This window comes from Camelus ferus, chromosome 11 (genome assembly GCF_009834535.1).
Source record: "Camelus ferus isolate YT-003-E chromosome 11, BCGSAC_Cfer_1.0, whole genome shotgun sequence".
Lineage (NCBI taxonomy): Eukaryota > Metazoa > Chordata > Mammalia > Artiodactyla > Camelidae > Camelus > Camelus ferus.
In genome coordinates this window covers 33043400-33331757 of record NC_045706.1, presented here as the reverse complement: position 1 = coordinate 33331757, position 288358 = coordinate 33043400, and the positions used below count along the sequence as shown (strand labels likewise).

The window sequence follows — 288358 nt, the reverse complement described above, 5'->3', positions numbered from 1 at the left end:
CCAAGCTGGAACAGAGGGGTAGTTTTGTAGCTGGAGCTAGGAGTGGTCAGAGGGAAAAGCTGAGATAGGACTCCATATAAACATCATGTAAGTTATCCTTTCTTTTCACATGCTGGACCCGTGAGTGGTGTCTCTGGCCATGGTGTCTTGCACTGTCAGCTAGTGTTTCAGTCTTGAGTGAAGGATCCCCTATTGCCCATTCTCGACGAATGTGCACGTTCAGGCTTCACCAGAGTGAGACGTGGAGCGACCACTCTTCTGTTTCCTGCCTCCTGCATCTATTTGTTTATTAGACCATCTTTTCTGCTCTAGACAGTGAGCTATGTAGGACCAGGCTTCTGCTGAATTCATCTTTTTGTTTTTATCACTAGCACAGGGCCACTGGGTACATATTTGATGCTCAATAAAATGTTCTTTGACTGAACATGTAAATGAATATCCATAAGCCCATATTTAATTCTTGGGGAAAATTAGTTGCCTATATGTGTAGGCAGATGTATTTACACATTTATGTCCACAGCTAAGTTATCTGGGCCATCAAGATTAGATGCCAAGCGCTGTGTACAACTCGGGCAAATTCTAGAAATACTTAATCTGTCACCAGTCAGTCCAATTCATTTTTCTTCAATTCTAGAGGAAACAAAAATCCCAATCAAAATGATCTAAGCCATTTAAACTCCTCAAAAATCTCAGAAAGTGGAAATGTTACCCACTGGAGCATAAGACCCACCAATTTAAGGTGCAGATTTGAGAAATAAAATGCTTTATTTTTATTGACAGTGAGCCAATATGGTATTAAAACCAAAAAAGAAATTCTGTGAAAGAGGCAGCCCATTCCATCTGTGAAAATATATTAAAAAAAAAAATCAGACTAACAGGTGATTTTCCTGAAGTTACTTGTCAATTTGTTCAGACAGGTTAATTTGGCAGAATCAGCCTCAAATTGGTTTCCAGGGGGTACCTTAATTATATCACTTTTCAGAAAAATGTTTCTGGCAAACAAGATGTTTTAAGAACTAACCTGCTTGCTAATCTGAGACAAAGGAGAACTGGGTTCTTGCCCCAGGAAGACAGCAGGTAGCTGTGTCTTGTGTCACAGAATGGAGAGCGTTCCATGTGGGAAGAGGGGCTGGGATGTCCAGGGAGCGCCTCGGGCCGTAAGTTCACCTTAGCGTGTTTTCTTTGGAGGGCAGTCTGATCGTAGTTGAAAGAGTAAGGAGTCATGAATTCTAGTCTTGGGCATTCTCCTTTCTTTATTTTGCAGGTTTATGACCTGGGGCAAGAGACATCTTTTCCCCGTGTCTTGGTTTCTTAAACTAGGAAATAGAAGATCTGAACTGGGTGCCATCAAAGTTTCTTTTTTTTTTTTTTTTTTCCATTTTTTAAACTGAAGTATAGTCAGTTTACAATGTTGTGTCAGTTTCTGGTGTACAGCATAATGTTTCAGTCATACATATACATACATATATTTTGTTGCATATTCTTTTTCAGTATAGGATTTTTTTTTTAGCTCTAAGCCTATGTGAGTATGCAAATGATCCCCCCCAATCCATTTCTGAGATACGGAGGGGTTTTAAAAAGATATTGGGGGATGTTTACAAAGTCAGAGATATTTGGTGTTTTCAGGAGCAGAACTGTTTGCAATTCAGGGATACCTGAGGTGCTGCACATCTGGCCTTGGGGGTGGGGGCAGCCAGGGAGGCTCAGGAAAGAGGCAGAGAGTAGATTCATTGTCTCCCTTCAGCTTCAGCTGTGGTGGGGTCATTATGACCTGACTGTATTGATGTTTGTGCTGAGCAAGACCAGTGTGTGGGGGCCACATATCCAGAAAACAGGGAGAAGTAAGGAGCTTTTTGATGGGGGAGGGTGGTTAAAAAAATTCTGAAAAGATTTCTGTCCAAGGGAAATAGCAATAAACAGATAGATTTCAGGCTGTTTATGCCATAAATACCTATTCAGTGCCTAGTCTGTTTTAGACACCCCGGATATGACGCTGAACAGCCCAGGCAGCTTTCCTGCCTTTATGGACCTTCTGCCCTGTGGAGGCAAAAATGAGGAAACAGCAATCCTATTACATACCGTGTTAGGGGCCTATGAGTGTACATAGGTGGGACATCTGACTCAGGTATACGAAGCTTGGGAGGTTTTCTGGAGAGAGAGATGTTTAAGCAGAAAATTGAAAAATACATGGGTAGGAAAAGAAGGAAGTCTTTAAGGTCGAGGGACCAGCATGCACAAAGGCCTGGAGGTGAGAGACAGCAGGGCATGTTCAAGGGTCTGAAAGCAGTATGTCTGGAGGGCGAGAGGGGGAGGTCAAAAGTGAGTGGTGGAGAGACCACAGATTCTGGAGTGCTGTGTTGTAGACCTTTCCTCCTGCTGCAGAGTGGAGAGAAGGTTGGAGGGGGCAAGACTAGAGACGGGAAAGATAGGAGAGAAGGCTGGAAGGCTTTTGAATTCCAGCTTGAGAGACAATGGCAGTTTGGATTACGTCGGGGGCAGTGGGATTGCAGAGAAGTGGTGGATTCAAGAAATGGTTAGGGGGTGGACTAGGCAGGACTCAGCGAGTGAGGTGATGGGGAGATACGGACATTTAGTCCATAACAGGTGGTATAATTGCACAGTGTCGCTCTACCATATTGAGACCCTGGCACATAGTCGGTTCTGAACTAACACATGTTGGAGGTGGCTACTGTATAGAACTTTCGGAGTTCTCTAATTGAGGAAGTAATAACCATCTCTTTCTATGAGAATTGGCCTTCTCTCTGTTTCATCCTGTGATTCGTAAAGATTGGTTTCCAAGCTGCGATTTTTGTCCTCTGTGACTCTAGGTCTCCTGGTGTTGGTCAACTGGATGAAAAGTAGAAACTTAATTTAATAGGAAAACTGGGCTCTTTCTCCAGGGAATTTAAACCTGAGACTGAACATGTCGCTGGAACCTCTGACATGTACACTCGGGCTCTGCAGGGTGGACGTATTTTCTGCCATGTAGATTGGGAGGCAAAGACAGTAAAAAGAAGCATGAAGGTTGTGTAAAGGTGAGCAGAAGTGAGAGATGGAAAGAGAGGGTTTTGTTTTGTTTTTAATGGAGGTACTGGGGATTGAATCCAGTGTAACCGAGCAGGACCCTCTGGGGCTTTCCTGGGACAGACCCCTCCCCCAGAACGTCTGTTGTAGGTCCTCTCTGGTAATAGGATCTCATCTATATTTCCTGAGTTTTTCAGATGCTAAAAACCAACACCAGCACATTAACTACTTGATGATGGAGAGCAAGTAGCCCCTAGACCTGGCACCTAGAGGCTGATAGTACTGACAGTGGGGTTACCTCCACATCAACCAATCAGAGAACTGTGCACCAGCTGATCACTTACCCTGTGACCCTCCTCCCTCACCTGGCCTTTAAATATGCTTTGCTGAAACTCTTCGGGGAACTTGAGGTTTTCTTGGGCAGGCGCCACCCTGTCCTCCTTGCTCGGCCCTGCAACAAACCTTTCTTCTCTGTTCCAAACTCTGACATTTCAGTTTCTTTAGCCTCGCTCTGCTTTGGGCACATGAACTTGCATTCGGCAATACCAAGACCCTCATGAGTGCTAAGCATGTGCTCTGCCATTGAGCTATTACCCTCCCCACCAGAAAGAGAATCTTAATGTCCTTCTTGTCCCTTCCTCTAGTTCCTTCCTCAGACCCAGCTACATTTCTGCTACTGGGTTCTGTGAGATTCTCTTGTATCCTCTTAGAAATTCTCACCTCTCCTTTTTTTTTTTTTTCCTTCCTGGCTAGCTTGAATTGGTTTCTGCTACTGAAACAAAAGAATCTAAGTAAAACACATAACACACTAGATTCCTGGCAAAACAAAGGTTTTAACTGAGCCTTCTTGCCTGCACCACTCCTGAATATAGTCCTCTTTTCATGCTCTGCTTGGGCATGACATTTTCTATAGAAGCATTCCAGAGTGATGTCCAATTAGCTCAGTGGTGGCTCTGGACAGCTCTGTCTTGGCCATGACTCACAGGGCAGCTCCCTTCCATGGTAGGTATCAGAAAAAAAGCTTAGAAATAATTGCATCCATCTCCTTTTTGTAGCAAAGCTGCTTTGATTTGGCATTATGCCAAGCACAGCAGCTCGGCTCTGATGGGGCCAATCCTTGTAACAAACTCAGGATTAGAATCTAGAATACTGATAACATTTTATAACCTGTGGAGGGCAATGTTTTTCTACAAATAATGCTCATAAATATCTTAAATTTTCTGTAAATCTATCTCTGCACCCAAGATATTTTGGCAAGAATTACAGAGCAATTTGGGACCTTCATCACATGCTGCTCTCTGAATTTAGTAACTGAGTGAATACGTTATGTACCAAATTCTTACTTGTTTAAAGAAATAAAGAACTGTGTTTTCAAATTGAAGTCATTTTGAGGTTTTGCAGCTGTTAAATTGAATGAAAAAAAAAAAAAACAAACCCCATCAGCCTAGCCATATTTGGGCTGAATCTATATAGCAAAAGGAACTCAGGATGTTGAGGCAATTGGCTGATCAAATCCTGATAATTTAGAAGGGGACGTACTACTTAGCGTTAGGAGATCTTGCATTGGACTTAGAGATGACACCACACCTGGGTTGGAGCCAAGCCCTACCTTTTTCTAACCAGGTGGCCTTGAGCCCATTTTGTTACCTTTTGTACACTTCAGGCTTCTTTTTATAGAAACTTTTAACAACTAGGGCTTTTAACAACACAGAGGCCAGGTCTGTGAAGTTTTCCATTTGGGACACTGTATGTCTGAAGATACAATTTCCAAGATTTAACAAAATCTGTAATTCTTGCTACAGACTATTTTAATGTATACAATATATACTTTTTAGGATTCTGATCAGTGATTCTCAGCGGTGATTAGGATGGGATAATAGATCATTTTAAAGGGGGCACACCCCAGAATCATCAGAGGAACTCCCATTCTAAATATTCTTAACAATTCTCAACATCTTTGAGATTCACTCTTTTGGGGGTGTGTCCTTAGGTTTTTGGGATGAAAAAAATATGTGAATACCACTGTTTAGATACATGTGCCACAAGTTATAACTTAAAAACTGTGAGAACAGTTTGCAACCTAATCCAGAAAATTAATGGTGTCATTTTGTCCCACTTAAATATATTTAATATTATTTTTTTCAAAGTTACATTCTTTTCAAACATCCCTGTACCCTGAAACCATTTTGGAAGTGGAAGTAATTTTTCTTCTACCTGCTTAGCTGTTGCAAGTGAATAATTGATTTGAATTTAATACTACCATTTCCTGTCCCCAGAAGCATCCTAGTGTAGGTTTCCTTTAAGCACTTAAAAGTTCATTAAAATAATGACCTTGTTTTGTTTTTCCATTTTTTTCTGGAAGTAAAAATGATTAAACAAATCCTAGAATAGGTTCTTATGTAGATGTATTAATTTGATGTAAACTATATTTCTTGTCATGCCTTGCTGCCCACCAAGGCTGGTACTGGGGGGTAAATTACCTGCTTTTACTAATCTTTGAAATGGTTATTAGAGGTCTGTTTCTGCAGAAATAGTGTGCTGTTAGAATATTGGTTCTGGAAAACAGAATAATATCTTTTGTTTTTAAAAGTGAAAGTTTATTTGTGAACTACAAGATTAATGTTTTGTAATATTCTGAAAGCTTTGCACGTGCATGAAGGAATTATTTAGGGTTTAAAATTATTCTACTTCAGCTTGTCAGAGAAGTGTCTGTTAATTTTGTGTAGCTAGTGCCCTGGGCAGAGAATCTCTTTGACATTCAAAAGTTATTTTAAAAAATTGGTTTTTCAATGGATGTAACTTGACTGGATTTTCAAAGAAGTTTCAATTTAAATATAAATGGTTAGAGATTAACATTCAACAATGCCTGAAGGTTACAACAGGGACCCACATTTGTCATCATTTTGAGATTTTTCTTAAACAAGAATCTGGTTTTAACTTAGTAAAAGCTATGAGGAAATATGAATTAAAAACACACAAAAATTTTAGAAGGGAAACACACACACATCCGGAACAGATAAATTGAGGCTCATTAAAGCTTTTCTAAAAAAAAAAATACCAGTATGAATAGCTTCCATTTCTTTAGTTTTTTTTTTTGTCTGCTATGTGCTAGGCATTAAACTAATTAATATATATTATCTTGTTTCATTCATTTAATAATTCTTTAAGAACTATTCTCCCCATGATAAGAAAAAAAGTTGAAACTTAATGAGGCTAAAGGAAAAACTGCCAAGCTCTGTCTCTAGTAGAAGAGGATTTGACAACAGTTCTGACTTCATTGTTAAAGTTCTTTTGACTACTAGTTAGTAGTCACCAGGGCCAATTAACAGGATGTCATCAATATGGTGGACTGACATGCTGTTCTGTAGAAAGTAAAGATGACCAAGGTGTTTTGGATTCCATTGCGTCAGAGAGCAGGAGGTGACTTGCTTTGGGACAAGACAGTGGATGTACAGGGCTATCTTTTCCACAAAAATCAAACTGCTTTTGATCTCTTCACCAGTGAGGATGGAGAAGAACACATACACCAGATCCATTGCTTCATACTGAGGTCCAGAGTCTGCTGCTCTGTGCCAGTTAGGATAATTTACCCAGCATGGCACCTGCAAAATTGCAGGGACCACAAATAGTCCACTTTCATCTAACGTGACCCTTTTGTTTTTATGTGCTTTACTAGTAAGTCGAATGGGCCTCGAGATCACCACTCTGTTAACAAAATAATCCTCACAACGATCTCAAAGGGTAGGTGTCCATTGGACACTGGAGGAAAATGAAGCTCAGTCATGTTGCATGACTTGCCCAAGGATGCACAGTAAAGAGTGGCCAAGAACAGAACAGACCCTGTTCTCCCTCTGAAGCCTATGAACTGCCCAGCACATTACATCGCCTTTCTTAATGGCTCCTACCCAGTCATTCTGCATGGGAGGCACTTTCTGTGGGAGAGATTTTGATCTAGTGACTGGTCATTAAATGGAAAGAAATGGTGAAGCTAGATACTTGAACTGACTAGTTCATTTTATCAACAACTTTGTGATTGGTTTAGTTAAAGATTTTACGAAGACCTGGGAAGATTGCAAAATAATCATACGTATTTCTTATTCTTTTGAGCTTTGTTAGTCAGTTTTGGAGAACTGAATTTATATATTACGGAAAATAAGGTATGGTTGGTTAGGCTGGGAGTCAGCTTGGACTCAACTTACTTGCTGAAACTTCAAATACGATAAGCTAGCACTCTTGGTAGTCAGAATCATGCTATGCTGAGCCATCAACTTTGTGTAGCACCTACTTCATACGACACTCTGACTTCACTGACTTCTAATCACACTTGATTCAGTTGTTCACGGTGGATGAAGCAGAGTTTATCTGGAGTTCAAGAGTAAGGCTGACAAGTGGGGGAAGGTACAGCTCAGCGGTAGAGCACATGCCTAGCCTGCATGAGGTCCTGGGCCCAATTCCCAGTGCCTCCATTACATTAAATAAATAAAGCTAATTGCCCCCCCCCCAAAAAAAAACAAAAAAAGATTAAAGCTGACAGATTAAATTTGTTTCTGTAATCTATTGATTTTTTGGTTTTTGTTTTGTTTTGTTCTAACATTAAAAGGAACTTCTTATTATAACCGCAGTCCATTCACATTGTATACTACAATGGATTACATGTGATTAAATTAAGGGATCTAGATCTTTAATAATAAAACCACCTTACAGCAGCAGTAGTTCTGTCAATGGGTATCTTACCTATTAAACAGAATGTAATTGAAAAATAAAATACGCTGTCATCCAAATAACAGCTCATGTTACAAATAATCAGTTTGCATGGAGCTACGAAATTTTTATGTCACAATAGTAAATTAAACTTCAGCAAATTTGTCAAACTGATGAAATCCCAATCCTGTGTGTTTTGTTTTAATGATGTAGAAATACGGACAAGATGTTTTCTTTCTTTTATTCACATTAGCGTGAACAGAAGAATAATTTCACAAAGTTTCTAGTTTTTTTTTTTTTTGGAAAATTAGGTTATGGCAGTCAGAAATGCTATTAGTAGCTTAAAACAATAGCATTTATTAAGTTTTTTCCTCCCATAATTGGCATTCAAGGGGTAGGTGGCTACTGGTGTAGGCGGCTACTGGTGTAGGCTCACCGTATCAACTGTGCCGTCAGGGAACCGCAGACTTTCTATCCTCCTGTGCTGTCTTTCTTAGCAAATGAGTTTTCATTCTCCTGTTGGTTGTGAGATGGCTGTGATAGGTCCAGCCATCGGGAGAAGGGGAAAGATCAGGATATTGTGCTTCTTTGTCGGTCCGCTTTCACATGTATGTCCTACACGAGAGTATGTCCTATGTCCATGTCTAACTGCAAGGCGGCCGGGCAAGTGAGGAACAGGCCTGGCATTGTTGGTATGGCCAACTGTGACTTATCCTCAGGAGGAGCTAGGCAATTACTGCCTTCCAGCAAAACTGTGGTGCTGGTCAGAAAAATGAAGGGTCTGGATATTGGTTCCACTTCAGAGGTTTCTCTATCTTGTGGTCAGCATTCTGCTGTTCTTTTCCTATTTCCTTAGAAATGGTCTGGTCAAAGGTGCCACCTTACTGATAGCTGTTCCCAGTGGGTGTGGATGCTTAAGTGTGGACTGTGGGGATTCCAATGTGGAAAAGGTCAGTGAGGACAAGAACGGTCAAGGAATATCTTACGCAAGAATAGAATGGAAGGGTGAGTAGGATTAAGGCGAGTGGTAGGGAAAGGAAACAGCTTCTCAGCTGGAGGGACTGCATCAGTGAAGACTGGAGGTTGGCTAAGCACTGTCTGATGAGAGGGAAGGGAATCACCATCCGAGGGGAAGAGCTGAGACTCCCTGTGTTCAGTGTGCCTTTGTGTTCTGGTGCTTTGGCATCTGGGACCTTGCTGACCTGGAGAGACTGTCCCTCCCAGGGCTGGCCAGTTCCTAGAGACAGTAAATGACTTGCCTGCAAGCACTTGCACACCAACCAGTTCAGAGACACTACCCTCCCACTACCTCCTTTACTGAGCTCTTACACTCGGGGACACCCTCCACCTGCCCTAATAACACCAGGGCCAGGTGTGAGACAACCAGAGGCACCTACACCCCTAGACTAGCTGAAATTATATAGTCAACCCTGTGTCTTCTCATCCTGCCTCCCTGGTTCCTTCCGTGGAAACCACAATAAAGGCTCTCCCCCATGTTTTCTCCTCACTCCCTCTGCTTCCCAACTGCCCTGGTGCTTCCCTGTGTGGCTCTGCCCCAACCCCCCTCCCCAAACTGTCATGCCGTGCCTCCTGTTTCTAAGGACCTGTGAGTCTAAATGTCTTCCTTCATGGCAGTCATTTCTCTGTCTCTGTGTCTCCTTGTACTTGATTAAAATAATTCCATAGCACCATCCTTACTTGAAGGAATATCAGCTAGACTGGGAAGAGTGAGAAATAAGGTCTCACATTGTGGTCTGAGACTGCTGGGAGGTTGCTGAGGAAGAGAGACGCTTGGACGTGGTCCTTATCTGGCCACAGGGATCGCAGGACTCGAGGGTTATTTGGTGGCATGTGGATTTCTCTTCCAGAGATTCCTCACAACATGACTCTGTTACTCTGAAAGTCAGTTATCTTTCAAAGTGATCTTCAGTTTGCTATTAGTGTCTGAGAAAGATCAGTGAGATTATTAAACAGATTGAGGCTGATGAGAAGCAGTGAGCTCATTTGTAACCTCGTTTCTATAAATGGCACAGGTTTTTCAGCCTTAGAAAAAGAGATGTACTGAGAAGGGAAAGGAAACTAATCTTTTCCCTTCAAACAGAATCTCTTCCTTCTTTTATTTGACTACGAAATATTTCTGTTGACCATGTTAACGTTCTGTTGTTAAAATTCTAGGAACCCCTCTTTGGGAGTCTCGAGTTCATGAGCCCAAACGAATGTTAATATTTTGTGGTTGAAATAGCAGGGCAAACCAAAACTAATAACAGCTTGAGGGGATTACCATTTCTGCTGGCATAAATTTGCCTACCCAAATAGGCTGCAGTTAAAATGAGAAGAGAGGGAGCTGGGAGGGTGCATGGCTCTGACAAGGATACCTTGGCAGTATTGAAATTTCCAGAAACTTCCCCTGGCAAACCACTGTGCTTCCTGACAGGAGTGGGCCAATTTAGAGAAGAGGCTGAGTTACCCTGTCGAGAGCTGCGGAAGGACTGTGACAGCTGTTAACTCCTCAGTGTACTTAAGCAAGGAAGATTCAGTTCAAGCCAGTTCTCGCATCTTCAGCTAATCTGGTTTCAGAACTCTTACCACTAAAATTGAACTTACCCAGCTATCCCAAAATATTGTCTCCACCGAATTGTGTGTAGAATATGTGAAAGATAGGAAAAGAGGCAAATGAATATGGTCACCAGGAAAAGCCGGCCCCCCCACCCCCCGCCCATTTCTTGTGTATTAGATTGAAGCCGGAGCCCCTCAGAGGCTGAGATGCCGAGAGAACCAGTGAAGTCGTCCGAAACAGCGGAGCAGCGATCTTAATTCATGAAAAACCTCATTGTAACAGCCTTCATTATTAGGCGCTCATTCTAAAGCCATTTAAGAGGAAGAAGAACATGTTCAGATGTAGTTAAAAAACAAAAAACAAAAACCAGGAAGGCAAAATCCTTTTAGATTAGGTCTAGTTTTTTTTTTTTTTAAACCTATTTTATAAATGGGTTTTCCACCTGATTTAAGCCAAACATTTTGTTCTTCAAAAGTTTGGGTTGTTGTTTTATATTTTAACATACAGTCATTCCCCAGGGCACTGTCTCTGTGATTAGAGAGAGAATTTTAAATCCCTTTTGCCGCAGGTAGGTGTGCAGAGGAAGGAACACCAAACTGAAAAGGCATCTTGGCTCCGCCACTGAGCGAGTTAGGTAAATCTGGGCCCCTCCAGGCTTCACTTTTCTCCTCTATAATATGCTGAGTTTGGGTAAGACGGTCCATGCAGTCTCCTCCAGCCCCGGTGTTTTGTGATGCCCATGATCTCCATGACTCATGACTCAGTCATCCAAACAGGTAATGTAATGGGAGACGCGGGGCAGGTGCCAGGTGAGGGACACGGAGGAGTGTGTGCTTAGGGCGAGGACCACAGCTGCTGCTCAGCCCAAGACCACAAACACTGCTACAAGGACAGGGCCTGTGTTGCAAACTCCGATCTTTCTTTTTTTAATTCTTATTTTTTATTGAAGTTTAGTTGACTTACAGTGTTAGTTTCATGTATACAGCAAAGTGATTCAGTTATACATATACATACATATATATATTTTTCAGATTCTTTTCCATTACAGCTCATTACAAGAAATTGAGTGTAGTTCCCTGTGCTGTACCGTAGGTCCTTGTTGTTTATCTATTTTATATATAGTAATGTGTATTAATCTCAAACTCCTAATCTGTGCCTCCCCTCTCTCCCTCCTGGTAACCACAGTTTTCTATGTCTGTGAGTCTTTTTCTGGGCAAACTCGGATTTTTTCAAGAGAGGCTGCCCAGCAGTCCATCCTTTTTGCCCTCAGACCTGTTCCTCCAACCTTTCCTTCTCTGCTCTGCAATGTGGGGGCTCACTCCTACAGGCTTTGGTTGCCTGACCCCCATGGCAGCTGGCTCTGCCTGGCTCCTGCCGGGGGGGGGGGCGTTCAAGATGGGGGTGGAGGGAGAAAGGGTGAAGCCGGGGTATTTCTGACCTTGCCTCTCTGCCTTGGACAATGAATGCCTCCTGCAACAGAAATATCTCTGCAAGGACCCCAGCTTTTGCAAAAAGGGCCGGCCCACTATGTATCCAGCTTTCCCCGGGCAACTTTAGTCAACTTTTTGTCCCGTCTTTGTACACCTCCTCCCCTTGTCTCTGCCTCCTCCTCTCCCTCCAGCCTAGACAAGAGACTTTCTCCAATCTCATCCCCCAGGAAAGTTCTGGAGCACAAATTACGGCACAGAATTGGTTCCATCTTGAGGCAGAGGGTCAACTAACTCTACCCCTGTGTGTTAGTTATTGGTCAAGTATTCATACCGCAGAACAGGCATCCTTGTTTCAGCCAGATTTAAGCAGTTGCGATTGTTTTAAACATATGACTTGGGATAAGGGAAGGTGAGGTCAAGGAGAAAAACTGGAAGGAGTTTTACAATTTTGTATTCACAGGACCTTGGGGATGTCGACTGAAAAGAAAGTAAATGTACAACCTTAAAGTATGAATTATGTTTTATTAGGCGGATTTTCTGAGGACTTCAAGCCCAGAGACAGCCTCTCAGTTAGCTCTAGGGACTGCTCCGAAGAGTTATGGGAGGAGCCAGGATATACAGGAGTTTTTGCATCAAAAACCATGTACTCAGAGCATCAAAAGATTACTGTTAATTGAAGAAAACCGGATATCTCAAGTTAAGGAATTTAGCAGGAAGATGCAAGAGTCTGGGCTCATTGAAATCATTCCTTTGATGTGCACCTTAGCTGTCTAGGGCCAGTCTCCTTTCTTTCCCATCCTGGGTCCCTGCTGGGTGCCCCATTGAGGGTGGCTGCAGTGGCTGAGGGCTTGGCAGTGGGCAGCCTGTTTGTCTCCTTCCTGAGTTCCCTCAGGGTCACCTTTCCAGGCAGCTGTAGTGGCTTGATGGCTACAACATCCTGTTTACTAATATGGCAGGTGCATTTTTCATTCACAGGGAGAAGCAAATAGGCCACACAGGGAAATACCAGGGTTGGTCATGTGGCAGAGGGCATGAGGGGAACTGGAGATAAATGCCTTCGTTACGGTTTCTGCGGGAAGGAATGGGCGAGGCAGGGTAAGCAGGCTTAGGACTGGCTAATGTGAGTAATTTCAGAGGTGCTGTAGCGTAGGAGCTGCCCCTGGTTGTCTGGTACCTGGTCCTGGGGCCATTAGTGTGTATGGTGTATAGAGACAAGGAGAACTGCCTAGTTCTCCATCTTTGCCAAACTGCCGAGTGATGGTGCCAACACTTCTCATTCAGCAAACAGAGAGGTTGGAGGCAGCCAGTATTTATCCCAGGCAAAGGTCAGGGCCAGGAGCACACGCCTGGCTACACCACGGCTCCTCCTGTCGCTTCTCCCGGCCTCACGGAGGTGAGATGCGCTCTAGACTTGGCAGTTTTCCCCTTGGTATGAAACACAGCACATTTAGCCTAATGATCATTCTTAGAACATCTCCTTAAGAATGATCTTTTGTATTTCAGCGCACTCAGAGTTGAGAATGACTAGCTTTGAGGTTAAAAAAAAAGATCACACATTTTTTGTCTCCTTCACCCAGATTTGTTCAAAGTCCAGAAGCAGCAAACCATAGACAGTGAGCACTAAAAGGAGATTCGTCTTATTCCCTCTTTGGAAACAGGCTCAGAGAAATTAAGAGACCTGCTAAAGTCATGCAGCTAGTTTGGTGACAGTCAGAACTAGGATCCGGATCCCTGTATTGCCTTGCAAGTGGCTGGAGGCTCCTGTAAACCAGTTGTCCCATTTTATAACACACCAAAGAAATCAAGCTCAATACATACCTAGAATTGCAAATATGAAGGTTGTTAAGGCTTAGCTTTATTTGTTAAAGGCTGTGAGAGGGACATTTCCCTGCCCAGTTTCTCTGTGAGTGTGTTCTGAGTCCAGACTCGTTCTGCTCACCACACGACAGGCCAATAAATCAGGAGACCAAGTGCTGGGGCAAGGAGTAACGACTTTATTCAGAGAGCCAGCAGACCAAGAAGATGGCAGACTAACGTCCTGGAGAACCATCTTCCCAAGTCAGAATTCAGGCTCCTTTTATACCAAAAAGGGGAGAGGGTGTGGCTGGTTGTGGCAAACTTCTTGGTGTTGGAATCCTTTGATTTTGCAGCTGTTCACGTAGGTCAGGTTATGATGTTCCTGTAAACCTTCAACAAGACAAAGGTTATTCTCTGTTCTGCAAACTTTTTCTCTCTCTGTGATCGGGCAAGTGTTATACCCTTAAAGGTAAGAGTCTTGAGAATGAGCTATCCTGTATATTTCAGACTACAGGCTACATTCTTTGACAAAAGGCTCAGAACCAGTATGGCTAAGCACAGGAAACAGAGCACAGGGTTAGAGCTAAAGAAGCAGATCTAATATGGAGTCAGATTTGCTCTTCCCTATTACAAGGGCAGAGTAAATGACTTGAACTTGAATCAAGCAGAGGGTGTGTGCAGATTACTCTGAATGTCTGCTTATGTGTGTGTTTTCTGCTCAAAGAGAGTATTGCATTTAGCCAAGTCTATGTAGCTGGGTGAACAAACCTGACTTAGCACTGTAGCAATTTTAAATGACTGGTCACTGATTATCTACCTGTTTAGTGTGGATGCTGCTGTATTTAATCATCACATCATCCCTCTGAGCAAGGTAGGCTACTTAGAGAGCCCCTGAAAGAAAACATTAGTAGAAGGGCATCTCCGCTCAGAGAGGTCACGTGGAACCTCTGTGAGCAAGAATGGGATGAAAGCATGTTTGCACAAAGTCTGCCCAGATTCTGTTCTCAGGTTAGCCCAGCTCAGTACCCCAGGGCAGCTTTGTGATTTTTGGCAGAGTGGAGAACCCAGTTCAGACTTGCCTATTTGACAAGTCTCTTAATTGTCTGGGACCCATCGTCCCTCATTGGTACTAAGCATGAATTTGCAGACAGCTTCTCCTTTTCAGTTGTTAACAATGATCTTGAAGTGAGTAATCACCAACAGCCTCATTCTTATTTTATAGATAAAGACAGACTCCTGTTTGAAGGCCTTGGGTGGCTCCCGACTGCTCCTAGAACAATGTGAAAACTCCTTGGCTCACCGTGCCAAGAAAGCCCCTCTCATCTCCTGATGCTGAGGTTTTATTCTCTCATACCTCTTAGGCTTCCCTAGTTTGAACTCGTTCATTCACCTGTGAACCAGCACTGTCCCAGGCACCAGGGGCAGAGTGAATCAGACGGGCACTCTCCTGATAGTGCCCATTGTCAACAATGCCAAACGCTCCCTGGGTTTTCTCCACCCAGTGTCTCTAGTCTCCCTGTTCCCTGACTGCAGTGCCCTCCCCTCATCCTCTCGTCACAAAACGACCGATTACCCCCTCAAGTCCTCTCCTCTGACGCTGTCCTTAATCTCCCTCATTCCCATGTATTTCTGTGATACGGACCATGTCTAATCCTGTATTCTAGCCAGGTTTTACAGAATAACTCAAATAATTAAAAATACTCAGTTGTAGACTCCTCATGAGCAGGAATCACATCTCATTCATCTTTTAGTCTTCGCTGCCCGGCATGGCACCTGGCAGTCCTGTGGGGATGAGCAGGGGTGTGCTGGACCGATGGGGGCAGTGACACTGTCTTTGGCCTCCTGGTCTTGTGGCCGGCCTCCTGATTTCCTCCACATTTTTTTCTCACTTGTAGTGACTAATGTAACTATTAAGTCCAAGAAAATGTCCATCGCCCATGATGTGGAACTTTTAGAATAGCTTGAGCAGAAGTCGGTGTGTGGGAGTCTCCCCCATGTTCAGTGAATCACTCACTGAGAAACATGGGGTTCATGTACACTTTTTAAAAATATTTTACTTATTTATTATTGTATTTAATTATTTTATTTTGGTAGGGGTCAGGTAGGTAATTAGAGTTGTTTGTTTTTAGAGGAGGTACTGGGAATTGAACCTAGGACCTCGTGCATGCTAAGCATGTGCTCTACTGTTTGAGGTATACCCTCCCCCCAGATTCATGTACACTTGATTTTTGAGTGTATTAATTTGTGAAGGTTTATTAATATTGCATTTACTTATTCTGATAAGGAATCTTGGTTATTCCCATTTCCATTTACTATTTTTATTTTACGCTTTCAGCAGGTACTTTGAGTAGAGTGAAAGTATTTCCTTCCAAGAGAACAAAGTGAATATTGTGTGGAGGAGAATCTCTGATGTGTAGTGCTTGGGGCTGTTCGAATGACCTAGTTATTTATGTAAAACACCCTTTTCATTTCACAAACTGTTGACTGGACCTGATTGCATTTTGATTGTAGTGCTAGCAAAATATACGAAAACTAATTACCCTGGATTCTATCATTTAAAAAGATGAGGTCTTTATTTCTGTTTCAGTCTAGAGCTAAAGAAAGGATATGCCCTTCTGTAGGATTTTTCCTGGAAAGTACATAGCTGCATGCTTATTTTCATACATTAGTTCAGTTGTGAATTGCATGGAACCTTCTCGTCCATTTTTAGAATTTAGGGGGTTGAAGCTTCAAACTAAAGTCATCTTTGTATATCTGTCTTTATGTCTATACCATCATCTGTGTATCCCTCTCTATTTATCCATCTTCTGTATCTGTCATCTATTCATCCATCTAACTTCTCTATAGAACGAGAAGCAGTAGGATGTGTTTTACGTTTATTATTGGCTACAGTGTGTGGTTGGATTTTTCACCTCTCAATTTTGGTTTTATAGTCTAAGGTTTTGCTACAACTCATCAATGACTTTGCTTACTTACCCACTGTTTCTAATCTTTGAGGAATCACAGAAAATGGAAAAGATGACAAACTATTGGAACACATTTCTGGGTGCATGTGATTCTTTCACAAAAGAGAGAAGAGAATGGAATCTGCAACCCAAAGACTGATGCCTTGGAGACTAACATCAGGAAGGACTCAAGAATCAATTATGGAAAGATAGTTACTGAACATACAAAACAAACAGTAAACACTCAAATTCTCAAGGGTTCTTGAACAATATGTTTTGTTAAACTAATGCTCTTTTCTGGCTGCTTTATTAAGCAGATTCCTCATCGGACTCTGTTTCCTGAACAATTACATGCCAGCCTACTCTCTCCGCTGTGATTTTTGGAGCTTGGAATACCCTTTTTATCCACTCTTGTCTGTTGAAAGTTTATCATTTATCAAGGCACAACTCAGTGTTTTAGTGATGCCTTCCCAAGTCCCACAATCAGAGTGAAGTGCAACTGCTCATGGAATAAGAGATGTATATCTCTTTTCCCTTCTTTAATTCTGTGTTGTATTTTAGTGCTTCCACATCTGTCCTCTCTCTATTTATTGAAGACACTACCTGCCCAACGCAGCCCATGGCTCCCCTTTAGTACAACTGTGAACTTAAACATATCAGGGTTGCTTTCTCCTAGGGTGCCGTTACATCTTGTCTTCCTTCTTCTTCCTTCTTCCTTCTTCGTATTAGTTGGGGGAGATAATTAGGTTTATTTATTCATTTATTCTCGGAGGAGGTACTGGGGATTGAACGAAGCTAAGCATGTGCTCTACCACTTGCATTATACCCTCTCCGCCTCATCACATCTTATTTTCTTTCAGCTTCTCCTAAGTAGATAACATTAGCTGTTGAATTCCTCTTCCTCTTTCATTTTCTTGTCTTCGAAAGGATGGTACTATGACAGGAAGCAGGTCCAACATTGGTCAGAATCTCTGTCTTCATCAGAATGTAACTTCTGTCTCATATATCTTGTCTTAGTGCCAGAATTGTGATTCCCGCTAGGGACACACATTTCCCATCTTCTCTGTATGGCAGGGAAGTCTACAGTTTGCTGCATTCTGCTGTTACTTTGTCTTGATGGTATTTAACAATGGGACATCCTCTGGTTTAGATAGATCTTCTTTGCATTCAGGATATTCTTTGCTCCTCCTTTAAAGAAGCCTGTTTCTCTCAATCAGAATTGAGAATACCACTCATTCACTCATGCATTCAGCAAACATTTATCGAGTCCTAGAATGTACCAAGCACACAGATACAAAAATAAATGAGATACCTTTTCTGTTTCCTAGGAGCACTCTGACCTCCTAGCCTCAAAAGGAGCATTTCGATTTAGTGTTCTAAGACAGTGCCAAAGAGAGGTGCAGACCTCATGGGAGCCCTTGGGGACTGCGGTGACCCTGCTCGTGCAGTGAGGTAGGGTAAGAGAAGTTCCCAGGAGTTATGTTCAAGCTCAGCCTACAGACACGAGTAGATATTAGCTCTCAACAGGAATTAGCTACGTAAAAGCGGAGTGTGAGGGATGGGGGTGGGGAAGAGTTATTCTGGGTGGCAGGCAAGCTATGAGCAAAGGCATGGAGGTAGAAACATCACGATGTTAGCTGGGAAATACCAGCCACTTGGTGTTGTTGGAACATGGAGTTCAAGGCAGGGAGTATCAAGAGATGAGGCTAGGGAGCAGATCTTAGTTCAGATCTTGAAGGATCTTATACTCAGCCAAGGAACTTGGCAGCACTCTTGTCCTGAGTTCCACTCCAGCAACTCCAGTAACAACTCTATTGTTATATTTCCTTCTTTGGGTTAAAAACTTAAGTTTTCTTTGTCTCTTTTCTGCAGATACACAAGGCTGGAGCTGATTTGTATTGACCATTGAATTTTTTAGGAATTTTGCAGGTTGATTGTTAAACATAGCCAGTATTAAAAATTATATCCACATACACTTAACTAAGTTAAATTAGATACAAAGATAATAAATACTTAAAACTCATTACTCTCCAATTATTTTGCTGCATTGCACTGCACTGTACAGTATCTGCCCTCTTAGGGTTATGTCTGCTGTTCCTGGTTGGGAGAAATACCAGATAATGGTGTACTGCTATCCCTTTCCAACTCTGTTTATTACGTGAAGTTGGTAGCTTGAAATTGGCCATGGTGGGAATATTTGCACCATGGAAATCAGCAAACGCTATGAGTCAGGGATTGCTTCATTGTTTTGTTGACTGTCTAGACTTAAGAAAGCCAGGGAGCAAATGTAAATAATGCGGATTAAACATAAAAATGTGTTTGTGTCTGTAGCCATTACATTGGGAGTAGTGTTAAAAAAAAATGGGAGAACATTCTTCCAGTATCTGAAAACTCTCTTCCAGTTCAGCAAGGAAAGCACTCACATTACTGACACCTGAGTAAAGTTCGAACATGTCTTGTTGTTTGGCCTTTGTCCTTACTAGTTAGTGTAAATGAAAACATCAGCCAAAATCCATTTCAGAACTATGCTCATCTGTGATTTGCAACCATAGGTTGGATATAGATACAAGAGTTCAGCAAAAATCAACAGAGGCATTTTGTCAGAATCAGTTGGCTATACGGAATTTACAATAAAGAGTATCATATTTTATCATTATTTGTAAATTGTGGGCTATATATCTTTTACATGCACAAAATTCATAATCAACTTTTATGAATACATATTATAGGTACATTTTTTTCTCAAAGAGCCATTGTTAAACATTTTCCAACATGCTATAGCTTAAACTTATCCCTGACTCCAAACTAGTTTATTTTCTTCTGTTGATTATTGAGTTCTGTCCCACAATGATTACTTTTCCTCTGTAGTACACTGAACTTATTATATTTGGTTTTACAAAGACCTGGGCATTTTCTCTTACCTAACTTTCAGTTTCAATCTCTATTAATCACATTAACAACTCTCTGGGAAAATACGTCTTCTCTCTCTTTTTGTGACCTGCATCATGGCCTTAGCCCATCATTCCACTATCAGGTCCAGAAAATGGAAATTAATTGTGCAGCCCTCCATATAGCTAGCTGTTCACTTCCCACTTCTCCCGTCTCATGCACATTCCCAACTCTCAGTGATAAGTTGAAATATGTAAATTCCACTTAGATTTACAAGCACTCCATCTTCCCTCCATGAAGTTCATTGTCCCAAGAGATGTTTTCTAAGCCTCTTACAGCAGGATTAGTAACCTCCACAGGATCAGTAGAAACAGAGAGAGGGTCACTGTCATGGCCTTCATGTTCTCCATACAAGGGGCTGCCACTAGGGGAATGTGTCAGGCTTATGAGAACCAAATCCCTGTCATTCCAAGAAGCTGTCATTGAGGACTGAGTGCTTCTTACTAGAGACCAAGAAACTCGAGCCTTCTAGAATCAACCTTCTTATCATAGAAAGCGTAAATAATTGCTTCTTCTCTCTGAGGTGCCAGTTCTTCTGGAAATACGGCTTCAGGCTGTTACACAGTTTTATTGCTTCTGTTTCCTCTCATTATCCTCTTGGTCACGTACTTCCACCCACCAACCTCTCCCCAGGTTCCTCGTTGTCATCAACTTTAACTTCTTGGTTATTTTATGTCTCAGATTAGAAGTCTGCCCTGAGGGGTGGTGCTCCCCGGCCCTCTGCAGTACCCTGTATCCCGACTGGAGAGGTTCTGGCCTGACTTCTCGGCTGTTCCCACACTGCCGCTCTGTGAGGACAGAGATGATGCCTCTGTCCTCTAGGACTTCATCTCCAGCTCCCAGCCCAGTATCTGGTCAACGGTAGGCACTCAACATACATGTACTGCATGAAGTAACGAGTGAACAAATGAACGGTTTCAGGGCTGGATGAGGCACCTCTTGATTCAAAGATGGATGAATTAAGAAGACAAATGTTCGGCTAACACGTGATATACAGTAGTGATGCGCACTGTTAGTGTGGAAGAAAGTCAACCATTCTAAAAGGGTAGGTACACAGCACTGGTAGGTAATCACTGGTTTACTACAATTTTGGAATTTCACTAGGCAGATGCTGCCAGGTCCTCGTACTCTCAGAGTAGGGAGTCTTCCTAGTTTAGGCTTGGGTTCTGCTGCCTTGGTGTGGCTCTCAGTTCATTGTTCTCTGTAGCTTCTGGCTTCTTACCCAGAGATGTCTTTCTTTTTCCATTAACCTGCTGGCCACTTCTCAAAATGGAATTGGAATATATCCTTTGAGTAAGTTTTTAGCTTTCTTCCTGTCCAGAGAAAGTTGGGGACCTACAGACTCTTTCCCAACTTGAGCTCAGGCTGGCAGTGCTTCTGTCCACACAATTCTTTGTATATTTGTGGGTATTCTAAAGATATGACTTGAGTTTACTCTATGTGCCACAGGTTTTTCTCCCTGCACTTAATTACTCCTATGCTGTGGGACCATCCCCTAAGCTTTACAGAAGCTGTTTTCTTTTTGTACAGCTGAGAAGATACTTCATTTCTTCCAGAGGTCTTAAGAAGGGCTGTGCCACCAAATTATTGATCTGATCTTTACCCTGAGGGCATGTCTAACTGCAGTGCCTTAGACCTTTGTCCCTAGGATTTATCTTAATTTGAGAATCTTTTACTGGTTGGGGAGGCTGGATATGAGAAACCATTTTATTTCGCAGACTAGCAGGTCCCTGCATTTCCGTGCTGTGCTCGCTCTCGGTTTTGTTTGCAAATTTGCCACTTCTTGCTCACACTGATCTCCCTCTTGTAGTTACCAGATGGTAAATATTAAAAGCAACCGGAAGATGCTTTCAACCTTGTGTCTAGAGACCTCCTTGAACAAGTTCGAAAGCTTATTAGATGCATTTTCCATCTTCCAAATTACAAAGGTGACAGTTCAACCAAATGTTTCATGTCTACACAATGCAGACCGCCAATCCTCAAGCCTCTTACACCTTTTCTAACCATTTCTTGAGATTTCTTTAACAATTTCTTTGCCTTTTCCCCAGCCTACACACATCCTCTAGTTCCAAAGTTAATGCTTTATAATTTAGGTTTTTGGTACAGCAGGACCCACTTCTAGGCACCAGTTTCTGTATCACTTAGCAATTGCTGTGTAACAAACTGTCCCCAAACTCGGTGGCTTAAAATAACAATCATTCATTAAGTTTTAATGATAAATGGCTCTAATCCACATGGCAAAGGGAATGGCTACAGGAAGGGGTGTGAGGTTGCCATTAAAATAATCTACTCCAAAGATCAAGGCTTTTTACTTTAGAATTACAGAGAAAACATTTTTGTCTGTTGGGTAATGGTGTTATTTTCTCTTCATGCATTAAAAAAATGCTTTGATAAAAGCACACTGATTTCTTTCTAAAAAAAATCAAAGGCAGGTTTTTAAGTCTGCAAAAATCAGTCAGTGAAAGGAACTGGGGCTTAAAAATTGTAAATCCAAGTTTGAAGCAACTAAGATTTCTACAAATTCCTACTTCAAAGGGTAGAGAACTGAGCAGGGCAGCTCGATGGAGGAAAACCTACTCTTTATTGGCAGAGCTACTCTAGGAACCAATGTTTTCTTCCTGACAAGGCTCACAGAAGGAACATACAGAGCTTTGAAGTCAGTTGAACTAAAACCTTTGGGGGAAATTACACAATAGGGCAGAGACTGAGAATGCAGAAATTGGACCTGGTGGGAAAAGCTTCAGACCTGTATGACCTTAAGACCTGGGAGCTCTGGGGTACACAGTGAGTGAAAGGATGCAAGTTACGGACTCTAGCCTTCAGTGTTCTGTGAAAAAGGAAGGAAGGGTTGGAGTTCATAATGGGAAGAAGGGTTACAAATACAACCTTTATATTGAACTTTAAAAACATCTTGCTCTTTGTATTACTTTTATACAGACAGTAATTAGCTTATATTTGAATACTCTGAAAGGTTTTTGCTCAAACATCATCGCAAACCACGTGCTCCATTTTTTGTAGTTTGGTGAACTAGTCGGGGGAGGCAGAACTCCCTCAGGCTCAGTGATTGAATGTAATAGAAGTTTCTTTTTCGCTCGCATCACAGTCTCTCCGGTGGATAGAAGTGGGCACTGTGATGGGCGGTCCCTCGGGAATTCTGGCTCCTGCTGGGTGGCTCCATCCGGCGATGCTCCTTGTAGAATGGAAAAGGGTGAGGTGGTCTTAAAACAGCCACCGATCCTTTGTGACCTCTTTTGTGCACACACTCATATGTACTTGATGAGGTGGTCCCTATTCCCTTCCCCTGGAGTAGGGACTTGCTTCTAATGAAGAGAGGAATGGAAGTGATGGTGTGTAGCTTAGGAGATTAGATCATAAAGGCACTGCAGCTTCCTGCCTTCTCTCTCCATCTCTCTCTCTTTCTCTGATCACTCAGTTTGGGGGAAGCCAGCTGCCATGTCACAAGGACATGCAGGCAGCCACGTGGAGGGAGAGGCCCACGTGGTGAGGAGCTGATTTTGCCAATTGCCAGCCAGGAAACAAGGCCTCCTGGGAGGTGGGTCCTCCAGACCCAGGTAGGCCTGCAGATGACATGGTCCCAGTTGATGGCCTGACTGCCACGACCTCACGAGAATCCCTGAGCCAGAAACACCCACGAAAACCACTCCCAGATTCCTGATATTCAGAAGTTGTGTGAGATGATATACGTTTGTTGCTTTAGGCTGCTGAGGTCTGGGGTGATTTGTTACACAGCAATAAATAACGAACACAGAGAGTGAAGAATTGTGCTTGGGAGGGCTTTCTATTTTGGGCCTGTAAGAACCATAAACTACTTCCTTCCCCATTCATTTGGCTCCAACTGACTCATGTGGTCACACCCGACACCCTAACTGAAAGCAAGAGAGGCTTGGGGATGTAGTCCAGCTGTGGGCTCAGGAGGAAAGGAAACAGTCGGGTCAACAGCGGGCCAGTATCTGTCATGTTCAGTGAATTTATATTTGGGGATATTTGGACCATAAGGAACTGGTGGCTGTTTATCCAAGTTCAGACAAAATTCTTAAAGAAAATAAGTAGAGTCTTTGAAATATGAGTATTTATATTAGTCCCTGTCTATGTATTTTCGTATATATTATTAGTCCCACTCCATCATAGAGTGATGCCAAATATCTCTGGAGTTACTTGGGAAAATATTAAGAGGCTTTGGTTGGTCTGATTTACTAGTGCTATCGTCATCGTCATCATCATCATCATCATAAGCAGTAACAGTCGTACCACTCCCAACAGTTAACAGTACTGAACACCCAGGCACGGGGGGAACCAGTTTATTCGTCATCACGACAAGTGAATGAGGTAGTGTTATTGAGTCCAAACTCATTCTGCTTGCCGCACAATCGGCCAGTAAATCAGGAGACCACATGTTGAGGCAAGGAATAAGGACTTTATTTGGAAAGCTGGCAGACTAATGTCCTGGAGAAACGTCTTCTCCAGGTCAGAATTCAGGTTCCTCTTATACTAAAAAAGGGAGGCAGTGTGGTTAGTTGTTACAACTTCGTGGTGTCGGAGTCCTTTGTTCTTGTGGCTGTCTACGTGCGTCAGGTCATGATGTTCTTGTAAACCTCCAGCAAGACAAATATCTCTTTTTATCTCTATGAATGGGAAAGTGTTATATCCTTAAAGGTCAGAGCCTTGAGAACAGGCTATCCTGTATACTTCAGGCTGTAGACATTGTTTGATACAAGATGCAGAACCAGCAAGACTGAGCACAGGAAACAGAGCACAGGGTTAGAGCTAAAGGAACAGATCTCATGTGGAGTCCGATTTGTCCTTCCTTACTACGGTAGGTAGAATTATCTCAGTTTTACAGATGGGAAAACAAGACACAGAAAGCCTAGGCAGCATGCTCAGAGTCTCATGAGCATTTGCAAGCCGCAGATCCAGCTCTTGAACCCAAGTCTGTACTTCTGCAGAGCTTAGCTGCTTGACCTCTCATCAGGACTGACAGGGAGCTGAGGGGAGGGACTGGGCTTGGCCCGGTGTTTTCAGCGGCTGTTGTGGGAGGAGCTCTGAGATGCTGTCCCAGGCAGGGGGCATGAGGGTCTGGCACACTCTTCTGCACTGGGGAGTAACCTGAGGGCACTGGGTGCTTCCAGGGCACGTATCATCCTAAAAGCAGGCCAGAAGACGTAAACTGGGTGAATGAAATCCCACCTTGGCCAAATTCACATTGTTTTTCTTCAGCAGAGCTCTAGGTAGTGTATCTCTGAGCCTCAGTTTCTTCTCTATACCAAGAATAAAAACACCTACCATGTGGGCTTCTTGTAAGGTTCAAGTGACTCACTACATGCAAAAACATCTGGAACATTTCTTGGCAACACTACAATTTTTTTTTTTTGAGTCTTTCTGTTACTAATGCCATTACTTTCTGGGGAATAGAGGCCAGATTTTATTCATCATTGTATATCCTTAGTGCCTAGTGCTGTGTCTGGCACAAAGTGAGTGCACAGTAGTACAGTTTTGTTGAAGGGACAGGTGAATACATGATAGGATCTTTTTTTTTTTTTCATTCTTCCTGGGAGTGGGGAGCTCAGTCTGAGATGTGCAGTGTAGCCATCATCTCTTCCCTCTGGGTGCCTCTCAAGGGGTCACAAAGTGCTTTCACACATAGTATCTCATGTCAGTTCCCCACTGGGTCACTCCTGCAGCAGTGGGAGGCAACCCTTATTAAAGTACTTTGTCCAATTCACGTTTGAAGAAAATCTAACGAACTCAGAGAGAATGCCCAGAGGAGAGCAATAAAAATTGATTAAACAGACCTTCTGAAGAAAGGTTAAGAGAACTGGGATCATTTCAGCTAGAGCTGCTGGTGGAGGGAATCATAAATGTTCGAGAAACAAAAGACTGTATCTTGCAAAACTTTTTTCTTTTTTTAAAGTGGTTACAGTGGGCTCTTCCACTGAGGACAGCAGAGAAGGAATTTTGATGACTTTCCCGTTTGACAGTAACATGCAGCCTGTCTCATCCTCTCTGCCCTTGGGGTTATAACGGCCACTTGCTCTCTGAAAATTCTTTATTGCACTGGGGCATCCTCTCATGACCGTGGTGGGTCTCAGGCACTGTGAGATCACTGGGATGGTAAAGAGGAGACATTTGAACTATAAAAGGTTAGATTATAGTCATCCCCTGACTTGGCACTCCCAAGGGAGAAGACCATGAACCCAACTAACCAGAAGCCCCAAAGATAGCTATAGACGCTACGCCTCCCTTCTTTGCTGACCTCCCAAGACTTTTCAGGGTTAACTGTCATATATCTGCTACATGACGTAACACGGGCATGAGTAGCATCCTCATTTTATTCTTGTTCAATTACCCTGTCATATTCATGGATAGAGGAAGCTTTCCTAGGATGGCAGGAGCTTGGAAATGGGTATTAACACTACCATGAGGACCATGATATTCCTTTCCTAAGCCCTGAAGTTAATTTATGTTAACTTTACATAGCTTAATAACATAACAGATGTTTATTGAGTGCATTCTTTATGCCAGGCGTTGTGTTAAGCACTGGTGATACATACAGTGGTGAATTGTATATATGTGACCCTTGCCAACACAGGGCCTTAACACAGGCCAGTGAGGACACAGATAAACCAAGAGGCAATTGCTATATAGGAGACCATGTGAGGAACCAACCTACTCCAGAGTTAGGGGGTCAGGGCAGGCTTCCTGGAGAATGAGATGCCTACGTGATTCATAAAAGATGAATAAGCATTATTAATTATCACTAATTTCTTCTTTGGTCATATTATCAGTCCAGAGAGCTCTTGTCTTGGAAATGGATGTCTTTACCTAATCCATTGTCACCCCCCCCCCCCCACCACTTACTACTTTTCATTTTATTTTTTAAATTATTACCTCCATAATCCAACCATCACCTGCATGGTTTAGTGATGAAGAAAGTCTCCCAGTATTGTTAACCATCATATGAGGTATAGCCTCCAGGTGTAGTTTAATGCCAATAATTATTTGCCAAAAGTTAACGCTCTCGAAACACTGTATTAGTAAAACATCCAGGCAGCTCGTGTGCCAGTGAGCCTCTTGATCAAGAGGCTCAAACAGGAAAGGGCCTATCCTCCCTTGCACCAGAGAGAACCGGCAGTCCATTCAGGGAGCCCAGAGCGGTGTCTCGGCATTGGTGCACGATTATAGCCTTTATTAATTCTTTTTGGCTCTATGATAATCAGAATGAGGCCCCAGTGTAATGATAGAATTTTCTGGAATTAAATTTGAGCTGCTCAAAGTTAAATAATTGATTATATTCAGTTTCGTAACGAACATACAGAGTGGCGAGTGGCCAGCAGGGTGGTTCCCCCTGCCTTGGGGCGGTGCCCATGCAGAGCCTGGCCTGCAGTGTCTGTGCATCTCTGCTGGACAGCTGACTGGGCCCGGGTGGACACCTGTGCAGGCTGGGCCAATCCTGTTCCATCTCAGGGATTTTGAATTGGAACAAGAAAGAATGTGAACCTGTCTCTCGTTGTGGTAGCTGCTGCAGGACACTATTCTTGGGCACTGCTAGTGGGCACAAGCCTTTCTTTGGTCTGCATGGAAAGGATGTGAAGAGAGACCCAGGCAAAAATGAGAGTTGGGGAACAAGAGAGAGAGAGAATCAGAGAGAAGAAATGAGAGCATTTTTTCTTTTTTGGCAGTTTTTTTTTTTAATTGAAGGATATTCAGTTTACAATAGTGTGTCAATTTCCGGTGTACAGCATAATGTTTCAGTCATACATATATGTACATATATTCCTTTTCATCTCCTTTTTCATATAGGTTATTACAAGATACTGAATTAAGTTCTCTGTGCTATACAGTAGGATCTTGCTGTTTATCTATTTTATATATAGTAGTTAGGATCTGCAAATCTCGAACTCCCAGTTTATCCCTCCACCCCCTCCCTCTTTCCTCCCTGGTAACTGCAAGTTTGTTTTCTATGTCTGTGAGTCTGTTTCTGTTTTGTAAATAAATTTATTTGTTTTATTTTTTTTAGAATCCACATATGAACGATATCATATGCTATTTTTCTTTCTCTTTCTGGCTTGCTTCACTTAGAATAAAGATCTCCAGTTCCATCCATGGTGCTGCAAATAGTATTGTTTTATTGTTTTTAATGACTGAGTAGTATTCCATTGTATAAGTATACCACAACTTCTTTATCCAGTCATCTGTCGATGGACATTTAGGTTGTTTCCATGTCTTGGCTGTTGTAAATAGTGCTGCTGTGAACATGGGGGTGCATGTATCTTTTCGAATTAGAGTTCTTTCTGTATGTATGTCCAGGAATGGGATTGCTGGATCATATGGTAACTATTTTTTCTAGTTTTTTTGAGGAATCTCCATGCTGTTTCCCACAATGGCTGCACCAAACTACATTCCCACCAACAGTGTAGGAGGGTTCCCTTTTCTCCACACCCTCTTCAGCATTTATCTTTTGTAGACTTTTTAATGATGGCCATGATAGAGAGCATTTTAACTGCATGCATGTCCCTGGCTCCCATGGTTCCCAAGGCCCAGTTATTTCTGTGTATGTCTTACAGTTTGGTTATGTGAGATAGGTCAGTATTCTCTTAAATCCCTTGGGTCTGTCTGAGCTACATCGAGGTGGGATTTTGTCCCCTGCCACTGAGTCCTGGTGAAGACAGGTAGTTAGAAACCTTCCCATTTACCACGTGGTGGCAGATGGTCATGGGACAGAGATAAGTCTCTCTGACCTCTTGCTTTGCGAGCTGGCCGATTAGGAAATCTTTGAGGGGCACGAAGAGTCTTAAGAGGGCACGCATTTGGCTCAGCTCTGTTCTGTGCTTGCATCTGAACCTCAGTTTCAGGCTGTGCACTTCAAGCCATCACCTTTTGTGGCTGTTTCCAGGGGAGTCTTACTAGGAGGCCATGTTATGTGGTAGTTACCCACTCAGATTCTGGAGTCGGACAGATGGACCGTGCTTGGGATTCCAGCTCTGCTTTGTTGGGGCAGGATGTGTGTGGCCTTGTGCTAATGACTCACTCCTCTCAGCTTTGGTTTTCTCATCCATAAAATGGAAGTCTCACTTGGTGTTGTCAGGATTCAAGAAGAGTTTTCACAGTGTCTTGGGCTGAACACCTGGCATGTATTAACCACTCAATAAATCTTAGCAATTATTCTAATACAAACCAAGTCTACAAATAGCAAAGAAACATGCTTGCCCACTCCACTAGTATTAAGTCAATGGGTGAAGTCAACTTTTCTGATGAATAGAGTTACTCTAATCCTGGTATAAAAGAAGGCTTGGATAGTGCTTTAATGCCTCAGAATGTGAGAGGGAAGAACAAATCTGACTCCATATTAGATTTGTTCCTTTAGCTCTAACCCTGTGCTCTGTTTCCTGTGCTTAGTCCATCTGGTTCTGCATCTTTTGTCAAAGAATGTTGCCTATAGCCTGAGATATACAGGAGAGCCCATTCTCAAGGCTCTGATCCTTTAAGAGTATAGCACTTTTCTAATCACAGAGAGAGAAAAAGTTGCAGAATAGAGAATAGCATTGTTGGAGGTTTACAGGAATATCATGACCTGATCTACCAGACAGCCGCAAGAACAAAGGATTCCAGCACCAAGAAGTTTGCAACAACCAACCCCACCCCGTCCCCTTTTGAGTATAAAAGAAGCCTGCATTCTGACTTGGGGAATATGGTTCTCCAGTTCATTAGTCCCCCATTTTCTCAGTCTGCTAAGCTTTCTGAATAAAGTCATTATTCCTTGCTCCAAAACCTAGTCTCATGATTTATTGATCTGTCGTGTGACAAACAGAATGAGTTTCGACTTGGTAACAAGAAGAGACCTGAATAAGATAAGGATAAATTATGATTGCATTGCTGCTTGTGACATAATCTGACAGCCTTGCTCTCCTTCCCGTCTTCCCTCGGAAGAACCATAGCAGAAAACGTGAAACCATGTGGTATAGCCTTTCTGTGTTCTGCTTCACTTCATCCAGGAATCCCACAGATCCTCTCCAGGGGTTTAATTACCCAAACTATCCAAAGAAACTAATTATAACAACCCAAGGTTGCCCTGGTGTTGCATTTATGCTCAACTAAAAAGGTCGTAAAATCTTCCCTGCTTGTAGCTCCTGCTTATTTTTTTCACAGTTTGAGGTCAAGATTAGAAAGATCGGAAGAAGAGTTTAAAGTCAGCCAAATTTCTTCCTGGCCTTGTTTTCTTTCTCTGCTCTGAGGCTCTGTCTCCATGACATGCCCTACCTCCCCAGTTCCTGCTCCCCCAATTTAACAAGAAATTTCAAACAATATAATTGTTGATAGTGGCTTTAGAACCAGATAATCTGAACTTCAATCCCAGCTCTAACATAGCGATATCTCCTTCCCTTTATGGGTACACAAGTGCTCAATAAGTAAGAATTAGTCATAATTATTATTATTGAAATTTCTCCTATTTCTTCTTTTGAAACACCAAAGTCATGATTCTTGAAATGTGATCTGAGGATAATTTTCATCAGAATTGACCGAAGTTCATAGTAAAAATGTAGACTACTGGGTCTCACTCCGAAGTTATTAACCCCTAGCAATGGGACACAGGAAACTGCCTTTTTTAAAAACAAGCTTCCCAGATGATTCTTATGCACACTGAATTCTGAGAGTCACTGAGATTATAGTTGAAGATGACAGAGATGTGGTCAATGTGTTACCTTTCTCAGTGGTATTTATATTTTGGCCTGACCTCTGAGAGTGGCGTGAGAGAATTTGGGACTGTGTCTCAGAAATTGATAAGCAGGAGTGGAAAAGCATTTATGAGCTCCAGGGACATCTAGTCCCTGAAATCACACTGAGTCCACATGTAAGGTTGACCTCAAAGGTAATTCTGCTCTTGTTGTTGGAGCCCTTAGCTTCTTAGTAGCGATACCCTAATGTGGGTGGTACTGACCCTCCCTGGGCATTTAGGAGTGTGGAGGGGTCGGCCACCAACCTGACTAGAGTGGGCTCATAGATGCAGATGTCCTGACACGCTTGAGGTAGTTCTGACCAGTGAAGAGTGACCTGTCTCCTGAGACATAATGTCCCTGCTGAAGGTCCAGGATGAAGGGAGGCAAAAGAGACAATTTCATCTCTGTTCACTTGTGATGGCAGAAGCCCATTCCCCAGAGCACCTGGAAGCAGAAAACATTGGTCTGCTGTGCTGTGTAGACCTGTTCTGCTCCTGCACAGACACGCCGCCAGTCCCTCTTTGCTTGGACACCTTCCACCTGCAGGTAACACCTCCCTTCTGGGCCATAAAAGGTGTGGCTATAGCTGGAAATGTCTCTTGATCAGAGGGAGGCAGAGTGACCATAAAGCTAATGAAACTTGAGCTTCAGTGCTCTTCTCTTGCACAGACCACGGTGGGTATTGGGAGCTACAGAGTGGGGAGGAGGAGCCTGACTGCCATCAGGAAGCTTCTGTCTGTATAAGCATTTCTGGTCAGTTGTCTAAGCAGATTCTCATAGGAAAGGCACCTGGATCTCTAGAGTGCCAGAAACTTGTGATCGATGTTCTCATTGGAGGCAAATATGTACTTTTGTATCTAGTTCTGTATTTGTAATTTTGCATTTGTTTTGTTAAAAAGCCCCTACCCTCCAAAGTGTATAAGCTTCAGACTCCATAAAACCTGAATCTGCCCTCCCTCTTAATTGGGTCTCATTAGCTCTCTAGATGTATGTTTTGGGCAATTAATAGATTTTCACATGAATATATGATAGAAGAGTGCATGGTGGTGTTTGAGGACCACAGGTGAACTGAATATTGTGCTCCATCTTCCATTGGTCAAGAATGGCCTTATGGAAGTAAATCCCTCCTGTTTCCAGGTGCTGACTCAAGACACGTTCAGGTTGCACGTGTGCAGACTGATTGACTCCTGCAGGGACTGGTCGGTCAATGGCTGAAATAAGAGGTGGGATCAGGCCAATTGACGCGATGCCCTAGGGCTGATAAAAGCATCTCCTCTGTAACCATCATAGCAAAGTCAATCAGGATGGTTCCCCACAGCTATGTATCCTTCCATTCCAAAGTCAGTTCTGTTGAAGAAGATACCAGTTTCCAGGAGAGTCGTTAAAAGAATCAATAACACCTGGTGGATGACTCATCCATCTATAACCTAGAGTTGGCTGCTTCTGAGTAGCTGGTAAGTCTCTTGACAGATAATTCTATCTATGGACAGAAAGGGAGATGGGAATCAATTTGCTTCCCTCAAAGGAAAATCATGTGTTGCCTATACCGGTCCAATTACTTTTGAAGCATTTTATCATCAAATTTGAGAAGCTATTTGGCATTGGCTTTCCTTTTAATATTCACTCTGCTTTTTCAGAAATTTTCCATCAAACTAACTGTAATTTTCAGAGAAGCTCTGTTCCACTATTTGTTGAGGCTATCCTCACTTCTTCTTAAAAGACCCCTATTCTCCTTCTATCTCTGTGTGCCACAGACAAACTGACCTGGAGCAAATCTTTTACCCTCTCTGGGCTTCAGCATGTTTTGGTTTTACACTTAGGCCAGTTCACTGGCTGCTACGCTTGAGTGTACATCAGAGTCACCTGGTGTTTTTACAACAGAGATTGCTGGCCCCAACCGTTGGGTTTCTGATTCAGTAAATCTGAGATGAGGCTGAGAACTTGCAAGTCTAATGAATCAGGTGCCATCTGGGACTGCACTCCAGCACCCCCTGGGCTAGACAAATAGACCCTAACTCTGACTGACGATCAGAATCATCTGGAGGAACTTCTGACCAGTGAAGATGCCTGAAGCCCATTCTGCCTGCATCAGGATCTCTGAGAGTCTAGGCCAGGACTGGGGTGAGATGAGCAAGGTACCCAGTGTATAAAAATAAGGATGCCCTCACTTTTAGGGTCCTGTAAGTGCAGATTCTGAAAGCGAGTGCTTCCTTAAATTTTGCATCTTGGGTGCCTTACTCACCTCCCCCTAGTTCTGGCCCTGTTGGGACGAGAGTTGCAAATTTGTATTTAGTGCATCAGACTGGCTGTTACACAGATGTCTCTCCAAAGCTTGCTGGAGTAACAAGAGCCTTTTATCCATTTATAGACTAGGCTATTTCTTTCAACAAGGGATGCTAGCAAAGTGATATTTCTAGGGCTGAAGAGTCACAGGTTGTTGCTCTTAATAACCAGTTTCAGTGTGCTTCTTCTTCAGGTAGAAACTTCATGTTACTCAACCTGTTGAAGGTTAACTGCTGGTGAACCATTGACCTTTACTGGGAAAATGTCAAGTGCAATGCAGGGAATGTTGGAGCCAGAGCTGGCAAGGTGTTCCCTGCAATAGCTCTTCTTTCTTTGTCACTCAAGGAAATATATATGCTTGCAAGTAATATTTTGTGATAGCATATCACAGAGACAAACGATGCTTCTTTTTTCTTTTTTCTAAGAATAATTTATTTTGAAATAATTTCAAACTCACAGAAAGATTGCCAGAACAGTACAAAGAACTCCTCTATCCCCATCATCCAGACTTTCCAACTGATGTACTGCCTTTGCTCTGTCATCCTGTGTTCTTGGTCCACGATCACATCAGGCGCATGTAGGATATGTAGTGTTCAGGTCTCTCGAGTCTCTTCGAGTCTGGAAGAGTTCCTTGGTGTTCCCCTATCTTTGATGTCCTTGATGGTTTTAGAGAATCTAGCCCTTTCATTTTGTAAGATGACTCTCAACTGTCTGATATTTTCTCATGACCAGGCTCAGGGTGTGCATTCTTGATGGATGTACCACAGAAATAAGCCCTCTTCAGGGTACCACGTCAGGTGGGAGGCTCTCTTGATGGGTCCCACTACTGATGACGGGGACCTTGATTACTTGGTCATGTTGGTGTCTGCTGCGTTTCTCCACCAGTTTTTCCTCTATACTTAGAATTTTGGGGGAGGTATTCCAAGGTCATCCAATATCCTTCCACTTCTGTGATAGTTGCCAAATGGTGATTTTCCATTTCCATCACTCTTCCTATATTTATTAGTTGCCGCTGTACTGTAAAGCTGATCTTAATAATGTACATGAACCTAAATTGTGCATTAGGGCTCTCCAGAGAAGCAGAACAAACATACATACATACATAATCTGTCTGTCTGTCTGTCTATCTATCTATCTATCTATCTATCTAGAAATTTATAACATGGTTTTGGCTCATGTGATTATGAGGGATGAAGAATCCCTCAATCTGACATCTGCAGGCTGGAGACCCAGGAAAGCCAGTGGTACAATTTGGAGGCCTCAGAATCAAGGCAGCTGACGGTATAGCTTGTTGTCCAGGGCTGAAGGCCAGAGAACCAGGAGCACCAAGGAGGGCAGGACAGGATGTCCCAGCTCCAGCAATCAGACAGAGAGAGGCCAGATCCAGCCTTCCTCTGCCTTTTCCTTCCATCCAGGCCCTCAGTGAATTGGGTGATGCCTTCCTGCACTGGGGAGGGCCATATGCTTTACTCAGCCCACCAATTCAAATGCTGATCTCTTCCCAAAACACTCTCACAGACACACCCCAAAATAACATTTAATTAGATATCTAGGCATCCTGTGGCCCAGTCAACTTGATACATAAAATTAACCATCACATACAGATTCCTATTGTATTTAGTGTTTTGTAATTTCTTTCATATTTATTTGATGCTCAAATTTCCCATAATTTGAGCAGTGGGGGCCCCTTAATGACATGTTCCCATCATTTACTTACTGTTTTCTTACTTTCTGGCACACACAAAAAAGATGCTCCAGGTTCATCTTTTGTACTTTTTGTGCCTCAGCCCAGAAATGAGCCATTTCTCCGGGGACACGCTTAGATAGTCCTCAAATGCCCACCAAACAGCATTTATAAATGAGAATGATATGATAAGAATTCATTTGTTTCTAAATTTTAGCATAAGCATGTTCAGATGTTAAATGTCCAAACAAAGTGTACACCTGAAAGGAATAGATAAAAATGGGAGCATAGGCCAGAGAAAAGTTTTTAGGCCCATTGTTTCTTTCTCCTTGAGTTATACCATCAGCTTCCAAATGTGCATACCTCCTAGCATTTTATATGCACCTAGGTCCTTTTAGTGTTAATTTGCATCTAGTTACTGGGTTTCCTTCTTTCTCTGGGGCTTGTTTGATGGCCTAGATTGATGAGAACATTGTTGGCTGTTGACCTCTCAAGTCTATCTCCACTGAGATCAACTAGAGGAAGCAGAGTGAAGAGTTGCATCCACTGCTGGTTGAGCGTAAGGAAGAATTTGGGAAAGACCAGCTTACTGTGGGTAGCTCATAATGTTCTTCCTAACGAAACCAAAGATGGCGTCCCGGGAAAGAAATCTGCTGATAACGTGTTATTTTGATGGTGTTCTTAGAAGGTGCCGTTGTTTCCTGCTGCGCCTCCTTGCCAAAACAATTAACTCACAACCAGAGAACTGCAGTCGGGAGGGTGAAGGGAGAGATAAGACACAATTGCTTCCTGTGAATTTGTGCTTTCCTGAAAAGATTTCAGGTTTTGCAAAGTTCTCTGCTATTTTTAAATGTTCTCATTCTAATGAGAAGCAGGCCTGGCGTCATGGAATGGTTGAGTTGGTACGGTAATTGCATTACGATAAATAGCCGACGTGCTTGGCCCATAAAACTGACCTATGACCCAATGTTCTCTTGCAACAGGGGACTCTTTAATAGCAACAGATTTTAAGGGGCTGATATCCCTTTGAACCATTTCTTCCGGTTATAAATAAGGAAAAGTCTACCTTAAGGGCCCTGTGTTGGGTATGAGTAATTTTATGTCTTTGCTAAGATGAGGAGTGTTATTATCCAGAGAAAATTTTGCTGACACAATTTAGGCAGAGAAGATATAAGAGATAGTTGGAAAATCAAACCTTTTGTTTTTCCGAGCAAGAAATTAAGGTATCTTGATGTAACTGGGAAGAAAATGAACTGAAAATCACAGTTTTTAAGAACATAGTCCTCTCTAGAATACGGCAGAAGAATACTGGGATCCTTAGATTTATGAAATAGTTATGTGAAGACATATATCATATATATTTTTTCCTGTCTAATTTCCATTATTGACTCAAGGTGTAAGCTTAGAGGAGAGAAAACTCTTTATAGGACTCAGTTCACTTGCATTCGAATGTTCATGTTCAGGGCGTGGTGTAAGATGAAATGGGGGATGAGATAGATGTATAAAATCTAGCTGTGCCCCTAAGTAGCTTATGGCAGTGAAGGGGGCCAGAGGGCTTGTATCGCCCTCTCTATGTATACACGAACGCGACACAAAGCTCAGTGTGAAACAGGCTCTAGGAATAATACAACTAAAGTGTGATGTGGGTTAATGAAGAGGGGGTATTTAGATGAAGGTGTGTACACATATGTGCTTTGTGTGTGACCGCAGACATTTCTAATGGAAAGGACACCCTTCCATTTGGCAAGTCAGAGCACGAGGGCTGCCTAGATGCCAGCTGGGGCCTTGCAATGTGGCACTGACCTTAGTGACTAGTGTCCTAGGGACTGGATCACAGTATTTCAGTATCAAAAACTGACTTCTTGGTGTTCCAGAGTTGATTGGATTCAGTGATACTGACTCAGTTTAACAAAGCTTTTAAGAGTTTACTGTATAAATCCAGGAAACCAATTTATTAATCCACAATGGGAATTAGAACCCTCACTGAACAGGAGATTTCTGTTAGCCTGACTGGAGTTTTTTTTTTTTCCTTGTAGTCCTATAGACCTGGAGCTGTGAAATCAGAGTCAAAATGTTTAGTTATCTGATTTCTAAATGTAATGGCATGACAGCTAATCAACTGTCATGTCCATTTCCTAAATGAGGGCATCTTTGATAACAGAACCCATCAGGACGCTCCTTGAGCCCTGATGGAACATTTTTCCCTTGTATATTTCCAAGGCTGACTGAAGACCCTCCCCTTTGGATTGACACACTTTTTTATAGTAGAATCTCCTCTTCTCTGAAGAGATTAGAAGGGAAAGATGGTGAGGTAAGCAACAAAACTGACTAGAGAATTGTTAAAAGTGATGCACATACTTACATATTTTAAAATTAACAAGTATCAATGTAGATTCACCCCCTAATCTTTTGACGTAGCACCACCATACAACATTTTATTTGATTCCTATTTTGGATTGCATAAATGACACCCATGATGTAACATCTATGGTTTCCGAGGAGTGTGTGTATTATAACCATGTGAAGACACTTAGGAAGCAATCTGAGGGCAGAATCTTTCTAGATTTTTATGATTCTCCCCTCACATTAAGCTTTTTGTAGTTTTCTTACATGCGCTTCATTTGATAGCAGTTTATGTTTTTCCTATCTCAACATTTTTGACTTCCCAAAGCTTTTATTTTATTTTATTTTATTTTATTTTATTTTATTTTATTTTATTTTATTTTTTGGTGGGGGGAGGTAATTTGATTCGTTTACTTTTGGAGCAGGTACTGGGGATTGAATCCATGACCTTGTGCATGCTAAGCATGCGCTCTACCACTTGAGCTATACCCTCCCCCTCAAAGCTTTAAATGTAATAGAAAGAACAATTATTATTCTTTTCACACTCAAATATCATCAGTTTACATACTGTTTAATTAAATAACTTAATTTCAATAAATAATTTTGGGAAAAAACCACAACTGGCTCTTATTTGCTTAAACTCAACCTGGTATATTGGAGAGTCTCTAATCACCCGGAGGTGAGCCTTCAGCCTGCTAGGGTATCAGATGCATTACACGCGGCACTAGGGAGGTTTGGTTAGTCCGGGGATCTTCTACCATGCAGTGATTGTTTGCTTCATTTACAAGTTAGATCTTGCTGGCCCAGGAGTCATTCCGTCCCTGGCTCTGCATTTGGTCCATTATGTGCCATTAGGCCATCAGAGGGCAAGCTCATTTCCCTTCATTAGCAGCATGTGCCTCCAGAGATTAGTTTTTTTTCCTTCTCTTTACTAGTGAAAGAGGTGCCAGAGAAATCATGGTGGAATCACTAAAGGCAGCCACACTTCATCCCTACACCCGAAGGGGAAATGTGATACTCTGGTCCTCTGGTGAGCTCCCCCAGGGGTCAGCATGGTAAATCCAATCCTGACACAGTATTCCTTGGGTGAGCTGATGCTCTGATTGGGGATGGGTATGTAAAATGGAAAATATGAGTTATGAAAGTTCAGGATCTCAATCATGGGTTACTTTGGACTAAGCTTAGCACTGAGAGACCAGGGTCTTCATTCCTGTGAACCAACGTCATCCAGGCAGGGATCTGGGCCAGCCATGCACCTGTTGACAATTTTCCAAAACTTGAATGTATGACAAAAGGAGAGAAGCAGGTTCTTTGAGTGTCATGTTGAAGCATTGCTTAATAGGGTCATCCAAGAGTACTTGATTCTTTTGTTTTGACTTATTATTTTCTATTGATTAAGGCTCAGATTCAGTGAAGTTTCAGATTAATGGGTAGATCTTGTTTAGTACAGATGAAAATGGGTCTGTCTTGTAGAAAAGATTACCCTAAAGGTTATATTTTTAAGGCCCTGTGGGACATTATCAGTTTTACATCCAACCTAGTATTCTTATTCTAATATTACAAAAATCAAATAGTAAGCATCCCAAATTCCTCGGATGGTCTTGGGCCCAGCTTTCCCAAGAATGAGTTGACTAAGACTTCGGCATGTTTTCATTCTTTGGTTGCTTTAACAGTCTGGTTGGCACCATACTTTGACGTGCCTCTGTCAGGCTGATTTAGGATCTGTCTCTATTAGTGATCCCAAGTGGGAGAGAGAAATAAAAGCATCTCACCCTGGTTGGGTAGGTAGGATAGATGGACTGACTGCCTCTGTTATTCCACTTAGGTTTCCAAACTCTTGGAAGATTCAAGAGTAGGACAGCATCCCTAAGGTTTTCTGCTCTTCGTAAGGGAGGTGAGGTGAAGTAGTGGTGGTGGTGGTGAGGATGGGACTCTGATGATTAATTGGAAAATAAAAATGATGTGACTATAGTCTACTTTGTTTGTGAAGCAGCTTATATAAGTTATTTAGAGCAGTGGATTACTTTTAAATAATCTGGGTCAAACTCATTCTCTTCCCCTTGTATTTCTGTTAGTGGCATTTGAAAGGGGTCCTGAAACTGCAAAGATGAGGGGGTGGTGCACAGCGTTGTGGGTCTTTAAGCACTTAAATAGACATATGCTTGCTGGGAGTTTCACTACAAAATGTAGCTCACTTTGTATCATTATAATGAAACTATCTGATCTTGAAAATTTTCAGAATCGGTGAGAAAATAAATATGGTCACCTCTCTTTTTATATTGTTTAGCTTGTTCTGAAATTTATCTAGTCAGTCAGCTGCTAAATCTAGCACTGGAAGTGTCATACCCATTAGGATTACTGTTCCTAATGTTTGTTGAACGTTTCTTATCACCAGGCACTCTTCTAGTCACTTACCTGTAGTAATTCACTTTCATAATGAAAAGAAATCAAATGATGCCAAATTTTTGTTTTGTAATAAATGTGATGGCAGCTGTTATAGATGAGGTTCCCCAGGAAGCAGAATATGAGATGGAGATGTGTGTATAGGAGATTAATTAGAACATCTTGAGGAAATGAAAGACACAGGATGGGTCAGAGGGAGAAGTTGGGTGGTGATGGAGTGATAACAAAGACCTCAGCTCATCTCATAGGAAGCTCTGAGTTTTTGAACCCCTGCATGGACTAGTCTTTGGATGCAAGCTTACCCCACAGAAGGGGCTCTGACTTTGAGCAGAGTGTGTTCCTCAGCAGGGAACAGTTACTGGAAGGGGAGACTCATTGTGAGCTGTCAGTCATCAACATTTTGAGAAGTTAGGGGAAAGAGTGTTTCAGCCCTGAAATGGTAGTGGGATCTGAACATCCACTAAGCAAGCTTTGGCTTATGTTGTGCTTATAAAACAGGCTAATCTAATTTTCATGTTTTAATACCCACAATTTCTAGACACCCATGTTTCTGGACACTCCTCATAGGATCTTTTAAAGGGCTCCTTTGGCTCTTTCCTACTTAAATGTTATTTCCTGAGGTCTCAGCCTCAACTCTTTTTATCTCAAACTACATTTATTTTCTAGGAGATTTCATCAATGCTCATACCTTTAGCTTCTTATACATAGGACAACCCACCATGCTATTTTTTATGTATTCCCCTAAGTAGTGATGTGGAGCTACCATTGTGTAGCATATTTCCTTTACTAGACCTCTTGATGGTATCAGAATCTCGTGACTGCACACTGTCTTAGCTCTGGATGCAGTTAAGGAACACCATAGGCCGGATAGCTTAAACAGCAGACATGTGTCTCACAGCTCTGGAGGCTGGGAAGTCCAAAATCAAGGTGCCGACAGATTTGGTTCCTGGCTGGCCAGTGACTGTCTTCTCAGTGTGTCCTCACATGACAGAAAGAGAAGTTCTTGTTCCCTCTTCCTTTTCTTGTAAGGACACAAATCCATCAAGGGAGACCCACCCCCATGACCTCACCTAAACCTAATTGCTTCCAAAGGCCCCACCTCCAAATACCATCACACTGAAGGGTTAGGGCTTCAACATTTGAACTTGGGGGGGGCACAAACATTCTGTCCATAACACACCCTACCACAAAGTTATATCAAGAAATTGAACAGAAAATCAGTAAAGCACAAATGTCCCCCATTTCCAATAATAGATAGACCACCCAGAAAGAAAATTAATAAGGAAATAGCAAACTTGAGTAACACTATGAACAAATGGACTTAACAAATATATAGAGAACATTTCATTCAATGGCAGATGAAGGAATGTACCTTAATATAGTAAAGGTACATAGATGACAAACTATAGCTAACCTCATACTCTGGTGAAAAGCTGAAAGCTTTTCCTCTAAGATTTGGAACAAGGGAAAGATGTGCACTCTCAACATAGTCCTGGAAGTTCTAGCCAGAGCAATGAGGCAAGAGAAAGAAAGAAAAGCCATAAAAGCCATCCATAACTATTGTGAGGCGATGGATATGTTAATTAGCTTGATTGTGGTAATCATTTTATAATGTCTATGTGTATCGAAACATTATGTGGTATACCTTAAACATATTTAGTTTTTTGTTTGTCAATTTTTGTACATCAAGAAAGCTGAATACCCACTGTTGTGGGTAGATTGAATCTATGGAGTCTGGGAATTCCTGAGTGACTTCAGGCTGAAAACCTGTTTTCTCTTAACTAAAACTTTCGATTTTTTACTCTGTTTCCCAAGTGGCATGTGAAGTCTCAGGCTACACAGTTTTCAGGAATTCCAGGGAAGATACTGAGTCTTATAAATGGCAAAAAGCTCCACCTCAGTTGAACTGCCACCTCCCCTTTCCACTAGCACTAGCCCTGCTTCTCTGGTTAGACTACTAGACTGCTACTCTTTTCTTTTATCTTTCCTTTCCTTTTCTCTCCTTTTCTTTCCTTTTTTCTTTCTCTCTCTCTCTCTCTCTCTTTTTTTTTTTTTTTGTAATAAGAACATTTAGCATGAGATCTACCCTTTTAACAAAATTTGAGGTATCTGGTACAGTATTGTTAACTCTAGGCATGATGTTGTTCAGATCCTTAGAATTTATTCACCTTGCATAACTGAAACTTTATATCTGATGAATAGCAACTCTCCATTTCCCCTACCTCTTCCTGCCCCAGCCCCTGGAAGCCACCATCCTACTCTCTGCTTCTGTGAGTTTTGTTATTTTAGATTCCTCATATAAGTGGTATCATGCAGTATTTGTCCTTCTGTGATTAGCTTATTTCACTCTGCCTAGCGCCCTCCAAGGTTCATCCATGGTATTGTATATGACAGTGTTTCTTTCTTTTTAAAGCCTGAATAATATTTCATTGTGTGATACCACATTTTGTCTATCCATTCATCTATCAATATTAGCTATTGTGAATAATGGTGCAGTGAACGTGGAGTGCAAATATCTGTGTGAGATTCTGATTTCAATTCTTTTGGATAAATACACCAAACTGGGAACACTTGATCATATGGTTATTCTATTTTTAAGTTTTTGAGGGAACCCCATACTGTTTTCCATAATGGCTACACCATGATACATTCCCACCAGTGGTATACAGGGTTCCAAATTCTCCACATCCTTGCCAGTCCTTTGTTTGTTTGTTTGTTTCTCTCTCTCTTTCTCTCTCTCTCTTTCTTTCTCTCTTTCTCTTTCTTTCTTTCTCTCCTTTCCTTCCTGCCTTCCTTCCTTCCTTCCTCTCTCTTTCTCTCACTCTTTCTTTCTCTCTTTCTTTTTTTCCCTTCCTTCCTTCCTTCCTTTTGTTACAGCTATCCTAACAGATATGAAGTGTTATCTCACGGTTTTGATTTCCGTCTCCCTGATCATTAGTGTTGGAGAGTATCTTTGGATATACATGTCAGCCATTTGTGTACCCACTTTGGAGAAATGATAGATTAGTATTTCTTTACTTTGTCTTGTGTAGAAAAACATAGACAACGCAGTACCCATCTGCAAGGCAGGCCCAGAGAGTGCTGATTACCCTTCCAGATGTACCCTGGGAGGGACAGTAGCCTGCAGGTGGAGAGCTTGGGCTCAGTACCAGACTGCCTGGAGTGAATCCTTGAGTGAGTTTCTTGTCTTCTTTGTGTGTCTCTTTCGTCATAAAATGATACCTTCATTATAGGATTGTTGTGTGATGAAATGAGACACTGCAAGTAAAGTGTAAAACTGTTCCTCTGGCACTGCTTTCATGATCCATACACATGAATGGTTAATTTAATATCCTTTTGCTGTATATTTATTATTATTTCTCTACTTGTCTCTTTTTCAGTTATGTTTTTTCTCTCTGCCCACCCAGAGAAAACTGGGTCGGCCCACCCAGTTCCCGTCCCTGTGTACAGGAGCGTACTGGTCCTGGCGTGTACAGATGTTATATGTTGGGTGACTCCAAAGCGTCTCTCTGGTCAGACCCTTCTTTTGAGCCCAGGAAATTTATGTTTGGCTCCTTGTTAGGAACTTCCTCTTGCATATCCCAGAGATACCTCAAATCCAACAATTTCAAAACCAAACTGAGAATCTTTCTTCCCAAAGTTTCTAGAATCACTGTACACAGTTTTCCAAGGCAGGAATGTTGAAGTCATATCAGATTCTCACTCTTCTTTCACTCTGTGTATGCAGTTGTTCATCAAATACTTAGAGATTCTACCACGTCCATTTTGCTTCCCCTCAGTTCATCTCATTCTTTCTAATCCCATTTCTCAGCGTAGGTTTGGGCTCTCATTGTTTCTTTAGTGGATATATCAGTGGTCTTCTAACAGCTCCTTTCCCAGGCCCCACTACTGTCTTCTTCAATTAGGCTGACATATAATTTGTCAACCAAATCGTGACACTTTGGAGAGTGAAACAGGGGTGTTATTAAACATAACACTCAGAAAGCAGACATCAGCGAGGACAGTCTCAGGCAAATTGGGATACATGGACACCCCTCTCATTTACCCTGCACAGCTGTCGGGATGGGCCTTCTGAAGCACTTGTCTGACCCTGTCACTTGCTCTCCCATATAGTGTGTCTAAGGGGAAAGCAGGTACTGTTCTAATGACTGGAGTGTTCTGCTCTGCTTCTCTGGATTTCTTGTTATAAATCAATCAATTAGCTCTCTGCATTTCTTGAAGTTTGGGTCAAATTTTAGCAAAAAAGAAGTCTTCCCAGGGTTGGATCACTTCTGAGTATCAAAAAAAAAAAAAAAAAAAAAAAAGAAAGCTTTGGGATTTGTCATGCTTGAAATATGCTGAGTGGGTGCAGACATTACCCAAGACAATTCTGCCCTCCCCACTAGGGGTACTTCTCATCAGTGACACCGCCATCACCCAGCCTTCAGCTGTCATCTCTCAACTGCTGTCAGATAAGTGGTTGGCCAAATCAACACATGAGTGGTTTGATAAATGACTGAACAATGCTTAAAATGGCCAGTGAACCTTACTAAGTATATCAAAGTTTATCACATTAGCTTTCTTTTTATTTTTTTAAATTAAAAACATTTTTTAAAATTGAAGTACAGTTGATTTACAATGTTGTGTTAGTTTCTGGTGTACAGCATAATGATTCAGTTATACATATGTATAATCTTATTCATATTCTCTTCCATTATGTTATCACAAGCTATCAAATATAGTTCCCTGTGCCCTATAGTAGGACCTAGTTGTTTATTTATTTTGTATATAATAGTTTCTATCTGCTAATCCCAAACTCCCAATTTATCCCCCCCCTCAGTAACCATAAGTTTATTTTCTGTGAGTCTGTTTCTGTTTTGCAAATAAGTTCGTGTCAGCTTTTTAGATTCCATATATAAGTGATATCGGATGGTATTTGTCTTCCTCTGTCTGAGTTACTTCACTAAGTATGATCATCTCTAGGTCCACATATTAGCTTCCTGGACTTCAGGGAAAGTAGCAAAAGAAAAGATTTTTCCTGATGAGAGTACATTTGCTTTTCATTCACTGAAGGATGGAGTTCTTTCTTACAGCTGCTCTGAGGAAACCAGGAGTGCTTTTAACTGATATTTGCAATCTTTCCTGAATATTACATTTTTCATTATATAAGAAATCTATGTTCAGATTCTATATAATTCTGCATCTTTTCAAATTCTATATCTATATTCAGATTTCTATATTCGAGCAGAAAAATGGAAACATACAAAAGAGCAAAAGGAAAAAAAAGTACCCATCTTTCTACCCTGTACATAAAATCTTATTAATATTGAGCGCATTCCTCAGATGTGTTCTATGTGAATGAGTGTATAAATGCTCACATATGACAAAAGCAGGAGCACACTAAGCATGCTGAAGGGTAACTTGCTTTTTTGGCTTAGAAATAAAAAATGCTGTTTACATGAATAAGCAGCTCTGCATCATTATCTGTGAAAGCTGCACTGTATTCCATTGTATGATTGCTCCATTCTTTACTGAACAATCTTTTATTTTCTAACATTCAGGAAGTTTCTAACTTTAGCGCTATTTAAGATAATGTTCACTCAGTCTCCTTGAATATACATCTTTTCCTATTGTGATTATTTCTTTGGGATTAATTTTTGTAGGAGGATTTGCTGAACAACTTTCAGACCTCTGAGCTCTCTGGGCTTGGCATGTGTGTGTGTGTGGCTGAGCCTCCTCGCCTGCCTGGGCAGCGTTTCCGACGGAGCCTCACATTCTCTGGTTGCTTATTACAAAATGCTAAGTTTGAAGCTTGAAGGAATGCATTAAGCATTTTTTTTTCATTACAGTCTTTTAGTTGTGTTTGTGCAGGCAAGCTGGAAAGAGACATGCTCTAAAGAATTTGTTTGCTGAAAAATTCAAGCCCCATGTATATATTTCCCTCAAAAATATTTCTTGATGTAGTTTCTTCCTTGACTCTTGGGTCATTGAGGAAAGAAACCCAAACAAACATGGCTTCACTTCCCCTCTACAGTTTACCTGGCTAATGGCCTCAGTCTAATGATTGAACATTTCTAGGGAAGATATGAAAAGATACTTCCTATAGTTCTAATTTTGAGTAGACATCTATCCAATAGAAGCACTTTGAGTCAACCAGGAAAAAATGATCAGGATGCAGCATATAATTGAATTCTCATATTTTATTCTTCAAATACTTCTTTGGCCAAATTTGGTATTTTTCTGGACCCACAAAAAGTAAAGTTTGTGTCAGAGTCCTTTGTGATCAGTGTCAGGTAAAAATTGTCAGCCTGACTCAGAGTGTGATGGATTGTGGAAGATTGACTCCTCAAGAGAAAACCTGCCAAATGACCCTCCGAGATGACAGCATTTGGACGAGTAATACATATTCTCCATTTAAAAAGACACTGTCAAAATTAAAGTCACGTTTCTTTTCTTAGTGACTGTCACCTTGATCTTTCATGCTCAGCATTACTTTCCTCTTTCTAAATCAAAGAATTGTTTTTTGCCTGATAGATGTCTCCAGGTCCACCCTAACTGTCTCTCCAGAGGAATCTTCCTTTCCCTTTGGTCTTTCAACAGGTGCAGGAGAGGGATGGGGCAGGGGGTGGGAGTTGAGGCTTTGTTTGCACCTGGAGTGGCTTTTTGCCATCTGAATTCTGAAACCCTGAAACATTAACCCAAGGGACAGGGACAATAAGAGATGGATCAGCCTTTTTTCCCTCTAGCATCGATTTCTTGAATCTATGAATAATGACTTCATCATAGTGTACAATTATGGCAAAGGCCCTGATCTGGGGAGCAGTTTGTTGATGGCAAACGTAATTGCTAACTGATGTTATGATCATGTCAATAGAACCAGGGGACCATTCAGGCTTCTCAGTTAAGCACTGGGGACTTGAAGGTGTTGCTGCTGTAGTCATAGGCAGTACTTCTGCAGTAGACAATCTGAGATCGCAAGGCTGCAGTTAGGTATTGCTTCTTTAGAAACTCTCCTGTCTGTAGAATCCATGAATTCTGGACATTTCCCTCCCAACCTAATTATGCTGAAGCATATGGGAGGGCCCAAGCCCAAAGATATCCATACAAGTCCGTGTTCTTAAGTAGATGCTAAAGATGCCAAGCGCTAACGAGTTAGTGAGTTGGCTTCTCCTGGGATAAAGGGTGAGATTTGCAGCAGTCAGTTCAGTTGTCTCTCTGGATAATGGTCCTTTCATCCTTGACCATAAAATGTGGATGGCTCCAGTGTAGGAAAGAGGGGGATGGAATTGGGAGAAGACAGAAAAAATGTGTGTTGGAGGAAGAAGTCTTTGATTTAAATTTGTATAAATGTGCACATTTTTATGTTTCCTAAATTTACATTCTTTTAAGGAGACAAAAGGGCTTGAATCATAAAAAGAGCAGTCTTGTCAGTCATGATAAATAATATACAAGACTTTGGAGCTGCCAGCCTTCTTAACCAGACGTACATGTTCTCAAATCAGTTGATCAGAAATGTGGGTGGCTTGGGAACCCCTGATTTTGTGACTGGTCTGAAGTGACAGCAGTCTAGTGGGGAACTGTGCCCTTAACCTGTAAGTTTGACCTAATTCCAGGTAATTAGCATCAAAAGTCAATTTCAATACTAAAAAAAATCACTGGAAAAACATTGAAATAATACAGTGCTTGGCACAGAACTGTTGCTCAAAAATGTTAGTTACAGGGCTTTTAGTTAAGCAGGACCAAGGCATAGTCTATATTGGAATGAAATGAAATGGATAAAATCTACAGTTCTGCCACATCTAACTATGGTAACCCATTCAAAATCGTCATCAGAAGAGACAACTTATTCCACCAGTTTTGCCTTGTCAAAGTATTTGTCAGAGAAGAGGTACTATGAACGAAGGCAGAAAGATAGATCTGTGAAAATTCCTGGGCTGAAATATTTAAAATTCCACTAGGAACAAAATGAGAGTTGAGAACATTGTCAGTTAGCAGAATTTATACTCAACAAATATTCCAGCACCAGTAGAAAGAATATTTTCTCAGTTAAAACTATTATGGCTCTTACTACAAAAAGAGTCCATTTGAAGATGTCAACAACTTCTAGTTTATTAATTGTAAAGTGTAAGGTAACTTTGAAGAGGATTTCAGGCAGTTTTCCAAGAACTTAATAAAACTATATTGAAAAATTTCTTTAGAAAGGTAAAACTGACATGATGTGGAAGACAGATGTGGCTGAGAAACCAGACAGTGTATGTGGCTATGTGCTGGTTCACTCAGAATAAGAGCCAAAGTCCTTAGGATGGCCAGTGAGGCTCTCCTAAAGTGCTCAGTCGTCTCTTTCTCCATGAACTCTTCTCCTAACCCTCTGTCCTTGCTCCCTCTGCTCCAGCCACACTCCCCTCTTGGCAGTCTAGTTGTCATTCACACTCTCCAGGGACGCCCTGCTGGCATAGTCAAAAAAGGTTGGTTGACCACAAAGCCAGAAAACATGTTTCAAGTCCCCGGTGCTCTGAATGTGCCTTTTGTAATTATTTATCATCAGAATTAATTCCTACTCCCTTTTAGTTCATTTGAATGACATGAAATTGCCAAATAATGGCGTTCTATAAAGCAGGAAGTAATTAATTGCCCCAATTGTCTCGTCTCAATCTCTCTCAAATAAACCAAGTGCCAAGCAAAATCAAAGAGAATGCAATAAAGAAGATACAGATACTAGATGGAAGTATTTATATATCACCACAGGAAGATGCATCTGTTCGTTTGTTTACTGACAGGTGTTGTTTAAGCCACAGGCTTTAATGTAATTAACCCCAGTTACCAAGGGGCTAATTATCTAGTCGCGTTTTCATCAATTTTATCTTTTCTTAAACAAGAGGTTCACACGGCTTCCTCTCATCTCTTTCGTTTTTCTTTACTCTCACCCCCAAGCACTTTTACTTTCAAAATTTACTAGTGATGCCAGACTAACCAGCCTTTTCCAAGTCTTCATCCAGTTATGCCCAAAGGGCTTTTAGCAGGTGACCACCTACCAACCCAAAACACTCCATTTTGGGTTTCCGTGACAGATTCTTTCTCTCCAGTGCCGTGACCCTTCTAATCTCTATCTCTTTGTAGAGAGATAGCCAGTCTCCAATCTCTCTAATCTAATCTCTGTCCCCATTGTTTGGTTCCTGTCCACTAACAGCCTCTTGTTTTTGTTCTTTCCTCTCCCCTCATTCCTCATTCGAGCTCATTTACCCTAATGGTTTGTCACTTCTGTAGTGCTGACTACCTAATCTCTAAACTCAACCCTACCCTCTCTCCTCTGACACATTTGCAACCACTTCCTGGAGCTGACCTGCATATAAAGGACTGCCATACTCTCAGAATCAATGTAGCAAAATTGAATTCCAGACCACTTCCCCTTCCTAATCATCTCATTTCTGTCTTGGGCATTACTTCAATCTCCCAGGCAACAAAGACTTCAACACAAGAGAAAAATGCAATGAATAGAAAGTGGAAGTCATTATCTTTCCTCCAAAAAAAGGTTTGCTTTCAGCTTCTTTGTGTCTTCACTATACTCCCGTGTCCTTCCACATGTGGTGGTCCCACATCATCCTTTCATTTCTCATTCTCCAAGTGTGCTCTGTTGCCCTATGCTGTTCCCCACTGTTCCCACTACTGGGTTTTCATGCAACTCATCTCATCTCTACTGAGAAATCCTACTTATTTGTCAAGGTCCAGTTCAAATCTCATTTAGTGCCTCCAGCCAGAATGACTTTCACCTGACACTCAACCTGTATTCCTTTAAAGTCTTTGGTGATTAATTTCCATAAATGTCTTTCTCTCTATAACTGGGTGGTGAGCCCCCAGAGATCTGAATCCAGGTCTTATTCTTACGTTTTTTAATCCCAAACAGCACGCAGATAATACTTACTAAATATTGTTTCAATGGAAAAGGATGCAGTCTCCTAGGCAGGGGCTACAGTATAATCAGACTGATTCTTGCTGAAGCATTTTGAAGCCTTCTCCCCTTTATTACCTACAATTAAAGGTTAACGCAGAACCACTGGAAAAATTAAAATGCATAAAGCACAGCTAATAATGTAAGAGGGATGACAGCCTAGCTGAAGACCCAAGCACACACATTCACATGCCATTAACTAGTCCTTTAACCGTTAAACTGAAGACAGTTACACAAGCAGGAACTTATCACAAAAAAAGAGTACCTGACCAGACTGCCAACCTTAGTTAGAACAAATACCTACTGCCAGAGCCTGCCAGGATGTTTGTTCATTCTCCCAGATCGCTAGCAGAAGCTCTGATGACAGCCTGGAGCCCCACCGTCTTAGCTGTCATTATGAAAGGTGTCACTGCGGAGTGTGCCGAGCCCAGGAGTCTGAGTGGGGAATCTCTGATACTGTTCCCTGTAGGGCTGGCCTCACGCTTGCTGTGGATTCAGTTGCCTTCTCCCTTCACCTGTCCTCAGGGCTGCCCGATGTTCCTTCTTATCCAACCTCTCCCCTGCCTCTCTCCCCCAGGTATGCAAGACACCTTGCCCATCAGCTGTTGAGAAAGGGTCAGAGATGCAGAGAGGAGAAATGGGAAAAAAGATCATTTTTTAATAAAAAATAATACATTTACTTTTTTTTTTTAAGTCAAGGAGTATTCCAAGGTTAATAACCAAAACCATGCAGGCACTTGCCTCTTCCTTCCCCATCTCCGTGTACTGCCCAGGTGCAACCGCTTCCAGCTGTTTCAGCCATTTCTCCTATCATTTACCTTTATCTCTAAGTGATCTGCCTGTGCACCTATTCATTTTGCATTTTGACTTTAACATTATCAACTGGCTTTCTGTTAATGGAATTTAGAACCCCGGCCCCCACCTCCTCAACACACACACACTTCTGCTAAACCTTCAATATGGCTAAATCACAACTGGGTGCAAAAATAGTCAGCATTTTCACTAGCTCGGTCCTGTTGTTAATTATGATTATGCTTGCTTTCTTCTTCAGCAGTTTTTTTCCTAAGTTAATAAATGCCTTGTTTTTTAATGCTCACTTTAATCTTAACTAGCTAAGTCAGCTCCAAACTTCTCAAAAGAAACTCTCACAATGTAGGCAAGAGATCAACTCATTTATCAGTTACTTTCTTTCTTTCTTTCTTGGGGTCTCCCCTCTGACGTCGCCTACGCCGATCTGGTCTAGTTGCTCTTGAGACCAACCACGCAGCATTGCTCTGGGTCCATTCTTGCCTGCGTCCTGGGAATCTCCTCTGTCCCTCTCCTGTGTTGGATGCTCTGTTTTCTGGTTTCCATGTATTTCTCTTCCTTTTTTTTTTTTTTTAACTGAAGTATAGTCAGGTACAACTTTGTGTCAGTTTCTGGTGTACAGCACAATGTTTTAGTCATAAATATACACGCATATATTCGTTTTCATATTCTTTTTCATTATAGGTTACTACAAAATATTGAATATAGTTCCCTGTGCTCTTTCTTGTGTTTTTCCCTTGTTTTGGTGAGGCACACCTATCCAGAGATACATATTCTTAAGAGCTTGCTAGTCTTAAAATCTCTTTATTCTGCTTTCCTGGATAGTATTTTAGGGTTTAAATTTCTTGGTTGAAAATAATTTCTGCTCAGAAAGATATTGCTTTTGTGAAGTCCATAGCTATTTGGTTGGCTGTCTGTGTTACCGGCTGTTTCTTCTCTTTTCCTCAGGGCGCCATCCAATTTTTTTCCCTCTAAATCAAGATATTCCAAAGTGCAATTAAAGAATTTCAAAATGAAATCTTCTACATTATTCGACCCCTTGCTTGAATTGTTTTTGTTCCTTTCTTTTCCAAGGATCAGTTTAAATGTCTTCCTGTTCACAGCTTTGTTTTCAATAATTGCAGTTTGCTAGAGAGCTTCAAAAGCTGAAGTGTTTGGCACTTGGTACATGAAATACCACCTCCGAAAAGCAGGAGGAGTAATCACACTTCATTGTAGCACCCTGTTTACTGCCCTTGAAAGGGTCTGGGAAGGGTCAAGAAAAAAGAGAGAGTAATCACTGGTTACTGTCCAGATTTAGCCACAAGTTAAGGTGAGCGGTCTGTTTTCTGCAAATGCATCTCACACTTTACTAAGTGAGAGCATGACACATACTGGAAACTCAAAGTATAGGTCAGCCGATCCCATACAGGCTGATTTTAAAGCACCTGTTACTCCAGATAGTATTTCATTATAAATTTAAAAATCTGAGAAAATGGTAAGCTGGATCAAATTCCAGTGGGACCGTTCTAAGCAAACTAGAATGTATGGCCACTCTAGGTAGATTAATATTGTCACCAAGAGATCCATTTCAGAATTTATGGAAGGAGGGTAATATCCTGAAACATGCATTGAATATCTCTGTAAATTGCACTGGCCTGGGCATTATGAAAAAACACAAAACAGAGACGAGGGATTTGTAAGGGAAGAAGAGGGTTGCTTGGCTGGAGAAAAGGGGGACGTGGAAAGTAACACAGGTTGAGCGTTGCTAGAGGTGAATGCCATGGATTCATCTTGTAACGGCTTGAACATAAATTCAACCACAATTTGGAGATTTCATACCCTCTGTGTGCTATCAACAAATGTCCCAGTTGGATGAGGGCTCAGAAAACAGCAGATTTAATGACACTTCAACTTTCAAATGCAGTCTCCAGTTTGCAGGCAGTGAGAGTTGCTTACTAAGTGGGCAGCTACTAAAAAGGCTGATACTCATTCTGAAGAGTTAGAAAAATGTTGCGGACCTTGCATGAGCACCAGCTGGTTTCTCTGAAGTTGGCACGTGGTGCTTTTTCTTGAGAAAGCCAAGACTGCTTCTGTGTTCACCCAGGGCAGTGGCATATCTGAGTTCAAGGAAAAGCTGGACAAAAATATTTCATTATGATGACTTCTATAAAAAGAGAGAAAAGACACTCCCCTGAGCTCTGAAACAGGCATTTGCAAAACTGGGGACTTGTTTTAGGACTATTTATCTCCTTATTTAAATGCATACTGTACATGTTCTTCTCAACGTGCCAGGCATTGCACTTGCTGCTGGGTCACAAGGCAGACAGGGTTCCTGCCTTCATGGAGTTTGCGAATGAATAAAAGGAAATATTTCGATAGGTGGAGGTAATTTTAATAAATTGATTACCTATCCTCCTGTTCTTCCAACAAGGTGTGCATTTCAAATACAGATTGGTGCCAAGGTGAACAGATTTTTGACTGCATATTAGAGAGCAATAAGGGATGTTTGAGAAGTTCATTCCTTGTCGGATTGATTTAATGGAAGAAAAATATTTAACCCATTGATATAAATAAATGATCATTGTAATGATAATAATAATTCATTGGATGCTTTCCATGTCCCAGACACTGTGTTGGGAGTTTTCCATGCATTATTTCATTTAATCCTCTCAACCATCCCATATGTTAGGCGCTATTATTATCACTATTTTTTTGAAAAGAAGAAATGTGACTTGCAGAAAGGTTAAAAGGTTGAGTAACTTACTTGCCCTGGGGCACGTATGGTGAACGGATAAACCAAGAACCAAGCCTAGTGAGTTTGACTCTGAAATGTCAATCTTAACCCCAGACGTCCCTGCTTCATCAGATTCAGGCTAAGGGGCGATCGTTTGTGTGGTCGCTGTGGATCAGCCTGTATGGTCACTCTTTTCAGATATTGGTGTGGAGTGAAGGCATCGTTGAAGGGTCTGCAAGCTCTAGTCAACCGCCGTTCAGGGCATCGCTTTCATCTGGCGCTGTCCTTACTTGTGGCACAATGGATGTATCGTTGGTGTCTTGTCAGTGCCTCTCTGGAAACCCTGTCCAGGAGTCCCAGCAACTGAGAAAGGGGCAGGTACCTACTCAACCCAATAAGAAGAAAAAAAGTTTCAACCCCAATTTGCTTTCCCATCAAGTAAATCTCCTGTGTCACAGCGGCTCGTAAATGGCAGCTGGTAAATGGCTCATAAGCTGGCTCATGTAAGTGGCACTCACACTCAATATCAGCTTGAAAAGCACCAGGGCATGTTCAGGGGGTGTGGAAAGCTGAGATGTAATCACTTACAACTCCCTGTATGGTTGTGTGTGTGTGTGTGTGTATGTATTATTGTGTGAGTCAAGCTAGTGTCACAAATATTAAATTATTCCATTAGGCAGCACAAGATTAAGCCCATAAAGTGTGTTAATGTGACACATCATTTCACAAATGGGACTTCAGGATGGCTTGCTGGGATTCTCCAACATGACAAAAATACCTGTTAACTTTTACTGCAGCTTGTCTTAAAATTAAGGTAGAACCAGCTAATAGTTTAAGAAAGAAGCAGTGATGGGGGAGGAGGCATGGGCTGGAAGTCAGTGTCCTTAAACAGTGATTCTGCTTTTGTAATTCGCTTTGTTACTTTCCTAAATTCGCTTCAGACATGCAAATAAGCCGCCTCAGTTACCTAATCACGTGACAATAATGTCCACTATTTACTGAGTTCTATTCTGGTGAGTAAACCATGTTTTAAAGACGTTTTATGCAATGCTGTAATTTATTTCATATTATTGTTATATGCCATTTATTATTCATGTATTATTCGTTACATGTTAAGCATTGGAAACAATCCCCATGCTTAAAAATTGGGAAATTAGTTAGATAAACTGGGATACATCCACATTATGAAATGTTACCTAGCCATTAAAGTGATGCTAGCAAAGAGTTCATAATACCAAGGAAAACAATTATTATGTTCAATGAATAAATTAAATTAAGATGTGTCTATATCATCTAACCTTTGTAAAATATCCATAGGAAAAAAACTGGAAAGAACATTCCAAAATGTTAAGATTGTCTCTGGGTTACAAGTTATGGCTATCAGCTTTTTTCCCCTTTTTTTGGCTGTTCCTTCTGTGTTATTCATATTGCCTGTCATAAGTGTTATTTTCTTAATTTCAAACCAAACAAAAAAAAAATCTCATTTAAGAGACATTTGAATTATTCATATGTACCAATGGAAACTTCAGTCAGCAGGGTCACCATTATGTTTGGGTATTCAGAAGAGTTTCAGTATCCTGCAATTTTAGTATTTTCAGTAAAGGTGATTTGTTCAAAGTATGAAAAAGATACGGTTTAATTATGGCCTTTTATCCAAATGCCATTTATGACGAAAGAATTGAGAGTGCCTGGCCTGCATGGTGACTCCCTGTTGGGCTCGCACGGGTGAGTGTAAAGCTGGGAGCCACTGATGGAAGCTGCCCTGCTGCTGACTGCTCAGGTGCTGTCTCCCTGCGCCTGGCTCACTCCCCTCCCACTTGTTCACAACCCGCTTAGAGGTGGTTCTCTTGTCACTTACCATTCAGGTCCCATATGAAGGCCATCCTACTAAAAGCACCCTGCCAGCACCCAGCATTTCCTCAGGGAGTACTTTCCACAATGTGATTGGGTCTCCGTGTGGTTTATGTACACCTGTCCTCCTGCTGCAGATGAAGTTGCATGAAAGGAGGGACCGCGTCTGTCTGGTTTCCCGTTGTACTCTCAGCACCTAGCCCAGAGGCTGGGACTTAAGGATTTAGTATCTATTTGTTGTGTGAACGAGTGGATGCATCACATTTTAGAGATGCCAGATGTGAATTTCAAATGTGTACAAATCCCCATGCCATTGAGATTGTGCTTGAAGGAGAAGCCCAGGAATTGGAACACCACGGGAGTTGGATGCCGAGTGGAAAAGTGCAGGTGGTGCCTTCCCTCAGACACACTAGCAGTGAGAGTGTGTGCTCGTCTGTCCACCATGTGCTTATAATCACAGCTGAGGTTTAGTAATCATACGGCATCCTGCCTGAGTATGAGGGCCACGGACTGGCTCCTTGGGCTTGAATTCCAGCTAGGCATCCACTACTATATCTGTCAATGTGGCGTGTTATTTAATACCACTGTGCCTTAATTTCTTCATCTGGATAACGAGCTATAGTACCAGTTAAGGTTATTGTAGAGAGAAAATGAGATAAAGCACATTCAGTGCTGAACACAGCCCTGAAACATTGTAGGCGTTCAGTAAGTCTCTTCAACTGCAGCAGTATTGTTATTATTAATACTTTTAAATTTCTAAAGTTGTTACTAATTTTTCTGATACAAAAATTTCTCAGTGACCACTAGATGGCATGAAGGCTAATTTAAAAAATACACAGTCTGGTCCTTATTCGTATCTGGAAAAACATGCGGTGAAAAGTAATTTAATACATTTTGATTTTTAAGTTCTGATTTAGTAACTAAGGATTTTTCATTATTTTAGGTAGAAAAATCCTAGAAGGGATCATATTTGATTCAACTATGTTTCCATTAAGGGCTCACCAGGCTTGTTTCTCTTGAATTAAGAAATTTATTGTTGAGTGTTCTGAATGATGCCGTAAAGTAAATGGGCATCTCAGTCCATTAAAAACAAAATTACTGTTTTGTAGCCATGGTGGGATGTACTAATGGTCAATAATGTGCCAGACTCAGTGGTTAGCTGGATGGAAGTATCTGGGGGTTTCCTGAGCTGGGAGCTGAAGACAATAAGATAGTGATTGTATGTGAAGCAGACAAGTGTTTGAAGGAAGTGCTTGTGTAAACCCAGGGGGAAGCCCACTCATTCCTTACCCTGCTCAGGGACGCTGTACTATGAGGCAGGTGCATTTGCCTTCCTCAGCTTTATAGAATGCAATAAATGAGCGGCAAAATGCAAATACAAATATCCTCCTCAAAGACACTGTGGTGGACTTAGAAATTCAGCATTGCTGAATTTTGTGTTGGTTATCCAAGCATTAACTTGCAGATATGTTATCTAAGGTGTTGAAGAATAACCATGTATTCAGGACATTCATAAAAGAGAATAACTTAGATGACAAGTGAACTTTGATGGGGAGGGTGGCTTACTGTGAGCAAAGAGGTAGGTGAAGTTTAACTGAAGGGGAAAGATTAATTTTGTCACAAAGGCCAATGTACCTGAACTGGGGAACCGTCAGTTTGGTCATCTTTTTCAGCCTTTGAAGTAGATGGATTACTGAATATTGAACTCCATAAGGTCAGTGTATACATGTCACCTCTGAATCTCTAAAACAGAACGTAGTACCTACACCAGTATATATTCAATAAATGTTGGCTGAACAATGAGTAATAAAATATCCAGTCAATTAGACTAAACGAACCCTATTGGAGGTCAGCAAGGGCGGTTTTTGGTCAAGTGAGTATAGCATGTTTGTAAGAAGACACTCCCCTTTTGTCCCAAATATATAAGAGAATATAAAATATGAACAAAAAATACGAAAAGAGATAAAAAGGCAAAGTCAAGTTAAAAAATAAGGAAAGGCCTATGTGAACCAGAAAGGGGACACAATCACACAGCAGTAAATGAGGCTGAAGACACAGAATACTGGGCTCCCTGTGTAGGAGCAAGCACTAGATTTGTGAGTTTTGCTCTTGTGAATAACAAAGAAAATCTTCTCTTGTGGGGTGGGGAATCGGGCCCAGGCTCACTTCTTGCACTTAACTCCACCAAATCCTCAACAGAATCATTAAGAATGGACTTTCACAAGAAAAAGTGTGAACCACCACAATCTAGATGTCTAGACATTTGTCTTTATAGGCTTTAAAAGTGTGTGTGTGTGTGTGTGTGCGCTTAGCAAATTTAGAAAGAAATCATCACTCATCGGGCTGATTCAGATAAACCAAGGTCCCAGACAGTGATGAAAAAAAAATCCACAATAACATAGCGTGCAAATGTAACTAGAAATAACAGATGGCCACGGCACTCTCTCTTTTGTGGGTATACTACCCAGGAAGCCAAATGATAATCAGAAGTTTGCTTAGTGAGCATGAGATCAGAGCAAGGGGAATTAGTTATATTATTGAAATGACTGAAAAGTTTTATGGTAGAGGTTGGCAAACTTTTTCTCTAAAAGGCCAGATAGAAAATATTTCAGGCTTTGTTGGCCTTACGGCCTTTGTCAAGACTACACAGCTCTGCCATTATAATGCAAAAGGAACCATAGATAATGGGTAAATGAATGGACATGACTGTGGTACAATAAAACTTTATTTACAAAAACAGGATTTGGTCCAAGAGCTGTAGTTTACCGACCCCAGAACCAGGGTGTGGAACCAGGTCCTGAATGTCTGATGTATCCATCTCCATCATGTTGATTCAGACGCTGTCAATATACATAAGGTGCCACATTCTTGAATCAGGGCTTTCTCTCCCTTCCTTAAGCAGAGATTCTTTGCAGGCCTCTGTGGTCCCTTCCCCCTCATGGTTAAGACTTTCTTTAGATGTGATCATTCCTCCAACTAGGTTAGAGTCCAGGGTCATTGTTTTAGGAGGCTTTCTGTCTTCTCAGTGTGACTTTGCACATCTCTTTTTCAGATCACCTGGAGCTGAATTCTCAGGGGATGTTTTATTTCCCAGCTCCACGCTGGTCCCTGGCTCCTCATTCCCAGTTCTGAGAGGTTTCTCTTTATTGCCCCCACACGGGTCCTGCGATGGCAGCTCATGGTGTAGGTCCAAGCATGGGTGTCAGTTGATGCTTGAGATGTTTACTTCTCCCAGCTGTATGATTTTGGGAAAACTGCCTGAAATTTATAGCCCCCAGGGCTCTCCCTATCAATCTAGGGCCCTAAAATACCTTCTGCTGACTCTACATTTTAAACAAACCAACATGTAAAGGATTTTTTTTCCCCCCACAAGAACTGTTTACTTTTTTGTTCTAATTGTTCTGGTCTGGTGGCCTCTGATCCCTGTCGGTGTGTTACTGTAGTTAATTACTTAGGAGCATCCATTTCTCATCTTAAACGGTATCATGGTCTATTTTAGCAACTTGCAACAAAGAGTGTGGGCAGATCTACTGCTGCATTAGCATCACTTGGGAGCAGGTTAGAAATGCAGACCCTCAGGGCCCCAGACCTACGGAATCAGAATCTGCATTTTCACAAGATCCCCAGATAATTCATGATAATAAAGTCTTGAAGTACTGCTGTAACTTGTATATTACATCTGAATATCAATTCTTCATTTTTTAATTTAAACAAATTTTTAGCTTTGTTGAGGTATAATTGACAAATAGGATTATAAGACATTTAAAGTGTACATCGTGGTGATTTGATATACACAGGCGCTGTGAAAGGCTTTGCACCACTTAGTTTATTAACACATCTATAACTTAATGTTAATTAGGAAAAAGTGTCTCCTCTTGGTGGCAGAATTAGGGAAGGCCATAAACTCAGAGAAGAGTGAGGGTAATTTCTACCATATTTTTATGCCTTTGGGCAGAGCATGAGGGCATGTGGCTTTGATTGGTGCATTCCCCCCAAGTCCATTCATAGCCCAAATTATGATTAGATGGGTGGGAGGTGGCTGAGAAGACTAAAATAAGTGAAATTCTACTTCACCAGCAACCTTGTTTTTCAAAGATTCTTTTTAAAACTTCTTTTCACTGGCAGGTTGTGAAATTCTTTCTCCTTCATTTCCTTTCAATAAAATATTGACAGACTGGAACAAATCTTGATTCTTTCCAGGGCCTTGCAAATCTGGGCCTTCACCTCCTAACTCTGGGTGAAACTCACGTGCACAGACTCAAATCCTCACACAGCATTCTTGATTAGCCTTTACTACGTCACTAAGTGGCATGAAATAGATCACGTGAGACATAGCTGAAAGTTTTATGTGAAACAGACTTTTAGCGATATAGTTGTGATCTGGTTGTATTTGAAGACAGAAGACAAATATTTGATACTTGGTTTCACCAGGTTAAGTCTTGTATGTCGTTGGACCAACCAGTTTTTCCCAAAGACTGGTAACTTTTAACAAAATAACATTCTATGCTTTGGGGTTGGAGCCTAGCAATCTTAATTTTTTTAAAAAAGGGTTTCCTAAGTGACTCTAATGCTTAGCTAGTTTTGAGGACAATTAACAAATTTTAAGCCTCAAATTCTTAACGTGTGAAATGGGAACATTAACTCTTGTTTTAAATGGTTATTGAGAGCATTATGGAAAATTACACGTGTGAAATGCTTTCTAAAGTGCAGAGCAGCCTAGAGACCTCAGTGGCAGTTTTGATTGTCATGACCTGTTTGGTGGTTGTGTTACTGAGACAGGACTTCTGGCAGTGTGAAAAGAAATAAAGGAAGTGTAGGCTGAAGTAGAGACTGAGGTCACAGGGCCGGAAACAAATGGAAGCCATTTCTGTTTTCTACAATGAAGGGTTCCCATCATTCACACCATCTAGGAGGCCAGGATGGTGGAAAAAAAACCCTACACATAAAGGTGAACTTCTAGTAAAGGACAGAGCTTACATCCATATGAGGTCTATGTGGCCCTGTGTTCCTCCCTTCTGTTATTTCATCTTGTCTATCTTGGCTCAAGAAATTGCAGGCAATTTGAGGTCAGGGTTTGGGTCTTTCCTTTCCCACAGGAACTCCCATTACAGTTCTGGTTAGAGAGAAGAGTCTCAGCAAATGTTTATTAATGGATTGGTTACAACTCTTGGACTTCTTTCCATATTAGTAGTTGAAGCTTTTCAAATGACTCAGCTTGGGGATGGGGTTAATTAAGGATATCTTTCTATGACCAGCTCTACCCTATCTTGTTGTTACAATTTCCTTATGTTGCATGGAAAAACTCACCATATTCTCTCTGAACATAAACATCAAGATTATGTCCAATTTCTACATGAGACATAAGGGGCTAATTGTGTGAGGAGGGTAGGTTTGAAATCCACACTGCTTCTCCTTCCTTTCGGAGCTGGTTTTATAAAAAACACAGCCAAGTCACTTTTTTTCTTTTAATTCTTATTTGTTATTGAACTGTAGTCAATTTACAATGTTAGTGTCAGGTGTACAGCAAAGCAGTTCAATCATACATGTACATACATATATATATTTTCAGATTCTTTTCCATTATGGCTCATTACAAGAGATTGTATATAGTTCCCTGCACCATGCAGTAGGTTCTTTTTATTTATTTTATATATAGTAATGTGTATGTGTTAATCCCAAACTCCTAATCTACGCCCCCCTTCTTTCCCCCTGGTAACCACAGTTTGTTTTCTATGTCTATGAGTCTATTTCTGGTTTGTAAATAAAATTTGTATTTTTTTTTTTTAGATTTCACATATAAGTGACATCGTATGATACTTGTCTTTCTCTGTTTGATTTACTTCACTTAATATGATAATGTCTAGTTCCGTATATGTTGCTGCAAATGGCATTAATTAATGCCAAGTCACTTTCAAGTTGAGTCTCTTGTCAAAAGAAGCCAGCTGAGTCAACTTAGTGGGAAACAATAAATGGGCCGATGTGGCCAAAGATCACACTTCAACTGGTGTGTTCGTTTTCCAACGTGTTAACTCATTGCTGTAAAGACATGGTCTCTGACAAACAGATTCTATAACTGTGCAGAAGAATGACCCCTAAAAGTCAATTCTGTTGGGAAAAAAAAATCAGTGTAATGGCTATTCACCTACTTCATCCATGCCCTGTGTGGTTGTTAGAGGGAGTGATAACAGGTAATTGGTTGAATCAGTCTTTCTCTTTTTCTTTTTTCTCTTTTCTTTTCTTTTTTCTTTTCTTCTTCCCTCCCTCCCTCCCTCTCTCTTTTCCTTCCTTTCTTTCTTCCTTTCTTCCTTTCTTTCTTTTTCTCTTTCTTTCTCCTCCCTTCCTTCCTTCCTCTCACAATATTGGCCCAGCAGATGTAGAAATGAACTTTACAATATTTTAGGAGTGTGTCTGTACTTGGCTTCTTGTTAATGAGAGGTGCTTGAATTCTGCTCAAGCTGAGGTTCCTGAGTCTGGGGCTCACCCACAGGCTGAAGGCAGAGGAACGGAGAATCGAGTCAAGAAATCAAGATCATAGCTGGGAAACCAAAGCGGGTTTCTAAGTGTGTAATCTGAAGGGCCCAGCACTGAAGCTTGACCTGATCTAAAGCAAAAGGATTAACACTTGGGTCAGGAAGGGCTAAGGGAGGAAGTTGGAGAGATTGTAGCATGAAGAAGATGACAGAGTAAGGGGGTGCTGTGGGAAAGGGGGTGTGTGGGAGGGAGGGTTTATGAATTTGCCATGGCTTTGCCTGTGGGTAGGTGGGTAGGGGAATGTTGAGGATATGAATCTGTTTCTATGGAAAATGGAGCCAATAGCCAAGCAGAACCCATTCAAAGTATACCTTCAGTTGATGTAAGACAAACTACCAGATATTTATCCAGCAAAGATGACTTTATTTGAGATCAGAACACAGCTGCAACCATAGCAGGTCCCCACAGGACAAGGGAATGAGAACTGTTTTATAGAGGGGAAAGGAGGTGGGGAGGGCTATAGTAAACACAGAGTCCGTGGTTTTCATTGGCTGAGTCCTTGCCAGGAAAGAAGAGGAGTGTTTCTTCTTTCTGTTGGGCTCTGCTGTGGTTGCAGAGCAGAGCTCCTCCTCCTGATCTCTCAAATCTATTTAATTGAGGTTTGAACTTTTTAATTTTTTACATTTCAAAGTCAACTTTGGCCTCAAGGAATCTAGCATGATAATTCCTTGTATTACCCCTCAGTTATGTCTGTAAAATCTGGGCAAGCAAACAGGTACAGGTGGTTAGCTGCAAGAAAAAAATCGTACTACCACCTAGCTGCCAACATGCCCAGTCCAAAGAATGGTGCAGAATGTGTGTGTGTGTGTGGTTTTTCTTCCTTTCTCATAGGGTGCCAGGTTACAGAATCTGCCACTGTTGCATCTTGGGAGTCCCTTCTTTTGCTGGTTCCCATCTTTTGTCTGTCCCTCTGTAGGCTTTCCTCCTCTTTTCAACACTTCTGCAAACACCCTTCTTCCCACAGCTCTGGTGTCCAGACCCCATCTTGGAGATGGCTACATGGTTCTCAAGGTCATGATAATCACTGATTCTGTTCTGAAAGGGTGGGGAGAGGGCCTTGCTGTCTATCAGAGGAGTAGGCTTTAGGCATTCAGAGTCTTCTACAGGACCAACAAGCCTTTCTCTTGGTGGGTTCTCATTGCTCAGCTTTGATGAGGTTCTCTTCACTCTCTCTTCTCAAAGACCCTCCCCACTAGGAAAGACATGAGAAGAAAAGAAGTGCATGGGGAAGGGGAAGGAAAATATTGTTCTGCACCTTTATGTTGCTGATAAGTGAACTGGCTATTACATGGAGGGAAAGGATAGCAATGTTATTATCTGATTCTGACCATGAAAGTTTGAGAAATAGTATTTCCCCAAATTTGAAGCATTTTTACAAATTGATGTCCCACTATTTTGCCCACTTAGCTCTTATATTGGATTGCTTAAAACCTGTTATAATGAAACCTGAATTTTCTTCAATCATTTAGGGGGAAGTCTTACAATTTTTCTTCTGGGGCTTATATGTATGGTAATGTCCCTTTAAAAGGAACTCAGAGGTAGACTGAAACAAACTCCAGACTGAAGTCAAGGTGAAACAAAGCTTTAGGTTAGGAGGAATTATTCATGGGCTTCATAATTGACAATCCTGTGCAAGATAATTGGAACATCATTTTAGAAACTCCTTGTGACTTGATTGAATTTTAGTTGGTCTCAGCATTCTGGCTAAAGGTACTCAGAATGTACAATTGTGTTTGAAATTAAAGCTAAAGGAATTTTGGGTAAAAATCTGAAGGTAAAAAACTGTGGACCCTGGTGGGCACAGACATGGGGATAGGAGCTGTTCCAGTACAAATAGTTCACACATATGCTGGCCCATACATTTTAGAAAAATTCTCTTTACAGAGGAAAAAGAACTAAAGGAATTTTGCATTGGAATATCAGAAGAGTATGTATTATGGCCAGGAAATAATCAATATGACTGTTGCCTCTTCCCTCCAGTCTACCTGTGGCAGACATTAATTGATCAGGACTCACTTTTCCACGGAGCCTACAGTTGGTCTTGCTTTGATATCTGAGATACAACTTACTTCCTCTCCTTGATTTAGTTTGTCACCAACGAAGCCTCTCTGGTGGACTTGAAAAGAATCAAGAGAAGCATTCTAAAATGTCATAGGAAGAGAAAGAGAAGATAAGGTACAAAGGAAGTCTTACTCTAAGTCAGATGTAATTCTCTGACATGGCTGATTGGATATTATTTATGCTTAACTTAATGAAACTGCTTCTGGAATCATTAAACTAGGGCCCCAGCTGAAAACCAAAGTTGCTAAATCCTCCCACAATTCTAGAGAGAGCTGCAAACGAAAAGCCTGGAGCTGAAGTCAGAAACCTCCATACAGGGTTTGTTTATGAAGAAGTAGTCGAATCAGCGCCATTACCACGAATCACCACTGCCTGCCTGCTCTGTGAAGGGATCTTGGGGGAGGGAGAGAGTCACCATAGTTTTCTGGGATTTGGGGAAATTTTCCTTCTCCTCCCCACACACAAGGAGGCAGAGCTCCAGGAGAGTCATCTGTAAAGACAGTAGGTGTTTTCGACAAGTGAAGACTGCCTTACTTTTGTGTCTCATTTTGACAACTTGTTCCTGGGCTTCCGTGCCTGTCTGAGCAGGGGGAATGAGAACTGTAGTGAAGAGGTGGGTCAGAGAGATGGGACAGCAATAGGGCACCTGCATGCTGACACTTGGCATGTCAAGGAAACAAGAGTTTCCCAAGGGTTGGAAGGATACAACTGAAGGTAGCTTGGCCCAGTGTGTGTATCTTCACCAAGGAGGAAGGCTTTCTGGGTACAGGGACCTCAGTTGGAAAAACTTGTGACATTGACTGCTGGTGGGAGATACTGGAGAAGTGATGAAAGAGGTTGAGAGTCAAATTTCCCATGTCTGGGACCTCTGCAGTGGTCCTCCCAGAAGCCTGGCGAGGACTCCACAATATACGCTCATTTGGAAGCCTACTACACAGAAGACACTGATGGTCAGGGAGTGTTAGTATAAGAAGAGAAAATCGACAAGAACAGAGATGAGACCTCCTTCATATATGTCAGAAGACATTTTCCATTGTGGTAGCAACCTTCCGGAAGCCCACAGTACTCCTCACCTCCTAGTAATCAGTCATAGTCTTGTGTAGTCCTCCCTGCATGGGAGCAGAGCTGGTCTGTGTGACCAGCAGAATATTGTGGAAGAAACAAGGTGAGACTTGCTAGGCTACCTTATAAAATACACGATAGCATCCACCTTGGTTTCTTGGACGGCTTTATTCTGCAGGAGCCAGCGGCCATGCTGTGAGGACGCCGAGGTAGCACCGCACAGAGGCCCGTGGAGAGAGGAACTGAGGCCTCCTGCCAGCAACCAGCACCAACCTGCCAGTCATACGAGTGAGCCACCTGGAAAGTGGGTCTTCCAGCCTGAGTCTAGCTGTCAAGTGACTGCAGCCTCAGTCAACTTCTGACTGCCACCTCCTGCGTTATGCTCAGCCGGAAATACTCAGCTGGATGGCTCCTGAATTCTTGTTCCACAGAAACTCTAAAAGATAATATATGGAATTATTATTGTTTTAATTTGTTATGGTGGTAATTGGTTTTGCAGTCATAACAGCTCACTTCCCATCCCTCTGTCCTGCCTTAGCAAAGGAGGAGTTAGAATCTAGAAGAGGGAGGGGGGAAGTGTATACCCAGTGAGACACCTCGGGCCACTCAAGTCTAACCAGCAATGGGATGAAGAAAAGGTTTTGAATGGGATATAATGTTAAACTGGACCAAAAAGCTATAGAATCTTCCTAAAATGACATTATTGGATGAGAAATAGGAATTTTACATAACATAATTGGGAAAATTATTTGGTAAAAAAAAATCTTGTCATGTGTCTACTTCAGTGAGATAAAACTCTTCAGTAAACCATGTACAGATTAAGATTTTTTAAAAAAGCATAATTGAATGGAAACATTTTCTCTGTTCTGTCAACCATGACTCTAGCCAGCCGGGGACTGTGGTCCCTGATCACTGGCACCTGAGCTACAGAACTATCCCTCCAGAGTAAGGAAATCGTGAAGTGCCCAGTTCTGCAACCCCCAACTTACATAACAAGTATCAGAAGGCGTTACCTCTAAAAGGAGCCCTCCTTTCTGGACCTGTCATACATACAGAGATACAGAAATATGGAAAGTCAGTACCAGTTTATAGACACTTTTCTATATTGTGAAGATGCTCTGACGTCGTTTTGATTATTCTAACCAGTGTGAGGCATGGTGACAGATGGTGGGAACATGTGTGTGGTGCTCTGGGTAGCTAATCTAATCATCACGTAAGTCAGTCTAACCTTGCTATCAAGGGCACGGGGAAATTGGCCAATATGATATGGAGATGCATAATATTTACCTTTTGGAAAAAAATGATGGGTTATATAATTTCCATATCCTTGAGAGGAAGAATGTGGAGTAAGTAGTCTTTTAAGATAAACTTCTAGAAATTACTGGAGACAAGTTTGGACTTGGTGGCAACCTGCAGTAAAGATTTCAATCTGTGTTGAGTAATGGTGAAGTCAGGGTCATTCTATTTTTTTTGTAAACAATATAAACTCTTTCCTTTCTTGCAAGACTGTCACTGTGCCCCTGAGCCTCCTGAAACATCACCTAGGAGACTTCCCATATGGTGATATGAAAAGATTTCCCTTGGTGTGAACTGTGCACAATATCCATGGACCATAAGATGTTCTGGGACCACAGAGGTTTGGGAGGTTCCAGCTCTGCTGTGGATGGATGGATGGTGTCTCCAAGGTGGGGAAGAGCCTTGGGCATCAGTTACTATTACATTCATTTATTTGGTATCTCTGTATCCACCCACTATATTAATGAAACAAATACCAATTTACCGGGTTTTTTTTTGTTTTTGTTTTTTGTTTTTTTTTGGTCTTTTTCAATCAGGCAGTATAAGATGCAAGGAAGGGAGCGATTGCGATGAAAACAACGCCATTGGAGAAAACCTGTGAGGTTAAGTAATTTTCAGAGGGGCTTTGTATCATCAGAAAGATTGCTTTCCTTCGAAGCATCTGAATTACACCTGGGAGACCTTGCTCACATCTCTGAGTGGTGCTTGAGTTGAACCCCAGACTGCAATTTTCTCAAAAGCAATTACTAATAAAGGGCCTATTGAAGAGGTAATGAAACTGTTTATCATCACAAAAACACTTTCCACCAGGCATGATGGAAACACTTGCTGGGTTGGGTGGGGTGCTTTATTTTGTTTTGTTTTTAGTCTCGAGACTATTCCTACCCAGCCAGGGAAATCGGAAGTAGAGGCAAAAATCTGAAATGAACAAGACCAAAAGGTTCTGTTGTTGAAGACATATTGACATTATGATTTTTTTCCTGAGTGATCCAGGCCCACTAGCTACACTAACCCATCAAGTGCTCTCAGTCTCTTGGTGCCCTGAAAGCAGGCATGCCAAGACCGCTCGTGTAGCATAGGATTAGAATGGAGTGTAAACTTCTAAAGGTGACCTGGTCAGCGCTGGTCACGCCAGACCCGTCATGCCTTTCATTCTGCAGCCTCTGAGTCTAGGAGTACATTTCTCTGGGCCTCAGTCATACCTGGGTTTGAGTCCTATCTCTACCACTTCCAGTGTGACCTTAGGTGAATTAATTAACTTCTAGAAGACTTGATTTCTTTATCTGTAAAATAGAGAAAATAATAGTAAAGAATAGCACTCATTTTATCAGGACATTGTGAGGATTAAATAAGTTAATGCATGTAATGGGCCTGGCACACAGACTAGGCTCAGTAGATGAAGGTCATTATCAAATGAGGAGGTTGGAGTAATCTCTGGGTCTGAAATTGAATGGGCATACGACCTGGGGAAATTTTTTAAAAAATGTATTCGGGGGCTTATTTACTAAAGATTTTGATGGAGTAGGTCCAGGAATCTGCATTTAACCAGTTCCCAGATGATTCTGTTGCAGGTGTTTGCAGGCACACTGGGAACTGTTGGAGCAAATGCATCGTGTCCCAGAGCCCTCTTACAGTTCGGAGGCTCTTAGACTCCAGTCCCAGGTACAGAAAAGAGGAAGTTAAGTTGTGATTAAAGATGAGTCCCAGGCAAGGCTCTGAGGGCAGTAGGATTGTGGTTTGATGGAGAAGTGGAGGTGGGAAGATAGGAGCTAGCCACAGGCATGGGGAAAGGTTATTCTTGTGTGCTTGTGCATGGCAGCGCAGAGGCTGCGGTATTTATTAGGGGCAGCTGTCAAGTTTCAGGCCAGGGCTCATTAGGACTTGCATTATAGTGGCAGCCATCAGAACAGAAAACCAGCAACAATATCGCAAGGGAATTTTGAGTAACTGTTCGCTGCATTTTAAGAGGTGCTCAAGCCCAGCTTTGGGGAATCGCAGAGAACCGACATTGCTGTAAATACAGACATTTTACCAGTAGACAGCAAATAGGGACTTTGCTTCAGAGCAATAAAACAAAGTGCACGATTGATAACAATTGTTGAAAAGGTTGATATTTAAGCATATCTCCTTCACCTCTTCAGTGGTGGTGGAGGGCACACCTGGACCCTGGGTGCAAAATACTAGATTTGTTCTTCTTCCCCCAGGCTCTGTTTTCAGTCTCAAAATTTTTGCCCAACACAACACATAAATTGAAACAGTGGGAAGAGAGTGGAGAAGGCTTCTGACATGCCATTGGGAGCCCAGCCTGTGGATATGCCTTTTGCCCCAGCTTGCTTGGTACCAGCTGTGGGGTGAGTGATGCTGATGACCCCGCGCCTTCAGTCTGTTCTCTCTGCTGTGGACGCTGGCTCCACCCCCGAAAGCGGAAAGCTGAGCAGCTGTGAGGCCAGGGTACCTAGTTAACTCCTATTTGCTTCTGGGATTTCTTAGGTGTGGTATAGAAAGGGCGTGAGGGGAAATCCATGAGGACAAATGGGTTTTTGAAAAGGAAGATGGGTACTAAGTTTTGATTGCTACACACCACAGCAGCCCTTTAACTGCCTCTGGGAACATGCTGTACTAGAAAAAAATAACAAGACTTCATTGGTACTGATTTTTTACTCCAACACAGCATTGCAACCTTGTAATTTCTCTTAAATGCCCTATTTCTCTTGTTCCATCATGGCCATGATGTTTAGAGCTTCATTATATTTGTGACTCATATTTTCCAGTTTTTAACTGAATTTGCTTTTAATCTGGCCAGGGACTTCTTCAAGCCAGCTTAGTTACTGCTTCATAGCAAACCTCTGTGTAATGCTTTCCCTGTACCCTAATCCCTTCTTCCTTCCTTTTCAATTCACAGTACATTGCTAAACAGTCTCATTTTCTGGTTTGCTTCTTGGGTTCTGCTTTTACTATTATTGTTTTTCAGGGAGATCTTTGGAGTAGAGGAGTAGTGGGTCAGGTGAGGTAGATAATCACTTTTCAACGTGGCTTTGTTGAGCAGTCACATGGGCATTCCATTACTGTGAGTTTTTCTTATTTTCTTTGAAGTGTAAGTGATTATTTCAAATTCTGAAATCTACAAATCTGCAAATGTAAAGTTAGTGTTCTTCATATTAATAAAAAAAACAGTACACCTTAATACATGTTCGTCATGAACAAATGTAGAGAAAACGGAGTGTGTCAGGCTCCCTCTGCAGATGTCAGTGCCTAGCAGTGCTCAGCAGTGTTATCCCGCATGCGCAGTACCCTTGTGTTGGTATGTAAAGCTGACTTGCGCTGCGCAAGCGCAATGGCTAGCCCACGTGATTCGCGTAGTTGGCTGGGTGCCGGCTTTCGCCTTGCTGTATAAGGCGGGCGGGACTTGGCTGCCGCGGTCCACCGCCATTGCAGTCCGGTGTGGCCGCTCCGCAGTAACGGCGTGTCAGAGATACCTCCGGGTCCACCGGTGTTCTCTGGTCAGCCCGAATCCGTGAACCTGCCAGCCCGCGGGCGTCTCGAGCGCCGGCAATACAGCAAGGTAAAGTGACAGATACCTCGTACCTTATCTGTTTGAACCCTTCAAAAACTTAATGAGATAGCTGTTATCCCCCTTTAGTGGGAAGAGAAACTGGCTCAGAAAAGGTAGCTACTTGACGGTCGGGCCGTTCAAGGTGGCTGTTCTCGGGCTCTCTGGATAGCCTCCGCTAGCTCAGGCCTTGCTTCACTCACATGACTATCCAATCTTCTTAATAGAGAGCTTAATCAGTAACTCCCTACTTGCTTGGCTCCCCCCGCCCCACCCCCACTGGTTTCCCTGGTAACTGATGACATTTCCCTGATGTCAATTCCCCCTGTAAACGGAGCAGTAGTAAGGACTGCTGCTGTGGCGGGCCTGCCTGCCTGCCGGCCTGCCTGCCTGCCGGCCTGCCGTCCATCTACAGTGGGTTGTCGCTCCAGGACCTGTGTTTTAGGCGTGTAAAATCCCCTGTCCTGTAAACTGTTGATGTATCTGTCTCTGCCGGCTTTCTTCCGTCTCCTGGCTGGGCAACTCCAAGACTTGCAGCCCAATGGATACTTTATCTAAGGTAAGTGGCAAAGCAGTCACATCTATTTTTGTACCTTTTTAAAAGATTGAAGTGTAGTGGATTTACAATATTGTGTTAATTTCAAGTGTACAGTAAAGTGATTCGGTTATATGCTTTCATATTTTCATTGTAGGTTATTACGAGATATTGAATATAGTTCTCTGTGCTATGCAGTAAATCCTTGTTGCTTATCTGTTTTATGTATAGTAGTTTGTATCTATTAATCCCATACTTCTAATCCCTCCCTTCACCTTTGGCAACTTTGTAAATTTGTTTTCTGTGAGTCTGTTTTGCATATTATCTTTTAAATTCGACGTATAAATGATATATAATACTTGTTTTCCTTTGTCTGACTGACTTCATTTAGAATGATAATCTCTAGGTCCATCTGTGTTGCTGCAAATGGCAATATTTTGTTCATTTTTATGGCTAAGTAGTAGTCCTGTGTGCGTATGTGTGTGCACGCGTGCTTTGAAAATTTAATGAGATAGCTGTTACCTCCATTTAGTAGGAAGAGAAACAGGTTCAGAAAAGGTAGATAGTTGACGGTCAGGCCGTTCAAGGTGGCTGTTCTCAGGCTCTCTGGATATCCTCTGCTCGACCAGGCCCCGCTTCACTCACATGACTATCCAATCTTCTTAATTATAGGGCTTAATCAGTAGCTGCCTACTTGCTTGGCTCCCTGTGCCCTGCCCTCACTGTTTCCCCTGGTAACTGATGAGCCAGTCTGATGTCAATCCCTCTATAAATGGTAGCTTTCCTCTCCAAGGAGTGGTAGTGAGGATTGCTGCCATGGCTGGCTGGCCTGCCTGATGTCAGTTCCCTTTTAGGGCTCCTTTTTCTCTACAGCCTCTCGGCATTTATTATTTGTAGACTTTCTAACTGGTGTGAAATGATACCTGTTTATGATTTGAATTTCTCTAATAGGGAAGTTGAGCATCTGTTTATGTACCTGTTGGCCAACAGTATGTCTTCTTTGGAGAGCTGACTATTTAGGTCTCATGCCCAATTTTTGATAGTTTTTTTTTTTTTTTGATATTGAGTTGTATGAGCTGTTTTTATATTTTGGATTTTAATCCCTTGTTGCCTTTTGTTGATGTTTTAATTTGCTCTGCAAAAGCTTTTGAATGATATGGTCCCATTAATTTATTTTTGCTTTTAATTCTTTTGCCTTGGGAGATTGGACTAAAAAAATATTGGTATTATTTATGTCCAAGAATGTTTTACCTGTGTTCTGTCCTAGGAGTTTTATGGTGTCATATCTTATATTTAGGTCTTTAAACCACTTTGAGTTTAATTTTCTGTATGGTGTGAGGTTGTGTTCATATTTCACTGATGTACGTGTAGCTGTCCAGCTTTTTCACCACTTGCTGAAGAGACTGTCTTTTCTTCATTGTTACGTCCTTGCCTTCTTTGTCATAGGTTGAATGTAGGTTTGTGGTTTTATTTCTGGGCTCTCTATTCTATTCCATTGATCTTTCTATGTCTGTTTTTGTGCCAATACCACAGTAAAACAGTGACATCTTGATATTAGATTTCTTTACTATTATGAAAGGCTAGTACTGAGCTGTGGAATATTATTGATTCTGTGTATTCTTCTGTGGGATTAACGAGCTAGAAGAGACCAAAGCATGTGGATCTCTCTCTTTTGAGTGTAAGTTAGGTGCGGTGACCAGACAATAATGGAACACTGAGATGCCAATTCCTCTGATTCTTCCATAAAAGACTTGCTAGTTAACTATAAATGCTTAAGCTGAAGTCCTTGATCTCAGACATGGAGATACCAGATATGTTAAGCACGTTATGGCACCCCTGTGTGGACCTTGAACAGAGAATGGTGATACTACAGTTATTCTGGAATAAAGATTGAGAATCCCCACATGAAAGTGATGCCAGTGAACTTTGACTAATGAAACACCCTAGCATCTTAGCACAGATACAGAAAGCTAGCCAACTCCTCTTGGAAATCAACATTGCAGAAGGAGACAGTAGAAAGAAGAAAGCAGACAGCTCTTAGGCCCTGGGGGTCTCACTCAAGTGAGCAGGTCACAGGGGTAAGGTGCTGGTGTTGCTGAGAGGCAGAGATGCAGTGAAATTGCCCTCCAAGGTGAAATAGTCGAATTCTACTCAGTGAGAAGGCTGTGGCAATAATGAATCCACAATGGACTATTATCTCAACTTTTTCAGGTAAGTGGTACTTATGCAGAGGTTGAGGGATCAAAGTCAAGGCTCTGGCCCAAAGGAAATTTAGGGATACTTGGGGGAGGGGGTGAGTTGGAACTTGGGTATAGGGATCAGACAGAAGCCTTGACTAAACCAAAGGCAGAGGCTGGAGAATTGAGGATGGTTTGAGGTCCAGCAACATGGGAGGCTCACAGATGCGGGATAGTCATGCTTGGGGCTCTATTCCTTGTTCTAACTGTAAAAAGGGACTTGGGGAGCAGTCTAGAATCATACTTCTTATCATTGGCGTACTCATCTTGAGTTTTGGAGTGACTCATATGATCTGCATATATATACGTACAGATGTGTATGTATTTATAATCTGTACATATACAGGTAGCTTTGTGATTGGATTAGTCAGTGACTGGGACAAGGTAAGATTTTGGGAAGATCTATCATCGGCCAAGCTGTGGTCAGCCAGTCAAGGCTACAAAGAAATAGGGAGGAGGCTTGTCTGGACTCCATGAAGGGCAACGTAGGCCTAGATACAGGGTCCTATCCCAGCAAGATATGCCTGTCTACCCAGTAGGGAGTGCCTGGTGGATGCTCAAAGAATATGTGGGTTTATTTTCAGAGCTGCTCCTCTTCTCCTATTTGTATCTTGTCTTCTATTTTCTTGTTTTCAGTTCCATTCTATCTCAACTCTTGGTTCTGTGCCTTTCTTTTCCCAGAACTTTTTTTGGCCTTTGAACTTAGGTTTCTGATATCTTTCCTCTGGCAAGTCCTCTTCATTAATGAGCCCTAGTTCATGTGGACCTAGACCTCCCACAAACATTTACTGCTTTGTCATGCAGACTCGAGTGGTAGGACCCAATTCTGTGAATGGACTTGGGAAAGATAGTAGTTGTTGATACTGCTGAACAATTCCATTGTCTCTGGACCATTCCTCTCCTGGCTTATCATCAGTACGCTTGATAGAGCAATATTTCACAGAGCAGTATTTCGTCAAGTATGTTCCATAGCGTGCTGGTCCTCTGAGCTCTTCTGTGAAAAGGATTCTGTAACCATACATATTTGGGAAGCAAATACCCTTCTCTGGAAGACATACCAGTAATATGGGCACACTAAAGGCTCTGAGAAGTCCTTCAGGAAATGAAACTCTCCAAAGACAAAAATGTTTCCCAAAGTTGCTTGTTCTAATATCTAAACAAAATTCCACAGACACAGTTTTCCAAAGAACAGATTTGGGGAAACGCTGTCACAGAGCAGAGTTTGTGCTGGGTTTTCTGCTTAAATTGTTAGGCTAAGTGAGATCTACTGATAGTCATCAGTTCTAGCAGAGAACAGAATGTCCTCTGCAAGTATTTTCTCTTGATGCAGCATTCCCATGACTACCAAATCCCTTTTGCACCTGTATGGAGGTTTCTGAAAGTTCTATTTGTGATTACCTCACATTAGGGGGAGAACAAATGGAAACAGTCGCCCTTCAGAATATTATTCAAAGATGATTTTTGTCTTGAGAAAGAAGTAAAATGTGTACTGAACTTATTTTAATTAGAAATGCACAATACAGTAGAAATAACTTAGTACTGGTTAACATGCCCTGGTCATAAAAATGTTGGTTCTTAAAATTCGTGAATTTCTCATGAAGGAAGATATAGCTGTTCAGCTAGTAATCGTTAGGCCTCCACTTCTATTAGTGGGACACTGAAAGCCAATGAAAAGTAATCCCTTTTCTATTATAATCTCAGGGGAAGGGGATTCTTGAGTTATAGATGGGCAATAATACAAGGTACTGACAGGGCATTATGTAGACAATTCCTGAGCCATATTCACAAGTCTGGGGCTGCTGGGTTTTGTGGAATGCAGTTGCATCTTTTATGCTTGTAACCCTTAGGTGTTCAAACTCCAAAAACAATATGAAAGAGGGTGGAAGTGGAACTCAGGAAAAACATAATTTCATAGTGCTGGTGATTCTGTGGCCCATTGCACTCAGCGAATGTAAGCCTGGGAGAAGGAATGAATGGGAGTGAGTGTAAGCCCGCAGGGAAGGATGTGAATCTGCTTTTCCCTCATTCCTTGAGTGCCTCTTCAAGGATGAGTGTGCTACTGCATTGGGGATGATTTTAATGGTGAGTGATCTGCATTCCTTATGAAGATGACTTCCAAACACAAGCCGGTTGCTTCAACTGGAGCTCAGCTGAAGAATATGGATTTGTTCTCTTGGATTTATTAAGAGATTATATATCAACAAAGTAGTGCCTTTCCAAGGGATTTTCAAGGATAATTTGGCTGTATGCAATTATTACCCTGTGCATAGACTTTAGAGTGAACTCCATAGGAGAGAAGACCCTGGTGAACTCAGATTCTTGCTCTCTTGCTCTAAGTGAGTCTTCATCCTGTTTCTCTGATTCTGCTTCTCAAGCAGGAGCCTTGTTGGGGGAGAGGGAAACTGAGTCAAGTTTCAGGAAGGGTCATGGGAGATGCATTTGTCACCAGCCATGTATGTTCTAAGGAAGAGAACGACCTGGCTGTACAGGTACCCTTTCCTGGGACAGGCGTGGGGTTATGGTGAACATGGAAAATTGGTACCACTTTCTCCTTTGTTTACTATGCACAGTAAAATTTATCTTTTATAAACTGCTTGATTCAGGTACATGGCTTGGATTGGGAGGACTGTGGTAAACAGTTTGCACCATCACAACTCTTCCAGCTAACTTAAGTACGATTATACAAGAACTGGCAGTGTAAGCCCATTCATTTTTGTGTAGAACTCTATAGAAACCGAAATAAAAATTTAATCCTATTAATAAAAACAAACAACCAACGATAACATATTTGTCTAGCACTTTGAAAATGTCAGGTTGATTCACAGTTGTAACGTTACTGTAATTCACTCTGGTGGGAACTACTTATAACAGTAAAACAGATTGCAGTGACTCCAAAATAAATGGTTGTGTGTGTCTACATACATCTACTGGCCATGGGCACAGATGCTTGTGTCATTGTATTGTTGATCTATAACAAATAGATGGCCAGTTATTTCTCAAGGGAAAAGGGGTTTATTCAAGACCAGCAAAGAACTGCAATTCAGAGTCTGCAACCATGGGGAATCATGTGTCAGTCCCTCAGACAGCAAGGGGAGAGCTCTTTTATAGAGGGGTAAAGGAGCTAGGAAGGCTGTAGTAACAGTCCATTGGAGGAATTGAGAGTTCAAAGCGTAGTGGCTTTTCATTGGCTGACTTGTGACAGCCTCTTATTGGCTGAGCTCTTGCTGGGCAAGAAGAGGAGGTTTGTCTTCCTATTGGGCTCTGCTATCATCATCTGGCATGAGAGCTTCCTTTTTGGCCTCTCGACTATTTTAATTGAGGTCTTTATTAATTTTTATAGTATGCAATAGGCAGTCATTTGTATTGATTGAGTGCTTTAAAGTATGAAGTTTCTTTGCAGAGATGCACAAAGAACAGTGGTTATTTCTGGGGAGGAGATTTAGGAGGATTGAGGGGGGGATGTTTGGATTTTTTTCTATTACATGCATGTACCCCTGGTTAAAAAACACAACAAAACTACGGGTGGAACCAACCTTTCAATGGTGCTCAGCCACCAGAATAGGGAGGGGAAGGCCCAGGAGCTGGGATGCCAAACAGTCAGATGATTCCTAGAGAAACTGACACATCCCACTGTGGCTGTTGGAGCCCCAAGAAGACTTCCTGGGCCAGGGGCATGTGTTGCCAAGAAGCCTATTAGCAATAGGTAATGTGGGTCCATTCCTGGACTCCACCAAGCAGAAGATCTGAGGGGTACCAGGAAGAAAACCCCTTTCTCCTAGCTTTTATCTTTGTCCTGATAACAGAAAGTAATGACCTGCAAATTTAGGTCCATGCCCAGAACTGTCATGATGGGCTTGAATTTTCTCATCTTTCATCTCTTCTTTCCTTTCCCTTTGTGAGATGGAGGAGTTAGCAGTACAATGGATGTTATGTGGTGTGGGAGGGGGCACAAAGTAGAGAACTAAGAGGCACAGGGGTTCCTGGAGCTGATGGTGCCCAGTGACCCCTCCCTGGATGGGCAGTTCTCTTGGGCCAGTCTGCATTTATTCGATTCTTCTGAAAGAATAGTGTCTTGGTCATTTTTCACCTTGATAGATTTCTCTTTTTGCCATCTTTGCAGATCTGTCTTCACTGAACATCTGTGATGTTAACGCTGTTATTTCTCTCAGACACTTTTTTTTCCAGGCAGATATTCAGAAAGCTGAAATTCTGTTTTGGGCCTTTTTGATGATTGATTGAACTTGCCTTCAGATTCCACTCTCAGTTTCTACCTATTCTTTTCAGTGTTGAAGTTTTTGGGACTGTGTCAAAGAGAGGAGTGTGAAAGGTGTGTCTCCATACTCTATGGATGGAACTGGGCCTTCTGTTTCTTTGGAAAACCCAAACTAATATAGAGACTGGGACACAGGGATGCTATCTCCTTCGATGATTATGTTTTAAAGGGATGGCTCCCAGGTTCTTGAGAAAGACATCCCTGAGTTGCAAAACTGGCAAAAGGCTGGGAGACGATTTACATCTCAACGAGGTAGAAAAATAATTTATAATTGCAAGTTTTCTGAAATAAATGCTCTAAGGAAAGGGAGGTCAAGGGCCTATACTCAGGAAAAATCCCAAAGCTTTGTCAAGACGAGGAGATTAAGTTCATCTTTGTTACCTGTCAGGGACTGTGAGATTCAGAACTGTATGTGGGTATCGATAGCAGAAGGCATATAATTTTTACATAATATTTTCAAAATGATTTTGCACTTAAAAATGTTGTTAGATAACTGCCATGAACAAGAACTTGGTTTCTCCTAAGCAAAAGTAATTAACCTAAATGATAAGCTAAAGCAGTTTATTAACATTCATTTGTGAACCAGGCCTTATTTATGAAATTGATTTGATTGGCTATCTTGTGACATTTGTCCTGGGTGTCAACATTGCAGTTTATGGCTCTATAGAGGGTTTGATAGTAAATAAGCCGGATAAGATATGTGCCTGCCTAGTGGGGTGATAGAACATAGTGAATATGAAAGCATCTGGCAAAGTGTCTTATATGAGATATCCTCAAAAAATGTTGTTGAAAGTGAAAATTGGACTTGTTCCCATTTCCTGGTCCCAGACAGAGTGCCCGATGGCATTTTATCCCCACAAGTATTTCTGCCAGAGGCTTGCAATCCTGTGTTCTTAGCATCTTCAGATGAGAAATTGCTATTCCTTCTGTGCCATCAGATCTCCAGGGATTACACATGTTACGGGGAGGAACTCAAGGACATCTGGGGATGGTTTGAAACTGGTGGGCAGTGGGGAGATACGCGAGGGAGTAAAGAAATGACGGAACAGCAAGAGGGGGGATTTTAGGAAAAAATGTTTAGGAGCAGGGAGCAGGAGATGACAGGAATAGACAGCAGCCACCCACCGAACATGCAGAGAGCTTTCTGCCCTGTCTCATGGCACGGAGGTGGGAGGAGAAGGCTAAGTCCTGGCAAGAATCCTCTGACCACTCCAGGTTTGCACAGCAGTTAAAAGCGGGGACTTTTAGGAGTCTGGTTAGAACCATCTATTTGCATTCTGACTCCAGCAGCCGGCTGTGTGACTTAGTGTGTATTATTCCACCTTAGTGTCGTTGACAAAAGAAGGATAATTACGTATACCTCATTTGTTGGCGTTAAATGGGATGTGTATAAACACTGAGCACAGTGGTAGGTACAGTTGGGCCAAAACCAAATACTAAAAGCAGGGACAGGACTGGGAAATGCCAGCTTCCCTGAGGAGGTTTTCAGAGGGCCTCCCTGCCAGTGTTTAAGCTGCCCCTACTTGCAGTCTCTGGGCTAAGAATGAAACTCGTTAAAGCAAATTCTCTCTTGAGAGGGTAGAGGAGAGGGTTTTGAACTAGCCAGTTGACAGTGTTATGAGAAAGCAGAAAGTGTGGGCCTGCTGTAGCCAACTAACTGGCTGAGGGTTTGTTTTGCACCTCTGATTATTCATTTTTTGTGATTCAGAAATTGCCTAACTGTTTTAATTATGTTCCTTTCATTGTATTTTAATGAGCTAATGAATTCTTTCATCCATTTTTTAAATCCTACAATGGGCCAATAATTATAACACCCAGATAATCTTTGAAAATTGCCAGGAATCCAAATTCAGTCGTGTTCTTTCCTGGGTATTAAAATGAATGTGCTAATTTCGTTAGCAAACAAGCATCTTTGAATACCCACTGTGCATTGAGCCCCGCACAGAATGTGAGGGGAAGTGAAATACAAAAGAACCAGAAGTCTACCTTAGCTTTAGTTTTACTTCAGAATGTAAATAAATCATCTCCTTTATTCATTCATTTACTTAACAACCATGCTGGCACACGTACTGCATGTTGGGCGCTGTGCCAGGTATGCTGTGATTGGATGCTACTGGGACATATATAAGGCCAGGACTAGAGAGAGATGTACTTGCAGGAAATGGAACCAGATCACCGAGACTTTATATAGAATTAGGTGAAGGGGTGCCATTAAAGATTTTCAACAAGGAGTCATGTGGTCAGAATTACATGCTTTATGTATGTGACGTTAGCTGTAATGAGGAAGATGGATTAGAGAGAGTTACTGGTTATGATGAGACCTCTATGGTTTTGCAAGAGAAAATGAAGGCAGTGAAAGCAGGGGTAGACAGTGGACACATGAGGATTTCTACTTTCCTTTTTCCTACTTTCCAAGAGACTTTGATTTCAGTGGGGATCTATGTGGTTCTGAAGAAGCTGATTCCACCTGTGGCTCTATGGGGATGGGTAGAGCTTGCGATTTGGGCTAAGCTAATCACATTGGGTTTAGGAGAATGGAGTGTACTGATGAGCACAGACTAAGGCACCTGCATCACCTAGAGAACTGGGCATTAGTTTAGAGGTGAGCATTTTACCTAGCAGAGTCCAATCACAGTGAGTCTCAACTTCTCTGGGGGTTCTGTGACCAGATACTCTTTCTTGCTCTGGAAAGTGTAATGTATATATATATGAGATGGACTCACTGAAAATCACATTATTTTCCATAGCCAATTGCAAGCAGATGCAGGGACAGATGTAAGACTCAAAGTAGCCTCCAGGAGAGCTCTTGAGAACTACCCACTTAGGTCAAGAGAGTCAAAATGACCACTGAGGACATCTGTGGTGGCTTCTCTGACCTTCACCCTTAGTCAGGGTTTGTTGTTCTCTGTATGTAAGCCCTTTATATTTTGACATGTATGAGAGGTTTCTTTTTTCTTATACAAAACTTGGCTGATACAAAGTGGTAGTTAAATCCATAAGGGAGATTGACTGAGAAAATTGTCTCCAGTTGGGAGGAGATGTGGTTGCATGTGAAACCTCGAGGAATACCATTATTTGGGGATCAGTAGAGGAAGATTAGAAAGAAGAGCAAAAGGGAACTGTCTGGTGCAAAGGAAGAGAACCACTAGACTAGAATAGCATGAAAACCAAAGCATTAAGTTTCAAGGAGGAGAAGGAATTACCAAAGTAACAGGACTTGGCAAGAAAGAGCAAAAGAGCAAACAGATTTGGTGGCTAAAGGTCAAGCAGGACCTTAGCAAGAATAGTTTCAGTTGAGTGGTAAAAGGTGAAGCCATATTGTAGGGTCACCTGGGAGAACGGGCCCAGTCAACTCACTCGTACAAAAAGATAGCATCTGAGTTTTGGCCACCTAGTACACTTCAACACGTTACTCTTTTGGGAAGTTTCCCCCTGTATATCTCAGTGTTCCAAGGTGGAAACTTGACATTTTCTTCTTCCCCAGCCTTCCTTGCTACTAGAGCAAAGACATGTAACTTGGGCTCTCATAACCAAAGGCACCCATTTGAGATTTTGATCCGGAAGACACTGACCCGAAGAAGGAAGCATAGTGCAACTCTGGTAAAGGTCCACGTTGAAAACACTTATCGGTACTGTATCTCGAGAGCCTGAAGATATCCATACCCTTTGATCCAATAATCTCACCATGCAAAATTGGAAATAAGTACCAGAAGCCAAAAGCTATACTTATGAAGATGATCACTGCTGCATCTTTTATATATAAAAGGAAAAAATGGAACTGAACTAAATGCCCATCCTTAGTGGGATAGTCAAGTAAACCATGATACATTGATGGAATATTATTCAGTCTGTAGCTTTCACATTAGTGCCTATCATATAGTAGGTGTTTGTTAAAAGAAATTAAAATGAAAATTAGAGAGACTGTGCATGGAAGAACTTTTATGGTTTGTGATAATGTTAAGTAAAAGCCAAAGTGAATTTCCATAGGTGATTTCATTAGGTGATTCCATCAACAGGCTTCAGAAGAGAAGTTCTGTTGATTAGCCCACCAAGCCAGAGAATTATGACTCATGTCTTGGGAAGCTGGCTGCTTCTGTGACGTTGCAGTCCATCAACACTCTCTGGAGGCTTCCACCTTCTTGCATCTTCAGAGAGACGTGAGAGAGAACATCAAAGATGGGGAAGTCTGTAGTTGGAGCTATGCTCTACTTCTCTGTTTGGCAGCTTCAACTGGAAGTCTGAGAGGCAACAGGATCTGGGCTTTGCAGCCTGTATCAGCTGGTGGTGTTCAGGTATGTGCATGAATACATCTTACTAGAGTGGCCTAAATATTTTAAAAACACTTCTGTTTTCCTCACTTAAGAAGTCTGGAGGTAGACAGTCCTGGGTGGCTTGGTGGCTTACCAAGATGTGTGATCTGGGCTGCTTCTAGCCTTTGTTCTCTGTGTGTGGCTCCTTGCCCCCAGGCGGCTATAGTAAACCCACAGTCCTGGTAGAAGGAAGATGAAGCACCTATAAGACTTCTGCTTACATCTCCTTGGCCAGAACTGTCACCAGATCATCCTTAGCTCCCAGGAACGCTGGGAGATTTTTGTTCTCGGTTTCAGACTCTCTCTTTCCTTACCTTAAAAGGGAAATTCAGTGGCCTTTCTCATATGGTTGTTGTGAGGGTCCAAAAAGTGAGTCAGGAAAAAATCCCATCCAGCACCAGAAGTAAGGTATGCTCAGAATAAACTCAGTGGAGCTGGGACCCCAAGGAGCCCAAGAATGGAGTTGCATTCAAGTGAGATACATGTGCGATTTCAAAAATGTTGAGTGTATATGTTTTTCACTTAAATTTTAGGTTTAAAAAATGCAAAATGTACATAGTTGAGAGACAAATAGCCCTTTATCCTCCATACTTTCCTCAATTTCCAGGATGTGACTCCTCAGAAGCAATCACTGTGAAATTTTAGGGGGAGTATATCTTCTGGAATTTCTCTCAATTTCTAAATAGCATATTTCTATTGATATCTGTACCAGATACCCACTTGGACCTACTGATAGTTCCACCCTAGTGTCCATTGAAAAACTACTGTGAAAAGTGAGAATTTGCTGTGTGAGACTCTACCCCCACCACACACACACACATGCACACGCTTCACCACCCCTTGTATGGTTGTATCATCATTTTGGTTAGATCAGTATTTAGTGTTTTACTATTCAGAGCTGAGCCATATAGTTCCTGCAATGATTAAATTTTGTCTTGCGTGAAGTTAGTAACTTTCATTTTAAAATTTTTTGCTGAGTTTTTAATGTACCCATCAATAATTTGTGCCAGTCTCTGCACTAGATGTATAAACCTCATCTCCATATGTTAAAACACACCCAGTGTCATCTTTTTCCCCTGGTGCTCTCTGTTGCCTTAGTTAAATATAGGCTGCTGCATAGTATTCATCCTGGGAATTTTTTCTTCTCCACTGGCCGGGGGATTCTGTTCACTGCTCTGCTGGGTAGAATGTCCATCTTCTGGGTCCTCTGTCATTCTCCTTCTTGATTGTGCCTTCATCTTGGTGTCATTCCTTGCACTAATTTCTGGAGAATGAGTTCTTGGGAGGTAGACTATTTGAGCTCTAGCATATCTGAAAATGTCTCTTGTCCTACCACCACCCTCAATGAATAGTTTAGCTGCGTGTAGAAATCTAGGGTGTATCTTGCTCCCAAAGACCCTGAAACCATTGCTCTGTTGTCTTCCCCATTGTCAGTATACATTCTAGCTTGTTACACTGCGACTGGGAAATCTGACAAATCTGGTACTGATCCTTGTATGGACTATTCTTCCCTCTGAAAGGTCTTGGGAGGAATCTGCGCTTCACCCCAAAGGTTATGAACTCTTTTGATCTGATATTCCTCTTTATATAGCCTTCTCTTCGTGCTTTATGGAGACAAAATCCTCTCTTTTGCATATTTCTTGTGAGTGTGTTGGGGTAAGTTTTCTTGTCCATGCTTTGTCTCTTTCTCAGACTTCTGTTTATTTTAATATCTGTCTTTCAAGTGGAGGATTTTCTTAAACATCTTCTGATTCTCAGCTGCTGTTTCACATTTGAAAGTGAAGTTCTGATCTAGAAGCAGTGTGCAAGGGTACCAGATGGGGTTGTTTGAAAGGCTGGGCTTATGGAACAAAGACCTGCTATTTTGTTGGGGATCCTCAAATATCACCATCTTTGGTCTTGTCTTTTGGGATGGTCACTTTACAGAGAGTTCCTCCCATGCAGGCTTGGAAACTGGACGGCTGCCAGTATTCTATAAGCATGTGTGGCAAAAGACACTTTGGGTTTCACCTTGCAGTCACCTAATCCCTGCTACCTTTTTGGAAGATCATCCTTTTCCTTACCTGTCCCTTGTGTTTCAGCCTCTCCAGGAGAGGGAATTCCTAGTCTTCTGTCAGGTGAAGGAGGGATGGTTGGTTGGCTGACAGCCTGGGATAGGTGATTAAGAAGTCTGCCTTAAAGAATTATTATGAAATAGTTAGGACATTGAAAAGGTATAAAGAATAATAGTTAACTAATGACCCTATTTCCAGATATTTATCTAGAAAAAAAATCCCATTAAATACACCAAAACAAAAAGTTCAGGGGGATGGTTAAGCTCAGTGGTAGAGCACATTCTTAGCATGCACGAAGTCCTGCGTTCAATGCCCATCACCTCCATTAAAAAAAAAGTTTGGAATACACACACACACTCTCCCCCCCCCCCCCCACATTTTTTTAAAGAAGGGATGGCTGAGCTGACAGGAACATAAAGAAAACAGTCAGAGGCCAAACTGAAGCAACACTGTGAATCTAGAGAGCAAAGCAAGTGCAGGAGCAGTTGCTCGCCCCTGATGGTTTAGGCCTTTGATGTAATGGCCGCTCAGGGTCGGCTGACCCTGGCAGCAGGGTAGTTCAGGGCAGAGACCCTTGTGTACAGTTAGAACTCCCAGAAGGCTCTGCCCTCAGTGAAGGCTGGAGCTGAACCCATTCTCCTCTGAAAAGGAGATAGGCAAAGAAACCCAGGCCGACGTTCAGTGCATCTCTTCTTCCCTGTACCTGCCGGCCTTCAGAGGTTTCCAGAACGTCTAGCTTCAGACACTTTTGGTGCTCTGTATCATAAGAGCTTCTTGCTTCTTGGCTTGGCTTCCCACACGCAGTTAGCTTTCTGCTCTACCATTCGCTGAGGCAGTGGCCTCATCTCCACGTGTTTCCAGGTTTTGAAACTGCTGTCTTTGCTGTTTACTGTTCTCTCTGTCCTCATGGGTGTCTGCCTTTATCTTGTTTCTGGAACAAAGTGGTGGTTTAGGGAAAAGGAGAGGTAAATATCAGTGATTAACATGTAAACATTTTAAACAGGAAGTCCAAAGTGTAGAGCTTTGCTAGTGTATCCATAGCCCATCTCATAGTAAAGTTTCTTCAAAAGACTGCGAGCACCGCTCCATCGGCCCACAATTTCCTGTACAGAGCAGCTGCTCAGTTCTCTCGTTTCCCAGCAGCACACACCATTCTTTCACTGTCTCCCTGCACTGCCATCAGACCGCGCTTCTTCCATCTTTGAACACTGGGATTTATAAAAGTATTTCTGGTGATACTAATGTGTCATGAAGGTTGAGAACCACTGCTTTTCAGAGATCTGTTGATAACCTGGATCGATCTAGTGGAGACTGTCCATTAGCAATTGGATGGTTAGTAACATTGCGGGCTGAGCTGACTCCAGCTGTCTGCTTCGAGTTGTCTAGCTATCATAATTTCAACCTTCTGGAGTCTGTCCCTGCTCCTTTCAGGGTATGCAGATAGTGTGTGCACTTGGACACCTGGACATGTGCTCTTGGCTTGTAGTCAGACTTCACCGACTGCCTTACTGTCTTGCCATGACCGCTTGCAGAAACTTCTGAGATCAGATACTGATTTGTTACCAAAAAGCAACTCCATGTGAAAAATACTATCTGCTGTTAGACAACTATACTTTTTTTTTTTTATTAAAGTGGGAGAAAAATACAAGCTCAATCTGCAGTGATGCCTTTGGGAAGTTGAGATGCTTTTATGAGTTACTGTAGTTATTCAATTCTAGGCAGTCATAATCATAATCCAATACTACATTAACTCAAAAACACTGCCTAAGTTTCTAATAAGAGTGCACATAATTTTGGCTGTCAGAGTAAAAAGGATGACATAGGATGTAAGTGTTGACATTAACTTCAATGAACATTTATGGCATCTTCCTGGGGTGAATTGCAGTATTAAAAATGATGTGAGGAATACAGAAGTGAAAAAGACACTTTCTTACTCTAAGGAATTTCCAATCTAGAACAGAATTTACAATATAGATGAGGAGAAAGATAACGCCAACCTAAGAAAAAATCAGAGAAAAGGTCATCATAAAGGCATAGTAACAGTGACCTCCTTTCTTACAGTTGTTAGAAAGGTGAACAGAGCTTTACTTACTTATTTTGGGGGGTGAGTAATTAGGTTTATTTTTTTAATGGAGGTATTAGGGATTGAACCCAGGACTTCACACATGCTAAGTACATACTCTGCCACTGAGCTATATCTTCCCTCCTGCCAACGGAGCTCTATTTTCCAATAGAAGGTCTGGGAGATAAAAAGGAAATACCCTCTGAATCCAAAGAGAAAGGATGCATGTCAGCACCATGCCCACTTGGAAGGTGCTTAGTATTTGTTAAATGCCTACCATGTGCTGGGCATGGATCACAGTTTCAGGGACCAGTGCTCCCTCCAGCACGATGAGTAGTTTCAAGTGTGATGTGGGTGAGTCTGGCTGCTCTGTTAAAACCTTTCCTCCTCCTACTTCTAACTGATTCAGGTACTTATTCTTAGGATATCTATTCAAGGATGCTACATGTCACTGTGTAACACCTTGGGACATAGAAGATGTGTCCTTAGAAAGTCCCACTGGGCAATTAAGTTCAGCGTGAACCACTCAGTGTCTATATGAATACTCTTATCAGTACTCTTACCATCTCTCAAGGAAGCCTGTCACTTGTAGGACAGCATGTGTTGTTAAAAATATTTTGTTTTTCTTTTTATCTTGAGCTGAAATCGATAGACCACATTTAACCTTCTTGACCGTAATAGAATTCTGCTTCTTTTTCAACATGCATGAGCATATTGAAAAATCTTTGAAGTCAGCCCAGAGAAAACTGTTCATGAAACAAAAATGTCCTTGGTCTCCTTTATTTCCAGTTATCTACTTTTACACCTTGGCTTTGATTTCAATACAGGCTTTGTAGTTCACTAGGCTCCAAAGCAGCAATGGGTAAATTTCTAGATAAGAACAGAAAATACTGATATTTCCACTTCCAGTCAGTTTAGTAGCCCAGGTTCTCAAATAAAACACTTTTCACTGAATGGCTACTCTTCAGTTTTTGCACAGTGGGCTTCTGGAAATTGACCAGCAAGGACTTAGTGAGTACCTAATAGTTGCTCAGATAAGCAGCATTAAGCATGCATAGAGATAAAACACATGGTCTCAAGTCTCAAGAAGCTTGCTGTCTAGCTAGGGAGACATTGATAGGTTTGAAATGAAAGTAAACACTGCATCGGCAGGTTGGAAAATGTGTAAAACTTTTTTCACATTTAAAAATTTTAGCAGTGGCTGAGAAAAATTTGACCTCTGTATTAAATACAAATTGAGAAATATTTACTGACTCTTTTTTAAACTGACTTTTAATCTTTAATTAGGCTGAATTTTTAATTTATTTAAGATTCCATATATAAGTAATATGATACTTGTCTTTCTCTGTCTTATTTTACTTACTATGATAATCTCTAGGTCCATCCATGATTAGGCTGATGCATTTTATGAGCAAAGACTAGCCAGAGGTCCTTCTCATCTTTGTCCCATGTCTGTTTCATCTAAGTCAGTTCTGTCTCACATGAAGACAGTGTAAGCCATTGTATAATTAAAATTTTTCTAGTAGCCATGTTGAAAAACTTAAAGAAATAGGTACAATTAAGTTTAATAATGTATTATTGAACCCATTATATCTAAAATATTATTTCAACATGTAATCATTATAAAAATTATTAATGAGATTTTTACATTTCTTATTCCATACTGAATTCTTCAAACTCTTACATACTTAAAGTTATAGTACCTCTATGCAGGTGCTAAATTTTTTATCAGAAATAGTTGCTTTATGTTTGGATTTTAAAAATTTACAGTTGAGAAGTAAATTCACATTCCCAAGTTGTTCCAAATACACTTAACTTTTTTCCCTCAATAGTGTCAAGTATCAGTTTTAAAATTAAAATTAAATAAATATAAATACATTTTCTCAGTTGCACTAGTCATAATATTTGAAGTGCTTAATAGCCACATTTGAAGTGCTCAGTAGCCTCGTGGCTAGTGGCTACCATATTGGACAACTCAGGCCAAGGAGATAAGGTCATGTCCAGGATGCTAAGTAGTTCCCCCTTATTTGAGGTTTTGCTTTCCAGTGTTTCAATTACCCACAGTCAACTGCAGTCCAAAAATATTAAATGGAATATTTCAGAAGTAAATAATTCATAAGTTTTAAATTCCCTGCTGTTTGGAGTAGCATGGTGCGATCTCATGCCATCTTGCTCTGTCCTGCTTGGGATGTGAATCGTCCTTTTGTGCAGCTTACCTGCCCATTAATCAAGTCAGTAGCCATCTTGTTTATCAATTGACTGTCTTGGTATCACAGTGCTTGTATTCAGGTAACCCTTATTTTACTTAATACTGGCCCCAAAGCATAAAAGTGGTGATGCTGGCAATTCAGATATACCAAGGAGAAGCTGTAAAGTGCTTCCTTTTAAGTGAGAAAGTGAAAGCTCTTGACTTAATAGGAAAAGAAAAAAAAAATCTGCTCAGGTTACTAAGATCAAGGTAAGAACAAATCTATTGGTGAAATTGTGAAGAAGGAAAAAAGAACTCATGCTAGCTTTGCTGTTGCCCCTCAAACTGCAAAAGTTATGGCCCCAGTGAGTGATAAAAGCTTAGTTAAGATGGAGAAGGCTTTCAGTTTGTACAATGAGGTATTTTGAGAGAGAGAAAGAGACTACATTCACCTAGCTTTTTTTTTTGTCTTCCTATTCTTTTTTTAAATACATTTTTTTGTTTTCATATTCTTTTTCATTATAGGTTACTACAAGTTATTGAATATAGTTCCCTGTGCTATACAGTATAAACTTGTTTATCTGTTTTATGTATTGTAGTTAGTATCTGCAAATCTCAAATTCCAAATTTCACCTAACTTATTACGGTATATTATTGTAATTGTTCTATTTTTATCATTATTGCTATTCTCTTACTGTGCCTAATTTATAAGTTAAATTTTATTATAGGTGTGTATATGTAGGGGAAAAAACGTGGTATATGTAGGATTTGGTATTATCTACAGTTTTAGACATCTACTGGGGATCTTGGCATGTATCCCATACAGCTAAAGGGGATTATTGTATTTGAAGATTTTATAATGCGGATCTAAAGAGAACTGTAGCTTTGCATAAAAGTGGCTTTCATAGGTCATTTTAAAAATGTAACTATTGAAGTATAAAATACATACAAAAAATGTACACATCATTGAATGTTCATAAAATGACCACATATGTGTAAGCAGCACCCAGACCAAGAACAGAACATTACCAGCATTCTACAAAACCTCTTCTTTTCAAGATTTTTAGTCTTCTTGGTTATTTGCATTTCCATGTATATTTTAGAATCACTTTATCAGTTTCTACAACATAATTTGCTGGATTTAAAAAAAAATTTTTTAATGAAGTATAATTGACATACAACAATTTTAGTTTCAGCTGTACAGCATAATGATTCATACATTGAGAAAGCCTCACCACAATAAGTCTAGTTAATGTCTGTCACTATATATTGTTATAAATTTTTTTTTCTTGTATTGAGGACTTCTAAGATTTACTCTTAGCAACTGTCAAATATGCAGTGTAGTATTATTATCTATAGTCACCGTGCTATACATTATATCCCCATGACTTATTTACCTTATAGCTGAGAGTTTGCCTCTTTTGACCCTCTTCACCCATTTTGCCCACCCTCTACCCCCACGTCTGGCAACTACCAGTCTGTTCTCGGTATCTGTGAGCTTGGGTTGTTTGTGTTTGTATTTTAGTTTTCACGTAAAGGTAAGCTCATACGGCATTTGTCTTTCTCTGTCTTATTTCACTTCACTTAATGCTCTGAAGACCCATCCATATTGTCACAAATGGCAAGATTTCATTCTTTTCTATGGCTGAATAATATTCCAGTGTGTATATATACCACATCTTCTTTATCCATTCATCTCTTGAGGGACACTTAGGTTGCTTCCATATCTTGACTATAGTAAACAGTAGTGTAGTAAACATTGGTGTGCATATGTCTTTTTGAATTAGTGTTTTTGTTTTCCTCAGGAACTCAGAAGTGGAATTGCTGGATCATATGTTAGTTTCTTTTCTAATTTTTTGAGGAACCTCCATACTGCTTTTCCATGGTGCCTGCATCATTCCCAACAAGAGTTTCCTTTTCTCCACATCCTTGGCAAAACTTATTATTTCTTGTTGTCTTGTTGATAGCCGTTCCAACAGGGGTAAGGTGATACCATCTCATTGTCGTTTTGAGTTGCGTTTCCCTGATGACTTGATATTGAGCATTTTTCATGTGCCTATTAGCCAGCTGTTGTCTATGGACAAATGTCTATTCAGATACTCTGCCCATTTTTTAATTGAACTCTTGCTATTGAACACATTGTATGTGTTCTTTGTGTATTTTAGATTTTAACCCCTCATCAGATAAAAGATTTGCAAATGTTTCCTTCCATTTTGTAGGTAGCCTTTATTTTTTTGATAGTTTCCTTTGCTGTGCAGATGCTTTTTAGTTTGATGTAGTCCCACTTTGTTTATTTTGCTTTTGTTGCCTTTGCTCTGGTGTCAAATACAAAAAAAAAAGTAATAAAATATCACCAAGACTGATGTCAAGGGGCTTACTGCCTATGTTTTCTTCTAGAAGTTTTATGGTTTCAGATCTCACATTTAAGTCTTGAATCCATTTTGAGTTTATTTTTGTGTATGGTATAAGATAGAAGTCTAGTTTCATTCTTTTGCACGTGACTGTCCAGTTTTCCCAACACCATTTAGTCTTTTCAATATTTTTTTTTCACCATTGCATATTGTTAGCCCATTTGTCATAAATTAATTGACAACATATGTGTGGGTCTATTTCTAGACTCTATTCCATTGATCTATATGTCTGTTCATATGCTAATGCATACTGTTTGATTACTGTAGCTTTATAATATAGTTTGAAATCAGGGCATGTTAGACAATTTTTCTTTAGGAAAGTTTTAAACAATAGAATTAATTTACAGCTAAAAGATTTTTCAGATTTTCCATTTCTTTTGAGGCAATTTTGGTAAATTGTGTCAGATTATTTTGATTGTCTTAAGTATTTTTTTATGTGAATGTAGGATTTTGAGACATCTCTCTTTTCATTAGTGGTGGGGGTTTTATCTTTTTATTTTTTTGGCCTGTCTCACCTGTGGCTCGTTGATATCCTTTGTCTTATCAAAACAACAGTTGTCTTTGTTTATTCACTCTAACCTATCTATTTAATTACTTTCTTCTATTGTCTTTGTTTCTTTCTCATGGTTCTTTTGGGGTTTAATTTTCTATTCTTTTCTAACCTCTTGTAATGGACACCTAGATAATGATTTTAAGCAGTTCTTTTCTAATATATGCAAGTAACATTATAAATTTTCCTCAGAGTAACTTTCAGTGCTTCAAGTTTTCATATACCATATTTTCATTATTTGGTTATAGACATTTTTACAGATTTACGTTATGATTTTTGAAACTGGATAGGTCATTTAGAAAATCATTTACTTAATTTCCAAATATTTGAGAATTTCATAGTTACATTTTTGTTGATTTTCTGCTTAATAATTACTGTCACTGGAAGATATCTGTATAATTTCAATACTGTGGAATTTGTTAAGTTGTTTTATGGATAAGCACATGATTAATTTTAAGTAAGTGTCCATATGCAGTTGAAAACAATGTTTTGGGGTATAGAATTGTGTGTGTACATATAAATTATACATATAATAGATGTAAATCACAAGTATGTTGTATGTATGATATTTATAATTTTTAAAGCTCTTTTGCAATTATTTCTCTTTTGTCTGCTTTCCTATCAATTACTGAGAGGAATGTTAATATAATCCCACTATGACTGTAGATTTTTCTATTTATTCTTTCGATTCTGACAATATTACTCTATATTTTCAGACTCCTGTATCAAGTGCATACAAACTTAAAGGGGTCAAACAAGATCTAACAATTTATCAGCACTCAGTATCTCTCTTTATCTCATGTAATGTTTCCTGCCTTAAAGAACAGTTTCCACAGTGTTAATAATTATACCAGCTTTATTTTGGTTTGCATGGTATTTTTTCATTTTTTTTTTTTTACTTTCAACATTTCTATATAATTAAAGTGTTTTCCTGTAAGCAGAATATATCCTTAGGTTTGGTTACTTTTATCCAGTCTGATAGTCTTTGTCTTTAAATTGAAGTATTTAGTCCCCTTAAATGTAATATAATTACTGATGAATTTGGATTTAAATACATATTATTATTTGCTTTCTATTTCTCCCATCTAGTGTATATTCATTTTGTTTTCTTTTGCATTAACTTGTTAAAAAAATAAAATTCCGTCTTCCTATTAGCTTGTTTACTATGCTTTACTTTACTATTTTAGTGATTATCCCAGAGATTAGAACCTGTACTTTGACATTTTTTTCTAGTTTTATTGAGAAATAACTGACATAGGTCACTATATAAATTTAAGGCATACAGTATGATGGTTTGATTTACATATGTTGTGAAAAAATTACCATAATAGGTTCTGCTAATATCTATCGAGAAGAAAAGAAGAAAGGAAAAAAAATTCTCCATGTGGTGTGAACTCAGGATTTACTCTTAACAATTTTGTATTTTGACATATTGATGTATAATATATATTAGTATTTTTTTACCATTTTCCAGACAATGCAAAGAATTTTCTCATGTTTTATAATTTTTGTTTTTTTAAAGTTTTATCTCATTATGAGATAAACACTCAATAAATACTTGTGTTTATTCATATGCTTTCTCTTTCCAATATCCTTCATTTCTTCCTGTATTTCTTTGCTTTCTTCTGTTACCATTTTCCTTCTACCTTAAGAACATCCTTTACTACTACTTACGGGTCCATTGGTGACATTGTTTTGGGTCAATTTTCATTTGGTCAATTTTTTTTCCATAGAACATATAAAGCATTGAATGCATAATTCCACAGTCTTCTCCCTTGCACTCTTTTTAATGCAACATTAGCTGTAATTTTTTGAGATAAAGAATCTTTCTTTTGCTGCTTTGAAGATTTTTTTTATTTTTGTCTTGCTTTTCACCAGTTTTACAGTAATGTTTGCAAGGTTGATTTTCTTTGTTATTACCCTGCTTGAGTTCATAATGGTTCCTGAATCTGACCTGATGTGTATAAGCAGATTGGGAAAAAAAAATTTAGTCATCATCTTTCCATCTGTTACTTCCAATTCATTCTTTCATTCCTTCTCTGGAGCTCTAATTATACACAGATGAGAACTTTTCACTATGTTTTGTCTGCCTCCAGTCTACTTTTGGGAACTTTTTATTCTTTTGTCTCACTTTTTTTTGGTCTGAATATTTTCTTCTGATTATTTAGTTCACTAATTTTCATCTTTAGCTGCTGAATTTGATATTCTGTTAAATCCATCTATTGACTTAATTTCCATTATTATGTTTCCTATTGTACAAATTTCCATTTGAAAAAGAATTTTTATAGTTTCTTCTTTTCCTCTATCTTTTTTTCCCCTTGTACATGTTATGCATAATAACTTAAAATTCCATGATAGATAATCTGGATGCCTTGTGGGTTAATTACTTTTTGTTGGTTTTTATTCAAGTATTTTATTTTTATGCCTTAAAATATTCTTGCTGTACACAATGTGTATAACATTCGTAGAGATAGTCTGAGGTTCTTGGAAAATTATATCTCCCTGCAGAGAGGATTTAATTTTGTTCCTGGCAGGTAGTTGGGACAGGGAAGATCACCTTAATTCAGTTACAGATTGAGCTATTTGAAGCTGGGCTTTAGACTTTTGGAGGATTATTACTTTTTCTCCCTTACTCCCAGTGTGTAGCCTTTTGGGGGTTCCATATGAAAGTGTAGTATGTTTAATAGGGCTCCACCTCCCAATGGACCCTCCAACCACAACCTATGAGATTTCCAAGGCCTGCTCCATTTCTCAGTTGCTCAAGCTGCCACTCTGTGCTCGGTTGTGTAGGCTCTTAGCTGTTCATTTTGCATTAATAAACGCCTGGGTAGAACAAGTGTTGCCAGATGTCAGGCCCACCAACCTGAACTTCCTTCTGTCTGAAATCTTAATTCTCCAAGCCCTCGTGACCTTGGTAGCTCTCAGATGCTTTTAGTAGTTAAAAAAAAAAAAAAATTTCGTCAACTTTTTAAATTGTTCTCAGTGGGAGGGTTGATCTGAAACAGGCTAGTCTTACATTTCCATATAAAGTCTTGCCTTAGTGGTTGCCCAAGCCTCCCTTCCTGACTTTGCGTCCCTTCCTCTTCCACCTTCTGCCTTGCTGGCTGCGCGTCAGCCACCCTGAGCCTGTGCTTCCCTGCCTGGGACCTTTGAACTTGCTCTTCCTACGCCTGGAATTCCTCTCTCTTTGTTTCCCTCCCCTTGCCTAGTAAATATCTTTTTAGTTTGGAAACCTAAGATCAGAAGCCAGTTCCCCAAATGAGAGGTCTTTCTTCCCGATTGCCTCTTTTCTAAACTTTCATTTCCATTTTCTTAATCTTTTTAGCATTTATAAGAATTATATTAAATTATTGCATAATTCGGAGTTTAATGTTTCCCAGTGGATTCATTTCCTATGATTGCTGTAACAACCACCACAAACTTGGTAGCAGAGAATAGCACAAATTTATTCTCTTACAGTTCTGAAGGCCAGAAGTCCAAAATCCATTTCCCTGGGCTAAAGTTCAGATGTTGACTGGGCTGGTTCCTTTTGGAGACTCTAGGGGATCATCTCTTTCCTTGCCTTTGCTAGCTTTTGGAGGCATCTGCACTCCTTGGGTTTTGGTTCCCTCCCTTTGTCACACCAATGTCTTGCTGTGTCATCACATCTCCTACTACTGCTCTGACCCTCCTTCCTTTTACGTATCCTTGTGATGGCAGCGGACCCACCCAGATAATCCATGATAATCTCTCAATTTTGAAATGCTTAGTTTAATCACATATGCAAAGTCCTCACTGCTGTTTAAGGTAACATTCCCAGGTTCTGGGGATGAGGATGTGTTTATCTTTGGGGAGCCTCTATTCACCCTACCACTGTCAGTATGGAAAGGAAACTCCACAAGGGCTGGAATTAGATTCCCTATTGCCCCCATTAATTGAGTCTCTAATATATGGTCTATAGTAGTAGGTACTTGAATATTTGTGGAATGAGTACTTCATCTTCAGGCCAGCGAGACACCTTTTGCATGTTGACATAAAGGCTTTCTCAAGAAAAGTGACTGAATTAAAAATGATCATGGACTGATAGTTACACTGAACATCTTCAGTGTACCAAGCAGTGAGCTAAGAGTTTTACACTATTGTCCCTTTAATTTTCTCAGAAGCCTTCTGATATACCTGAAGCTTAGCGAAGTTAAATAACCTGCTCAAAGTCACAGAGCAAGTGAGTAGCCAAGCTCAAATTCAAATTCAGTTCTTCTGATTGCAAAACTCAAACTTCTAGTGTATATGTGGAATGTTCCCTTTAATTAAGGAGCTCATAGTTTACTAATAATACTTAATATTTGGTAGCATTTTACAAAAATCCTGTCCTGACACTTGCAGTTTTAATTAAGACTCACAAGTAAGAGGAAACAGTATGTATCCTGCAAAGGTAGCAACCATGTGTTAATGAGCAAATTCTAACAGGCCTAATAAACATTGAGCATTTTGACTTTACTTGAAAGTGTTAATTTATACACTAACTATTGAAAATTATGTATTAATGATTAATGTCAATGAATAGAAAAAAATCGACATTTTTCTTAAAAACATAATTGAAGTTCAGAGTATGCCAGTTTAATAGCCCATTAACATGCTGCTTTTGACAGGTTTTCTCCTTATGAAAACTTCACAGGATTCTCTAATTCTGTGCAACTAAAAGCTTATTGTCTTTTCATTATTTGATGTTAATAAAAGAAATGGCTGAAATGTTAGAGTTTGTTACAAGATCTCTCTTACATTAGCTAAGGTAGCTAAGGGATAAATTATTCTTCGAGCCCGTGACTCACTCAAATTATTTGAGAATCCGTGTTTTATACTTTTCTAAGGTCAAAAGGACAGACTTTTTTTGGGCCCATTTGTTTATGAGTTTTGTGTTTGAGTGTAATCCTGACATGAGAAAGCGTGCTTCAAAGGAACTAGGACTGCCTACATTTTTCTATCGAATGATAAGGTGCAGTGGAAGTATTCCCAGGTGGGTTGAATTTGGGGAACTAAAAGTCTTCATGTCGGTAAGGCAGGTGGTCGGAGCCTAGGGCCCTACTCCTGTCATGTGACAATACTGCCTCTTGTAGCAACAGTGACAACCCATCTGCCTGCCTGACTCGGGGTGAGAACCCTCTTGCAACGATGCCTATGTGTTCAAACATCTTTCTAACCAGTAAGAGCACTTTCTAACTCCCCTTCAGAAGGGAAAAGAGAGGTGCCAAAATATCTCTCCACAGTTGTTTATTAAAAAGTTCCAACTATAAAAATAGCATGTTCTTCCTGATCGTAAGGTTAATATATGTTTGTTACAAAAATCAAAATAGTTTATCTATAACCCCCTCAATAATACTGGTTCATATTCTGGTGAATAGTCTTCTGAATATTTTCCTATATATGTACAAACACACATCCATGTATAATTTTTATAAAAATTAAATACTGTTTTTCATAGTGAGTTTTAAACCTGTTATGTGACAGTATATTGCCATCATCTTTCTAAGTCAGCTTATACAGATGTATTTTAAATATTTCATAGTAGGAGTGTGCTTTTACTCACTCATCCTTTCCCTGTTGAGGGGTGCTTTGATTGCTTTCATTGTTTTCTATTATAAACAGCATCATAATCTCCTTTCACATATGTCTACAGATGGTCTTTCAAATTAAGTCAGCAAATATTTCCTTATTCCATGTAGTGGATCATACCTGATTGAGAGACATTGTCAGCCTCAGTAGATTTAAAATAGAGAAGTGAAATTAGCCATTAAACAAGTAATTAATGCAAGATGGTTATTAAAGGGGAAACAAAGTACCATGGAGACATATAATAGACTTTCTTGGTTTTGATGCATCAGGTACAGCCTATCAGAGGACACGTCATTTAAAATGAAACTAATTTGAAAGATTAACAAAAAAAGCTTGCAGATGGAGTTGATCCAGGGGCACTGGGTACTTTAGGTAGAGTGAACAGCATGGTAAGGGCCAGAAGTCAGAGAAAGCACGACATGTTCATGATTGCAGAGACGGCCAGGATATAGAGTGAGCAGGAGAGAGGCACAGAATGATTCTTGACAGTGAGGCAGGGGCTAGGTTTTGTGAAAGAAATATTAGTATGATCTGGAGGATTTTAGGCAGGCGAGGGACATAGTCCCTCTAAATTTGAGGTTTTACTGATAAAATTGATGGCACTCCATGTTTGGATTCTGAGCATGAAAGAAAAGGATTAAGTGAGAATCTCAAATTTCCAGCCTGAGCAGGGTGAGTGGGAACCGTGTGCCAGTTGTCAGGCCCTTGGTAGAGAAGCAGCTCTCAGGAGGGGGAAGATGCTCTGTCTGTTTTAGACATTCTGAGTTTGAGTCACATCTCAGTATCAAAATGGGGGTGTCTGTAAATAAACAGCTTTACAGTTCACATGAAAGGACTGAGCTAGAGACATAGCTAAGTGAGTCATCAGCACAGAGACGGTTATTAAAAGCATGGAGAAGATGTGACCACTCAAGGACAGTAGGAAAGCATGCAGACAGAGACCTGAGAGATTCTTATAATTGAGGATGGTGTGGGGGAGATGGTGGCAGAAGAAGGTACTAAGAAGGAATACCCAGAGACATAGGAGGTAAACCACAGAGCACCGGGTCATTGAAAACAAGAGAAATACTGCTCTTGATGGAGAAAGTGGTAAATTGTGTCCAATGTTGAGGTGGCTTAGGTGGGTTAGGGGAAGGAAGAAGTGCGGAGTTAGTGCCATGGGGACCACTAATGGTCTTACTGGGAGTGGCTTGGTGGAGCTGAGGCTGAATAAGGAGGTCAGGAATGTGGAAAGTGTGTGTGTGATACTTTCCTTAGGTTGTAGTTCATGTAATGGCAATGACCGGCCAATGATATATCATATAAGTTTTGCCACATTTTACCTATTTACTTTTGGAAAGGTTTGATAAATTTGTAATCTTTCCTACAGTTTTGTGAGGGTTTATTTTCACAAACCTTTGCCAGCTTTAAAAAAAAAAAAAACCCAAATGTAATAAGCAAGTAAGACAAACCTAATTGATTTTTAATTTGTATTCGAGATTTCAACTCAGGCAATCTGGTACTAGAGTCTGTTATTTTAACCACTGTAAACTACATTGGAAACATTTATAAACTTGGTTTTCAACGTACTGATTTAGAGATGCCTTTGAGACATTTTAAAAGAAATGTCAAGTAGGTATCTGTAACTAAATGTAAAGAAGCTGTATGGTTTGGAAGCTTAGAGGTGAGGTCTGGCTGGAGATTTTAAGAGCCATCAGATGGTATAATAGCTTATGGTTACGGAGGAGGTTACCTAGGGTTTGAGTGTAGAGTCACAGGACAAGCATGCTTGGGGCTGAAATTGAAGCATCTCAAACATTTGATAGCTCTGTAGGTAAGATTAAGCTAAGGACTTGGAGGAGGAACACTCAAGGAAGTAGGAGTGGAATTAGGAGATTATAATGTCCTAAAATCTAATGAAAAGGAATATTTAAAAAGGAGGGTGTGGCCAAGAATGTCATAAAGAGGACATTAGTGACCTTATCCAGAGTTGATTTGTTAAGAGTGGGGGGTATGTATAGCTCAGTGGTAGAGTGCGTGCTTAGCATGCACAGGGTCCTGGGTTCAATCCCCCAGTGCCTCCATTAAAAGTAAATAAATAAATAAATACACCTAATGACCTACTCCTCCCCCAAATTTTAAAAAAAGTGATAGAGAAATAGAAGCCACTTTAGTGTGGGTCAGGAGTGAAGTGGGGAGAAGAGAGACAGCAAGTATGGAAGTTGGATCATGCCAAAGAGAAGAGAGATTCAGCTCTGGCTGCAGGAGAATTTTGTTCAGGGGAGGTTTTTAAAACATTGTTTGCTTGTTTTTAAGAGGGAATGACTTTAGCCTTCCCTGTTTAAAAGCTGATGCAGAGTCCAATTGAAGGGAACGAATTTGAATATATAGGAAAAAGATGGCATCTAATTCAGTGAAATTCCTGAGAAGGGCTGGAAGGATGAAATTCAAAACCTGAGGAAGGTTGGTCATAGACAGGAGGTGGGCTACTTCTTCTGTTATAATCCTAGGAAAGAGAAGATAGTATTGGTGTGCAGGGCTCAGAGCATGAGGCTTGATGCATTTCTGTTTGATGGCTTTAGTTTTCTCTGTAAAAATCCGCTAGAGGGTAGGGGCAGGAAAGTGCGGAAGGGGAGACCAGCAGAGAATAACAAAGAAGATTGGAAGCGGGCATGTCGGTCAGGAGGCCGTTGTGAGAAACATGACAGGATTGCAGGGAAGTGTACACACCAATTTGAAGATGGTCATCATACATTGATTAGTGAAACCAGTATGACTTCTTGTATGACATTTGTCTAATAGAGTTTATCCATGTAGGTAAAGACATGGAGTAAATAGATAGCTCAACTTATCCAGGCTAACAATTTTGTCAAAGAGGAGCAACAAAATATAAACAGACAAAGGATTTTAGGGTATGGGTGAGGGTGTAATGGAAATGATAGACCATTGACTCTTAAGTTGTATAAGAAGGGAAGAAAGTAGGTGCAAATGAATTGGAGAAAATTAGAAGGATCAGTGGATTGAAGGTCACACGGAAGTCAAAGTGGTAATAGTTGTTGAAGCAAAGTGGACAGATGATCGACTGGTAGGACAGTTTTTAGGTAATGAAGTCTCATGGTCATGAGACTGAGTGGCGGAGGTTGGAAAGGTTGGAGAAAAGTCACTGGAGATGAGATCAAGGAATGAGAGGGCTGGACAGGATGTCCAAGTGGAGATTAGAGTCAATCAGGATTTTGGAAGGACTTGATTTGGGGAGGAAGGCACTGACCCAGATGTATTGTATATTTCATGATGTTATGTTACTTATACTATGCTACATTATAATGGGAGGAAAATAGCCAAATACCCTCCTTAGAAAACTTAACAATGGGAAGGAATCAATGATTTTGCTCACATTGTGGATTTCTCATTAGGCTCAGGAAATGACCAGCTTTTAGAAGAAATATGTTGCCACTGACCTGGTAGGAGAAGGTGTAGTGTTGATAACAGTGGACTTTGAAGTAAGACAGAACTGAATTTGAATGTTAATTTCATTGGGCAATTTACCTCACCACTTTTAGCCTTAATTCTCAAATCATCAAAATAGAATTTTTAATGCCAGTTTTATGGAGGTGCTGTTAGGATGAAACCAGATAAAAAGCATGACACGTGGATCACAGGGCCTGGAATTTAGCATTTGCCTAACAAATCTAAATTCTTACCCTGTGAGGGGTCCTATCCAGGGAAATATCAGTACTGAGGGGGAAACTTGTGAGCTGTCCTGCTGGGTTTTGGTGGGAAAATAGTTGTCTAAATTACAATTTTGTGCAAAAAGACAAGCAAATGAATCCGTTTGTCAAAGGTGGCAAGATGCCCCACTTCCTACGTTTCTTTGTAACATGGAAATTTAATTCCATTCTGTGGTGACTACAATTCAGTCTGTAGAGATAATTGTGCTTAATTGTGATCTTGTTATGAATAACTTTGTAGAGAGTAATGCAGCTAAACAATGAGGCTGATTACCTGAGCTTTCAGAGAAATGACAAAAATAGGCCAGAGTCCTTGGCTGAATATTGATTAGTGAATGAAAGCCAGGATATTCTCTGCGATTCACTTTTCTTCCAGGTCAAGTAAGGGCTGTGCAAGTTAGGGACAATTATAACCTTTTAAGGGTAGAAACTATTGTTTTTACTAGTTAATACTGTTAGATACAACTTACTGAGTGTTTATCATATGCCCCATGCTTTCCAAGCATTAACCAGTCTTTACAAGCATGCTCGGCGAGATGTTGATCCCCATTTTCTAGATGAGGAAACTGAGTCTGGGAGAGGTGAAATGACTTACTCAAGGCTAGCTGTCTGATTAATGGTGCAACCATGTGTCTCTTTAAAGCCAGAGTCTATTCACTGTTTCATTCTGCCTGCAGGCAAAGTTCTGGGTAGCAGAGGTGTTAGATTTCTGGATTTTTCTAAAAGGAACACAGATAACAAATTTCTTTTGAGACTGTATTAGTCAGGGTTTTCCAGAGAACAGAACCATTAGGATGTGTATTTGTACAGAAAGGTTTCCTATAAGGAATTGGCCCATGCAGTTATAGGTGCTGGCAAGTCCCAGGTGTGCAGGGTAGGCTGGCAGGCTGGAGACCCGGGAAAGGCCCTGGCGCAGTTCAGGACTGAAGGCAGTCTGCTGGAGAATTCCCTCTTGCTCAGGGATGCTGGTGTTTTTGTTGTAATCAGGCTTTCAGCTGGTTAGATGAGGCCCACCTACAGTATGGAGGACAACCTGCTACCAAACTTCACTGATTTAAATGTGAATGTCATTAAAAAAAAAAACCCTCCAAGTTGGCATATAAAATTAACCATCATAGAGACTTAACATGAGTCTACTTTCTAAAATTCATTTCTTCAGGAGAGGGAATTTACTAGGCACTGATAACATTTGTTAATAACGAGCAGAGCTCCCTTAATGGGGCTCAGGGAAGGTGACAGGAATGGTGATACAGCATCTTGAGAATGAGCTATGGTTCATAGGATCATAGAAAATAAAATTCTAATTGCAAAAATTCAGCCTCTGAGATTTAGTTTTAAAAGCTACCACCCCAGGGAATTCCTGCAGTCTCCGCAGACTATACTTTGTAATCTTTGTCACCATCATCAATAATAATAATAATAGTTAGCAGTTACTGATGGCTTCTTGCGTGGTAGGCGGTGGTTCTGAGCGCTCTCTGTGTGTTACCTCATTCGTCTCAGGACCGGGAGGAAGGTACTATTCTTCTTCTTCTATGCCTTTTGCCCATGTGTGGAATCGGAGTCTCCGAGGTTAGTAAACTGGCCATGGGAATACAGCTAGTAAAGTGTGGATCCAGGATTCAAAGAAAGCAGTTTGTTTTTAGTGCATGCTGTACATAAAGATGATTTGGGGTCCCAAAGCATATTTGCCTGAAAATCTCTCAATATTTTTCATAGTGTATGAAGTTGTCACCTTTAGAAGAATCAAAATTTTGGAAGATCAAATAATCAACATTCAGTACCAACTGTGCACCCAGTGTCCACGTAGGTGCAGGGAAGAAGGAAAGAGTAATAAAGTGGTCTCCCTGCCTTGAAAGAGCTTGCAATTGTTGGAAGGGGAAATATCCCCCTTCTTGAGTTCTTGTGGCTGGACTAATAATGAAATTGATGCAAGACAGATCAGCAGAAGAAAAAGAAACACGTTTTCACTTCTCATAGAAGTTGGACCTAAGAAGTGGCCAAAGGAGGCAGCCTTTTTACTTTTTAGAGGAAGAAACAACAAATTTGAGAGGAATTGTCAGGGCAAAGAAACCTAGCCTTTGGGTGCTCAATTAGTGAAGGATCTAAACTGAGTTTGGGCTTGGGGTAGTAAATTAAGAGAGTAGGTGTGTTTATATAAGCTTCTCTGCCTGAATTTCCTGTTTCTGGACATAAGGGTGTCTTCCCTCCAGATGCATGGAGTGCCCCTTGCACGTGGGAGGTTTATTTCATGCTCACAGGGAGACAGAAAGGAGGGTCAGAATGTCTCTCCTGGCGTTGGCTATTTCTTAAGTAAATGTAATTCAAAATAATCAGTATATCACTGAAGCATATTTTGGGCAGCCTGCCCTGAGCCCCAACACAGTCTCATTGGAGAGGCTTTAATAGACCCAGGAGGAAGAAATGCCTGGAGGCTAAATTGCTTCAATCTGTTGGTATGTTGTTTTCTTGTATTTAGGGAGTGAGTGTTGCCTTTTTTTTTTTTTTTTCTTTTAAATGAACCATTTCCGTTCTCTCTGGAATCTTGAGTGGGCTAGTGGCAGGGAACTTGGGTAATGTGGTGGTCTCTTAGGTAAATGCATTTAGCAGGATGCTAACTCAGACTTGTAAAGTAACATAAGTCATCATAATAACAGCTGTGATTTGATGAGCGCTCACTAGTTCTCTGGCCTGGGCTGAGGCGTGAGGCATGAGGCATCAGGCATGTTAATTGCATTCGACTGTTGCTCATATCCCAATTAAATGTGAGCTTCATGAAGGCAGAGGCCAGCCTGCCTCGTTGATGTTGAGTTTCCAGCCCTTGGTAGAGAGCTGGACGTGTGGAGAGTTCTCAGTAAGTCCTTGCAAAATAAATGTGAGTGTGATGATTTACTTATGATCACTCTTTGCTCTGTCAATATCTGTCTCAAAATGTGAAAGTTGGAACTGGATGATTTTTTTCCCCCCAATCTAAGTAGAAAGAATATGGCCTTTGGAATCAGACAGACTTGAGTTCTGTCACAGTTTTGCCATTTACTTCAAATGTGACCAAATGACCTCACTTTTAAGACTGTTTCCTCTTCTGATTCTGCAAAAATGGCTGGGCCAACAGTTTATAGTTTTGTAATTTTCCCTAATCATACCCACTCCACCCATAAACAGAGAAACTAGATAGCAAAATAAGCAAATAACAAAACCCATGGGCAGTATTTACCATAACATTATGACAAGGCAACCTCACAAACCCCAAAGACAAATGATAGGAATAACCATCAGCCATCAAAAAGCCTGTGTGGCATCAGTGTTTGTGGGGAATGAAGAAGAGGGGAGCATTGGAATGTCTGATGGATACAAAAACAGGAGACCCCCCAAACAGACAACAGGTATACACTGGGAAACACTGCCGGCTCATTTGAAAACAGCTACTGAAACTGGGAGAGGTTTTGTGCAATCTAGCAGCAGCTGGATGTAAAGGTTCACTTGACTGTACGTATTTTTCTGCTAGAAACTTTCTCTCCATCCCTTCATCCTCCACCTGTTTCACTTCTATTAGTGTAGATACCACTTTGCCTGATGGATTAGTTTCTTATCGCTGCTGTGATCTCAGATTGGCTTAAAGCAGCATAAATGTTTGCCTTCTAGTTCTGTAGTATAAAATTGCAGTACAAGTCTCACTAGGTTAAAATCAAGGTGTCAGCGGGGCTGCAGTCCTTTCTGGAGGCTCTGGAGCACTCATTTCCTTACCTTTCCAGCTTCTAGAGACCACCCATATCTTTGGTTCATGATCCTTTTCCTCCACCTCCACAGCCAGCGACAGGGGGTTTAGTTTTGTTGACGTCACTTGACCCCAGCTTCCTCTTCGGTAGTCAAGTCTTTCTCTGCCACCCTCTTTCACTTTTTAAGGACCCTTGTGATTATATTGGGCCCACTTGAATAGTCTACAATAATTTGCCCATTTCAAGATCCCTAACTTAATGACATCTGCCAAGTCCTTTTTGCCATATATGGTAATATATTTACAGGGTTCCAAAGATTAGGACACGGATATCCTGGGGATTGGGGCGGTATGGGGTATATTACTCTGCTACCACACCTGAGAAGCATTTTCTGCCCCAAGATAGGATTTGGTACCCATCTTGGGAGTGCCCACAGATGCTGTCCTGACTCACTGTTGACTTATCTGACAAATGGGTAAGATGGCGTGTCCCTTAAAGGCAAGTACATGTCTTCTTTGCCAGTGAATTCCCAGAGTCCGCCATGCTGCTGTCCAGCATAAATATAATTTGAGTCACATATGCTGTCTTTAAATTTTCTAGTGGCCACATTAAAAAAAAAGAAAGTAAAAGGAAACAGGTGTAATGCATTTTAATACTATATTTTATTTAACTCAGTATATCCAAAATGTTATTTCAACATGTAATCAATATTAAATTGTTAATGGGATATTTGATGCTTATTTATTTGCCCAGTCAACACTTTTATACATACAGCGCATCTCAGTTCCGACTAGCCACAGTCCAGATGCTCAGTGGTCCCACGTGGCTGGTGGCTCCCCTAGGACAGCCCAGCTCTGGCACGATCCCTGGTGTTCAGAAGTGCTCTTGTGCATTTGTCTAGTAATTGGGTGAGGGGACTGGTGCGAAGCCAACACTGGTGCTGAACCTTAGAAGTGAGTGCCGCCATCAGGGCACTCCCCTGTTGGTGGTTTAAGTTTAGTTCAATTTTGCATACAAATCAGGAACAAAATTAGACGCCCCTGTGAACAAATGTGTTCCAGTTTCTCATCTGGCCACGTGCACTCTCGGATGAGTCGCGTCAGTTTCCTGTGGTGAGGGAGCAGCCGCCCCAGTAAACGTTTACTCTGTGTCCTCTTCCTGGGCTCCCCTGAGGGGAGGAAATTAGCTCGTGAGGCAAAAAACATGTTTTCACAACAATTTCCGGAGGTTTGCCTTGCTTTCGTGGGTACCTCCTTCAAAATACTGTCCTCAAACTGCATTTTGAAAGCTGACCTTGCAAACTGTGGCTTCCTGAATCTCTTTGAAGCCTCAGAACAGTCTGAAAACAAAGCATTTTCACAGTCCTGTGCCAGGAAAATAAACACACATCCCTCCTGAAGGGAGACCCCAGCCTCGGAGCTTCAGAGCTCAGTCTGCCAAGCAGAGCCGGCTGATGGGTGTTCCGGGCTCTTGTCTCCATCAGGATCGCTCCAGGTTGGTTTTTTTGTCCTTTGCTTTGCTCTTTCAAAAAGCCACCTGAACCCTCTTAATGCATGCACACATTTCCTCTCAGCCAGAGGACATGCCAAGTTCTCTGAATTGAGCTACTGTAGAGCCCTGGGATCTAGGAGGATATTAAACTATAATCAGAAACAAATTGTTGCTCCCCTGCCCACAGGTGGACTTTAAACAGAGATGGTCTCATAACCACAGCATTCTGCGTGATTCTTTGCCTGTTTGTACACCCGTAATGAGGCAAAGAGCCAGCCACATGCTAGGCTGTTAAATGATGTTGAATGAATGCATGCATGCCATGAATTGTCCTTTCTTGCTCCCAGACTTGCAGAAGGGATGGGAGGAGGGAACTATTCTATTGCTAGGCATCACCCTCCTTAGGACATGCGAGTAGCAGATTCTCACCAAAGAGCCCCACATGTCAATACAATCCACTCCTATAAAGACAAGACAAGACAAAGGCAAACACGCCCAAGGAGGTAAGGACACAGGCTCTCACGTAGTCTGAAGTGAAGACAAGTCTCAGGGTGAACCGGACACTGCCTAGAACGTGGAGATCGCTTTGAGTTCCACAGAGGAGGACTGGCAGGTGGACTGGTCGCAGCTAGGATCACCCAGCGGCAGTAAAGACCCTAGGACTGGAGTGAGCATGAAGACAAAATCGAGGTGTTGAGGGTGCCTCTGCACCCATTTTGTGTAATAGATTTCTGTGGTTAAGGTCAACAAGGTGCCCCTTAATTTATTTTTCTCTGGCTCTCCTGCATGGTTCAGTTTATCCAAGTGTCCTTTAACCCAGTGTACTTAAAACAGAAGAGAACCCCATTTACTGGGAACACAGAAAGGTGAAGATAGAAATGGCAACACTGTCTTAAACCTCTTCGTTCTACCATTCCTGGGCCCAAGGTAGTAGTCTCTCACAGGTCTGAGCACAGTTCCTCTAACGAATTGTTACAGGCTGGGGCATCTAAAAGGAGGAGCGCTCATCTTGCAGTCACAGGAGAGGTGGCTGGTCCTCGGGCATAACATCGGTAGGGAGCCAGCAGAAGCAACTGTAGAACCCCACCCCACCTCCGGTAGCTCCAGCTTCTCCCTGCCACGCTCCTCCAGGGTTGCCACATCAGGGGAGGGGTGTGCATGGGTGCATGTGTGGATTTTATTTTTCACTAGTTTATTCCCTCTTAAGATCCAGGCAGAGGAGAGTGTCTAATGACTTTTTAATGTGTTTGAGCCACTTTCTAAACTTTGAACAGACCTCTGCCCTTGACTCCTCCCTTTCCTCCTTTTCTTCCTGTCTAGCAAGAGTGAGGAATCAATGTAAAGAAAAATTTGCACACACCGTCTCAAATGCATCTTCTTTAAATGCGAACTGCTTTGAGAATAATAATAATAAAAAAAAAAACTTGGACACAGATACACTGTAACATGGAAAAATAAGTTGGCCAGTTTTTTAAGGCCAGATGGTGGGCAGTGAGGAATAAAATTAGGTTTAGGAATTGGGTGAGGCTGGGGTGTAGTAAGTTTTAGAAAGTCTTCTGAGTACAGTTACCTATTTTAGGGACATGCAGGACCAAGTGGTGTGGGCCAAGTTCGGAGACTAAGCTTTCTATGCAACTGTGGCAAAGGACAGGCCAGAAATGGATTTTGATTAAGCCAAATTAAAAGAATTACTGGAAAGCAGATTTGGGGCAGGAGGCAGTCAGAAAATTTCCCTGGCGTGAATGAAGGTAGGTAGGGACAGATCAGACCAAAAAGAAGGTGGAACCACTGAGTCAGTTCTCTTACTTCCTGTTCGGGTTATGCATGTCCTTGCTGTGTGTGAGCAGATAAGTGTTGCAGCTGTGTGCTCCAAACCAAAAAGGAAGGTTTGCTAGTAAATTAAGCCTTCTTTTTGGCTACTGAAAGCCGACACTTTATTTGTCCATTTTCTTTTTCTGTAATCATAAAGTTGGATGGAATTCCATCTACTTGAGAACTACAAAATTTTGGTAGGAAATTAAATATTTGGATTGATGATGCTGAGGTTGACATTTCAAATATTTTCTCTTAAGTTAGAGGCTTCAGTAACATTGGGATGGCCAAACAAATCTGATTCATTTGTTTTAACGGTGTTTATCCTGGGCTTGTTTTGCTAAATGCTTGGCTGTGGTTTTAGGCTGTTCTGATTGCCAGAACACTGTTTTAGTTCAAGTATGTGGCTCAGAAATTGAGAACATCTCTCTCTTACTATGTCCTAAGTGGGTAGAAATGGTAAATGCTATAATGAGGTGGGCTGGCATGGGGAACAGGGATAGGAAAAGCTGGCTATGTCCACTTGATCACTTATGACAAGCCTGGCCCTTCTTCTAAGCAAAAATGATTTTGTGTTTGTATCCTTTACTGGTTACACTGATTTATTCTAAAAAGTGAACTATAGATGCGCAAAATTGGATTACTTGTAGCACTGAGTCTGCGTGTCATGCATCTCACTTTTTATTTTCTTTCCTTGTACTAATCATCCCTGGTCCAAAATTCTTTCTCCTCATCACAGGCACCCATTCTCTTTTTCTTTTTTACTTTAGTTGGATCATCAATTCAATTTTATTAGTTTTAGAATTATACGCATTACTTTTAGTACAATGCAAAAATTGTATCTGCGGATTTATTTTTCTTGTGGTGTGCTTGTTCTACAACCGTATTTTTTGTACTTTATGGACTGTTTTAAACATCTGATTGAAGAATGGTGCAGTTTGATTAAAAAGGACATGATACAGCTTCTGAATCAGGAAAACATAAAAGGCTGAATGATCCCTGCATTTCTTTTTTTTTTTTAAGTTTATTTCTTTGTTATTGCAGTATAGTTGACATACAATATTATGTAAGTTTCAGGTGTAAATATAGTGAGTCACAACTTTTTTAAGCACTGTTCTTTTTATTGAAGTATAGCCAGTTTACAATGTGTCAATTTCTGGTGTACAGCATAAAGTTTCAGTCATACATACACATACATATATTCCTTTTTATGTTCTTTTTATTATAGGTTACTACAAGATATTGGATATAATTCCCTGTGTTATACAGAGATCCCTGCGTTGCTCCTTCCTTTTTTCTCTAGCCTAGGATAGTCTCTAACCCTTCTAAGAGTACCCTTTTCAAAGTTAATTCATTATATCAAATCACTCTAACAAGGGAGCAGTTTGGTAAACACCAATAGCATTAGGCAAACCTTCCTAACTCTCATTTGGCATACCTCTTCCAGAAGGAAAAATTCTATGAGGTATGTACAATTACCCAACTCAAACCACAGAGACAAAAGCACTCCCAAATAAGAGTTAAGGTGAGTCTCAGCTCTTTTCTCTCACCCACCAGTTCAACTTTATCAGCATTTATCCCTCGCTTTGTACAAGATGACCGTACATTCAAAATTTCCCAGGACAGTCCCTGTGTAAGTGTGCTGCTCTGCCGTCTGTCTGGTGATTACTCCCTTTAATTCTCAAAAGTGTCACAGGCACCCGTTCTTGCGCATTTTAATTTATATAACCACCTGTGTTAACCACCTGCCTTACTCTGCTGCCTGCTTTTTTACACTCAATATTAATTACCTCATCATTTGCATAGAACACATTTTGGTTTTCATTTCCTATTGGTGAACACCCAGGTGACTTCAAACTCCATTACAGAGTGCTACAGCAAATATTTCCATACATATCTTTTTGTGTATATGTTTGTGTGTGTTTTATTGTTATTGTTTTTGGGGAGGTAATCAGGTATTTGTTTTGATGGGGGTACTGGGGATTGAACCCAGGACCTTGTGCATGCTAGGCATGTGGTCTACCACTCAGCTATAACCAACCCCCCACCCCGTGTGTGTGTTTCCTGGAAAATATTCTGAGTTATAAGATACAGAAATACACATTTTCACTAAATCCTGTCAAACTGACCCCCTAAATGAGTGCACAATCTTCCCCCAACATTTAAAAAGAGGTCCATTAAAGGAGCCATTCATTATACTGACAGAAGAAAGTATTCTTTTCTCCCCAGCTTTATTGAGATATAATTGGCATATAACATTGTGTAAGTTTAAGTTCTCCAACATGATGATTTAATACACTTTGATATTAGAAAACAACCCCAACCACAGTGGAGTTGTTAGCATCTCCATCACCTCACACAACTACTATTTCTTTTTGTGTGAGAACATTTAAAATCGACTCCATTAGCAACTTTGAAATATATAATATGATGTCATTAACAATAGTTACCCCACTGCACATTAGATCCCCAGAACTTAATTCATCTTATAACTGGAAGTTTGTACCCTTTAACCAGCATCTACCATTTCCCCCACCTCCCAGCACCTGGCAACCACCATTTACTCTCTGTTTCTATGAGCTTGGGTTTGTTAGGTTCTGCATACAAGTGATAGCACACAGCATTTCTCTTTCTGTGTTGGACTTATTTCATGTAGCATGATGCTATCAGATTTCTCCCATGTTGTCACAAATCACATGATTTCCTTCTTTCTCATGGCTGAAAAATTTCTGTCTCCATCTACAACATATATTTATCCATTCATCTGTAGACAGACATTGAAGTTGTCTCCATATCTTGGCTATTGTGAATATTGCTGCTGTGAACATGAGAGTATGGACATCTCTTTGAGATACTGATTTCATACCTTCGCATATATACCCAGGATATATAAGGATTCCTTTTTCTCCACATCCTCGCCAGCGTTTGTTATCTCTTGTCTTTTTTCATAGTAGCCATTTTAACAGGTGTAAGGTGATGTCTCACTGTGGTTTTGATTTGCATTTCCCTGATGATTAGTGATGTTGAGGACCTTTTCATGTGTCTGTTGACTGTGTGCCTTCTTTGGGGAAATGTATGTTCATTTCCTCTATTTTTTAATTGGATTTTTTTTGATTGAGTTGTATGAGTTCCTTATATATTTCAGATATTAACCCCTTGTCAGATAGATGATTTGAAAATATTTTCTCCCGTTTTGCAGGTTGCCTTTTCATTTTGTTGATTGTTTCTTTTGTTGTGCAGAAGTTTTTTAGTTTGATGTAGTTCCACTTATTTTTGCTTTCTTCCTTGTGCTTTTGGTGATCATATCCAAAAAATTGTTGACCCTAGTTTTTCCCCTATGTTTTTTGGTAGGAGTTTTATGGTTTCATGTCTTATGTTCAAGTCCTTCATCCATTTTTGAGTTAATTTTTGAGTGGTATAAGGTAGGGATTTAATTTCTATATTTTGCATGTGAATATCCAGTCTGTTGTCAAATAAGTTGAACACATATGCATGGGTTCATTTCTGGGATGTTAGTTTTGTTCCACTGGTCTATGTATTTCATGCCATCACCATACTATTGAGATTACTATAGCTTTATAATATAGTTTAAAATCAGGAAGTATGATGCCTCCGGCTTTATTCTTCTTTCTCAAGTTTTCTTTGGCTGTTTGGGTTCTTTTGTGGTTCTGTATGAACTTTAGGGTTGTTTTTTCTATTTCTGTGAAAAAATGCCATTGGAATTTTCATAAGAATTGTTTACTCTGAGTCTATAGATGGCTTTGGGTTGTATTCTTAATTTCAACAGTATTCTTCTGATCCATGAACAAAGGATATATTTCCATTCATTTGTGTCTTCAATTTCTTTCATCAGAGTCTTAACAATTTTAGTCTATGGCTATTTCTCCTCCATGGTTAAACTTATTTCAGAGTATTTTGTTGTTTTGATGCTATTGTTAATGAGATTCTTTTCTTTATTCCTTTTCTAATATTTTGTTGTTAATGTATAGAAATACAGCTGCTTTCTGTATGTAGATTTTCTATCCTTCAGCTTTACTGAATTTGTTTCTTAGTTCCATCAGGTTTTTTGGTGTAGTACTTAGGATTTTTCTGTATTTGAGATTAAGATTATATCATCTACAAACAGGGGTAATTTTCTTTCTTTACAACTTGGATGCTTTTAACTTCTGTCTTTGTGTGTGTGTGTGTGTGTGTGTGTGTGTCTAATAGTACTTGCTAAAACTTTAACTGTAATGTTGACTAGGAGTGTGGTATTCTTGGCTTGTTTTCGAGTTTTGGAAAGCTACCACACATCCATATCTTTTGCTCTTTTTAAAATTTTCTCTTCTTTTCCTAATTATCCTTGACCCCAAATTTCATCATTTGGCAGCCACTAGAGAAATTAGTGATTTAGGTAAGCATCAACAAAAGATATTAAAACTATTCGGTGAAAATTTGTTAAAGAATGGGTTATTAACACAACTCCTCAAAATCTCTCTATAAAATATATAGTTACAGCAAAAGGAAAATTAGTAGCTTTATAGTGGAGAACACCAGCACCTGTGACTTTAGTCAAAGTTATCACCACTAGTATTGGACAGAACATCATGTGTTCCCTGACATGATGCATTGAAAAGGACACATCACTTGTGTGTTATTCCTGCCCAAAATGCATAACCTGGATACAGTCATGGGGAAATTGGCACAAGCCTTATTGATGCACATTCTACAAGACAACTGAATAAAATAGGACTAAATCTAACCAAGGAAGTAAAGGACTTGTACTCTGAAGTATGTGACTGTGATGAAAGAAATTAAGATGACAGAAACAAATAGAAAGGCATACTGTGCTCATGGATTGGAAAAACTAATATTGTTAAAATGACCCTACTACCTAAGGCAGTCTTCAGAGTCAGTGCAATCCCTACCAAGATATCAGTGGGATTTTTCACAGAACTAGAACAAATATTCTGAATTTGTCTGGAAACACAAACGACTCTGAATAGCCAAAGCCATCTTGAGAAAGAAAAACCAAGCTTGAGGTATCACACTCCCTGATTTCAAACTATACTACAAAGCTACAGTAATCACAATAATGCAGTACTGGCACACAACAGACACGCAGAAGAATGGAACAGGATAGAGAGCCCAGAAATAAACCCACATTTACATAATCAATTAATTTACGACAAGGAGGCAAGAATATATAATGGGGAAAAGATAACTTCTTCACTAAATAGTAAATATTGTTGGGAAAACTGGACAGGTATGTGCAAAAGAATTCCACTGGACTATTTTCTCACACCATATTTAAAAAAAAAAAACTCACAGTGGATTAAAGACTCAAATGTAAGACCTGAAACCATAGAACTCCTAGAAGAAAACACAGGCAATATGCTGTTTGATATTGGTCTTGCCAATATATTTTGGATCTGTTATTAAGGAACTAAGCATTCAACTCGAGAAGCCTGCCAGAAACAATAAAATAATCCTTAAAGAATGCAAGAGGTGTAGAAAAGCATGAGATGAAACTCAGAATTGTGGGAGGATTGAGGCTGATTCTAGTTGGGGCTCAAGACACATTCAGCTTAACTGAAGGGTGAGGATGTATGTTGTAGCAAACATTTCTTTTAGTCAATAATAGTATCTACGGAGACATTTCCCATGATCGAGTAGAGATTGTACTTTGTGATTACAACTGCCAGTCCAGGGCACTAATGTTTATTCCCCAGAAAGATCTTGAGGTAGAATTTTAATCTTGGGTGCCATACCGAGGTCAGAACTTTGGAAAACTTTGTTCTTACCCCTCTGCTAGCATGTTGTTGCTGGTAAACTTTTATCAGTTACTTATTACGATTTCTTGTGTGTGTGTCTTGACTCTGGACTCTGATACAATAGCAAAGTCTTACCTTCTCTGAAGAATTCTTTCCGAAGATTCACCATTCTTCTTTTTCCAAATGAATATTCGTGTTTCCATGACCAACCATAATGCAAATGCAACGTATAAAGTTAAATTGATGCCCCTGTAAGTTTTGTCACCAGAGTCCAAGAATACCCTTCAACATTTAGAATTCTTCATTCACAAACCTATCTTATGACAAATCTGCTTTTTAAGTAGTAGATATTTGAATTTTGTATCCTGATTCAAATTGAGTAGCAATTGCCTTTACAGCTGAACACATTATCTTAAAAAAAAAATTTGGTTTCCAAAAGTAAAACTTTATTTCAAGATTGGACTTCTCTATAATTTTAGTGACTGAGAGAATACATCAAACCAGATATTATGTGCAAGGCAGTGATTACAGTTTACAGACAGCCTTTTGTGTTTCTGGTACATAAGGGATGAATAAATCAACCAGATCAACATACTGTATTTATTTACCGGGGCTATGCTTCTGCTACCTTTCAGAAATGTATTATCTAGCACCGTTGCCTAATACACTCTGAGAATATTGGTTCCCTCTGTGTTTTCTGATATAATCTGGACAAATAAAAACCAGAAGCAAACATAATTCTGTCATTCTATTTTCGTTGGAAGCAAAGCAGTTGTTGTTATTTGGTTTGGGGAAAATAAAGGCAGCATTTCAGATTTGGAAAGTTTCCCAGATTTAGAAATAACATTTGACAGAGCAGGGTCAGTGTGGCATCTCTTGTGTATAGGCAGAATAAACCAGTTTATTTGCGGTTAGATTTTTCTCTTCATATAGTCAAACATATCCCATTCGTGTGGGGAGATAACTTCAGAGACACTGAAAACCGGTGACAAAGTACCACATTTTGTCTAAGCCGTTAGGAACCAAATCTTCAAGAGGATCCAAATGGTATAGGGGTTGAGTTCAGCTTCTGAAATTGGACATAGCTGACTTTGAATCTATCTTTGATTCTTCCTAGCTGTCTAACCTTACTTGTGCATTCTCTACAATGGGAATAATAGCGTCTGAGTGATTAGCATGCTGTTGGGAACTGAGTAAAACCAGACTTAACAAGGCTCACAGCTCTGTACCTGACCCACAGTGAACTCCTTCCCTGTATCCAAGGAAACTGCTAACATAGAAATTCAAGAGAAAAACAGGAAATCATTTCACAGTTCATGTAAGGCATCCAGTATTTGAGAATCACTGATGAGTCTGAAAATAGAAAAGAAAGGCAGAGGAGATAACTGCTGGGAGTGGCATCGGGAGTAGAGGCATGTAGCTTTAGGGAGAATACCCACCCAAAGGGAGTGCTGGGAGGGAAGTCGGGGCCATGTAGGTGTAAGGATACCTTGAGGACGAGTAAGTTGTCCTACAGGCCATTGCCAAGCAGGATGCTGTGTGCCTCCGAATTAAGCCCCAGCTCCTCACTCCTTGCCCTGACATGCAAGGACTCCACGTGTAGCTCTGACCTAAGCCCCACGCTGTCACTACTGCTCTCGACATAAAACCCAAACTCTTTGCAAGCTGGACATTCCCCCAAAGATCCTTGCACTTCCTGGGCTCTGTGGCTTGGTCCCTGCTGTCCTCTCTGGTTAGTTTCTTTCTGTCTTCCAGTTTCTAGCCGTCCTCCCAGTTCCATCCAAAAGCCACCTTCTCCTTTCTGGATTCCAACAATAAACTCTCTCTCTTTTGAATTCCTGTCGCACTTGTGCTGCCTGTCTTTCATGGAACCTGTGTTATTCGTCTTAAATTACAGCTGTTGCACTTGTCCTATTACTCTTTCTAAATGTGTAAGCAACTTGAGGGAAGAGATGGTCTTCCTTATCTTTGTTTCTCCTGCACAGTAACTAGTTCGTGATAAGCACCAAATAGATAACTGTTGGTGGGATAGTCAGATTTCAGACGCATTTCTGAATGGACTACTAAGGTGATCATGTATTGGTAAAAACTGCATCCAGTGCTTATAAAGTGTCTACTGTGTACCAGGCGCTGTGCTAGATTCTGCGAACAAGGCTGACTTGATTCCTGCTCCCTGGTGGTTCATAGGCTAATGAGGAAATGACAGCAGCTGTGCGTTATGAGTTAGGGAAGCACTTACTGCGCTCTGTCTGACCTAATCTGCAGAGCAAGTCCTGAGAGTAGTGTCTGTCATCATTCCTGAATCCGAGGCTTAGAGAAGCCACACAGTGAGGAATTGGCTGATTTCACACATCATGGTGTATTTTGTCTGTGCCCCTCCCTGAGCAACAAAATGTGTATCTTTAGTCCCTTTGGTATTTATTCTGAGACCAAGGGCTTGCTTAATCCGGCGATTTGCTTTCAGTCCCCTGAAGGCGCTGTCTCCACAGTCCAGGTGATTCTAAGGCACACTGAAGTTGAGAATCACTGCACGAGACCACTTTGTATTTTCCCATTTCCAGGGCTGATGTGTAGCCTTAATACCTCTTCTGTTGACAGGTGGTACCTTGATTCAGCATTTGTTCCTTGTTAATTTAAGAATGTCTTGAAACCATAGGTGCTATTTGAGTATGGGTAGATAAGGAAAAAATATACTTCTGCTTAGTTACCTTGACTCTGAAATGGCGTTGTTTTTCTATAACTGAAATAAGTGCTTCTATCACAGAGATAAAATTTGCCTATACTAACTATAAAAAAAATAACTCGTGCAGTTGGGGAGGCTTGGCAAGCCTAAAATCTGATGGAGAAGATTTATGGTCACATATGGGTGAGAACTGCATTCAGTGTTTATTAAACATCCTCTGTGTACCAGACACTGTGCTAGATTCTGTGAACAAGGCTGACTTGATTCCTGTTCCCTTGTGGTTTATAGATGAATGAGGAAAACAGACTTTAGACAATTAATTAGAACTGCAGTAAGTGTTGGGAAAGAAATAGGAAAAGAAAGGCTCTAGCTGAATAGCTTCTTTCTCAGAAGGAGAAAGCTGTTGTTAATACTGAAAAAGCCAAGTGGATTAGTTTCCACATACTGAAAACTCTGTACCTGTGACTGATTTAGGTTTGAAGCTACAATGTATTATGGGCCGCAGGAGCTGCTCTGTGCTCTGGGAGAAAGAGGTGGCCTATAAATTCAGGTTTGCTGATAAAGGAGGTAGGTTGGAAAGTCAGGATCGTTATCTAGCTGAAGCGATGCACTAATGCGGCATAAAATATACTCAGGTCTGCCATTTATTGTCCCCTCAGCTGGTGTAAGGTTACTGTTGAGTTATTGGCTGTAGCAAAGATGGGAAAGTGATGTGGGAGCATAATACATATTATACACAAATGCTGGCATAAACACTCTGAATGTATAGGCCGATGCTTCCATTTCATCTTGTTCTGTAAATTTAACTTGGTTTTAGGATGTAGGACTTAAAGCACAATAAATCATTAGCATCATTTCAGGACACACAACCTCAGAACGATGCTATCTCTTTGGCTTAAAACCACTCTGATTCCTCTCCAGAAAAACACTTCACCAGATGTTCCCCATTCCCCTGAGATTCATCTTTCTGAAAGTAGATTGCCAAAGAATTGACTTGGAATAAAATGATACCTCAGAATTTTAATATTTAATTTCAATAGTTCCTCTAAATGAGGACAGAATTGGGCCTGCAGATAATACAGACCTTCTGAATTTTCTTTGATTTGTGTTCTAACTCTATTTATGAGCTGTGTGAACTTGATTAAGTTACAGAACCTCTCAAAGCGTCAGTTACTCACCTGTAAAATATAAGTTATAATATTACCTACTTGATAGAGCTGTGGGGACTTAAAGGTGCTCCTGCATGAAAGGGCTTAGCAGAAAGCCTGAGATATGCTAAGTTTTCAACAAATAAGAGTAGTTATGATCATTAATCTTATCTTTATTAACCTCTACCGCTGTATCTAGGAGGTAAACAGCAAATGCCCCTTCCAGTGAAGAGTGGAGAGAACCCACTCTTGATTCCCCAGAGTTATAGAAGCAGTGATATCACTAAAGGAGAACAGGCATGTCCAGCAGAATTCTTTTGGTTTTGATAGAAATCCAGTTTAATCTACTCACAGCCAAAATGGGATTTATTGGAAAAGGTAATGTGTTAAGCAAAGGATATGTGTTGCCTTTTATTAGGAGCAAGTCCAAATATTTCTGCCCACTGCATTTTGATATTGGAGTCCCCAAAGGAAAACACAGCAGCCAAGCACTGGGTGGACAGTGCTTCACTCACATGGAGAAAAGACAGAGTGAGACCAGCTCCCAAGTGGGCGCCAGTCCCCTCTGGCCAGCAGGTTCCCTCCTAGTGACTAATGTGGGCCAGTAGGCCTGCATGCACTCCTCTTGTGCTGCAGGAGAGACACCGTGTCCTCTCCCCACTGGGGATAAGCAGGTGCCACGTGCCACACGTGCTTAAGCAGGGCGAGAGTATACACTGAGTCTGAAACTGGGAAAATTGTTCTCACACAAGGTGTGGAGCTCAGCACAGGCTGTGGGACTCTATCTCTTGGTAAGGAAGTGTTCCAGGCCCAAGCCCGCATTCTTTTTTTCTTTTTTTAATTTAAGTATAGTTGATTGACAATATTGTGTTAGTTTCAGGTGTACAGAGAAATGATTCAGTTATATATACATGTTTTCAGATTCTTTTCCATTGTAGGTTATTACAGGATACTCAATATAGTTCTGTGTGCTGTACAGTAAATCCTTGTTGCTTATCCAGAAGTCTGATACCAACCTGATTTTCTTTTGCTCTTCTTGGGTTTATATGTGATTTGGACTTCTTGTGTTCTGCCCAAAGAATATTTTCCTCATAATGAAAGCCCAGTGACTGTATTGGAATATTTGTTGATACTGAACATTTTGAATCAACTTTTTAAGTTATGGAATGCCCTTTTAGTGCAAATACTGAAATACATGCGTATATATATTTCTCAAGTCTTCATTACAACAATATTTCCTTGGATTATAGTAGAAATATTTGTTCCATTGCTTTGGTTTTCTTTTCTGGGGACTCTAATAAAATGTGTATCAGATCTCCCTTGTCTAGCTTCTTTGTCACTTCCTCTAGAAGTCTTTTTTCCTATGTTATTTTTCTTGTCCCTGTCTCTTTTTTACACTTGATTCCCTTTCTGTGCTTTTAGTTGTGCTTATTTTCTCTTGTGTTTCTGCTTATTCTTGTATTTCTTCCGATTTAGTCTTTATCCTGAAACAGCATTTTTTTCCTAATTTTTTGTATTTCAAAAGTATTCTTTCACTGCATAATAACTCCTTAAGACATTAGATTAAATCCCTTTTTTCCTTTGCTTTTTTAAGGGGGTGGGTTTTCCTTGGCTACTCAAAGGAGGTTTCCATGGAAGGGGTAACAAGACCAGGCTGGCTTTCAGTTTCATATCTAGATGATTCCCTCTCGTATTATGCAGATTTCACACACTTCTCTGTCTCAGAGTTAAATCTGATCCGGAATTTGTTCTGTTTCAGCCTGTGCCCCTTGCCTCTAAGGCTGGGCTCTCATCTTTATGCATCGTTGCTACGAGGTCTGGGGACTTTCTTGGATCTGTGTTCTCTGGGCCTCTACCCCTAGGATGGAACCTTCACCCTCCTTTGCCTCCAGTGTTTCTGTCCTGCTCAATTTGGCTGCTCTTCCCAGTAATCTTCCCTTAGAGTGAGGTTCTGTCCTTCTGGAAGGGAATATTTTATGGATATTTCTGAGTTTCCCTAGGGTTTAGACTAGCTAAACCTTGTTTGGTTTTGCACTCACTTGCCCCCTGAAGCCTCTGAGCACTTTCCCAGTTTTGCTTCAGTCTCAGATCCTTCTCCCCAGGGTTCTGCTCAGAGAATGTGCTTCACTTGGCAGAGTAAGTAATTTTGGATTTTATTTTTCATTTCTCCGTCTTGTTGGTTACCTTGCTTGCCCCTCTTCACTTTCTGTACCTTGTGCCCCTCCAGTCTTGATTCGGTGCAGGTCCTGTAGTCCTTGGGGTCCTGCTCCAGGATTCACATAATTCTCTGTCACCTGGTGGTGTTGATAGCATTACTGGTGTATTAAAAAAAAAATTCCTGGTAGTCTTACTTGGAATTTAGGAAGAGTTCATGGAAGATAAGAATCTAAACTAACTCCATGACAACATTATCAGAAACTCTAACCTGGAATTAGAATAATCTAATCAGCATTGGTTTCAAAAAAGCATCATGTAGAGTAGTGGTGATAATTAAATCCATCAAGGTCTTCAGTCACTTTCAAATGGTTCATCTGTTTGTAGCAAAAATGTATATTCATACAACAGTTTTAAATCTGCCTCTGTTATCTACGTAAACATACAATTTTTACATCTTGGGACATGTGCTTGGTAGGGTGTTTTCTGGGCGTGCATGTAACCGGTATGTGACCTTGTTTAGCACTTTGATTAGTAACCAACAATTCCATACACCTGGTATATAATTTTTGTTCCTGGGTTCCCCACACCACCACTCTCAATAAGAAGTAGGCATCTATGTTATACTCGTACAGAATTCTGTCCTTTTCATTTCTGACACGTCAAATATTGTAATTATATAGTAGTTTGTGTGCTGTATTAGATTCCTAGGCATGCCATCACAAATTGCCACAACTTGGTGGCATAAAACAAGAGAAATTTATTCTTTCACAGTTCTGGGAAACCAGAGGCAGAAAATCAAGATACTGGCAGGGCTGCACCCTCCGGAGGCTCTGTGAGAAAATCTGTTATTTGCCATGTCTAGTTTCTGGTGGTTGTAGGCATTCCTTTGTGTCCTTGGCTTGTGGCTACATCACTTGTATTTCTGCCTCTGTCTTCCCATCTCCTTCCTTGGGTGTCTGTCAATCTCCCTCTAATCTTTCTCTCATAAGGATACATGTGATTACATTTAGGGTTGACTCAGGTTATTCAGGTAAGTTCCTTCTCTCTACATCTTCAATTTAATCACATCTTTGGCCATAAAAGGTAATATTCACAGGTTCTGGGGATTAGGACATGGACATACCTTTAGGGCCGCCATTCAGCCCATTTCATGTAGCATCTCTCCTACCAAATATCTGGTTCTTTTAGTTTCTGAGCTTCACAAAGTCAAGATCATGTCCTTTTCTCTCTTGATAAATCCCTAGTTTCCAGCACTGTGTCCGATCCACTTAACTAATATTAACTAATAGTCAATAAATAAATAGTTGTGGAATAAATACGTTATGAATTGTGTATAATTGCATCTCTACTAGTCTGTGGCCTAAGCCTCAAGCAATCTGCTCAACCTATAACTGAGTGGGGAAGTATCATATGAATTCTAGAGGATCAGACCAACATTTGTATAAAGATATGGTGTGATACACGAGGTAGCTCTTTTTGAGCTACATTAAGTGCCTTCTAGAATTCCAGAAGCATTTCTTTATTTTACCATACTTGAGAGCTTCATGAATTAACTTCTTACATGACCTATAGTAACTATTTCTGTGTCCTGTTGTGATCCATTTTTCTTGGATGTTCAGCTTGGTGGCATTGTATTAAGGCAAGAATTGCTTCAGGGCTGATAGATTGACTGTCTTAGTGGCCAGATCATTCTACTTGTGTTAAGCAGTTCTTTAAAAATTAATGTTTACCCTGGCTGCTTCCAATGCAATTTTGAAATAACTTCTGTACTTAATCCCCAACAAGCAAGACAATAAAAATACTTTTTAAAAATACCAGAAATCAATTTTTTTTTTAAAAAGGAGAGGTACAAATGTATTAGATACTCAGGATAATTATTGTAATCATGTTCTAAGTTAGGCAGTGTTATTACGGGCGATTGAAAAACATTATTTAATTAACAAACTGAAGAAAAAGAAAAAGATAAATTCATTAGATGATGTAAAGGTTTTCCTGACTCTGGACTCTAGCTGGAGGAATTTAGTGTATGTATTTTATTTATGAAGTCTCATTGGTTAATAATTAGATTTGTCCTACCCTACTCCCTGTGTTCTTGCTGAAGCTTCTCTCAGTTGCAGATTTCTTTGCGGCTTTTTGGTAATATATTGGAATTATGGGGAGGTTGAATGGCAGGTAGTAGCCAGGTACATTAGGACATTTCCCCAAATTTGTTTTGCTTCTAAGTAATGCACATTTAAATAACCAGAGTGATTTTTTAAAAAAGTTCCATAGTCAGGACTGAGGAATCCTTCAGAATGTTTGGAATTTGATATGCTTACTCCGCTACTAGTAGAAATCACTATCCTATTGCACATGTATCAACAATGAATGAATAAGTCCCTGAAGAAATTGGGGCATTTAGAGCTAGAATGCAGCTCTACTTTCCTTCCATTTTTTACACAGTTCCCCTCAAGCTGTGTAATTCCCCTGTTTCTGATAACAAGCTTCTCTTAACCTTCCGCAGACTTTCCTTTCTCTTCTGTATGTCAGTGGAGATGCTTCTCTTTCCTAGGGTGAATTCCTCCACCTTGTTACGGGTCATGTCCTTTTGATCTCATAAAGAACTTGATGCTACCCATCATCTGCTTTCCTCCTTGTAATTTCAACTGCTCTCTCTACTAGCTCTTTTCTTTCTATATGTAAACATTTATCTGACAAACAATTATATGACTTCTAACTATTAGGATACAGTAGTGAGGAAGGAACCCCAAAAAGTAATATCCCCAAAGAGATGATAGCATAATAGAACAGAGGATCAAGTAAATAGATAATTCTAATACAAAGTAACAAGTGTTTTGATAGGTGTAAAATAAAACATTACAAGCTCTTTACTGTTCCTTCATCAAGAGGTGGAGTGTAATTTCCCCTCCTCTTCGTTGCAGGCTGGCCTTAGTGATTTGCTTGATTGATAGAATGTAGTGGAAGTGACATTCTGAGATTTCAGTCTAGGTCTTAAGAAATCTTGCAACAGGACTTCTCAGAGCCTTTAATATGTTGAGATTCTTTGTAAATTTCCAAGAAGTGGAAATAAACTATTGAATTCTTTTTCTGCACATTCATTAACTGGCTTATGGTATGTCAGTGTGGGAAATACTATTCTGTTGTGTTTCTGTATTTGAATAAAACTTAAAGAAAAAAAATGAGACCTATGAGAGACAATGGCTTTGCTGTTCATTCTCAGAGAGATGATAGTAGGAAATATATAGGTTCTGGAAATTAGGCCTACCTTGCCCTCCCATTTTAAGTACTTGTTTGACATTAAAACAAAACTACAGTTTAGGAACAGTAAAAAATTTAATCAAAAAAGAAAGGGTTTTGATCTCGGTTATAGATTTTTGAATATAAATTCCACAGAGCCCCTAGATCTGTGACCTTCTTAGAATTATACATATATGGATGTTGCGGTGAGAAGATCCATATTAGATTCTCAGAGGGGGTCCCTGACCCAAAAGAGGGCAAGAACTACTAGACTAGATTATTTTTAAGCTTAGCCCAGGTGATTATTAATTCAGTATCATTTCAAAAAAGTAAAGTGTTTATCTTATTAGTTGATTTTTAAACCATATGCTTGCACTCACTTAAGTGAATAGTTCACTTGAAAGAAATACTTGATTATTTTCTTTAAAAGGTTTTTTAAAAAGCTAAAACATTTTCTTCATATTGGAAAACTCCCAACAATTTTGATATGCTTTGTAGAGTTAACAGAAAGGCTCAAACTTCTACAATTACGAGTGCAGAATAGGTCATGAATTCTCAAGTCAGAATTGAGGGTGCACTAAAAATGCTTTGAAAGTAATTCTACTCTTTAGTTTTAAACTGATTTTATTAGAGGTATTGTTTAAGAAGAATACTGAGGTGAGTGAGTGAAGAATCTTCGCAACTCAAAAAACATTCCCAGTGTAGCTGGAAAGCAAAGAACTGAAGCAGTTATGTAAACATGGAAGAGCCAGCTTAAACTGTCTGAGCCCTTGTCTTAATTGCACACTAGACAGGAATGCTTTCTTCTTTAGGGGTTCAAATGATCCAGTTTGGTTGTGTCCTGATTAAATTAATTAGAAGGACGGATGTTTGCTTTCTGTCTTACTCTTGTGGTGACGACCCTGACATACAAATTTTTACAGGTGCTCCTTCTAAACATTCACAGCTAAGCTTTATTAGTTAGGTGGAGAAGCTGTTAAAACTCAGTTTCTTCATTTCTTAGGTGGTGCCCACCTAAGTTATTTTTGGAGGCTTCTGGCTGCTGCTTCTCTGGTATCAAATTAAATAGCTGGCAAACAGGGTCTGGGCATCCATTTCCCAGATGGGTTTACAGGTCAGGGTGTATCCCTGGCACCTCTGTTTGTCACTTCTTGCTTCAAGTCTTCTGTTCCTTTCTTACCTCCTCCTTTCACTAAATCAGTAGCAGTTGCTGATCTTCCTTTCAAGTGAAGTTACAGGATCTTTATTCTCATTGATCTCTCAGGGATAAGCCTGCATTTGTTCCTACAGAGGCCCAGTAGGGGTCACTGGGGTAATGGTCGCTTGTTACTGGTCTCCTTTATGGTTGATATAATTGGGCGAGCAATGGACCCTGATATCTTCCTGAAAGGTGTACTTTCACACCCCCTGCACTCTATCCTGTAATTATCTTATTTTAGGAGCCAGAGAAATCCGAGTGGTTTTTAGAAGGGAAGCGCATCTTACCCTGCTGCCTGGTAGTGCTGTTGTCAGTTTCGTGTTGCCAGAGGTATATGGTCCCATCCCCAGAGCCTGAGAGGGAGAATTGGCCATCTGTAGAGCTTACTTTATTCTGACAAACCAGGGATGATGTTTCTTCAGCAGTGTTGGGGGATCTAGTAATGGGTTTTATCATAGCTTCATGACGGGGATTTTATTTGGCTGGAGAGAGAAAGTCATGTTTAGAAATAGGGGAACAGATAGTGATGATCTGGACCACTCAAATGCTGAGATTTAGAAGGATGCCTTGAGTAGTCAGCTGCTCAGCCACATTAGTGGCAAAAGGTTTGATCCCCAAGAGAAGACAGACTTGGATTGTTCCTGGAGTACTTCTTAATTGTCACCTCAGTGAAGGGTACCCTAAATATCCTATTTAAAATCGAACTCACCAACATGCCTGAATCCTTCTTTGCTGATTTGACCCCACCTTTTCCATAGCCCTTATCTTTCTATATACTGTAATTAAGTTACTGATGACTTGAGTTTAATTTCCATCATCCCATGTTTCTCCATTAGAATGTAAGTTTCTCCATTAGAATCTCCACCCAGGCAGAGATTTTTTTTTTAGTTCATGAAAATTCAGTTGAACCATATAAAATGAAATTCCATGTTGGAGGGATAATACAGTGCTATGTCTCAAGAATATAGGGCAGTGCCTGGTACGTAGTAGGCCCTCAAGGAAAATTGACTGAATAGTGGAGAAGCAGCACTGATACTGCACGTCAGTGATCAGCAGGAAGGAGCATGGGAGGCATGTTTTCATCTATGGTTGAAAATTTTCTCACAAGCTCTAGGCAATCTTTTCCAGAAAAAAAAAAGAGCTCAAGATAATTATTCGATAGCAAGTATTTTTCTGTTGGCTAATGTGTATGAAGTATTGTGGGAGGAAATGACACTGCAGCTACACATCTGCCTCTTCCAAAATCTCATTTCAAGCATCCCACTCTGACTGCCAGCTGCTGGCATCCTCCCTCCAGCAGAGAACAGGAGGACTCCACTCCTGTGAGGCTACAGATTTCTCCTTATTGATTTACCCTTTACATCCTCACTTGGATTTGTTCTCTCCAGCGTTCGTCCTTATGACAAGTCCTTTGTAAATATCCTCCCTCCATTGGTGGTCCCTCTCTCCCGTCATCATACCTTCTTGGCAAACCCTCCACACCGTCTTACACCAGCCGCCTGAGACATGCAGCCAGTGTCTCTCTTTTCACATGGGGAAACTAGAGCTCAGAATCAAGAGATTTATTCAAAGCACACATAGTTAATAATGGTAGTAACTTTAATAATAATAACAAACAGTATTCATTAAACAAATGCCTTGTGTCCAGCATTTGACACAATCTCATTTTCATAGTAACCCTCTCCCCGTGGATATTAATATATAGAGGTTCAAGGAGGTTGAGTAAGTTGCCCAAGGTCACCCTGCCTGTCAGCAGTCTACATTCAGTCTTTCAGAAACAGGGTACTGAGCCCATAACCTCTGCAAGCAAGGTGCTGGGGACTAAGTCTACAGTGGTGAACAGAACAGACATCGCCCGTGCCCTGATGATGACACAGTAGTGGGCAATATTTATTAAAGCTCTTACCAGGTCCTAGGCATTATTTTATTTCACTCTCACCACAACTGTGTGATGTAGAAATTGTTAAGATAATACACAATTTTCAGATGAGAAACTGAAGCTTAAAGAAAGACATTCATTCCCAAGGCCCTTTGCTGGTAGATGAATAGTTAGGATAAGTAAATGAACCCTGACTTCCAAGTTCATTCTTCTTGTCACCATGTATACTTCCTCCTGGAGCTTGAAGTCCAGTGGGTGAGGAGAACACGGACAGTAAACCACAAAGAAGCCCATGAGACTTTCAGGTTGCCTTATACACCCACTGGAAAGGTAGTCTAGGGTCAGTGGACCTCTTACTCCCCTTCGGTAATAATCACCTTCTGGCCTGCCAGTCCCTGAGGGTTGTGGGACTGTGTGTGCAGATGTCAGCCAGGTGGTTCATTCTTAGAATTTGACATCTTAGATGTCAAGCAAACTCAACTTTTCCATAACAATTTCTACCAAATGTAAAAAAAAAAAAAAAGCCTGTCAAGTTTCAGAGAAAGAAAGTGCTTATAAACATTCCAAACATTTGTTTTGTGTTGGCTGCACGTGTGACTGATAATTGTAATCTAATTTAGTGCACTGAATTGGAAAGGAGTAATTACTGCACGGGACATTTTGGAGTAAATGATTTATGGTTGACCTATGGTAGATTATTAATTTGGAAAAGGGAGGAATTTTAATGCAAATTAATTAAGTTTGGAGCCCTTTCTGATTAGGTTGATAGAACAGTGGAAAATTCCAGAGCCTCTGTTACTGGCTGAATTTGGACTTGAGACCGGTGGTAAACATTCTGCTGGTGTCCGCAAGACTTGGGTGTAGAGCCACAGGCCTGCTGCCAGGCCCAGAGCCTTTCTGATCTGACCAGAGGAGAGCCCTGAAAGAAAAACTGTCTCGTTCTTCAAAAGGAGCATGCACCCTCACGGAGTGTTGCCATGCTCCAAGATATTTGTGTTCTTTCCAGTTTGTTGATCTCTGGAACCAACCAGAACCACCATCACCACCACTTACTGAGTGCTTGGGGTGAGCCCCGTGTTGTGCCCAGGGATGCCCAGCCTTCCCAAGATTGACATTTTGTTGTGGGATGCTGTTCTGTGCATGTAGGATGCTGAGAAGCATTCTTTGCCTCTACTCACAAGATGCCATTAGCATCCTTCAGTTGTGACAACCCAAAATATTTCCAGATACTGTTGAATATACCCTGTGGGAGTTGGGGGGCAAACTGGCCCCTGGTAAGAACCACTGTGCCAGATGCTTTATGTGTATTATCTAGTTCATTCCTTATAATACCCTGCAAAGCAGGTGTATTAGTGTCTGTTTCATAGATGAAAACACTGAGGCTTACAGAGGTTATATTCGAGTAGAGTCACATAGCTAATACATGTTGAAGCCAGGATTTATACACATACCTGTATTGACTCAAAGCCCGTTTTCAGGTGAGTGATGTTTTTGAGGTGAAGTTCCCTCTCGTTTTTAATAAATAAGCAGAAGTCAGGCAGTTTAGTGATGTGGTCAAAATTACACGACTAATTTGTAGCAGAGGTTAGGCTACAACCTAAACATCCAAAACAAGCTGATTATGGGAGGTGGGGATTCAGCTGATAGGTTAGGCTACAACCTAAACATCCAAAACAAGCTGATTATGGGAGGTGGGGATTCAGCTGATAAGTGAAAAGGCACATTCATGGTGACCTTGGCTGTGTTGCTGGTCTTCAGTTTCTTCTTTGTTCTCTTTCAAATGGTACTTTTTATATTTATTTGAACAGTTTAGCTTTTGAGTATAAAAGGGTGTTTGAAATTTGTGTCCATTAACTCTAAAACACATACTGAGATTTAAAAAAAATTTTTTTTAATATTGGAAAGCAACAGACCCTTAGATTGCTGCTTTACAATTATGTATGAAAGCATTCCAACCCACTCAAATGTTTTGCTAACCCACCTTCTCACCAGCAGGTGGAAAGGAAGCCAAATAGTCCGGTGGGGATTCTGTTCTATTGCTAGCATCCTCTGGTTCTGCTGATGGGCCTGTGGGCAAGGGTGTAAGTAGCTGCATGACTATAATAAAACAGCATCAGACAGCCTCAGATTAGATTTTTGCAATGGCTATTCCAGCCAGCATTGTTATTCAAATCCACATGTAACACAGTGGGACCTGATCTGAAATTTCTGCCCAGTGAGTGCCTAACCACGGAAATCAATGTTTTCTGCATAGTCGATAGGCAAGTGCTTTCAGAATCTGTTAGGCTGAAGAAATCTAATAGAGAGATCTGCATAATTAGCTCTTTGACTAATCGTGCTCTTGCCTTGGGGTAAGAGGCAATTTAAGCTGCAAAAACAGTTTCAAACATTTGAACTGTCGGGAAAAAATGTTCAGGATTTGTACTTTTCAGATCTGGGGTGAGATGGTTATTCTTCAAATAGCATGTCCCTGGAAAATCTTCGGCCTCTTGGGATATAGTTTTCTTGGCGGCGAGTAGGTTTCTTTAGGCTCAGAGATACTGCTGGGTTCCCATGAATATGTGCCCATGGATCATCTGAGGCTAGGGGTCCTGACCACAGATGTGGTCAGTGAGGAGGACTGCCCCAGCGGGGCAGAGTGAGATTTAGCAGGCAATAGTACCTACCTGGTGATGACAGAAGATATAAAGGAAATTATTTCAAGATTTAAAAATACACTATAGTGTATTTTTTAGACTTTCAGGTTGACTCTGCTAGAAGGCCCACCCCAGTCAGAGTGTTGAGTTCCAAAGCTCATCTGTGGAGTCAGAACCCCAGCTCTCCCACTCACTGGCTGCATGACCTTGGATGAGCTGTGAAATTTCCCTTGGCTTTGTTCTTCTCATCTGAGGACAAGTTTGTAACAAGAGCAACCTCATGGAGTTGTTTATAAAGATTAACTGAGATAACACCAGTAAAGATTTAGATCTGGGCACAACATACAGCGCTTAGCAAATGCTGGCCGTTATCGGACAGTTTAGCTCAGTTGCTAATGGGGTAAGTAAGGCTCAGAAAAGCAACGGCGAGCTGGATTCCATGTTTTCTCTGTTCCTAGAACCCAAGGGCTTTCATGTGCATCTGTCCTCTGGTCTTCTGAGACCCACCCCCATTTTTTCCAACTTTCTTCTAACCAAGTGCTTTGTCAGGTAGAGCTCAACCCAGGCTAATCACAGTTTGGGGAGGAGGGCATCACTGTATCCATCACCATCCATTTTCATCTTCAGAAACGAAGTCTGGATCATTGGCATATCCTTTCCTGAGACTAGGATAAAAGAATGGGAGAGATGGATGACTGGTGTTGCTTTTTTCTCTGTCCACGTTCCTCTTTTAAAATGCTCAATATGATCACCAGGGCATGCTGAAGTAAAGAGGATTAAAGCCATCCAAGATCAGCTCCTTACTAACACAGATGACATTTGTAACAAGGTTATTGCACACCCAGGAAGCAGATAAGCTCTTTTGGAGGTGGAGGAAAAAGCAATCACCTTTACATTACCAGGCTCCAGAAGTAGGGTTGGAGGTTATTAGAGATCAGAGGTATTTATGGATGGGGTGACCCTTTAACTCCAAGATTGGAATTTGAATAAAAGATGTCACTTTTTTTTTGGACAGCCAGGACAGCTATTGAGGACTCTGCACACCTCTGATGTGACTGTTCGGTGCTTTGATGAAAGGAAAGATGGCTTATTTATTTTTAATCTTTCCCATTTCATTCTTCCAACTTCAGGTTAATGACTTTCCTTCTTCAGTATTGTAGATGAATTAGGTTGTCACAGAGACATACACGCAATCTGCAATTTCATCATTTTTTGAGGCTATATGTATCAACAAAGTTACTGATTTTCAGGAACACAGAAAGAATATGATTTATGTTATATAAACTCTTTAAATTGAGTGTACATACTTCTGAGTTGCTATTAACCTTAGGAAAGAAATTTGAAGATTTTCCAGAACTTAATGACCTCTCACACAATTAAAAAATTTTTAATGCAATTTATGTCTTTCCAAAACATTTTGAGGCATTTAATCACTGATCATGTAGGATTAACAGTCCTTTAAGTACAAAATCATCCAATGGGCACTGGTGTTAGTGAAAGAATAAAAATGCTAATTTATTGCTTAATTCAATCGTAATAAATTTACTCATCTCAACAACAAAAAAGGACTTACTTAGAAGTAAGAGCATATCCAGATTTACATACTGATAAAAATGAAACAAAACATAAAGATAACCAAGTTAGAAGTTTTATTAAAGAACACTTTCCCTGCGATAAAACGTAAGCCAGGTTCTGACATTTACCAGCTGTGTGACTTTGGGTGAAGGGCTTACCCACGCTGTGCTGTCCTCAGGGGGCAGGTATTGATTGCTAGGAGGCTTTATTGAGATAATGTATATAAAGTGGCACTGTGCTCATTCCAGAGTAACCACTCTACAAATACTAGTTATTGTTTTTTTCTTATATACTTGGAGTTTCTGTATCTTACTCAATTTTAAGTGGCCTTTAAACACCTTTAAAGATTTTTGGAACAGGCAAGAGTAAATTACAAATTAATAGGTTCCTTGTGTGTGATAGCCACAGAAATGGAGAATGAGCCTTTGATGTGAAATTGCTTATTGTATTCTGATCTTACAAAACCCATCTTTTCCAGTGAACTGGAAACAGGGACTCGACCAAGGCATGGGGGAGAGGGAATGTCTGAAACTGGGGGATGGGTCAGACAGACTTCTTAGAGAACAGGGTATAATCAAGCTGCCAAGAAGAGTCAGGGCTCACATCCTGGCATAATTACTTACAGGTCCCCTTACACTAAAGTTTTTTGGCTAGACAATAAAACTATGGTCACCCTAATAATAACTCCACTGGGATTTCTCTGGAAAGAGATCATGTTGATACTGACTGAGACAGGGGCATTGAGAGAAGCCAGGAAACGTGTTGCTTAGGTCTTGGCCAAAAAGTTGATCTGTCATCTTACAGAAAAGACTTTCAGTGTCTCAGTCCTAATAAGTCTAAAGGAATTTTTCTAAGGTTTCATTAAATATGAAAAAAATACAGCTTTCTAAGCACAGTGTGATTAATTAGATCAATTGGCTTTAAGTCTTTGTTTTTCTTCATTTCAATTTAAAGTTAAGGAGATGACCAAACAGTCATGGATATGAATGAGCTGTTTCTTTGGGTGTTCTAGGGTGATTAAGCCTTGGTGGAGGTCACTGGAGTCCAAGGTCTGGTCCTCAGCTGTGCCGACCCACAGACTGGATTTTCTAACAGGCCTTTCAGAGCCCAAAGACTGAGGGCAGCAGGGAGAAAACTGCAGGTTTCAAGGGCAATGAAAATAATACCTAGTAAGCGTCAAACACTGTTCTAGGCACTTTGAATGAGTCATTTGATCTCGTTCGTTTCTGCTTCACACGCTGTGCATTTGAGTTTTCCTGGGGCATGACCAGTCTTAATTATGTAGCAGACACTTAGGGTCATGGGTCATGCTGTGCTCAGGCTCATTTAGTTTCTAAAAAGCCTTATATGCATTTCTAAAAGACAGAGAAAGAACTTACACATTTTCTAAAGTAAATGCTCTAGGTAATGGGAGTTCTGGGTAGAAGTCTATTTCCTTATTTTCAACAGGGAAAATTTAGCCCCTTATTTTTATGTAATGTATATTTGTCTCTACACCATTTAGAGATATAGGCAGCTGATTTTGGAAATAAAGACCCAAAGGCAAAACAGAAAAAAACCTTGTTTTCCTAACCAGAAGGATGTGTGATTTGATGGTTTGGGAGAAACTGGCTTGCTGGAAATGTCCCTGATGATGATCTCAGTTCACATCTGTTGTAGGGAAGCAGATTTTTTTTCTGACCACATAGTCTTTGATAAGCTTGCTTTAAATCTTTGGCTCAAAGATCCCAAAATCATTACCCAAAGGGTGACCCTCTTTTTCCCCTGGCTCTGAGGACCCATGCTCTAGGCTAATCAGCAAGCTCTTTGAAGTGTTACCATATCCCATGGAACTGGCATAGGAGTCCAGAAATGAAGTCAACTTGGAATCACAGATTGTTGAAGCCCAAAGGTGCCTTAAAGAACATATAGTCTAATATTCACCTAAGGGGTGTTAACCGAGTCCAAACTCATCCTGCTCACTGCACGACAGGCCAGTAAATCGGAAGACAAAGTGTTGGGGCAAGGAATAACGACTTTATTCAGAAAGTCAGCAGATTGAGAAGATGCCCCCATCTAATGTTCTTGAGAACCATCTTCCCCAAGTTAGAAATTCAGGCTCCTTTTAAACTAAAAAGGAAAGGGAGCGTGGTTGGTTGGTCCAAACTTCCTGGAGTCAGATTCCTTTGTTTTTGCAGCTGTCCACATAGGTCAGGTCATGATGGTCCTGTAAGCCTCCACAAGACCAGTGTTATTCTCTGTTCTGCAAGTTTTTATCTCTATATGAATGGAAAAGTTTTATACCCTTAAAGGTCAGAGCCTTGAGAGCGGGCTGTGTTGTATGTTTCAGGCCATAGGCAACATTCTTTGACAGAAGGTGCAGAATTGGTATGACTAAGCACAGGAAACAGAGCACAAGGAGTGAATCTAATATGGAGTCAGATTTTCATCCCCATTACATGGCATATTGTGCGCAGCTGAGGTAAGTGTGTGCCTGAAGTCACTTAATTCACAAGTCAGTGTCTAGACTAGGATAGAGGAGACAAGTAACTTATTTCTTTTTGTAGAGAGTAACTCCATGCCCAGATACCCTGTCTCCGGTCTCTAGTGGTTGTGGGTCTAGGAGGAGGCAAAGAATTGCCATGTCAGAGCAGCTGCATTTGAGATTCAGTGTCCTCTCAGCTGTGCACTGTGGGCTTCCTCACGTACCATTGTGTAAAGCAAGCGTGAAGTTATTTTGCTGGTGGTAATTACAGAAGACAATCACATCAAAGAAGAGGTTCTGTCTGAAATTGGGAGGCCAAATAAAAAAGAAAAGCAGAATGAACCTAGAGGAAGAAACTTTTATAGCACTAAAAAACCTGGAAAGGCCTGAGGCGTATCATCTATCCATCGCTTTCATTTTGCAGATGCAAAAATGGGTGAAGAAAGAACATGTCCCTGCCTCTGAGAGGACAGCCTTGAAGGATGAGAAAGAGACCTTGGCTTGTGGACTCAGACCATTCTAAAAGATCTATAGGACTGTTCAACTTCATTGAACCATACTTTTCCCTTTACTTCTGCAGCTCACTCCCGAGTGAGGTTGAGCATGGATGATGTGATGTGTGTGGACTCTGAAACCCCACCATGTTGTAACCGTGTCATGTGCTGTGTCACTATACATCAGGGTTACTCGTGACATCCTGCCTTCATCCCCACTCCAGGAGAAGGCAAGTCTGGTTGTTTTGGAAAGACGATAAGATTTTATGGGAATAAGTAGACATTAGCATGTAGGACTCCCCACATCTGAAAATGACTGACATGGCTGGTTCTCACACTATCTGTAATTCACAGTCTGTTTCTAGTGCATTCATAATTTGGAAAAACAAAATAGACATTTTTTCCTTTGTCAAATTTCTTTAATTTATATGTTTTGGGAAAATATTGGCTTCCTTCCCCAGTTCTTCAGCTGCTGTCTACTGCAGTGAATCAGCTTAAATTTATCTAGTCAAGTTATTTTCTTTTTCTTTCCAATGTAATGGAAGAATATAAGCCCTCCCAGACATATCACACTAAGAAATATTGGGAAAAAATGGACAGGATGGTTTCCATGAAGAAATTAATGGTTGACGTTACAACATGCTTAAGATATGTTAGGCACATAGATGTATTTTGGGCTTCTCTTCTTTACTTTGAAAATGCATCAGCCCTTCATCATTGAGTGCTGTTCATCCTGGAGAGGTCCAGCATCGCTGGCCCAACGCTGTTTTGTTTACTGTTTCAGGGTGTATGGGATGAAACTCTCTTCCATCTCTTCATTTGCATTTTGCATCTTGGGTTTACAGAACGAGGCCATGCCCAGATATTTACGGTAGTCGTCTTTTTCTTCATTCCATTCATATATTTCTCTCTGAATTTTGGACCCTTTGATACTTTTTAAAAGCATCTTTATTAAACAGACAGATTTAAACCAACCTTAAGCAGACACTGAAAATAATTCTTTATAATTCATTTTTAATTTCATGAAGCACACTTTCCTACCTTTTAGCCAGTAGTTGTCATCACCTAGACTATTTTTGAGTACACAGCACAAAGTAGGTAGACGTCAGAAATAGAAGGGTAACCGATCTTTGAAGGTTAAGGTCTAGAATGCGTTTTGAAAGCAAACAAGACTCCTCAAGATCAACGTTGAATTCTACTGAGCTACTTTTGTAACTTACAGAGCACCTGCATTTTCCCTTAACTCAGCCTTCAAACCTCCTCTCCTCCCAGATGCTTATGCAGAGTTGACTACCACTGAGATTCCTGCTGAATTATTTCTGTGATAGGATCTGACCTGCTGCTGAGCTAATCAACAGCTCATCTCTCATTTGGGTCTTCTCTCCTCCATATCAGCTCCCAGTGTTTTGTCGGCTTATCTGCCCTCTGATCCTCTGAAAGAAGGACCAAGGAAGGGAGGAGAGGGAGAAAGGCAGCTCCCAGTTGAGGTCCATCTCTTATTAATCCAGGCAAGCCCTTCTTTAAACATGAAATCCCTTAACACTAATGGTTCCTAAAATCGATCTCAATGTTAGTAGTTTTATTTAGGAGAAAAAAAAGTTCTCTGGTCAAATAAATTTGGGAACTGCTGACTTAAAATTAAATGAGCTTCTTTATTGCAGACTTTCTCCAAGCTTTGAATATGCTAATGTGCATTGTGAATCTGCTCCAAGGCAATGTGGCATACAGCTTTTCCCAAACCTATTTTCCTGAGAAACATTATTCTTTTGGGGAGCATATTTTGGGACCAATGTTTTACAGAACATAACTTGTTAAAACTCAGTTTAATTTTTCTCTTTTCTTTAACTCAGTATTTGCCAAACTTCAGCCACTCACTTATCATCTTTATAATTTTTTGCCAATGTATTCCTTAAAATCAGTTCACTTTTTCACTTAAGTAAACTTATATGAAAAGGAAATTACTGTAAATGGAAAATAAGAATCACTTGCTATACATAGAAAATAACTATGAAATTAAGTAGAATGAAGCAGTATTATTAATAAATTCAAAAGTAAACTAAAAATAGACACAGACAGTAATATATTGTGAAGGATAAAAGATTATTTTTCCTCTACCCATCTAGGTTCTTGGCTGAACATCTCTGTAATAAAAAGATTAACAGGAGAAAAGCAAACAGAAGTTTATACTTCCTGTACACATGGAAGATACCCAGGAAAACTAACTCCCTGAAATGGTCCAACCCCTCAGTTAAATAACATCTCCCAGTAAAGACAAAAGAAGATGTTGGGCAGGGAGGGAGTCAATTATGGGAGGTGACCAGGTAAAGCACAGTAAACAAGGGTAAGGTGATTTTCAACTGAAATCTGCATAAGCACCTTACCCTTGCTTACTGTTTAGGATGATTCTAAATCTCTAGAAACTTTTCTCTTCCTGATACAGACAGATGGAGACTTCCCTTATAAATGTAAATGTCTCTCACAAAAGGGTAACCTCTACTCAGTTTTCAGAACTTTTCCTATGTCTGCTGTTTCTTAAAAATAACCAACCTACAATAATCCTTATGCCAGAGAGGTATATTTTGAGGTGGTATATTCTGCCCTTCAATATTAAAGTGATATATAAAAATATATGCTTGAGAATAAGTTCCTCTTGAGAAGAATGGAGACAGTAATAATAATGGAAACCATCTGGTGACTGTTGCTTATTTTGGATAATTATGAGGAATCATTATTGAGTGCATTCTGTTTTTTGGTTGATAGAGAATCTTCCTTCCTCTGTGCACAAAGTCAGACAGGCCAAAAGTTATTTAAACACTTTCTGAAATAGAGTTGGATATTAAGAGCTAATTTCTTTTTATATTTTTTCTATTTGCCAAGCAATTGGTTACCTTATCTCTTTTTCCTGTTTAATAACGAATTTCAAACATAGAATGTAGAAAGAATATGCAAATAACCATCTTCTATAGTGACAAATATGAATTTTTTCTGTATTTTCTTCTTCTTGCCTGAATTATTTTTATGTAAACTTCCTATTGACATGGCGTACATTATTGCCGAACTATTTTAAAGTAAATTAATGAGATGATATGTCATTCTTAAATTTCTCAGCATGCATCTCTAAAAATATTTTCCCATGTAGCCACAAGACCATATCTATCATACCTAAGAAACAATAATAGTTTCTAAACATCATCTAATACTCAGCTCATATTTAAAAACTTTTGTTCAAGGAAACTTTGTTTCAAGAAGCCATTGAGTGTTCTCTAGATGATCTTTTGAGAATGTCAAGTTATTTGATCCTGTCTGATGTTAAAAGATAAACTGAGGTATATTAAAAACTTGAAGAGTTTATCTGAGCAAAAATCAATTTGAATCAGGCAGCATCCAATCTAGCAGAGAAAAAGGAGCTCCAGGGAACTGCACAAAATGAAAGACTTTTATGCCAGAAGAGAGCAGGAACCAGCAAGTTACAGTAGGCAAAAAAGCAGGTTGGTTATTGCAAAGTTACTTTCGTTGAGGGTATAGCAGGTGTCTATCAGGCAGATAACCTAACAGTGCTGAAGAGGTGATTTTTTTTTAATTGAAGTATAGTTGGTTTACAATATTAATTTCTGATGTACAGCATAGTGATTCAGTTTATGTATACATACACACACACACACACACATATATATATATTCATTTTCATATTCTTTTTCATTATTGGCTGCTACAAGCTGTTGAATATAGTTCCCTGTGCTGTACAGTAGGATCTTGTTGTTTATATATTTTATATATAGTAGTTAGTATCTGCAAACCCCAAACTCCCAATGTATCTCTCCACTCCCACTCCTTCCCCTCTGGGAACCATAAGTTTGTTTTCTATGTCTGTGAGTCTGTTTCTGTTTTGTAAATAGGTTCGTTTGTGTCTTTTTTTTAAGATTCCACATAGAAGTGATATCACGTGGTATTATTCTTTCTAATTTTGCCTTACTTCACCTAAAATGACAATCTACGGGTCCATCCCATGTTGCTCCAAATGGTATTTTTTTTTTATGGCTGAGTATTATTCCATTGTGTATGTGTGTGTGTGTAGATAGATAGATAGACACACACACACACCCCATAGTTTTTGTCCAGTCATCTGTTGATGGACATTTAGGTTGCTTCCATGTCTTGGCTATTGTATATAGTGCTGCTGTGAACATTGGGGTGTGTGTATCTTTTTGAATTAGAGTTCCCTATGGATATATACCCAGAATTGGATTGCTGGATCATATGGTAAGTCTGTTTTTAGTTTTTTGAGGAACCTCCATACTGTTTTCCATAATGGCTGCACCAAACTGCATTCCCACCAGCAGTTGTAGGATGGTTACCTTTTCTCCACACCCTCTCCAGCATTTATCATTCATGGACTTTTCATGGCCATTCTGACTGATGTCAGGTAATAACCTCATTATAGTTTTGATTTGCATTTCTCTGATAATTATTGATATTAGCATTTTTTCATGTTCCTATGGGCCATTTGTATGTCTTCCTGGAGAATTGCTTGTTTGGGTCTTCTGCCCTTTTTTTTTTTTTTTTTTTTGCTTTTGTTATTAAGTTGTATGAGTTGTTTATGTATTCTGGAAATTAAACTTTTGTCAGTCTCATCATTTGCAAATCATTTCTCCCATTCTTTAGGTTGTCATTTTGTTTTGCTTATAGTTTCTTTGTTGTGCAAAAGCTTATAAGTTTAATTAGGTCCCGTTTGTTTAATTTTGCTCTTATTTCTATTGCCTGGGTAGACTTCCTAGAACATTGCCAAGATTTATGTCAGAGAATGTTTTGCCTATGTTTCCTTCTAAGAGATTTGTCATGTCTTATATTTAAGTCTTTAAGCCGTTTTGAGTTTATTTTTGTGTATAGAGTGAGGGAGTGTTCTAACTTCACTGATTTACATGCTGCTATCCACTTGCTGAAGAGACTGTCTTTTCTCCATTGTATATTCTTGCTTTCTTTGTCGAAGATTAGTTGACCATAGGTCTGTGGCTTTATTTCTGGGCTCTCTACTCTGTTCCATTGATCCATATGTCTGTTTTTTATGCCGATACCATGGTGTTTTGATTACTGTAGCTCTGTAGTGTTGTCTGAAGTCTGGGAGGCTTATTCCTCTAGCTTTGTTCTTTTTCTTCAGTATTGCTTTCAAAATTCTGGGTCTTTTGTGATTCCATAAAAACTTTAGGATTGTTTATTCTAGTTCTGTGAAAAATGTCCTGGGTAATTTGATAGGGATCACATTAAATCTGTAGATTGCCTTGAGCAGTATGGCCATTTTAACAATACTAATTCTTCCAATCCAAGAACATGGGATATCTTTTCATTTCTTTAAGTCATATTTAATATCCTTAATCAATGTTTTGTACTTCTCCATGTATAAGTCTTCCACGAAGAGGTGATTTTTGATTGGTGCAAGATCCCATTTCTGGGAGTGCCGAAGCTGTAATTAAGTCTTGGTTTGGTGAGAGGAGTCTCCTAAATGACTCCATTTGGGGCTTCTTGTCTTGTTCTGCACACCAGAAAGCGATGAGAAAAATACTCCTTATCAATTTTCCACTGCCATTTAATTTGGGGAACTGCTGATGAAGCCTTTTGATAAAATATTTCCAGTTTCACTTGGTAAAATTCAAAACATTTTCAATGAGTTTTTCAGATGAGCTCAGCAATAAAACATTTCACTTATATGAAAGTTGCAGTATTTGTTGATTGTGAAATGGAAGAACAAGACTAGAGAAAATGAGAGAATCCCCTTCACCCTTGCAGTGCTGTGACTGATGGATAGAAAGGATAAGTTACTATATGTTGGGTGCTTACCATGTGCCTTTATTGTCTTATTTCATTCTCCAAACACCTATGAAGTAAGTACTGGATTATTTTCAGAACGGATGCATACAGTTGGGCAAGGGGGTAAGTGGGGCATGAAACCCAGCTTCTGTTCCTCTCCCCAAACTGTGTCCACCGGGAGGACACAATTCACAGCAGGTACATGTGTGCTGGCTGCAGCCACGCTGGCTTTTACAGCTGAGACCTCCGTGGTGGACAGAACCCAAATCCATGTCTCTTTGTAGCTAGAATTGTACTCTTAGCCAACTTCTCCTGCTGCCTCTCAGAAAACTGATCTGGAACCAAAATTGTTTATGGGGTCAATGGAGAGAAAGATCGTGGAAAAGCTTGAAAGCAGTGGGCAGAGGGAAGGGACCATAGGAGGGCCGTGTTTCTCATATGGCTCTGGCAGAATGAGCTTCTCTGTCGTGGTGGGCGAAGGGCCTTTTAAGCATCTATAGGCAGCATGTTGTGTTGGGACAGGTGATCAGTTTTAGCAAGAGCTCCATCTTTGTCTTTGTCTCACACAGAAGAACATGAGAATTAGGGACATGTGGGATTGCCTGGATGGATTAGGGGACAGCCTAGTGAATTAAGAAATGCTAGCTTCCTTGCTGGGAGCAGCTGCAGGAAGGGAGGAAGAGGATCTAAGGCAGAAGGGGATAGATGTTCATACCGGGAGATGAAGGCACGATACAGGGAATAGTCCAGAAGTGTAGGCACTCCTTTCTGGCCTCCCGAGATCTTCATGACCAGCTAAGGTCAGGGGGCTTCCAGTGATGGGCAGAGGCTTTGCCCTTTCCTGGCAAGGACATAAAACATAAAAAGCAGACTGATTTTGGTCACAACTCAAAATACTCAAGTGTTGCATTCTGCTGGACCCTAGCAGATGGGATATTGTTTTTGCTTGTGAAGTGTTCGTTCTTGCTTATTTTAAAGATGGCTACAGTTCTTTTGCACAGCCCATTCTCTACTTTTACTTTATCTTTGTAACAGTTACATGAGAGAGACGGCATCCTCTCATTTTATAGATGAGAAAACTGAATTTTCCAAGGACATGACAGTTAGAAAGTAATGAGAATGAAAGTTCAGTCTCAGATCAGCCTGACTCAAAAGTCTGTTTGACTTGATGTTATACTGCCTTCCTTTGGGATGTTTAGGGGGGGAAAAAAACTCTTGTAGTTTTCATTTGAGGGGGCTTTGCAGTGAAGGAAGGCTGTTAAATTGCCTACAGTTATTGTCTGTTGATTAAATAGTAGGTAGGAGGAGGGAGATGGGGAGTGACTGCCTCTTAAGGGGATGAGTAAACCAGAAGAGTCAGTGTGACTGGAGAAGTCTACAAATGAGATGTGAGCTCTGGAACAGAAATAACACTTCTATTAATAGAATTCAGTAGGAGCAAGAACCAAGAAAAAGCATCCTGACCACAAGTGAACAGATGTTGAGCAGGTAGGAGGTGTCTGGAGGGCGAATATTTTAATTTTAGCCTCATAGGAAAATCAGAGAAGTCAGAGAAGGTTCTACTTCCCTCCTCCCTTCACTTTCTTCCTCTTTTTTAAAAAAATTCAGCTTTATTGAGGTATAATTGACATAAAGTTGTAAGATAGTTAAAGTGAACAGCGTGGGGATTTATGCATATGTTGGGAAACAGTTACCTCTACCCCATCTAGTTAACATATCTATCACCTCACATGTTTATCTTTTTTTGTTTGTTTGTTTTTGGTAAGAATATTTAAGTTCTACTCTGTTAGCAAATTTCAGTTAAACAATTCACTGTTATCAATGGTAGTCACCATGTTTTCCACTGGATGCTTAGACCTGAACCATTTTATAGCTAAAAGTTTGTGCCCTTTTACCAGCCTCTCCTTATTTCCCTCACTCTTTTGGTCCTGACAACCCTTTCCTACCTCTGTTTCCAAGAGTTTGATTTTTGTTTTTCAAATTCCACCTGTAAATTGATACAATGCAGCATTTGTCTTTCTCTGTCTGGCTTATTTCTAGCATAATGCCCTCAAGGTCCATCCATGTTGTTGCAAATGGCAGGAGTTCTTTCTTTCTCATGGCTGAATAATCTTCCTCCTTCTACTTTCAACTATAATTAGAAATAAGTCTGAAGAGGAGTTTAGAACCAATCTTTGGGGGGACTTTTGGCACACTGTTAAGCATTAGAGTTGTAAGATTCAGAGTAGGCAGTTATAAATACAAAGTTTTATCTAACAGGAGACTAAGAGAAACACATTTGTTTTTGAATATTCTAAAAAGTTGTAATAACTTCAGTTGAAGTCATTTAATAAACATATTTTCATTGTAATACAAAACAGTGACATAGGAAAAAAGTGTAAAGATTTTTTTTCACCTTAAACCTAAAGTTCAAATTCAGACAGAATTTCACCCAAGTCTCAGTCCCCTTGCTAATGACCTTGGGCAATTTCTTAACTGAAGACCTGGTTTCATTAACTTTAAATGTGGTAATTAGGGTAGTTAGCTCTTGGAGCTTTTGTGAGAATTAAGTGAGATTCCATGTGAAAATCTTACTTTAATAAGCATTTGGCAAATATTGGCTCTAACAAAGTTCTGTGGCTTCTACCTTACAGTCATAAGCAATCCCTCTCCCCTAAGAGGTGTCAGTATGTCTATAAATTTCCAGGACTGTTCTGAGATTAATTCAGCAAATACTTACTGAGCACTTAATAGATGATGCAGGAGCTATAGGCTGACTAAGATAGACTCTAATTTAAAAAAGTTTATGACAAGGATTACAACATCTGGCCAAGCTGGACAGGAAGAATTGTTTTATTTTGCTGGTATGTATTTTTGTTTTACTTTTTTATTTTAAACTGATTTCAGTGTTTTCTGGTATGGTATATATGCTATATTTCACCCAACTACTTTCTTTTCCTGTATTATATTCAGCCCAATTATATTATCTTTTTGGCCCTGGTAGACTTTTGAGATGGAGGCACTCCTGGTTTACTGATGGGTTAAGTGAAGAATAATTCAGAGTAGAAGACATAATAACTTGAGAGCTGACTCTGCACGCAGGTGCACTGACAGGAGAAAGGTAAACGCCGTGAAGCTAATTCGGCTTACTTAAGCTTTGCTGACACCTGCATGGATCTGTTACCTGCTCCATAAAATTGTTTCCTATTCTGTTCACTCAAATTCCAAAACAGCTACAAAATAAAGAAAAGACACTGACAGCTGATTGATTTCTAAAATCTTGTAGATAAAGAGGTTGAATAGTGAAGTGTACCTATACCTACACAGCGAAGCCTCATATGGGAGATATTGAAAGGAAGGAACCACTGTTAACGGGCTGGACCACCGTGTGTAAGCCCAGTCCTCTAGCCGATTTCAGCAGCTCCAGGGAAGAGGTTTCACCTTTAGGATCATAAAGTCTCAGCACTGGAAGGAAAATAGGCCTTATAAATGGGGGAACTGCATGAATAAATAACTAGATGATTTCTCCCAGGTCCTACAGATTGGACAATGGCAGCACAGAAATAAACCCCTCGTTGCCCAACTTCTAGTTGCTCTTTTCACACGGTCATGATAGAAACAGGTGTTTTTGGCTTGAATAATTCAGATTTTTGGTCTGCATGACCTATAGGTACCAATCATTCTCACTTCATTTCTCTCTCAGATACATTTTTGGACCTTGGGATTCTGGAGAGGTTTGTGTACGTGTAGCAAAGATTTAGCTTCAACTAACACTTAGGCTGTATATCACCAGGAAAAGTGAAACTGAAGTTTCACCTTGTCATTTGAGCAATTCAGGGAAAAATAAAAATAATCTGCTACTGAAGGGGAAGAAAAGAGTGTTCAGAATTGATTTTTGACGTTGATTCAACCTACCAGGTCTTTGCCCAGTTCCTCTTTTTTTGTGTGTATAAATGGAGCCAAGAGTCATAAAGATAAATCAGGATCAGCTAAGTTCAAAGGATATGACTCAATTCAGAGATTTCATCTCTCAGGAGAAAGCTTGAGAATAAACAAATCCATTCTCTAAGCCGCTCAATTTTGTACTCCTCTGAAATTGGCTACATCACAGCACAAAGTGTGGAAGGCTTGGGTTATCTTTAAAGCATTCACCACTCTTTGAAGTTTGTTCCTGGGGTTCATTCATTCTTTAAACAAATTATTGGTGGTGTCAGGGGGGTGTTTATGGATGAAGAGGAACAGGATGAGAAGCTTACGACTTACTGAATGATGAAGGCTTAAATAAGCACAGGCGTTTCTACCATGCCAAGCAGACCGTAACAATGGAAACCAGCTATAAGCAGTACTGGGGGCGTCAGAAATCTTCCCCAAAGAGATTTCGTTTGTGTTAGATGGTGAGGGATGGATAAGATTTCTGTAAGTCTTGACTCACACAGGTCTCTCCACTTAGAATGGCCACCCTACATTTTGGTTGATTAAGAAGTAGTGAGTGAATAATTATTTTATCAAGTACTACTTGAAAGCCTACGATGTTCTGTGAAAAACGCTATTCAACCAATTAATGCTACCACCTTAGTTAAGCTTTCTAGGAACATCTCAGCAAAGATTTCTTATTTGTTTGTGTTTCTGGTCAGCTTAATTGGTGCTAATTATTTTGCATGAACCACATACCTAGAACTGTGTATATGTGTGTGTTTCATTTATGTACTCGGCTTATAAGCTGCTTGAGGGTAGGTATGGTTTTTGTGTTATTTTAATTCAGCCCAGTACTTAGTACAGAGTGTGAGTTTAAGAAGAATTTATTGAATAAAATGAGGTAGGTAATTGGCCAATCTTCACTTTGTATTTGTGTGTATAGTCTATGTTTATGTGAATCATTTCTGTCTTCCTCGTGACAGATAGCACCACCATAGTCAACTGACCACAGACCATAGTTTGGATGGTTGAAAAATAAAATGATCAGATGGCTGGATCTTGAAGTTCCCTGTTCTCTGTAATGTCCCCTGGGCATAGCCTATTCTAACATCTAGTTTTTATGGAAATGGTTTTGAAATTTATGTGAAGCTATTCTGTAAGGATAATGAAATAGAACCTTTGTAGAAAATTATATAAAGGTAAAGACAGATAATTTTGAATTCATGGGGTTTCAGGTTTTTTTTTTTGTTTGTTTGTTTGTTTTTTTTTTGCTGTTCTAGTATATGTGTTAGTTCTTAACGTTTTTTAAAATCAGAAAACTTTGGAGATTAAAAACTGAAAGAGTTTGTGCAGAAGGCTGCTCAGGGGCAGAGATGATAGAACACCTCATCACTTTCTACACTTGCCCATCAGTTTAAGCCTTTCCTCCTGTCATACAAAAATTACTGAGGTTAATCGGCTGGCTTCAGCCTTGTTCCCCAATCTGCCAGAAGGGTTTAAAGTCAGAATCTGAAGGATGCATATGACGTACAGTTTTGAGTCTGCCTGAATTGTCTCTACACATAGACCCACCATGAAGATCAGAGGCTCAGCTCCTTTGGCTCAGAATCCAATGTGATATCATTAAGCATTCTGCGTAGTTAAAGCTCGCAGAACTCAGAATGGATGTCATTTTTTTCATGCTCAAGTACTGAAAGAGGTAAATACTTTTATTATGACACAAACAAGAAAATTGAAGTTCAGAAAGTTTCTGTCTGCTGCCCAAGGTCATTCAGTTGGTGAGTGGTACAGCAGTGATTTGAACCCAGGCAGTCCAATTCTGTGCCAGCAATATTAATCCCCAAGTTATTTTGCGTTTGGGAATTCCACTTCCCAATTTTACGTGACACTTTGAGGATATGCCCAACCTCCTCTGAGAAAATAGACTCACCGCAGAAGTAGATTCTAATCTCAGTTCTAGATAATACTACAAGTTGGTTCTTGAACCTTCATGGAATAGGGTCTGGTATAATTAAGTGCTACATAAATATTCCCTGAATGAATGAATAGCATGTCCCTAGATAGACACCTTCTTTATTAAACTCTTCATTGAAATTTTCATTAAATCCTCAGTTGGATTCAGGTTTGTATAGTCAATGGAGTCTAAGAGAATATTCCCCCTCTAATTCAAATACTGCCTTAAAAAGGAAAGCACTTGGATCTGAGCATTAGCAGGATATTTCCTACGCACTCTGTTACACTTGTGAAATTGCTATTTATTTCCCTCAATCCACTGCCATTTTAAGAGCTGCTAGGCTGTGATTATATGGCAATTTACTTGCCATCTTGCCCTTTTCCATCAACAATGCCAATGTGTAATTAAACCATGTGCTCTAGGGAAGAGACACTTTTGAGTACAGAGGTAAAAGCAAGATATTGTCTCAAGAAGAGAGCACAGAAAACAATTTGAATACCAAATTAATGTCAGTATATGCTTTGGTGAGGGAAACGCACTTGGATAATTTGTTTCCATAGTGCTTTTTAATGTATTGATAGTGTAGTGTTGAAGATACGGTTCTTAGCCGTAAGATCTTAACATAGTATATAAAATAATTAGAAAAAATTAATAATCATTTGATTATTGTAGCAGTTAAGAAGTCACAGAAATCTGTAGGCTCAGGAAGTAATAATGTATATCAAATACGTCAATATAATTTGGAGGGGTTTTTGTTTTTGTTTTTTGCTGTAGATAGGACACATGTTCTCAGTATACAGCAGGCGCAGGATGAGCAGATGCAAATTAATCTAGATCCCCTGGGAGTCATTTTGACACTAGTTTCTTGGGGATTTCCCTGTTTCATAAATAAATGCCTGCTATTACATTTATTTACATTTTGCTGCAGGCCAGTAGAGAAAACCCATTTAACACAGATCAGGCTGAACTCGGCCTGATAACTCGGCAGGGTACATCTCACAGGGTAAGGCAGCTATGAGCTCTAACTACGAGGCACAGAAAAACTAAACACGTGCAGAACACCTTCTGTGACTCTGTTGGCTTGGCTATAGCCTACAGATCATGGGCTAGAGGGAAAATTTCTGGAATGTATCCATTTTCCTTCCTCCACTGGTTTTCACACTGAGAACTAAGGCCGATACTGCTTTCCTTCATAAACCAATTTACCCTTTGCAGTGAAGTGATGGTTCACAGGAAAAGAGAGCAAAGGTACTCTGGTAGGATATACTGGGTTTGTGAGCCCTTTAAGTTCCTCACGATCTAACCTGATCCCAAACAGCATTTTCCAATCTTTTTTGGTCAAATTCAGGGACCCAAAGTAGGACAAGAGGAAATGTATCTAGAACAAAGGAAAAATACTTTTAAAGGAGCTTGGGGCCCACTTCATAGACTTTAAAAATTCAATTTCTCCTTAGAGTGAATTTGAATGATTTAGAGTGGGTTAGAATGAAAGAGAGCACCCCTTGGGGAATGATTGTGCTGAACTCTGAACTCTCTTGGGGACAAGACTGAACCTTCTACGATGCTCCTTGCATCACATGACACTACATGCTAACCTTCCAACATTTGGGGCCCATCCAGTGTCCTTTCCACCGAGAAGGGTCTCTTCCTTTAGCAGAGTAAGTTTTCAGGATCCTCATTCTTGGCTTCATGTAATCATTTTAAGGAGTTTTGTATTTTATTGTTCAATGAAGGATAGCTCTTTATAATAAAAACATAAACAAAACAAACATATCCTCTGACTCTTGTGTCTGTGGGTCAGCTTAAGAATAACATAAGCCCCTCGGAGACTTGATACAGAGTAAATCTCGGTAGCTTCAGAAGTTGTGATATGGGCATATTAGCATCCTCCAAAAGTTATCAAAACCTATTAACTACTATCTATAAAACAGATAAACAGCAAGGTCCTGCTGTACAGCACAGGGAACTATATTCAATTCCTTATGGTAGCCTATTATGAAAAGGAATATATACATGTACCCTGAGTCACTATGACGTACACCAGAAATTAACACGACACTGTAAACAGACTATACTTAAATTAAAAAAAATACACACACACAAGCACATGTTCAAAGAAACAAACCTCCAGTCATCCAATCTAAATGGCAAAACTATTTGTTTAGGATCTTATACCAGGATTTGTTAATAAAACTTTTGTGATTCTGCCCAAAAAAATAGTTGTGAAAAACCTAAGTAGTTGCACAAACATGGTTAACCTCCACGGTGGGTTTTTTTTTTTTTTTTTTTGGTGTACATACTTGTGAATTTAGACAAGCAAATATCAGACTGACTGAAAAGTGGATGATCACTGGGGCAGTGATTATGTTACATTAGTCAACGTCTATGTGTTTTATAACATTATGTAATCATTTTTCAAAGTTAACATTAAAATGTGGAATCCTATTTTAATGCCTGGCAGAAGCCTGTTATTTCAGGGAATCCAGTGATATCTCAGCACCAAATATGCCACTTTTCCAAGCTGGGGTTCCAGCGATATAGGACATTAATAAAATAGTGCCCCCCTAAATGCCTACAAGAGACTCAAAACCTCAAGACCTTAAGCATTCTCAGCTGATTGTAAAGTTGAGGACACAGGCCCAGCCTGGGTTTCCTGTGTGTGTCTCCCCTCTTCAAAGTTACCTGCATTATCAGGCTCAAATCCAGGCCTGTGGCAACTCCACTTGAGGCATGTTAATGTTGAAAGAAGGGGGTAGAAATAATTTTCCATATTCCAAGGGCCCTAAGTCAATCATTTGAGGCAACCAAAGGAGTCTGGTATGAATTCTGCAATTTGGCTGTCAGTTCTGTTTTAAGACTTCATTCAGTGTCCGCTTAATGATTTCCTTTCCACAGAGCCTTGACTAAGTCCTGGAGGGGAAATGAAGGTACAGAAACATGAATCCTTTTAGTCAGTAGCCCCTGTTCTCCTGTTTTAGTAGCTGTGGCCACTTGGAGACCTGTGGTGGATGAAATGGAAGATTCTTAGGAGATTTCTTCGGCCCGATTTTCTTCTATGTAGAGGGCCTGGGTAAGGCGTCTCCAAGCTGGAACGTGACAGTATCCCAGCCACTCACCCCCTGCAGCCCTTCTGCCGGTTCTCCCCGCCGCCCCCGCCCCACAGGGCAATCCATGTAATAAAACAAGAGGTCGGTTCTGATTCTATCTTAACCAGGCATCTTGTCATGTCCTGAGATTTTTCTGTGATTTGCAAAACCGAGTATCAGCATGACAGATTTTCATCAGGGCAATGATAGTAAAGGTGGTGTTTGAAGCAGTTATTTGGGGCAACAGGAAGAATATAAATGCCTGAGCATTCCCCATCATTCTGCCCTCTGGAGTCTTGGCAGAGAGGAGGGAAGAAAGAAGATTTGAAAGTTCTCTGCTGTCTGGCCTATTCATCTTATTCTTAACATCTGCAGGATTTTTCATATTATTCTTTAACAGTGATTTCTTATTCCAGCTAAGAGATTTCAGTTTAGTGGGAGTGGCTATAGAGTTACTAGTCAATTTATTTTTTTAAAGTATTTTTTTTAAATTTAAAAAATTTATTTAAAATTTATTTTGAAGTATATTCGATTTACAATGTTGTGTTAGTTTCTGGCGTATGGCATAGTGATTCAATTATACATATACTCTTTTTCATTATAAGTTATTACAAGACTATAGTTCCCTGTGCTATACAGTAGGACCTTGTTGTTTACCTATTTCATATATAGTAGTATCTGCTAACAAACTCCTAATTTATCCCTCCCCCTCATTTTCCCCTTTGGTAATCATAAGATCGTTTCTATGCCTATGAGTCTCTTTCTGTTTTGTAAATAAGTTCATTTGTGTCATTTTTTTTAGATTCCATGTATAAGTGATATCATATGACATTTGTTTTTCTCTTTCTGACTTCACTCAGATAATCTCTGGGTCCATCCATGTTGCTTCAAATAGCATTATTTCATTATTTTTTATGGCTGAGTAATACTCCACTGTGTATGTATACTACATCTTCGTCCATTCATCTGTCAGTGGACATTTAAGTTGCTTCCAGTCTTGGCTATTGTAAATAGTGCTGCTGTGAACACTGGGGTGCATGCATCTTTTCGAATTAGTTTTTCTCTGGATATATGTCCAGGAGTGGGATTGCTGGATCATATGGTAACTCTGTTTTTAGTTTTTTAAGGAACCTCCATACTGTTCTCCATAGTGGTTGCACCAAATTACATTCCCACCAACAGCGTAGAAGGGTTCCCTTTTCTCCACACCCTCTCCAACTAGCCAATTTATGATCTCCTCTCTTCTGTTTACTTTTGAGGGGCTTCCACAGGCAGGTTTCATTGTAAACAGAATTATCCGTTCTACAAAGGAGCAATAGAATATTCTGCATAAGACTTGGATCTGTGTCACATTTCCTTTCCAATGAATTCAGAATTCTCTTTGGCCCAGGAATTCAGAGCTCATGCTAGGATTTTTTGGCAGCACCACTAAAGAAAAATCAGTTTCATTGTCTTCCACTGTTTTTCAATAATTAGCTTTTTTAATTTCAATGAATAGATGAGTTCTTTTTATATAATTAATTAACTCAATTATTTCATCTTCCTTTTTTAAAGAACAGATTGAGAGACGATACCTGATCCTGAACCACAGTTGACATAGCTTGGGGCAATCTTAATACAATATGCAACAAGCCACGGGTTTTCTATTTCAGAATTTTACAAACATTATCTAGATATCAGAGAAGGTGGGCTCGGTTCTCTGAAGTCCCTGAGAAGGTTTGTGGTTGGAGGTGGGAGGAGTGTTGTGGAGAAATATGTCTCAGTACTACTCCCTTTGTTTTTATTTTTCTTTCCATTTGGTAATTATATTTGTTATGTATTATAGTTAATTTTTATGTGGATTCTCAGAGGATTAAAAGAAGATATTTAGCATATGACATATTCATTCCTTCTACACTAGCAGGTATATAAGAAAGCCACATATTGTATATCACATATTTAGTATTTATACTCTCTTTCCTAATAATAGAACACGTGTATTATAGGGTTATTAAATGATAGAAGAGAGCATTATATGAGAAAAATTATAGTTAAAACAGTTGTACACACCATTTAGCCTTGCAACATTACCTGTCACTTCTCATATGCCCAGTTTATTTAAAGTTTCATTATTTCACTTTTATTTCTGTTCCTCTCATTAATTTTGGTTTGCTTTTCCGGCTGTTTCTTCTTCTGACTCTTCTGAAGCCTATGCTAGGCTTCTTCATTCTGCCCACCACGAGGACTCTCCCTTAAGATCAAGATTCAACGTTTTTCTTGACAAACGTTTTATTTGCCAATAGGGAGTAGTGTCATTGTTAAAGGCAGCAGCAGCTTCATCCAATAGTTGGCCTTGCTTTGGAGCAGGGTCACAGACCCACTGTTCTAAAAGCCGAGTTTTGATTTTAGCAGCAGGACTCGGATTTTGCCTGGTTTTGGGTGTTATGGATCTTACCTGTCTGCAGTTTGACCCCATCGCCTGCACCCATCGCCCACTTGGCATTAGTCTTCTTTCAATTCTACAAACGTGTTCCTGCTTCCAAGCTTTTTTACACGTTCCTTTCTTTTCCTCTTTCTCTTTCACTTTCAGTGCCACCTCCTAAGAGAGGCCTCCGTGAACCGTCAAAATACATGACACTGTTACACTTTATGATGGACTTCTCCCTCCTTCGCCTTGCTTGTTAGAATCTGTCATTATGGTTTTCAGTTCTCTGGCTTTTGCAGTCATACTAGAATATAACTTCCATGAGGCTGGGAATACATTTGAAGCTGAAGCCTAACACATAGTAGATGCTCAGAAAATACATGCTGAATAAATGGACGGTCGTCTTCATGGTAATTTATGTCATTACTTAGCTGGGTATGTATCTTTGAGTTCACAGTGGTATCTGGGTATATTAGGAATTAGCTTGACTTAAACTATATGGTAAATTTATTGAATCTGTGCTTGGTAGAGTAGAAGTTTGAAGACTAAATTGTTCTTTTGTCTCTGTGTTAATGTGAATTTAAGTATGTTATCAAAATGTGAATTTTTTCCTTAATTCAAATGCTAGTACATATTGTAGAGAATTTGGAAAACATAAGTATGGCAAAGAAAATATAAAACTACTGACTATCAGCCAGCAAGTCATTAATATAAGTTGTGTTACTCTCTGGCTTTTCGTGTAATATATATATTTATTAAAAACACGTATATATTGGGATCTTACCATGTGTACTTTTGGGGAAACTTGCTTTCTTTGTACTTAATCTTTATTATGGGCAGTTTCTATACCATTAGGTGTTGCTCAGAAATGTAAGTGGCCAAATGGTGGTTAAGCCTGTGGATATCCCACAGTTTATCAAGTAGTCGTCATCTTGGCCCTAGTGATTGATTCAGAGTTGGGCACTTGACCTAAGTCGAACTAGTTGAGTCCTCCCCAGGGACGATTATGACTTGCTGGCAGGAAAGAACTCCCTTCTTCTTTGGAAGTGGAGCAGCTGATATATGAGTTCAGGTTCTCATCAACTGGAGAAGAAACTAGTAAAAGAGAATGAAGCCAACATGGAAGGAAATGCAGAGATAAGAAACTGAGATGAAGAGAGAGTATGTCTTGCTGGCACACTAACTCTTGGATCCATTTGTACCTGAGGACAGCTCCATCCTTCCCGTAGTTTAAGTGAATATAAAAATCCCTTCTTTGAGCCTAAGTTGTTTGGAATTGGATTTCAGTGCCTTATAACCAAAAGAATCTGGAAAAACATAGATGCCAAGGATGCTTTATACCCTGTGGTATCAGTGAAAAGTCTTGGCTAATTATGGAGGATGACCTGGAAAAAACTCTCTTTTAAAAAATCTATCTACTCCTGAATTTAGTTATAGGAGCAGAGTGCTATAATCCTGGATTATTTTGCATTAGTCCCTTTTAGAATCTAAACATTGGAGTGAGGGACTCCGCACGTACATTGTGACCCATTAAGACAGAGCCCACATAATATATTGTCATGTGTGCTGGAAAGGATGCAATTAAGGGTAGTGTCTGTTTCATTACTCAGTGTTCTTACTTATGTGTGGACCCTAGTTAAAAGTTCCTGTCTTGTCTTAGTACATGGCAACTTCAGTGGCGGACAGAGGCAATAATATGTTCCATGAATCCAATGTCTATTTTAATATGCTCTTAACTCAAGATTGAACATGACAGAGGATGGTGGATATTTCTGTTCTCAACCTAACTTGGCACCACTAGCAGGCAATAGCATGAACACTGTCTATAATTCAGTTGCCACAACAATTAAGAATTTATGCATTAAGAAAAAAATTATGGGAACCACAGTATTTCGAATTTTGTGCAAAAGTCAGAGTTTATTACTAGTTTCATACGACATTATTTTAAGTTCTTATAAAATGCAACCACATTCTACTAGGAATGATTGAGCTTCTCCTGGGAAATTGTTTTATTTTAATCTTGTGAACATCATGGATTATGTAATTGATCAGGTTTCCTAATTTTTGTTGATAGCTAAAAATCATAAATTTGTTCCCCATTTATAGAAAATGCATAATTATAAGATTTAACCTCATTCCTGGTTTGTAATTCATTGTTGGATTCAGCTCATATACATGCCTTGTGGTTACCCATTTACTTACAGTCTATTTTATCTTCCTTTGGCTCATTAATTTTAATTACTTTAAACTCTTATTGGAAAATAGTGAAATATAAGAATATGAAAATGTTTTTGATACCTTTTTTAAGATGTTACTTCTGTGTATGCCCCTGCCATTTATTTCCATTACCTTGCCCAGTGAGTATCTAGTCTTTTGTCTGTTTCCTTCTCCCCAAATCCTTTCTTTGGTAAGCGTGTACTCCTCCTCTGATTTTATGTACGATGATTTAGCCAGCAATTGATTTTGTAAGATACCCTGTGGCCTTTTATTTTATCCTAATTCGTCTGGTACACATTCTCTAAAAAATGTATTTATAGAGAAATTCACCTATTTCTATTTTACTTCTGTAGGTATAGCTTTTTAATAATTTTATGTATAATTATCTTGAGTCTTTTTTTAAGGCATTCAAACTTGGTCTCTCAGTCTTTTTTTTTTTTTTTCTCAGTCTTTTTTTAAATTGAAGTATGGTTGATTTACAGTGTTTCAGGTATATGGCAAAGTGATTCATTTTATACATACATATATTCTTTTTTCTGGTTCTTTTCTATTATAGGTTATTACAAGATACTGAAAATAGTTCCCAGAATATACTATACAGTAGGTTCTTGTTGTTTATCTATTTTATATATAGTAGTTTGTATCTGTTAATCCCAAACTCCTAATTTATCTATCCCTCCTTTTCTCCTTTGGTAACCACAAGTTTGTTTCATATCTGTGAGTCTATTTGTTTTGTAAATAAATTCATTAGTATCATCATTTTAAAATTCCACATATAAAAGATATACATTTGTATTTCTCTGACTTCACTTAGTATGATGGTCTCTAGGTCCATCCATATTGCTGCAAGTGGCATTATTTTATTGTTTATTTTTTTTTACGGCTGAGTAACAATCCATTCTGTATATGTACAACATCTTTTTTATCCATTCATCTGTCAGTGAACATTTAGGTTGATTCCAGTTCTTGGCTATTGTAAATAGTGCTGCTATAAACATTGGGGTGCATATATCTTTTTGAGTGAAGGGTTTTTATCTTTTCCAGGTATATGCCCAGGAATGGGATTGCTGGATCATGTGGAAAGTCTATTTTTAGTTTTTCAAGGAACCTGCATAGTGGCGGCACCGATTTATATCCCCACCAACAGTGCAGGAGGGTTCCTTTTCCTCCACATTCTCTCTAGCATTTAATATTTGTAGACTCTCTGATGCTGGTCATTCTGACTGGTGTTAAGGTGAATACTGGATTGTAGTTTTGATTTGCATTTCTCTAATTGTCTTTCAGTCTTGCATCAATTTTCATTTATTTTATAATTTTGTTTTTAGAGTAATTTGTCTTGGGGCACCAAGGCTCCACTTTGGCCTCATGAAGATGACATAGCAAACATCCCCAACTCACAGGATGCCAGTCTCACTGCTAGGATAATAGTGACAGTAACAGTTGACATCAGAAAGTATTTAGTCTTTTCTTGTTTGGTAATTATAACTCCCATATCACCAAGTAGAATTGTCTTACCGTTGAAGATCCACGGCTAACTAGGCAGCTTAAGCAGAAAAAAATAATTGTGCTTCTTTACTATTAATTAGATTTTATTTTTGTCACATGATGTGGTTTTAGATGCTTACTTCCTCCCTGCACCACCCCGTATCCTAGTTACCAGCATCCCTTTTTTTGGATCTCATGTGTTGATATTTATATAGTATCCCTGTTTACCTTCTCATTTTGATGTTTCCATTTGTCCAGTGCAGTAGTGACTTCAGGGTGATTTCTTATAACAACTCCATTTCTCTGAGAACTGTCCCCACCTGTAGGGAGGGGTTCTTGCAGGCAGTTTGGTATTGTGGGACTCTGCCCCTTGGCCAAAACACCTGATCTGGATATCCAGTCTTATTTTCTCTGTGAGAATGAGCCTGTGTAGGGGTCTGGAAATGACATAAAGCTGTGAGACAGTCATCTTCCACCAGCTTCTGTGCTGGGAAAAGGAGGTGGACGCTCAGAGAGAAGCAGGGATGGAGAAAGATCATGGCTGGTTTTCTTGGTAACGGTTTCCTTTTCCAAAGCCTCCTGGGGTCTGGCTATCCTTGAGATCAGTGCATTACTCAATATCCTCTTAATAATTTTTTTCTTCCCTTTCTTAAGGCAACTTCAACTATTTTTTGTTACCACTAGAAGAACTGTGGCCAAGTCATGTTATTAACAAGTGAAGAGCCTCTAATATAGTCCTTCAGAAGTCATATCTTCCTTTTTTCATGTTCCATCTCATTTTTCTTGCGAAGACTGCATAAGTATCTTCTCTCAGAGCCCACAGGAACACACTGTGCCCTTGCGTTCCTTTGCCACTTGTGTTACATGTTCCTGCTTTGAATTATGCTTGTCTCGGGTTCAGGTGATTTTTCGTGCTCTGTCAAGTGCTTCTCTGAGCCCCTTCTCTGTCCTGCTGTGCTTCTTGCCCTCTTGGGTTCAGGTATTCCAAGTCCTTTTGGACTCGAGTTCCGTCTACAACGTGCCTGTCCTCACTGGCTGGGGCCTCCGTCCACAGCAGTCCCGCCCTGCAGCCTTTCTCCTCACTCCCCTTCACCTCTCTGGGTTTTGGACAGAGCTGCTCCTACTGAGGCAAGCACTTTTGTCTTCTTTCTTCAAGAACGACTGTCTTCCTACTGTTTTCTCATAGTCGCTCTTTTTCATCCCTAGTTGCTTCTCCTTTTTCCTTTTATTTAGTTTCCTCTTTGAACACAAAGCTTCTTCTTAAGATTCCTTGAGCCGTTCCTGGAATCTTATCTTACTGTGGTCTTGCTGGCCTGTATGTCTTCTCTGCAGGCATCTGGGCTGAGAAATGACATCTCAGTTTCCTCAGGCTCTGCCTGAGCGCCCTTTACTGTGGCCAGTTCTTAGCAAATTTGTTTGAGTAGGTTCTTTGTCGTTCCAGAGGTTAAAAAGAAGACTGTATTAGCCTGGGTTCTCCAAAGAAACAGAATACGTCTATATCTATCCCTCTGTATATACACACACATATATGTACACATACACATATATATATTCCTAATAAAGAATAAGGAATTGGCTCATGTGATTATGGAGGCTGAGAGGTCCCAGGATCTGAGGTCAGCAAGCTGCAAATACAGGAGAACCAGTGATGTAAGCTTCGATTTGAGTCCAAGTCCAAAGACCGGAGTAGACTGATGTCCCAGCTTGACAAAGACAAGGCAGGCAGAGAAAGTCTTACTCAGCCTTTTCGATCTATTCAGTCCTACAACGGATTGGATGGGGCCCACCCACGTTGGGGAGAGGAATCTGCTTTACTTAGTCTGCCTACTCAAATTTAAAAAAAATATTTATTTTTGTCAAAGTATAGTCGGTTTACAATGTTATATTAATTTCTGATGTACAGCATAGTGATTCAGTTTTTTATATACATATGTGCGTGTGTGTGTATATATATACATATATACACACACACACACATATATACATATTCCTTTTCATATTCTTTTTCATTATAGGCCATTACATGGTATTGAATATGATTCCCTGTGCTATGCAGCAGGTCCTTGTTGTTTATCTATTCTATATATAGTAGTTAGCATGTCCAAATCCTGAACTCCCAGTTTATCCCCCCTGGCTTCCCCCTGGTAATCCTAAATTTGTTTTCTATGTCTGTGAGTCTGTTTCTATTTTGTAGTAAGTTCATGTGTATCATTTTTTTTTAAGATTCCACATGTAAGTGATATCATATGATATTTTTCTCTTTTTAGCTTATTTCTTAAATGTTAATCTCATCCAGAAACATCCTCACAGACACAGCCTGAATAATGTTTAACCGAGTATCTGGTCACTCTGCGGCCCAGTTAAACTGACACATAAAACTAACCATCTCAGGAAGTTAAATAAAATTACCTCGACTGACAGTTCGTACCCACGAGGCATCTGAATTCCCCAGGAATTCCCCAGGACTCGTCTTCCCTTGGTGTCTTGTGGATCTGAGGTCCTGTTCTCAGTGAACTCTACTTTTCCTTAATTTCTCTCACACGCGACTCCAGAGAAGGAATGAATTTGCACAAACTGTTCTTATATAAGGCATTTGAGGATAGCTAGACCTACAGCTGGGACAGGAGACAGAATTTCACTACATCAGTGCCACAAATCAAAATTACACAGTAGACAGTTCTATTAAAAAGTTACCCAGTCCCTCCACCTGCAGGGTGTCCTTACTGGGCTGCTTTCTCCCACCAGGTGCCTCAGCTGCCCCTTCTCCCTCTTTATCTCCTCCCTCTGTCCTGAAACCCAGAATCCCTGTTTGATTCGCATGGACGGTAGTTTAGCTAATTCTTCATTGCAGTCCCTCCTTCCAAAGTGTCATGTGTAATTCACTTTTCCTACTCAGAGACTGTTCCCTCCTGAAAGGCTACTAAAATGCTAGTTTATTTCCTCCGCTTTGCTTGTTTATGCAGGTAATCATTCTTTCATTAAGCTTTAACAGGTGCCTGCTTAGCATCCGTTAAGCATGGGGAAGCAAAAGGAAGGCGAAAGTTGTGTCAGAGTTTCAGGTGATGCCGCTGGTGTGTTGGGCTACGATGTACTGTTTTCTTTTTTGTATTAAGAAGGAAGATACCGGATAAGAAGGAAAGAAATGAACTGTCTCCTAGCTTTAGAAATTCCAGCTCATGTAGGGGCTGAAAACTAAAACTAAAACATGAATGATCAAAGAAGTAAGTCTCACGTTTGTTAAGGCTACTGTTTTAAAAATTACAATAACAAACTTCCCATTGCTTGGAGAATTTATAGACTAGCAGGGAAAATCAGCAAGGAGGAAATTGCAGCACGGTATGACACCACAGGGTCAACATGGGATGGCATGGATTTAGCATGGATGAGCAGCGGCCATCATAGAGTATTTTTTAGAAATGGCACCACCTAACCTGAGTCTTGGATGTTTAGAAGACTTAGGCGTGTAATGAAGCATTTGTGTGTTCTTGTGTATTGGTAGGTGGAGGTGGGGTGTAATGTTGAGGAAGATTCAACATCTCCAGAGGGATGTCTTACTGATAGGATTCAACACATCCTAAATTAAACTCTAACCTTTTCCTCTAGTTTTGCTTTTCTTCTGACATCCCTCCTCAGTAGATGACACTAACACTCACCTAAACGTTCAGGCCAGAAGTTGGGCATCATCCTTGCACATCCTCTCCCTCAACAAATGTATGCAGTCCGTCAGTTACCAAATCTGCCCTTTCAGAACCACTTTCAGAATCCTAAATATGCCATGCTCCTTTACCTCTGAATGTTTGTAAATATTATTTCCTCTGTTTGGAACATCATTCCTTTCTCATACGTCACCCCCTCAGCTTGGCTAACTCATACTCATTTTTTTCTTTCTCTTTATGTTTTTAATTGAAGTATAGTTGATATACAATATTAGTTTCATGTATACAACACAGTGACGACGTATACATTTCAAATTGGTCACGATAAGTCTAGTAACCATTTATCATCACAAAAAGTTATTGTAACTATTATTGACTATATTTTCTATGGTGTACATTACATCCTGATGACTTATTTATTTTGTATCTGGAAGTTTGACTTCTTAATCCCATTTCTCTGTTTTGCCCAATCTCCTACCCTCCTTCCCTCTGGCAGCCACCAGTTGTTCTTTGTGTCTATGAGTCTCTTTCTCTTTTGTTATGTTTGTTCATTTGTTTTTTCTTAGATTCCACATAAGTGGGATCATGTAGTATTTGTCTTCTGTCGACATTTCACTTAGCATAATACTTTCCATGTCCATCTATATTGTTGCAAATGGCAAAATGTCATTCTTTTCTATGACTGAGTAATATTCCATCGTGTACATATCTATACCCCACCCCCGCCCCAAATCTTCTTTATCCATCCATCCATCTAGTGGGCACTAGGTTGCATCCATATCTTGGCTACTGTGAATAATGCTGCAATGAACAAGGGATGCATGTATCTTTTTTAATTAGTGTTTTTGTTTACCAGAATTGAAATTACTGGACTATATGATCACTCTAATTTCTTGAGGAAGCTCCATATGATTTAACATAGTGGCTGTGCCAATTTATATTCCCACCAAGAGGGCACAAGAATTCCCTTTTCTCCACATCCTCACCAACATTTGTTTTGTTGTTGTTGTCTTTTTGATAATAACCATTCTGACAGGTGTGATGTGATATTTCATTATGGCTTTGATTTACATTTCTCTGATAATTAGTGACATTGAGCATCTTTCCATGTGTTTTTTTGGCCATCTGTATGCCTTTCTTGGAAAATGTCTATTTAGGTCCTCTCCTAATTTTTTAGTATTTTTTTGATACTGAGTTGTATGAGCTCTTTATATATTTTGGATACTAACCCCTTATCAAATATATCATTTGCTAATATCCTTTCCCACTCAGTGTGTTGCCTTTTCATTTTGTTGATGGTTTCCTTCACTGTGCAAAAACTTCCTAGTTTGACATAATCCCATTTGTTTATTTTTGTTTTTGCTATTCTTGCCTAAGGAGACAGATCCCCCCAAAATACTGCTAAGACTGATGTTAGAGTATACTGCTTATCATTTCTTCTGGGAGTTTTATGGTTTCAGATTTTACCTTTAAGTCTTTAATTTGAGTTTATTTTGTACATGGTATGAGAAAATGATCCAGTGTCATTCTTTTGCATGTAGCTGCCCAGTTTTTCCAAAATCATATATTGAGGAGACAATCTTTTCTTCACTGCATAGTCTTGGCTACTTTGTTGTAAATTTATTAACCATTTAAGAGTGGGTTTATTAGAGTTCTCTATTCTGTTCCACTAATGCATTCCTCTGTCAGTATCATATTGTTTTGGTTACCATAGCTTTGTGGTATAGCTTGAAATCAAGGAGCATAATGGCTCCAGCTTCGCTCTTCTTTCTCAAGGTTGCTTTGTTTATTTGGCGTTTTTGAGGTTTGATATAAATTTTAGGATTTTTTTTTTCAGTTCTGTGAAAAACAACATTAGTGTTTTGATAGGGATTGCATTGAATCTGGGAATGCTTTGGGTAGTATGGACATTTCAACAGTATTTAATTCTTCCAATCTAAGAGCATGGTATATCCCTCCATGTGTTTGTGTCTTAAATATCTTCCACTGATGAAAAGTACAGGTCTTTCACCACCATGGTTAGATTTATTCCAAAGTATTTATTCTTTTTGATGCAATTGTAAATGGGATTGTTTTCTTAATTTCTATTTCTGATAGTTCATTATTAGTGTATAGAAATGCAATAGGTTTTGGTATATTAATTTTGTATACTGAAACTGAGTTCATTTATTAGTCGTAATAGTTTTTTGGTAGAGTCTTTAGAGTTTTGTATACATAGTATCATGTCATCTGCAAACAGTGACAGTTTTACCTCTTTTCAATTTTGATGGCTTTTGTCTCTCTCTCTCTCTCTTTTTTTTTTTGTTTTTTGTTTTTTGTTTTTTGTTTAATTGCTGTGGCTAGGACTTCTAATACTATCTGAATAAAAGTGGTGAGAGTGGGCATCCTTTTCTTATTCCTGATCATGAAGGAAATGCTTTCAGCTTTTCACCACTGAGTGTAATGTTAGATGTGTTTTTGTCATGTATGACCTTAACTATGTTGAGATATGTTTCCTATAACCCAACTTTGTTGAAAATTTTTATTGTAAACAGATGTTGAATTTTGTCAAAATTTTTTTTTTGCATCTACTGAGATGATCATATGATTTTTATTCTTTGTGTTGTTAATGTACTTATCATGTTAATTGATTTGTGGGTATTGAACCATTTTTACATCCTTGGAATTAATTTCACTTGATTGTAGTTTATGGTTCTTTTATTGTATTAATTGAATTTGGTTTGCTAATATTTTGTTGAGGATTTTTGCTTCTATATTCATCCAGTATATTGGGCTGTAATTTTTCTATGTGTGTCTCTATCTGGTTTTGGTATCAGGGTAATGCTGGCCTTGTAGAATGAGTTTGGAAACATTCTTCCTTATAAAAGGACAAGTATTAATGCTTGCTTAAATGTTTAGTAGAATCTACCTGTGAAACCATCTAGTCTTAGACTTTTGTTTGTTGAGAGTTTTTTGATTACTGAATCAATTTCATTACTAGTGATCAGTCTGTTCAACTTTACTATTTCTTCCTATTTCAGTCTTGGAAGATTATACATTTTGAAGATTTTATCTATTTCTTCTAAGTTGTTTAATTTGTTGGCATATACATGTTTGTAGTAATCTCTTATGATCCTTTGTATTTCTGTGGTATCAGTTGTAACTTCTCTTTCATTTCTGATTTTATATATTTGCACCCTTTATCTCTTTTTCTTTATGAGTCTGGTTAAAAGTTTATCAGTTTTGTTTATCTTTTCAAAAAAACAGCTCTTAGATTCATTGATCTTTTCTGTTGTTGTTGTTGTTGCTGTTGTTTTAGTCTCTTTTTTATTTCTGCTCTGATCTTTATTTTTTCCTTCTTTCCACCAACTTTGGGCTTTGCTTCTTCTTTTTCTAATTTCTTTGGGTGTAATGGTAGATTATTTATATGAGACTTTTGTTTGTTTCCTCAAGTAGCCCTGTATTGCTATAAATGTCCCTCATAGAATGACTTTTGCCATATCCTATAGATTTTTGGATCATTTTGTTTCCATCTTAATTTGTCTCAAGGTACTTTATGATTTCTTCTTTTATTCTTTGTTGACCCTTTGGCTGCTTAGTAGCAAGTTGTTTAACCTCCATGTGTTTGTGTTTTTGCAGTTTTCTTTTTGAAATTGATTTCTAGCCTCATGCCACTGTGTTGGAAAAGTGGCTTAATATAATCTCAATCTTTTTAAATTAATTGAGACTTGTTTTGTGGCCTAATATGTGATCTATCCTGGATAATGTTTGTTCCATGTGTACTTGAAGAGAATGTGTATTCTGCTCTTTTTGGGTGGAATGTTTCACATACATTAAGTCAGCCTGCTCAAATATTTCACTTAAGGCCAATGTTTTCATAATAATTTTCACTGTATTATCTATCCATTGATGTAAGTGGAGCATTAAAGTCCTCCACTATTACAGTATTCCTGTCAGTATCTCATTACATATCTGTTAATATTTGCTTTCTGTACTTAGCTGCTCCTATGTTGGTGCAGAGATATTTACAAGTGTTATATCTACTTTTTGGATTGAGTCTTATATCATTATGTAATGCCCTTTCTTGTGTTTTGTTACAGTCTTTGTTTTAAGTCAATTTTGTCTGATATAAGTATTGCTACCCCAGTATTCTTTTCATTTTCATAGGAAATCTTTTCTATTCTTTTGTCTGTAGTCTGTGTGTGTCTTTAGATCTGAAATGAGTCTCCTGTAAGCAGCATATTAATGAGTCTTCTGGTTTTTTTAATCCATTGAGCTAGTCTAGGTATTTTGATTGGTGCATTTAGTCCATTTATATTTATAAACTTTTTTGATTAAAACATTTTATTAAAGTATAGTTGACTGAGTCCATTTACATGTAAAGTAATTACTGATAGGTATGTACTTACTAGCATTTTGTTAATGCTTTTCTATTTTTTTTTTTTTAGTCTTTTCTATTCTTCTTTTCTTACTGTTTTTCCTTGTGAATTGATGACTTTCTTTAGTGTTACATTTGTTTTCATTTCTATTTTTTTGTGTATCGGTTACTGGTTTTTGGCTTGTGGTTATCGTGAAGTTGATATACAACAATTACATATAGCAGTCTATTTTGAGTTGAAGATCACTTAACGTTTGAATGCATTCTAAAAACACTACATTTTTACCCCTCCCATTTTATGTCTTTGACATTACGTTCCACATGTTTTCATTTTGTGTATTGCCTAAGTAATTTAGATACAGATGACTTTACTACTTTTGTCTTCTAACCTTCATACTTCATAGGTGGTTGATCCACTGCCTTTACTATATTTATGCCTTTATCAGTGAGATTTTTTCTTTCATAATTTTCTTGTTTCTAGTTATGACTTTTTCTTTTCCACTTGAAGGAGTCCCTTTAACATTTTCTGCAAGGCTGGTTCAGTGGTGATGAATTCCTTTAGTTCTTACTTATCTGGGAAACTTATATGTCCTTCAATTCTGAATGATAACCTTGCTGGGTAGAATATTCTTGGTTGTACTATTTTTTTCCTTTCAGAACTTTGAATATATCATGCCTGTCCCAATGGGCCTATACATTTTCTGCTAAAAAATTAGCTAATGGTCTTATGGGGTCCCCTTATACATAACTGGATATTTTTCTCTTGTTGCTTTTAAGGTTCTCTTTATCCTTAACTAGGCATTTTAATTAATGTGTCTTGGTGTGGATCTCTTTGGGTTCATCTTGTCTGGGTTGCTCTGTGTTCCTAAACATGGATGTCTGATTCCTTCTCTAGATTAGAAAAGTTTTCAGCCATTATTTCTTCAAATAGCTTTTCTGTCTCTTTCTCTTCTCCTCCTTGCCCCCCCCCATAATGCAAATGTTAGTTTTCTTGATGTTGTCTCAGAGATCTCTTAAACTATTCTCACTTTTTTAAATTCTTTTTTTTTTTCTTTACTGCTTTAGTTGGGTGATTACATGTCTTCTAGATTGCTAATCTATCTTCTAATCTGTTGCTTTTCTCTAGTTTATTTTTCATTTTTGTTACTGTATTTTTTAGTTGTAACTGGTTCTTTTTTATATTTTCTTTTTGTTGAAGGTCTCACTATGTTCTCCCAAGTTTGGTGAGCATCTTTAGGACTATTGTTTTGAACTCTTTACCTAGTAAATTGCTTATCTCTGTTTTTCTTAGTTCTTTTTCTGAGATTTGTCTTGTTCTTTCTTTTGGAATGCACTCTTTGGTCTCTTCACTTTGCCCTAACTCTTTGTGTTTGTCTTTATGTGTCAGGTATATCATCTACATATCCTGGTCTTGAAAAAGTGGCCTTATGGAGATGGTGTCCTGTGGACCCCAAGGGCACAGTACCCCTGGGTCACCAGACCCAGGTGCTCTTAAGGTGTGCCCTGTGTGGGCCGTGTGCACCCTCCTGTCGTGATTCAGCTGCTGTTGCTGTAGGCATGCTGGTGGGTGGGGTTGGCTCCCAGAGCAGCTGGCTGTGTGGCTCGCCAGCAACTGCTGTAGACACCCTGGTGGGTGGGGCTGGTCCCTCACTTGACTGTCTAGTCTTTTGGTCATGAATATTTGGATGTTCTGGCATGATGGTTGGTCCCCTGGAGTGGGAGCCACCTTGGAGAGATGCTTGTGCTGGCTGAAGCCTCTCACCCAGATGGGGTAGACCTAGCTCTCTAGAGTGGGAGCTGCTTTGGAGGTGCAGGCTGGGTTGAGTGGGTTGGTTCTCAGGGGAACACTGGGTGTGCAGTGTTAGCTAGGTTGATGGAGAGTGACAGAAATGGCACCTGCCAGTGCAGGGCCAGCTAGGTGGAGGATGAGTTAAAAGGGAAAAGGGGGGCCTCCTAGAGCTACTGTCCCTGGAGAAAGTTCCAGCAGATTCCTGTCCCTCTGAGTTACATGCCTTAAAATTAGTCAGTGAATCTTCTTGTATTGTTCAGGTGCTTTTTAATCTGTTGCCTCTGCACTGGGACTTAGAGTGAATTTGTGCAGGAGCCCTTCAAGAGTGGAGTCTTGATTTCCCACAGCTTTCTGGCTCTCTTGGATGTAAGCCCCACTGATTTTCTAAGCTAGACATTATAAGGGCTTGTCTTCCAGGTGTAGATACCCCAGGCTGTGGAGCCTGACGTGAGGCTTGGACCCCTTACACAGCAAGGGAACTTCCATGGTTGTGACATCCATTCCACTCGTGAATTGCCATGCAGGGGTGTGGGTTCTGACTGGAGCATGTCTCTGCTCCTCCTACCTGTCTTAATGTAGCCTTTTCTTTGTATCCTTAGTTTTAAAAATCTGTTCTGCTATTCTTCAGGTCGTTCTCAGAGATAGTTGTTCTATATGTAGTTCTAGTTTTGGTGTGTTTGTGGAAAGAGGTGAGTTCAAGATCTTCTTACTTCACCATCTTCATCTGGATCCTGCCCCCTACCCTTGGCCTCCTCATACTTATTCTTAACATCTCAGCTTAGACATCACTTGTCCAGGAAGCTTTGCGTGACAGCCTACATCCAGATCAGATGTTCTTCCTGTGGACTCCCCAGCACATGCCAGCGAATGTTTATGACATTCTGTTGTAAGTGCCTGTTACTTTCTCCGTCTTCTTCACTAGCTGATAAGCTACACAAAGTAAGGAATATTGTCTCTTCTAACTATAGCTGCTTTTACAGTAACTAGCACAGTGGGTGGCACAAGGTAGGTATTCAATAGGTATTTGTAAAATGAATGAGTAAATGATTGAAATTTCACAAGCAGAAAATTCCAATGCTGATGAAAGCCATAGTGTAGATACGGGTCTGTGTGGCAGAAGAGAGGTGGAGCTGAAAGGCACCAGAATTGAGAAGGCTGAGGGTTTGTCTGCCTTGTTGGTGTCTGGAGGGATTGAAGTTGTTCAGGATGATAGTGAGTCATGAGGTGGAATAGAAAGATCACGAGCCACAGCCAAGGTCTTCCGTGACACAGTGAGTACGCCCGGAGGTAACAGATCAGAGATGAGTAGAGGGTAAATAGTGCAATAGCCAGAATCTTAAGAGTGTCAAAGAAGGAAGGAATTTTGTGCAAACACGAAGGGATTATTTTTCACACCAGAAACATTTTCCCTGTCCATACAAAACTCTCAAACCCCATCTCTAGCATATATTTACTGTCCTTAATAATAGCTTTAATACTGGACCCCAAAGATGATAGTGTGTGGTGAACGTTTTCCGTTGTTGCCTTTCAGGTTTTCATTCCCAAGTTCAGACTCCAAACCTGCCGCTCCTTTTGAGACTGCCAGCCCATCATAATGTCTTTGAAAACAACCACAATGCCTCCTACAGCAATTGTTTCCTCCCTGGAGAGAAAAAGCCATGTTTTTAACCTTAGCTTTCAAAGTACTCTCTGACTGGCTCATTTTTTTTCTTTTAATACTCTCTTTAAAATCCAATTTTTCTAATGCTCTGTGGCTCAAACTGAATGACTTACTTTCAGAGCTGTGAATTACTGCAAACAGGTCTCTTGGGTCCATCCTAGTGAAATCAATTATAGGCATTTTTACCATGTGATGTCCTGCCAGGCAGTGTTTTGTATCCCTTTTTATTTAGATCATCCCAGTGAATCTGTATACAATGGTGCCCTTCTCTAGCCCTTCTCTTCCAGAGGTTTCCTTTTCTTGTCCCTTCCTTCTCAGCTCCTGTAGCTGGGAGGAAGGGCATGGTGGGGAAATTGGACATACCGGTTTCTTTTCTTCCCTCACAATTATCCCTACTTTTCTTCTGACTTCTCCCATTTCCATTCTTCGGTTGTGTCTTGCTGGCCACTTTTAAGAGGCTGACACATAGGCTCCTGAGACACTAGTCTCACTCTGAAGGACTCCAGAGTGTAGACCTTTGATTTCTGATGCCACAGAAGAGCTCCCCCCACCTTGACTCCCCCCACCCCACACCTGCATGCTTTGAACAGACCCCTCGCTCACAGTCATCACCGTCTTCCACTCTCCCATTTCTTGCTCTTCACTTAGGTCTGCTGCCGCATCCCCAGAGGTTACTCATTCCGCTGAAGGACATACATTTCCACTCCCTGAGACCACAACTTGATTTGGATAACAGTTTGATCAGAGGTTGAGGGAAGGAAGGCCTTTGGAAATGAACTCTATGAAGCCGTTTAACTGATTTGAGGCTGGCTAGCAGACTATAATGAATAAAATGGTGCTGTCTAAATTAGTGACATGTGACTATCATACAGTATTGACAGAAAAGTGGTTCTCATGAATTCAGATGGTTGTCTCCTTTGACCTAGAAGGCAGCTTCAGTGCAAGCATGAGAAAGGAGAGAGAAATTAAACCAGCCTCTGGTAACCCATGGGTGACAGCTGCTACTGATAGATCATGCTTCTATCTGAGAATAGAATTTCCTCTCACAAAGCCAGACGGGAACAATAGTAATATAAATGGTAGCCTGCAGCCCACTTTCTCCTCTTGGTGGTGTAAGAAGGCTCAAGTTGAAAAGAAAAAAACCCAGAAGTCTGGGGTTGTCTTTGTGCTGACAGTTTTTCCCTCAGTACTAGGAGACCCGACTACATTCTCCTTGATCTTTCCACCTTCTGCCTTTATAGGGGGTCAAAGGAGACTACACAGTCTTTCTTAACCATATTTCCCTCTTAGAAACTCCTTTCTAAGGAATACTGACTGAGAGCCCCAGGCCTCTGTTTGCTGCTGGCTCTGATGCTTCTCTCCAAAATGAGAAACAGACAGAGGGAAAGGTCAGAAGGAGAGCTCTTCCGGTTCAGGATGAATTCCTGTAGAGCATGAGCAAACCCACGCCCACCCCCTACTCCACGGTGAGGATGTGGGCCTCTAAAGGCTGCCTGTGTTCCCACAGTGGGAGGGAGCCAGGGCAGATGTGAGTTTTCTTTGCGCTTTCTACAGCCCACTAGGTAGGTAGGGAAACTACTGTTACACAATTTTAGAAATGAAGTGGCAGCGAAGCCTGCTCATGTGTCCAGCTAGAGGCATCGGCAACACATCAAAGATGCAACCGAGCCTAGGCCCCAAGTCTTCCTTCTCTTGGTTTAAGTTGCCTCTCTCAAGCCTCCATTCTTGGGCAGAAGCCATATTATTCTGAATGAAAAGAAGCTACATTTAAAAAAATTCTGAGCATGTCATTTGTCCTCCAGTCACTGAACGGATGCATTTATCTAATCTGTGCACACAGAGCTCTGACGTCATCGTGTTTTGCTAGACTCACCTTCCAGGGCTTTGTGGTCGATATGCAATGCCATTTTGCTGGTTTGTGCTCTGCCAATGTTTTGGAGCAAGCTTAATTATGCAAATGCATCTGATAACAGATTATTCATTTTAGTCATGCTCAATTATTTATTTTTCACGCGTGGCCCCCGATGACTTGGACAGAGCTCAGTAACAGCTCATCTCATATCTAGCAAGAAGACACAGGAAAGGATATAATTCTGATGGAGGTCAACTGCTCTTCTGGGCATCAAGCTGCTTCAGGAAAAATCACGTGTGAGGCAAGGCCAGCTATTTCTAGGGAAGATGCCAGCTGTTAGTGTTTATCTGTTATTCCCAGACTGAGAGGCCATTTCGTGGGACAGGAGGAGCAGTGACACTTGGAGGCAGTAAGACATCACTTGAAATTATGGGTTGAAGGTGAATGGAAAGAAACCTGTTTGGTTACTTCCACTGGTTCCTAAACTGCAGCATTTCCCCATTTGTGCCACTGGTCGCTTTCGGGATAAAAAAAGGGGCCTGGAGGGAAAGCAATAAACTGGAAATAGATATGCTGGGTGTTTCGTCCTCCTCAGAAGAAAGTAAGTGAAAATAATGCTCGTGAGAAGAAATAGAAAGGCTGGCTATCTTTAACGCTTCGATTTTCCCACATGTGCCATGATCTTACACAGGACATTGGCATATTTAAGAGGACTTGACTTTGCCCCTTGGACTTGGCTCACAGGGAGTCATCCTCTAGGTGTCAGTTTATTACTTCGCCCAAGAAGTCTTCTCTGAACACTTCACCTCCATCCTCAACCCCAGAATAGATGACACACTCCCGTAAGATTTCTTAGAATCAGGTACATTGCTTATCAGGCTACTTATTTCATTTAACGGGATTACTTGTTTAATTGTATGGCTCCCCATCTATGAAGGTGAAGACCATGGTTACGCCCCCTAGTGGTGTACAGCCAACACCTAACTCAGTGCTTGAGAGAGGGGAGCCACTTAATCTTTACTGAAAAAAATAATAAATGAATAGCTGATAGGAAGTTGTGATAGGGGTTCAGGTGTCTGTCATTCTGTTGGTTGCTCATTCTCTTCTCCTCCCACTGCCTGCACCTAACATGTAAGTTCTGTGAGGTCAGAGATTTCATCTGTTGTATCCATTAATTTTGCCAAGGCCTAGAACAGGGCCTGGCATGCAGTAGGTGCCTTTTAATAAATATTTATTAATTGAATCACTCACTCCCAGATAAAGACTAAGGAGCGTTAAAGGAAGGGGAATCTGCAGGAGGAGGCATCCACTTAGTTTTCTGTCCTGATTCTACTGCCTTTTCTGTCACCTCGCTGACTGCTGTTATTCTCCCCTTTCCTCTCCTGTAGTTGTCCTTTGTCTAGAGTAACCTTACTGCTCAGTCTCTACACCACTCCTGTCCCCACCTCTGTCCCACTGCTGCTTTTCTGTCCAAGAACTCCACATCCAGCTTCCCTAAAAAATGCTTATACACCAGATGATTTAATTATTAAAATCCTCCATTTCCTTTTGGTTCTTCACTCAAGGAACCTATCCTACTGCAGTGCTTGAGTTCTTTATGACCTGGCTGAGTAATTTCCTCAAACTTTCTGTGGGGTAGGGGGAGGTGATTGACACCTATTTTAGTAAATAGTAGATCACTTTATTCTTTCTAAAGCATTTTTGAATGGGTTAGTCTCAGCTAGTCTATACAACATCCCATATGAAGTAGACCAAGGGTGGAAATGGTATCAAATCTGGAGATGAGAAAACCAAGGTACAGAAAAGTTGATGGTGGTTCTAAAGCTACAAGAGGTGGTGAAGGTAAAACCTGGATGTGAATCCAGACTTTTCCTTCTTGGTAACATATGACTTTGTAGAGAAGACTCTGTTGGGATGAGAAACAAATCACTGCTTGAGTCTAGGCCACAAACTCAATTGTGACCATATTTGCAAAACAAACTAGGAAGCCAAGTCTGTATCACTAGTCAAATTTTGATAGTAAAAAAAAAAAGAAAAAGAAAGAAACTGAAAGCTGCCATTTGGAATTTATTACCATACTACTCACCAAATCCTAGCCACGAAGGGAAAGAAAAATACCACTTTTGAACAACTTGCATTTTCCCGTTTTAAGTAAAATCTAATCCGTCATAGGCCTGATGACATTTTAAGAGTTTCAGGTCTGTAGTGGCTGTCATGACATGAATCATTCAAGCGGAGGCCGCCTTCCTGAGCAGTGATCACAGGAAATAGCTTGACGAGAGAAAAACACATTTTTCCATCGTTCAAATGAAATAAACCTACCAAAGCCACGACTACCTTCCAGAAGGCTGGGTGCTTCTATTGTGTCCACTACAGAAGCGTATTCTTAAGGAGCGTTCACCAAATGAAGAATGGGGACCTCTGAAGGTCAGTCCCTTATCCATCACTAATGAAAAGTATGACCCCAGGTGGGGCTTTCCAATTCTCCTTGCCTCAGTGTAAAGTGGGAGAGTTAGAGGTCCTTCTGGGTCTGAGAACTGCTGATTTGGGGTCATCTTGCTGCAGTACTGGAGCTGTTACTGACGCCAGGTATTTTCTTACCCACCGAGAGAAGCTGTGACACCAAGTAAGGACGGCTCAGAGCGTGGCAGGAGGGTGAGTTGTTCCTGGTTCAACTACAGCTGTTACCAAGAGAGATAGAAGACACACAGTTATCACTTGGATGGTAAATGCTTTGATTTGCACCAGGATGTTTCTGTTCCTTGAAGAGAATCATTAGGCTCTTACTTACCTAGTAGTATCTTCCATGAAAACCTTTGTCATGGCAAAGGAAAGCACAGTAGCCAGTAGTTTGATTGTTCTTTTGTGTGCTTTGTTATGATGATTCCTGGATTCCAGCGTCTTCCCTTTCCCTGAGATAAGGAGAAATTGGGAAGCCAGAGAGGATCTGTTTTATCTGTGGCAGGGACGTGATGGGGGCAGTCACTGGTGTGAGGGATAGCTTTGGTCTCTTAACTGCTCATTGGGATTAAAGATTGGATGATAGCAGAGAATATTCCTCTAGATCCAGGTACTCATTATTTGTCCTTCCAGATATGCTTAAAGCATTGTTCTGCTTAGGCCAGTATAGCTCTTTGATGGAGGCTTTCATTTATCAGTGGATAACTTTTTCCTTAGGGTCAAATTTTTCTGGGGGTGGAGGTTTGGGAGTTCTAACATTTATATATATATATATATATATATATAAAGTACGGTCAGTTTACAATGTGTCAGCTTCTGGTGTACAGCACAGTGCTTCAGTCGTACATGAACATACGTAAATTCGTTTTCATATTTTTTCACCATAAGTTACTACTAGATACCAAATATAGTTCCCTGTGCTGTACAGCATGAACTTGTTGTGTATCTATTCTATATATATCAGAATCTGCAAATCTCAAACTCCCAATTTATCCCTTCCTACCCTTCTCCTCCCCTGGTAACCACAAGTTTGTTCTCTATGTCTGAGAGTCTTTGTTTTGCAAATAAGTTCATTTGTCTTTTTTTTAGGTTCCACATATAAGTGATATCATACGGTATTTTTTGTTCTCTTTCTGGCTTATTTCATTTAGAATGACAATCTCTAGGTCCATCCATGTTGCTTCAAGTGGCATTATTTTATTATTTTTCATGGCTGAATAGCATTCCATTGTACAAATATACCACAATTTCTTTATCCAGTCATCTATTGATGGACATTTAGGTTGCTTCCATGTCTTGGCTATTGTAAATAGTGCTGCTGTGAAAATTGGGGTGCATGTATCTCTTTGAATTAAGGTTCCCTCTGGATATATATGCCCAGGAGTGGGATGGCTGGCTCATATGGTAAGTCTATTTTTAGTCTTCTGAGGAATCTCCATACTGTTTTCCATAATGGCTGCACCAAACTACATTCCCACCAACAAGGTAGGAGGGTTCTCTCTTTTAAATTCCCACTTTTTCAACCAGTAACATGCAAGTGCTTTAAAGATTTAAATTATTCTATCAGGTACATACTCATAACTAATTCCCTTATAACTAATTAAACCCATTGAATTTGAATAGTCGTATAATTCTTGTCAATACACAATTCAAGCCACTGTTGCAAAATAAGTTGTTTACAGCTGCGGAACCCAGTCGCCTAATGAAACCATCACCGGGAGGCCTCACAGTATTTTCTATCAGGGATAGGCCTGTCCTCCCAGGGGATTTGTCAGGGCTGCCCAGGACAGACAGTTCCAGGGATTCTTGTGGTGCTTTCAGTGGTCCTAGGTTTGGATGCAGCAAATGCTAACAGAATCATGGTATGTATGTGGGATGTGAGAGAGTCAGGGCTGATCATAGTGGCTTCTAGTGCTGTATTTCTAAAAAATACTATGGTAAAGTAGACATAACCAAATTTAACATTTTAACCATTTTTAAGTGTACAACTCAGTGGCATTAAGTACTTCACAAAATTATGTAACTATTACCACTATCTATTTTCAGAACTTTTTCATCATCCCATACAGATACTCTATGACCATTAAACAATACCTTCCTCTTCCCTCTGCTGGTATCCTCTGTTCTACCTTCTGTCTCTCTGAATTTGCCTATTTTAAATACCATATATAAGCAGAGTCATGCAATATTTGTCGTTTTGTGTCTGGCTTATTTCATTAGCATGTTTTCAAGGTAGCCATGTCATAGTATCTATCAGAGTTTCTTTTTTAATGGCTAAATAATACTCCATTACATGGATATGCTCCATTTGTCTGTTGATGGAGAGTTGGGTTATCGCCTTTTTCTGCTGTGAATAATGTTGCTACAAACATTGGTGTGCAAGTATCTCAAGTCTCTGCTTTCATTTCTTTTGGGCATGTACTCAGAAGTGGAATTTCTGGATCATACAGTAATTATGTTTAACTTTTAACTTTTTTTAATTGAGTCATAGTCATTTTACAATGTTGTGTCAAATTCCAGTGTAGAGCACGATTTTTCAGTTATACATGAACATACATATATTCACTGTTGCATTTTTTTCGGAGGGACCACAAAACTGTTTTCCATGTAAAAACTGTTTTCCATGTAGGTTGCACCATTATATATTACTATCAGATGGGCATGAGGGTTCCAGTTATTCCACATCCTCGCCAACACTTATCTTCTGTTTTGTTGTTGTTTTTTGATACTAGCAATGCTAGTGGTATGAAGTGGTATCTCAGTGTGGTAGTGCTCTATGTTTGATAGAACAAGTGAAGCAAGGAATAGGAAGAATTTGCTTGTAATTTAACCATTGACTGTATCCCAGAATTTGCAAGTTCTGCCTTGGAGTTCTGAGGTCCATTTAAAGCAAGTTACTTGGAGATTTCTCAAGATGGCAGAGTAGGAAGATACTGAGCTCACCTCCTCTCATGGACACACCAAAATTACACTATTTACAGAGAAAATAGATGAGAAGGACCAGAAAAACCTTCTACAACTATGTCCAGCTTTTCCAACATCATTTATTGAAGAGACTGTCTTTCTCTATTGAGAAATAAGCTAATATTTCAGATGAGGAAGAAGTGAGGTTTAGCCATTGCTGTTCTATAGAGATGTATTTGTTTCATTTCATACAGAATTCTATGAGGGCTAACATAGAACTATTTTTTACTGACCTTTAATCAGCTTTTGGTTGTGAACAAAAAGTTGGTTAAATCAATCCAAAATATCTTTCTGTCTCTCTCCCCAACAGTCAGTTACTGATGCTTGTACAGAATCTGAAAAATAATATTCCACAAGAATCAAAGTGAGTAGGGGTACCCCTTAATCAAACAGGCAAGCTTTTCCAGTGAGATAAAGCATGGGCTCTGTCCTCACTTCCCTTCATTTTAATTAGTTTCTTATCATCTGATAACACATTGGGATGAACATCCTTTTATATAAAGCTGCTGTGTTTCCAATACTGTGATCTAGGAGAGCTCTTAGTAGAAAGCCTGATACGCCGTCTAATTATTACGGAAGGGAAGAACTACAGATTGGATCTACTAACGTGAAAAACGGGTTTGCAGAGAGCAACTGATTTTTAATTAGTTCTTATTTAATAATTTCACATAGCAAGTCACCTCGCTCAATGCTCTTGGTACATGTTTTTCATGAAGGAAATAGTAGGAAATAACATACCTCAAAATTAGGCATTCCAGGAATGATATTTTAAAATGGTGGAACAGTCATTTGGAATCAGTTGGCTGTGAGATGTTCTGGGTTAAGCAATTTTGGCCATCCTGTTTAGAGCCTTCTGGAATACAGATTGCTTTTTAGTCTGTGGGGGTAAGGCAGAGGGATGCAGATATGATGATGAATAAAAACTCAACCTTCTTCCCATGTGTTGCCTGAATCCCCTCTCAGAATGGAGGTGAGATGTACATCCTTGTTAGGCTTCTCAAATTTCACAAAAGAATGTCAACCGATCCTCTAGCTCAGCTGCAAGTTTAAGTAGCAAGAGCAAAGTGCCCACGCCAGGTAACTGTCAAGGATTACAAATTTGAATCCTCTTGTGCTCTTTTCAAACCCTTAGTCAAGAGAAAAATGTCTATAAAGAAGGGCTTGGAGGATAAACAATCTATTAAGTCCTCCAAATAAGTGCTTCCCAAATTCTCTTCAATAGTACAAGTCGCATTTATTAAAAACGAGGACGTTGCTGTTTGACAGCTGGCACAGCGCTTGCACTTACTCGTCTGAGTGGATGGCGGCTGCAAACAACCACGTGGTATTGGTTCCGTCTTTGAAGATGAGATTCTTTTCCATGTCACAGGGTCACGTGGAGCTTCTCACCCACCGTCGCGCCATGACGGTAACTGTACTTCTAGTGTCTGCTGTCAAAGAGAGAAGGAGAAAATAAGCCTCTGTGAATCCTGCACTAAATTTAAATGAAATGTGTTTTATAATCATAATAGTATCTATACATAGTTCAGCACTTTTAATACATCAATGAGTGAGGTAATTATTTCTGGAATAAATATGTAGGTATTACTTCTGGAACCTTGGCAAAGTTTCAAGTTTCCCCAGGGATTTGTTGTGCAAAAGTCAGAAGTCACAGAGAAACCTAAGTAAATTATGCTGTGTAAGCGTCAGGTGAAAAACAAATCTGCTGAGGGCATTGTGTCCCCTGGTTTATTATACCATTCAATGACAGACCCCTTCAGTGAGACTTTTGGCTTTATTTATGAAAAGCTATTGCTTTTCTTCTTGGCAAGTAGTTTGATTTTATCCTGGGGAAGCAGAATCATATGATGGACTAGAAAAATTCACTGTTGAAAAATTTGGAGGCAAATGTGCCACTTTCCTCTGATCAACAAATAGTACTTCATGATAGATATCTTGTATCAGCCTCAATTCATTACTGTTGTATTCTCTGGCTTTCTCTTTATCATCTTTCTCTAATTTGTTGTCTTTATCTTTTGAAGATATGATACACGTATTGATTTTTGAAAATAGCTGGATATCAACAAATGAAATTAAATGGCTACCATCTATAGGCTGGCAAGTTGCATAAGCAAAAGGACAGAGGTATATATTTGTTGATTCCTTGTGTAAGATCTGTGGCCATTTGAATGTTGTGTTAAGATTTCTCTGCAAGTCTTATAAGCTCCTGCTTCCCTTACAGCGTGGGTAGGCGTGCTCCAGCTGGGAAAATCACTGGAGGGAGAGGCAAGTCTGAGCTTTAATTCTTAGCTTTGGCATCAACTAACAGTATTATCTTGATCAAGGCTTTTGGGCATTGGTGCTTTTATTTTAAAACTCAGGTGCTGATCAGCTCAGAAATCAGAACTCAATACTTTTCAGGGGTCCAAAGAACTCTGTAAGACAAAGGTAGATGTGGTTACAGCAGGGACTGGAGAGCACCTGTCCTACCTGAGGCATCACTGCCTTTTAAATCCTCCGTGCCAGCTGACTGGAGGGGGTCAGATTTGCCAACAGGCCATCAGGTGTTTTTTTCATTTTATAAGCCCGGGTCCCGGTGATCCTACAGTTCCCTGCTGTTCTGACAATCCACGGTGATAACTCCATTGTTCCGCGCCTTCCACCTCTTTCCGACTGGGCAAGTGTGAACGAAATGACATCCAGAGTGGGAGCTGAAGTGAGGGGGTTGCAGTCAGGGAGACAGGAGAAAGCTGTTAAGAATTCATTGACCGCCTCCAGCAACCGGGCAGAGCTGCAGCTGTTGGGGGAACAGCTATACCTAACAGGACCCCCCCCCGATGGGCTGCTGGGAGGATGGGCTATCCTCTCTGAGTTTGACTTTGCACTGACCATTACTCTAAGAAGCAGAATCACAAATAGTGACAGGCAGTAATAACTCTGTTTCCCTTTCCTCCCTCCCCTGCGCCCCTAGGCATGCAGCCTTCTCTCTGCTCCTTTTAACAGCTTTCTCATTATATTCTACTCATGTGCAGTTCAAATGCCAGCTCTTCCTCGAAGCCCTCCTGTGTCTCTTCAGCCGGAATTCTCCTCTGTGCTCTAGCTGTGTTTGGTTTGGATTTCTCCCAGGGCAGACTGCATCCTCCCGGGTGCTGGTGTTATTTCATAGTCTGGTTTCCCCTGCTAAATCATACCTGAGAGGAGGGAGCACAACCTTCCTGCTTTTCTCTCTCCCTCCTGGGGCCTAGAACACTGTCTTGTCCAAAGTAGGTGTTCAGGAAAAAAGTACCAAAGCCCAGCGCTGAGGCTCCGCAGGCTTGGTCTGGGCTGCTGGATCTATGAGCTGTGTGACTTTGGATGAATTAGCAACCTCTCCAAGCCTCCGTGTTTGTCATATAATTCTAAACGCAAACACACTTAAGTAATAATAAACCTATGCACAGTTCTAAGCATAATAATACCTGGTGCCTGAAAAGATGTTAAGTGCTGAAAGCAGTGTTGAATTCTACGTGCACTGTAGCCGTGTTCCTTTATTCACTATATGAAGAATGAGTTTATGCGTGTTGATGAAAAATAGGACTTTGCAGACGATGGCTTTATGATGGACCAGAAGTATAATGACTGAACTTGGAAAACAGGGATTCTGGATCTTAGATTTGGAGGAACAGGGAGAAAAGGTGACTGATGTTAGAACTAATTATGAGAAGAAGGCTTGAGGTATACAGAATAAATTTAAGTAAGATGAGTAGTTGTACTGGCTGTCCAGAATGACAAATTTGTTTAAAAAAAAAAAAAAAAAGAGCACGTCAGAAGGAAAGATTAGGCAAAAACTTAAGAAAAAATTCAACAGGAAAATCTCCTTGTGGGCTCTGTCCTAGGACTAGGGTGCATGTGTTGGGTGGAGAGGGAACACAGAACTACACATGGATACCTGAGGTTAGAACAATTTACTTAGAGGCCCGAGGCTGTGCCTGGGACAGGAGACTAACACCAGGTCTCACCAGAAAAGGCCAGGCATCCTCAAAGCTCAGGGAAGAGGGATCCTGTCTTCCCTGAGAGTGAGAAAGCCTCAAACTGAAAAGTCCTTCTCACCTGTAAAAACATGCCATATGCAGTTTGCTGAGAGCTATGGACTGGTAATTTCCTTCTTTTCCTAGAGCTGGGAATTTCAAAGTTCTTTATTTCTAAAGCACCTGTGAAATGAATGAACCAATTTGGTAATCATGGAAGGATATGGGAGTGGATGGAGTTGCATACGAAACCAAATCATTAGGAGATTGCTTGCCGAGCATGGGATCCAACTATCCTATTTCATTAATTCTAAGACATGTATTATCACATTCTAGTATCTCAAAACTATGATATATATTAGACAACAGTGTCTCATAATTATGTTGGTCAGGCAGTAACTGAGATGTGGCTTGTTGAAATCTGCATATGCAATCAGAAGAGCCAGCATCAAAACATGCAAAATGGGTCAGCACCTTGGGAGAAAAATCTGGAGACAAATGTAAATAACTCTTTTTAAGAAATGTGAATTCCCCAGGACATTGATGGCACAGGGGATGGAAAAGAACATCCGTGTAAATGCTGGAGAAGGTGTGGAGAAAAGGGAACCCTCCTGCACTGTTGGTGGGAATGTAGTTTGGTGCAGCCATTATGGAAAACAGTATGGAGATTCCTCAAAAAACTAAAAGTAGACTTACCATATGATCCAGCGATCCCACTCCTGGGCATATATATCCAGAGGGAACCTTAATTCAAAGAGATACATGCACCTCAGTGTTCATAGCAGCACTGTTTACAATAGCCAAGACATGGAAGCAACCTAAATGTCCATTGACAGATGACTAGATAAAGAAGTTGTGGTATTTTTATCCAACAGAATACTACTCAGCCATAAAGAAGAATAAAACAGTGCCATTGGCAGCAGCATGGATGGACCTGGAGATCATCATACTAAGTGAAGTAAGTCAGACTGAGAAAGAAAAGTACTGTATCACTTATATGTGAAATCTTAAAAAAAAAAAAAAAAGCACAAATGAACTTATTTACAAAACAGAAACAGTCTCACAGACAGAAAATAAACTTATGGTTACCAGTGGGGAAAAGGGGTGGGAAGGGATAAATTAGGAGTTCGAGATTTGTATATAAAATGGATAAACAACACGGTCCTGTTGTATAGACAGGGAATTATATTCAATATCTAGAATAAAAAAATATGAAAAGGAATATATGTATGTATGATTAAAACTATGTTGTACACCAGAAATTGACACAACATTGTAAACTGAAACTATACGTCCATTAAAGAAGAGCATCAGTGGCCCTTACACAGAAAGTGATTAGGAAGAATCAGGATTGCATCATGAAGAAACGTCAAAAATAATTACTATTTCAGTTATATTTTTCAGTTGATAGGTGTAGAAGATGAAAATGCCTAAATCAGTTTCTATCAGCTGAGATTCGACAAGAAGCTATTTACACATGAAGTAGGGAAGTAGAGGGGTAGTGGGAGAGTGCTGTCACCTGGAACTGGTCACAGCACGGCCTTTGCCACCCCTGGGCCAAAGGGCAGGGGGTGCAAGTAGGAGGCAGAGAGAGCTGTGAGGCAGGCCCTGGGCGGGGCCTGTAGGGGGAGGAGGGATGCAACCAGCGCAAGCAACCCTGCAGGGAGGGAAGTGGGGAAATAACTATAACAACGACAACAACAACAACAACAACAACAGTAATAATACTAATATATAATAACCTTTCTCTCCCTCATTCTCTCATCTCTTGCAGGGGCTCCCCGTTGGTCAGACCCAGCTGGAAGTCAGAGGTAAGAGGATCCATTTATATAACTTACCAGATCTCAAGCTTTTTGGTTTCAGAACTCCATTACACTCTTAGACATTCTTTGGGGTCCTCACTACTTTTTGTTTATGGAGCTTATATCTATTAATATTTACCATATTAGAAAAGAAATCTAAGAAACTAAAATAATTATTAATTCAATTAATAAATAATAAACCCATTGCATGTTAATTAAGTTAATGAAAAATAACTACATGTTTCAAAAATACTAGGTGGCATTGTTTTACACTTTGGAAAATTACTTTATAATATTTAGCTTAATGTGACTTCTGCATTCAAAATGTGATACATTATTTTAGTTGAAGAAAATCTAACCTCAGAGACATGTAGTTGGGAAAGTAAGGGGTCTATTAGGTATCTTTTCAAAGATTCATGGATTTTCTTTAATAATGCAACAAAGATCAACAAATAGTTTCTCAAAGATTAGTGGAATCTGAAATTATATCAAATGTTTTGAACTTGGTTACATTAAAACCCACTTGTTCCATCTTATACCTTTTACCCATGCATGATTGTGTAGCTTTGTGCCTTGCTCATTTGGAAAATACTGGTTTAGTGAATTACGCAGATCTACCACATATTCACACGTTGGAATACACAGTAGCAAAAAAGCTTTACATTTGTTAATAATATCAACACTAGTCTCATCTGAAAAATCCTTAACCTTTGGGAAATAGTCAATCCCACTATAGCTGATATAAATTTCAAAAATTCTAATGTTGGTTTGAAAGCTCAAATTTTATCATTGGCAACAAATACAATGGTTTTATGTCATTTGTGGGAAAATACTAGCCAAACACCAATTCTGAATCACCTCAGATGATTTTTCAGCCTTATTTCTGAATGGTGTTCCATGAGAAAAGCAGATACTCAGCCTGCAGTTCAGATAACCCTGACAGTGCCTTCCCTGGAGACAGCAGGCTCGCTTTGGCGTGCAGCAGAGGTATGCTTTATGCCCCCACTTCGTTACATGGAATGTCAAAAAGACCTGCTTGCAAAAGACATGAGGTTGAATGAAGTTAATACTGTTCGTCATGGACATTCTTAATGGAAACTGGCATTTTTAAAGTTGGGAGTGCTTAGTTAGTGAAGAACACAGTGACTGCCAGTACAGGTTGGTGCCACTGTCTTGGTTCCTGCTAAGGCTGCAGCAGTTTTATCCACCTTTGTTTCTGCACCATCAGTTCGAATGCCAACACGGTGAAACAAGGCAAGAGATGTCTTATTCTTATAAAAACAGTTTTGACCTGTGTACCTCCTGGAAAAGTCTTGAGGAAACCCAGGGGCTTGGGGACCATACCTTGAGAACTGCTGAGGTGGCCCATCCAGATCACCCATCAGGGTCAGAATGCAGCATGGAGGAAGGTGGAGTGTAGACTTTGAGGGTGGGTGATAGGAAGACATACAAAATAAAGCCTAAATCAGCACTTTGCTTTTGTATAAAATAAAAACAAATACCAATCATAAGATTATTTGATCCTTGGTTTCTAAGAGCTTGCACTCTAGCAGAAGGGATAAGTCAAGTGTACAAGAAACAACAGAAACTCGAGTGGATCATATCAAGATGGCGGAGTAGGAGGACAAGGAGTTCACCTCCCTGTACAGACACATCACAAATAAATCCACTTGTGGAATAATTCTTACAGAAAACCAACTAGTCATTAGCATAAGATCCCTACTACACTGAGTAGGACAAAAAAATAAAGGTATCAGGACAGGACTGGTGGCCCTAGGAGGGACCTGTGAAGGAGGGAAGGTCCATACAGGCACGTCGACACCCTGCAGGCTGGGAGGTGTGCCGTGATAGACAGAGGGGCTGGAGGAGTCGACTCTGCTCAGGAGGACTGCACACAGGCTGGCTTGCTAGCAGTCAGTGCAGAGAGACCAGTGCTGATGGCTGCCACCTTACTGCACTTCCCAGCCTGAAATGTGAGCCACGCCCACATGCAGGACAGGGAGCAGCTCCAGACTTTACAAGCGCTTGCACACCCTGGGCAGGGCTGACACTGGAGCCCATTCTCAGCCCTCCCACAGTGGGGGTGGGTCCGGGGATGGGTTCAGCAGCTTCAGACGTTGTCGGCATGCACCAGGTGGCAGACGGCGTCACAGAATCACATGTCTCCAGGGGATAGCGCCTTGGGAGGAGTACCAGTGGTTACTTTCCCTGGGGGAGTCCTCCAGTTTCCTATACCTCACACCGTAGTTTGGAGCTGGATCTGGGATGAACAGGTCCTGGGAAAGAGGCAAGCTAATATAGAGACAGCTCAGGTCCCAAGTAGCAGTACAGTCATCTCAATTCCTGCAGCCACAAGACCCTGGCCCCCAGTGCCAGCCTAGCTCTAGGTCTGGGATGAACATAATGGAGGAAGGGACATGACCTTGGGGTGTTTCTGGGAAGAATGGCAGAAGCCTGCATGGGTGGTGCATAGGTTTCCTGTAACCACACAGGCCTCCCTTGCTTCAGAACTAACCTCCTTGGGGACAGAGCATACACTTAAGGGCAACAGAGCCTTATCAAACCCAACCCTCAGGGCTTCTACTCCAGCAACCTGGGAGCAGAACCTGCCACTGACAGAGCTGTGACAGTCACGGAGCAAAGAGGCGGCCCCATCCAGCATGCAAACTCTGGTCATCACAACACCAGTCACACCCTGTCAGGGGATAATGGCCACATGCTCTGAGGAGGCTGGAAGCTGGCATCCAGACCCAAAACAGCCCTCGCACCAAAAATACTGGACTCACACAGGCTGCAACAGGGACACTTCTACATAATAACAGCCCTTCAAGAGCACTGTAGATATTTTTCTTAAATTCACAAAGTTAACTGAAAAAGCAGAGGAACTACTCCCAATTAGAAGAACAAGAGAAATCCTGTGAACGAAAAATGAAACAGAGCTAGCCAGTGTGCTAAATGGAGTTCAAAGAGGAGGTAATAAAAATGCTAAAGGAATTAAGGAAGATTATAAAATGCAGGTCATTCCAACAAGGAACTAGAAACTATAAAGAGGAACCAAACATAATTAGCTCAATTGCTGAGATAAAAACTGATCTAGAAGCAGTGAATTTGAAGACTAAATGCAGAAGAATGAACAAGTGATATATGGAGGGTAGAATAATGGAAACTACCCAATCAGAAAAGCAAAGAATGAAATGGAAAAAAAAAATGATAGCAACATATGTGATATATGTGATAATATAAAGCACACCAACCTACCTATTATAGGAATTCCAGAAGAGAGAAAGGGGGATCTAAAATGTATGTGAAGAAATTATGGCTAAAAGGTTCCCAAACCTAAAGAAGAAAAGAGATATCCAGGTACAGGAAACAGAGGGTCCCAAAAAGATGACCTCAGGCAGACCTACACCAAAACATATCATAATTAAAATGGCAAAAGTTAGGATTCTAAACGTAGCAAGAGAAAAAGCATCAGTTACAAGGGAATCCCTGTACGGCTATCAGTTGATTTCTCTGCAGAAACTTTTCAGGCCAGAAGGGAGTGGCATGATACATTTGAAGTCCTGAAAGGGAAAAACCTGCAACTTAGGATACTCTGCCCAGCAAGATTAGCGTTTAGAATACAAGGAGAGGTAGAGAATTTCTCAGACAAGTTAAAACTAAAAGATTACAGCAATAACAAACCTAATCTAAAAGAAATACTGAAAGGCCTTCTCTAAATAGAAAAGCAGGTATCCACAGGGAAAGGAAAATCAAATAGATAAAAGGACTGAAGACCACTTAAATAAGCCAGTATGCAGATTAAAAAACAATCGAATTTGTAACAGCAAATATAACCACAAAAAGATAAACATGAAGATGTAAAATAGGACATCAAATTCATAAAGTATGCGGGAGGGGAGTAAGAAAATGTACATCTTCACAATGTTTTTGAACTTATAGACTAAAAGCAAGTAGATACAGTTATGGGTTAACATACTTGAAAATAAGAGTATCCATAAATCAGAAACATACAGTCCATTCACAAAAACCAAAAAGAAATTCAAGCATAATACAAAAGAAAATCATAAAGCCACACAAGGGAGAAGAAGATGAACAAAGAAGAACTATAAAATCAACTGGAAAACAAGGTTTAAAATGGTAATAAATATATACTTATCAATAATTACCTTAATATCAATGGGTTAAATACTCCAATCAAAAACATACAGTGACAGATTAGATAAAAAATAAGAACCTATAATATACTGCCTACAAGAGACTCACTTTTGGGTGAAGTACACACATAGAAAGTTAGGTGATGGAAAAAGGTATTTTATGAAAATGGAAATGACTTAATAAAGCAGGGGTAGCAATACTCCTAACAGATAAAACAGACTTTAAAACAAGGTCCATAAGGAATAACAAAGGATGACACTATATATAATGATAAAAGGATCAATACAAGAAGAGGATATTATACTTATTAACATATGTACACCCAATAGAGGAGAGCCTACAAATGTACAGTAATCAAAACAGTGTGTTACTGGCACAGAAACAGACATATAAATGAATGGAGCAGAATAGAGAGCCCAGAAATAAAACCACACACCTGTGGTCAAGTAATCTATACCAAAGGAGGCAAGAAAAAAAAATGGAAAGAAGACTGTCATCAGCAAGTGGTGCTGGGAAAGCTGGGCAGCAGCATGTAAATCAGTGAAGTTAGAATACTTCCTCCCACCATAAACAAAATTAAACTCAGAATGGTTTAATGCCCTAACTGTAAGATGTGACACCATAAAACTCCTAGAAGAGAACACAGGCAAAACATTCTCAGACACAAATCATAGCAGTATTTTTTTAGATTAGTCTCCCAAGGCAAAAGAATTAAGAGCAAAAATCGACAAATGGGACCTAATCAAACTTAAAAGCTTTTTCACAACAAAGGAAAACATAAACAAAACGAAAGAACCACCTATGGAATGAGAGAAAATACTTGCAAATGATGTGACCGACAAGAGATTAATGTCCACACTACACAAACAACTCACACAACTCAATATTTAAAAAAACAAAAACAAAAACCAACAAACCTTTGAAAAAATGGGCAGAAGAACTAAATAGACATCTCTTGAAGGAAGACATCCAGATGGCCAATAGGCACATGAAAAGATGCTCAACATCACTAATTATTAGAGAATGCAAATCAAAAGCACATTTGAGGAATCACCTCCCACCAGTCAGAATGGTTATCATCAAAAAATCTACAAATAATAAATGCTAGAGAGACTTAGGAGAAAAGGGAACTGATGGTGGAAATGTAAATTGGTACAGCCACTATGGAAAACAGTTCGGAGTTTCCTTAAACTACAAATAGAACTACCAGGTAATCTAGCAATCCCACTCCTGGGCATATATCTGGTAAAGACAAAAACTCTAATTTGAAAAGATACATGCACCCCAAAATTCACAACAGAAGTATTTATAATTGCCAAGAATGGAAACAACCCAAGTCCCCATCAACAGACAATCGATTTAAGAAGAGGTAGTATTACATACAATGGAATATTGCTTATCAGTGAAAAGAAAGTAATACTGCCATTGGCAGCCGTGTGGATGGACCTAGAGAATGTTATGATTAGTGAAGTAAGTCAGACAGAGAAAGACAAATACTATATGATATCACTTCTATGTGAAATCTAAAAAATTACACAAATGAATCTATATACAAAACAGAAAAAGACTCACAGAAATAGAAAACAAACTTATGGTTACCAAAGGGGAAAGGGAGGGGGAAGAGGGATAAATCAGGCATATGGGATTGGCAGAGACAGACAATATATAAAATAGATAAGCAACAAGAATTTACTGTATAACACAGGGGACTATAATTTCTTATAATAACCTATAATGGAAAATAATCCAAAAAATATGTGTAACTGAGTCACTTTGCTGTATACCTGAAACTAACACATTATTGTAGTTCAACTATACTTCAATTAAAAAAAAACCCTCAAATGGTTTAGCACAGTACAATTGTAGCTTTTTTTCCTTCTTTATCGGTATATAAAATAAATCTTTGAATTGATTCATTAAGTCTTAGATTCTGATGTATGATAAGTAGAGAAAATCACATGAACCCTACCTGGTGGAGTGCCTTGATCCACCTCTGTCCACGTCAGGGTGGAGCTGCCCCGGGATCAGACAGGTCGTGGTCTTCGGGACAGGTTTCCCGCTCCCTGGACAGAACACCATGCATATGTATCAGAAACTCTCGGTTCTCCAGCCTTCCACTGTTTATGAATCTCCCTTCTGAGAGACTCGTTTTGTCTTTTAAACTTAGGAATGCACAAAATGAGTGAGTGAAAGAATAAATATTAAAGGCCAAAAGCCACTGTGCCTCCTTCAAGGGACTTTGCCTATCCAGCCTGGTGGGATGATTTTGTACGTTCATGTTCATAGGGAAGTTTCATATTCTGTCCAGTTTCCTTTCACCCTTGGATCATTTTAGTGTCACCCTGTACTCCTAGCCCTCTATGCTTATGGACTTAATGAAGAAATGGGACTGACGGATACACCGCAGTGCCTTCAGTCACTCTTCCACAAATGCCCAGTCAGGCTTTCTCCAGTCATGACGCAAGAGAAGGGTAATGTTATCTGCAGACTGCAATCACTTGAGTTTGTATTTGCAAGGGAAATGGTAACCCAGGAGCAGTCCTTTACTTCGAGGGGATTAGAGCTTCAGCTGATATTGGACTCTCTTATTTGTTTCTATAAATTTTTAACAGCTTGAAATGGCATTAAACTCTTCAGAGTGCACAATATAACGCCACTAATCCTGTTGATCTTACATTGCTTTACAGAGGCGAGGACAGCAATAAATCCTTTTATGCGTAAATCAGGAGAGATGTTAGCCATTTCTCTACAAGGACATATCTTATTACTACAGTTGCCTTATGTAAGTTAGAACTCAAGTATTAAATTTGAAATGTCTTTTTTTCTTCCCTCTGCCTGTCTACTGATTCTATTCCTCCTCTCATTCCCCTGCTCCAAATAATTGAACTTTTCCTACATCCATCTGTCCGTCCGTCCGTCCATCCCTCTGTCTAACTGTCATCCATGTATCTATCCATCAACTTTCAAAATCTCAGTGTCTGGCCTCGCCTGCCATTTTAGGACACATTTCTGCACAGCATTGTGACAAATGCCTTTTGAGTGAACAGGCTGCGACTTGATCCTTGGTTTCCAAGATTTTGCAGTCTAGTGTGAGGGATACGTCAAATGCACAAGTAACAGAAACTGAAAGTTGAATTTGATAGACTGTTGGTTAAGGGCAAGGGCTCAGCAGTTAGTCTGTGCTTGTCTCTACCACTTCCTACCTGTACGTCCCCAGGCAAATCCTTGGACATCTCTGAACCTCCTGTTCCTCATCTGCAATACAGATCAACTACACAGGGTTGCTGTAATGATTAAATGAAGCATAAAATATTTAGCACAATGCTATGTATTGCCATACATAATATTATAATTTGTGCTCAAAGAGATATATAAGCAATAACCAAACTGACCCATAACAGTAAATTTCCCCGGCCACCAATAAATTGTATCAAATTTGTTTTTTCTTGTGTGTACCTTTCAGAGATAAAGCTAGCCAAGAGTACCTGAGCTGTCACCAGCATTATACATATGATAAAGTTGGTTCTTCACACAGGTGATACAGCTGTGGCTGAGAAAAGATGCTCCCTAAATTGTCTTTCTCCTGGTAGAAATATGTTGCAGTAAACCACCTGCATTGTTTCAGCTAGTTCCTACTCTCACAAGCAGTGATATCCAAATGTGTTACCTCCCTCGAGCTGGAATTTAACCAGACCAGAGATAGTTAGGTCCATCATAGGTCATCATATTTGCTGTGCTTGGTCCCGTACAAACCAAGCCCACCGCCTTCAGCCAATTGTAGGTTCGGCTGATCCCCGTGCTGGGTGTCTTCCCATCTGCTATTGCATAATGTGAGTCCCATCACTTTCCACCTCCCTCTCCCCAAGCTTACAACACAGTCATCCATGATTCATTTGAGTTCCAGGGAAAGCAGACACCGCAGTCTCCGGAAGTTCAGAGGACCAGAGGAGACCAGTCTACGCTGTGATTTTGGCAATCTCAAGTTCCCACTGGAAGAGAGGGAATAAATGGGGGAAAATGCAAAGGGCTTAGAATTAGAACCACAGGATGACTTCTGGTCCCAGTTTTGAATTATTCGGTCATACCGAGCAAATTACTGAAACATTTGGGACCTTAGTTGACTCATCTACATAGTAAATGCATTGTGCCAAATAATCTCATTATTAATAGTGAACCTTAATTACCATTTTATCCATTTAATATTTATAAAATGCCCAACTCTGTGTAATGCACTGTGCAGAATAAGAGACATTTCTATAAGGACCACACACACATACACTATAGCTCAATATGATAAGAACCACAAATAAAGTGATAAAAAATGTGAGGGGCCGCAGCTGTTAACACTGTGGTGGACCTTGAAGCTACTGCTCAGTTCTGACCATAAGGCCAGGCCTGTGATTTGTCTCTTCAAGCTCACTAACATGTGATGGAGAATCAGTCACCTTTCTGGACTCTGTTATCTCCTCTAGAAAATAAGGCAAATGAATGTAACGGATATTTCAAAGATTTTTTTTTTTTTTTTGAGAGGGGAAATGAAGAGGATTAAAGGGGAAAATCCACGCGGATGAACAGTTCAGTGGTCACAATAATTATCAGTATTTGTCTCTGATGTTCATTGTGAGGTGGCCAGTGAAGATGTGCTTGGGTTTTTTGTTTGTTTTGATATAGAAGGAAAAGAGGCTGAAGCACTTACTGGAGGAAAAATCAGGGCAAGGACGCTCAGTATGCAAGTAACTGCTCGGTTAACTCTCCAAAGTCAAAGCTCACTTTCGTCATCAGTATTTTCTTCTCCTGATCTGGAACATGTCCAGTGAAGGAGAAAATGTGTGGCGGCACAAGTTTCTTGGCTAATCTTTATCAGATTGTATGTTTAGGATGAGTTCAGTCAGACAGTGTGTCCTCCTGCCAATAGGTGGCAGAGTAGGCAAATTTGTCTGGGAATGGAAATAAAATCTGAAAGGAAGGAGCTTGGGTTGGGACCTCCTGTTTGGTCAACCTACGTTTATCATGATTTATCATGCACCCACATTGCAAAGCCCACTGCAAAGCAGTGAAGACTTGAAAAAGACAGGATCTCTTCATCTTTTGGAGCTCCTGTTTAGCAGATCCATTAAAAAACAAACAAAACCTTTCCCCTTTTATAACAAGAAATATTACACAATTAGTAGAGAAAAAGAAACATACAGAGCAAAATGCAACTCTGTTAAAGAAACTACATTTCTTATCCTCTCTTGATTTTATGCATTCCTTAGTCCTAACTCAGACAGCTCCTCTGACATTGAGGACACCAGACTTTGCTAATAATGAACTCTAGACAAACAAACCAAAACATACCTCAACAATAAACCCCTAAAACTTCCATTCAAACCGAGGGCCCCCAGCATTCTCTGAAAGAAAGAAGTGCCCTCGTCTTTTACTATCAATTGATACTGCCTGAAGAACTCCGTAATACTTTCTCACTGGAACCCGTTATCTTCATTCCATCCCTTTGAATAACCAAAGCATGGAAACTATAACTAAAAACCATATAATTTTAAGCTTACATAAAAAAGACACCACCTGTGAAAGGTAGTCTGAATTTGTCTAATTACATTCTGAAGTATTAAAAGGCAAGGAATGTGGGTTGAAAATACTGACAAACTCTTATTCATGCACTAAACTCAGTGTCTCCTTGGTGAAGGTTTTTCTGTCTTTTAAATGTATTCCTCCTCTCCTCTGGGTTCCTATAGCACACATACCTTCTGCTATCACATACACGTATCCGAGGCTCTCTTAACTAGTTGGAAGACATTTGTGTATTTTGCACATCAAACTGAGATCTTGGAGGTCACGACCATGTAATTAGTCATCTTGATTCTACAGTGCCAAATAGAGTAATCTTTCTTATTTGTTGAAGAAACAAATTTATAAATAGACAAATCGGTGAGGAGGAAGGACTGGGATGTTTTCTAAATTTCATCACCAGTTTTGGAGAAATGTGAAGGTGACTGGAGGAATTGAGACATGATAGAAAGTTTGGCAGCAGAACTGTTGTGACTCATCAGCTATAACACGTTTCAGAGCCACATCTTAATTCATATATGACTTTGTCACATACTAGTAAATAAATAAGTTAACATTTCTGAGCTTGTTTACTCATGTAAAATTGGAAAAAATAATGCTTCAAAGAACGTTACCAGCTTAAATAGCTAATGAATAGGTTCAAGTTACACATTTTAACATCATATACGTACAAAGGATGGTGACTACTACTATTATCTCCGTGACAAACCATTTTCTCTTTTAAATGATATTTGATGTCTTTAGAGTCAGTAAAATTAGCAAACAAAAGTAGTTTGTTCTTTTTTTTTGTATCACCTGATTTTGCTACTAAGGAAGTAAAGGCAATTTTGCTGGTAAAAAATGGTTGATTTATTGAAGAAAAAATCTACCACATTTGTGATTTGTATGATTTACTCTTATGAACAATTTAGAAATGAAGAGTTTCTTTTATGTGATGTTGGTTTTTACACTAAATTTTAAGAGTGTCTTTGTAAAGATCCTAAATTGTGTTACATGTTAGCTTTTAGATGCTTTTTTTTTCTGGGAGATGTATAAATTAAAATTTAATTTGGTGGAATATAATTTAAAGTATGACATTAAGGGGGGAGGGTATATAGCTCAGTGGTAGAGAGCATGCCAAGCCTGCATGAGGTCCTGGTTTCAATCCCCAGTACTGAGATGGGAGGGAAGGGGGCAGGGCACAGTCACCAAAGGAATGACACAGCAGTTAACACCAAGATGGCAAGAGATTCAACTCCCAGTAGGCCCTGAAGTCCAAGATGGTGGGAGATTTGACTTCCAGTAGGCCTTAAGCTTCATTATACACTCACTGTAACGTATATTAACGTGGTAAATGGCACTCCCACATGGGCCATGATAGTTCTAAGGCTAACCATAAAAGGTCAAAAAGTAGGTGGTGGCCCAGTTCCTGGGGATCCCAGCCCCTTCCCCAGAGTAGTTGGGATAATCCTCCCACTTGTTAGCACATGGAAGTAGTGAGCCCGTAAAACCTAACAGCCCCCACGCCTCATGGCCACTCTCCCTTCTCAGTGAGACTGACCACACTGTGGAGTGTCTCTCTCTGAATAAATCTACCTTTACACAGCTGTGACTCGCTCTTGAATTCTTCCCTGCATGAAGCCAGAACCCTCACTTGGCGGGGCGCATCTCAGGTACTCAGCCGAGACCTGGGACACAGCCCTCCAATTGTGCCTGATTTTCCCATATCAGTACCTCCATTAAAAAAAAAAATCAATTGATCGATCAATAAACAAACCTAACTAAACCCTCAAACACACATACACACACACACACATAGAAAACAAGTTTAAGTTAAAAATAACACTGTGAAAATTTGAAAATAGAGTACCTTTTTGGCAAAGAGAAAATGCTTGAAATACGTTTGTGGTTGGGCAAGATGCTTGTAGAATGATTCAGGAACTGTCACTGGAAAATCTGAGGACTGACAGTCTGAGTTAAATTGGCCGTGTTACCAGTGGCTGTTCAGTCTCCTCCTCCAGTTCAGTCCTGGGTCACAGTAGCTGCATCCTTAGCTGTTGGGCTGGAATGCACGTGATGAACAAACGTCTCATCAAACAGGAGAGCCTATGCATTCTGGGGGTTCTGGGGTCAGACGCCAGATCCTGCCATCATTAAGAGACCACAAAACAATAAGGGGAAGTGACACAATCTCCATATCCTGAATTCACCGCAATTCCTTGAAGTTATTTTTTGTTGAGGACATGCAGCCTGCAAAGCATATGCTTTGAAAAATATACTGTGATGTTACCACCCTCACCCCCTGTCTTAAGCTGTATCCAGGAGGATGTATCCTTATTTATGTCTGTGGAATGAGATTGTCTTTTCTAGTGCTTGGGAGCTTTCTGTGGTGGCCTGTGGATGCTTCAAAACAAAGCCTTTTTAAAAATCCTTTCATTTTCTTAGATGGAATTGCCTTTTGTAATTTCTTCTTTTTGTTGTTTAAAAAAAAAATCAAAAGAAAAGAAGCAAAAAAAAAAAGAAAAAGAAAAAAAGGCAGAAGGAATTCAGCTGGTGACTGCAGCTGAGGTGCTCCAGAAGACGACGGCTGTAATTGGTCGTTAGAAGTGGCACTGCCGTCATTTCCCCACAGATTGAAATCGACTTTTCCTCTCTACGTTTTCCTCTGGGGCTGGGGAAATTAACCCAATTAATTGATTTTAGTGAAATGACCATTTATGTTAAAGTACTAGCCTCAAAGAGAAACAAAAATGTTTTGAAGCATCTCTTTCCTAAGCCACAATCCCCCATAATCTAAATGGTGCAGTGTATGAATGCTGGTGTTTGAATGCTGAATCATTCAAAATCTGTTCTCAGTATAAATGTTTCTCATCAAGAAATCTCACACATGGTTTAGCATAAATTGTCACCTATTGTCAGGATAATCCAAAAGGGAAATACTCTTGTTTGTGTTAAATTGTTGTTAACTGACTGAGGAAATCTGAGAAAGATCACATGATAGCCATATGTAACTATTCAGGAAAAAGAAGATTTCTAAGGAAATGAACCTTATTCTCAACCACCGTGGTGAACTTTGGAATGTCCAAGAACCCTTCAGTGGTTATTGGAATGTTGTAGCAAAACAAATGACCCAAGTTAGGTTGAGAAAATAGTGTCGATGAATAACAAAGATGTTCACTGTAAAATTATCTATGATAGAAATTGGAAGCAATCCAAGTATCCAACAGTAGGTACTGGTGGCACTGGTTAAATAAACCATAGTATAAATTCCTACAGTGCTAAACCATTCAGTCTGAAAGGTATTGTTAAGTCAATGTTAACAGGCTACAAAAGTATGTAGGTATAATTCTTTTTCTTGCAACTAAAGTATATGAAAAAAATCTAGAAAATACACTTTAAAATGTTACTAATATGGTTATTTAATGCCCTGGGGTTATAGGTGGTTTTTAAAAAATCTTTTTGCTTCTTGGTATTCTCTGCTTTTTCTACAATGAATCGTTTTAGTAAGACTGCTGGGTAGTGATCTTTAGAATTCTTTTCAGTAGATGGTGAAACTGAGAAACAAATTATGGTCAGAGAGAAAAAGGAAGGGTACTCCAGTCAGGAGAAAGCCCTTCCACCTTCACTCCTTTACCGGCATCCCTGGCAGCTACCAAATGTTTAACTTCTGTGAACAGAACCAGTGTACTATTTCCCTGTCTCCGTTACACCTGGAGTCCAATAGTCTGGGTCAAAGAAGAGAACATAGGTGAAACACTCTTTGATATAAATCATAGCGATATTTTCTAAGAGCAGTCTCTTAAGGCAAAAGAAATAAAAGCAAAAATAAACAAATGGGATTGAATCAAACTTAAAAGTTTTGCACAGCAAAGGAAACAATCAACAAAAAGACAACCAGAAAGGGGTTAATATCCAAAATATACCAAACAGCTCATACAACTCAATATCAGAAAAACAACCCTATCAAAAAAATGGGCAGAAGACCTAAAAAGACATTTCTCCAAAGAAGACACACAGATGGCCAACAGGCACATGAAAAGGTGCTCAGCTTCACTAATTAATAGAGAAATGCAAATCAAAACTACAATGAGGTACCCCTTCACACTGGTCAAAAGGGCTATCATCAAAAAGTCTACAAATGACAAATGGTGGAGAAGATGTGGAGAAAAGGGAACCCTCCTACACTATTGATAGGAATGTAAATTGGTACAGCCACTATGGAAAACAGTATGGATTTCCTTTAAAAACTAAATATAGAATTACCATATGATCCAACAATTTCATTCCTAGGTATACATCTGGAAAAAAAATACAAATTTGAAAAGATACAAGCACCCTAATGTTCATAGCAGCACTGTTTACAACAGCCAGGACATAGTAGCAGCCCAAGTGCCCATCAACACATGATTGCATTAGGAAGATGTGATACCCCCCCCACCCCCCCGGAATATTACTCAGCTTTAGAAGAGAATGCAATACTGCCACTGGCAGTAGTGTGGACAGACCCAGAGAATATTATGCTTAGTGAAATGTCAGAAAGACAAATCTTATATGATATTAATTTTACATAGAATCTAAAAAATAATACAAATGAATACAAAGCAGAAATGGACTCACAGACATAGAAAACAAATTTGTGGTTACCAAAGGAAAGAGGGAAGGGGAGAGGGACAAATTAAGGGTATGAGATTAAACAGATATAAACTACAATATATAAAATCAATAAGCAACAACGATTTACTATATAGCCCAGGGAATTACACCCATTATCTTATAATAACCTACAATGGAATATAATCTACAAAAATACTGAATCACTGTGCTATATACCTGAAACTAACACAATATAGTAAATCAACTATACTTCAATTTTAAAAAAGAGTAAAAGCCATGTATTTGGGGGCTATAATGGAAAACAAACCCTATCATTCATACTGGTGCACCATTTTCATAATTTTCCAAAGATCATTATTCTCAGCCATTGCTGTCTGATATCCCAAGTTGTACATCCAGGTTTCCTGCTACCATTGTGTCCTGATGCTTATCAACTCTAACCCCATCAATGTGTATACTCTTGTTATAAACCTGCATTGCCTTTTTGACTAGGTCCTTAGAGGGGAGTAAACCTAGAATTAAGGTGACTGAGGTCTGGAGAAGTAATTTCCATGGAAATTGGATTAAGGGACCTTGCGTTTATAATTAATTCATTTATATGGCTTACTTCATTCAGATAGTGGGTATAGATCATGCTAAACAAGCAAATTCCAGATCTTCATTTTACCCAGAATTATGATTTTGCATTCAACAACTAATTCTCTTACTATTTTACTATTTGGATAGAAACCTACTGAGCTTAGGAGACCCCAAAGTAAAAGTGCCTCCAAAATTCCCCAAGCATTACAGTAAATATCCCATGACATCTCCTTGTTAACATGTCCATTCGTCCTAAATCCCCATCCTAGATGGGCAGTCAGAGGGTTTTCCTCCACGATAGTTTATTACCTCGTAAAAATCTTCATCCTAGTACTTAGGATATTATATGGTAATTGTTTGTTTTGTTTGTTTTTTTCTTAGTAGACTTTGAGCTCCTTGAAGGCCAGGAGTATGACTTATTCATCTTCCCATATCTAGGTCCTATGTCTCCCATAAAATAGACAATCAATGCATTAAATACATGTGGAATGAATGAGGAGATAACTAAGAATTTGACATTCTCCTTGTGAAAAAGGATAGGGTAGAATGTCCATTTACTGTTAAAATAACCTTATGTCTGGACTGGTAGTGATAAAACACAAGAAAGGAAAGCAATGATATTTTATAGTGCCCATTTAATGATATATAAGGCTGAAAGAAAAGTCGGAGTTTTTCCTCTCCATTGTGTAAGTCAATTTGATAAAGTGGATACTTTACATCTCTTTGACAGCTGGGGCATTTTTATGCATATGCAGTTCCAGCTCAATCTCCTCTGGTAACTTTTTTTTCAATAAAGTTGCAGCTAACTTCTGCAAAAAGCTGATACCGTTCTGCCACACAGAAATTGTACACTGTATCAGAGTCACTGTACCAAGTATCAGCCAACACACCCAAGCTTGTCTGGAGCAAGGAGCAGTCAGTACAGCAGATTTCATTTCAAAACCGCAGTGGAAATGAATAAGCTTTTACTTTCTCAGGCACTAGCTAAAACACTCTTTGAATGTATCATTACTAAGAACAAGTAGAGTCTGTTTTTTCCCTTCCTCTATCCGTATCTGTTTATTTCTATAACCTATGAAGCTCTAGTTACCACACATAATTTAGGGGGAAAATGTCTCATAGTGACAGAATCAAGGAACTCCTAGAAGTAGCCTGTAATTCATACAGTAAAACATACTGGGTTAAAATCTTATCTTTAGCTCTAGGACTTGGAGGGTGTAAGTGAGGCACTTCTCCGTTCTTAGAGGTCAGTTTGACAGCAAAACGTGTTAGGTGTAAATTAAGTGTCAGACAATATGCTGGGTTCCTGGTGGGTGTTGGAGATGGAAAGAGGAATGAGGTGAAGTGGCATTTCTTGAGGGGCTCACAGTCTGGAAGACAAGATGATAAATTATAAGGACACCCAGAGAGGACTTTGGGATCCTAGAGGAGGGACATAATTTCTTCCATATCTTCTTTTGCAGTTATATTCATTTTGGGATTTTATCACTTATAACTAGATTCCTGGCTATTATAGTCTTTCAGTTCTAGTAAAACTGGATCATTATTCCCTAGTCTCTGTGATCTGTAGTCTCTCTCCTGGGATCCATGGTTATACCTCTGATCTTTGGTCTCTGTCCTCCTCTTGGTTATGGGACAGTTATCAATACCTACTGTCAGAAGACAGCTGGCATTCCTGGGTTTTAAACTGGTCATTTGGCTTACCTGGTGACACACTCCTGGGTTTTTCACTCCAGGTTTCTTCTCTGTCTCTTCCTAACCCTCTCTAGTTGCCACTTTAAGAGACAGAGCAGATTAAGTCCAGTAGAATGGACATTTAATTAAGCAAGTCATTTCATGTTTATTCAGTGAGCATGTAGTCAGCACCTTCTGGTTGTCAGGCGCTGTGCTAGGAATTGGAGATTCAGAAATGCTCTCATATAACTGATAGTCAAACAGGGAAGGCTGACATGAAACCAGATAACTATACTGCACTGTCATCGATGCTAAATAGAGACTTTGAGGGAGCAGAGGACAGATTTGAAAAATTGAAAAATCCTCCACAGAAGGGGTGACATTTCAGCTGGATCTGAAGAGACCATTACTTCATCAAAGAATATAAAGAACAGCCTGTTTACAGGCATTGGCGTGGGAGAGAATGCAGCATGATTGGGAAATGATTTTGGTGTAGCTGTGGGAGGAGGAAAGAGGGTTCAAGGAATTGACAGGTTCTGCCTAAGGTCTAAGTGGCCTGTTCTCCTGCCCACATTTCCTGTGAGGTTTTGCCTCTCCTTAAGTGGAGGAGACTCTCCATTTCCTCTCTTCCTGCCAGAGATGAGACACCTAACTCACTACTCTCAAAATGCTAATTTCAACATGTTTTGGGGGAAAATGTTAACGGTTTTGTCTGTGACCACGGATGCTAAACTTTATTAGGTGGTATCCAACTGATCTGAAAGCATTAATACAATTCTCTAAAAGTGAAATTTGCCCAGCAATTTACATTTAAAGAGTAGTTAAAACACTGGGTGCATCTGATTCATAGTTTTACCATCGTACAAAGTGGAGCTCAGCAGCCCATATATGATGGCTGTGGTAACATACTTTACACCCATAAAATGATCTTGACAGCTTATAATCATCAAGGAGAGCTTTTGTGTTCTTAAACTGAAATACTTGTATGATGAGTAAGATGATGATTCTTACTATAAGCATTCACATTTGCGGAATTTCAATTTTTCAGTGATGAACAAACTGGGGAGAGATGGACTAAATCAGTGATTCTCAAGCTGGATGTCCATCAGAATCACATGTGGGACTTGTGAAAAATAAAGGGGGAAGGATCTGGAAGTCAAAATGTTAAAAAAAAAAAAAAAAAAAAAAAAAAGTCCCACGGGTGGCTTTTGTGCACAATCAGGTTTGTAAGTTCCAGAGGCTGATGACTTCTTGTGGATACACCCAGTCATAAGACTTCAGCAATTTTCTGGGTGAATAAAAAAAGTTCACCTGAATCTTAAAAAAAAATACTAATGAATGTATATATTAAACAGAAATAGACTCACAGGTATAGAAAACAAACTTGCGGTTACCAAAGAGGAGGGGGAGGGAGGAACAAATTAGGGGTATGAGATTAACAGATACAAACTCCTATACATAAAATAGATAAGCAACAAGGGTTTATTGTATAGCACAGGGAATTATACCCAGTATCCTGTAGTAATAACCTGTAGTGAAAGTATACTCTGCAAAAATACCAGTCACTATGCTGTACACCTAAAGCTGCCACAATATTCTAAATCAACTATACTTCAATAAAAAACCTCACCTATTTAAGTGTAAATTGGTATAGCCACTATGGAAAACAGTATGGAGTTTCCTTAAAAAACTAAACCTATGATCTAGTAACCCCACTCCTGGGCATGTATCCAGAAAAGGCAAAAACTCTAATTTGAAAAGATACATGCACCCCAATGTTTATAGTAGCACTGTTTACAATAGCCAAGACATGGAAGCAACCTAAATGTCCATCAACAGAGGACTGGATAAAGAAGATATGGTATATGTATGTGTGTGTATATATAATGGATAAAGAAGATGTGGAATACTACTCAGCCATAAAAAGAAAGTAATACTGCCATTAGCAGCAACATGGATGGACCTAGAGATTATCATACTAAGTGAAGCAAGTTAGACAGAGAAAGACAAGTATTATATGATATCACTTATATATGGAATCTAAAAATAATACAAATGAATCTATACAGAAAACAGAAACAGATCCACAGACATAGAAAACAAACTTACGGTCACCAAAGAGGAAAGGTGAGGGGAGGAATAAATTAGGAGTTTGGGATTAAGAGATATGCAACACCCTACTGTATAGCACAGACAACTATATTCAATATTTTGTAATAACCTATAATGGAAAAGAATCCAAAAAAGAATACATTCATATATATGTATAACTGAATCACTTTGTGTATACCTGAAGCTAAGATAACCTTGTCAATCAACTATACTTCAATTTAAAACCCCCACCTATTCAAGACTGAATTGTATATAGATAATTTGTTAGAATTGAAGGTCCAAGTGTTTTTTGAAATGTTAAGAGATTGTTTTAAAAACTGTACTCTGAACTGTAACCGTTCTGCTGCAACATACAGCAATAGGTACGGACCGTGCACGAGTCAGTATTCCAGAGCGTGAGTCCAGAGTGCCCCTGTGCTGCTCTTACTCCTGTTAGCAATAAATACCTTTCTCACTTTCAGCCACTGACTGATAAATGTCTTCATGCAGGTAGGCAAGCCCGGCTAGGAGTGTGCTGTTACTTCTTTTGGTGAAAGCAGGTAACTTCAAGCTGTACAGCATCTATAAGAATTAGGGAAGAAAAGGTTAACTTTTGCTGTTGTGAATTCTCACTTTTTTTTTTTTTTTAAGTACTGGCTGAGTGTTACAGCATTTAACAGGAAATTACGAGGTTAACAGTAGAAAATCAAATTAAACATGAACTTTCAAATTGAAAAAAAAATGACATCTTTTCTTTCCCTTATGGCACTTCACGTGAATGTCTGCTGAAGGAAGGACCAAACTGCTGACGTTGGGTCAGTGCCCCACTCCATAGGGAGTTGGAATAGAGAAAGGAAAAAAGTGTTAGGGCATCTGGGCCAGAACCAGGTGAACTGAGACAGGGACATTTTTCCCCAAGGCACAGGGTGGCACTGGTATCGGAAAATAAAAGGTGCTTGGCAGAGAAAAACAACATAGGTCCACTACAATTGTACATTATATTACATTGTTATATATTTGTTTTCTCCACAATGAAAATTTCATCAGGGGTATAAAAAATAAGTTAGTTTCATTTAGCTTTATTTTTGAGCCATTTTTAGAGTGGAGCACAAAGGTGTGCATACAATAGCCACTTCACAAAAACCAGAAGAAAAGGAGAGAAGGTGGGTAGGCAGGCATGTTCCTGCATGATAAAAATTATGTTGATATGCTTTAAAGAGGAATATTGTTCCAAATGTATGCTAAATTAGATGCAAAAATAATTATAAAACAGTATGGTCTTGTCAGTCAAGTCCTAAAATTTGCATATGAGATGAAAACGAGTCATTGTTTTGGTTGCTGTCCCAATCAAGTGTACTGTTCATTTGTGTCAAAGCTGTTTTTATTGAAATAAGCAGAATCAGGCATCCCACTCTCACTCAGTAACAAACGCAGTGAGAAGTTACAAGCTGTGTATCATTCGAATAAACATTATCTCCTGGCACTGTTTCCCAAGGCCAGTGGTTTGTCCAGTCGTAACGATCTATGAACTTAATTGACGACCAAGCCATCACATAGATCCTAACTCGGGTTCACTCCTTGATTCTGCTCTATTTACTCTCACTTTGGTTCTTCAGTTTTTCTTTCTTCATGGTCTTTTCCCGTTCTGCACAGTAAAATCCATTCACAACTCCATTCTCCACCCTTCTCACCTTCTCAGTTTTCTCAAGACTTCACTACGATCATTACTTTCCTCTACTTCTCTTTTTCCTTTTTCTTCTCGCTTCTCTTTCCTTCAAAGTTACTTCCCTACTTCTTGTCAAATTGAATGTAGAGTTGGAGAAATCTGCTAAAAATAAAGTTTTAGGAAAAATGAAAAAAGTGTTGAGAGAGAGAAAATAAAACAAAAATAAGAAACGAAAGCCTTGCAGACAGTAGATTGCTCTGCTATAAAAATAGAGACTAATGCAGGATTTGCAGACAGAGATACATTAGATGGAAAGGGTCATGGTAACTAGCAATTTGCCGAGCTTTTAAGCTATCCTTTTGGACTTCTAAGACTCCTTTCTGAAGGCAAGTGAAGAATCCTCCAGGTGTCTAAAGGAATAAAAATGTCCTGCTTCCTCTTCCATGGCTTGGAAAGCAACTTTAATGTAAAGGTTCCTGAGGAGAGATGTGGGAGGAACAGGGGAAATCGGCTTTGACACAAGAAAAGAACTTGAAAATGGAAGAATTGAAAAGACAGGCACCGCAAAATTATTATTGCTTAAGTGTTACTTACGGACAAAATTTTCACTAAAGGCATAAAGTAAGGAGGTCGTGGTTTTGAAGACTCATCCATGAAAGGACAAACATTTAGGCAGCTCTGTTGGAGTTCATTCCATAATTTTGTGAGGTTCACTTTTATTTTTAATAATGGAAGCAAATATAAGTTGCCATCTAAATTTAGACTTGCTAACTGAGGACAATGATTTCGAGGCGTGGACATATAAACTCAAAGGGTTTTGGCAGCTCTGACTCATCTGGAGGCCTTTGTGCAAGGAAGGGAGGTTTTAGTAAGCCAGAGGAAATAAGGTTTAAGTTTGAATTTCAGCTGCAATGCACATTAGTCTTAGTGACTTGCACTAGTGGTGGTGTCTAACACCTGTGAAATGGGCAGGAGATAATGAGCAGTAGCAAATGTGTTTATTGATGAAGTGAGTTTCAAGAAGCAGTAAAGCTGTGTGTTGTGAGGGATTCTTACCTATCCAGCACAGGCACTGGTACTAGATGGGCTATTTCCAAAATCCCTTTCTTGTGGATTTCTGTGTGGACCGCATAATTGTGAGGCAATATGGCCTGCATGACTTCTGACTTAGGATGTATTGATACTTTCTTTCTAGACTAATAAGTGCTTAATTTTTTTGTGAAACTGCCATATGTATTTGAGAAAAATCTGTATTTTCTGCTGAATAGGTCTCCCTCTCAAACATTAGAGTCTCTCTTTTTTTCACTTTGATTTGTGTTAAAATCTTCCATAGTGGTTGTGGATTTGTCACATTTTCCTTGTATTTCTATCAGTTTTGGGTTTATATTTTGAAGCTATGTTGTTAGGTATATGCAGATTCATAACTGCTAACTTTGGGGTGGATCATACCTTATGATTAATAAGAAATGTTCTTTCTCTTTTTGAAGTTTTTTTTTTTTGACCTCACAATTTATTTTGTCAGAAATTAACGTTGCTGTACTTGCCTTCCTTTTGGTGATGTTGATCTATAACATCATTGTCCCTTTTTTTATTTTCAAACTTTCTGTGTCATTGTTCTAGGTACGCCTTTTCCAGACAGCATAGAGGTAGATACCGTTTGTTTTATCAAATTGTTTGAGAATTTTGTCTTTCGATAGAAGATTTTTATTCAATCACATTTATTAATATTTCTTTTACACTTAAACTTAATCATCTAAAGTTTTTGTTACCTACTTACCATGGCTTCTTGTTTTTATTTCTCACTTTTCTGTTTTTTATTTGATTATTTTTTTCTCTGACCAATTATTCCCTTTAGTGATTTGGAAATCATATCTCCTATTCTATCCCTTCATTGATGATGATGATGATGAGTCTCCAACAAGTTTTATTTTTCTTTTTGTTAAAAATTACACCTAGTATTCAGCTACACTTTACATGCAAAAAAGCACACAAATAACATTTTTCACAAATTGAATGCCTATTTGTAACCAGAACCCAGGTCAAAACATGAAAAGTTAACAGCAACCCAGAAGCCTCTCTCCTGCTACCTTCCTCTCGTAGGGGAAACTACATTCTTATTCTAATGCCCTAGATTAGTTTTGCTTAAGAACTTTTTATAAATCCATAATACTCTTTTGTGTTTGGCTTCTTTTGCTTAACATACTGTTTGTGAGATTTATCCACGCGATTTCATGTAGAAATAGTTTATTCTCACTGCTGTGGCGCATATAGTAGAGCATATAGAGCATACGGCATTTCATTGTATGGCTCTACTGCAAGTTAGCTGTTCACTTTGCTGTGGACAGCTGGTGGTCACTTTGGGTTGTTTGTGCCATTGTAATAAAAGTGCTATGAACCTGCTTGTACCTGTCTTATGGTAAGACATTACACACCAGTTAAGACTGCAGGTGCCATTAGAGTCCCTGCACATTCAGCTTTCTTGGACTTGGAGTAGATTTCACACAACTGTTTTACTCCCAGTTTTCCAAAGTGATTCCACCATTTTACCCTTGTAGAAGTAGTCAGTGTTTGAGAGTTTCAGTTATCCCACATCCTTGCCAACACTTTATTTCCATCTTTTTTCCATTTTAGTCATTCTGGTGAGGGATGTAATAATGTCATATTATAGTTTTAATTTGCATTGCCCTGGTGATTATGAATTTGAGTATTTTTTCAGGTTTATTGGCCATTTATCCTCTTGTGTGATGTCTTTGCTAAGTTTCCTATTGCCTTATCTGCCTTTTTGCTTATTGCTTTGTAGTAGTTCTTTCTATATTCCAGATACAAGTTACATATAGATATATGCATTGCAAATACATTCTTCCAGTTTTATGTCTTTTATGAACAGAATTACTTAATTTTAATGTAGCTCAATTTATACTCTTTTTTTTTTTATGGCTAGTTCTTTCTGTGTTCAATTTATAAACTCTTTGCCTACACCAAAGACATGAAGAAGATACTTTAGCCTTATATTTAATGCACACAATTGATCATATTTTGGGAGGAATGTTAATAGTTACTAAGAACAAAAATATCTTTATTACTTTTTTTCTTTCTCTTCCTGGGCTCCTTCCATGTTGAGATTTCCTACCAATCCAGTGTTTTAATTGTTACTATTTTTTTCTTTTTCTTGTTTATTGAGATGCAACATACATATGCAGAGTAATTCTAAAGAATTCATCATGATGTATAAGAGTATTTTTCATCTGTCTATCTATCTCTGTATCTGTCTCCAGCTCTCATTTAACTACCTCCCCAGTCAAGATAGAGAACATTTCTAGTACTCCAGAATGCTGCTGTGTAGCTCGTTCCACTAAGACGTAAAGTGGCTGTGTATTACACATCAACACATAACTGATACAGCTCCTTCTCTCCATAACAGTTTGCCCCAAGAATGGGCACAGTTTTCTTCCTTAACATTTCAAAGCATAGTTATTAATCAGATAGGCTAGATTATGCTGAGTTAACAAGCAATCTAAAAATTTTAGCAGTTTAACCTAAAAACATTTCTTTCTTCTCATGCTACATGTTCTGTTCACCTTAGTCACTCAGAACCTAGGCTGATGGAGATTTAACTTCAATGTGAGCTTCCACGTTTTAAGGTTTTTCTTTTTATGGAGCACCCTACTTTAAGTACCAATTTCTGGTTAGGGTAGGGTAGGTTTAAGCTACAGTAAAAAACATCATCCAAATTTTAATGACCCAACATAGTAAATGCCTGTTTGTCATTCACATTACATATCCATCTCAAGTCGGCAGGTGTGTCCTGCTCATTGTAGCCTCTTAGGGACACGGTGATGGAGGCTCCATCTTGATGCATGGCTTTATAATCACCAAAGCAAGGAAGGAAGATGCAGTAAATCCTGTACTGACTCTTACAGTTTCTGCCAGAAAGTGGCATGTTACTTCTGCTCGGAATTCATTGGGAAAGCAAGTTCTACCTCTAACCTGAAAGGGAGAATAGAAGGGCGATTGTCACACCTTGTTGTCGGATAGGAAAATTTGCAAACAATTCCATTGCTGACCACACACAGCAAAGACCATTAAATGAATACATGCGAAGAGCACAAGCACAGAGCTGAGAGTGACTTATCCTGTCAGATTAAATGGTTACTTTAAGCAGTCACTGATCCTAAACCCAAACTAAGGAGTCTTAGCTCTCGACAGGATCGCATGTATTAGAGAGTTGTTTCTCCTTCCAGTGACGTATTTCCACACCTTTTAATCTCAGAGTCCGAGGGTACCATCCTTTGGCCTCCAGAGTTTCATCTTTTCTCCCAGGATAAAGACGATTCATTTTCACCCCAGCCTTAATGATACTGGCATTGCCTGTTTCTCTTAAGATAAATCTCCCACAGCTGCACCATATGTGACCTGGTCTTCATGACCCAGATAAATACAATATTCAACAGACTAGTTCCTACTGGGTTGTTCCATCTGAATGTGGGAGATTTCTTCCTCTTTCACTCTCTTTTTTTTCCTACTCCATCCCACTCTTTCCTTGAATGAGGTCTTGGGTAAAAATACGAAAAAAAAAAAAAAGGTTGAAGATCTGTTTGCATAATAATACTTGAAGTTATGTTATTAGAGGTGGTCACATCAAGGTGTTGGGGTCTCGAAGCTGTTACAAACCCTAGAGTGGTAGAAGGGATGGCATTCTTTGCCTCTGTAAGGCAGTCATATTAATTTGCATGATTTTTGTCCCCTTTTGAAACACAGAGTTTCTCTGCTTCCTTGTTTCTCTAATTGCAATACTCCAGGATTTGCTTTTCCTTAGCCTCAAGTTTGGGGTATAGCTTTTGGCTCAAGTGCAAAGCTTCCCTGCTCCTTTGGAGTTCCCCAGGGGTCAGAAAACCTGCTTGCTCTCACGCACTCTCTTACCCTCTAAAACACACACTCAACAACACAGTTTCCCAGGGAGATTTCTCTGATGGCCAAACTCTCTCAAAGAACTTCGACCTCTGACTGCTTGCCCTAGGTCCTCTCCACCCCTGAGATCTGGCTTTTGCCTAACGTAGAGTTAAAAAGTTCTGTTCTTGCCTTTAACTTTACAGCAGGTGTGTCCTAAAGGCTATTCCAGGATGTCCATTTTTGTTGCTGTTTTGGGTTGGAGATGGTGCAGAATGGGACTCGGGAAGAATAAGACATCAGCAACACACACTCATGTGCCATCTTCTCAAAATACCTGCTCACAGAAACGTGCTCTCCCCAGCGGAAGGGATAATTCTTGATGGGAGAATACATTTTTGTATATTCCTAGGCTTATTTCTGGCTTCTACAATATTCTTTACTTGCAGCTACATCATGTCTTCCTGCCCAGATTCTCTCCCTTTGGTGATAATATAAAAATAGTCATTTTAAGTGACATTTTTGAGCACTCACATACGCCAGATTCTGTGTTAAGCACTTTATGCATATTATTTCATCTACATCTCTTTACAGGCCCAGGAGTAGGTGGTGGTGTTTCAGTTTTACAGATTCCAATCCCAAGATTACCAAGGAATGAGAAGAAGAGTCTGATTTTGAATCTATGTCTTTCTTACTCAGTTCATATGCTCTGATGTTTATAGTTTTATGATTATCCTTCCTCTGTTCAGCTGTGGCTTACAACTGTTTATCTTTTCTAACTGAATAATAATATTGAATGATATTTAAGTGATCTGTATGTGCTAAACCTCACCTTTAAGAGAAAAAATAGAAAAAACAAACAAAAGGAAAAATAAACCAACAAATTTACCCAATATTAAATAGCAGTTTCATACTGTTGTTTTATCTGCCAGTCGTTCTTTTGAGGCTGTGACTGTTACACAGAGGGATGAATTCATTACCCCTTCTGCTTGTCTCAGTTTCCTGGCTAAGCATGTCTCTGTGCTGAATGTAGTTCAAACAGACCCTAACCTAAGTCACTGACTTCATCTAAGGCTCATCAAAGGAAACCCCAACAAGAAAAAACACAGGGAAGAAAACTGCTGTTAAAGAGTGGTGTGTATCAGTTTCCAGTATGGTACCCTCCGTAGGGATTTTTAAGGATAATTTTGACCAGGCTTATTCTTACATTCTGCTGGTATCAGTTTCATCATGCAAGCCATGACCCTTTTACCATCACATATGCAATATCAGAGAAGGGACCTTAAAAGCCATTTGGAACAACAAAAACCTCAAAGTATAAAGTTATGGAAACTCTGGCAGGAAGAAGTTAAACAGTATATCCAACAAGACTAGAATGAGTTATGCCAGCCCCATCCTGTGGGTGGTGGGCAGTGATCAAGACTAGGACTTAATGCCTGACTTACAGACCCAGCTCTGACATTCCCATCTGTGTGTTCATGGGAAAGAGATTTCATGTTGTCCATTCACAGATACTGAATAAAATAAAACGTCCTCTTTTCTTTTTGTTGCTCATAAGTTAACTAATACATGTAAACCTGACTTCTAAGATACTAACACTATATAAATATAAGGAATTATATATAAAATATAAGGAATTATAATTGTTAGTATTTCATCTATACCAGGCTGCCTCTTTTTACCTTTGCTGTCTCTTCTGTCTAAATTCTTAAACAATCCAACTATCTGATGCTTCTCTATCGGTAATAAAGCCAATAGTTTTGTAGCTTTGACTCTCTTGCAGATGTTTTCCTAAACTGCACCGTGCTCATAGGGCATATGCTTGGGTTAAGAGTCCAAAAATGTTTAGACTGTGCAGGCAGGGATAGATATATGAGCTTTTCTGTTACAAGGGAGAGAGAATTCTCTATTTGGATTCCTCACAGCTTTCTTCTTCATTTTCCCAATAATCTAACAACTTCTGTATCATAACAATGGTGTATAAATAGGCTTGTGAGGAAGGGCTAAAAAAGGGCTTGATTGTCTATTTATGGGTACATGAGCGTAAACAGTGTCCCACGTGGGAGAGGCAGTTGCTTATCTCCCCGCTCAGAGGTTTTTGTGCCCACTAAACGTGATGGTAGTGAAACTGAGATGGGATGAGTGAGACTAGCAGTGTCACACAGGGGTTAAAATTACAAGCTTTAGCTAAAAACATCCTGGGTGGAGTAAAAGCTCTGAGAATTACCAGCTTTGTGACTTTCAGCAAATTATTTAATCTTTCTGAGTCAGGTTTTCCTCATGTTAAAAATGGATACAGGGATGTGTCCATGCAGGTTCATGAGTTGTAACAAATGAACCACTGTGGTGGGAAAGGTGATAATGGGGGTGTCTGTGCATGCAAGGGGCTTATGGGAAATCTTTTTCTCTCAGTTTTGCTGTGAACCTCAGACTGTGTCAAAATAAGTCTTCAAATAATAATAAAAATGCGGATATACTGTTTTTACTAATCTTATTAGGGTTGCTGTGAGAATGATGTAATTATGGATATATGTGAAGAGATCATGATGTTTTTCAAACACAACTGCAAATTCTCTGACACACCTTCCATCCAGACCTGGAGTGTATACTCTTTCTCCTCAAACTTGAACAAGACTTTGTGACCACCTGGACAAACAGAATGCAGCAAAGGAACACAGCAGGGCTTTCGAATCTGAGATGTAAAAGACCACATAGTTTCTGCCTGTCTGCTCTTGGATTCTGAGAACTCCACCTGCCAGGTAAGAAGTCTCACTAATGCAAGTTCACTATTTGGAGAGATCCCAAAGAGAGAGAGAGAGACAGAGAGACAGAGAGGTGTCTGAACTCCAGTTGGTCCAATGCCCAACTTCCAAGTCTTCCAGCCCAGGTACCATATGAGTGAAGAAGTTTTCAAGATGATTCCAGCCAGAACCATCATCTGCCTGCAACTGTCTGAGAGACCCCAAGCATGAGCCTCCTAACTGAGCCCAGTCAACCCTCAGAAGTGTGAGAAATAATAATAATAAATAACTAGTGTTTAAGGCATCATTTTTGTTATACTAGGACAGAGCTTAACACAGAAGGTATTGTTCCCTGTACACTTAACTCATTTAATGCCCCCAGCTCTGTTATTTGTCCCATCTCACATGCTGGACCACTGATGTATAGAGAAGTTAAATGCATCAGGTAGGGTTTTTCTGTGTAACCAGTACTCCCCAAGTCTAGTCGTGTAAAATACCAATTCTGATCTGGGTCTGGCTGAACTGGTCTTAGTTGGACCCATTCCTGCATCTGTGATTAGCTTTCAGCTCACTGGGGGCTGGCAGTCTACAATGGCCTCACGCACACTGTGACCACTGACTAGCTGTACCTGGGGATACTGGGGTGATGGAGCCGCATGATCTCTCATTACCCAGCAGGCTGGTCTAGGCTTGTGCACATGGTGGTGGCAGCTGTCCAGGAGAATAAGCGAAGCATTCAGGGGCTCCTGAGCCTAACTTTGGGACTAGTACAAGTCATTTCTGCCGTATTTTGTTCATTAGAGCAGGTCACAAGGCCAGTCCAGAGCCACGGGGTGAGGAAAGTAAGAATCTGCCCCTTGATGGCAAATCATGTTGCAAACGGTGAGGATACAAGGAGGGAGATTCTTGGGGTCATTTTGCAGTAACAGGTCATAACATGTAACCTGCTCATTTTAAACAGGTTGCAAGTGACAGAGTCAGGATGTGAACCCAGGCAGCAGGGCTCCAAAAAACATAATTTTTACCACTACACCACACTGCCTCTGAGTATGGGGTAACTATTATTAGTTCTTGGTGAAAACCACTTTAAAAGAAAGGGGGTGGGGAGGGTTAAATTGGGAGCTCGAGATTTGTAGATACTAACCACTAAATATAAAATCAATAAACAACAGGGTCCTATTGTATAGCACAGGGAACAACATTCAATATCTTATAATGGCCTATCATGAAAAAGAATATGAGAAGGAATATATATGTATAAATGAATCATTTTGCTGTACATCAGAAATTAACACAACATTGTAAATGAACTATACTTCAGTAATAAAAAGAAAAGATAGATTGGCCCTTATATGAAATCAGGATCCCAAGGCTTTCAGAGTGTGTTAGAGCAGATAGTTTGAATCTTTGCTTAACCACTTACCAGCTCTTTGTTTTGAGGTCCATTACTCAAACTCCTCGAATCTCAGTGTCCTCCTACGAAAAATGATAAGGGGCAGTCAGTCCTACTGTACCACGACATATGCATTTCCTAAAATCACTGTGCTATGCAAAATCACACAATAAAAACCACAAGCTTGGGGGAAAGATAAAGTTAGAGGCATAACACTACATCATCAGTGACACCATAAAAAAAGAAGAGAATCCTTTAACAAAAAGGGCAGTGCAATTTTACATGACAAGCAGTTAAGAAATACACAAATGCTACGATAAATATGACCCTTTATCAGATAAAAGACCTGGAATTTGCTGTGGAACTGGGTGTCACAAGGGTGCAGCTTGTGGGTAATCTGAAATTGGAAGGACAGTTGTGCCACTGGATGTGGATAAGCCGACTCCTAACGTGGGGGACGGAGGCAGCTGGTATGTGTTTGCAGCACGTGCACGTACGCGCTCTGGGTATTCACAGCAGTTGGTTTCGTTGGTTTCAGCGGACTGGAGGTTTTGTTTTCACCTAGAGGTTCCCGCAGACCAAACTGTCCATAAGCAAACAAATTCGCATTGTATTCAAATTGTTCCTTAATATATCAGTCATTTTGGAACAAGTTAGTGTTTTCAAAACCATTTAGGCAGAACTGACTATGGAGTTAACATACGTCTAGCACTTACTACCACTCAATAAATATTTGCTCATTGCTATTAGAGATGAAGACTCATTGAATGTAAAAATAAAAAAAAAAAAAAGACATAACCTATTCAATGGCATTAAGGTGTGTGAAGAGGGAATGTGTAGGTGTCCAGCAAGGAATCTAGAAGAAGGAAGGCCAGTGAGCAGGAACTGTCGGTTTGTTTCCAGCACTTGACAGAGAATCCAGGTGTCCTGCCTTCCTGGCAGGTAAACCTCAATTTGGAGATAGATGTGGCAGGCCTAACGACACCAGTTCTTAAGGTCATCCAACTTCCTCCTCCTGCTCCAAGTCTACGCTCACCCAGCAAACTTCAGATTATGATTTACCTCCTTGCGTCCTTAGCAGGGCTGCGTTCTCCTGCTGACATAAATGCTCGGAACCACTTGGCAGTTACATTTCTTAGTGTAAATCGCTAAATTGGCACTCTGCTTTGTTCATCAGTCTCTTGTAAATTCCCAGGGATTAATCAACTCCAAGCACACTGACACATTCTGTTTTCTGGATCTGCAAAGCTGAGAAGCAGATGCTGGAATGCCAGGAAGTTACTGGGCCCTGCCAGCTGCCTCCCCAGATGACACAGTTGCCCCTGGAACTGCATCGGATCTGGACCCACATACATTTGAGCACATAAAAGGTAGGCTCTGTCCAAGGTTCCATCTCTTGTGGAATTAGGACCAATTTCTTTGTTCCTTAGTAATTCCTTTCAATGGCTTTGATCTGAACTTCAGGCATAGATTCTTTACTTATCACACTCAGATTTTGGAGAACTGACTTTGAATGAATTTGCACCTGCAAATGCTTATTTTTCTCTTTCTTCAGGGGGTAAATTACCTTAGAAAGAAAAAGAGTATGACATCCAGCTGTCTACTCTATTCCTTCCCTATTCATTTTGAACCAAACCTGAACTAACAAAAGCACACACGATTAGTGTCATCAAAGACAGAACTTGGAGAGAAATTGACTCTTATTTTTGTCATTGCAATACCATCAGACATCTAACTCCATGACTGGGCCTGAAATGCACCACGTTTGAAGATGCCAGGTTTGCAGTTATTTCTATTACCAATTGAGAGAATTTGTCAGCATTCCCAAAGGATGAGTACATACTAGTATAAGCAAAAAAAAAAAAAAAATTCTGCTAAAAGATGTTTGCAGCTATTTGTTATAGTTTGAAAGCAAAAATAATTGGCCAATTAGGTAAATTGGAACCATGGCCATTCTCTGAAATCTTTAAAAATTTGTCAGGTTCAATATGATCAATACCTGTTATCTCATAAGAACACCTTAACATTTAAACTAATTCAATTGTAGTTTGCATATTTCTAGAACAAAACACCTATTTTCTATGGTTGCATGCATTTTCATTGTCTTTAAGTGTTCACTCGATAACTCAACGATTTGTTCAACAAACATTTATTAAGTGCATTCGTTGAAATCCAGGCACCTTGTTATGTGTTAAGGATATAATAACTGTTCGATCGTTGGCCTCTAAGCGCCTGATGTTGGCTTGAGGCAAAATACAAATAAGTGGACACTTATACAAATCATTCATTCACTTATTCAGCAAATCTGTATTAAGCACCTAAATGCCAGGGATTATTCTTAACATTGGGAATGCAGCAGTGAACCCAGGATACGAGGTCATTGCTTTGGTAAGTTTGCATTGTAGGAAACAGTCAATGAATAAGGAAACAAATAAACAAGATCATTTCACACGGCCATGAGAGCTATGACTAAAGTAAAGCAGGGTGGATTGATACAGAAGGATGCCCTGGGGGGAGGGGGGCAGTACTGTAGCTGGGATCGTTAGGAACAGCTGCTCTGAGTAGGAGGCATCTGTGCTGAGATCTGAGTACCAGGAAGTGGCCAGCTGTGAGGATCTGGAAGAGGAGTTTTCCACACAGGAGAGCAACAATTTCAAAGGCCCTGAGAGAAGAACAAGCTTGTCGGAGACACCATAAACAAGCCAGCACAGCTGGGGTAGGACTGTAGGGCCTGGGGTCCTGGATGTAGGCAGGGACCTCAAGGCCACAGCAAAGCATTGGAATTTTATCCTCAATATGGCAGGAGCTGCTGGGGGAGGGGGGCGGTTGTTGAACACTGAAACAGCCTGACTCGTGTTTTAAAGCGGTTATGCTGGCAGTTTGTGCAAGGCTGGAGGGAAATCGACGAGGTGGCTTCTGCTATAACCCACAGGGAGACGGGTGACAGCAAGCACCATCTCAGCAGTGACTCAGGTTACGATGTGATCGGGGGCATAAGACTGTATATAAAAGGAGCCATGAGTGCGCAGATGCAAGCGGGCTTAATTCTGCTTTGAAGGCTGGGAGTTCCTCAGGAGGGGCTTGTCGATTGCTACATGGGAGACTCCCGCAGGGACTGGCCAACTTCTGTGGAGGATCAGAGGGTAAACATTTTAGGGTTTGAGGGATATATAATTGCAACTATTCAATTTTGTTGTCAAAGCTCAGAAGCCTTAGACAGTGTGTAAATGAGTGGGTGTGGCTGTGTTCCAGTAAAACTTTATTGACAATAACAGCCAATGGATTTGGCCCGTGGGCTGTGGTTTGGCCACCCCTGGTCTAGAGGTTCTCCTTCCCAGCACTGCCATGTTTCTTCTTTTCCTCCCTTTTGTCTTATGCCATTTCTCTTCATCCTCACTCTTCTGGTATCGTTCCTACTAACTCTGAGATCCCACATATTTTTTTGCTACATTATTTATTTACGTAACTTACAGCAGCATCAACCATGAGGTACCCCCCAAACATTTTTGCTCAAAGATTAGTCTGATGGCCTGTGAAAGATATGGTCTGAAATCTGCCTAAGACTCACACCAACTTCTTGATAAATAGCCTAGAGTAGTCTTCATTTCTTAATCTCTCTCGAGTTCATTTTCTAGCACTGAAATTGATTGACTACAAAGATACTGGAGTTACGTTTTACTAGTCACTGTCTTCAGCTCTTATATGCAGTCAGATAGAAAGTTCTACTGACTCTTGCTCAAAAAATTTCCTATTCAGCCATTACCATCTATACAAGTCATGATCCAACCGGAAAACAAAATACTGTAAGTATTTAGGATTTAACAGAGGGACTGGGTATCACCAGTGATGAAGCTAAAAAGCCGTCTAGGGAGCAGGAAGATGACTCCGAGATGAGCAAGAAGCTGCGAGAACCCTAATCAGCAGGGGGTGGGAGGTGGGGAGAAAGGAAGGAGCTGGGGTTACTGTGGCCCAAGAACTAGAGTCACCAGGGAGAATGTGGAATTCCTGCTACTTGGCAGGAGCTGGGGCCATAGAAGAGGCACGGCTGTTGCTGAGACAGTGCCCGAGACAGTGCAGGAGAGGGAAAACCACTTGGGGTCTTTCTTTCTCCTACTCCACCATCACCTGCCTGTCCTTCCACTGGCCAAACTTGGCCAGAAGCCAGCTGACACAGGAAACTGAAACAAAGTGAGACAGAGCAGAGCCGAGAAAGGGCAAGGGGCAGATCTGAGGGAAACAGATCAAAGTGAGGAAGGGACTTGACGTCTTTTCTTAGAAGGAGAGCTCAAGGGGAAACACATGCACACACGCACACGCGTGCACACATGTGCACACACACACAGCTAAAGGCAGCCATCAGGTGGGCAGAGAGAACGGCAGGCCTGGAATCAGAGGTTGCTCTGGCTACAGATGTAGGGTGAAATGTGCATATCACGTGCAGTTTGAACAACAAAAACATGCAGTTGTTGGGGTCTTACAAATACAAATATTTAAAAATATACTCAGAGGACATTACCAGAGAAGTCTCCTGTGGCTCCTCTGAGGGGCTCTTGACCAAGATGCATGGTTTGTCGGAAGCCCCGCGGTCAACTTCCCCAGGCCCCCACACTGCCCGTCTGTGATGGGAGCTGTGAGAAGGAAGAGAGTTTGGAATTTGTCCAACCAGGCACTAGGGACAGACTGCCTCAGAGCCAGAAGTGATCTAAAACTTGTCACTCACAGCTAACCACATGGCCTCACCTGAGCTCACCCAGGATGGCCTGGAAGAGCCCCCTTTGGTGACGGAGCGTCTCCACAAACCAGCTCCAGGTCTCATACTTCATCATTGTGTGTAAACATATTCCCGACACATCCCGGGTAAGTCACAGGGTGATGTAACGTGTGCTCCGCAGGCGTTTTCATTCTGTAACATCCCCCGACAGCCCTTCCTCAGCCCATACGGAAGCCCCTTCTAGTTCTGCCAGAAACAAGTTCTTGCTGGTTTCCTGCACTGCCCACCATCCTTCAGCACTTCAGCTAGCCCTCTGACCCTCGCAGTCAGAGCAGAAAAGAACTAAGGCAGTAAGACCTCAATGGCTCTGCTGAGGGAACTCCCTTCGAAAGAGGCAGCTCTAGAGAAGTGAAGTCATATTTCTCCTCCCCAGACACAGAGTTTAGTGATCCGGAGGTCATCGGGGATTCCAGGTGACCCGAGGACCATGACAGAAGCAGTTGCAGTAGTTTGGTTTCCATGCTGAGACATCACTGCCTCCTGCAGGCTGGCTGGTGATGCCAATACACTGGGGTTTCATGAACAGTTTCCTAACAGTGAGAGAGGACTCCAGACCACATTATCTCTAGTGACAGTGAGTCCTTGAGTGACTCAGGCCTGCACACTCTGAGTAAGCAGGGATTATTGAGGGGCTTTGGGTTTCCTTTTCCAAGTGGGTCATACGACTCCTGAAGTCCCTTCTAATCTTCACGTTCAAAGGGATTTTCCTGTATAACAGGAAAGAATTTCTGTATAACATTCTTATTGGGCAGCCTCAGAAATTCTCTTACCTGTCCCTTGGGCTTCACTGTTTTGTTACAAGGCTGCATATCTTTATCACTTCAGTTGTAAGTTCTTATTTTCATAGTCAGGAATGCGGGGGAACATGAGGACAGAGTGGCAACGGAGAAGAATCCCGAGAGGCAGCTTGGGAAAAACAAATCTTCTGTGGGCTGATAGGCCTTACAGGAATTTAGTTCACAGTTGCTTCTAGGATGCTGGATCGTGGCCTAAAATCTGTGTGGTAGGATGTGAGGAACTTCAAGCGCAAAGTTCTGCTCTCCAGCCTTCCCACTTGCCCGTATGGCCACCACAGAGTTATACAACTGACAAGAGATTTTTATAGATTTTCTCAGCAGGCTGGCACATTGATCACTTGGGGGCTTATTGAGGAAAACTGTCAAGCAGTCAACTGATGCTTCCACGCTGGCAGGCTGGCCCCATGACTAACCTGGGTTAAATAATGTGACAGCACTGAGTGCCAATGGTTCAGGATCTGAAGGGTCACTTTAGACAGGGGAGAAACTAAATTACCCTTCCATTGGGTTGATAAGGTTGAAATACGTAAAGAGAAGCAGCTTTCTCCTTAGAAAAGGTCCACGATAATGTTCGAATCATAGTCTAGTAGAGCCTTAGAGCAGGAAGGTTAATGATCATCTCGTAGACTAAAATGAAGTTCTTCAGTAAGATGAAAGAACTGGGGCAATTTTATGGATGTGATAACCCAAAACTCTCCTGCTTGGCTCTGTTGGTATGGCCATGGCTGGGACAGACATCCTACCTGGTGCCAGGGGAAAATGACGTGTTGCAAAAACAAACGCACCAACCCAACCACCAACCAATTCAAGATTATTGCGCTATTTGTGAGATTCGTTTTATTTTACCTTGTCCTTGTAAGTTAATGGGTCAAGACAGAAGTCCATTGCTAGAGCCGTCATTTTGTTTAGTTTATTTAAATTGCTTTATTTTGCTGGAGAACGTCAGCCTCTTTTATTTTGTGTGTGTGCAAAAGCTTTTGTTTATAATATTATATTTTCTACTGGATACTTTATGGTGGAGGTAACCCTTGGCAACTTTTATTTTATCCTTGTAAAAATATTGCTTTATGCCTCTTGTGTAAATATTAAAATCCTCAAGCTGTTCCTGCATGAAATTCATTCTTCCTTTGCAAAGAAATTGGAGAAGCCAGCGGATTGCAGTTAACACATTAAATATAAAAGTTATTACTGCCTCTGTATATATAATAAACCCACTTTTGCCCTTTGTTTTTACCTAAAAATATTTTTATCCCATTATTTAGAATCAGTGCAGAGACTCAAAACTGTGTTCTGGTTCATCTAGTCTCAGTAACAAAATAAATTAGAGAATTGAAAAAAGCAGCAGAAAATACAGGACACAATACTACCTTCCCAAGTAGTTGCAGACCTGAGGTATGTGTGAGGTGTGGGCCTTTATTTTTCAGATATTACTCTAATTTTTTATTTCACATGGACTGTTTTAAGTTAGTCATCATAAATCCTTGGAATAAATTGCTATAAAATATTTCTGGCTTTCAACTTTAAAAATATACCATGAATATTCATATGACTATGGAAGTCACCTCTATCTATATACAGAGCTGGAACATGGTATTGTTAACTTGTTTTTTGGTTTAAGAAGATAGAGTAGTCTGTATTATGTCTGAAATCTTTATGCAAGAAATACATTCCAAGCATATGCTGTGTGATAGTATTCTGCTAGATGTAAGTTATACAAGTATCATGGGGTCAACATTTTTTTATACAATGTACTTAGAGGTCTAAAAAAAGAGGTGATACACATGTTAATCTGAAAGATTTCCTTCCAAAGGGGCTGGGAGTTGTTGGAAGAACAATCCTGACAATTCAGTGTATCTCAGTCTCTGCTGGGATTAAATAGTTCCCTCTCGTTTAGTTCAGTCTCTTTGTGGTTCAAGGTTCATCTCCCTACCAGGCTGTGTTTGCCTTTCAAGTGTTCATCCAATATCCTCTCCAAGATAGAATCTGTAAGAATGACGAATCAGGCATGTCCTCTGGAGAACAGAGGCAGCTGTTGGGTGTTTATGTCCCTGTGTTGTCTTGTAGTTCTTCCTGACCTCTGGTTGAGATGTCCTTGTCCACTGAGTGACCAGGTCTTATCTGAGGTACATGGCTGGTGAAACTCAGGTCCTAGTCCCTCGACACAGGCAACATTCCCTGGGAGCTCCGCCATCTCCCTGCTGACCAGCCGAGGTTGAGCCCATGAGACTCGAAGCCCTCACTCAGCACACTTACTGGACGAGAACCGTCGGCTACCTGCTTGTCTCCTGTGAGACCGCAGGAGCGTCTGGTGCCGTCTCTGCAGTCCTTTCTCTACTCAGAGACCCCCAGCCCTCCACCACACCATCTGACTCTGTGTGGCTGCATCCACTGAGACTGCCTTCTCTCGGGAGGAGGGGCACGGATTCCTGCTGGCTCAGCTTCTCCCTCCGCTACTACACATCTGGACTTGTTACATCATCCCCCCTCTCTCAAAAGGGTAGAAGGGAAGGAGGAGGATTTGCATTAGGCTCCCCGGGCTCTAGAGCCAGAAAGATTTTTGCCTGTTTTCTGTCAGGTAGGAGTTTGCTCACACAGCATCGCTCCTTGTTTACACTACGGCTTCTAGCAAAGCTTTCCTCTTGCGCGATATGTAAAGATGAATTAGGTGAACTTTGAAAATCCCTTTTCTCTCTCGAGAAAATTTTGTTTTCAAGACTGTTGCCCATTCCAAGTTTTACAGGCGAGTAAACTTCACCCATGAGGCAGGAAGTCAACGTACTCTCTTGAGGCAGAAGGCTGCAGTACCACAGTGGTCTGCAGCTGGTGCAGAAAGAGAGGCTCATCGGGTCCTCAGTCCCCAGCCTGCCTCGTGTGACCTCCACCAGGGCAGCTTGCTGACCTCTCCCCAGTGGGGGTCCACTCCCAGGCTACAGTCTGCTCACCCCTCCAAGTCTTTCAGTTTGTATTAAACATCTTCCCCCATTGTCTCCTGTTTTCTCTTCTACCTCTAGACTGTGAATCCGTCTAGGGCTGTAAATTACTTAGACGCAACACCATGACATTTCGGATTGCTATCTTATTCCTGTCTTTATGACAGCTGTCCACTGTTAGACAAAGCAGTGGGGGAGAACTACTCTCCCTACAATAGAAAGCTCTAGGGTGGCTCAGAGTTCAGCCAAGTATGTTCCTCTGTCTTCCTCAGTAACTCACCTGAGTTAGGGCAAATAAAGCATTGAACTTCCACTACAGACTCCAAGGATCAGAGCTTTGTCTTTGACAGAAGAGGGAAAGAGGGGGATGTCTCCAAATTTCTGAAATCTGTTGTAAAACTGCATTCTCAAAGGGAGAGAAGAAATACAAGGAGAAAAAAGAGACTGCTAAGATTTATGACCTATGTTTTTCAACAATTATTTAAGGATTCCTTAAACGTTCCTTGCTTACGGCGAGGACGATGGATACTTTGTGTGTGTGTGTGTGTGTGTGTGTGTGTATGGAAACGTGTTATTTGCTTGATATCTCATGCTTTAGTTTAAAAATGTATGAGAACACTTTTATTCTAATCTACAATATATCTTTGTTCTAAGAGAAAAGAACGACTTCATAGGTAAAGGTAATTTTTTCCATGCTGTATCTTTTGGTAGGACCCAAGGTTGAGAATTACTGCCTCCTTCTCTTTATTGAAGAGAGTGTGGGGAAGAAATGGCTAGCTGTCCACCAGGATTCATGCTCTCCTTCCATAGTATAGAGTCATTTTGGGGAAGGGGAATGCATTTCTCATCAGTCACCTCTGCCGTCACCTTCTCTACCAGCATCTGAATCCGGACACGTGACTTGTTCTAGCCAGTGAACTGTGTGCAGAAGAAATGTTCATTCTAGGTGTTCCACTGTGATTAATAAGCAGGTTTGCCTTCCCCACTTTCCGCAGTATGCGTGGAAACAATTGTGTTGAAGATGGAAGAATGATAAAAGGGAATGAGTTAAGGTTCATCAGTCACTGTGTGGAAGGTGCCTACCCAGTACTCACACTGGACTGTTGCATGAGAAAGAAATACTCTTAACAGTGTGTTCATCCACTGAGGCTCTGGTATTCATTTGTTACAGCGGCTGGAGTTGCCTTAAATAATACAAAGTGTGTATAGAATTTAGAATCCAAGCATTGCAAATCTGTCTAGATTAAAATAGGTCGCTGGGCAAATCAGCTTGGGAGACATCCACCACTAGCAAGGCAAGGGGTGGACCGTGGGGAATTCTACCTTCTGACCATTCCTCCCCCAGTGCAGGGCGTGAAGGAGAACCTCTGCTTCAGTGAGGTAATATAAACACAATACCTGCACACAGGGTGTTACCATGAATATCTGTTGACTGTTAGTCTACAGTGAATCTGCGGGTATGACGTCGTTTATTCCTTTTAAGCAAATATTTTGTAGCAGTCAATAGATGTTCATTTAATACCTGTTGTGAGTCAAGTGCTTGGCCTCTCAGGACTTGGCTAAGAAGCAAGGGCTCACCTCCAAGGCAGGGCTAACTATTGGAGGTCCAGCCAAGAGCTGCCAGGTACCCATGGCCTCTTGCAATTCCACTTCAGATCCCAAGGACCTAGGGCCTTGATTGTAGGGCTGAATCCATTTCTTCCCCCATCTCACCTGTTTTCTCTCTCAATTTCCCTTCCCATCTTTTCCCCCTTCTTTCCTTCTCTCCTCCTCCCTCCCTCTTCCTCCTCTCCTACTTCCTTCTTCTTCCCCTTACCCCCTCCCACGTTATTCCCTTTGGCTCCTCTTCTTTCCTCACCTGTTCTTTCTCAGCCTCACCTTGACTTCTGCCTTTCCACCTCTGCTTGGTGTTTCAGATGCCAGAAGCTTCTAGTTCTATATCAAAGCCTCAATCTTAATAAACTCTGCTGCAGCTTCCTAGAAGAAAAGGTCAGTTCTGTCTCCACTGGTCCTAGTTACAAGTAATAACATCAATGAAATACCAGTTTGGACCTTTCAAGGAGCTTTGACTTTGATGAGTATTATTCTGGTAAAGATATTCAAGAACCACAGAATATTAAAGGGACCCACACTGAAGGGAGACTGGAGGTCATATAATTCACCTATCTTTTTTCCTTTGACAAATGACAAAATTGATACCAAGAGAGGGAAAGTGGTTTTCCCCAGACCCCAAAGCCAGCTTGGGTCAGAACTAAGGCAAGGACCCAGAGCTCCCTACCCCAAGCGCTCTTTCCATTACCCAGTGATTCTCATTTGATTGACCACATACTGCCAAAGAGCATGGGAATATTTTAAGTGGAACTTGAGGCTTTTATAACAGAAAGCAAAGCAACTTTATTCACAATAAGGCCTCTGCAATTAAAAATCTACCATAATGGTGGAGGGTACAGCTCAGTAGTGGAACACATGCTTAGCATGCATGAGGTCCTGGGTTTAATCCTCAGTACCCCCATTAAATAAATTAATAAATCTTGTTACCTCCCTCACACACAAAAAAATTTAAATATCTACCATTTAAGTGGAATATGGAAGAGGATCCTATACATATTTAAATATCCTCTTCCGGAAAAAGTATTGATTCTTTCAAGAGGAAACTAAACTCTTTGATAATGGGTGGACAAGAGATTCTAAGAATCATCTTACTTCATTAATTAGATGATTCTTGGTCCATGCTTGACATTCTTAGGGAAGCTGATCACCTCTTCACAGGTTGGTGACCACCTCCTCTCCATAGCTGAAGTTCCCATTCATCATGATACCAGGCAATTTTACATCAGATCTTTAGAAAGCCATCCAAGTTGTTGATCTGAGTTGGCAGCTTCTTGATTTATGAAGACTGTTCTGTAAAATGTGATCCAGTCTGCATTTATACTCCCGTCATCCATGCAGCCTGGACCCATTTTTGCTCAGTTCATACTCTACTCATAGGAAATCCTAATAATAGTGAAGACAACTTGCTGTTGATGCTCTGGCTAGCTGCAAATCAGGATCAGCATCTCCAGGTGAGGCTGGTGGTGATCCCATACTTAAGGAGGCAGACAGCATGGCTTCCTGGCACAAAACTTAGTCTCTGTATTCATTCAGTTCTATTTGAATCCCTGTTCTGACACTTTCTAGCTGTGTTGTCTTGGAAAAGTTGCTTGACCTCTCTGATCCTCAAATTTCTTATCCTCACATTGATAATTATAATGGTATCTACTTAGGGTGTGTGTGTATGTGTGGTGTTTGGAATAAAGAAAAAATACGTGAAATGTGTGATCAGTGTGTGGTAGTTAGTGCTTACTGAATTTTAATAGTTTATTAATTATTGTATTAAACATTACCATTATCATCTCCCTCCTTTACTCTCCTCCCAAGTTTAAAAGAAGGTTATGCATTTGAAAGCACCTAGTATAGCTAAGGTTTACTTATTTTATATCTGGAAAAGTTAAGATGAGAGATATTCAAGACTTGATTCTGAATGACCTCTTCATTTTCCACAGTAACACTGAAAAGTCCATCCAATAAAGCTGGCTGAGCAGAGAAAATCAACTACATCAATGTGTGTATATATATATTGAGTCCCAAACACTTACTATTCTGCTAAGAGCTTCATGGTTTTCTCATTTAATCTTTGTAGAGCCCTTCAGAGAACTCAAGTAATTTGCTTACAGTCATACAACTGGGAATGGACAAAGGTGCAATCTGAAATCTGACCTGTTTGAATTCTGAAGACCATGCCCTTTCTATAAAGCAATGTCACCCTTCACTGCACCAAACAAAACCACATGGAAGGAGAGACAGCCACTAGCACTCACCAAGGACATCATGGTTCTTCCTCCCCAGCTGCAATCAAAATGGCAATAGCGGTTGCTCCCCTAAGTGGACACAGATTCCTAGAGTGCTCCCTAAAGATTCAAGACCTTGGTTTTCTCCTAACCAGTCCCTTGTCCCTTCTTTATGTTGTCCATCCTGACTTTGGATGATGGCACTAGCCCCTTGTGTCATCACTCAGCTCTGCTGCCTCTTCTAAGATGGGAACAAGACTAGAATGGCCAAGGCCAAGGTGCTGAGTTCTGGTTGGGAAGACCTCAGGTCATACTGGGCTACTTCTGACCCCATGACAAGATCTGGAAATTTGCCTGGACCTTGGAGAACAAAATGGTCAAATCAGACACCTCATTAGTTGTGTGTGGTGTGAAAGATTGAGGTAAACCAGGAAAATTATGGCCAGATCTCAGATGCTTGTTTTCTATCATTTGTTTTGGGTCCCATCACAGAAGGCAAGACCATTTAACCATTGTAATTTGGCCTTGGGGTAATTTTTTTTTTGAATACAAAGTTTTTATCTTTTCAAAGGGGAACATTATTTCTTACTGTTTGTATCACAATTAAAATACCATTTATGCCCATAAACCTTTCTTTTCCAATGTTCTTTGTCAACAGTTGAAGATAAATAAAAATATTTGAATAATGCATGCTAATAAAATTCATAAAGAGTGTTTATAATAGAACTGAAAAATCAATGCCATTAAACCCCTACCCAGTCTAAAAACCCATGTTCAAAACACATTATTATTTTAAGGACTGTGACATTTCCAAGCTGTTAGGATGTCTTAAACCCTTCCAGATTATATGACCTAAGATATTAAATAATTACTTCTTTTGATTTTTTGTCCCTAGCTTTTCCAGGAATAAAGGGAAAGCCAATTATGCAAACGAGCCTGGGCAACTTGCTAAAAGGATCACTAACCATGAGTGTTGTTCAGATGCCCATATTTTATGTTAGATGCATCTCCTCAAAGAGGGGGAAATGGATCTCTGATTTTCCCTCAAGGAAATTCACAGTGTGTATTTCAGCTCTCAGGGTTTTAAGCTCAGAACACAAGCCAAGTGCAAAAATAAAGGAGGGGTTTTTTTGCAATTCCCACAAAGTGTCTCCAGGTATCAAGGACAGTATTATACAAATTTTTTATAAAGGCACAGTCTATGCAAGTAATGAACTAGAGAAAATTAAAGAGAAATTCAGCACTTCAGTTTTTCTTGGTCTTGAATTTCTCAGATATTTGTCCAAATATTTGTTGCACTTTGCATAAGGAGACAGCCATCATTTTGTTGAGAGAAAAGTAACTTCTTTTCTTTAGTTCATCTGTTAACTTATTTTATGGTTCAGCATGAGCTGAGTGATGAAGCCATTCATAGACTCCAACCCCACGTAGGGGTCAAAGCCACCAATCTGGGACTATAGAAACTTGTCTTCTATTCAAGTCAGCTAAACACAATGAAGAAACAAGGGAACAAGAGCTGAGTAACTCTGGAAAAAGACGAATTCTGTGCACTAAATATGAATCTAGCATGCCAGCTGGTGAGGAGCCGGGGAAACTAAACACTACTACTGTTGATTTTAAAATCGTGGAAGCCAAAACTTGCCATCGCATTCAGCTAACATTTATTGAGTACCTACTGCACACTAGGGCCCATGCTAAGCACTTCCTGTGTATCACCTCCTTTCATCTTCACAAGAACTCTGCAAAATAAGAAGAGTTATGGATTATTTTACAGAGGAGGAAATTGATATGCCTCCGGGTTAAATGAAAGGTTTCAAGGCCTTGCACCTGGTGAATCTAACCTGGTTTCAAATCAGGGTTTCCTGACTCAACTCGAGGTCATTTCTCCCAGAGGCAGACCCTGAGCCAAGTCTGAGGGCAAGTGATTTTAAAGAGAAGGTGCTCCCAGGAGTAGGGGAGCAGGATAGGGATGGACAAGAAACCAGACAAAGGTGCAACTTTAAGTAAAGCCTCAGAGTTAGATTTTGCTTTGAGGCAAGTGAGCCAAGATTTTGTGCTCCCTCGTCAGCTCGTCTGTGGCTGGCCCAGCACTTCCCTCTCTCCAGAGCTACCCTCTTAGGTGGGAGCTTTTAGTGGCAAAGCAAGCAGAAGTTGGGTGCACAGAAGAGCTGAAAGAATGTCACCAGAGCCTACAATAAACTCCAGGACTTCCTGCTGGATATGTGTGTGTATGTTGGAATAAAACTTTTTTCCCAAAATTATGGAAACAAAAGTGTAACATAACAACAGCACCCAAAGCAAGACAAACACAAGGAAGAGGCATGTTCCAGAGGGCCTCTTCGAAGATTGCACAGTTAGGCCATTTCTTTAGTTCCAACAGAAAGAACCATTTTTGTAAGACTTGTGGCTTCACAGAGTTTGTGTGTGCAGTATCTTTCCCCCGAAGGGAAAAGGAGACTATTTTTGTTACTGTTTTGTTTCCGCCTCCTCTTAATTTCACAGGTTTGAAAGCCTATATTTGGATGAACCAATGGTTTGTTGGTGAAATAAGTCAAGCAGGAACAACTCTACTTCTATTTCTTGGTAATGAATTATTTGTACTCACATCTTGCTAATATTTTTAAGAAGTCCCTTTCCTTCTACAACTTCTCTCCACGTCTTTAGTTCTACTGGATGTATAATTTTTCTGGTCAATAGTTAGTTGAAACAGTGACATTTACTTGAATGAGCTGCGTTAACACTTCTTTAGTGTCAACCCTCACTTTACCAGTTACTCCTGGGAGCGTACCTGCTCTAAGGCCCCTCTTGTAATGGAGGGATACCATCATCTCTACCTCTTTTCTCCTGTTCCAAGCGCTATTATGGGCTGTGAACTTGTGTGCCACCCCCAGGCAGGAAACAGGCTAGCTGTGTTCAACACTGTGATGGACTTTCAGTGGGAACCAGAACTGCAACCAGTCTGTTGTGAATCTTCCACTAAGAACAGTAAGTGTTTGCTGAGAGTGACTAAATCCTCTCTGTGCTATGAGCTGCGTGCTGTGTTCCATTTAGCTAACCTAGCAAATTACACATAATGCATGATGTTTTTTCAAAAATATTTTAATATATTTTTTCCTTTTTATGTATTTATTTGTTAATTGAAGTATAGTTGATTTATAATGTGTTAGTTTCTGGTATATAGCATAGTGATTCAGTTACACATTTATATATTCTTTCTCATATTCTTTTTTTCATTATAGGCCATTACAAGGTATTGAACATAGCTCCCTGTACTATACAGTAGGACTTTTTTGTCTATCTATTTTATATGTAGTAGTTTGTATCTGCAAATCACAAACTCCCATTTTATCCCTACCCACCTCTTTCTACCCTGGTAACCATAAGTTTGTTTTCTATGTCTGTGAGTTTGTTTCTGTTTTGTAAATAAGTTCATGTCATTTTTTTTTTTTAGATTCCCACATGTAAGTGATATCATATGATATTTGTCTTTCTGACTTCCTTCACTTAGTATGATGATCTCTAAGTACATCTGGGTTGCTGTAAATGGCATTATTTCATTTTTATGGCTGAGTAGTATTCCATTGTGTGTGTCTATGTGTGTCTGTGTGTGTGTGTGTATGTATACACACACAGACACACACACCCACCTCAACTTCTTTATCCAGTCATCTGGAGATATATATATATGTTGTCTCCAGGTCTTGGCTATTGTAAATAGTGCTGCTATGAACATTGGGGTGCATGTATCTTTTCAAATTAGAGTTTCCTCTGGGTATATGCCCAGGAGTGGGATTGCTGGATCATATGGTAAGTCTTTTTTAGTTTTTTAAGGAATCTCCATACTGTTTTCCATAATGGCTGAGCCAAACTACATTCCCAACAACAGTGTAGGAGGGTCCCCTTTTCTCCACACCCTCTCCAGCAATTCATAATATAGTTTTCATGCTAACTTTCCATCCCTCTTCCACAAGGATTGGTCAGGATGTCTCTGACCCTGTCTCATTTGTGTCCTTATCTTTCCATGTCATCCATGTTCTCCATCATTCATTGATCCCCATCCTGGCTCATTCTGTTCATTCCATTTTCCATGCTTGTCTGTGTCATAATTGGTCCTTCATCTTGATGAGGCTTTGTTCTACAGAGAATTCTCTCTTTCTGTAGTTGCTTTCTGTAGAGGGCTGCCTTTGGCTTTCCGCAAGTCAGCTTGCACCATTCTTTGGTATAAGAACAAAAGGAAGGTTGGTCCCCTTCAACACACGCTGTACAACCAGCCAACCATAACCACCAGCTACACCGGAAATAGCTTCCTTCTCCTGCACAGTACATTTTTTGATGTAGGCCCTCTGAGTGATGTTATCAGTGTGTGAGGGTACGTGTGTTGGGGGGGTCCAAAGTGCCTGCATTTTGAGAAGGGATAGAACAAGTTCTAGGTTTAGCAGCACCTGGAATATCTCCCTCCCGGTGCAGAAAGTGCTCATTCCCTGTCACAGTTGTGCATGTGCATCAAGAAAAACCCCTTGTTTTACGGTCACCCCATGTGGGCTTTGTGGAGATGCTGTGAATGTGGGCAGGGTCAGAGGCTCAGAGCTCACTTATGCATATCTACCTATGTTATCACTCCACATGGAAATGTAACCTAGGAATTATAATCACATTCTGGGCCACTTCTCAGAATCTCTGGTCATATAAAGCTGACAAACAGGGAAACTGACTGATTTCTTTTAATAGTCAGTACACTTGATGAAATATAACCTACCTGTCACTTACCACTAATCAAACATGAGAGTTTCAAAGTTTCTGTGACTTTAGAAAAGGCACTTATGCCTAATTTATAATCAGTTCCAGAAAAGCAAGAGACATTCCATAGATCAAATACAAGATAGTCAAACTAGGATACATTAACATCAAATTTAACTATATTTTTAAGTCATATGAAGCGATAAATTGAGATGCATTAATAACTGGAGAGAAGCTGAGAAATGTGAGGCATCTGAAAAGACATTTATCATCACAAATGCAATTTACTCTCAAATAATACTGATTGCTTCCACTATAGAAGCAGCCAGATTCTGATAAAGGGGAGAAATATTTCATAAGTACTTTTATAAAGGTGCTAAAATATTGTATACCTCTTTCTACTTTCAACTGCATGAAGAACTGAACTCTTATACTCATATTAAAAGCTCTTTGTCACTCTCCTCCTATAAATCATTTCTAATTGCTTGAAATGTAGACCAATTCGTAGGCACATACCCTGGTTTTTAGTTGTTGTTGCTATGGGCTAAAACACCCCACAAGGCTTTCAAAGAAAATTCAGCTATGATGCATTAAAAAACAAAACAAAACAAAACAAAACTACAGAGGTAGAGTCCCTTAGCATAGAGATAGTTTGCATTTCAGAAGTAATTTCATAAAAAGCAATCATGATAGTAAAACACCATACATACCACTATGTTGTTTTTAATGCAGCATCTAAAATGATTTAACTTGGATTTTAGAAGCAAGCCATGCAGAAATCAGGCCCAAAACTAATTTTACTTTTCCTAAAAATAATGTCAAGTGGATTCCGATTAAAAGGGATAGAGAAATCCATTGGTCATTGTCATCCATCTTGAAGGTAGACATGATCAGACATGAACCGGCCCCAGGCAAAGCCTGATCTTCCTGTGGCCAATTCACATCTGTGTTCTAATTGTTCTACCTTTAGATGAATCTCTGGTTACTACCATCTTTTTTGAGGGGATTAACTAGGATTTCAGAACTTCACTTTTTTTTTTTTCCTAATTACAATCTCCTCAAATATATGAGCAGTTTCACATTCTAAAAAGTCAGATCAAATCAAATGAAACAGAACTGCTCACTGTCTTAGCTTACCAAGGACACAAATCTCAAGCATCTTAAGATGGTAAAAGGAAGGAGAATATGGTGAGATTCCTAAAGGTTATGTAAATAAATGTCTTTGATTCTCTCAGGATGAGAGAGCCCTGAGCCTTGGTCAGGGGTGAGAATGTAGCATCCTTATTGCTTGCACAGATATTTGAGACCTGACTTTAAGAATGAAATGAGTTCACCGTCATCAACAGTTGAAGATAAAATTCTGTTAGCAATCCCCAAATTAAAAAAATAAACAACTCTATCTACCTACCTATCTACCTATCATCTAATTTTGTTCATTATTCTATAAAGAAAAATTTAAGACTTCAGAATGGGAAAAGGAGTCCTAGACATCCATTCTGTGGAATGCGGGAGTCTCTGAATAGTCTGCTCTTACCGGGATGTGTGCCTTTATCTTTCACTAGGCTGTTACACAATGCTGTAGAAAAAGACATTCACTTGTAGAAAGTGAATGGTAATCCAAATATTTCCTCTTAGCTCTGTAAAGGATTCCTGCTCATGGTAGTGAAAATGAATTTTGTCCTGTAGAGAATATAAATCTCTGTAAATCAAACCCTCATTTGAACCAGTTCTCTACTTTACTTGCTCCCTTATTAATGTGTCCAGAATTATTTTTGACACGTGTTTAATTTATATCTATATGAGAATCATAATTTTATGTCTGTTTGAAGACCGTCCTTTAACAATACTGAGTAAGGGACTTCTTTTCCTTTTTAGAGTTAAAATGATTCTGGAGGAAGGGCAGTGATGCCAGTCTGAGCAGAATCACTTGGTATATCATGTGTGGAATCCTTTTGCAGAATACCAGAAGTAGCTGGGATATTGTAGGGACGGGGCAGAGCTGAAAGCATTGTGATACTGGAGCAAAGAGCCAGTTTTGTTCTACACACACACTGTTGTAGGGGTGCATGACACCAATATGCTTATGAGGGAGAGAAAAGGAGAGAGGAAAGAGGCATTTCTTTCCCTGAAACTTTCCCCTTCCCCTTGATTTGTTTCTTACACACATCATTATTTGATTTCCTCCTAGAAGACTTCTCAGAATGCCTGCTGTTTATACAGCAGATATATTTATTTTGGCATTCTGTCACTTTCATTTCTTTCAAGAGAAAATACTTTCTCAGTTAAGATTTTTTTTTTTCTATCTGCTTTTCTATGTATTTATCATTTTTGTGTGCTTGTTCAGGGGCACCTCATAGAGCTATCCACTATTCCTTCACTCACCCAATCCCTATAATTAACTAAAAACATCAATAGATTTTAAAAATTTCTTCCTAAATGATATAGTGCTTCCCTATAAGCTACCAGGGCAGACCCTGGGCAACCCTATGAACCGTGAATAAGATGCAGCCCGTGATTAGGGAATGAGAGCAGAAAAGTTCAGCTGAAAGCTGCAGGATTAGTGGTGGAGGCTGGGTCAGTGATTCCCAAGTAGAGCCGGTAGGTGTAGATGGAGAGAGAGGGCAGGCTCACAGCAGAGAGCGTGTGCTAAATATGCCTATTCAACTCAGTGTGCTGCTGAAACACCGTTCATCTGTTTCCTTCTCTGGAAGTTGTCATCAACTGATGCTCTGTCCCCACAGATGGCCACGAGCGTGGCCAGAAGAAACCTTGTCAGGGGACTCTGATATGTTTCCTTCCCTAAATAAATGTGCTCCAAAGCTTCATAGCCATCTTGAGGAGACTTACTGCTATAGAAGTGAAATGTCCAAGAAAGGGGAGTAGAGATAACATTAAGGAGGAGGCATTTGCCCAGTGAAAGTTCATTCACACTTCTCTGCCCCTTCCATTATTTTTAAGCACTTACTTTTTGGCATAACAATGTTCTAGGCTTAATTTGTCCTTTTCCTGGCCTTCCCCTGAGGCAACCATTTCTTCAAGGATCCTTGGTTACCTTTGGTTGGAAATGAAATTTAGAGATGCCTGACACCCCAAAGCAAACATCTGAGTTGGATCAGAGAACATGGTTTAGACTCAATGCCAACCAGGGAACTTCGGCCACTCACCTCACATCTGGACCACCACAACCCACTCAGGCGAAGGGAAATTCCTTGTGGAATAATTCTCCCTCTCGTTCTCATTATCTAGAGGAAAGAGCTTGAAATTGATGAAGGAATGAATCATTTAATGGCCTATCAGAGGAATTCAGTGTCTTATCAGGGGAATCCACTGTTAGGGAAATATGCCCGCCCCGGGCAATGGGCCACATTTTGGAGAACACTGATACAGAGTAAGTCTTACTCATGCTTAGCTTCTTTTCCTAGGTTAACATTTACATGCAAATGAAGTGTGATTAGAATGATTATCTGAGTAGTAGTCATTTGACAATCAGGATCAGGAACAACCGTTAAAATCTGAGAGTGGCAGGCAAGTTGATCAAAAAATCATTTATTTTGAGGGAAAGAAATCAAAACAGTTACACACTTTTCTGATATTTGGGGTTTCCCAGAAAAATAAGAGAAAGAGGAGGAGCTAATTGCTAGTGATCCAACATAGCTAGTGTTGGCATATACTGTAGGTTGAATTGTGCTCTCCTAAAGATATGTTGAACTCTGGTCCCTCAGTACAATGGAAAATGAGCTTGCTTGAAAAGAGGGTCATTGCAAATGTAAGTAGTTAAGGTAAGGTCATAATGCAGTAGTGTGGACCATTGATCCAATATGACTGATGTCATCGTAAGAGAGGAGAGTGCCATGTGAAGACAGACACACACCAGGCACATGAAGATGGAGGCGGAGATTGGAGTGATGCGTCTACAAACTAAGACATTGCAATAACTGCTAGCAAACACCAAAGGCCAGAAGAGGCAAGGAAGGATTATCCCTAAGAGATTTCGGAGAGAGAGCAAGGCCCTGCTGATACTTTGGTTTTGGACCTCTAGTCTCTTGACCTGTGGGAGAATAAATCTCTATTCTTTTAAACTACACAGTTTCTGGTACTTTGTTACAGCAGCTCAGAAAACTAATAGATTTTTGGTATCAGGAAGTCAGGTGCTTCAGTAAAAAACCCCTAAAAATGTGGAAGTGGCTGTGGAATTGGGTAATGGGTAGAGGCTGGAAGAATTTTCAGTTGCTTGATTGTAAAAGTCTAAATTGTCTTGAAGAGATTGTTGGTAGAAATATGGATGTTAAAAATGATCTGAGTGGGAGCTCAAACAGAATTAAGGAGAGCTAGAGGAAAACTTCTACTGCCTTAAAGAGTATGTAGATCAACACTAACAGAATGCTGTTAGAACCATGAACATTACAGGTGCTTCTGGTGAGGACACAGATAGAAATGAAGAACACGTTATTGGACACTGGAGGAAAAATGATCCTTGTTATAAAGTGGCAGAGAACTCATGTGAATTGTGAGAACTTGTCTGTTGGGTGGAAAATATAATTTGTAAGTGAAGAACTTGGATATTTAGCTGAGGAAATTTCCAAGAAAAGTGTAGAAGGTGCAGCTTGTTTTCTTCTTGCTGCTTATTATAAAATATGAGAGGGAGGAAGTAATTTGAGGAAGGAACTGCTAGGCAAAAGAACCAGAACTGGGAGATTTGGAAAATTCTCAGCCTGTCCAGGTCGTGTGCTCTGAGATGGGCCAAGGAGCAGCTGGGCAAATTTTCAATGAAGTGATTGATGCCTAGAACTTATAGATCCAATCCATCATCTCAGCAGAAGTCAGGAATAGAGAAGGGGTATCCCAGAAGGACCCATAAAGAACTCTTGTGTCCAGTGGTTTGGATCTCCACAATGTCCATGGAAGAATGATGATGTTTTTGAGACTATTATACCTGCAGAAGCACTGCTGGCCTGGACTGAAATGGACAGAGATAGAGGAAATGAAGAAAGCATGACTCCAAGGGTAGAGCCATGGATGCAAAGGTCAGTGGGGTTGCTGCTGCTACAACCTGGCTGCAGAGGGCACAGACCCCCTTGTGCTGGGGCAGGGGGCTGCCATCCAGGGCCAGTGCCATGGAGACAGGACCACTGCCTAGGAATAAGGGGGCAGGGCCACCCTCGCTGGCCCAGAGGACAGGGCATGGAGCCATAGATAATTATTCTCAAGCCTTGAAATCTAATAGAATTTTCCCTGCTGGGTTGTAAACCTGCTTTGGACCAGTGACCCCTTTTTTTAATCTTCTGTTTTCTCTAGGTCTATCCTATGCCTGTCCCAGGATTGTAGCTTGGAAGCAGGTAACTTATTTCCTAGATTTCATGTGTCCATACAAGGAGAGGAATTTTGCCTCAAGATTTAGATGATGAGATTGGAGATTCTGAGTTGAAGTTGACAGATATTTTGATGAAAGTTTGGACTCAGAGCTGAGGCTGGAATGGTTAAGACTTTGGGAGATGTTGGGATGGGGTAAATGTATTTTGTACATGGAAAGAATATGAATTTGGGTATGGGCAGAAGGCCAACTATTATGGGTTAAATTGTGTCCCTCTAAAATAGTGACCTTATTTGGAAATTGCAGGTGTAGTTGGTAAAAATTAGGTCATGCTGGAGTAGAGTGGGCCCTTAATCAAATCTGACTAGTTTCTTTAAAAGAGAAGAATTCCAGGTGAAGACAGACACACAAGGAAAAGGTGGCAATGTATGACCAAGACATAGACTGGAATGATGTATCTACAAATGAGGGGACACTAAGGATTGCCAGCAAGCACCGGAAGCTAAAAGAGGCAGGCTACATTCTCTCTCTGAGTTTCAGAGACAGAGAGAGAATATGGCCCTGTCTACAACTTGATTTTGGACATCTAGCCTCCATAAAGGTGAGATAATAAATTTCTGTTTTAAGCCCCCTAGTTGGTGATGCCCTAAAAAAAACTGGAAGTTCCAGTAAGTAGCTGCTTCAGATCTTTGTGAAACGAGGAGAATCAACTCATCAGTAATCACTTTGCTATCAACGTTCAACCATTTATAGTGCTAAGCATCAAGATGTCTCACTTATTTCTTGAATGTGACAGTTCCTTCTTCCTATGGTATTTTATTAGAATTTTAACCTGCTTGGACTCAAGGGTCTGTTGATGAAAGTCACTTTGTAGATTTGAATATATGAATAACAAAGGAAAGGGCCTTAGCACCGTCTTCATCCCTATATCCACTATACCCCAGGCTTCACTATCAATATGCACAAGCATTTAAAAATACATCCCACAGAAATAAATTCACATTCCATTATAATCCTGTGTTCCTATACATTAACATATGCTAAAAAATGCTGCTAATGTTTATTACTCTTAATACATGCAAAACATTTTCTGGTCTATTTTTTTTTTTTTTTTAATGGTGACATCCACCTCTATTAGCCTGCTAGGATGCCATAACAAAATACCATAGACTGGACGGCCTGAACAACAGGAATTTATTTCTCAGTTCTGGAGGCTGGAAGTCCTAAATCAAGGTGTCGTCAAATCTGGTTCCCATTGAGGGCACTCTCGCGGCTTGCAGATGGCTGCCTCCTCACTGTGTCCTCACATAGTAGAGAGAGAGAGAGAAGGTTCTCTGGTGCTCTCTGGCATTTCTTCTTATAAGGACACTAGCATCTCACTACCTCATTTAAACCTAATTGCCTCTGCAAAGGCCCCCATCTCCAATGCCATCACACTGGGCATTAAGGCTTCAACATATGAATGTTTTAGGGGACACAGTTTAGCTCATAGCACCACCTCATAAGTTGATCTCATATCCAATTATTGGGTAACAACCCATAGATTGAAAAACTCTGCTCTATGGCCCATATCTTGTCCAAAGTGTCTGAACTCCAGGGAAGTTTCCAGTAAGTTCTACATCACATCCCCGGCTATTTTCCTAACCCCATGCCCATGTGAATACCACGGCCCTATGTGATATTCAGAGAAGTAAAGCTGAGAATTTATAATGGCAAATATTCCTTGAAAATAAAAAACAGATCATATATGGCTTCTCAAATTCAAACAAAATATTTATAAAAATAAGTTTCTAGCTATTTACAAACAGCATTGTGGCTATATTAAATCACTGTTTCCTGGTATTCACAGTAACAAGGCACTTTTTTATTCATGGAGCTATTATACATGGAGACCTTTTGCGTGTAGGACTCCTGGGTTATTCATTACTGCTCAATTTCCTGGTCATTTCAATTATTCATTTCCCTTAACCAAGTTAACTGATTTTCTTTCTTTCCTCAAATAATTCATTGTTCTAGTGAATCTACCAAGAAACAGCTTGTGTCCTGGAGATAAAGCAAGTAAATGCAGAGCTGACACTAATCTAGATGAGACCATTTGTTTTGGGTGAATCTTAACGTGGTCTTAAGAAAAACAACCATCAGAAGCTATGTCTGGACAGATAATCTAACAATTTTGAGAAATAGAAGGCAGCTATTCTTCAGGCTTCCCTTCTTTTTAACTTGTGTCGTCGTAATTTGAAGCTACTTGGGAATGATGAGAATAGATACTCCCATGATATGGAGGAGAAATATTTGGTTTCCTCTAAGCTAACGAACATATTTTTATCATCAGGAATTTAATAAACAAATTTGTTTTATTATCTGAAGACGGCCCACAGAAAGAATTGCCTGGGACAAGTCACTCAAACGTGAAATTGATTTAATGATATTTCAGATATACTTGAGAACGTCACCGAGTTACAGTACCAACTCTCTAGGGCTGGGTCATTTAGGATATTTCATAATGCAGTTTATCGTGGAAAACTGTATTTCTCCAAATAAGATCGTTTCATGTATTCCCTATCAGGCTTTTTCTCAGGTGAATCCAAGGGTGATTGGTGACTCCCATATTAACACTGTCTAAGCGGTAATCGTCATTGGCGTCATACTTCATGGTTTGGCACCGTGAGCCTTGTGCGGCCGTTTATTCTCTGCTGGTGCTAGCTTAAAACTCTTTGCTGTGTTACATAGCGTTCCTGTCTGAATAATCCCCACCAACCAGTGAGGGTGCAGTAATCACTATAGAAGCAGAGGTGTTGATTGGGTACCTTAATTTTTCAGAAGACATCAACCTCTTTCTTTTTATTGTCCAACAATTTTTAAATACTAAAGATGGTCCAGAGTCAGCAATACAGAATATGTGTACTCTGAACATTTTTCAGAGGAATAATTTGACATTTTCTAGTGCCTGAGTTTTTCTCCAAAGCCCAGTTATACAAAATCCACATAAGATAGCCTGTATGATCTGTAGCCTATTCATTGCTCAAGTTGCTTGAATTGAGAGAAATTATAAAAGGCAGTCATAATGAATTTGCCTTTACATCTATACAAGGATATCGGTGATTAAAACATTTACTGTCTCCTGTACCTAGAGAATAGAGGCAGAGCAACTTTTCCTTTAGTGTCCCAAATGAGATAAGAGAATGATGACTGGATGTCAATTCAGACAAAAGTGATGAAGTGTCTCTGTTTGCCCAGGATGGCCTGGTTAATACATGTTTTTCTGGTGTAATTATTAACAGTGACTCCTGTTATCATTTTCAAAAGTGTCTGGGTTTGTAATATTAATCCTGTAGTCACCCTACCACAGAAACACAAATTCTGCCCAGTTTGGGTTAAGAAAAGGAAACAGGGCATCTCCCTTCTTAGAGACAATTGGTTTCTTACTTAAAATTTTGTTCACAGAGTTTGGCTTTGCATCATGGGCAAATCTCTAAACAGTCTACCTGAATGCCAAGTGTAACACTGTAGCCAAGGATCCAGGACTGGTCAAATCTTGGTAAAATAAAAATCCAGTTTTGGCCAAGTCCTGGAAGCAGTGTGGGCATTTGAATGTTCCCCTGCAGTGTCTTGAACAGGAAATACAGGGTTAGGAAAAACTTTTCCTTCACAGTGATTATAGGAAACCTTAAAGACCATAGTCAGGGAGGGAGGTGTTCTTTATTTTGCTAAATTCTGTGACACACAGCTCAAATGCTGATGGTGTCCTGTATCCTCATGCTGATGATTTTAAAATATCTGAATATCATAGAAATAATCTACTATATGGTCAAGACTGCTGTTTGGAAGCTTTTATTCACCTCTATAGGTGCTGTAAAGAATAACTCTATGCATGAATAACACTCAAGGAATAAAAACTATTTCTTTCCTTGAGTATATTTATAAATCACCAGTATACTTTTATAATCCCCAAAGAGTACAATATCCTAATATAGGGTGCATACCAGAGTCATGATTTCTTTAAAATTTTTTTGCTTACAGACAGAAGATACAGCAGCAATTTGAATTTGAGATTCAGACATCCTAAAACAGCTAGCAAATTGCAGACCCACAAAGTCAGCTACCTTTTTATCCTTCCCTTGATTGGTGAATTGAGCAGAAATTACCAAGATCAATCCAAGGATGCGTGAATTTCATCATCTTTAGTTTTTGACTGTTGTAGGAGGCCTGTAATTCTGTCTACAAGATGATGCTCTCAAGGAGTGAACAAAGAAAGCAATTGATGCTTTATTCTTATTCTCACAATGAATTCTGCTTATTACCTTCTTCAAGGTACAATTGAGTGAATAGTGATTATTCCCGCATAGGCATAAATGCATACATGTGAAAGAAGCTAAAAATGAATGGCATGAAAATAGCTTTCAACTTCCAAAATCATTTTTCTCAATCTGCCAAATGAGGCCAGATTTGTGCAGTGGACGTCAAGCATGAAACAGAATAGACTCTTACAGCTTTGTTGCTAACTTTGGATCCAGTAGCGAAAGGTGAACAGAAGCAAATGTTACTAGCATAGATTTTTCTACCTATAGACATGACTAAGGGGGGAATCTAGTAACATACCTTTGCTCTTCAACGGGTGCACATTAAAGCTTGAACAGCACTGATGTAAGCTGGTTGTATTTGAAAGCTTCAGCAGCATATGGCTCTGTCTAGGACATTAATCATGTTTACTTCAGTGCCACATCTGTTGAGCACTTACTAGGCACTTTGCATATTGTTTAGGTATATATTTGTGAAATTAGTCCATGGATTCTATTCCATTACTGACTGGCAATAAATGTTTATTTGGTTTAATTAACATATTTTTTCTTCTTCCCCTTCCCCCATTATAAATATTTTTCCTTCATCAAATAGTGTTATTAGAACGTGAACAGATATTTTTTTTCCTAGCTAAGCCATTTGCAAGTGATTGCCCACAACTGTCTCACTTCATGGATCTCCATTAGCTAAATATTTTACCACTCAGCTCACTCATACACAGTAAACTCTCATTTAGGCTCAATAATTAAGGGCTGGACACTAACAGTTAATAACCATTCTGGTTAACTGGTGATTATATTATACATTTCCAGAAATTAAGCAAAATCACAAGCACTATATAAAGCATCATTTAATCTTTTCTTTCACAGGCATGGGGGGACTTTAGAATCTTCATGTGGCTCAAATTGCCTCCATTTAACTTATTATTTCATGAATACTAAGGTCTATCAAAATTTATCTTTGGAATATACGTGTATGTGGAATCAGCCCACTTTTCCCCATCCCTCATTAATTCATTCTTCCTTCTGAAATCTGTAAGATTATTTAAAAAAAGAAGTTTATAATTTTACTCCTCTGTTTAAAACATACCACTGGCTCTCTAGTTCTTTCTAGGATAAAATTCAAAATTTTCTGTATGGTCCTGACCATACTCACTTTTTAGAGTCATACATCATCAGCCTTCTCTACAACGTCTCAATCCCACACTGCACACTTGCGGCACCTCTCCCTCTTCAGTCTACTCTCCAGTTAGAAAAATGACTTTCAGACCCCAGAAGCCTCTGTGCAATTCCTGGCCTCCCAGCCTCGGCACCTGCTGCCCCACTGATTGGGCAATTGTCTTCCTGTTTTCCCCTTTCTGTCCCATTGCATGACTGATTCAAAACCATCCTTCAGATATCAGCTTCACCACGTATTTATCCAAGAGTCCTGCCTGCCTCTCTGAGAGCTCCTTGAGCCTCAGCCCGGTTGAGCATTTATCCTTAGTGATCCCACAGCAGCCTAGACATCGTTCATCCCACCACTCACATATTTTGGATTCAAATTCCTTATGTTCCCAAGTCTGTAAGAGCCTTCATGGTACTAAGTCTTTTTCACCATTACAAACCCAATACCTAGCACAGTGACAAACAACAGAAGTCACCAAAGAAAAATACCATATGATATCACTCATATGTGGAATCTAAAAAGAAAAAAAAAAAAAAAGCCAAATGGACTTATTTATAAAACAGAAACAGACTCACAGACATAGAAAACTAACTTATGGTTACCAGGTGGGGCAGGGAGTGGGAAGGAATAAATTGAGAGTTCAAGATTTGCAGATACTGGCTGGTATATATAAAACAGATAAACAAGTTTATACTGCATAGCACAGGGAACTATATTCGGTGTCTTTTAGTAGCTTACGGTGAAAAAGAATATGAAAATGAATATAAGTGTATTCATGTGTGACTGAAGCACTGTGCTGTACACCAGAAACTGACACATGGTAAACTGACTATACTTTAATAAAAAAGTAAAAAAAAAAAAAAAACCCATATATTTTAAATAAATAAATAAATGTACTATTTTCCTTGACATTGAAAAGCATACAGTTTAATCAGTTTAAATATCAGTTTTCTATATCCACTATAAAAAAAGACAGAAGATAAAATACTTACATTGACTCTTTAGTTACCTGGGGGTGTGCCCTAGAAGATTCTTTCTAAAATCAATATCCAGTGTTTACATGTTTGCTTGTCACTTAACTTCTTTTCTTAAAAAACGTGCAGACTGGGTGAATGCAGCACTGCTTAGGCCAAAATCACCTGGCTTCCCTTCCCAAATATAAGATTCTGCTCATTTGCATGCTCTGATGATTACAAGAGAAGATGGATTGTGGAATATATCCTCAGGACAAAGATTTATAAAGTGAGAATGGCAGAAAATACAAACAAGGAACTGTGGATGACACTTACTAGATTCTCAAATCTTGAGAAATTGCAAACTAAATAGAGTAGCCCATGATAAAACCCTGAGAATTTAATCAAGCAATTACAAGCAGGAAAAGCATTTAATTAAGAGGTAATCAACAGGATTTCAGGTTTGCTAAGGAATAATCAAACCCAATTGATGTCGTCATCATCCAAGAAAACATCCTCATAAAGACCTGGGACTTCACATCCTCAAGGGAGGGACCCAAGCCTCCAGGGCTGGTGGAGATGCCTGAGAGGGGGCTACCAGCTGGGCCACAGTGAGAAGACCTGGGGCAGGAAGTCTGTCTTTGTAGTCATCAGGTCTGCTGCGGTGATTAACGACTCTCAAATCTCAATAGTTTCTAAACATCAATGCTAATTTCTTACACTCATTTCACACTAGCTGTGAGTCAGCAACAGCTCTGTCCCAACGTGCTGTTACTCCAAATCCAGGCTGAAGGAGAAGGCCCTATTTGGGACACGGTGTTCTCAGGGGAAAGGAAACACAAGCAACAATATTTAAACACACAACAACCACCATGGTTCTTTTCAGATGCGGCATGTCACAACTGCTTACATTCCATTGGCCAAATCATATGACTAAGCCTGATGTTAGGCTGAGGATGTATCCGCCATCAACACAGACGCCCTGCAAGTCATGTGCAGGGTGAAGGAGTGTCATACACTCTTTATACAGAAAGGAATGAATATTTGGGAACAATCTAATGGACCACAGTCCTTGAACTGGGAAATAGAGGACAAAGCCAAAATGAGAGATATAGCAGGAACTAGTTTCAAAATGAAAGGTCTTGTGGGATAACATTTCTAAAACCTGTGTCTAGTCCATTATGTATAGAGGCTGTGTGGCTGGAGGTTAAGGACTCGGGCCCATGGATCTCAGACTGTCCTGGATGGGAATCTGCACTCTACTGTTCATTAGCTTTGTGACCCAGTGAGTCACTTCACTTCTCTGAGCCTTGGTTTTGGTGGCAGAATCTGTTTTCTGCTTATAAAATAGCAAAGAAAAATCTACATGCTGCTCCATATTTACTCATGCCACCGGCAGCTGGGGTGAGGCCATTGGAGAGGTTCTGGGCAGTGGGATAAGAAACTTCCAGACATGGCCCCTAAAATTCTTCCCTGAGATCCTCAGTCATTTTCTTCTCTACCACAGAGCTGGGGTTGCCAGATGAAGGAAGACTGGGTCTCTGAATCACTCAGGAGAAGACTGACACAGAAGAACCGCCCAACCCACTTAAGACTGTGCTGGGGTAACAACCCCAGGGTATATTAAGGCATTGAAATCTGAGGATTTATTTGTTCCTGCAGAATCACTGAACATTCATCTATAGAAGAGGACGACTATCTCCAGGGTTTTTGCAAAGATTGAGATAATTTATGCGAAGCACAGAGCAATGTCTGGCACAGTAAAGGCTCACTTTGTGGCAACTGTCATCGTTTATTTTAAGGTCGTATTCATTTAGAGATGAAGAATAAGGTCTTGAGGATCAGAAGATGTAGTTCATAACCCAGCTCTACTACTAACTAACCACACAAGTTAAGAACATTGTTCAACTTCTCTATGCCTCAATTTCTTTATTTCTAGAACAGCAGTAAAAATAGCATCCAACTCATATGGTGGTGAATTTACAATAAGATAATCCATGTGGTGGTGGTGGTGATGGTGCTGATGGTAGTGGTAGTGATGATGGGTGATAATCTGCCTGATCTACCATTACAGGAGCAGAGCTGATTATCAGGGGAAAAACTAAGGTGTCAAGCTCATATGGAGACAACTGTGATTGTGATCTGATCAACTGAACTGACCAGTCACAACATAGCCACTAATACAGCTGTCTCTGCCCACAAAGACAGGGCCCAGATGATGGCAGACTGTCTCTGTACTGATGGCTTTTCTGCTGGCGACATGAAAAACGTAGAGCGAGGAACACACATTTACCATTTTGACTTTATGTTGCTTTTGTATTTCTTTTTCCAGTAATTTTAATGCAATATGGGATGTAGCATTAAAAATTAAGTTTTTTTCAATTATAACAGTAATGTATTTTACTGCAGAAGGAAGTACAGATACTGGGACAGAAAAAAATGCATAGTTCTAATCAACAAATAACTAGTAATTTTTATGTATGTATATTCAGACTTTCTTCTATGCATAAGCTTTATTTAACATAGTTGGATTTTCCAATGTTATTTTAAAATCACTTCATAAATACTATTTTCAAGGACTTAAATAAGTGTACCAGTTTACTTAGCCATTTATTTATCTTAGATCATTAATTTATGTTTAGTTTTTGACATTACAAATGATGCTCCTATTAATTTCTCTGTTATATAGTTCTCCATGTTTTAATTTATTTGGACAAATTCACACAGTTTGAATCACTAAGTCAGAAGAAATATTTATAAGAAATAATATATTGTTAAGTTGCTATCCCCAGCCATACAGTCACCCCTTGATATCTGTGGGGTTTTAGTTGCAGAACCTCCAGATCCCAAAATCTTTTGTTGCTCAAGTCCTTTATATAAAATGATGCAGTATCTGCATATAACATAGACACACCTTCCCATATACTTTAAATCATCTCTAGATTACTTATAATAATAATACAATGTAAATGCTATCTAAATAGTTCTAAATACAACATAAATACTATGTAAATAGTTGCCGGCACATGCAGCAAATTCAAGTTTTGCTTTCTGGACTTTCTGGAATTTTTAGAAAAAGTATTTTTGGAACCTGTGGATGCAGAGGGCCTTATACGAAAATCATAATTTCACATGGCTTACCATGGTTTCAATTTTTAAAACATTTGCTAATTGTTTACAGATATTTACTAATATAGGCTATCTATTTTTATTTATTGATTTAAATATTTAGAGTTATTTTATTTCTCATTTCTTAAATGACATACTAGTATGAAAAAATCTTCCAACTTTAGGGCATGATTTTTGAATCATCTCATGTCATTTGCCAATTCATCTAATGATTTTATTATTGATCTGCATGACTGTTTTTAAAGTGAAAGATATTAGACATACTGTCTTTGTGTACGTCATCTTTTGTCAGGAGAACTAGAAGCTGAGTCTGCTTTCCTTAGCTCAGTTTCACCTGACTAGATGGCTGTCTTTGTCCTCTCTCTTACACACTCTCATAACTCAGCTTCCCGTCGACTGTAATAAAGCCCTCCTTGTGGGTGGACTCTCAAGCTTAGTAGTAGGCCTCGTGCAGACTTTCCAGCTTTTATCCAATATACTTAGTATCTGGTTTTTGCTTTTCAAAAATGGCATAGTTTGGACCTAGAAATGATCATACCAAGTGAAGTAAGTCAGACAGAGAAAGGCAAATATCATATATCATCACTTACATGTGGCATCTAAAAAAAAAAAGACATAAATGAATTTATTTACAAAACAAAAATAGACTCACAGACATAGAAAACAAACTTACAGTTTCTGTGGGGGAAGGAAGGGTGGAGGGGGTATAAATTGAGAGTTTGGGATTAACATATATAAAATAGATAATCAACAAGGGCCTACTGTACAGCACAGGGAACTATATTCAATATCTATAATAACCTATGGTGGAAAACAATCTGAAAAAGAATAGATTTATATGTGTGTGTGTGTGTGTATAACAATCACTTTGCTGTATACCTGAAATATTTAAATCATGTAAATCAATTACACTTCCATCAAAAAATTAAAAGTGACATAGTTGCAGAATTTTACTTAATTTTTAAGTCTCTCTGTCTTTATGCAAAATGTTTCTTCCAATACAACTTGGAACTGTCAGAGAAGTACTGAACTGTGGATGAGTTTCTGTGTAAACTGAGATGTGAGAAATAATTGGCACCTTCATAGAAATTTCCATTTCGAGCCGTAATTCACATTGCTGTTTGAAGCGTAGACGTTTTATGATACCTCTTCACAGATGACAGTTCTATGCATTGGGAATGTTTTCTCAGAAATCTCCCATAGAAGTGCTGTTTGCCATGATTGCCTGTCTCGGTATAAAGCAGTGGAAAAGCTGGCAGACTCAGTGGTCCAAGTTACCAGTTGAGCTTTTATGTGTGGTTTCTGCTGAGCCGGCTTTCCTGCCTGTCAGTGATGTGGCTAAATTTCCACGTGCCACAGTGCTAAGCAGAAATCCTCAAGGTCATACGTGGCTTTCATACACTGTGGATTCTGTTTGGACCACTATTTCCTCTTAACTCTCACCTTTTCTCATGTTTAGGACAGAAGATCTTAAAGGTTTTAACTTCCAGGATTTCAAATGCACCAGGGCACACCCTGCATAGCACTGCCATTGTATGATATCACAACTAATGTCTTCTGGAATTAAAAGGCATCATCTATCCAATCATTCAACAGATATTTACTGACTGCCTGAGGGGCCAGTCCGCCTGCATTTGAATTTCAGTTCATCTGTTTAGCAACTGTGTGAATTTAAGTAAGTCTAGTTGATCTCAATTTTTCTCATCTGAATTGCATTCTTTCAACTATGACTATAAGCCAGACGCTGTGCTGGGTGCGAAGAACACTTTAGTGACTAAAGCAAGCACAGTCTTTTCGTGGAGTTTCAGCTAAATCAGGGGAGGCTTCTGGGTTTTGGAGAAGATGCTGGAGGCTGCCTAAATTTGAACCTCTCTACCTAGTTCCTAAAATGCATATAGGATTACAAGGAGGAAAAAAAAAATCCCAAATCTCCCATAGCTATAGCTACAGCTTTAGTAGGCAAAAAAAATACCAAAAATTTCCATTTACACGTAGGTGAAAGAATATGTCTGAAAACAGTGGGGTCTGCACAGGAGTCCAAAAGAGTCTAGAATCCGATGGGAATTCTGCGAAATCAAGGAGAGGGCAGTGGTGTGTTAGTGTCACCATGACATAGATAATATCAATTGAGGTTCATCCCCAAAAGGCCTGGGCCCCACTCTGAATGGAGAAGTATGAAGTGTAGTTTCAGAAACCTGGAAGATAGGAGTCCTGGCTACCGAGAGGTCTAAAGAAGGAGGCTTAGAAAGTGAGTGTCATAGTAAGGCACCACTTCTGGGGAAAAAGGAGGGATCATGGAATTTGCAAGAATCTCTCGGGGGCTCAGAGGTAAAGAGAAAGAAGGAAACAGCCGAGGGTAACAGCCACAAAATAACATGATAAAATCAAAGATTCAGAAGAAAACAGATCAAAAAATTGTTTCTTACTAAAGAAACTGCAGCTCATTGTAGCAAGAGAAGAAGGCATTCTTAAACCAAGAAATCAAGTAAACTACTCAAACTCCTATAATCCTGCTGCTCTGGGAAAACCCAACCCAAGAAAACATGGATGCCAATAGCAAAAAGACCCAGCACCCCTGCTGAGTTGTTATACATAATAAAAGCAGTTGTTTTAGGACAACACATAGCCTTAAACACTTATTCTTTATGTTAATAAAGATTTTTTTAAATGCCAATAAATTAATTAAACATCCAGTACAAATAGTTTAAAAAATGTAAACTGAAAGAAGGAAAGAAATATCAAAGAAAAATGCCAGAGGAATAATTTAGAAAGCGAAAACATGACGACTAATAAATAAATACTTGTTCTCAATTTTTATTTTCATGTGTGACAATGGCAGTCACATGTTTAAAATGTCTCCTGGAACTTTCTTACGTTACTGATGGGAGGCCAAAAATGGTCCAGGCACTCTGGGAAAGCGGTAGTTTCTTAGAAGAGTAAACCTACACTTATAGGACACGTTAATCCCATTCTTTGGCATTTACCCAAGTTTAAGGAAAACTATATTCACACAAAAGCCTGAATACAAACGATTTGAGAAAGCTTAACAATCACCCAAACCTTGAAACAACCCAGCCCTTCAACTGGCGAGTAGATAAACAAACTGATACATCCATACACAGATTACTCCTAAGCAATTAAAAGGAACAGACTATTAAGGAGTAAAACAACATGGATGAATATAAATGATACTATGTGAAAGAAGCTAGACTCCATTTACATGACATTCTGGAAAAGACAAAATTACCGGACAGAAAGCAGATCAGTGATGCTGGGTTAGCCGGGGGATTAATTAGAGTCATAATGGGGCATTTTCGGGGTGATGGAAATGTTCTATACTTTAATTTTAATATAAACATAACTCAAAACATGGACCTGTACATTTAAAAGGGTGAATTTTACTGTATGCAGATTGTAGCTCAATAAATCTGACAGTGTCTCAGAGACTTAAGAGTTTTAGAGATTCTTGCTAAAACTTTTACAGATAAAATGAGATATCTGATGTTTTCTTCAAGATAAGATAAAACCTGACAGTTTGGAGAGACGTAGGTGGAAATACATATAAAATCAAATTCCCCAAGGTTGTAATTGGTTGAAGCTAGGGCTCATTACACTATCCACTTTACTATTCTGTATGTTTGACATTTTTTATAATAAGCAATATTTTAAATGTAAAAGTTATCTGGAATTGGAAATCAGTCAGCACAGAAGAAAAATTCAATTTCACCTGTCCTTAAGCTCAAGAGACAAATCTTGGTATATTTTGCTGGAAGCTGTTGTTTGTTACTACTGAAAAAGCCTGGTTAGAAGTCTTGAGTTTAGAAGTCTAATTTGGAATCTGAAAGTAGGTATGTTCTATGGGACTCCCATATTAAATAAAATTAAACTGCATTTTCTCAAATGGTTCATATCTTGATGTTTGGTATATGGCATTCTCAAATTCATTTGTCTATATAATCCTCTTTTTTCATAGCATTTGCAGAAGTAGTGTTGCATGGAACATACTTGAGATTCCATACAATTTTTTGAGATTAATAATACACATGTATAGTCACTTAGGTGCCAAGAGGCAACTTAATCCTGAGATAGAAACTTGGTGCTTCATTTATTACTGTAATGCTGGCTGCTACAACACAGCATTCCCAGGAGTAAAATGGCTTAACACGGTATAATTTATTTCTCTCTCACATGTCTGTCCAATGAGGGTATTTTGATTGGCACGTGACTTTCCACTACGCAGAATTTCAAGATTTGAAGCTCTTCCCATATTATTCCTTTTTCATCCTCTAGGGGCTCAGATACTTCATCTATCCAGCCTCGAGAAAGAAAGAATGAATTCATGCTGACTCCTTAACCCTCTTTGCCCAGATATGATGCCCATCACTTTTACTCCCTTTCTGTTGATGACAGTTAGTCATATGGCCAATCTAGATACAAGAGGGTGAGAAGTGGAGTTCCTGGCTGGGAAGTTGCTTTGCATGAAAAGTGAACATGAATTTTGATGGATAGTTCACTGTCTTTACTATGGGCTGCAGTACCTTTGACTATTGCCTAAACATGTGAGCAATTCAACTTAGTGCTTCCACCAGAGATTATAACTCTAATGATCTGAAGTGTGGTCCTGGCATCTATATCTTAAACACTTCCAGATAATTTTATTGTTCAGTTTGAATTAAGAACCGATGGAATAGTCTTTCACTGTTAAGGAAGAAAAGGAATTTCTTTTTTATTTATATCATTCCAGCTTTGTGGAGATATGATTGACAAAAATGTATATATTTGGTTGTACAATGTGATTTTTAACAAACAGCTCTGTTACGACAGGGCACCTCATTGCAGCCTACATTACAAATAACCCAATGGAAATGCTAAGTGATCAGAAGACATTCTGTTTAAAGTATTTAAAATTAGGTCAACATGAACAACCACTGCTGACGTGATGATCTACAGCCAGTGACACCTGGATGCTATTGGGCAGTGTTCCCTTAAATGGTAAGATTTTGCTTCCCAACAAAACAGATATCATATTTTCACCCAGAATACTCCTGGAATATAAATCATCCAGATGGTTGAAACTCGTTCTTTGATGGCATGATAGATCACTGGGCATTAGATCCTCGAAGAGATGCTATTTTTCAGAAGTTGCCTTTAAAACATCACTCACCCTGTCACAACAGATCTAAGGTTTATAGCCCTGCAGCGTAGTATTCTAAATTGCTAAAGTCAACGCTAAGCAGTACGTCTACCATAAGTGACTGAAGATGAGTTTTTTAAAAGGGATATTTGAAATGTATTTCATTTATTTTGATGGATTGCGTTAAACTAATTGGGATTTATTACACAAGTGTCCACAACTAGTATTTGTCTGCCATGTGTCTAGGAGTTTTTCCTCTCTGTTCTTTAAGAAATGATTCATTTTGTTTTAGCCACAACAGGTCTGTGGCACACTTGTTTATTCACATTTGTATGTGAAGGTCTTTATGTTGTTTCATTGTGGAGCATTTCCGCCCCCGGCCTAGAAACACAGAAAAGAAATGACCTTTATCTCTGTGCATAACTTCATTCCTGCTTCTCAACATAATCAGTCAATTTCCATGTTTGTCAATTTGGTTTCATCAGCCGCCATAATGGTCAATTACTAAATAAGAATTGATCACCAAGTGGCCTGATGCTGCTACCTTAGCAACCCTGCACAGTCTAGTTATTTTAATCATTTAAATGACTAGATCAGATTAACAATTTGCCATTTGATTAATAGCACAGTGACCAGCCGAAGACTGACTAATCTTATTGTGCACTTAGGCAAAGTCTTAGGGGGAATATAGTTGTTTAATTAATATACAAATATATTTCTCTGGGCAAAACAAAATATTTGCAGATCTGATGTCTACCATTGCAGTCATTTTATTTTTCTCTATGAGTGAGAAAAATGCTAGCCCTAAAGTCATAGAAAGGGGTACAAAACCATAGATAATTGACTCATTGAACAGACATGATTAAGGACCAAATAAGATTTTATGAGTAGGATGTTGGGAAGGTAGTGATGAATAATTCATAGTCCTTTCCTGCAAGTAAATCATAGGCTCATAACAGAGATATACTGGTAAGGAAATAATTTTAATAGAGCACGGTTAGTAAAAACAAGGTATGATGAGTGGGGGAAAATGGAGTTACTTTTTCTACTTGGAGAAGCCAGGGAATATGCATACAGAGGAGATGAAGTAAATTCTTAAAAGAGATTAGGCTTTTCACAGTCAGCCAAGAAGAGTATTATACTCAGAGGAGACCTGAGAAACCACAAAATAGGACAATGTGTGTGTTTTTCCTTATCTCTTGGTTGAAACTGACAAAAGTCAGAAAAATTAATTTGAGAATTTATTGGCAATATCAGTGGAAAGGCAGAAAATGACTGCCCCATAATGTCTACATTCTAAATGCTGAAGCCTAGAAGTATGTTGTATTGTAAAGCAAAAGGAAAATTAAGTTTGTAGATGGGATTAAGGCTGGTAATAAACTAAACTTGATTAAGATAAGGAGATTATCCTGGATCATCCAGGTAGACCCAATGTAATTACAAGGGTCTTTAGGTAGAGAAGAGGGAGGCAGAAGCACAAGGGCCAGAATGAGAAAGACTTAACCAGCCATTGCTGGCTTTGAAGGTGGAAGGGAACCAGGAGACAAGGGATATGGGCGGTCTCCAGAAGCTGGAAAACACAAAAAAAAGAAATTCTCCCTTAGAGCCTCCAGAAAGAAATGGAACCCTGTTGATGCCTTGATTTTACCCCGGTAGCACTGATTTTGGACTTCCAACTCCTAGAAATGGAAGACAAAAATTGTGCGTTTCAAGCCCCTGAGTTTGTGGTAATTTGTAACAGGATTAGTAGGAAACTAATGCAGAAATTTACTTGAAATTTAATTTACTTGAAATTTAATAGAAGGAGAACTGGGAAATCAAGCCTCAAGAAGGTTAGGTATAACTGGAACCAGATTCTCCATCATCTATGTCTGTCTGTCTATCTGTCTGTCTCTCTCTCTCTCTATTGGGTTCATTCTTTGAGAGCAGCTTTCCTCCAGGGGCAGAGGATCTGGTCACTAGCTTCTCTGGGCTCATATATTATGGCATTTCAAACAAAGAAAAAATATTTTTCCATCTTGGTTCCAGGTTGAAAAACATTTGGCAAAATTCTGATCAGCCTGTTTTGAGTCAAATGTCCAAACTTTGAACTAAGCTCTTGGGGTGAATGATATCAGCTAGCTCAGCTGGGGTCATGTGCCCATTAATTTGGCAAAAAAAGAGAGATTTGCTACCAAAAGAAAGGGGACAAGAATGTAGGGCACATTGGAACAGTAGCTGTATACTACAGCATGTTGAATGAACTACAAGTGGTTTACATAGAGGGATCTTAAAGTCAGTGATGGATTCGACCTAAATTCATATGAATAGTTAGATCACATAATTAAGCTCTAACTCTGTGGACTTTAAATTATTCTTAGAATTCTAGCTTTCCCAAATATACATTTACAAGCTTCCTGTTAAACTGTAACAGGAGGTCATGACAGGTAAGTTCAATTTCCATTGGTCTACCATCTTGTTTTTAGTATAGGACATTCAGGAATTGGTCAGCTTTTAGGAAGGTCAATTTAGGAGAGAATAAGATTCAGAAAGTAGATTCCTACTAAGAAGTGTTGGTGCTTGGATCAGACTTAGCCGTAGGGAACCAAAGAGACCATTCAGGAATTTCAGCCTATTGGAAAGTAACTTGGATTTGGGTCACAAGATCTGGATACAAGCCTAAGCTACACTCTTTCTTAACTTTATTACCTTAGGCTGGTTCACTCAGCACTGTAAATCTCATTTTCATTTTCTGCAATCTATATATTAATCATAAAATCTGTTCCCTGTCATTTATTGAGAGCTTATACGTATCAGACGCTTTATGAGGTTCCAGGAAACTTTAGTCATGAAGGAGAAGTCATTGGCCTTGAAACAAAGTAAAGCTGTAAACTAAAGGAAGAAGCAAGAGCCCTGGTGAAGTACTACAGACATAAAATCAAAACAGGACTTGCAGTGTGGTTAACTTGATGCAGAGGCATTTAAATCACACACACACACACACACACACATAACGTTTCCTATTCTTTTTCATTATACGATGACTTGCTGAGCCTGGGTGAGCTGGGAGCAGGGTTACACAATCTGCAGGTGAAGGAGGTCAGTTATGGGGGGAGACAGGGAAAGAGAGTCAGAGAGAGACATGGAAAGAGGAGAATGGAGGCAGAGAGGTCATTATACTCTCTGTTCTGCCTCTGCTATTCCCTATCCCAGGTTTTCCAAGTATACAAACCACTCTTGAACCTGGCATTCATTAGGCGATTCCTTAATGAAAATGATTCAAATGAATCGAGGAAAGGAACCTCCAACCAAGGCTGTCTTTATAGCCCCAAATGGTAACTGTTCCCCAAATCACAGAACTAGCTCATTGCTGATTCTCACCCTTTAGAACAGCTAGACCCACGCTCAGCAGAATGTTTCATCCAATGAAGCGCCATACTTCCGTCAGGAGTGACTCTTGCCCATCCATATTAGTTTCTTAGGGATGCTGTAGCAAAGGACAACAAATAGAGTGGCTTAAAACAATAGAAATGTATTGTCTCGGTCTCCCTGTAGTCTGTCTTCACATGGCCATCTTGTGATAAGGCCTATAGTCTTACTGGATGAGGGGCCCACCCTACTCCAGGATGACCTCATTTTAACTAATTACATCTGCAATGACCCTATTTCCAAATAAAGTCATAGTCTGAGAATCTGGAGCTTAAGACCTCAACATATCTTTTTGGGGTGATACAATTCAACCCACAATACCATCCTCTTATTTTTAACCAACTCCTGCTCAGTTTCTATATCCTTCTGATTATTAGTTCCTGACACCTGATTTCTCTAATGTATATGACCCAGCTCTTATCCAAGAGCTCTGGGTTTAGTGTTGGCATATTGTTGATATAATGTGAGAAACAGGAAAGCAGCCCCTGACCTCTGGGAGCCGGCTGGGTATTATCATCCAGGCCTTGGTGTTGCCACGAGCCACCTGACACTTACACCTAGGACCTAGTGTTCTGTTGAACATAAACAAAGCTACTGTGAACATGATGAATTAAGACCACTCTTAGTCATGTCGGAAAACAGCAAAACACAAACATTGCCTGAACTGCGCAACAGATCGCATCTCTCTCAATCTTGGCTAATATGAGTGACTGCTGCTGCTTTACCAATTCCAGCTTTGCCTTGGTCTAGTCCCCTCTCCTTCTAGATAAAATTAATTAAAATAAATCATTAAACTTGCCACCACTTCCTGAAAGCATCTATTCCAGAGGAAAATCTAAGGAACAGCCACCTCCTTAAATCCTCCCCAAATCACTTAACACAACACCAAAGCTAGAGCAAATTCTCTCCAATATTTTCTTCCTGAGTTTCCCCCTGGGTTAATGATAGGCATTCTCTCTCACTGCCAACAAGCAATAAATTTGACTTGTCAAACTATGAATGTGTTCCTGATGGAATGTGCCTGGAGGGCATCAACAGGAATTTTAATAATGCATATTAGGTAAAATGTGATCATCGAATTAGGAAGCATTTTGCATGTGAAATGTTTCAACATATCCAGTGATTACTATGGGGATGATTATACTTCAGAGAGAAAATACAGGTATACAACATGGTTGAACTTACAAAAGTATTAATTGCTATACAAATCTGGTATTTAAATGCAGTTATATCTCTTTTTAAAAAAATCAAATTAAACTCGAATTTTGATACATCAGTTTGTCATCAGGTCCAGTGTCTTTTTTTTTTTTTTTTTTTTTTTTAGTGTCTCTCTCTTTTGAATGGTGGGAAAAACCTAGGAAACGTATCAACTTCCATACCCAACTGTGGGATGCAAGGGGGAAAGTCTGAGATATCATCAGCTGGCCCCTGCCATTACTTCTGGCTGCCCCATGGAGTTGAAGCTGGAAATTCATCCCACTCTGTCAGGTGGTTGGCCATCTTTGATGGCTCAAATCCTTCAATGCCTGGTACCACCAAGAGCATTCCTCATTTTGTTTCTCCAGGTCACAGCTGTTAGCTGTGGACTCATTCAGTCCCAGCAATAGTCATTCTACCACGGTGCCAGCCACTCCAGGAGTGCTGTTAGAAGTGGGTAAAGAGCCTGCCATTTGGGGATTAAAATCTTTCTCTTCCCTGGAGGTGAATTGCGTTTCCAGGATGGGCAGCTCATCTTATCCAGACTCTCAGAAACAAAGGTCTCTTTACTTTCATTGCCTCTACAATAGGAAGCCTTTTTTTTTTTTTTTTAACTTCCAGAGAATTCTTAAATCCCCACATCCTTCTGGAAGGGAAGCAACCTCTAATCTCAATGAGAAAATCTTTCCCAAGGATGACATGGGGGCTTTCGAAGCCCTCTCTCAAAAGAGCAGACAAAAAAGAGAACTTTCTCTTTTTAAAATTTTTTTAATGGAGGTAATGGAGGCTGAACCCAGGACCTCATGCATGCTAAGCACATGCTGTACCACTGAGCCATACCCACCCTTCCCAAGAAAATATTTTTAAGACATATAAGTTAAATGCTTGGTGGGACCATGTTGCTGCATGCAGTGACTTAGTAACACAGGTACTTTGTTCTTGAGTGTCTGCTCACTTGGAATTGTTTAACTTACATTGGGTTCTGTGGCACAGCTAATTTCGATAATTTAGAAAATGAATACATTCTGCCTACCTTACATCCTATCTCAGATTTTGTTATATAAAGTACATTTGTTCTAGTCAAATTTCATCAACACATTATTAGCTTGAGCTTGAAATAAGAATATATCCTTATAGTCTTAAAAACATCATTTAAAAAAAAATCCCTCTAGGAAAGATCACATTATCATTGAAAGTGAAAATTTCCTTAGCTCCTAGCTCTTTTTCCCCAATGAAACAATAATTTTTATGATGTAATTTTTAATAATGTGATACTATCTAGATGACATCTACCTGCAACTATGGTAATGCAGCAGAACAGGCAATATTAGTGCCCCCTTGACATTCCTGTCAGGACTTTGATAGCTCCTTTCCCTCTTTCCCTTTTACTGACATGGCAGGGTAACTTATTCTCTGGTAGAGGCTTCAGTATCAAATCATTGGTCTCTGCCCTCAAGTTCTTTGAGGGGAATTTGTTGAGTAGGTTATTCTTATTTATTCAAATAAGAGTTACTTTCATCAGTTGCAAAATAATTGAGGTCTACTCTGTGAGGACTTGTGCTGGTCCTGTAAGGGGATGGACATTATCAACTAAGATATTCTTGCTTAAAATTGGTTCCTACTGTCATAGCAGAGAGAAAATCTGAGGGATGGGACTCAGAATATGTTAATTTTTCTGGATGGGGAAATTTGAGACTGTAATATATTGAAAATTGAGACTGTAATATAATCCTCTAGAGCATCAGCTAGTAAGGGTGGCTGAGGCAGAGGGCAGAGTGAGAGTTGTGGGGATATGAGGAAGGGTAAAGAAGTCAAAATTGAACTCATATCCTAGTTTGCTTTGGTCTCTCCCCAAACTTTGAGGCTTTAGTATCTTTTATAACAATGAACTAACTAGGAAAGTCAATCATGTCAGGTTTAGATTTTTTTTTTTTTAATGAACTTGGGATGAGTAATAGTCACTCTCTTTAGAACTTCTGGCACAGTCTCCTGATTATTTCAGCTGACTTAGGTTTGTAGAGCATACCTGGAGTCTGGGAAGCCAGGAGACAGGTTATGTCTCTGTCATCACTGATCTCATCATTCTGGAATGTGATTTCAGCCCTGATGAAATCCAATTATGAAGATAGAAAAACACATTTCTCTGATGCTTTCAACTCACTCCCTGTTTCTGGACAGTATTTATTGTTTCTGTTCTCTTCAATCAGACAAAGTACAGAGAAAAGCTCATAGGATAAACACAGCACTCTTTTTCTGCTCTACACTGATTCCAATGAAAATTGAACTCCTGATTCTCTGACAAAGAGTATTTCATAGAAATATTGACCATGAATCCTATGCAATATATGCTTCTTAAACTAAGCTCCATGCATTTATACTTTTCAAAGTAGCAGAAACTTCACCAACTTTCCTCTACCTCTATGTCACATTCTGATAATTTAAAAATTTTCCATTTGGAGAATCATCATTTCCAAAATTTTTATTTACCTTGTATTATTCAGAAATCAGAATTAAAATGTCTCTTCATTAAAGCACCACCAATAATGAATTTGCATCTCAAGGTAGGATTTTCAGTGAACAGAATAGAAGTATTTTTCTTTTTTGACACTTTATGTTACTTTTACTTTAATGATTTCATTTGCATTTTAGTGTTTGCCAAGTGAAACATTCTAATATATCTTTAGATAATGCATTCAGTGACTTAGTTACCTGATGTAGCAGAAACATGGCTGAAAGACCCACTAGATTAGATGTCAGAAAAGGTTATTGCAAATTTTGTCCCTGTTATTTATAAACTATATGATCATGGGGAAATTATTTAACCTTTCAGATTCTCACTTTCCTTTTCTACAAATCGGAGACAGTAATTATGCTCTGTAGGGTCACTGTGAAGATTAGAGATCATCATGCGTACAATGAGAGTAAGAGCTTGGCATGTATTAGATATTGACTAGAAGGTTGTGTTTATACAAAAGCCCTGGGACACGTGCATTAGGCAGCCTCAGACATGGGCCCCAGTGGTCCTCACCTTCTGGGGCTCATGCTTTTGGGCAACCCCCTCTCCTTGAGTGTGGCCGTACTTACTACCCCACTTCTAATGAATAGAATATGATGTAAGAGATGAAATGACACGTGTGAGATTAGGTTATAAAACGACTGTCTTTCATCCTGAGTGTGCTCTCTCTTAGAGTCACATGGGTCACTTGCTTTGGGGGAAGGCAGCTACCATGTTGTAGGGCTGCCCTGTGGAGTGGCCCACATGGTGAGTGACCAAAGCTTGCCAGCAACCATGGAATTGAACTTGGAAAGAGTCACTCGCCAGATGAGTGTTCAGATAAGACCACAGCTCTGGTGGTCAGCTTGAGTGCACCTCCTGAGAGAGCTTGAGTCAGAAACATCCAGCGAAGCTGTGCCCAGATTTCTGACTCACAGGAACTATGAAATAATTAATGTTTGTTCCTTTAAGCTGTTAAATTCTGAGGGGATTTGTTATATGGCAGTAGATAACAAATACATCATAAAAGGCATAATAGCTGAATTTTAGGAAAATAACATATTTTCTTCCTTTTTAAGATAACAAATACATCTTAAGAGGCATAATAGCTGAATTTTAGGAAAATAACATATCTTCTTCCTTTTTATGGAAATTGGTAAGTTTATATAATAAGTTCACATATAATTTACCTTTAAACTATACTTGATGTGTTTAGGGTGTAAGGTGGTAGAGGGGAGAGTATAAAGCAGTTTTAGGAGGTAGACTGTAGGTTCTGTCTATCTGACTATAGCCTTGACTCTTAAAATGTATCCGAGGAGCACTCATCAGCTTTTGAAATGCTCCACTCCAAGACATGTGGTCACTGTGCTCTCTAAGTCTAGGAAACACCAATACCTTCTTTCACTCCTGGAGAGTCACAATAAACACAGTATGTTATCATCTCTAGGAACCTAAGAGATGTTAAGATTTCTAATTCATTAATGGCTTTAAGAGGTTAAAAATCCCACGGTAGACTTCAGGAAATCATAGGTTACACCGACCGATAAAGTGCTGAAATCCTGGCTTATACTTCACAGCAGCCTGGACCTCACTTACAAACAACTACTTTTAGTCTACTTAACCTGCCCCAGTCCCCAGGCCCTGAGGGTTTAACCTTTCCTCAGAGCAAATGTTTTGTCATAAAATAACAAGAAGTCAGTGTTATAATCACCAGATGGTAATAGCTAAGTAAATTCTAATCTGACAACACAGAAGAAATTGTTCCCAGTCTCATTCTGTCTGTTCTCATTGTATCATTCTCCTCCTAACAGCTGAGTTGACTATTACTGATCCCAATAATTCTCATTTTTTTAGAAGTACTTGTTAACAATGCTTTTTCCACCCGCACAAGAAAATATACATCTCAAAATCCTTCCCATCTAAAATTCCTGGTTAAATATAGCTTTAGTTCTCTATGAAGGACTCCCTTTCACTGGGACTTGCATTTCTGCTAAATATTGTCTAATGTTTTTGCAACATATTGAAAAATTCTTTGGAAATGTTTGCATATCTCTTTAGTACCATTTGCAGCAGTGCATGGCAGTTGCTATGACAACTACCTTTAAAATTAAAAAGAGAAATGAAAAGTTTTACATAATTGGAAGGACTTTCTGACACCAAGTTTAAGATGTTAGGATTTTAACATAAATCATCTCTTAGTGTGTAGGTCTGTTCTTGTTAGGACAAGATTTTAGAAATCATCTTTGGAAATGTTTTTGCACCAAATTTTTTTTTCCATGTCAGCTATACAAATATTGTCAGGAAATGTTAACAGAAAGTCTCCAGGTTATAAAGTTTATGAAATGTGCTTGGTTAGTGAATTCTCCCAAGTGCTAGCAGCAACAACCACAATGGTATTGGCAATCGCCCAGTGGCTGTGTGCTGTGCACCACTGCAGGCACTGATGTATGTGTATTATAGATATGGAGGGGTTTGTAGGACTGTTGTGAGAAGAAAAGAGTTGTGTAATTTATATACACAATTAAATTCCTTTCTGACAACAATCCTACTAACTAGCTATTGCAATCCCTATTTTCCCCATAAAAAAAACTAAGACTCAGAGAGATTTGATAATTTGTTCAGGGTCGTAAAACTGGTGGGTGGCAGAGCCAACATTCAAAGTCAACTTTGTTTACTCCAAAAGGTGTGCTTTTAATAGTTATACTACTTTATAAAAATGTATATACTTTACTTTTTAATTTACCCCTCCTTACAATTCGTACACAAGGGGTTCTTGACCTGATGACAATGCAGGAATGATCAAGGAAGAGGCTCTCAGAGGCAATACAAAGATCCTTTCTCACATTCCTTTGGCCTGACGCAGGCCATGAGGGACATGCGAATCAAAACCACAGTGAGACTCCACTTTGCACTAGGATTGTTATGATCAAAGAAACAGAAAATTGCATGTATTGGTGAAGATGTGGAAGAATTGGAACCCTTGTACGCTGTTGGTGGGAAGGTAAATGATAAAGGAAAGTGTCTGGCAAATCTTCAAAAAGCTCAATATAGAATTACCACATGACAGAGCAATTCCACTCCTAGGTATATAGCCAAAAGACCTGAAATCAGGAACTCAATAAACAGATGCTTATAGACAAGTACTCATTGTAACATTATCACAAAAGCTAAAAGGCGAAAGCAACTGAAATGTCAGTCAACAGATAAGTGGATGGGAAAAACACAGAATACGCATACAATAAAATATTATTCAGCTGTAAACAGGATTGAAGTTCTGACACACATTACAGCATGAATGGACCTTGAAATTATTATGCTAAGTGAAATACGACAGACACAAAAAGGACAAATATTGTATGATTCCATTATACGAAGGATCTAGAATACACAGACTCGTAAGAGACAGGAAGTAGATTAGAGGTGACCGAGGCTGAGGGGAATGGGAAGTGAGAACTGTTTCCTAGTGGTTAAACAGAAAGAGTTTCTGTTTAGAATAATGAAAAAAATTTGAAAATAGGTTAAGTGGTTGGTGACAGTTGCATAGTACTGTGAATGTAATTAATGTCACTAGATCATACACTTCAAAATGGATAAAGTGGCAAATTTTATGTTCTATATATTTTTATCCACAATAAAAAAAAGTGTTCTAATTGTCTTTACTGTAACTACTAACTAACCTTCCCTCAGCTGCCCGCCTCCTGCTACTCAGTCCTAGTTTTAGTTTTGGAGGGATTTGCTGTTGTTGCTTTAGCTACTTAGTCTGTCCAGAAAAGTTCCCTCAGAGGGCTAGAATGTTATATGTGGATTTAAGAATTTTAGAACAGGGATGAATTTAAAGTTTGGTTTTTTTTTTTTTTGACCACTCCATCCCTGTTTTGTTTTTTTTTTTTAAGTTTAGATCCTCAAGGACGGAAAGTAATCCATATATTTGCAGCTGCTACCACAATGCCTGACACACAGCACTTGACAAAGTTTTTTTTTGTGGTTTTTTTTATTTTTAATTTTTGTAGGGCATTTGGACTTTTTTTCCTTTTTCTAAATTTTAAAAATTTTCTTGTGGTGGGGGAGGTGACTTGATCTATTTATTTACTTTCTGAGGAGGTACTGGGGATTGAACTCAGGACCTTGTGCATACTAAGCATGCACTTTACCACTTGAGCTACATCCTCCCCTAGCACTTGACAAAGGTTAATCCAAATAAGTGAAAGAAAGGAAGGAAGGAAGCAAAACAAAACCCAGAGTAGTACACTGCAGTTCATTTTATTCCTTAATCCTTCCATTCATTCAGATAAAGTTTGTTGCTGCCTGCTTGCTGTTATGGATACAGATGCTGATAAGGTGGCCTTTATCCCTGAGGAGCACAGACTCGATGGTGGGAGACAGATAGAGAGGGATATTTCCAGCACAGTGGAGAGTTTGGCAGCATGTACAGGTAGGGGTGACACAGCTAGCCAGTGGGAGGACCAGACTAGAGGCTCTTGATTCCTATTCTAGCTTTATTCCTGTACCACTTAAAAAAAAAAGATTGAGTAACACAAGTTATACCAATAACCTCTCTCCATGAAGGACTGGAAATAGGCTAAAAAAGAAGGTCACTCTGGTCTCTAACATTGAAGGGACTTTTGAAATTGCGTGACTTGTGTTGGATCGGGCCACTTCATTATTAGGTGGCGGATGCTGTACCTGACTATGGTAGGCTATGAGAAGTGTTTGGAGATTAAATGAGGACTCAGGAGGCTCAGCGTATGTTATGAACTAAATGTCTGTGCTCCCCAAAATACATGTGTTGAAGCCCTAACCCCTAATGTGATGGTATTTAGAGGTGGGACCTTTGGGAGATCACTAGGTTTAGATGAGCTCATGCGGCCCCACGATGATACTAGGGTCCTGATAAGAAGAGGAAGAGAGCTTGCTCTCACTGTACCATGTGAGAACACAGCCAGAAGACAGCCATCTGCAAGCCAGGAAGAGGGACCTCACCAGGAACGCAGTCAGCCAGCACTTTGATCATGGATTTCCCAGCCTCCATAGCACTTTGTTGTAGCAGCCTGAGCTAAGAGCATATACATGACATTGGAGGCTGTAGGTTTCTGGAGAGGTGGTGGGACTGGTTTGTCTGTCCTGGGTTGGGGCAGAGTGGGAGAAATAGAATGCCTCTCCTCATGAGTGTCAATTTAGCAGCTCAGAAGGCCAGCTTCAGGCCCTGTGGTAGGAAGGGGACAGCCAGGTAGGTCTAGGGTAATGAATGCAAGGTGGAAATTCAAAGCCAGCAGTTTACAAAACAAGAACTGATAAGCTCCAAAATTTAAAAAAAAAAAAAAAAAAGGTGAGAGAAAAAAAAGGGAGGATGAAAATAAGATGAAATATAGACAGCAGACAGGAAGTAGATGGGCATATTTCAGAGGCCAAACTTATACCTACACCGTATAGGCTGAGCAGGTCCCTTTAAGGGGACTGAAATGGGTTATTCTGTAGTACAGCCATCTTCTCACATTGATTTCACTTGCTTGGCTCTCCCACCAAGAATGAGCCTGGTTCCCTTGGGCAGGGCCATCATGAGTCTATGTGATTTTCAAATTGGCACAATGGTCAAAAGTCTGCTTCTTCAGGAGCCTGGGAGGAGGTTTGTGAACATTACAAGGATGCTCAGCTACAACCCTGACTCTAAAGAAGGAAGAAACCAAAGACACATTCATGAGTCATCCTTCATTGACTGCCAGCGGAATATGATTTGAATTACTTTGTTCCTTTTTCCTCAATGGTTCATATAGTTTGGTATAGGCCAGGCCCTAGAGAAACAGATAAAAATTTCCTCTAATTCACCAAACTGTATCATTGGAAACATTTGTATTATCCTGAAAACTTTTAGCTAGATCAAAGCTGATTATCAATTTATGCATGAACACTGACAATCCTTTGAATGTCATTGACATTGCTACGTTTTAAAATTGACAAATGCTTGGAAGTCAAAATTGCAAACTATACACACTGCTTGCAATTTTATGTTCTTTGCCAATTGTCATCATGCATATTTCTGGAAATCTGAGGGATCCCAATTTAGAAGCTCATTTTTCTTTCTTTCATCCTCCTTAGTATTCCAACCTTGCTTCAAACCAGGCTCTATCTTCCAAAGAAAAGCTGCAAAGAGATCACTCATATTCAATTTTTTCCTTTTGGTTAATTCAGAGTGTCTGAACTGTTTATTTTGCATTGCATGTTAGGTAAGGGATTGCTCTTTCTAGCTTTGATTGAAAAAAAAAAAAAAGCCCCAGTTGAGTACTTAGAAAACACTTTCTTTTCCACATCAGCTCTGGCTAAATTACTTACCTCTCTGAATTTCAGTCTTTATTGGCAAAATGGGAGTGATAATTCTTGCTCTACCTACACTGCTAGGCTGTTGAGATGATTAAATGAGGATACTGGATATGAACAAGGCCACATAAAGAACACAGCACAACTCCAAGAATGCATAATACAAAAATCAGACAAGAGTCCCAGAAGCTTAGTTATTTAATTAACTGCCTTTTTCAAACAAAGAGCAAGTTGGAATCTTTCTGGAGCAGCTTTCACCCCAGCCACTAAGTCACACACTTGAGCAAAGCAGTATGAGCTCAGCGACAAAGTAAGTGAAACCCGCACCTGCAGAGGGCTTCCCTGCGAATGCCAGGAAATGAGAAAGCCCGAAGGAGCTTAATGTAGCTCCCGTCGGATAGTGAGGGTTTACACCAAGGAACAGCAGCCCCACCCAAGAGAGAAATACTCCAGAATTCTCTATGCTAGAGGGCAAAGTCCTTCTTACTTAGAAAATTGAAGGGGTCTGACACTTAACTCTCTGCTTGCTCTCCCTTGAGTGGAACCAGACTTTCTGATTTTCCCTTATAGGGGAGAGACAACTGTTGGGGACACTGACTTATCCAAACACTGAGGAAATCTGCACAGTCTCTTTCTAATTACCTAGGTGCTAAATTAATTCATGTGTACAGATGAGAGGAATAATTACACAACTGCAAGGAGAAAACAGGTCAAAGGGAAGGGTTTTGTTCAATTAACAGAACTGATACCAGAAGAACTAGAGATAATTCCGCAAATAGAAAAGAACATAAAAATAATTTTTAGGTCTCAGAGAAATTTTAAGATATATTACAGTCATAATATGAAACTATATTGAGAAGCAAATTAAGCTATTAAAGACTAAGATAGCATCTTGGAAATTAGAAACATAATTCCCTAAAATGTAGAAGATCTAGAGTCATGGCTGAAGACAAAAATCTGGATCTGGAAAATAAAGTGCAGTTCATTTCCTAGGAGATAATGCAAATAGACAAGATTATGGAAAAATAATGGAGAAAATTAAGAGATGTGGAAAATTATTCCAGAGGTCCAATATTTATCTAAAGAAGATCCAAAAGCATAGGCATTACAAAGTGAAGATAGGAAGAATACTTTTAAAAAGCTGATTTTTTTTCAAGCTAAGGATGGTCACAGGCAGAAAGCTCTTGCCAAGTGCCAAAATGGGACAAATGGGGTAATCATACAGATGAGAGATGATAGACAGATAGACATCCTGAAAAAAATTCAAATACTCAAACATAAAAAGAATATTCAGAAATATTTGAGAAGAAAGAAAAGTAGCTTATTTACAAAAGAAGTAGAATCAGATGAGTATTAAATTCCTTATAGGAATAGAAGATAGTGAAAAAGTAGCTTTAGAGTTCTAAGAGAAAATGAGTTTAAATTTAGTTTTACACCCAGCCCCACAAGCATTCAAATGTGAGGGCAAAGGAAAGATACCTATTTGTAAAGCTGACCATCCACTGGACTTTAAAGAATCGCTTACAATATATTGTAGCAAAATTTAAAAACGAATGTAAGAACAAGGGAGGCAAGAAACAGTAGTGAGCAAAGAAACCAGTGGAATGCATAGTAAATCCTAAGGAAGCATTAAAACATAACATAAAAGCAAACAAACACCTGGAATAAAAAAGCAGCTCATCTTAGTGTACCAAGTGGGGAGGAGAAAGAATGGCTGGGTGGAAAGGTAAGGTAGATAAAAGATAAAATGAGGAAGAAATGACAGCATAAGTTTGTAGAGGTACTCACTACCCGTAGATATGGATACGGAAATACAAGTTTACATATGTTGTGTTAAAATGTAAGAGTAGCCATTAAAAAAAAGAAAGAAAAAGATTGAAAACTTCCAAGTCACTAAAGAGAAAACCAAAATAAAGATAATTCAATCAATCTAACAAAAGATAAACAAGAAACTAAAATGATAAAAAAGCAAATAGAAATTACAATATAAAATGGAAAGTGTAACTCTGTTTTAGGAATCCCAGTAGTATTCATGAATTAAAATCTACTATTAAAAGGTTGACAAACTTCGATTACCACTAAGAAAATCTTATCTTATTCTTTTAATAAGAACTGTACCTTAAAAATAACAGAGAAAGGTAAGATGGGCAGTGGGGTGAAAGATGTAATAAGCCTTTGAAAATCACAAAAACTATGAGTGGCAGTATTAATATCAAACATAAAGGTCAAGGCCCAAAAATAACTGAATCGGATAAGGGAAAGACGTGTCATATTGATGAAAGGCATAATCCACCTAGAAAATACAATGTAAACCTTTATTTTTGTACAACATGGTTTCAAATGCATGAGGCAAAAAATTATTATAAAAGTGTGGTCCTAAAAATGGACAAAAATCCACAAACTTAGTGGGAGATTTTACACGCCTCTCTCAGAAATGGAAAAGTCAATTAGGAGACACAGTACAAGGGCCCAGAGCTGTGATGTCCAACACAGCAGCCATGCCTGAGCACATGCGGTACTGAGCACTTAACAAGTTGATCAATTCAAACTGAGATGTGCTGTAAGTATAAAACACATGCCTGAATTTTTAAGACAGTACAAAAGGAAAAAAATGTAAAATATCTTATTATTAATTTTATATTGATTGAATATTGAAAGGATAATTTTTGGCTATATTGGGTAAAATAAAATGTAAAAATCAATTTCACCAATATTTTTAATGTGGCTACTAGAAATTTTAAAATTACATACATGACTCACTATATTTCTATGGGGCAGTGTTGGTGCAGAAGATCTGAGTAACACAAAATATAAGCTTCTTATAATAGATCTTTCCAGTTGTATATCAACTTTGTATCTCCAAAATAGATAATTCTATTCTAATCCCCATAAAAATTTACAGAAACATATCAAGTATTAGGTCTCTTGCAACATTATTATATATTCTTCCAAAAGACAACATCAAAGATAACACCAAAGACAGAACAAATGAAACAAGAAAGAAATCAAATATGTTCCCCAGGCATTATTATTAACCTAAATAATCCTTGTGTTAATACATTGGAGACACACATGGACAAAGAGTGACCATGAAATACCCACACATCCAATCTAGCACTGATTCTTTACAAGCACCTTGAAAATTTTTAGTTTCAAGTCCCTTGGTGATAGTGACAGCAGCGTGCACACGCTTGCAGGGAGAAGAAGGTATGTGGGCCATTGCATGGGATTGAGTCCTCCTCTTCTCTCCAAACAGGCCTATCCTGACAACATGGCACTTACCTGTCACCACAAATGCTCTATTCTATTCATCTGTCATTCAGAGCCAAGGTCGTTGAGCATGAGCTCTGAGTTACACCAAAATGAGGTAAGATAGTTTGGGGCAACATTCAACAACATGCATTTTGGCATCAGACAAATTTGGGTTTGAAATCTAGCTCTGCCAGTTATTGGGCTTGGGCAATTTCCTTAACCTCTGTGAGCTGTGTCCTCAACTGTGAAATGAGTCGAATAAAAGCAAATTAGATATAATCCATGTAAAATGGGCAGCATAGACCTGGCATAGAACAGCAATTAAAAAGTCTGTGATTAACATCCTTGTTATTTTAGGAATCAGCTAAAGTGAAGGGCCAGGGGAATTCCAGTTAGAAGGAACAGGAGGCGGCAAGACATGAAGCAAGAGACAAAACAGTCTGGAGGAAACAGAGGCAACTTGATCGACTGAACGGCAAGGAGAGGCAGAGAAGAGCCTGCTGAGATAGGCCATGGCCATGTCTTGGAAAACCTTTAGATGGCACGTCAAAGAGCTCACAGTTCATGAAGTCATGGGTAGTTTTGGGAAGGTTGTCTTGACAAGAAAAACCTTTGGAATCTATAATGCCAAGAGCAGACATATTTTAGATAGATGACTCTTCATGGGGTGGTAAATGGATTGTAGTGGGTCAAAACCCCACGTACATATACACATGCATATACATAGATGTACATATTCATATATATACCCATACATACATATATGATACACCTAGTGAAAGTTTGTGATTAATTATGACTGGGGAGGAAGAATAAAGTAGATCAAAGATCAAGTTATCACCAAAGTGATAACCAGGAGAATGGTTATACCTACAACAGAGATAAAGAACACATAAGGGAAAGCAAAATTACAAGAGATGATGAGCTCAAGTTTGGACGTGTTGAGTTTCAAGTGTCCATGGAACATCTAACTAGAGAAGGCTAGCAGGCACTTGTTAAGTAAGATTCAAAATCAAGGGAGGGCTGGAAGTATTGGCTTGTGAGTCAGTGGTACACTTGGGAGTACAAACATTAAGGGGACAGTCAAAGGAAGAAATGACTGTTAAAGAGGCTAAGAAAGTACAATCAGGATAAGATAAGAACTGGAGAGTCTGAAGCAACAGAAGGTACAGGAAAAGTGTATCAAAAATCGGAATTGTCTGTAAGGTGAAAGACAACAAAAAAGTCCATCAAGATAAGAACTGAAGTATCCTCTCCTTGAAGAAAATTTTAAGCCACTAGATCATAAGTTTGAAGAAAGAATCAGAGCATGAATGAAATCACAACATATGTAACAAAAAGTAAGAAAAGCAGTGGCTAGACTGGAAGTTAAAGTGAGAAGATTTTTTTAATTGATTAAAATTTACAGCCTGCTGTACATCTGAAGTTGGATGTTCCATTCTACAGGCACAGCAGAAGTAACGTGTGCAAACCTCAACTCATCTTCATCCAACATTTTTTGTTAAATGAGACTTCAGTCTGTTTGCAGAGTGAGGGAAAGGAGACAGTAAAGATGATGACGTTGAACATACAGGTAAGAGAGCAGATAACTAACAGACAACTATACCAGAAAAGATGGGGAGGTTGGTACCAAGATCATATTGAAGACAGTTTGTCTTACAACAGGTGAAGAGAAACTCCATCCTTTCTGGAGGCAGGAGGTGATGTTGGCAATTGTTGCAGGGTGACGTGTGTTTGATAGTTTTTAGAAAAGTCACACTCTGTTATCTTTTGAGAGTGAAGGTGTGGGGATGGATGGGGAGGTTTGAGGAAAGTGTGAGAATTTAAAATTATTTCGGATGTGGTCAGAGGAAGGAGAAGACTAAGCAAAAGTGAAAGACATATTTGTTGGGGTCTGTCAGGTGTAGAATTTTCCTCAGTAACACTCAGTAGCCTGAGTGGAATTAATATGATATACTGCAAATTTTTTTAGATGGTAGAATATATAATCTACCAACTGTCAAGGAGTACAATGTCATTACAGACAAAAGGAATCAACAATTTCAAAGAATTTTTTTAAAAGTTAGCACTTATTTCTCATAAAATCTTCACTTCGGGGACTACCCCAATTGAAGCTATGCACTGAATTTATCACTATAGAATTAAGTTTCTTTATGTAAAAAAAAAATCTTTGTACATAGTAATAAAAAAAAGATAAGGCAAGATGCATTAAACAGAAACCTTTCAGTTCTTTCCCTCCGGGTTCTTACAGAGCCACCGATGACTATCTGCAACAAAAGAGTCAGGCTTCTGATTTTCCATATCAAGCATCTTGTGCCTTTGCTGTGGTAAGAATTCTGTCCAAGCACCCTGAAGGACAGATGCAGCTGATGGTCTCTGGCCCTTATGTCGGCAGACTGAGCTTCTTTCCCTTGAGAACTTTTGTAATGTACAAGCAGAAGAAGTCACAGTATAGCATGGTCTGGACAATGCTGGCCATCACAGCAATGAGGTCAAAGAAGCCATCAAAGTAGAAGCGCCAGATCCAGTTGACTAGACACCAAGTGCAGTAGAGGCCCAGGAAGACGAGGTAGTGGGTGGTGATGGTCTCTGCCTCCCCAGTCTTGCTGATCATGAAGAGCTGTGATAGGACAGCCACCCATTCAAGGCAGATGGAGAGGCCTCCCACAGGGACCCCCAGAAACTCCACTCAGAAGGGATCATGATTTCCAACATAGTTTGGCTTAAATTTTATGTAGATCAGTACACGACGGCAGAGGGGCAGGCAATGTAGATGAGCTTCATAGATGTATTATATAATGAAATCAATGAACGAAAACACTCAAATGGCGGAGTGTTATACTAAATGGGTGCTGTCACAGAACAGTACTGTGTTGAAGGTGCTGGTGAGTGAGCTGTTGAGTGGAATACTTGGGAGGCTTGGGCAGAGTAAAGAAGTAAGTGAAGCCAGATGGGGCCAGGAGAAATGAGTAAAAAGAAAGGGTAAAAGTATTTGGAAGTCGCTGTGATGGAAAAGAACAGAGAATCATGAGAAAGGGATTACAAGAGGATGGACTGGATGGGAAATTGTGGTCAAAAAGTCAGTGAATTGATTTAGAGTAGTTTTGGAGGGGGTGATGACAATGCATGTGGTATGACTGAAGTGAAGGAGAAACAAAACTCCCTGTGATTGAGGGTGCTGATGAATGGAGAGGTGCTGGTGTTCGATTATCCACCTGGCAGCTCAATTACCCAGGATGGTGATATAAAAAAGGAACAGTCTCAGCCAGACGCCAAGAACCTCAAGAAATGTGAATTTGCAGTCAATGAGAGAAGCAAGGTTCTGGTGTCACATGATCTTGGAAGATGGGTGTGGTAGGCTGAATAATGACCCCTCAAAGATGACATGTCCTCAACCTTGAAGCCTGTGAATATGTCACCTTACATGGACAAAGGAGCTTTGCTGATGGATGTGATTACGTTAAAGATCTTGATGGGAAGAGATCCTGGATTATCCTGATCAGCAAGCGTAATCACAAGAGTTCTTCCAAGAGGGAGGCAGAGGGTCAGAATCAGACAAAGACATGATACGAGCAGGCGTCAAGATGATGTGGGTCCATGAGTTAAGGAATGTGGGTAACCTCTGGAAGCTGGAAAAGGCAAGGAAACAGATTCTTCCCTAAAGCCTATAGAGGGAATCTGCCCAGCCAACTCCTTGATTCTAGGGTCTCTAACCTCCAGAACTGTGAGATAATAAATTTGTGTCATTTTAAGCCACTGAGTTATGGTAATTGGTAGGCATAAAAACGAACACAGTGGGTTTTGTTCAAACTCACATAGGTGTGATAAAAGCCGAAGCAGAGACTGTTGCTATACCTCCATTAGGAAGACACAAACCAAGATGCTGGAAGGAGTATCTCACAGATGAGGAAGTCTTTGAGAGCGTAACTAGCATTGCCCTCTGGCCAGATAGGAGGGATGGGACTTCCCTGAGTGGAGAAGTGTGGTCATCTCTTGCTAATAAATCAGCCCTGACTTCCACCTTGGTGCTTAAACAATACCTCTCCTGGTAGCTTCTTAAAGACAGATCCTCATTCCAATTACCATGGCCCTTCGGGTCTGGCTTTTCTCTTAGGATCTCTGCTCCCCCAGCCTTACTCTTTTCTCTCTAACATGGTGAAATGAGGGAAATATTTACCTCTCTCTAAATGAAATATTTTCTCAGAGTTACCTGAATGACTTTGGGTTTTTAGAAACCAAAGCCTGGAAGATTTTTTTTTTCCTTTCTGCTTCCTGACTAGTTTTATCTGTCACCAGATGCACTGATTACAAAGCCCACAATCTGCTTGAATGGGAGGGAGGCATAGAAAAAGGTAGGAGGCTTGGAAATAAAAGGCTCAGGAAATCAGAAGTTGGTTTTGGGCAGAAAGATGTCAGAAGCTCAAGACATCATCTAGATAGCCACACAACAGTCTGGGTAGTAGGCATAGTGTATCACAGTCAGAAGGCAGCCTGCTGTTTACTTCACCTTGAGTCACTTGTTTAGTACTTTCTGCCCAGGGCAAGAACTGCGTTCAAAGATTAGGGCAAATGGGTAAATATGACTATAGTGGGAGAGAAAAGGAATGTGAAACAGAAGAGTTCTTGGCAGGGCAGTATTTCTCTATATTCCAGCTGGCTGAGGATTAGAGTCAGGCAATATTAAGGCTAAAAACATCTTTAGAATCAAGAAGTACTAGTAATGACTGAGCATGGTGTGTTAAGTGGTAAGGCTGTGTGCTAAGTGCTTGATATCCATATAATCCTAAAAATCAATCCATGAAGTGGACATTATTATACCCATCTGGCAGATGAAGAATCTGAAACTCAGAAAATTTAAGTGAACTGCCTAAAGGCATTCAGCTCACAGGTATTCAGTAAATGAGATGGAAATAAAACTCCCATATAAAAGATTACAAAACCCCAAATACATGCTGCCTTGATTTCTACCATATTGCTCCCCTAATAGTCCCAACATGAATTTTCTGTTACTACCTAGAACCCACAACTGCAAAAACATTCTAGCGCAGTCTTACTGCTATGCTCATGTGAGAAGTCACGTGGTTTTCATTTAACATTCGATACATTTCCAGATGATACACATACTTCCTCTTAGAACTATGGGTAAATCTTTCAGTACCTAGCAAAATGTGTTTAAAATCTCCCTGGATTCTGCTTATTTCTGGCCAGCAAGGCACAGCCCAAATCACACTGGTTTCTAATTTAATGGAACATTAAGCATCCATTTCTGGTACCTAAATTATACAGTCTTTGTTATTTATAGAGCTTACATGCAAAGTGCTTAACTAAAAAATGGAAATAAAAATAGGAAATGGATGCGTGCCTGCCATCAAAGCTCATAAGTGCTCCCGTAACATTATTAAGTCCAGTGGGTAATGAGTGTTAAACAATTTACATTTTAGAAAATTTAAAATAAAGACTTAATCACTTCCTTCTGCTAATGAGCCTCCAGGATTTCTTTTGTGTTGCAAACATGTGCTTCTGGAAATAGTCAGGCCAGCTATGCTCCATATGTCATTCAGATATCTCTTGTTCTTGATGGTGGCACAGTAGGACCTCTTTCCTTCTCTCTTCCTCCATCCTTCCTTCCCTCCTTCTCTCCTTCCTTCCTTCCCTCCTTCCTTCCTTCCCTGCCTCACTCCCTCCCTCCCTCGCATCCAGTAAGTCAATGCTGTGATGCAAAAACCAGAAATGGACTCTAACAGTGCACATGCTTGGCAGGGCAGAACTTTGGGAGCCTGTTAAATGCAGTTTCAAAATTCCACTAACAAAAATAAATATACATAATCAGAATAGTACATCTTGCTAGGGACATTCAAAATGGATTTTTGTTTTGTTGTTGTTGTTGTTGATTTATAAGCACACAGAAAACAAAATTTCTGCTGACAGATTCATAAATTCAATCAGGTACTTGGTAAGGGCTCCAGTCCCTAGGACATGGATCTCCACATAGACAAAACAGTCTGACACCTGATTTCACTAACTGTCTTTTAAAAAGCAGTTGAGAGTCATGGAGTGTCTCTCTACCCTTCCATACCTCCTATTAGGTCCATAAGGTCCAATCCCCTCTTTCCATGCAACTGCAGCCCTATATCCCATGCACACATGTTTTCTGTCAGTTTCCCATAGGATATCACTCACATTCCTTCCATTCCCAAAGTACCCCCTGACTGTTCCTGAAGTTTGAGGGCATCAGGTGACTTACATCACAGAACACCAATGACTGGAAGGAATATTAACCACCGCAGTCCCTTCACTCTTCCTCCCACCAAAGACTCCCATCCGGGCTGCTACTCCAAGGACAGCCTTGGCCCAGCGCCATGTTGCTCTGCTTCTCTGCCCTCTACCTACTGTCATCTCCCCATATCATCTCCTCACACACTCAGACTTTCCAAGGAAGATTGTCCTATTTTAATGCGGAGCAATTTAATTCTCTCTGCCTCACTCTCTGCCCATCCTGACCAGGCCACAAGGGCTTTCATTCTAGAACTAAAGGTGCTTTGGCCAAACAAAACAGTTCTCACACGCAAGAATTCTATGGTCAGAATTAACCATACATTAGATTAGTCCTTTTCTTTCTTCTAGTCTCACAGTTAAGCTTTTAACTCATAAAGTCACTGTAAATCAGGCAGAACTTACACATGATTCCCACTGTATGGACAAAAGATTTGAGTCACAGAGTTTCAGTGGCTTGAAGCTAGAAAATTAAAGATCCAGAACTAGAATGCAGATCTTCCAATGCCATGTCTTCTGCTGTGTCTTACACATAGTGTGGGCTCTACTGATGGTCACAGTTTTAGCCAGTGGATGTGAGGAGTGAGCAGTGGGAGCTGTTAATTTTATGTGTCACATGTACTCACATCTCACTGGGTGGAACTTAACCACAATGCCACAGGGAACAGCAAGGAGATATGTGACATATAGTCTCACAGCAGGACAGCGACAGATTCAGTTAAAACTGAGAAATTTATTAACAAAGAGTAAGGGGGAGAATATTGAGGAGAAACAGGAAGTCTCTGGCACTAAGAACTATCTTCTTTTCCTTATAGCTCAGAAGCAAAGATTTCCAGAAGCATTTTAACAGATTGCTGAGTTATACTGGTTTTGAATTTAAGAGAGCAGTTTAGAATCTAAAAGTTGGCTTTACATCCCAGCTCTGCTATAAGGATAAGCTTTGTAAACTTATGCATGATACTCCACCTCTCTGAGATCCAATTATAATATTTACAATGGGGGTTCTAAGCTCATGAGGTTGTTGGGAGTATTAAATGTAATAGTGTATTGCAACAAATGGTGATAATAATGATCATTTAAAATAATTTCAAAATGGGATCATCCTAATGACCAATATAGCAGTTGATCGGATCTTTGGTTTGAACATCAATGCTCCTGAATGGATTTTGTGACCAGACAGTGCAGAGGGGGACTTGGACTCACTAGCTCCTCTGTAGGCTGTGTGTATGAGTATCAGCACTTGGCCTTTGATGCCATAGAACACACAGGTCCTTTCTCCCGTAGCAACCATCAGTTTTCTCATTCGCCAGTTTCCATCAAGGAAAACTCTAGGATATTTTAGTTGTCCTTCAAGTAGGGACTCAACTGCAAAATATGAACTTTCAGAACATATGGTATGGAGTACAACTAATGCTAAAGTTCCAAAAAGAAAATGAAAATCCTAAAGGACTAAAAATACTTTCTTTAAAAAACCTTTTTCAGTACAGCTGCTGCTTTGTTAAACCAGCTGTTAACTAACCCCCATGTACTTCTCACATGGGGCTGTATTTGTTTTTGTTTTTTTTTATGCTTTAATTCTTATAGCTCAAACTGCATTGTTTGTAATGGTTTTACATTTCTGCCACTGAAAGACAAAGAAAGAGGGGAGATTGGAAAGAAATCAAAGGCTGGAGGAAGATTATGAAGAGTTGCATATATCCGATCCAAAGAGCAGTATAGCCAAGAAAAGAGAATGTGAAAAATAAGTATGTTTCTGATAGAAGAGCTGCAGTTCTAGCAAATTAGTGTGCGCTCAATCTGAAGAAGATTAGATAATTTCTATACCATATTGGCCAAAATACAGGAAAGTAGTTCAATGTAGTATTTAAGACAGTGATTGTGAGAGCACAGTGGATTGTGGAAATCTCAGTTCCCTGTCTTGTTAATGGTGGGACCTTAGACTTGGAAAAGATACTAAATGTCTTTGAACCTTGATATTATTTCTAAAACAGAAATAATAATACACATGATATGTGAATGAGATGATTGTCAACGTTAATCAAGACAATGTGTAGAAGGCATTTAGGACATTGCTTGGCACTTACAGAGCCACAGTGAATTTAACGAATAAAATTACAATTTGCTTGTTCAGAAAGGTTCATAGTTGTCAAGAAAAAAAACCCAACATAAAAGAAATAGATAAAAATAGAAAAGAAAATGTTCTGCTTCATCATGGGCTCTGCAAGAGAAAAAGTCTTATAGCCATAGGCTGTCTTCAAATGGGTCAGCCTTTCTTTTTTGATGCTTAAGACAGATTATCTAATATTATTCAGCCTTCAAAAAGAAGGAAATTCTGTCATATGCTAAGACATAGATAAACCTTGAGGATATCATGTTAAATAAGCCAGTCACAAAAAGACAAATACTGCATGATACCACCTACATGAGGTATCTAATGAATCAAACTAACGGAAGTAGAAAGTAGAATGTGGTTTCCAGGGGCTGGAGGAAGGGGAAATGGACAGCTGTTGTTCAATGAGTATACAGTTTCAGTCATGCAAGATGAAGAAGTTCTAGAGATCTGTGGTATAACAACAGGCATATGCATGTAATTAACAATACTGCAATGCACGCTTAAAATTTGTTAAGAGGGTACATTTCTGCTATGTGTCTTTTACTGCGTTCACCTGCTACAACATGGATAAACCTTGAAGATGTTATGCTATGTTAAATAAGCTATTCACAAAGGAATACTTTTTGTGTTGGGGCCACTTATATGAGGTACCTAGAGTAGTTAAATTCAAAGAGACAGAAAGTAGAATGGTAATTGACAGTGGGAGGAGGAAGAATGGGGAGTTACTGTTTAATGAGTATGGAGTTTCAGTTTGGGAAGGTGAAAAAGTTCTGGAGGTAAATGGTGGTGATGGTTGCCCAATAATATGAATGCACTTAATGCCACTGAACTGTGCACTTAAAAGTGGTTAAATGGTGAATTTCATTTTACCACAATTAAAGCAAACAAACAAATTGCCTTTCTGTAATGGGGTTTACCAGTATGTCTTTACAAGTGAATTGGTCTGATCGTAGCACGACCAACTGAGCACCTAAACAACTGTTGTATTCAAGGGCTCATGAAAGAATGGGGCCCCACTTAACTATGTAATGTGTGACACTCTGTGTACCATAAAAAAATAATAATAGATTTTGCTTAGATAAGAATCTTCTAAGGTACCTAGAGCACCTTCTAAGGAGGGCTCCTTGCCTGATTTATCCTAAGAACAAGAATCAAGGATATTTTTCCTTCTAGAAAAATACCTAATGTGAATTCTTAAACTCAGGATTTGGTGACCATTTTTCAAACCATCCTCTTAGTCCATAACCAATTTGTAATATATATTTAGAGATGGCATGTTTTAAAGGATATATTTATTTATAATTCTTCCCCAGTAAAGAACTGGTATCAGTCCTTCAATAGGGAGGCAAAAGAGATGGTTCTTATCCAGACTCCATTCTCCTTTCTTCAAACTCAGTGTCACCTTATTCTGTCTCATGAATTCTTCATAGGGGTGTCACATATTGCTTCAGGGCCATTATTTATGAATTCTTGAAATTATGTAGGTACTTCATTAAAATAGAGTCATTTTGTTCTGAGCCTTTATGAACTAATTTCTATAGAAGAATTTGCTTCCTCCAAAATAGTATTTTGCTGGCTGTAAAAATTCTTTGCACTCCTACTTTCTGTGCTGTGATTACTAACTTCTTGACTCTGTAATTGGGAGGTGAATTTTAAGCTGATTTCAGTGTACAGTATCACTTTTTGCTCAGATCAAAACCTGGAAACAAGTACCTAGCATGGAGTACTTCCTATGTAAAACTTTCATGTGTACCTGGCCCCCCAACAAACTGAAGCAATAATTCAGAGCATTATAGTTTGACTCTCTATGTACAATATCATTTTGATTTTATAAGGTGGTGATCTTTTGAAATGGAAGATCATCAAAGGTAAAGAGACTTTTTAAATGTTTGCTTATGAGAAAATTTAAAATAAATAGCTTAATAAGCTGCAAAGCACTCAGAAATGATAAGCATAAAGGATACATTTTTTAAATCATAAATGAGCACACAAGAAAGTAAGAAAAATTCCCAGGGGCCACAAAGTAAGAGAAAGAAAATCATCAAATTGATACCGATGCTAAGGCTGCCTTATGAATGGCTGGCATTTGCAGTACCCATAACAAGGGTCTGGGGTTTCAGCAGCCACACAAAGCTATGAGATAAGGTCTTGGGCTTGTTTAAAGAAAATTGTTACTGAGACTCTTGAATAAAGCTGAGACTCTAATGGAAAACCCTTAGTGAAAAGAATTAGGAAAAAATCAGTGCACTGCAAAGGGAGATAACATAAAACTCTTCTATTTCAGCATGGTCTTTGATAGAAAAAATAATTTCTGTAACCATAAGCTTGTCCTCATAAAGAACTGAGTTACCATTGATTTGCTCTCTGTGGTCAAGAATTCTTTAACCTAATTAATTTAAAGTATCCAGAGATAATAGCAACCCAAGGAACTTGGCAAAGGAAATGCAAATCATGTTTCAGTCTCATACCCTCAACACAGGCTACCCAAATTCCTGAAAAAAGTTTGATTGAGTATAAGGATATAATTACAAATTACAGTATAATGTAAACCACCGTGAGAAACAACAAACAGCACAATGACACTTTCAAGTGTAACAGACAGTGTTCTGCTTAAGATATAAAAAATAAAAATAAAAGAGCTTTGTGTCCAATAATAGCATAGTGGTAACAATCAGATAAATATTCCCAGATAATAACTATATATTGGACAAAATATATAAACCAACCACTTGAAGGCACTGAAGAATGACAAGAAACATGAATAAACTGGGAGTTAACACTTGAAAGATGGGAACAGAATTCTCTGAGATACTTTGAGTTTCTCAGTTTTCATGTCTCTTTGTCAATAGACTGGTCCTATTTGAATCCAGGTAGGGTAGATAAAACATGGCTAAAAACTTGAAGGCTTGTTGGCTTGGAGAGCCAGAAAATGGATTTTGGAGGTGACCAAATCAGCTTCAAAGTTAGGAGAGAAATCCAAGAAAAAAATAAGCAACAGTGGAGGAGCCCCCAAATCAACAAATAAACCCTGTAAATATCTAGTTAACTCCTGAACTACTCATGCATGCAGCACAAGCCAAGCAACAAAACTGAGAATGAAAAAGGAAAAAAAAAAACAAAAAAACTAGAGCAAGATTTTAGCTGCTGCTTACCACACAAGACAGATTTTAAAGTTTATATTCAGTCAAGTACAATGACTGCTAAAACAAAACAAACCAAAACTTCAGTACTTACAGGAATAAATAGAATCTAGAATCTCTATAATCTACTCATCAAAATATCAAGGAATAAAAAAAATAGACATGTAAAGAGGAAACAGGGCCCATATTTTGGAAAAAAAGGTAATCAACTGAGACTAAGTAGAAGTTGATTCAGGTGTTGGAATTAGCAGACAAGGATTTTAAAGTAGGGGTTACAACTATGCACAAGGAAATAAAATATGCTCATAATGACTGAACAAATAGGACATTTCAGCACAGAAATAAAGAACCAAAAAATAATGTTTAAATGGGAAAAAAACAATGTTATGAATTTAAAAAATACCAAATGACCTTATGAGCAAAGAAGAAAAAGAAGAATCAGTGAATTTAAGATTTATTTAAAAATCCAATATGAAGTACATAGAGAAAAATTATTAAAAAAACAAATGATCAGCATCTTAAAGATCTGTGATATAATGTCAAAAGGTCTAAAATATACATAATTAGACACCCAAAAGGAGAGGAGATAGAGTTAGCCAGAAAAAATTTGAGGAAATAATGGCTGAAAATTTCTTAAATTTGGAGAAAGAAAAAATTTATAGGTTCAAGAAGATAAGCAAACTGCAAGCAGTATAAACACAAAGAAAATCACACACAAGCACATCATAGTCAAATTGTAGGAAACTAAAAATTAAAAGAAAAATCTTGAGAGCAGCCAGAGACAAATAACATCTCACAGAGAAGAAACAAGAGAGATGACTCCTGGCTTTTCATAAGAATCAATGCAGAAGACTATAGAGTAATATTTTAAATTCCATAAGAAAAAAGGTCTATAATACTCATAATTCTATATGCAGGAAGCTATCCATTAAAAATACAACTGGAGGCTTTTCCCCAAGATAAAAGAATAGCAGGATGTGGAGTTCACCTCCCCACCATAAACACATCAAAAATACATCTATGTGTGGTGCACCCTCCCTTACTTCAGACTATATTGCTAAGCTACAGTAATCAAAACAGTATAGTACTGGCACAAAAACACACACATAGATCAATAGGACAGAATAGAAAGCTCAGAAATAAATCCACACACATATGGTCAACTAATCTGTAGCAAAGGAGGCAAAAATAATCAATGGAGAAAAGACAGTCTCGTCAATAAAAGTGGTGCTGGGAAAACTTGACAGCTGCATGTAAAAGAATGGAATTAGAACATTTCCTCAAACCATATACAAAAATAAACTCAAAATAGATTAAAGACCTAAATGTAAGATGTGAAACCTTAAAACTAGAAGAGAACACAGGGGAAGTAGTCTTTGACAGAAATTGTAGCAATATTTTTTTGGATCTGTCTCCTAAGGCAAAGTAAACAAAGGCAAATATAAACAAATGGGATTTAATTAAACTTGAAAGCAAAGTAAACCATCAACAAGACAGAAAGACATCCTAGTGAATGGGAGAAAATATTTGTAAATGATATGACTGATATATGATTAATAGCCAAAATATATAAAAGCTCATACAACTCAATGTGAAATAAACAACTTGATTAAGATGTGTGCAGAAGACTTAAATAGACATTTTTCTAAACAAGACATATAGTCGGCCAACAGGCACATGAAAAGTTGTCTAACATCACTAATTATCAGAACAATGTAACTCAAAACCAGAATGCAATTATTACCTCACACTTGACAGAATGCCTATCATCAAAAAGACCACAAACAACAAATGCTGGCAAGGATGTGGAGAAAAGGGAACCCTTGTACTCTGTTGGTGGGAATGTAATTTTGTGCAGCCACTGTGGAAAACAGTATGTAGATTCCTCAAAAAACTAAAAATAAAATTACCATATAATCCAGCAATTCCAGTCCTGGATATATATCCAAAGAAAATGAAAACATTAATTTGAAAAGATATATGCACCCCAATGTTAACAGCAGCACTAACTATAATAACCAAAATATGGATGCAACCTAAGTGTCCCTCAAGAGATAAATGGATAAAGATGATGTGATATATACAGACAATGGAATACTACTCAGCCATAAAAAAGAGTGAAATGTTGCCATTTGCAACAACATGGACAGACCTGCACAGTATTATTTTTAGTGAAATGTCAGACAGAGAAAGTAAAATACTGTATGTTATCACTTCTATATGAAATCTGAAAAATGAAACAAACAAATGAATATAATAAAACAGAAATAAACTTAGATATAGAGAATAAAACAGTGGTTGCACCTAGGTAGAGGGAAGGGGGAGGGGAAAGAAAAAGGTAAGGGATTAAGAGGTATAAACTACTATGTATAAAATAAATAAGCTATAAGGATATATTATAGAGCACAGGGAATATAGCCAATATTTTATAACTTTAAATGGAATACAATCTATAAAAATATTCAATCTCTATGTTGTACATCTGAAACTAATACAATACTATAAATCATCTATACCAAATATAAATAAATAAATGAATGAAAAAAATTTAAAGTAGATGTTATTGCAAATTGTCATTTTTGGTACAAAATATGTATACTATCATAACAGTATTGTAAATGTTTACAGTTAGTTGTATTGGTTGCATTTTCTTGTATATTTTAAATACTTTTGTTAATTAAAGTTTATGGTATACTTATATATGAGCAGTATTTTATATAAAAATATGGTTAGCTTATATTACACAATTATATGATATAAACTACTTATAAAATTTTGACAACTTTTATTTCCATTGGTCACATTGTTCAAATGCAAATGCGAATTGTATCTGACCACAACTGATTCCTAGTAGATTTCTGCAACATTTATTAGGAACATTATTTTTACCATGACATTGTGATCCACGAAAATTTACTATTTGTATTAACTGTGACAAAAACCATTTTATCTTCAGTTCTTTAACTTTCTAATTGAATTTATAGTAGCATATATAATTATGTCAAATGTTTTTCTTTCAGCAGAGTAATCTTTTAAAAGCTTTACTTTCGATTTCAAGAATTGTTATAAAAATTGAATAATTAATACTGATTTAATACTGGCATCATTTAACTGTTAGAAAAATCATTCTTCTAAAGAAGCCAATGTAGTTAACTAACATTACCTCAATTTTCTTAGATATTTAAGAACCGTGGATTTGAAAATGAGCAAAATTAACTTTTAAAAAAGTCATTTGGTTTAAATAAAAAGTTATGTTTCCCAGTGGACAGCTGCTTGTGGTAAATCACCATCTTCAGGGACAGCCTCCTTAAAATACCTCCCAAAAGTTAAAACTGATACTAATGCTTCTTCGCCAGGTCTATCTTTTTTGATTTTCATAAGCTTAATTTATTTTGCTATGATACCATGGTACTGGCTAAGTACCAACAAACATTTTATACATAGTGATTAATACCTCCCTTGAGAAACAAAAAACCAAAATTTAATCCTTACATTTTTCTTAAATGTATACTTTGTCTTTCTCTGGCTCACTGTTGCCTTAAAAGGTTGATGGTAAAATACACATACCACAAAGTAAGTAGGTATAGTTTTACACACTATAGTAAGCGATAAACTGCTGTACGAAGGTCAGACTACTCTCATTACACTCCGTGGCAGAACTGCTCAGCCTCTTCTCATAAAGACTTCATGTGTATCTAACTTGCCACTTCCCCTATTCACTATTGACACTGCCAACTGGCGATTTGGTACCACAGCTGGCCAGGAGGGGCATCTGCATCCCTTACTTTTCTCACCACCACTCAAGTCTGGAAATAGCTACCCCAGATGCCAATGCCTGATGGTGCTTCGTTTTATTAGTGAATAGCCCACAGGCACTGCACCTGGAAAGGTGATTGAAAAGAACGAGTACTGAGTCAGAGTACTGAGTAGAAACTTCTGGATGCTCACAAGATAAGTCTTTAAAAATATAAAATGTAGCCATAATACTTATACTTCAATTTAAAGTGTTGGATATACTTAGTAAGAGGAGAAATAATGTTTTCATTAGGTTTCAAGTACAAAATTCAAAGCCTGATCATTTCTTAATGGTTTCACAAATACTGATTCCTTCCTTGTCAATTCTATTAACAGAAGCACTTTTCTGCCATGCATAACAGCGGTAAATCACAATTTTTGTACTCTGGTCATTGATTAATCTTTAATAGTACAAATTCTAGCATCATTTAAATATTCCTTCCTTTTGCCAAGTCAACAATCACTTTTTCTTCAATACATATTTTGACCTAATCTCTTGATTTGGGAACATGTTTCTGAAGAGCTCTCTCATTCATAGACTCTAAGTCCATTTTGAAGATACTAACATTGCCTACGGGTCTTCCCTGAATTCTCATCCCCATAACATCCCTTCTCAGTCCCACTTTGCAGTCATTTGATTTCTTCCTCTCTCAAAATGCTCAAGTTTCTCTTTATTTATTGTAAACATAAAAGGCAAATACAGGAATTAAAAGAAAATCATTATTGAGACTGTATACCAGTGGCCTCTTGCTAGTCTGAAAAATACGCTTTATGCCTAATTTTCTGCTTTTGGTTTATTGCAAAGTGGAGGTTTTTATTTATTTGTAGCTTTCCCATGCATGCAAGCTAAATTTGGCTTGAACTTTTGCCTTTATTTTTGCAGAATCTGATTCCATTTTTGACAGATAATTTGGGGTTAGATACATTCAGTTGTAGTCTCATATTCCAAGTTGATAACCCTACCCAACTTTGTATTTAAAATATTTAATGTAGTAGATGCCCATCTACTCTTAATTGGTACGTTCCCCTCATTCTAGGCAAAACCACTGTGAGACATGTGTTCTTACTTTTCAACGTATATACTTATATTTTGATCATTAATGCTTACGCCCTCTGTTTGATAGAGCTCAGCATATTAAACAAAGATTCTCTTGGTGCTTCCTTCTCTACAAGGGAAAAAAAACACCTAAATTGTTCGGATGTGATTTGCATTTAGATGCTCTATGCATAGCTTTCTCCGAAACACTGCTGTTACCACATTTCCTTCCTTTCCAGTTAAGCACATCTAAGTATCTTACTGAGAAACACTGTGAAGCTTTTGAAAATATAAACAGAACATTTTTTTAAGTAAGTGAATTCAAACTGGGATTTTTTTTTTTGAAGAATTTCTATGCAACAAATGGACAGGATAATCTAGTTAAATCACAATTTGAATTTCTCCGAAGACCCTCGAAACTTAAACACAAGTGACTTCTGTCTTAGACATGGGTTTGGTAAGCCTGAGAGGAATAGTCCTGTAGCGAGGGAGAAATGCCTCCCAAGTGAGAGATGTTTTTGGTTTGCTTTCTATTTGGTTTTTTTTTTTTTTTTTTTTCATTTTGTTTTTAATAATATGTGAAGGAATGGTTGTATGAAACTTGGAAACCGATATGGTCAATACCACAGAAAGAGAAGAAATGGTGATTATGCGGTGGTGGCAGAGTATAATGCAGAGGGGGCAGATAAAATCTAAACAACTTACCCTACCTCCCTGAGCCTTGTTTTCCTCATCAGTAAGGAGAGTATCCTATTTATAGAGTGATGTACAACTGCAGTAAATTATGATAAATGCAGTGTGCCAGGGTCATTAACATTTTTGAGCAGAAACAAAGAAAAGAAGGAAACGAACGCTAAATCAGATGAGATGCCAATATGTCAGCCATAAACCAGGTAGGATGCCCTTTGAATAGTCACACGTGTCTGCTTCTGTAAAGCATCCTGTTTGGGGAGTTTCTCTTGGCTTTTCCTCTATGATCTGTAGTCTTTTACTCTTGGTCCTTCACTGAATAACTTCCTCTCATGCCACCAATGAATTGATATGTCAGGAACATGCCTCACAAAACAACATTAAAAGATATTAGGCCTGAGCTAGCTCTGTTCTAATATTTAGGGAGAAAAGGCCTATTCCTTCCCAAAGAATCATAGTTAGACCTCCCTTGGGAGCGAAGATTCAGAAGTGGATTTGAGAGTTTGAGACCAAAATCATCTTAGGGGTTCCAAATAGGAGTCTGGGGGTAAAGTCTTGCTTTAATAATAAAGAGAGAACCATTTCCTGGGAGCTCCTTCCTGTGCACCTTTCTCATGAGCCTCCAGGAACTAGAGTTTCAGGGTAACTACCATCTTCACCCACAAAAGCCCATTTTACCATATCACAGCTGAGAAATGGCACAAATGGTACAAATTTATACCTAGGACCCTGAAATCAGAGTATCGTATAATGGAAAGAGAAAGAATCTAATGATGAGTTTGTTTCTAGTCCCGGGGGAAGGGCTGGCCCTAAGACATAGTTTAATAAGGAATCTGCCTTTATATATTCTCCTGCCTTTCTCTTATATGTCCTTTCTAACTCTGATAGCCCTTCGGGAATCCCATGCCATCATCATGCCCTAAGATATTATGGCACTGTGATGTCCCAACTTGGTCTGCCCTACTTCTCAGAAGTCTGCAAGTTCCTAATTTCCTATCTCCCACTTCCACCCCAAACCCCCATGTTTTCTCTACACCTGGCTCAGACAGGGGTATGAAGGAAAGCAGCTGATTCAACCAATTCACAGGAAGATTTGAATGACAGATCTTTCACACCCCGTCCCCCCACTCCCGATATTTGCATTTTTGGAAGAGGAAGCTTGTTAAATAAATCTATCATCAGTGAAATTTTCAGACGACTTATCTAAGAGAAGAGGAAAAAAAAATCAGGCTTTGACAGAAAAGGAGATTTAGGGAAGAGTAAGAGAAATTAAATTCAGTGTTGCCTGGCCATCTCATCCCCAAGTACGGTTTTACTCTAGTCTCACAAAATTCCTCAACATACCAAGAACAGTAACAATGGTTCTCATGCAGCATTCCAAATGGAGGTGAAAATGCATGAGTGTGTATCTGTAAGGGAAACAAGTTTGGTGACGGGAAACAGTAATGAATTACTTGTAGATTGAGACCTGTCCACCAGTGATGCCTGATGGTAGTTAAAAACAAAAATAATTCTAGCATTCACGTGAAAGGTCTTAAATGTGAAATAGACTTTTTCTTCTCCTTGGCTAACTATGGCATCTGTCAGTAAGAGTGACAGCACAGAGAATCATTTAGGATGACTGTATAGGTTAGCCTTTGCTGAGCAACAAACCACTCCAAAATACAGTAGTTTAAAGCAATAATCATTTCCCTTCCCATGATTCTGTCAGTCAGCAATTTGGGATGGGATCAGCTGGAAGGCTCTTATACTGACTTTGCCTGGGCTCGCCTATGGGACCACAACTAAATGGGCTGGATGTTAGTCTAAGGTGGCCTCACTCAGCAAGACTTGCAGTGAGTATGAGCTTTAGGCTGGACACCTGAATTCTCCTCCATGTGACCTCTCCAGCAGGTTGACTTACACTTATTCTCTCAACAGCAGCACTCCAAGAAGGCAAGAACGAAAGCTTCAAAGCTGTCTGCGACCAAGGCTCAGAATAAACACAATGTCACTTGTTCACTTCCATTACATTCTACTGACCAAAGCAAGTAACAAACCCAGCCAGAACCTGGTGCTGAGGAAACAGCTCTGCTTCTTGAAAAGGTCTGCTGCAAAGAGCTGCTTTGTAATCAACCATAAGACATAGGAGTAGCACAAAAGGTTTTAAGTAATTTTCTATTTGAAGGTTTTTTTTTTTTTCTTTTTTTCCCCCCACTCTCTCCCTAGTCCAGTCCAGTGAGATTATTATTATAATTTGTTTTTAGAAAAATCACACTGGGAGACCTCATGTTCCAATTACAAACTAGGCTTATGAGAACTGAGACGTTAAGTTGCTAATTATCCCATATTAGGAAAAGTGAATAAGCCTTATAGTTTTTAGAACATTTCAAGAATAACATGTAATCTTTTTCTCCCAATAAATGGTCTCTAGTGGCACTCTTTGGAAGAATTTTAACATGAGAAAATTCACTATATATCTTTTAAAGTTTTTATTTTAAACTGAGCAGATGTGCTAAGATATTTGCTTCACACATTTCCCAAATACTGACATCTTTAAAGGATGTGTTTAGCTTTTATCCCTCGGGACTACCACTCTTAAGGCCTTGAAAGCTTTTTTTTTCTTCTAGTTGAACATCTTATTTCCATTTTTTAGGCTACAAGGAAAAATGTTTAGGGGACTATTTTATTAGTTTGTGATGAGAACATTTATGAGAGGCATTGATTTCTTGTGCTAAGCTTCGGGTCATGGTTCATGAAGGAATGTAACAGATGCAACTATGTTCTGAGAAGTTGCTCTGGGTGTCCCAAGCCAGAAATTGATCTGGGTGACCTTAGGCTGTAAAATGATCAAGGTCTAAACCAGCTTGGCACTAGAGCCAAACCAGCAATTTTGAAGAACAACAGATAACTATTTTAAACCTCACCTTTTAAACAATGGAGACAGTGAATGTGATGGGAACAAGGCACATGATAAGGAAACAGAGGAAAGGAGCAGCCCCTGGGTACAAAGGGGTCCCTGTGCTTTCAGACTCTCATCTTGAACTCCAGTCTTCATCTCCTTCTGCTTTTGTGCTTTGTTCCTATTCCCCATAATGCAAGACTTGTGACTATAATCTAGTCCTCAAGAAATCTTGCACTCTGTTTAGTTTTGTTTCTAGATGAATTTTCATGCTTTATATTTTTTTTGTTCATTTCTACGTCAGCATTTTGGAACAAGGGCCATATTTTACTTTGTTAAAAGGAAAAAGAAAAATGACTATTGCTTCAATGATTTGAGTTGGATTATCCAGGAAATCAGCATGCCCACCTGTTTTACACCACCTATCCTGGCAAGAAGTAGAATCTACAGTAAACATATAATGTACCATTTACAAACCATGTCTCAATTAAACAAAACCCAGGCAAGAAGAGCTTTCTACATTAAATTTGATTTTTCTTTACATAATTTAGCCCATTTGACAGAAACCATGAGCTCAGGAAACATGAGTTCCTGCTGCTGTTAAATGTATCTGTTCCTAATGTATGCTGTTACATAAGATATTAATATTGTTTAATGAAGTTTCTATGACTCCTTAGACATTATATACTTAAAAACTCTTTGCCATGAGTGTGAATCGTATCATAATGTCTTCAATAAGATATTAAGCATTTCATAGATATTATCTGTTGAAGAGAAGCTCTAAAAAGTATTCCAACAAACTTAATGTGATTAAGTATATACCATATGAAAACTGTTTTATCTTGATTTTAAGTTTTATTCTTTACGTACTTATTTCCCCGCTATGGATGATGACACACACATTCACTCGCTTTATTGCCTCGATTAATTTTTAAATCGTCGTGGCTCTGTAACTATTACAGCTGAATCTGTTGGCATACTATGATTACATTTCCTTTCTTATAAATGAGTTTTTTTCCCTAGCTTTATTGAGGTGTGATTGACAAATTGACAACTGTTTTTATTTAAGGTGTATAATGGGGTATTTTAGGTGATGATGGTTATAAGATACAACTTTCAGTTAAAGATGAATAAATTCAAGAGATCTAATGTGCAACATGTTAACTATAGTCAATATAGTTATATTATATCCTTGAAATACATAATATATTATATACTTGAAATTAGCTAAGAAAGTAGATCTTAAGTGTCCTCACTACACACACACCAAAATGATAACTATGTGATGTGTGTGTGATGTGATGGATATGTTAATTACCTGGACTGTGGTAAACATTACACAAGAAATCTTTCACCCTCTTGCTTCTATTCCAAATCTGCCTTTTCTTCCAGTTCCTGTTCTGTTTCTCATACCCAAAATGGACCTCATACTACCAAATCCTGTGGTCATTTTTTATCTTTATCTTATTTGACTTCTAAGCAGTAGTTGATGTCACTGATCACCTTTTCCTTTCTGAAATTTCTTAATTTCTGTGATACACTCTCATCTGGACTTTTATTCTCAGGCTCCTTTGCTAACTCAGTATTTCTGCCTAAACTGTAAAAACTGGTACTTTCCAAGTTCAGTCCTGGACTTCCTTCTCTTTTTTCTATCTCCACTCTCTCCCTACACAGTCTTATCCATTTTCATGCTGTTAAGTGCTAGCTGCGCCCTGTATTTGAAATTTTTAGCACTAGCCCTCATATAATCCTGGAACATATTGAAATAGCCAACCATCTACTTCTAATTTCCATTAGGGTGTCTAATAGGCATCTTAAACCTTGCATAATCAAAATCAAACTACTGATTTTGATTCCAACCTGTTCTCTCTCTGCTTTTGCCAGTGCAGAGCAGTATCACCATTCTCCCAGTTTACTCAAACCAAAAATCCAGCTATCATTTCTTTCCCACCTCAAATTAATCCAATAGCAAACTCTACTTACTTTATCTCCAACATATATTCAGAATCCATCCACTCTTCCCACCTCAACTGCTTCTACCCAAGTCCAGTCTACTCCTAGCCCTTGCCTGAACTGCTGCATTAGCCCTTTCCCCTTACTCTGTGATTGGATATTATGTCTTGGTGTTTGTTTTTTAACTTACTACTAGAGTAATTTTTAAATGTACACAAAACTATGGAGAATATTATAATGAATTCCCATGAGAACCTCATCTAGTTTCAGTGACTAACATTCTGCTAGTCTTCTTTTATCTATCATCCTCTTTCTCCTCCTTCAACCCATGAAGTACTTTAAAAGAAAACATGAATATATGTTGATTTCACTATAAATAGCCCAGTATGTATCCATAGCATAAAGGGACTTATGTTTTTAACATAACATCACTATACACCTAACAAAAAAACCCCTGTCATTTTGTTACATCATCCAATATCCAACCTACTTTTATATTTCCTACATTGTGTCAAAAATGTCTTCTTATGGTTGTTCCATTTGAATAAGACTCCAGACAAGATCCAAATATTGCATATGCTTCTTGAGTCATTTTTAACATATAATACCCTCCTTTATTTCATGTCATCCATCTGTTAAAGAAATCAGTTTACTTGTCCTATAGTGTTACCCACATTCTGGATTGGCTGACTGCATCTTCTGAGTTCTTTAAACATATTTATCTCTTCACATTTTCCCTTAGATTGTTAGATCCAGAGACGATTACATTCAAGTCTAAATTTATTTTGTCAAAAAAAACTTCATTTTATAAGTGATGTGCTATGTGCTTTCAACTGCATCATATCAGGAGTATCTAAGGTTTGGTTGCCCTATTTTCAGTGACAATGAGCTTAATCTGTGGGTTCAGGTGATGTCAGATTGGCCCATTTATTACATAATTCTCAAACAACTTTTTGCTTTAATGTTCTACGAACTAGTGATGACTGTTGTCTAAATCTATTACTTCAGTATGGGTTACAAAAGGTGACTTAAAAAAACTCTGTCCTTCCACCTGCATATGTTGCATGAAACTCTTCTATAAAGAACATTCGATTAGCAACTATTTTGTTATCCTGTAGCCACTTTGTATAGGAAACACAGGACAGGATGTATGTTTGAACTTTACCCTTAATTTACCAATTTTCAGAACAAGGAGCCAGTGCTTTGGAAACTTACAACAATTTAAGAAGTTTAACATTATTGTTTAGTTTTGTTTTCACCGTCATTATGAACTTGCATATATTTGATAGGTATGAGTCCACAAAATATTATTCAAATTGTTCACCCCATTACAGTTTTATTCTTACAGTATTTTTGCTTCATTGCAGTCAGTGTGATCTTTGAAAAACCCGAATCACAACATGCCATCTGTCATTTAATATCCTCCAATGTCTCCCCATTACAATTAGAATATTCTCTAAATTCTTTATCCTAGAAAGTCCTAGATAACCTGACCCTGACTACTTCTCTGACCTCACCTCATACAGATCTCCCTCTTCAACATCAGTGCTATTCTGCTTCTCAAATACCTGTCATTCAAGGACTATGCACTGTTCATTCCCTTCTCGGTAGTGCAGTAATTCCCTATCTTTGCATATGTCCTTCAATAGCCACACAGTTATTTTACATCAAATCTCCCACCATATTTTTATTCTTGGTGTTGAATAACCTGATATTTTCTTACTGATTTATTACTCTTTGTTTTTTATTTTACTCTCTCCTCTGGAATTTAAGTCCTACTGAGAACAGGGATCTTGCCTGCCTGGTGCACTGAATCTTCAGTCCCTAAAAGAAGCTTGGCACTAGGCTCTCAGTTAAATACTTTCGAGTGAGTAATTGAATGCATGAAGCACTCACCCAATTTAAGGCTGACTCTCCCCAGAGAAGAGGACCCTTGAGATAAATATATGTTCTAGTGATTTCTTTGTTGAAGAGACAGCTTTCATATTGTTGAGAAGGCTGGAGTTGCTCTAACCCAAGGATGGCAAGTAAGTCTCAACTTACAAATAAATAAAAGAGAAAAAGATCCTTCTGAACAATTTCACATGAAAAGAAAAATTAAAAATCAACACAACTTATTTTAAAATCTTTGTTAGTCTTTTACAGCTAAAATATGAATTTCAATTAACAGTAATAGTGATTTGCTTTAAGTTTTATGGCTTGGAAATTTCTGTTTCATATTGTTAGCAGTGACATACAATTTATTAAAATTGCATTATATTGCAGAGTAACGCACAAAGATATTCTTTTGGTGTTTTTTAATTTTGAATGGATAAAATTTCATGTGCAAGGATATTGCCAAAAGACTTTTGGCTCAATAGAAAAAAATATGTCAAAAAGTACAAAGATTTTAAGCCACAAGAAGTACTAGGCTCTAATTGCTAAACTTTGAATAATAGAAATATTAAGTTTTTTTTAGACAACTATAAAATCTCATTTCATATACTGATGTTATTCTTTCTCAGTTGCATACTGGTTTAATGTCAAAATTTGGGGTTTGACTTTTTTTAGTCAGTAAAGATTTTTGGAATTGTACACATTATTTTACTGACTTCAAAATATGGAATTAATGTCACAGTAATCTGTAACATTTTAAAAAATTAAAAACATGAAATTATTTTTATTGTTTTGATGGTAAATATGCACATAAAAGTGAACTTTTATTTTAAATATTATTTTAAATATATTTTAATAAAGAAAGTATTTGTGTTTTCTACTGTGACAACTACTGAAATAGTTTTGCCCAGTTATTTATTTCTGAGGAAGTAACTGATTCTATATATTCACAATTTCTTTTCATTAAAATCCACCAAAACCAAGTGAAGAAAAAGTCACAGTCTGTTAGAAGATATTTGCTATACACAGAACTAACAAAAGATTAGTATCCCAAATATATATAACTCTTAGGAATCATTTTTTAAGTAAAATGGGCAAAAAGGTATCTTAAGAACAGACATTTCACAGAGAAGAAAATATGAACAGTAAACCAGCATATAAATAGCTGCTGAACTCATTAGTAACCGGAGTAATGTAAATAAGACCACAATGATTACAATTTTACATGCAATATATTGGCAGAAGTTTAGAAGTTTGATAATACCAAGTATTAGTGAATATATAAATCAAAGAGAACTCATAAGCAACTGTTCGTGTCAAGTGATATACCACCTATGAAAAACCACCAGATATTACCTTAAAAATGTCTTAAAAACTTGAAAATGTGCGTATGCTCTTACACAAACATTCCACTCCTAATTGTGTATTTCAGAGAATCTCTTGATTATTGACAATATGAGACATGTACCAGAATACTCATAGCAACTTGCTTGTAATTTTTTTTAAAAGCAGAGGTAGAAACCACAAATGTCCAGTAAGAAGAAAATAGATAATATAATATATACAAAATATAAATTAAAATATGAGCTATATACACATATGAATACATAGGAAAGAATAAATGAATTACAGCTATTCACAATAACATGGATAAATTTTGGAACCACCAAACTGAAGGAAAAACACAAGTTTCAGAAGACAATAGAGTATATATATTTTTATAAGCTTAAAACAAGCAAAACCAAACAATATATTGGTTAGAGGTATAAATATATAGAGTAAAACAAGTTTTAAACAAGGGAATTCAGGATTACGGTTACTTCTGGGTGACTGGAAGGGCAACATAGGATACAGGTAGATTCAATTACATCAGTAATATTCTAGATATTCATAGCCACCATTTTCCTGTTTTCCTTCAAATTTCATAAAGTTAAGTTCTGTTGCCAGCATGGATTAGGATCAACTTTTCAGTTGAGAAAAACTAGAGAATCTGTCCAAAATGTATAAACCATTTGATTTAAGCTATTGGAGAGCTATCAAGGAAGTGAGAATTTTCAGGCCACAATCTGTAAAAACAGTGAAACTTAGAGAAGCATTTAGGCACTTAGAATATCACTTACCTGCTGGGTGGCCACGGAGTCTACAAAAAGCAGAATAAAGCGGTGAAAAGCTGAGCACAGTTTTCATTAGTCTGTGAAACTAGAAGAGAAAAAAAAAAATCAGAAATTAAGAAGAAGAAATGTCACAGATGAAAATTCCAATTTTCAAAATAAGCTTCTGAAGGGGTACACTCTGCAATTTACAATGAACAGCAAATAGAAGAAGTTCTCAGAAGAACTGAAGCCCATCTTTAAATTATCTCAAATCAGATTTAGTTCAGATGGCTTGCCTCTAGCATAGCTACTTACCAGAAGCAAAAATAAATTATTTTTGGAGGAAAATACCATCATACAGAACTTCAAGTTATTTCTAGAATTTTTAAACATTTTTTATTGATTTATAACCATTTTACAATGTTATAATATTAATTAATTATTTTATTTTGATGGAGGGAGGTAACTAGATTTTACTTTCAGAGGAGGTACTGGAGATTGAACCCAGGACCTCATTCATGCTAAGCAAGTGCTCTACCACTTGAGCTATACCCTCCCCCTCTAGAATTTTTACTATGAACTTTTCAGCCCTTAATAAAAACGGTGAGACTTACAGCTATACAAAATTGATCAAAAGCCAAGGGAAAATAAATATTAGAATTACACCCCCTAAAATACAGATACTGAAATTATAAGGCACAAACTTAATAAAAACACAAAACTGTGCTTAATATGATCAAGGAATTGTGAAGAATTTAAAAAGAAAACAAAATAAAATAATAAATAGTACATAGTTAAGAAAAACACAAAAATTAAGAACTCATTCGACGAGTTTAACAGCATTTTGGACTCAGCAAAAGAATTAATAAATCAGAAGAAAGGACTGACAAAAATCTAACCTGAGATACAGAGAACCAAAATTTGAAAAATACAGAAGTTAAGTCTAAGAGGCATATGAAATACAGAGGAAAGTTGTGACAAGAGTCAACTGGTGCTCCAGAAAGATAACAGGGACAGAGGAAGGCAGAGTAAGTATCTGAAGAAATATTGACTAATAACTTTTCAAAATTGACAAAAGATAAATACATGCTATCAGGTTCTGTAAGTGCTATCAACCCCAAGTAGGTTTCTAAGTAGGATAATAACAAAATAATGCATACACAGCTGCATTATAGGAAAAGTGCTGAGAATTAAACACATATAAAATCTTCTATAGGCAACCAGTAAACAAAAGAACATGTTGCCTGCACAGGAGCAGCAATAAGATTTATAGTGACTTCTCAACAGAAATAATGGAAGGCAGAAGATAATGGAATACTATCTTCAAAGTAAAAAATGATGGCGCTTGCCAACCTAAAATTCTGAATCAGCAAATATTATCTTTAAAAGTGAAAGAGTTACAAAGAAAATTTTAAACAAGCAGAGACTCAGAGTTTTTACAATCAAACCTATACTAAAGAAAATATTGAAGTGTATTCTTCAGATATAAGACAAATTATCCACAATGAAAACAAAGTTCTTTAAGAAGAAATACAGGAACAAAAAAGGGGGTAAATATGTGGCAAAAACAAAATGAATATTGACCATATAATTCAATAATAATAAAATATCTTTTGAGATTTAATATATAAATTAAATTATATGCAATAATAGCACAAAATCTGATGGGTAGCCAGGTAAGAAATTACATTGTTCTTTGATCCCTACATTTTCTGGGAGACAGTAAATTGCTAATTTTATAAAACCTTAATAAATCAAGGACATATATCATAATCTCTATGGTAACCACTGAAAGAATGGTAAAAGAATGTACCAGTAATAAAATAAGAAAGGAACATAACAGAAACACACACACAAAATCAAAAATAATTATAAGGAAGAAGAAAAGAAATAATAAGATAAGGGAGAGAACTAGAAATGAATATTAAGATGGTAAATTTAAACTCAAGTACAACAAATATGGAATAAATATTCTATTTTAAAATACAGTTGTCAAGCTAGATAAAGGAAAACAAATATACTTCTTACAAGAGACACAGTTGAAATATAAAAACACACAAATGTTCAACTTAACAGAAAAACTTGCAATAATTACCAAAATAAGAGCCACTGTGGCTATCCTGATATAATAAATTTACTTTAAAGGAATCAGTAATATTAGAAATGAAAAAGGATATTTTATAATGAAACATCAACATACCAGGGAGAAATAACAATTTAATTTTTTTACATGTAATGACATAGCCTCAATATCCATGAAACAAAAATTAACAGAAGTAAAAGACTAACACAGTTAATAAACTTCTAGGAAGACTGACCAAGAACAATAGAGAGAAGGCATGAATAGCCAATTCAGGAATAATAATGACAGTAAGAGGACACAGACAATTTATGATACTGTATTTGAAAGTGTAGATAAAAAGGAGACAGGAAGAAATAGAACATTTGAATAGTCCTATATCTATTAAAAGAGTTGAATCATTTCAATTTTTTAAAGAAAAATTCAAAGAATTTGTGAGAATCTACTAACAAAGAAAATCCCCAGCACAGGTGATCTTACTGGTGGATTCTACCAAATATCTAGAAAACAGCACAATCTTGCCCAAACTCAGATTATAGAAAAATAGATAATACTTTACAACTCATTCTATGACACCAACACTCCCAGAGAATTAGTATGTTATTTGTGTAATTAAAATTAGTTTTAAAAGTATAGGCTTATGTAGGTAGAAGATATTTCTGGAAGGAGACACAAGGAACTGCTAATAGCCGCCTTCAAAGAAAAGAATTGGGAGCACTAATGTGGGAGAAAGATTTACTCTTTATTATTTATGTCTTGATAGTATTTGAATATATATGCATAAATGCATATATTGTATTTATAACTGACATATTTATTTTTCAAAAATAAAAGGATAAAGAATGAAAACAGGATTGCCAGTTTCCAGTCCAGCACATAAGAAGCTTGGAAGTCACTACTCCATCCTAACAACAGGTAAAAAGCTAAAAAATCAGTAACTCTTCTTAGGTCAATAAGAGAAGAGAGGTCACAGAGCAGATTGCTGCCTCCAAAATTGGAGACCAGCAGGCAAACTCAGAGAATCACAATTTACAGGATTAGAAACCTCTACAGGAGCCAGTCCTAGGGTAGGGAAACCTGAACTGTAATGAATTTCTGGAAGCTCAGATGTATCAGCTCTGGGAGTTATAAAATCCAGGTGGAGGCAATCATGGTGGGGGTCCCACTTTTGTGAGTTTTACTTCTCTGATCT

At 39.5% G+C, this 288358-nt stretch overlaps 3 long non-coding RNA genes across 8 annotated transcripts; 2 read left to right on the top strand and 1 right to left on the bottom strand.

Annotated features, from left to right (window-relative positions):
- The first annotated feature begins 68422 nt into the window (after positions 1 to 68422).
- Positions 68423 to 218545, top strand: LOC106729448. Of its 6 annotated transcripts, none has more exons than XR_004323895.1 (6): positions 165359 to 167387; positions 167575 to 167615; positions 176145 to 176181; positions 203884 to 204144; positions 206768 to 206889; positions 217697 to 218545. It is a non-coding gene; the product is annotated as an uncharacterized LOC106729448 (long non-coding RNA). The 6 variants fall into 6 exon arrangements; XR_004323897.1 differs by having other exon boundaries at positions 167262 to 167387; positions 167575 to 167685; XR_004323894.1 differs by lacking the exons at positions 165359 to 167387; positions 167575 to 167615 and adding an exon at positions 68423 to 69207.
- LOC116667132 lies at positions 167008 to 173414 on the bottom strand. Its single transcript, XR_004323899.1, has 6 exons — positions 172854 to 173414; positions 171673 to 171814; positions 171123 to 171261; positions 170618 to 170719; positions 167752 to 167872; positions 167008 to 167641 (listed from the first exon to the last, which is right to left on the bottom strand). It is a non-coding gene; the product is annotated as an uncharacterized LOC116667132 (long non-coding RNA).
- A 40728-nt stretch (positions 218546 to 259273) lies between the features above and the next one.
- LOC116667133 lies at positions 259274 to 263321 on the top strand. The gene is made up of 3 exons (XR_004323900.1): positions 259274 to 259352; positions 259595 to 260810; positions 261489 to 263321. It is a non-coding gene; the product is annotated as an uncharacterized LOC116667133 (long non-coding RNA).
- The last annotated feature ends 25037 nt before the right edge of the window (positions 263322 to 288358 follow it).